General features: G+C 38.5%; 11 protein-coding genes and 1 non-coding gene across 46 annotated transcripts; 3 read left to right on the plus strand and 9 right to left on the minus strand.

Moving 5' to 3' along the window:
• Nucleotides 1–4,464: 4,464 nt before the first annotated feature.
• LOC103475394 (CAAX prenyl protease 2-like) lies at nt 4,465–8,575 on the minus strand. 9 transcript variants are annotated; one of them, XM_081615204.1, is made up of 7 exons: nt 8,230–8,573; nt 7,249–7,310; nt 7,123–7,152; nt 6,402–6,464; nt 6,153–6,307; nt 5,943–6,014; nt 4,465–4,741 (listed from the first exon to the last, which is right to left on the minus strand). In XM_081615204.1, exons 1-5 carry the CDS (start codon nt 8,249–8,251, stop codon nt 6,239–6,241), a joined length of 246 nt encoding a protein of 81 aa, XP_081471330.1. In that variant the 5' UTR covers nt 8,252–8,573; the 3' UTR covers nt 4,465–4,741; nt 5,943–6,014; nt 6,153–6,238. The 9 variants fall into 9 exon arrangements, 3 of the variants coding, with proteins under 3 accessions (XP_081471330.1, XP_081471328.1, XP_081471329.1); XM_081615202.1 differs by having other exon boundaries at nt 6,413–6,464; nt 8,230–8,571; XM_081615203.1 differs by having other exon boundaries at nt 5,943–6,307; nt 8,230–8,575.
• On the minus strand, nt 7,800–7,871 carry trnae-cuc (transfer RNA glutamic acid (anticodon CUC)). Its single transcript has one exon. It is a non-coding gene; the product is annotated as a tRNA-Glu (tRNA).
• Nucleotides 8,576–8,957: 382 nt separating the features above from the next.
• On the minus strand, nt 8,958–39,835 carry LOC103475409 (uncharacterized). Of its 16 annotated transcripts, none has more exons than XM_081615185.1 (31): nt 39,284–39,835; nt 35,713–35,770; nt 34,503–34,598; nt 33,936–33,989; nt 32,978–33,156; nt 31,945–32,063; nt 31,734–31,823; nt 30,070–30,735; nt 27,496–27,561; nt 27,255–27,392; nt 26,900–27,115; nt 26,624–26,780; nt 23,038–23,349; nt 20,948–22,345; nt 19,927–20,190; nt 19,305–19,769; nt 19,015–19,113; nt 15,956–17,467; nt 14,331–14,984; nt 13,495–13,714; nt 13,257–13,405; nt 13,092–13,140; nt 12,461–12,779; nt 12,058–12,122; nt 11,936–11,978; nt 11,764–11,813; nt 11,347–11,467; nt 11,116–11,215; nt 10,963–11,036; nt 10,246–10,360; nt 8,958–9,912 (listed from the first exon to the last, which is right to left on the minus strand). In XM_081615185.1, exons 1-31 carry the CDS (start codon nt 39,385–39,387, stop codon nt 9,825–9,827), a joined length of 8,040 nt encoding a protein of 2,679 aa, XP_081471311.1. In that variant the 5' UTR covers nt 39,388–39,835; the 3' UTR covers nt 8,958–9,824. The 16 variants fall into 16 exon arrangements, with proteins under 16 accessions (XP_081471311.1, XP_081471310.1, XP_081471312.1 ...); XM_081615184.1 differs by having other exon boundaries at nt 19,927–20,193; nt 39,284–39,830; XM_081615186.1 differs by having other exon boundaries at nt 11,347–11,458; nt 19,927–20,193; nt 39,284–39,821.
• Nucleotides 39,836–42,078: 2,243 nt separating this feature from the next.
• Nucleotides 42,079–44,628, minus strand: fam89b (family with sequence similarity 89 member B). Its single transcript, XM_081615201.1, has 3 exons — nt 44,478–44,628; nt 43,723–44,079; nt 42,079–43,234 (listed from the first exon to the last, which is right to left on the minus strand). Exons 2-3 carry the CDS (start codon nt 43,972–43,974, stop codon nt 43,091–43,093), a joined length of 396 nt encoding a protein of 131 aa, XP_081471327.1. The 5' UTR covers nt 43,975–44,079; nt 44,478–44,628; the 3' UTR covers nt 42,079–43,090.
• Nucleotides 44,629–46,656: 2,028 nt separating this feature from the next.
• znrd2 (zinc ribbon domain containing 2) lies at nt 46,657–66,539 on the minus strand. The gene is made up of 4 exons (XM_081615200.1): nt 66,409–66,539; nt 65,884–66,035; nt 47,974–48,058; nt 46,657–47,879 (listed from the first exon to the last, which is right to left on the minus strand). The coding sequence occupies exons 1-4, from the start codon at nt 66,422–66,424 to the stop codon at nt 47,449–47,451; spliced, it is 684 nt and encodes a 227-aa protein (XP_081471326.1). The 5' UTR covers nt 66,425–66,539; the 3' UTR covers nt 46,657–47,448.
• Nucleotides 66,540–67,255: 716 nt separating this feature from the next.
• arr3a (arrestin 3a, retinal (X-arrestin)) lies at nt 67,256–74,520 on the minus strand. Of its 2 annotated transcripts, none has more exons than XM_081615766.1 (17): nt 74,458–74,520; nt 72,816–72,850; nt 71,916–71,946; nt 71,774–71,834; nt 71,650–71,694; nt 71,369–71,559; nt 70,772–70,831; nt 70,579–70,655; nt 70,343–70,478; nt 70,129–70,213; nt 69,968–70,040; nt 69,611–69,748; nt 69,310–69,393; nt 69,184–69,207; nt 69,050–69,099; nt 68,930–68,949; nt 67,256–67,656 (listed from the first exon to the last, which is right to left on the minus strand). In XM_081615766.1, exons 2-16 carry the CDS (start codon nt 72,821–72,823, stop codon nt 68,945–68,947), a joined length of 1,068 nt encoding a protein of 355 aa, XP_081471892.1. In that variant the 5' UTR covers nt 72,824–72,850; nt 74,458–74,520; the 3' UTR covers nt 67,256–67,656; nt 68,930–68,944. The 2 variants fall into 2 exon arrangements, with proteins under 2 accessions (XP_081471892.1, XP_081471893.1); XM_081615767.1 differs by having other exon boundaries at nt 72,816–72,847; nt 74,458–74,510.
• Nucleotides 74,521–79,577: 5,057 nt separating this feature from the next.
• mcf2b (MCF.2 cell line derived transforming sequence b) lies at nt 79,578–95,983 on the plus strand. The gene is made up of 26 exons (XM_081615444.1): nt 79,578–79,897; nt 82,648–82,782; nt 82,919–83,035; nt 83,134–83,283; nt 83,406–83,530; nt 83,637–83,751; nt 83,839–83,958; nt 85,144–85,335; nt 85,467–85,658; nt 85,725–85,905; nt 86,152–86,240; nt 86,938–87,038; nt 87,195–87,261; nt 87,393–87,508; nt 87,630–87,699; nt 87,782–87,874; nt 87,977–88,069; nt 88,767–88,892; nt 89,026–89,235; nt 89,637–89,729; nt 89,826–89,904; nt 90,137–90,182; nt 91,752–91,924; nt 92,482–92,594; nt 92,745–92,857; nt 92,962–95,983. Exons 1-26 carry the CDS (start codon nt 79,847–79,849, stop codon nt 93,041–93,043), a joined length of 3,042 nt encoding a protein of 1,013 aa, XP_081471570.1. The 5' UTR covers nt 79,578–79,846; the 3' UTR covers nt 93,044–95,983.
• A 1,011-nt stretch (nt 95,984–96,994) lies between these two features.
• Nucleotides 96,995–107,434, minus strand: f9b (coagulation factor IXb). 2 transcript variants are annotated; one of them, XM_081615445.1, is made up of 9 exons: nt 107,019–107,434; nt 102,509–102,618; nt 101,886–102,058; nt 101,769–101,793; nt 101,567–101,680; nt 101,341–101,472; nt 100,066–100,466; nt 98,660–98,804; nt 96,995–97,915 (listed from the first exon to the last, which is right to left on the minus strand). In XM_081615445.1, the coding sequence occupies exons 2-9, from the start codon at nt 102,594–102,596 to the stop codon at nt 97,356–97,358; spliced, it is 1,638 nt and encodes a 545-aa protein (XP_081471571.1). In that variant the 5' UTR covers nt 102,597–102,618; nt 107,019–107,434; the 3' UTR covers nt 96,995–97,355. The 2 variants fall into 2 exon arrangements, with proteins under 2 accessions (XP_081471571.1, XP_081471572.1); XM_081615446.1 differs by lacking the exon at nt 107,019–107,434 and adding an exon at nt 104,718–104,964.
• Nucleotides 106,376–131,723, plus strand: fgf13b (fibroblast growth factor 13b). Of its 3 annotated transcripts, none has more exons than XM_081615447.1 (5): nt 106,376–106,632; nt 117,843–117,953; nt 123,792–123,895; nt 125,144–125,342; nt 129,698–131,723. In XM_081615447.1, the coding sequence occupies exons 1-5, from the start codon at nt 106,590–106,592 to the stop codon at nt 129,835–129,837; spliced, it is 597 nt and encodes a 198-aa protein (XP_081471573.1). In that variant the 5' UTR covers nt 106,376–106,589; the 3' UTR covers nt 129,838–131,723. The 3 variants fall into 3 exon arrangements, with proteins under 3 accessions (XP_081471573.1, XP_008425706.1, XP_008425705.1); XM_008427484.3 differs by lacking the exon at nt 106,376–106,632 and adding an exon at nt 111,073–111,177; XM_008427483.3 differs by lacking the exon at nt 106,376–106,632 and adding an exon at nt 116,112–117,437.
• Nucleotides 131,724–132,795: 1,072 nt separating this feature from the next.
• On the minus strand, nt 132,796–152,598 carry LOC103475696 (actin filament-associated protein 1-like 1). 3 transcript variants are annotated; one of them, XM_081615699.1, is made up of 19 exons: nt 152,427–152,598; nt 144,141–144,269; nt 142,111–142,173; nt 141,909–141,994; nt 141,708–141,816; nt 141,506–141,595; nt 141,176–141,381; nt 140,894–141,073; nt 140,707–140,799; nt 140,323–140,425; nt 137,584–137,739; nt 137,071–137,285; nt 136,210–136,355; nt 136,025–136,106; nt 135,069–135,177; nt 134,714–134,881; nt 134,415–134,581; nt 133,827–133,952; nt 132,796–133,614 (listed from the first exon to the last, which is right to left on the minus strand). In XM_081615699.1, the coding sequence occupies exons 1-19, from the start codon at nt 152,446–152,448 to the stop codon at nt 133,588–133,590; spliced, it is 2,277 nt and encodes a 758-aa protein (XP_081471825.1). In that variant the 5' UTR covers nt 152,449–152,598; the 3' UTR covers nt 132,796–133,587. The 3 variants fall into 3 exon arrangements, with proteins under 3 accessions (XP_081471825.1, XP_081471826.1, XP_081471824.1); XM_081615700.1 differs by having other exon boundaries at nt 134,427–134,581; nt 141,696–141,816; XM_081615698.1 differs by having other exon boundaries at nt 141,696–141,816; nt 152,427–152,597.
• Nucleotides 152,599–153,741: 1,143 nt separating this feature from the next.
• LOC103475675 (actin-binding LIM protein 3-like) lies at nt 153,742–225,440 on the minus strand. Of its 5 annotated transcripts, XM_081615471.1 has the most exons (22): nt 224,915–225,427; nt 222,256–222,423; nt 185,370–185,553; nt 183,151–183,263; nt 182,000–182,126; nt 181,790–181,883; nt 180,624–180,711; nt 174,382–174,440; nt 172,210–172,293; nt 171,529–171,558; nt 170,084–170,195; nt 169,740–169,844; nt 167,452–167,502; nt 165,538–165,672; nt 164,991–165,055; nt 164,546–164,690; nt 160,000–160,029; nt 157,927–157,985; nt 156,952–157,018; nt 156,839–156,846; nt 156,340–156,420; nt 153,742–155,739 (listed from the first exon to the last, which is right to left on the minus strand). In XM_081615471.1, exons 1-22 carry the CDS (start codon nt 224,931–224,933, stop codon nt 155,626–155,628), a joined length of 1,938 nt encoding a protein of 645 aa, XP_081471597.1. In that variant the 5' UTR covers nt 224,934–225,427; the 3' UTR covers nt 153,742–155,625. The 5 variants fall into 5 exon arrangements, 4 of the variants coding, with proteins under 4 accessions (XP_081471597.1, XP_081471595.1, XP_081471593.1 ...); XM_081615469.1 differs by lacking the exons at nt 156,839–156,846; nt 156,952–157,018; XM_081615467.1 differs by lacking the exons at nt 153,742–155,739; nt 156,340–156,420 and having other exon boundaries at nt 156,427–156,846; nt 172,210–172,290; nt 224,915–225,440.
• Nucleotides 225,441–241,566: 16,126 nt separating this feature from the next.
• Nucleotides 241,567–259,779, plus strand: LOC103475673 (beta-2 adrenergic receptor-like). Of its 2 annotated transcripts, none has more exons than XM_008427479.3 (4): nt 241,567–241,794; nt 249,211–249,358; nt 250,274–250,565; nt 252,282–259,779. In XM_008427479.3, exons 2-4 carry the CDS (start codon nt 249,217–249,219, stop codon nt 253,303–253,305), a joined length of 1,458 nt encoding a protein of 485 aa, XP_008425701.1. In that variant the 5' UTR covers nt 241,567–241,794; nt 249,211–249,216; the 3' UTR covers nt 253,306–259,779. The 2 variants fall into 2 exon arrangements, with proteins under 2 accessions (XP_008425701.1, XP_008425702.1); XM_008427480.3 differs by having other exon boundaries at nt 249,214–249,358.
• Nucleotides 259,780–284,644: the final 24,865 nt, after the last annotated feature.

A 284,644-nucleotide genomic window follows, 5' to 3' on the forward strand; every position in this document is an offset into this window, starting at 1 on the left:
CCTCTTAACTTCCCACTAATGTCAATGTCTGTTATTACATTGCAGTCTTGGGTTAGCTGATCACAGACTCACACTGTTTGCGCATATGGAAGTGTCTGTGCCATATTAAATTCAGCAGAACCCATCAGTATTTGCCTACTCTCACACAGACAAACACACAGGGACACGCTGAAGCAATTAGCAGCCTCCATTATGGTTAAATATGAGCCGCTGCTTACTGGGTGATTTCGTTGAGGGGAACGAGATCAAACTTTTATTCTACAAAGTCCATATGCTTCATCTCTTGCTGCAGACACGAATGCCCTCAATCCACACCCAGACTATCAACAAATCTTTGACACGAACATCTGGAATGACTGCAGCGACCCTCTGAGTGTACAGTGATTAATTCAAAAATACTGAATCAGTCAGTTGAAAATGTCAGGACAGTTCAGTATGTCATCACGCAGAAGTAAATCCATATTAAAGGAAGGATTTTAAGAGAAAATGAGCTCGTCTTTCTCTCTGCGTGCTTCGTCTGACTCATGTTAGCACTGGGAGATGCCCAGTGCAAGCACAGCTCCCATGGAAAAACTTGAGGTTTTTAAATTGACAGATAGTTTGGAAAATCTATTATCGGCTTTCATTTTTTTACTCAACCGTAACATAAAGTCATCTAAAACTGAAAGAAACAAACAGAAAACATAGTATAGCTGCTCTATTTAAAGTGCTCTCAGCTGTCCTCCACATGCATGGACGAACCACAAACAAACAGACCGAAGGATGAAGGACAGAGCGCACGGACAGGCTGACTCCTGACAGATTATTCCTTTACCAGATGATCGGCTCAACTTTTCCATAGACTCAGCCGTGCGCACATACTGTAGATCTGCACAGACACATGACACTTCTGTCATCATACAGCATTTCAGACTATTTTACGTGTGTGTGTGTGTGTGTGTGTCTGCGATGGTAAATGCATTAACAGTGAGAATAAAAGGATGTCAGCTCCACAAGAAAGGATCAGGACACAAAAGGTTCACAGAGAAGCAGAGACAGAAAAGCATCCGACGTGTTTCTGTCTGGCTTATTTCTGAACCGTTTCCTGCTATTCTTTCTCCAACGTTTCACTTGAACTTTAAGTTTTGCACCACATCTCCACATCCCCTGTATGAATAGGCCTCATTTTCCACTGTGTGCCTCTTTTTTTTTTAATGAAGCATTTTGGGGGGAAAAAAAACACGGGTGGGGGGGAAAGAAACCATAAACTGCCTGACTTTGCATCGGCAAAAGAATGTAAATTACTCCCTAAACGCAATGCTAAAATCTTCTGCAGACTTGTTATGTGCAGGGACGTCTAATAACAGGGTCTTCTTTTCCTCCCCCATTAGTTCCTTCACCCGTCCAACTGGGAGGCAGAGGCCACCACACCAGCTCAGAGGGTGGCCACTGAGGCTGCTGGGCTTTATCTCTGTATAATTATCTGGGAAAATCACAGAGGGAGCAAACAGGTAAGGCTGTTGCATCTTGGAAAAGTGCTGACAAGCTTGATCCAATGCAGCAGTGTTGTCCCCCTCGAAAGATTCAAGCAGCCAGCAGCTGAATACTTTCTTGCAATGGAAAGACTTCAAGTGTGACTGAGCTGAAATGTATTAAACAGGAGGGAGAGAGGGAGCAAAATGAGAGATCAGCAGCTTGACTTTGAATAAATAAAGAGAACAGCCGCCTTAATCCCCACTGGACCAAACCCTTTCTAGCGTTTCACAGAGCAGAGGGGAAAGAAGTGATTTTGTGACCAGAGCTGCTCTTGCTATTCACATCAGCTCAGAAATAAGAACTCTCCAGCCTTGTGGATAAGTTGCTTGACTTTTAGTCCTCACATTTAAAATGAAAAACTGAAACGTTAAACCTGGAGTATGCAGAGTCACAGTGTTGTACAAAAGCATTGAAACTCATTAAGTATCACATTTCAGTTTATTTTATTTGGATTTTATGTTACTAGAAAAGATATTATTGCATATTTGTGAGGGAAAGGAAAAAAGGACATAAGGCTTTTAAACATGTTCAGTTAGAAAAGAATGTGGCATGCTTTTGTAATTGGGTTTTCTTTATCTTGTATCTTTATTGCTCAATAAATCCAGCAAATTTTACACACAATTGAGGTAATGTGTAATTGACCTCGAAATAAATCCAGCTGCTCTGAGGGCCTCTGAGGTTTGCTATGTGAAATCAGTAAACAGTAATACACTTACACCTTACATTATGAACAACATATAAACACACCACTCTGAAAATATACTATCAAGATACTGGATAAAGCATTAAACATATAATGTGAGATCTGAGGGTTGGAGGCTTAAGCTGCAGCTAAACAACAATCAGTGTGTAATCAGACCTACATCAAATTGAAAATATATGATAGGTCTTGAAAACTGAGGACATTTTGAAGAAAAAACAAAAAATAAACATTTCACTCAAGCTCAAAGTCTCAATTTGAGGCATCAAAGCTTTTTGATTGTGATTTGGAAAAGTTCAGGGGGTGAAAATACCTTAGAAGGCAGAATATAAAACTCACAAAAACATTCGTTAGCCAGGTAAACTCTTGTTGTTGCTGTTTGGTTTTTTTTTTTGGTCATGATCTGAGTTCATGGATATTTTTACCCACCTTGTTTTGCTTGCAGAGACGTCAGAGGAAGGCATTCTTTAGAAGCTGTTGAACCTCCGATGCACTGTTCATTCTGTAAACATGAACCCACACATCCCAGACACATTCAAGTACATCTGACCTCAAATGAGACACACATAAATAAATAATTACCGAGCTGTTTAGCCTTTGTTCATTCTTAGCCTACGTGCCTGCTGTGGGCCTGAAACCAAGCTCAAATTGAAGACTGAGAACACAGCGCACCGTTTTGAGATTAGTTTGTTCTCAGTATGTCTTCAGTCGTAAAAAAACCCCCAAAAAACAAAACATATTTTCTGATCTTGTCTAACTCCTATCCTGATGCATCAGGTCATACAACAGTCCGCTGCAAAAGTTGGGATTAGATGAGTTAAAGTTAAAACTTTTTAACTGCTTTTTAATGGGGTGAAACAACACTGCTTTTAAATTTGGAGACAGGACACATGCTTCTAAAAAAACAAGCCATTAGTCTGATCTTCTTGCTGTGACTTTGCATTTTTGACCACAGTTGGAGATGAATTGGTCCATTTTCAGCTTTTTTTGACACCATTCTGTCAAGAATCTGTGAATTTGATTAACATTTTCTGATGATACCAAGAATGATCTCATCGGCTAACCCTGAGCTTCTAACACTGCATTCTCTGTAACCATAAACTAGATTTTTGTTTTTACTTCTTTCATGAACATCTGGCTCCAAGCAGTAAATGAACCATGTGAATGGGAATGCATCCTTCATGCAGCTTTACGTTTTAGTAGCAGCTGTGTGTCAAGAAAAAGATACAGAACCAATGTTAACAGAATGAATTGGAGAAAATAAACGATCCAAACTTGTTTCTAGCAACTGAACTGTACCATGAAGCAAACTACTGAGCAAACTATTAAATATTATTAGTATGATATTTGTGTTGATAATGAGTATATTCACATTTCTGACTTCGCTGGTGTATTCCTCTTTCATTTGTCATTCAGACTTTAAAAAGTAGGTCAAGTGAAATTGAATATTGTAAAATGAGCACCAGAGTTTACAGTTACAAACTGTAAAGACAAGAAATAAAACGCATCTGGAATCAGTGTGGAGAAAAAGAAAAGACACGTACATGTGAATTTATGATGTTTGCCCAATTTTACGTCGCAAAGGTTTTATTACTTATAAACCTACCACATAAATCTGGAACTTCAACACAACCTTTCACCTCCCAGACATTTCAACACACCCTGCATGACCTTTCCCTTTTCCTCTGCTCTGCTACTCCACATTTTCAATTTCCCCGGGGAAGAACAATCTTTATCCCTGCGCTCCCCCACTCCACCTTTTCTTTTTGTCTCCTCATCTGTTGGCGTTGCTCTTATTGCTTCTGGCTGGAGCCACTTGTTTTCCACTCCTCTCTGTTTAAGTCTTCCTCTGGCTTTCATTGCCTTGTCTGATTTAAAAACATGATTTTAAATAGCTGTCTCTCTCCAATTTGGTTCTGTTGGTGTATTTATTGGCAACGATGTCTGCATGTTTTGCCTGCCTCCGCGTCTTTCTTTGTGATCGTGTCCTCTATTGCCTGCTTTTTTTTCCTTCTTCACCAACATATTCCATCTGGTTTTCTATGCTTGCACTCATGCACACTTCTGCTACTTTGTTGTAGCCAGGGAGTTTTGTGCTGGTGTTAAGTTTCATACAGTAGGAAATATTTTTGAACCATGCAGGAAATGTCTGAAGCACAGGGATTTTTCTCCTGCCACCCGCAAAAATCATGCACGCACTTCAAAAAAGTCCCAATCATGACCGAAAAAAAATTATATTAAAGTTAAAATCTGTCTCAAAACTTTATTTTTCACGACTTTCTTGAGTATTTGACATTTTCTCAATCAACATTCCAATGCTTGAGAGGCGGTGAGGCTGCAGACAGGTCTGGCTCCACAGAGGAAGGGGTCTGTGAAGGGGAAGAGCACCACCAGAAACAGCAGGACTCCAGTCAGATAGCAGATCAGCACTGCTGAACGCTGAGGGCGGCTCAGAGCTGGAACCAATGTCAGGGACACCCTGGCTGTTGCAGAATGAATGGCACAAAACTGGACCCACAATGTGACCTTCGGAAGAACAGACCACAACATGTGAAACTACCATATGAACACGAGATGGCGCTATTGGAGGATGAATGTGTATTTTTGCCTCTCGTCAGTTCTCAGGAAAATAAAAGCAGCAAAGACACCAAACACAGTTGTGTACAAAAACTGAATCCCTGCAAAGGACAACTACAATGAATAATCAACAAACTGTAAACGTATTCATACTCTTTGATTGTTGTCACAAAAACGTTGTTTAAAATGTCATTTCAGACCAAGACACAGTCATGCTTATTGCAAAGTGAAAGTAAAATTCTGCTTTTTCTTTTAGTAAAAAACTGTAAGGTAGTGTTTGCATTCAATTTCAACCCCCTCTCTCCAATGGCCTTACTGCAATATATTTAGCCTTGTTACAAAAAAGCTATTTTTGGTGGAAAACTAACATTGCATCACCTACACTGAACATAGTGGTGGCAGTATGATGCTGTGGGGAAGTTTTCTTCAGCAGAGTCAGGAAAACTGTCAACTGGTGCATAAGCGGATTTGAAGTTGAATTATCCAAACAATCACAAAAATCCCAAACATAAAGCCAGGGTAACAGTGGTGTGGTTAAAATTAAATCATTTTCATGTGTTAGATTAGCTCAGTTAAAGTCTACAACTAAATCCAATCAGGAATTCTAGGTAGAATTTAAAAATGTATGTTTGCAGATGGTATTCAACCAGTTTTAAAAAAGCTTGAGTTGTTTTACTGAAACAAAAGAAAAGCAAAGTAGTCTAGATGTGAGCGGTACCTCCGTAGAGTTGGAAAGTATATAGAATATGTAATGCAAATATATGAACACACCACACTGTTGAGATTTTCACGTGTAGAAGAAAAATAAATCAATACTATAAATAATTTTCCTTTCCTCTTTAAAAAAACAGCTGAGTTGCTTTGTGCAAATGTGACACAAAATTCCACCAAAATGCATCAACGTTTGTTTCACTGTCTCTGTTACCTCTCATTTATGCAACTCTTGGTATTATGCAATAACATAGTTTACTATACTATAATTTATAAGTGTTTTCTTAGGTGTAATACTACTGTATTTTTCATATACGGTGCATAGACAGTGTCTTCATAACGTTAGATTGATATTCACTGGGATTTGATTTATTGTTATATGTATGAACAAACATACATCATCGCCTCCCACATGTAGTTTATTTGAAAATAAGCTCACCTGCCCCCAGGAAGAAGGCACTCATATTGTCCTTTCCCAGGTGAAGCTGCTCTATGATGTGGTGAAGAAGAGCTAGAACGAGAGTAAAATTAAGATAAAGTTTGCAAACATTATAACAGGAACAGCAAAACTCCTGCAGGTCAACTGGTGCATTTTGCCGCGCTTTAGTAGAGCATGATGTCATTATGGCCCCAAAGTTTCCTGTCATACCAACACCAAAGAACAGAGGAGCAATGAAGATAACAGCTGTGGCTCCAGTGCAAGGCATCAACATCAGCAGCATGTTCCGTCCTCCGTCACTGGCGCCACCACCTGGTTCCTGAGCCACGCTGCGTCTTTAACACACATCCTCCAACTCCGCACATCTGGGAAAATACATTAGTCAGGAGATCGTGATCACCTTTAATGCAAAGCTGGCACATATGTCAAACTTTTTGCGTCAGATTTCTCTAACAGAACCTTATAAATACCCGGAGCAGAGTGAAGTTCCCCTGAGAACCTGTCAGGGTTGTCCAAAGCAGACTGAACCAGATAAAAAAACTATGAGGCAGGATGAATATAGATGTTTATAACATGCACAGGCAATAAATAACAACAAGATCAAAATTATGAGGGAAAAAAATTGGCACACATTTTAGTATGTAGTTTAAACACTGGAGGGAGCTCAAATAAAAAAATAAAGTTACAGTATACTGCTAAAGAGTTATATTAAATAAAACATCTAAAATGTCTAATTTGCCTCAATAAAGCAGAAATTAAATCTAAAAACAAACCTTTCAAAATCTGTGTGACCGGATGCTGGAAAACTTTCAAAATGACTTTTTAAACACTTTTGACAACTTAAATTAAAAAAAAATAAATAAAAAAATCCATTCCTCTCTTCTGTACGGTAAAGAGTTCAGTTCAGTTTCAGTTTAAGAAGTAATTTCATGTTGTTTCAGTTTTAGAACTTAAGTCAGAAAGAATAAAATAATTACAAAAACATTTGTTACAAAACTTTTTCCTTTACAGTGTTCATGTTGTAACTTATTGGCTTACTGTAGTCAATAACAAAGGCAGTACAGTTGCAGAAATGAAACCTTTCAAATTAACTCCCATCAGCTCTCACAAGGACTCTTCAACCTGGAGACACAGGATACACTTTATTATACAAAGTTATTTCAACAGAGGATCTCATCACCTGAGTATTGTGGGTAGTGATGATTATAAGCTGGAAAGAAAAGCATGTAGGAATCACAATGAAAATCAGTTGCCTGTAGAACTTTCAAACCCCAAAATATCCAAAGGTAGAGGAAAGTCTACTCACTGTGACATCAGCCCAGTGGATCCACATCTTCACAAACGCAGGAGACACTGCAGACACCAGAGCTACAATGACAGAGCGACACTTTTATCACTCTTGGATGGTCCCTTCAAAAACACACACTTTCATTGATGGGCTACTTGAACAACACTGACTGCATGGCTGATGATGAGTTGCATAGCTTGGTAAGGTGCTCCAGCAGACGTATAAGCTACTCACATATCATGAAGGCAACTCATTACACTCACCCAACAGATTGTGTACTGGTCCTGCCTAATACAACTATGTCCTGGCTCTTGCATGACAGAACAGGAGATCTGCAAACTGCAGAGCTTCAAGTGGCTCCACAGGTGAGGGATGAATGAAGTAGCACAGGGTCAACATGCTCGAATGGATAAGCTTGATCCTTTATGTCAGATTAGATTAGAAGATTCTCGTGCAGAGAAGCTGATTAACTAAAGCGCAGCAGAAAGACAGATTTAAAAAAAATAATAATAATCGCACCGTATCATGTAATCTTTCATAAAGAAGTTCCTAAAACGAAAAAGAAACTGTTCCCTGACCGGGAATCGAACCCGGGCCGCGGCGGTGAGAGCGCCGAATCCTAACCACTAGACCACCAGGGAAGTTGCTGAGAGTGAAAACGCTATCGTACAAATCCAAAACACTTCCGTGTGTCTCACTTTAAAGTTAGTTTACTTCATAGTAAACCTGCTCCTCTGGTGATACCTAGTCGGACATTAAATGTAAAAAGCTACAAAAACGAAATAACCAGTCAAGCTCTCATAAGTATCTCAACAACCCGCCAAGGACTCAATGGTAGCTAAAGGTAACGGTAGCCTGTTCTTCAGAAGGAAAGTGTAATGTTGCTTCAATAAGTTAAGTGTCACTAAGCTTATCAAACTCTACGGGCACTATAGGCAGACTCTCCTAAATATACACAATGCTTTACTAAATATTTACAAAGACCTTCAATGACCATACCAGTTAAGGGAAATGTCGCCATCTGGTGTTCTGCCAGAGCGCCAGTGGGTTGGTGGGGGGGATTAACGTAAGATATGGTGGTGGTGGTACGAGATATTTATGAAACAAGACTACAGCCGGAAAGAAAGGGAGGTAGAAAATGGTAGTTTCCCGGCCAAAACGGGAGACTTGACAGATATTACTTTTGTATTTTCTGTAGTAAAGCTAAGCAAAGCATGATTGACGTGACGCCAGCTCCCATCAGGAAGTAGATCGAAACTCCAACAAACAGTGTTATAATGGCTGAGGTAGCGGAACTCAATGCGGAAAAATCAACGTTAAAGCCCAAGTCTTATAGAAGGAGCAATTTTCAAATTCTGACAGATTTGAAAGTAGATTAATTCCTGAATCAATACTAATAATTCCATAAAGGCGAGATGTTTGAGCTAATCAAAAGTCATTTAAATGGATTGCCCTTCCTGAGCTGTGGATCTCTGCAGGCACCAGTAATTATTCTCACCCAATGTATGTATGGTGACTGGCTGGTTTTGAGGTCACAGTTTTCCTATTTCCCTAAATGAGATGGTTTGCACAAAATTGAACATATTATGTGAACTTCCTGTAGGCCGATTTTATTAATATTCTCCATTTCTACAATCTGTGCTTTGTTTACATTGATTTAGTTTAATACATTTATGTCCGGAGCATTGTGGTGTACCTCACAAAAAAAAACTTCAAACATCTCTAGCTATTTTTCTTAAACGTTATTTTATTTATTTTATTTGTCAATCATGAATAAAACAGTTATAAATATGGAAATCAACATTTGGAATCTACATACTGAATGATAGGTACCGTTTTAACTGCACACATCAAAACCCATGCACGCGCATTCACCAAACTATGCAGAAATACCAAAACCTTTTAACTTACGCCAGTCAAGAAGATGAGAACATCCAAAGAAGCTGCAGATGACTTAAATCACCAGGGTCCGACATTAAAAGATACATTTTAAGATGTGTTACCACTTTGAGCGTCAATAACCATTCTGCACTGAAAACCTTATGGAATTGAGTCCAGCTCGAATAATCACAAAATATACTAATTTCTGAAATGCTATGACATACAATTTTTTATTTTTTTTAAACTATCAGAAAAGATAAAAGCGACACATGCAACAGAACATATCTCTTTGCATACTTGAATCCTGAGCAGATAGATTCTCTGGTGCATTTTGGCCTACAAATCGAAAACTTCCTATTAAGGCACAGGAGACACATAACATAAAAAATAAGCAGAGGACCAGCTGGTGTGTGAATACTGAATAATGTCCAAAAAAATTTACACAACACATGAAAAACACCAGAAGTGCAAAATGACACACGTCTTCAATAAATAAAAAACAGATTAAAGAAACCAACATAACACCACTAAAACACACACGTTACATTCAGGCAACAATTTCCAGCTTCAGACTTAGAGAACATTTCTAGGAGGGAAAAGGCACTTGAAATCCTACAGATATCTTTGTAGTTTCATTTTTTTCTTAACATTCAAGGAAAATACTTTTGGGGACTTTGGGATTCAATGACAACTGCAGTTGGTGCTCGTCCTTTTCACTGTAACACACATTTGTCCTTATTGCTGTATTTCCTCCTCCTCATCTCCAAACCTCGCTCCAGCCGCTCGTCCTCCTCCCGAGCACTGCAAACACAAAAACATTAGCTCAGGACAAACAATTTCTCATTAATCAGGGATAAAATCACATAGATGACTGAGCTACACAAAAGGAATGGCTCTCTGGGTAAAATCTGTAAAAGGCCTCAAAGTAAATTGATTATTTAATAAATATTTTCAAGAAAAAACTTTGCAAAGTTCATTTTTAGAGAACTTCAGAAAGCAGAACAATCTTAGGATCATTCTCGAAACAAGCCAATTCCTTTTGTAAATCTATTTACCTAAACTGCGGTCAAAAACTGTGCAGAACGCTGCATGTTTGTTTGACTTTTTCTGGTCGTACTGAAAGCATCCACTCACCGTTTCTCTTTGTCGTCGATGTCTCTGATGATCTCATCCCGCTGGTTAACCAGGGACACCAACTCCTGGAGGAGCAGCTGCTCCCTCTGCTGCTGAGTCGATGTCTTCTGCCAGTCTGTGAAACATACGGCAAAATGCCAGATGGTACTTCTTTATTAATGCTTCAGATATCTGAAAACAAGTTTATGTCTGACGATTACTTTTACATACTTCGCTCTTTGATTTAATATGCCAAAGAAGTTTCTCTTTCTGCAAGTTAAAAACTAAAATATGAACCATCTCCCACAGCATTTCTGACAAACATGACTTAAAAAAATACTTTGTTACATTTTTCATTTAAAACATTTATACAGCTGCCCTGCAGATAATAGTTTAGTAGGTAGAAAGTCACACAAACTTTAGTAAATGCAGTGTTGTTGACTACAGGAGTTATGAGACACTTTTAAAGCAGAAATTGAAAACACTGTGGATTAAGTTTTATCAATAATTTCCCAAGCAAAGAACAACCCCTAATGCAAGCATTTAATGTAGAGACAGACATGATTTTTGCATGTTTACAAATCAAAATGTAGTCAAAATTAGAAATCTAAGCTATGAATAACATATTCTAAATGTGTACATGTGTATTTAATCTTCTGTTTACACTGAACTCTGTTTTTAGTGACTGTTTTCAGACACAGATCCACAGATATAATAAAACTTCAACCAAACACTGACCTTCTATAGCCATCATAACTCGTAGTTCTCTGGTGAGAAGCTCAAATCTCCTCTCCAGATCCTGCTCCTCTTGTCTGCAGAGCAGTCAGAAATTAGGGGATTGTAATAAACTCAATGTTTACAATATAAAACCTGTATTTTCAGTTCACTTACAATAGCTCCAGGTTATCCTGTCGGCGTATCAGAGCGTTCTTCTTGTTCACCAAAGTGAACCATTCCTGGATCAGTCTCTCCTCTTCATCACGATCACTCCCTGCAAACAGAAGAGAATAATTTGTAAATTCATGTACGGGTTCTGGAAATTAAAATCTTTTACTGCATTGTGAAAAACAGAACATTGAACACTCCCACCTCTCTTAGACAGATTTGAAAAAATAAACCAACCTGTTTCCATGAGGCTTCGCAATCGTCTCTCCACGACTGCCGCTCTGCTGTCGATGTGCTTCTGCTCTGTCTCCAGTGCCGCCAGTTCGCTCAAGACGTACTGACTGGTGTCCTGCAGGTGCTGACCACAAATCCCATCACACACACACGCACACACACATTTGCATGCATGTACACAACATGCAAACACACACAAATACAAATAAACATAAAAATGAAAATGGCCCGGGAGCCATGAGGAGAGGAGAAGAAGGGGGAGAGAAGAAAAGTGAAGACAAGAAAAAGGACAGTCACAGATTAGAGGGAAGTCAGAAGCACTGGAGAAAACTAATTTATTCTGCAGTGGAGAGATTTTTTGTGATTTTGTATAGAGGGCTGTTGTTATGCAAAATAAAAATAAAAAAACACAAAACTGACCATAGTTTCTTCTTGCTTAGGAGGCTGGATGTCAACTGCACTCTGCAGCTCTGCAAACACAGAAACACAGATTAAATCTTGAGCAGCAAAGAAAAAAAATAATCCAGTCAAAAGTGGGAAGAAATATCCTGTATTTTAGGTGCTAGTAAGATTCAGTTCAGACGATACCTACCTGAGTCATTAGCATTTTCAGTAGGAGATGAAGCATCTTCATCCTGCAAATGCAAAATATAATACGCTAATAGACATCACATATTGTTTGAACAGTTTTCATTTGATGACAAGAAGTGTGACCTGTTCAGATTTGGCAGCTTTGGTAACCGATCTTGGGGGCGGGACTGGGATTCTTGTTTCTTCCGCTACAAAAAGATAACGAAAGCAATGAGATGTCTGATTACTCGTCAAGAAAAGGCATTCATATACTTGCTAGTCCTTTCCATAAACTTTGACAAAGGTTTTGAGATTCCAAGTTACACATGTTTAGATTTCAGTTTCGAAAGATGTAAGAAGTTAAATCTAATCAATCTTATGCAATAGGAAATACACAAAGAGGCTTCTTTCAAAATTACTCGGCAAAAATTAAAGGTGCTGATAAGAACATAAAGAGAACAAGGCAGCAGCCATCACTCTTTTGAAGTTAGGAGGCTGAAACAAGCAAAAACTAATAAGTAAAAGCTTCAAAAAATGAGAAATTTACCTTTAATAGTCCTTTTGGTTCTGGGTGGTGGCACCACCAAGGCACCTCCTTCCTCTAGACTCACGCCTTCGTTCAGCCTGGCCATGCAGAAGGCGGCGGCGTCGACGTTGGTGGGAGCGGGACCAGATGGAGCGAGCCCATAACTGGACTGGCTGCTGTTGTGCTCGATCTGCAGCACGCTCAGCTCCTGGTTGGTGAAATGTGAGCGGATTTGGCTGAGGTACGTCATAACGATGAGCCGGTCAGGGACGGACAGCAGAACCATGTCGGACGGTTCCAGCAGACGAGAGATCCCAAGCGCCTCAAAGCCGTCGAATGCCTGAGGTTAAACAACGGATAAAATGGGCAGCGTAACTGTCATTAATAATAATCAAAATAAAACAGCTCAGCATGTCGCAAAATTTAGTCTTGAATTTTATACATTTTGTCATGTTATGAATTTGCATGCATTTTATTGCATATTCATCTTATAGATGTAAAAATCAGACAGATGTCGCATGTATTTATCTTCAGTTCAATTTCAATCATAGCTTTAAATTTCCTTTGCCTTAAAGCAGATTCAAAACTAACACACTAAGTGCAGTGGTTGCACTCATTACACAGAGGACTAAAAAATGGACGCCATTCTCACCTTCTTATTATTTAACTTGATGTCATGAGGAACCAAGCATTCAAAATCTCTGATGGGGTAAAAGCAAAAGCACAATAAAATGTATTTAAGACAGATGAAAGGCATTTAAACCATAAACTGTGCATTCAAAGAAGATATTTAGCAAGAGTGATAGTAATGCTTTACATTTTGTCTGGATGAAAGTGGTGTAGTATGGCGCAGAAGGCCAGGCCGTTTCTCCAGGACGTGCTGAAGTTTGTGACCTTTACACCCTTGTAGTTGTTGGTGATGCTCTGACACCACTGGAGCAATGACTGACTAGAGTTCACAAGGTCCTGGAGGAAAAGCAGAATAAACAAAGCAATTCAGTTTTAGTTATGGGCTTATAAAAGCTCGTTTGAGTGTCTGTTTATGATCCAATCACCTCAGTGTCATCCTTCCCATTGACCTCCTCTGTGACCTCTGCAAATGGATCAGCGGTCCTGAGTTCGGGGGTTTCTTCCTCTTGTAATGTCGGAAGCCGAGAATTATTGATCTCACACTGAAGTGAGGAAACGACGGTATGTGAACTGGTGGTGTCTTTGGAATGAGATGATTGTTTCACCGGACCACCATGAGGTACATCAGTTGTTTTGTGCTTTGACCTAGAAGGCAACAAGACAGAAGGCAGATGATGAACAGATGGGACAGAGATCTGAAAAAAAGGGAGAATCCACCCACTGTAAGGAGATACAAGAGATACAAGCAAAAGACATGCAGTCATGCAAAGATGAAAAAGCTGAACAAGCTGATGAAGACGAATGAAGAATGATGGGATTCTTAGACAACGTGACGTAAAATTCATACAGCATTCTGAATTTTTCTTAGGCATTATAGCTGCCTAAAGCCAGATATACACTATGAAATAAATACATGAAAATGTGACAAAAACATGTTTTAAGTAAACAGCATAAAGAACAAAAGTTTTATCAGTCAAAAAAAGCCAAAGTTACCAATCTGCACGAAAAATAAAGCATGAAAATAGGAATATACCAAGTCATTTTCACGTGTGAAAAGATAAAAATAAAATGTCTACTATTTTATTTCCTTAATTTTAGGACAGTGAAACAATTAATCTGTGGTACGGACATGACTACAGTTAAAGTGAATTGTTGCAATGTGCTACAAGTAGATACACTAGAAAACAACCAAAGTCTCTCTAATCATCAACTCTATATAATAGAGGTGATTTCAGAGAGCAGCACAGGTTTACAGACTTACGATTCTTCCTCTACAAGTGGCTCTTCCGTGTCATTTAGTCTTACTTCCTGCAGATCATTGGAGCAGGTAATGATGGAGAGCTGACTGTGAGCAGTGATGTCAGTGGGGGGGCTTGAAGGGACTCCTTTCTCCATAACATCGATGTCAATATCACCAGGAGTGGGAATGAGTCTTTTCATGGCTCGAGGCCCACTGACCGGAGACGTGTCGCCTGACATCTGTCGAATCTTAGCCAGTAAAAGTCTTTCCTCCTCTTGGAGCTGCTGCTCTTTGGAGAGACTGTTGGCTGAACTGGGGATCTTCTGGTCATCTTCAGGCTTCAATTCAGGACTCCCATGTAAATTCACAGGCATTTTTGTCTCGTTCACCTTACTGATGCCACTGGGTGGTTTCGACACCACCAAAGGCTGAACAAACTCTGTTACATTTACATCATAATCAGTTTTAGTAAGTACTCCATCATTCCTTTTTTTCACTGACTGTTGGTCTGAAATTTGTTGTGTTGCTTCCTTCATGTGAGACATAAAACGATGGTCAGGAGGCTGACTGTGAGATCTATTTTGTTGTTTCACATCAAAGCTAAGACTAGAGCCTTGTTCAGTGGAGGGGGCTGATGCAGGCTTCAGGGCCACAGCGGGAGGCGGGTGGCCTGGGCTAAAAATAAAAAAGGGAGAATTCAAAGCTAAATTTACCGCCTGTGCCAGTTATGACTAACATAGCAAGCATTAATAGCATGCTTCGCCATATCAAAGCAGCAGAAGAGATGTCACTTTGATGCTCCCAAGTGAAAAAACACAAAACTTAAGACTCTTTCAAATAGCATTTGCTATTTAACCCAGAAATTGTTAGTTTAAAATGATCTTCAAGGTTCCCAGAACATTAGTGGACAAAAAAATCCTTATAAAAATGCCATATTTTTGCTAATCTGCAGCATCAGAGACTAAAACCATGCTAATCCACCTATTTAGCCATGCTACAAGGCTTAAACAATAAATGCACCTCACAACATTTAAACTGACCGTCAATAACAAAAACATGTAAGCAATATTATATTAGCCTGTGTTAATGCTGGAACCTAGCACCCTAACTTCTGGGCAACAATGTAGTGATAGTGCTGTGAAATTCATATATCCTACATGATGCTGTGGTGGATAAACATCCCACAACACTGGATTGTGCTGCAGACTACAACTCATTAGCATGTAGCCTAATGGACAGGGATCGCTAACCATGGAGTCTGCTTTGGAGATGTGTGCTGATCGCCTCCCAACCCTACTTTACTGATATCCTCTACGCAAGAGAAGCACAAATTATGTTTTAGAATGGATGTATATAAAATTATTATAAATTATTTATCAAGATTAATAACTTAATCTTGATAAATGCATGCAGACACCATTCTGTCGTAAGAAAAAGTTAACAGAGAACGCCCAAATCCTCAGTATGCAAAGAACATAAGTTAGTAAATGTTCTAGGAGATGGATTGTGTTACGAGGAAACATCCACAAATGCTTCAGACAGACTTCTCTCTGAACAACAGCAGGCAACAAGGAGATCTTTCTGACAACAGCCAAGTTACTCACCCATTTCTGTTGCTATGTCTCCCTCCCTCACCCCTCACTCACCCTGCTTCTCCTTCCATATACAGCTCAGCCAGCCAGATGGAGCCCAGATCTTCCTGTCCCCTTTCATACTCTACTTCCTCCTCCTCCTCTTCTCGCAGCCACACTGGGATGGCATTGTGCTTAGGTCTGGATGCACCCTGCTTGGTTGCTCTCAGACTGGAACTGTGCTGTGCCTTCACATCAGCGCTCACAGAGTCTTTGGCTTTGTTATCAATCACCCTACATGTACTTGCAGAAACAGGGATGACTTTGCTGGCTGGTTTGGGGTCAGATTTTTGCTTCTCATTGCTTCCCTGTAGTCTCTCGTCATATGCGATATCATCCAGCTCTGCCTCCTTCAGAGGCGGCCAGGTGTTTGATGGAGTTTTGTTTCCTTTTTCTTGGTTCTGAACAAATAAAATACCGGCAGGAGTTTTCACCTCTCTATTCTCCCATCCCTTCATGAGTTTTTCCATCTCTGCATTTTCTTCCTTATGTATTTCCTCATTTGTCTCAACACCAAGTTTTCTTTGTTGCCTGAAAAAAATGGTCTCCTTGTCTTCCTTCCCTTTTTCAATTCTAATTCTTTCATTTTCCAATTTTTTTATGTTTTTCTTTTCCGCCTCTTCCTTTACCTTTTCCCTTTCTAACCTTTCTCTCTCCAGTATTTGATTTTGTATCTTCTCCATCTCTTCTCTCCTTATTCTTTCAATTTCTTTCTTCTCCACCCTTTCTCTCTCTAGTCTTTCCCTTTCTTTCTTCTCCATCTCTTCTCTCTCTAGTCTTTCTCTTTTTTTCCTATCTTGCTCTTCTCTTTGCAGTCTTTCCTTTTCTATCTTCTCCATCTCTTTTCTTTTTCTTTCCCTTTCTTTTCTCTCTGCCTCTTTCCTCCTTAGTCTTTCCATTTCTTTCTTCTCTACTTCTTCTCTCAGTCTTTCCATTTCTTTCTTCTCTGCTTCTTCTCTTTTTAGCCTTTCTTTTTCCTCCATCTCTAATCTTTTCAGTTTCTCCTTTTCCTTCTTCTCTTCTTCACGTCTCTTTAATCTTTCTTTTTCAATCTTGTCTGCCTCTTCTCTGTTAAGTCTTTCTTTTTCTTGCCTTTCAGCTTCTTCCAGCTCTTCTTTCTCCCTTTCAGCCTTTCTGCGGTTTTCCATTTCCTCTCTTTCTCGTCTCTCCATCTCCAGTTCTCTCTGTTTCTCTTGTTCGCTGGCCGCCAGTCTCAGACTTGCCACCAGACCCAGTCCGTGCGTCATGTTTACTGCTCCCTGAGCTGGTTCAGCCTTGGGGACCTCGTCTTCAACCATCATCTGACTTTCTGCTGAGTCAGAGAAAGCTGCAGGAGGTAAAATGTCCACACCAGCAGAGTTTGGTGGCTCATTATCTGGCTCTGCGGTGCACCGGATCGTTGCATCGTCTTTTTGAAAACATGACTGTTCTTCTCTGTTTGTAAGTGGCTGTAGTTTATCGGCTGAAGGCTCCTGACTGGTACCATTTGATGCAGATGTGTGCAGCATGGAGGCCATTGTCTCATAGCTAAGAAGCAAAATATGACAGGAAAACTATGAGACACAGCTCACCCTGAAATGACCCAGCAACATGACCAGAGCTGAACTCAGCGACAGAGAACCAGCCAGACATCATGCTTGATTAGTTTCCTTAGTAGACTTTGTTTTGGTGTGCTTCCAAAAAATGCTGTTTGAAGAACCCACAGGAAACATGGGTTTGTTTTTAATAGAGAAAACTGCTCTTTTGGTACAGCCAGGAGCAACCAAAATACTTTCCAAATGCTGTCAAAAGCTCCAATTCAAGAGGAAAATAAGTAAATATGCAAGTTCTCTGCAACTAGCTGTCATTGAGCAACGTTTTCTCAGCAGAATAAGTGAATTTAACAACAGAACCAATGAAAATTAATCAGCAATGAAGCACTGAGATTATCTCTTATAGGTTTAGGAAAGCATATGGCATATTTCTGCATAAATATGATCAGATGTTTACAGAACAGCAAAACAGACAGTAATCAATTTGTAGTTAATTTCAGTTTAGAATTAGATGACTTTTTGTAGAAATGTCAATATTAATAATAGGAACAACTAGACTGCTTTCTCGTTTTGTCTTTGCTGTTTGTCTATGCAGCGGGGAAATTCATGACAACCTCAAAAAAGCATTTGTATTTTCTCAAATTGTGGTGAAAGGATCACTGCTGGTGCTTGGGCTACCTTTTGTGACACTAACATGTTGGCATCACTTATTTGAAAGACAATTACACACAAGTTACTGTGACAGCCAAAAAGAGAAGTAGTTGAAGTAATTTGAGTTTTGCTTCAGCTGCAACTTTGTATTAGGAAACAATTTCAAGTGGTTCCAGCCTGAAGTCAGACATTAAATCATGCCTAACTTGACTTTTTTCCATTTTAAAAGTTCAGACGTTCCCAAACCTAAATGTGAACTACTTTTATAATCTCTGTCAGGTTGGTGGTACTTTCAGGTTGTACTTTTTTTATAAAAAGTTTGTAAAAGATTCAAGATGGTTTACCAAAGTAGACAATAACCCTGGTAAGGATGACACAGCAGTAAGAATATATCTCACTTGAACTAACATTTAAAATAAAACCATTTAAAATGTTATTTTCATTTCATCTCCAGTTTCCCATTGGCTACTCAGTTTTTCCCCATTAGCGCTGCTAGCATAAAAATACAGCATTCCCTACTATAAGGAGACTATGGTGTCTGAGATTTCCAAAAGGCGCCAAATGTCTCCAAATCTGGCATGTTTGAAGACAGGTAAAGGTTGAACAGTAATCTATTCAGGCCTCCTGCTGTCTGCTTCGAGTCTTGCTCTTTCTCGCACATCACTAATACTGAAAATGAAGTAAAGCTGTGCTAGTGTTGTTTGCAGATTTACATTTGAGCCAAGTTTGATGCAGTTTAAATCTGGTTTGGTTTCATAACTTGTTTCATAACTTGTTTAAACAGAAATCTGTTTAAAAAAGCTTCAAAAACATTCAGTCACTATTGTTATTTCAGTCTGCAAAACGGCACACCTCAACAGGTAATCTGACCGCAGCAGCAGGCAGACTCACCCTCGGTGCAACACCCCAAACATCGCTGACATGAAGCCAGCAGATGTCTCCTTCTGCTCTTCTGCAATACACACATCATCCTCTGCACCTTTATGGGTGCTAACACACACAGAAAAACAAACATACACACTTATTTTACTTTGCAGATGAAATTCCTTCACTTATGAATGTCTACAGGTAGTACGGAAAGAAGAGCTTCAGTAACTCGCTGTTGTTAGGCGGCAGCACAGTGGAGCGATGTTAGTAAGTGCAGGTTTGCATCTGAATGCTATAAACCATCACTGACTCACCCCCCTACTACAACCTCTTCCTCCTCCTTCACTCCAGGACTCTCAGTACTTCCCGTCCCTCTTTGTGCTTCCGTCTCGGCTGTGGTCTCCTCCATAGCTGCCCACAGTTTGTTCTCTTCATGGCAAAGCGGCTCTTCAATGATCACAAGGTTCTCCTGATCAGCAGCTTTAGGTGGTTTCTCTTTGTCTTCTCCTTCCAGCTGTGATTTGTCTGGTGGCTGGATGTCATTCTCCTGCTGCAGCTCTCGTTTTGGTTTTGGGGGCAACAAATCTGTCCTTTCTCTGACTGGTTTTGGGGAAGGTTCAGAAAGGGCTACTGGTTGCACAAAAGGTCCCTCAGGCTCTTTAATTTCCTCTGGAACTGGTTTTGGTGTTTCTAAATGTGTCTCTGGATCTTCTGCTGCTGTTGTTTGGTTCTGCTGTGTCACCAAAGTTTCCAACTTGGTAGATTCTCCAGAGGATGAACTGCAACACAAAGAGAGCTAGATGAATACCATTAATATTTCCTTTAAACTACAGTATCTATAAACCAAAGTATCACACAATTAACAAACAAAAGCATGGCTGGGAGGATAAAGCAGAGAAGCACAAAGCACAAAGATGTTCCCTTGTCAGTTCTTACCCTCTGCATAAAGGTTTTGTACCCTCCTCAGCAGAGATTTGTACAGTTGTATCTTTGCAACTTCCCCCTTCTAACACTTTCCATAGAGGAGTCTCTGCGTCAGACAACCTCTGTGGAGGCGGTGCCAGCGTCAAGACCTCTAATGTCATTATTTTATTCAGCTCCTCTGATTCAATATCACATGGTGAATGAAGCGAGGTGGTTTCTTTCTTTTCTGAGGTATCAGAGTTTGACAGGGAGCATTCCACTACAGAGGGCTGCTTCCTGCTTAAGCAAGGAAAAGAAGGAAACCAAATAAGAAAATAGAGAACAAAAGAGAAACAGGCAGAAAAATGGCAAAGATTACAGCAAACACACAGATATGTAAAGACGTTTGAGAACAGAACTTGATGCTTGGTAGTAGAAGTAGAATGACTGAATACAGTTGTAAGGAGAAGTTGAAGAAATTGAAATAAACACAACATTCTTTCATTGGGGAAAAATGTCATACTTGGTTACCAAATGTTGATCCCATTAACAAAGTTAAGCTGTTTTTTTTAATTTACAATATACTTTTCCCCCTTTCTTCTCGACTCTAGGAACTTTTCTTTTCCACTGTGGTATAAATATAATGCGGCACAGAGGCTGTGAGATGATTCTTATATATTTTACATTTTAAAAAATGATTTACTGGTGATGAGTTTCTTTCGTTCTGAAAATCTTGTCTTTATGTTGCATTTAGGGTTCAGATGATTGGAAGAGAAAGAGAGAAAGAAAACTTAATTCCTATTTTTAGTTAATAAAAGGAATCAGTCATTCCAACCCCATACCACAGAGTTCATTGCATAGAGTGAGCACAACACCACATGTAAGAAATGTCATAAAAATGGAACAAGTCAGCTCAGTAATAAAATAGGTGAGAGATTTAATTTTCGAAGATAGTTAATGTTACAAGTAAAATCATTCGATTTTATTGTAAGCACAGAAGCAGACCACACAAAGCAGCAAACACCAGTTGGTCCACATCGTTACTGAAACTTACCGCTTTTCAAAAGCAGAGTTCGGTTCACTCAGTTTCTTTCTTTCTTCTGACTGAAGGGAAATTTGTTCAGGCAGCTGTTTGGCTGTAATGCCGTTTTTCACCAGTGGAGGGAACCGTAGAGCAGGAGGTTGAGTTTGTGTTTCACCTTTGACATCCGTTTGGGATTTATTGAAACCAAGTGGAGAAACGGTTTTCATCTTCTCCTTGTCCTCATCTGACTTGTTTTCCTCCAGAATGCTGAGTGGGTGGCTTCTCGTCTTCTCCTCCTCTTTTTTCTTTCTGATCTCTATCTCCTCCTTCTGCTGCAAAAGCTTCTTCTTTTCCTCTTCTTTCTTTTTCTTTTCTTCCTCTTCTTTCTCTTCTTTCATTTTCTTTTCTGCTTCCAGCCTCCTTTGCTCCGCTTGTAGCTTTCTCTGCTTCTCTTCTTCTCTCTTCTTTCTCTCTTCTGCCTCCTTCTGCATCTTTTCCTTCTCTCTCTGCCTCTCTTTCTTCCTATCTTCCTCTTCACACCTTTTCTCCTCTTCCTCCTTCTTCTTCCTCTCCATCGTTTCTATCTCTTCTCTGAAAAGTCTCTCTTTTTCTTCCTCTTCTTTTTTTCTTTTCTCCTCTGCTTCTTTGACTCTTCTCTCTTCCTCTCTCTTTTTTCTCTCTTCCATTTCTTTAATTCTTTTCTCCTCTTCATCTCTTCTCTTGCTCTCATTACCCAGCCTCTTTTTTTCTTCTGCCTTCCTTTTCTCGTCTTCCTCCTCCTTCTTTCTCTTCTCCTCTGCCTCTCTCAGTCTCTTCTCCTCTTTCTGCTTTCTTTCCTCCTCCTCACATCTTCCTTTCTCCGCTTCTTGTTTCTTCCTCTCTTCATCCTCTCTTATTTTCTGTTGTTCCTTCTCTTTTGCCTCTTTCAAAAGTCTTTCCTCAATCTTTCTCGTCTTTTCCTCTTCCAAGAGCCTCATTTTCTCCTCCTCCTTCATCTTCTTCATGAACCTTTCTCTCTCTTGCTGTTTCTCCTCCTCTCTCTTCAGATTTTGTTTTTCTGCTTCTGACTCCAGAAGCTTCCTCTCCTGTTCTCTTTTCTTCTGTTCCTCTTCCTCCTTCATTTTCTCCTGTTTGTCTCTCTTCTCTTTCAGCAATCTTGCCTCTTCGAGTTTCCTCGTCTCTCTCTCCCTCTTTGCATCCTCTTCCTCCTGCAGGAGCTTCCTCTTTTCCTCTTCCAGCAGCCTTTTCCTCTCTTCCTCATGCTTTCGCATCTCCTCCTCTTTCTGCTTCCGTTGCATCTCTTTTTCTTCCTCCTCCTTCCTTCTCCTCTCCTCCTCTTTCTTTTGGATTTCTGACTGTTTCTCTTTCTCGGCTGCTCCCTCAAACTGTTCTGTCAGTGATGGCTTTTCATTTGTTTTACTTTCAAGACTGCAGAACAGATAAATAAAAAGGCTTAACTTTTGGGTTTTCTTTGTCAGCATCACTTCACATTCTGAAGTCCTGTGTTAAAGTGCATTGCAAAAGTATTCACACTCTGGGACTTTTTCACATTTTGCAAAGCTACAAGCACAAACTTCAGAGTATTTTATAGGGATTTCATGTGATAGAGCAACACAAAAACACTGGCAGGAAAATAGTTCATGAATTAATCATCTAATAGTTTTTAGTTTTAGTTGGTTGGAATGTGAACCTCCACACTATAGTTTCAAGTAATTTGCAGCCTGAACAGGTTTTCCTACAGCATTGCCTTGCATTTACCTCCATCCATCTTCCCAATAACTCCAAAAAACACCATGACACCATGATGCTGCCACCACCATGAGTTAAAATGGGGCTGCTGTGTTCCAGATATTGTGTCCCCTCCAGGTTTTATGGTGGCATAAAGGAGGCTGAATACGAAGGCACACTTTTCAAATTTTTGTTTGTTAAAAAGAAATATGAAAAATCATGTATCCTTTTCATTCCACTTCTTAATCATGCACTTTTTTTCCACATGCAACCCCAGTAAAACACAGTAAAGTTTGTTTTTATAATGTGATCAAATTAAATAGCGGTGATGGCTTTTGCAAAGCACTCTGTTTGTGACATTGATCTTGTCGTTAAAATAAGAAAAAACTCACCCTGCAGGACACCTTTTGATTGTGTCACACCTAGAGTTGTCCTCTTCCAGAAACAATCCCCCTGATTTCTGTTTCTGGTTAAGTGATTTGTTCTCATAGTCACGTTCAGGTGTTTTTCTGGACAGTTTATCACTTACAACACTCTCACTGATTTGTTTTTTCGATTCAGTGGATTCAACATCTGACTGCTTAGGTGTGATAAACGCAGCAACGACAGAGGTGGAGGGCTGCTCAGAGGTGGAGCGCTCAGTGCAGGAAAAGGGCCAGGGAGGCGGCGGGGCTATGATCAGCTCTGAGCAGGACTGAGCAGGACTGAGGACAGAGATATAAGCAATCAGACTCAACAGGTGATTAGACAAGGCTGAGCAAGAGGACACGCTGCAGAGCTGTTGGTTATCTTAAATGCAGGGAGAAAGAGGAGGATTCTTGCAACGGGAAGTGAAGTGCAGCTGTTAGCAACCCGGAAGCTCCAAAACCAGAAGCACACAAAGCAAACTGAGGTATTGAGAAACTGCAGGCAGAGATTTCTCAGAAGCCTTGATTTGTATCAGCAAGAGGAATCACTCAGGTTGGTTAGCTTGGGGCTGTTTGGATCTTTATGAGTGATGATAAAACTTGTCAAGAAAAATCCGGTCCTAACTTGTCACCACATGTTTGTCACGCCGTCTTTAGTCGATACACAAAACAAAAAATGAATCAGACGAAAATGTTTTTCGCTTTCTTCTGCTCCTCGTCAAAACACACCAAAGAGCAATGGGGCTTTTAAGGGACCCATTAAATCTATTCATTTTGCAGCCTTATGTTAAGAATATTTTATAAGAATATGAATGTGGATACAGTAAAGGTTTATTGAGTTACAACATTTATTTATTCATTTATTTGGAGTATGTCTTTTATTTTTGTACATTTTGTTGAAAAATATACATTAATTTATGCTGTTTCTGAAGTAATTAACATATTAACTGTTATAATTGTAATATTTATTTTGAATCTGATACATATATTTAAGGAAAAAATATGCATCAGATATTCAAATCGATACTTATTTGAATATTACACCTTTTTGTTATTCTGCCTTTTATTGCGAAACACTTGTAACAAGCTCATATTTGCTGCTTAATCATCATGAGCTATTATATCAAAGAGCCTGAAACCAGCTGAATAATACAGATACCTTCTAATTATAATTTTAAAACAGAAAGTCATAATCAATTATGGAGCTTCTTTAACCTCCACATATGACTGACAACCAGAAATATTACTAAACAGCCACATTTTTCTTTCTTTTTATGTGATGTAAAAGTAAAGTAGCTTTCAGTCAGCTGACCAGCAGTGTACAGCAACAATAAGGGCTGCCTCTGCCCTTTAGTGTGCAAATATTATCAATGGATTCCCTCTGACCACCCATTTTCTGGAAGCGCAGCTGGTCGTATGCAACCATGTACTGTAACATGTTTTCATTTGGAGTTACACAATAGAGTAAAAAAGTGAGTTTGCACATTGTCCTTTCAAGAATTATAGAATATTATCATCAGCTAATGAGAAAATTTTAAGTTGATTAAAAGGTTTTCTTAACATGAAGACTCAAAACAGGGACAGTGACTGCACACATGACAAATCCATCCCACATGCAAATAAATAAAATAATATTAAAACATATGTAGCACATACACATTTCTGAAAATGCGATTTATTTACCCTAATATTTTTATTTAACAGTACTTTCCTTACTGGATTACAAAAGTGATATTTTTCTAAACTTTTAAGCAATTGCACAATTTTCAAATTTCAGAGTTTTAACTTATTTAAATAAAAAATCAAGTATAGATTTTCTTGTCACTAGATAAAAACTAATAAATACTGCATAATTGTTGTAAAACATTAAAGTCACACAGTGAAAATAACTCCAGCAGCACACATTGAGTCAAATGTGATCTGAGCAGAACAAACCAAGCAGGGCATCACAGTCATGATGGGGAAACTGAGAGAATCCAGTCGCATTTGTCCATCATGATGTTTCATCACTGTTAGTAGATTAGTAGTTGGCATGCAACAAAAAAAAATCACTTTACATGCAGGGAGTTTAATTTGAGTGTAATGCTCTGTGATTACTTTCATTTCAGATAAAAAAGATTAAAGAAATAAATAACTGAATAACCTTTCCACTCTGAAAGTATTGTCTTAGTTTTAAGCTTCATAAATGCAGTCTGTTCCCAACTTAATGATTAATCAAGTCAACTTATCATCATTTAAATACTGACAACCGCTTAAGGAAAATCTGTTCTAGAAACGGTTCTAGAGTCACAAAGCATGCATAGTGTTATTAACAACGTGAGCCCATGAAAATTTCAATATTTTTCAGAGATTCAGGAAATTCTGTTAAACAATTAATTATATAGCATTGCAGAAAACACATTAAAAAGTATTTAAGAGAATTTTTATAAATGGTCTAAATAGATCACATTACTCCATCACAATTATTGTTTTTTAGTAATAGTTTTTGTATGACTGGACCACTGGACAGAACATGAAGGATAAATCAATACTTCCTAATACAATATATGTATTCTCTAGGTACAATACTTTGCTGAAGCAATTAATTAAATTGGAAGTTAAATACATATTCAAAAACCTACCAAAGACAACAACCCCTCTCACGTTTTCCAGAGAGAGCACCATGCTAATGTATTTCTAAACTTTTTTTTTATTTTGTTACATTACAACCACAAACAGGCATGTATTGTGTTAGGATTTCTGGTAGCAGACCAACAAAATGCAGTACATAATTGGGAGGTAAAGGAAAAACAATGCACGATATTTAAAGGTTTTTACCCCCCCAAAAATCTAAAAATGTCACCTGCATTTGAATTGAAGAAGATAAGTTTAAAGCAGGTTTAGGTGAAAAACAATATTGAAGAACTTTTCAATTCATTTTCTGAAAAATGGAAGAGAAAGGCCCAACTACAAATCTATAGGCATGAACTTCAGAAGAACTTTAACCAGGCCTGAAGTTGTCCAACAAAGATTTCTCCAAGGTCTATGGCGACACTGAAGAAGCCATAATTCACAGTGTGAGTGTAATAATCTGTTGACAGGGCAACTATTATTTATGCACCTCACAAATCTGGAAGTAGCACAATAGATCAATTGCTGAAAAGAATATTCCATTTAGATTTTTCCAAAAGAAATGCAGGGGAAATACCTGGAATCTGTGAGAATCAGTGGATGATCTGCGTCCAGTCTATCCTAACTTTTGCCTTTTGCTAATAAGAAACTTTTGAAGTAAGGTGTATAAAAAAAAGGTAGAGATATCCCAAAAGCTTTGAGGCTTTTGTTGCTTGTCAAAGGTTTAAAAACCATAAATTATGCATGACTTTAAATAACTGAGGTTGTAACATAACGAAATGTGACGATTTGAAATAGATCCCCAAGGCTAGTTTTTTCTTCTTTCAGCCTGAATACAGCATCATTTTCAATTTCTATCCACTTTCTTTTTAAGATCTGTTCACTGTTGACAGATTAATTTCCTCTGACCCGACAGACTAAAAGAACCAAAGCAAGACTCTAAATTAAGCTCTGAACTCACCTGGTCTTTCCAGCTTTGCTCTCTGCGATAATCAGCTTTGGCTCTTCCAATGTTCTTCTGTTTGTGTCCGTCTGTTTACTGGTAGGAGACGTTTTGTCTTGGCTCATTGGACTTACAGTTGTCTCTTTAGCTACCAGAGGGACAGAGACTGATGAGCCTATAAAGACAGAAATCAAGGAAAAAATCATAAGAGTTAGAAAAACAAGATTTCAAATTACCCAAAGCCGATACGAACAAATAAATACATGAGACAGGTTTATTAAAAAGCTGGTGTACCTGTCTGACTAGAGCTGATTTGCGCAGAAGGAGGTGAAGAATGAGTAAAAGTGAGAGAGGAGGAGAAAAAAGTCGAGGAGGATAAAAGGGCGGCAGAAAGAGCTAGAGTCTCTGGGTCACAGAGGGCATCGAGATCTGGACTAGTCAGCAGAGGGACGGGGAAAATGTTTCCAGTGGCTGGAGCAGGGTCTGATGTAGGCCAAAGCCCCTGAGTAACTGACAGAAACAAAGAGTAAAGATAGAAAACACAGGAGGAAACAGAAAGAAAACTCATATGCAGAAGAACTAACAGAGGAGGATGCAGAAGGGGGTAGAAAACATGTTGGAAGTGAGGTAGACCAACCACAATGGTTACCTGAGCCAGAGGGGGGAGATTTAGGGAGAGATGATGATGACGATGATGAAAGTGGAGAAGAATCGGTGGATAAAGGAGAGGGAGAGGTGGGGCGTGCGAAGGATTTCACAACCTGGGGTCTGAAAAAGTGGGAACGGCCTGATGTGCAGGGGGGAAGATGGCAGCGAAGGCAAGAGTAAAAATGAAATATTATAGGGATGAACCGGATAAGCAGTACATCAATTAAAGAGAAAAGACACACCAGAGCTTGAAGCAGAATCATCTACGATCTGAAACTCTTGGGGGCGCTGCTGGTGCACTGTAGGAGCTTAAAGGACAGCAGAAAGAGGAGCAGTCAGGAAAAGATAAATCAGAAACTTAAGACAAAAAGCAAAAAAGAAAATGGATGGAAAACAAACATGCAGTTTAGAAACCACAGATGAAACCTTTGCTTTTCTCAGATGTAGTGAAAACTTGTTCTACTTTTTCATTAAGTTTGCAATGGTCTGATCTCCAAGAGGTTGTGTTCAGAAGTAGGAATAATGCAGCCTTAGTTTCCTTCTGCTGCCTGGCTTAATGAAACCCAAATCCTCTAAAAAGGTAGAACATTACACAGTAAACTCAGTCAAGATGAAGAGCTCTTCTACATTCTTCTTTAGTTTTTCCTCTGCTGATTTTGTAACCTAAGGTTAGGAAAACAAATCAAAAGCTGCAACCAAACCTCTCATTTAAAATCTACTAGTCTGGACAGGTTTAAAGCTCTGCTTATGGTGGTTCTCAAAGTTTAGATACTGTTCAAAAAATTACAGTGTTTGCTGCATTTTTATATCAGCTAAAGGGATCTTTATCATTACAGTGCAAAAAATAAAAATATTACAACCCCTTTGAGATACAAACGGTGTATTTTATTTGGATTTCCATAGCAGACTAAGACAAAGTAGCTCAGATTTAAAGTGAAATGAAAAGGATACAGAATTTTCTATTTTTTTTTTACATATACCCATAAATAAAATCTACTGTAATTAATACCTTTCATAATTAACCTTAGTTAGAAAATAGGATCTAATCTGACTCATGTTCTTTTTCAATATGCGGATATGTAGACATGTGGATTCTTGAATGTCTTTTATGCACCTATTTATTTTAAACTGCACTTTAGAGAGGATTCAAGCAGCTCAGTCACTCTGCTCAGGTTACAGCAACAACAGGAACTCTTATTAATTCGTACTTCCTCCTGTATAAACTCTGCCTATTTTCCTTCTGCTTGTTTCCACTTCACTGTGCAGTTTATGTTTGCTGAACCTCATATTTTATTCCTGTCATTCATACACATTTGTTTGACCTTATTTGGTTCCTGTTTGGCTTTCTCTGAATTACACATGTCTTATGGCTCTTTAATGTTTATTTGACTTAGTGAATAATTAAAGTCTGTAGTTTTCTATCTCACTGGCTTCGTTAAAATTTCCATTTGTTTTCTATTCATTTGCAGCCTTTATGTAATGTTTTCTACTTTGTTTGTTGTTTGTTTAGACTGTAGAAGACTTCAGAAGATGGACTTTTGTGTTACTGGTTTTGAGTTGGAGTGTATAGATGTGTTGGTGCTTAAAGTTCGCAGACATGGGGACGAAAGCCATTGTTTTAGGCCTGGATGCATCGGAGCTGTTTGTTTGTTTGGGGTGAAAGGTCAAACAATAAGCAACTCAATTGAATTACAACAACAAAAATTAATTTGGTGCACAAGTTTGTAAATAGGCTAAAGATATGCATATTTACCTTCTAATATTTATACCAGTGATAAATGTGCATTGCCAAAAAAAAAAAAAACTTTACCTGAAAGTAAAAGTATGTCATTTAGGTTTACATTAAGCTGCATAATCGACTGCAGCTTCAAACTAATTTAACATTTGTCCACCACTGTATGCTTAAAAGCAATGCAGTTCCAAGACATGGAACTGTTTTCAAGTATTTATTTTGTAAAGAAGAGTGGACAAATGTCCAGTTAGAGGCTCGTTAACAGCTGCATAGTTTTCCATTTCTCTGCAACTTTTCAAAGGGCATTAAATATGAGAGGATGTATGAATATATTTGAATCTAACATACATTTGAAATCAAATATTAGTTTTCTTTTACTTTTAAATTATTCCAGCCTTAAAAAATAAAATACAAATGCATCCTTATGGTATCGTGACAGGCTTAGCCACAAGTCACAAAAATGAGTCAGAGGTTTGAATTTTGACTGAAAATGAAAAAGATGAGTTCAAGTAGGTGCATCCACTCCATGGACCGATAAAACATTAAAATATTAAACTTAACAATATTTTATCAATCATCATGCATAGTCCACAAACAAACCCACCCCACTAGTTAAAAGCATTTCACAAGACCACCACACTAATAAAAACATGCAGCTGAGAATATGAGGCATGCCTGCACTGCAAAAACACAAAATCTTACCAAGTAATTTTGGTCTAGTTTCTAGTGCAAATATCTTACTACACTTGAAATAAGACAAAACTAACTTATAAGTAACTTTCTGGCAAGAAATAGGAGCTTGTTTTAAGTAAATAATTTCTTAATATTAATGAAAAAGTACTAGTTCCATAGGCAGATTATTTCACTTATAACATGGGAAAAATGTCTTATTATAAGTTAAATTATTTGCCAATAGAAACACAACGTTTTCATCAAAATTAAGGAATAATTCACTCAAAACAGGCTCTTCTTTCTTGCTGATAAGTTACTTGTAAGTTAGTTTTGTCTTATTTCAAGTATAGTAAGATATTTGCACTGGAAACTAGATCAGTGTGTATGCCAGCCTGCTTCCTGTTAGCTTTACCTGAGCCTGCCTGGAAGATTCTGGGCAGCGAAGGGGGCTGAGAGAGGGTCCATGTGACAGGAGGCTGAACAGACTGATTCTCGTGGGGCAGAGGGGGATTTTGGAGGGAGGTAAATTTGGGAGCAGGAAGCTGGCAGGCTGCTGAGATTGGCTTATGGGTCACGGCAGTGGATACAATGACAGATGTGGTTGGAGAAGACATGGATGAGGATGTTATTGCTGTTTTAGGTGATGGTGATAAAGAATGGGGAAGCTTGAGAAGCTCTGAAGACGGAGCTGGGGGTGTATTTGAGGTCAGAAGGGAAGAGGTTTCTGCAAAAGCTGGAGACGTATTACAGGAAGATTTGGATGTTGCTGAATTTTCAGGGAGCAAAGAGGCAGATGAGGCACTCTGAACTGGGGGAGGCTTTTCTGTGGCCTGCGTTTCAGGAGGACTAGTTACAGAGTCACACACAGCAGCGTCTGAAAGGGCAGTGCTGGCTATTTTCGTCCGCTTAGACCTGGGCGAAGGCTGAGGGGAGGGGCCAGGTGCAGGTTGGATGTCTGATTGGACAGGAGCAGCTGAGAACAGATGTCGGGAACGCCGGGGAGAGGGACGTGGAGCATTTGGCAGAGGAGGGCGAGAATGAAGAACGGAAGTGGAGGGATCAACATCATGCCCACCGGCTGGATTAATAGACGGAAAAAACAGTGATGAAAGATGGGGTGTGGAAAAAGAGAAACTATGAAAAAGACAAAGAGGGTTGTGACTGACAATAAATAATGAAACAATGATAGGATCATATGACTGTCAGTGGTGACACAGTCATGTGAATCACATGTCTTAAAGCAAAACAAAATAAAGAACCCCTGCTGAAACTAAGCATGCTTCCTGATAAATCTGATCCAATAGTAACTGTATCGAATACAAAAGTAAGAGCTAAATAACATTGGAAATCTCTTGAAGCATTCAATGATATTTTAAGGTGAACCCCTGGTATTTGTTGGGGTTTAGGGACCAAAACTAAAAATGCATATAACTGTCCATTTTAATAGTTGAAACAGAAAATATACCTTTATTTGCCTCGATACGCACATCTTAGTACTACCGCAAAATCTAACGTCGATAGTCTTTCCTTGGACTACAGCCAATCAGTGCCAAGAAAAATGAATGACGCTCTTGGATTCACTGCTTTGCAAATGTCAGCCAATAATGTGTCAGGTAGCATCATACCTAGATATTTAAGCTTCACAATACTTTTAAGAATTGTTAGATTTTCCACAAATAATTTTTGATCAACTGAAATTTTTTTTATTGGCGAATACTGAACAGGAATTGACAGAGGACATTTTCCTGCATTTCTAAAAGGTTTTAAGATCTCAGTACTGAGGTTTCACATTGGCAAAGGCTGACAGAGCTGTTTTTATATGTCCCGCAGCTAAAACTGTTCATCCTAGCAGATGTGCTTCAGAACAGTGACGGCTGGAGTCTGATGTGTTTAGTGTTTAAGTGAGAAGTATGTGGGTTTCAGCAGCAGGGCGAGTGACAGGACTGTGTGAAATACTGCGAGACAATCTGAGTGCTTTAACAGCTGATGCAGACAGACAGACAGACAGTGTTTCCATCCACACCTCCTCTTCACAGGCAAGGAAAAATAGTGACAGAAAAGACAAGATGGAGCTACCTGACGCTGGCAAAGTGACTCCAGTGGATGTTCGGGTGTCAGGAGGAAGGGGAGCGGGACGGTTTGGACGAGTTAGTGAGTGTGGAGCAACTGCAGGAGCCATTAATGGAAAGAGTCCAGCAGAGAAGGAGTCAGAAAAACAGGGTAGAATAACGGGGAAGGTTGGCGTGATGATAGGAAATGAATAAAATCAAGAAAACGTTCTACTTACCTGTGGCAGTGACAGACTTCCGGTCCTCCTCCTCATCGCTCTCATTGAAGTCATCCAGGTTGCCAATATCAGTAGGTTTGACACTCATGAGGCTGGCAAGACTCTGCATGTCTTCATCACTGAGAAACAGTAACAAACCTGTATTACACCACTGTTACAGATGGGTAGGCAACATCACTCAGGCAATGAATCATCAAATATGTGATGCATTTGACCCCAAAATATGTATTTTATTCCTACTAACTTAATTAAAAATCAGAAGAAACCATCAAAGAATCATGCAATGCAAGTATTAGGGTAAAAAGTGACTCATGTTTATTTTGTAGGATAAAAAAAAATCCAACATACAGCTGTTGACACTCCAACCATTAAGATAAACTAACTCAAGCATTTCTGTAGAGTGTCAGAGAAATTAAAATTAGACATTTAAGGCCAATTTCACCTTGCTCCTCCTCAAAATAGGAAAGACAAGAGCACATACATCCAAATAAGATACACAGGCATTGATATTTGGAGATTAAAATATTGCAACATCTCCCTCAGAGAACTACTTCTTAGACAAATATGCCATCAAAATGACTTTTTCTGTCCTACAATCATAAACCCAAACAAGTGCAGTTTGCTAAGCGCTTCAGGGACATTAACTGGAACTATGTAATGTGAGTTTAAGAGTTTAAAAGCAAACATCTGGTGGCATCTGCTAGAAAACTAAAAGGGTCATCAGGGCTTTCTGGACAATATTGTCCCAAAACATGTGTCCACATCAATACAGAACTGCTTCACCAGACAGAAAATCCACCTTCTCCTATGGCTATCTCTGTTTCCAAACTGAAATCCTATAGAAAGTACGTGAGGTAAGCTGATGCAAAGAAAGACTAAGAGAGAACATGGGGCCTCTTTTTATGTTTGATCCTTGTAAAAAAATTAAGTAAGAAATGTGGAATTTCAGTCAAAGACTGGCTACTCCATCAGAAGATACATTTTTTCAGACTTCTATACAGTTGAAGACAGTAAAGTAATTCAAACAACTTACGTAGCTTTTCCTTCTCGAATGAAGACACACGACAGAGACAACTTGAGTTCAGCCTCCACCACTTTGACCGACAGTGGCTTCAGCTTCAGAGTCAGGTCAGTCTGGGTCGGCGTGGGACTGGCGAAGCGCTTCAGGTTGATGTCAGCAGAAGCTAGCACCTTGCGGTGACCTTTGTTCTCCTGTGGATAAACAGTAGAAACAATCTTTGAATTTAAAGTATTTTATCTGCCGCTTATTTTTATAGTAGAAGTTTAATCTGTTAAGGCTGATGTGATTATTGAGCAAAAGTTGGAACTCATCCCTTAATTTCTTTGGCTTTTCAAGGAGCCTGACTTTGGACTTTGGCTGATTTGTATATATTGTGAGTTTAGTGATGCACTATTTTAAAAGGAATGTTCTTCATCCATAAAAAGACGTCAGAAGTCAATTGATAAACACACCTTGTGTCTGTAGATACTCAGTTTGCAAAGAAAGATTTCACATAAAATCAAAAAAATCATGGACAACCGTCAGCATTCCCTTCATGACACTATTATAGAGTGTCTTCAGTCAGAGGCGTATCCAAAGGTGCTGTAATACATGCTGCTACTGGAGATCCTCCCATCTACAAAAACCCTTTGAAGAATCTTAAATAATTAGGTTAATTTCACTTTTTGTAAATTGAATTTAATTTATTGCAGAAAAGAATCCTGTCACAAAGATTGTTCAATAACAGTTTTAAAGACATAAGATGTCTTTAATAGCCAGGCAGTAATACTTTAGTCATTCACTTTTTTAAAGCACACACTGCATGAAAAATAAATAAAAAATAAATAATTACTTCGAAATCCTGAAGAAGTAGTAATAAAGATTTATTTAAATGATTACAAAAAAGTTAAAGGTTACCAAAACCTTTTTGCACACTACACTGTAAAAAGAACTTGGGTAAATTTGCAGCTTAAACAGTAGTGATACTTACCCCCTCAAGCACAAATGTCCATTCCTTGTCCTCAAACTCGTCTGTGTTAGGTTCCTAAAGGAGTGATAAGAAAATTAGTTTTTAATGAAATATTCTCTACACTTAATGATTCTGTTTCTTTTATTTCTACAATTTTATATTTAGGTATGCATAAGCCCCTTCCAGACGTGCCAACTTTTTAAATCTAGGTGCAACTCAAATTATTAACTTCATGTCTTCAGTCTTTTTTAGACATTATTCATTTATCTAACACGTCCATCCTATTAGCTTACTTTGAGGCAGACAAAATGAGGTGGAGGAACTCAAGCACACTAATGATGGTTTCCTTCCACTTCAGTATCTTTGCATTTTGGTTGTTAGGTAAATTATATGCAAAACCAGAACTTTATCTAAAAGGAATGTAAGATTAAAGATAGCAAGACTAGGCAATTTACAGTAAGTAGAGTTAAACTTTAGAGAGTGTAAAGTGCACAGAGATACTGTAAACAGTTTGTAGATGGTAAAAAAAAAAATTAAACAGATAGACATTTTCCTGGATCACCTCTCAGAGTGTTTGAAATGTGATACCTTGAACAACGTAACGGAGATGTCGATATTTTCTGGAACAGGCCATATCACCGTTCCCCTGTAGGGGTTCTTTATCCCAGGCTGCCAACTGTGGAGCTGCACAATAAAAAGTTAACATTAACAAATGCACTCTTTAAATAATTATGAGGTACTATTTTTTCTCCAGATGTAGCAAATCTAACAGCACAAGTCACATTTCTTGATGCCCAAGCAAGGAGAGGAGATGTCTAATAACTGTGACTCTCCTCAGCCAGCAATGTTTCTGCATCAAAATCCCCTGCAGTCCCTTAAATGGCAAGTAGGAGCTGGCAAGTAGGAGCTGGCAGTCTCTGCCGTTGCCATTAATTTGTCAGGCTTTAGCACAGATATGTGCCAGAGCATCAGGCTATAGTACCTACAGCCAATTCATCACTTTGTCTCATGAACATCATGGAAGTTACAGTTACATTTGATTTAGATCGAGGTATCTTAACTTGATGAAAATCTTTCAAATGTTTATAACTATTGCAGGACAGAAGCTCAGAAGTCAAAGTTCAAAAAAAGATGAAAGACTAGTAAACTCAAAAGGTAAAAACTTACTTAGTAAGTAAGAGACTTTATTCTATCACATACAAATGCAAAACTGAACAAGTTTCCAATTTGATTGGCTTCTATGTTATTTGCAAAAATGTCTTTCCTAAATAGTTTGGTTAAAATTCTCTCTCATATTTTCATATTTCTGGTCCTATCATAGAGGCGGTCTAAACAGAGACCTCCCCAACATACAGGATTATCTGCATCTTTACTGAAAACAATCCTCATGCATCATGGAGAATGGAGTCAAAATAAACAACTTTTTTTCTGGAGGAAGTGAGGCTGCGTCAAACTTGAACTTTGCTATTTTCTAGCATGTCTGTTTAGGGGTTTTAATTCAATGTCGACACATAGACAAAGCTGGAATTTTCCTCTTAGTTTTGACAAATACAAAGTTTTGCTATGTATCAGCAAATTCTTCTAGAAACCAGACTGAACAAATGCATATATTTTTTTATTTTAAATACTGAGGGATGTTAAAATGACAGAAAATCAACTAATGCCAAGTTAGGTTTTCATTTGTTTAAAATGATGTTACTGTTGCAGGTTAAGGGAAGGCTTTTGTGTGTGATCTCAAAAGGAGAATCCCCCTGATGACACACACACAGTCTGTTGTGTTTTGTCATCTCAGCTTTACCTTAGAGCACATGCGTCTGTTCCTCCTGGTCCAAACCACTCTCAGCTTGTCCGGTTGCCTTTAGAAACACACAAACACACCAAAACAGAAATCAGACCTTGCCTAACGTTGTAACTCAATAATTATACCTAGTAAACACTCTGCTTGAAAGATAGAGTGAACGAGACTAGAAAAGGGGATGTGGAAAAGGTTTTCACATGGAACTTGGAACATTTTTAAATTAGATCTCAGACCATCTGAACAAAGTGGACTTTATGCCTAAATGCGATGCCACGGGGTCCAACACAAAGTCTTATGACTGTCACTGCTGAATAATACTGCCACTGCGACCAAGAAAAGCCAGTGCTGGTTGTATGAGAGTGTGATTTTGCAGGAGTGAATGGTGACATGTCCAATTTGTCTATCAGTATTTATAACCCAAGCAGCTGCTCATCTGTTATTAGACTGAACAGGGGGTGCATTCTTGTACACGTGTGTGTTGGTAGCATCACTTCATGTGCTCTCTTTAGTACAGGAAGTGAAAACGGAAACGGCAGAGTCACATGACCAGACTGAGAAGTATGTCTTCTTACAGGAAGATGGAACCCCCAATAGTCTTCCTGCAGATATCTAATTGTATAATACACAAATAATTTTTCATAAAACTCTTTAAAACTCATTGGAAACTCAGTCAAATTATATAAAACCCATATGTTTCCATCCATGGCTCTGTGACTCTCAATGCTGTCTTGTATGCGAGTGTTTAAGCTAAGCCAACAGTGCTTTGTGTGCACATGTGTTTATGTGGTATGTGTGTTAGTGGGTCGGCGTTGGCTTCAGAAATAGCCTGGGGGGCACACAGCGGGGATGATGGCTGGAGGAGATGAGGCAGATTTGGAGGAAATAAAGAGGACTGTCATGAGTTATGACATGAAAATGAAAGATGCAAAATCATTAAGTAAGTGCAGAGCTTGTGGGTAATGATAGATAGCTTAGGCTGAGGTTTTACAGACAATAGAGGTGGAATTAAAGTTAGTAACATGTTATTAGTACAAGGCTGTTCAAAACAACAACGTTGGTGTCTTTATTGTGTTTCTTAAAAACTTTGCTGGTTGGTTGCCCTATCTCTAGTAAATTTTAAACCTACAGGAAATGATTAGACAGATTTCTTTGGAGGAAGTAAAAAAAAACCTGCTTTAAGTCATGTTATTCCTGTGACTTTCTAGGGAGTAAGGTGCTTATTTGTACATTCACCGCATACAGACCAATGCTGCAATCAGTTATGATTTGTTTTCTCACTGTCTCCTCTTTCTGTTTTTGACCTCCAGAATCTCTTTACAAAGACATGAGACAGTGGAGTATTGGCTGTAAATCATCTGAACTGAAAAATAAATAGCATTGTGTGGCTTTCAGAGCAAAGTAACATTCAAAAAGTAGGTGCATGCCTTCATATTACTGCATATTAAAAGGAATATCTAATCCTCCACGTGGCCCATGGTATCACTTCCTGCACCTGATAAACAATGTGATGTTTGAGGTGTTCAAAACCTTTGTACGGTTTAAAGTACAAATCACACAGTGTTTTGGATAAGCTGTCGGTTTTTTCTTTATCTTTTCTTTTTCTTACTTGGAATTTCTCTCTTATTGCTTTAATCTACAATTAATATAATTTATATAATTGAGTATTTTATTGCTACTCAACAATTGTACCAATAACAACAAAAACTTCCCAATTTTTTATGTGTCATTATCTCTTAATAATCCCTCATCCTGTTTTCTCACTGCTTTTGTCAAATCTTCAGGGACTGCGATATTGAGTTTCATTTCAGAGAGCTATCATGCCGCTTACATAATAATTATAATAATTACATTACTCCAGTTCCTGTTTCAAAAGATATGCTTTTAAAACAGGACATCTGGACAAAGGGTAAAAATTCTTAACCCAACACTTTACACAAGAAGTTTTAAACTTACTGCTGTGATTAATGCAATTGGCTGTTTATGTTAAGAGTCAATTAGTTCTTTGTGACTCAGCTGCCAAATGCTTTGTATAGCAGGAAATTTCCCCAGTGGGGAAATACAAAGAGCTTTGAAATAAAATATATTTCCACATTAAAATAGCAGGAGAAAAATTATTTAGCAGATAATTTAGACTGAAAATCCTATCCAGATTAATATTATGCAGGTTTAGCCTATAGGCTAAAAACTGCTAGATTATTTCTTAAACCCAAACGCTGGGTTTAAGTTGTTGAAATATAAGTATTTATGACTAAGATCTACATAAAAATACAACAGAGACTGTTGAGTTAAGAGAAAAGACTAGAATGGGCCTTCTTCCTCTCAGGCCCATCATTTTCAACTAGATGACCTGATCTTTGCTGACTAAACTTCAAAGAAAGAATAACCAAACCTCCATGTGTGGGTAATACAACTTTCTGGAAATTATGCCTGTTAGATAAATTGGACACTTTGGGTCAGTTGTGATTCTGATGGTGAAGTATTCATAAGTCAGCTCCACATTTGCTTTGAGCACTGCCTTAATAATTCATAGTATTGATTCAACAAGGTGTGGGAATCATTCACCAGAGAGTGTGAATCTGTAGCAGATCAGTTAACTGTATATCCATGAAGATTTGCACCATCCTGAACTCCAGCATGTCATCTTCACCACTCTGCATACTTTAATGTATCGAGTTGCCACGATGTGATTGGTTCATTTGGTAGTTGTGCTAACCATTTAGACTGGTCTACATAGAGAATGTGATAACTGTACAGTCAGAACATTTAACATTTAAAGTGCCCTTAGGTGTAAGTTGCTATTAATCATTTTATGTATATTTTGGGTTAAAAACCTTGCCCAGTAATCCGGGCCAAAAAAGCCCAACCTTATTGGACTAAATAAATCAAGTCCTTGTAGGTTCCTGTTTAACCCAAGATCAGGTCTTCAAAATTATAAAAAGCCCACAAAAACAGTCAAGCTGAAGGGGAAAACCCCAACACTCATGATTGCCCTATATTCTTCATCGAAAGAAAATAAAAACTTAAATATAAGCTATAGCTACAATAAGTAAATTAAATTAAATTATCTTGAATAATTCACATTGTTCTAAAATATAATTCACACTGACTTTGAGAAGGTCTTAAAAAGGCTTAGATTTAGTTCGCTGAAATGTGCAGAAACGCTGTTTTTGCCCAACAGTTTGTTGGTGTGTTTATATGTCTAAATAGAGTCACCAACAAACGAACTTAAAGTGTTTCCTAACCGCATTCCTGAGATCAATAACACATGTAGGCGTGCCGGACTTTTGCCTTTAAAGATAAAGAAACGTAATGACCTTCTGTTAAGTGTCACAAAGATATCTGTCAAAGGCGGCGTCGGGGATCGAACCGACGACCACTAGCTTCAGCCTGCGGGCGGGGCGCCGTCAGCTGTCTCCGTTTAGCGGAAAGACCCACAACATGAGGCTGATCATGGCAATAACGGAGCCTTATTACAGCTAATAACACACACAAACAGCTCCCGTGAAGAATGTTTTCAAGTCAAACAGTAAAAGAAACGTTGACATATCGCAGACAAACCGACGTTACTCACCATTTCTTCGTGCACTCCAAGACAAGTTCCTGATAAGAAGCGATAAACTGGAACTTTGAAGCCTTTTTACCGACTCGCTGGAGTCGTTTCCAGACCGAAGTCATCGCCGCTGTTGGTAAGGTTAAAGTTTACACCCAGGGAGAGTTGAATAATCCAACTTTTATCGGCTAGTTCTGTTCCTCAGAAGAGGGTTTGCCTCCTCTTCATCCGCCGCTGATGAAACTCGCACAAGCTGCGACTTGCGCTCATTTGCAACACCTCGAACTGCACGCGCACCTCACAAGATATAACCTGGCGTAAAAACGACGACAACAGGAAGGAGCGGCAAAAGAGAAACTGACTCCCCTCTGAGGCTTTAAAAAGTCCCAACTAAACAACTGCAGGAGTTCTCATTGACAGCTTGTCTTCCCCTGTTTGGCTATAATCCACATGGAGGCAGCACAGCTTACTCAACTCTGGGTTGTTGTAACACAGATCTGCTTCCTCTTGACTCAGCCAACCCTCCCTTTTTCTGTCTAACAGACGAAGAGAACGAGAGAGAGAATATGCAAAATGAGTTTATGTTGATGCAGCAGCAGGCTATGCAAAGTCCCTGTGATACCTGGAGACTTTGACCCTGACTTTTTGTATCACTGTTGCAGCCTTATGTAGCCTTATTTCACATAATCAACTCTGCATAGTCTATCTTTTTTTGCTGTGTACAAGGGTGAAAATCCTGTATTGGTAAATTCTGTCCCTGATTTGTATCTGAAGTCACAGCTGTGACCGAGTCACTTCCTGAGCAACATCACCCCTAATGTTTCTGGGAAAACTGTAAACTACAGAAGCATAGTTTCCACAGGAGAGAAACAGACCAGGTTCACTTTGTAAGTATGTGTCTCTGTGTGTTTTCAGGTTAGGTCAAAGCACAGGGATTTTCCTCAGTGAGAGCAGCAGAGTATTTTTAGGCAGGGATCATTTATGGACAGAGGCAGCTGGATGGAGGAGTGTGGGGAAGCAGCAGCAGCAACAGCGGGACGGGTGGTGAGGGGGGAGCAAGTCTCTCATGACTCAGAGTTACTCTAATTTTACACTGTGGGTTCGGTCTTCAGTGCTGTCCACTCCTCCACCAAACATGTAAACCCACCTGTCAGTGTGATGCTCTGATGTCTTCATGTATTGTAGTTCAGAGCATGAACAGAAACTTCCTTAACTCTTTACTACTGTGCTGTATTGGGATAATTGTACACAGGTAAAACAACAACAAAAACATTTTTACTAATAAACCTGAATATTCAGCCCAATTTATTTTAATGAGTGTCAGACTACTCATTAGTTGCTATTTGTAATCAATCTATATGTAATTTTTACTTTATTAGATGTATGTTATATGTCAGGAGTCTGGTTCTTGCACTTTTATTGCACAATTCTTTAAATAAAATTATGGTTTAAAGACAGATTTGACAACTGTAAAAAAATTTTTTAAAAAATTCCCTTCTCACCCTCCGCGGGTGGTCTGTTCATCCTCTGAGCTCGGGTCCTCTACCAGAGGCCTGGGAGCTTGAGGGTTCTGCGCAGAATCTTGGCTGTGCCTAGAACTGCACATTTCTGGACTGAGATGTCTGATGTTGTTCCTGGGATCTGTTTGAGCCACTGCTCCAGTTTGGGGGTGACTGCCCCGAGGGCCCCGATGACCACAGGCACCACAGTGGTCTTCACCTTCCAGGTCTTTTCCAGTTCCTCCCTGAGGCCCTGGTATTTCTCCAATTTCTCATGCTCCTTTTTCCTGATGTTGTAATCACTTGGTATTGCTACATCCACCACAACGGTATATATATATATATACACACTGCTCATGACTTTACAGCTAAATAGTGTCTTTGTCTACATCCATGTGGGCAGAACCCGTATAAAAGAAATGCCAGTTATAGGTCCATATTTGAATACAGCTGATTGAAAACCACTAATGAGAATAGTTTTGGATGACATGGACAGAATTTGGGTACATTCAAATCTTTAGCTCAGTAACTGGCAGACGTTTTCTGACATTTCTGATATCTCTGTAGCTTGTGCACCTTTTAAATAGAGTGGAACATGAAACCATCCTTTGAAAACTCCCCACACCAAATGTTTTTCCCCATGCTGCTGCATTTGGATGACTTTGGGGCATGGCGGAGAGAAGGAGCCCCTTTGTGAACAGACACAGCGGGTCTCCGGCACAATACAATTGTCTTAGCTTAGGACGCATTAATACACTGTAAGGTTTCATTTTTCAGCATCACGGAGAATCCAAGCATACATCCAAATCCGCAATGGAAATGAAAGCTTTGGAAGAAAAAACCTGTGGGGTTTCCTGCAGAGGCCTTGGACAAGACATGTCCTCACAATCTGATAGATTTGGACATTTCTGTTGGGTGAAAAAGGTAAAAGTCGGATCCTGATAGACTCCGACTAAAGAAGGCTGAATACTGGAACTGAATCAAAATGTGCTTTGAAAAAAGCAAGTAACAATGTTGTCCCTTAAACAACCAGGTTGCTGAATCTTGTTTTTGATTTTTGTGTCTTTCGTTAATTTAATGTTTGTTTTTGAATTGTAATCACATGAGAGGTGAAAACCTGACATTTTACTTTATGGTTTCAATCTATGTGTGGGAGTTAAATAAATAAAAGAAGAAACTTGGAAAGTTTATTTTGGCATTCAGAGGTATTCAAGGCAAGTTTGTACTAAATAAAAGTTGTTTCTAGGATTTGGGAAAATCTCATATCTGTGAAAAGTTTCCAGATCATAACATAAATAAAGATGTCAGAAAGGAATCTTTGGGTTTTAAATGTTTACTCTTTAGAAATAAACTCCCACCATTTGCAGCCCATTCAGTTTTGTGAGGTCAGGAAAAGGCACATTTTTAACATACTGAAGTTAAATATCACAAAAAAAAACTGTTTTCTGTGACCTTGTAGAAATATATTTAAATCAGAGCATTCCTATGAACTTCAACTGTCCTTTACTTTTAACTCTTTCACTATTTAAGTGTAATTTACGGCTTCATTAAAGGATCACATGAGTCAAATCCAAATTATTGTGCATTTACACAGAGTGTTGGTGGTTTTCATGTTGACCACGGTTCAAATGGTGAAAACACATTTTTGTGTGAATCTTTTTTTCCTACATGTACTTTGGATTCACTTTCAAAGAATTCATTCTTTGTATGCAATCAAAACTTCCCCACTTTTAAATACACAGCACAAAAATAAAAAGTTTTACGTTTCATTTTTTTTAAAAACCCAGTTGTGAAGAACAAACCTCTCTTTAGTGTTATGCCAACAATCCTAATTATGCTTTATGTAAATGTTCATACCTTTTCAGACACAAACTATATGCAAATGATTAAAAATAATAATGTATTAAATCAGGGATAAAAGTTCAAATAAATGTGTACTTAAATTCTTTCTCTAGCCCATAAGGTTATATGTAGATGAATGATGATATGATCATTCATATTATATACATATGATATGAATGATGTGTGATGGGCAAACAAAACTAACCTTTAAGAAAAAAATAAAAGCCATATTAATGTGCTTAAAGTTAACATGAACATAGTGATCTCATATAAAACAGTTTTTAGTTAACTGCTTTTCTACAAAACAAGCATCGAATGCTTTCTTACTGAGCAAAATGTGCCGGATAAACAGGTACAGCATGAGATAAATTAAAACATAAATTTAAAAAAAGGGTCTCTTTTCACCATTGGTCCATGTGTTCACATTTACTAGTGAAAATGAAAGGAGTTTCTGGGAGAAGGCTGAGAAGAATTTTGTGCTTTATCCTCATTCTTCATCCTCCTCCTCCTCTTCATCCTCAGAGTATCCGTTATCAGCGGTGATGGAGGCCTCGCCCTTGCATTCCTGGATGGCCTCGTGGAGAGACCACAGCTGGCAGAGCAGAGACATGTCGAGCTGACGTAGACCCACCTGAAGTACAGAAGCAGAAAATGAATTCCAGATTGTTAAAGCTCCCATACAGTCACCTGTGTTTTAGCTCATTAAGATTACAAATAACGTATTTTAAAAGGTAACGTTATTAAGACATTGTGTAAAAACTGTAATTAAAAAAGGAAAAAATAATTAAAGTCCCTTTTAAAACAATGGAAAAAATGGTGACTAATTTTTCTCAAGAAGTTTAAGCCATTAAAGGTTCCACAAAAGAAAATGGCAGAGTAACAGAACATTCCTTCTGCTCTGGAAAAGGCACAAAGAGAAGGCAAAGACATTACATACTCACGTTTTAATTCCCTAATTTGGTCAAGTAAACAGTTTATGGGAAGCTATCATTTCCCCCCTCCTTAAAGTCAAAGGTCATGCAAGTTGATGACTTTAAGTTTCTAAATACAGCCCAAATGTCCCACAGGAAGATTTACTGTCCCACCGTGCGCTTTGCGGCAGATGAGTAAACACCTTACCATCTCTTTGCGCAGCAGCGCCAGCGCAGCGTCCAGTCCACCGGGCTTGGCAGCAGCCGCCTCTCTGCCTCCTCTGCAGCTGATCTCGGCTTGGATGCGGCTCCTCTTGCTGTGCATCTTCTGCATGTCCCTCCACGACCCGCCGCTGGAGTTCAGGATCCCGCTCAGGCTCTTAGGCAGCGGCGGCAGACCCTCTGCGGCGAACACGGCGGCACCGACCCGATAGTCTGCTCTGCTTAAACTGCCGTCCATGACACTTTTTCCCTCAGTAAAAGTGGATTTTACGCTTTCAAAACCTCTCAGGATCAGCTGTTCACACAAAGGCGCTGTTTACTCAAAGAAAATGAGATCATCTTCCTGGATTCAGACGGGAGAAAAGGGAGTTTTGGCTGCACAAAGAATATGAAGCTTCCTGGCTTTGTTTTGCATCCTGCTCTTTGTGTAAAAGGGGCGTTCACTGACAGCCCCCACCTCCCCACCCCTACACCCGGACATAACAAAACCCCGCATCGTTGTTTGCTACAAAGGGAAACTGATTCTGCTTTAAACGACCTAATTAAATAGTCCCTGCACTTGATGTGGATGCAGTTATTTCTTCTGACAATGATTTTAAGAGCAACATGCTTTGTTTCCCCACACTTAAAATCTGGAAACAGCAGTGGGTCTTCCACACATTCTAAATGTGTGGAAGGAAAATCTTGCCACTTACCAATAAAAGTCCAGATATGTGTCGTGCAGTTAACTCATTCCCCCACCTGAACAATGAATCTCTGCAGCTCCTCCAGAGTTACTATAAGCCTTTTGACTGCTTCTTCGATTAACGCCGTCTTTTGCAGGTTTGCTGATGTCCCATCACACTTGTGGACGATAGCTTGAACTATGACCTCTGATTCCTCAACTTTTCCACTGACCTGTCTGCTCTTCATCAAGATGTTTGCATCAAATACCAGAATCCTTTTGAGGGCAGCTGCATCTATGCTGAGCTTAAATTGCTCACAGGTGGTCTCTGCACACTCGTTGGCCAACTGACTGCTGGTAATTGTTGTATTTGATTTTATCTAGATGAATGAGAGTAGAAGAGGCTGGATAATGCACAGCTCAGTAAGATTTCATATGAGAACCTTGGACAGCTGGTATCCTTTCACTTCACAATTAAGTTTCACTTTTTGTTGGTCAGTTAAAAAATCCCAAGATATGTTGAAAGTTGTGACATGAAATATATAGGTCCTTCTCAAAAAAGTGATAAAGTTCATTATTTTACATAATGTAATGATAAAAATTTAACTGTCACATATTTTAGATTTATTGCTCACCAACTGAAATATTTCAGGTCTTTTATTGTTTTAATACTGATGATTTTGGCATACAGCTCATGAAAACCCAAAATCCCTGTCTCAAAAAATTAGCATATCATGAAAAGATTCTCTGAACGAGCAATGAACCTGATCATCTGAATCAACGAAGTAACTCTAAACACCTGCAAAAGATTCCTGAGGCTTTTAAAAACTCCCAGCCTGGTTCATTACTCAAAACCGCAATCACGGTTAAGACTGCTGACCTGACTGCTGTCCAGAAGGCATCACTGACACCCTCAAGCAAGAGGGTGAGACACAGAAAGACATTTCTGAACGAATAGGCTGTTCCCAGAGTGTTGTATCAAGGCACCTCAGTGGGAAGGAAAAATGTGGCAGAAAACGCTGCACAACGAGAAGAGGTGACCGGACCCTGAGGAAGATGGTGGAGAAGGACCGATTCCAGACCTTGGGGGTCCTGTGGAAGCAGTGGACTGAGTCTGGAATAGAAACATCCAGAGCCACCGTGCACAGGCGTGTGCAGGAAAGGGGCTACAGGTGCTGCATTCCCCAGGTCAAAGGTCAAGACATTGTTGAACCAGAAACAACGGCAGAAGCGCCTGACCTGGGCTAGAGAAGCAGCATTGGACTGTTGCTCAGTGGACCAAAGTACTTTTTTCGGATGAAAGCAAATTTTGCATGTCATTCGGAAATCAAGGTGCCAGAGTCTGGAGGAAGACCGGAGAGAAGGAAATGCCAAAATGCCAGAAGTCCAGTGTCAAGTACCCACAGTCAGTGATGGTCTGGGGAGCCATGTCAGCTGCTGGTGTTGGTCCACTGTGTTTTATCAAGGGCAGGGTCAATGCACAGCTATCAGGAGGTTTTGAAGCACTTCATGCTTCCATCTGCTCAAAAGCTTTATGAAGATTTCATTTTTCAGCACAACCTGGCACCTGCTCACAGTGCCAAAACCACTGACCATGGTATTGCTGTGCTCAATTGGCCTGCCAACTCTCCTGACCTGAACCCCATAGAGAATCTGTGGGATATTGTGAAGAGAAAGTTGAGAGACGCAAGACCCAAAACTGTGGATGAGCTTAAGGCTATCAAAGCATCCTGGGCCTCCATAACACCTCAGCAGAGCCACAGGCTGATTGCCTCCATGCCGCATTGAAGGCTGCAAAAGGGTTCCTGACCAAGTATTGAGTGCATAACTGAACATAATTATTTTGAAGGTTGACTTTTTTGGTATTAAAACACATTTCCTTTATTGGTCGGATGAAATATGCAAATTTTTTGAGACAGGGATTTTGGGTTTTCATGAGCTGTTTGCCAAAATCATCAGTATTAAAACAATAAAAGACCTGAAATATTTCAGTTGCTGTGCAATGAATCTAAAATATGGCAGTTTAGTTTTTATCATTACATTATGGAAAATAAACTTTATCACAATATGCTAATTCTTTGAGAAGGACTTGTAAAAGTAGACCAAGGAGAGTAAATACTTTTTCAGAGCACTGTATTAAGAACTGTGAAAGTCAATGGGAATAATAATTTCAGTTCATATCATTTTTAGTTCACCCATTTCTTAAAAACAGATAATTTTTGTCTCCCTCTTGTGGAAAGAAAAACACTGTGCAACTTCAGAACAGGATTTATTCTGGTCCATTATTAAAAAACTAGCTACTTTGGACACATCATTAAGGATGGGATCTTTAAAATGAAGTGCTGTCATATGATGTACAATTGCAAAGATTTATTTATTCTACTTGCTATAATAAACTGAAAATAAAACTCAGACAAGCATCCATGCAAAAACATCCACATGACTGTCGGCTTTACTTGACAGTTTTTCTTTCTACTAAAAGCCTCACAAATCACGTTTGCATCTCAAGGGGGTCAAAAAGAGAATTTTTAAGTCAAGCCAAACAACTTTTGAACTGCAACTGATCTCTAAAAGGTCAGATGTATGCAACATCACATTCAGGGGTGTGAAGGCAGGATAAATGTGTTAATTTAACTAATCTGATTTGCAGCACAGCAACATTTTGCAGATGGCTGTAGAGAAACTAGAGGGTACAAGATCACAAGATTTCATTTTCTATGTAGAATCTGCCTGGTTTAATAATCTCAATAGGATACATTTAAACTAATATGAACAAGTAAATGTTTGAAATTTTAAGTTACAATTTGACAAAAGCCATTACATCAGTATGTCATTTTTTATGTTAGGTGCATGCCTGCATAATTTCAGGAGTAAGTCGTGCACTTTAAAACATCTGAATCCTAATTCAAGTGTGTTTAGGAACGACTTCAGATTCAGCTGTAAGCAAGTATTCAGACAGAGAGAGAGAAGCAAGGTAACAGTCAATATTCTGAAGCAAAGTAGAACCAGCGCTCCTATCACTTTACGCTTTTCGTCTGTCCTGTGTGCTTACTGGCTGAGCTCCCTGAGGCTTCGCAGCGAGTTGGCACAGCTGCCGATTAGGCTGCACAGCTGGATGCTGGCCTCCAGCGAGGCCGAGCTCTGTAACTGGGTGGTGGCCCAGCGGAGTTTAGTCAGAACCGCTTCTTCTGCTTCTTCCAAAGCGGGTTGCAGGGTGGAGCTCTGCGGACAAACCGGGGGACGGATGGGAGCCAGGGTGGTGGTGGAGGCAGGAGGAGGAGGAGACGCGACAACAGGTGGAGGCAACAGGGCCCTTCCTCCGGCGGCGGCCCCCTCGCAGTGCTCCGGTCTGGGCTGAGGAACAGACACGCCCGCCTGACTGCTGGTTGGTCCTCCATTGAGTTCAGGAGCCGCTGCCGGGACCTGGGCTGCCAGCTGCCGCTCTCTCACCTGGGACAAGGCAGCTTGTGGATTTAGAGCTATAAGAAAGAAGAATAAGAGGATAAATTTAAACATCTGTAAAAAGAAGAAAGGAGATTGAAAACTACAGAAAAAAAACATATAGGAGTTTACCAGGGTTGTCCTTATCAATATCAGAGTCCAGCTCCTGACATGAGACACAGTAGTTCTTCTGCTGTCTGTCCTGAAGAAGAACAGTCTGGAAACACAAACACATGCCTTAGATAAGTGAATCTTCCTCCATTGTTTACACTAGCGGTTCTCAATGTGGGCGGTACCGCCCCCCAGGGGGGCGTTCAGAGGACGGCAGGGGGCGCTGACGGACATTTTACAAAAGGGGGGCGCTGGGATGCCTTTGGGGGGCGTTTGGTCGAAGGTAAACTTTAAACCTTAAATGCACAACAATACCAGTTTAGACTTTGAGCAACTTGGTAATCTTGTGTAACATTAAACTATGCTTGGATGCAACTGTATCGATGGCAGCTCTTCTTCTATTCAGTGTTTGTTAGCTTCTGTTAGCTTCTTGGCGCAGCTCCGTTCTCCTGCTACTGGTAGCTAAAATCACGATACCCTCACTGTGTATCCCTCTGAAAAATTAACCCATTTAAATAAAGAAATCATGAAATCCCTCCATGGGTGATACCACAATAGAGAGCGTTCATTTTATAACGTTAACACCGGTGCTGTAAATGGTCCGGTATGAAACGGGTGTGATAGATCAACGGTACCACAGCACTTTTAAATTTCAATAATCAGAATACCGAAATTGTTTCCATTGTTTTAAAAGGTTTATGTCAGTCTGCCTTTTCCCCATCGATGCGCTTCCCGACCGCCCTGCACCTTAGGGGGTTAAAAAAAAAAGACGTTCACATTGCGAAAAACTCTGAAACAGGAGAAGCGGGACATAAAACGGAGCGACGTGAATTATGGCATAAAAACAGGGAATCCGACGCTGAACAGTGAAAAAAATCAACAAATGATGTGAAACACATGGCGATTAGGAGGCGCAGCAGGTGATGAGATTACTGATGGTGAGCGTCAATAAACGATAAAATAAAACTAGCAACAGGAAAGAAACTAAAGTGGACGTAGCAATAAACCAAGAGAGGATAAAAGTAATTAAATGACACTAAATGGAAATGAATGAAGAACAAAATGCAAGAATAAATTAAGAAACTAAAGTAAATACAGAGGAATAAACTGGTATGGCAAGACCTTTCGAGCAATAATTAATACAGAGGACTGTATGGCAAGAATAAACAGACACTATTTCCACATAAAAGGTAAAATAATATTGTTGAAGTGTCATGGGTTTGTTGAGACCATCTCTAGTACCGAAAATAAATAATCTTACAGACCATAACAGTAAATAACATCACTTATTTATGTTTTTAATTAGATTTGATATATTTATTTCTTCAATATCATTTTTCATGTCAGTGTTAATGTCATGAGGCTGATGACTCCATGACACTTTCTTTTATTTTTTTTGAACTTTTATTTGAACAATTCCTTGACAAAATCCATTCTTATGTATTTTTCCATTGCAAAACAATTACAGATATGACATTCAAACATACCTCTTCTAAAGCTCCTTCTTTTCCCTCTTTCCTTACACTATTACCGAAAATCGAGTTTTTGTTCCAGATATTGAATTACAGAAGTCCATCTTCTATTATAGATGTCTTTCCGCAACCTCAGAGTTGCTGTAATATCCTCCATCAGGTTGACAGTCTTCAGCTTCTGAACCCATTGTTCCAAGGTAGGTGAATGTGGTTTCAGCCAGTTCACAGTGATCACCTTATGAGCAATCAACACCAGGGCTCTCAGCATATATTTAGAGTCCTCTGTCGGAAGATGCACCTCTTCTAGAATCACTTTATGTATTTCCCAATCCATAGTCAAATTTAGTATTTGTCCTATTTCCCTTTTTACCGTCTCCCAGTAACGTTTCACTTTTGGACATTCCCAAAAATATGGGAAAAATCTCCTATTTGTCCACACTTCCGCCAGCAGAGATTACTGGCCTTATTATCATAGCTGGCTATCACTATTGGGGTCCTAAAATATCTCATTCTTATTTTCCAACTAAACTCTCTCCAGTTTGGACTATTCAGACATTTATGCCAATTATCCCAAGTGTTTTCCCATTCAGTGTCCTCTATCACCACGTTTAGTTCCAGTTCCCATTTGTTCTTGACATCTAGCGTTGTTTCTTCCTGGTCAATTCGTATTCTCTGGTATAAAGCTGAAACGATCTTATGAAGATCTTTTCGGTTCTCCACCACATCAATCCAGTATTGTTCAAAATCTGTTGGACTCTTTTTTAATTTCTCTACTTCTTTGTGTTTTTGAAGGTAGTGTCTGATCTGAAAGAATCTGAAAAGATCTGTGTTAGCGATATTATATTCATTTCGAAGTTGGGAGAAGGCTTTTAATGTTGTTCCTGTAAATAGTTGGTTTATTGTGATTAAACCTTTATCTGCCCATTCTCCAAATCCCCTGTCCATTTTATTAGGTTTAAAGTCAGCTATGCCATCTATTCTAGCTGCTCGTGACAAGGAGAGTGGTAGCTTCAACTTCTTTCGGACTTTGTCCCACACTCTCAAAGTAAACACCACCCACTCATTTTGGATTTTAAGTTTTCGCCATTGATTTCTACTTAAAAAAGGTATATCTGTTATCGAAATACTCCTTACTAATGAGCCCTGCTCCAGCTGTACCCACATTGTATCCAAATCCAGTCTAATCCATGCAACAAGTGCCCTTAGTTGTGCTGCCCAGAAATAACTTTCCAGATGTGGAAGAGCCAGGCCTCCCACACTCTTTGAAGAACACATAACTTTAAGTCTCACTCTTGGGCGTTTGTTTTGCCAGATGAATCTTGATATAAGTCTGTCTAGTAACTTGAAGGTGGTTTTAGGAACCATGATCGGTAGGGAGTTAAAGAGGAAAAGAAGCCGTGGTAGCACATTCATCCTGATCGTCTCCACTCTGCCAACTAGGGATAGAGGGAGAATCTGCCATCTTTCCAAATCCTTTTTAATTTGAGATATAAGTGTGCTATAATTGGCATTGTATAACTGAGAAGAATTACCGGTCAGAGTGACTCCCAAATATTTAAGGCCCGCTTTTGGCCACTTAAATTTCACTTCTTTCTCCAGGTGCTCTGGCCAGAGTCCTGTCATCATTATTGCTTCAGATTTAATTTCGTTAATTTTATAACCTGAGACATGACCAAATATGTGTAGGCATTTCATAAGAGGAGGGATCGTACTTGATGGGTTTTTTAAGTACAAAAGTATATCATCTGCAAATAAAGAGATCTTGTGTTCTAAACCTCCCTTGTCTACTATTCCTTCTATATGTTTGTTCAACCTAATCAATTCTGCTAATGGCTCTATACTTATAGCGAAAAGAATAGGCGAGACCGGACTTCCCTGTCTCACCCCCCTTTTTATGTTGAAAAATTCAGAGCAGTAGCCATTTACCCGTACCCTCGAGATTGGACTTTAATTAAGAGTTGCAATCCATTTTATGAAGGTGAAGTTAAATCCCATCTTCTTCAATATGTAATTTAAATAATCCCAGTCCACCCTATCAAACGCTTTCTCTGCGTCTAACGCCAGGAGCATTGATGGTTGGCTGTCTTTCTTAGCGATTGACTGAATATTCAGCGCTCTTCTAACATTGTTCGAACCTTGTCGTTTTGTTATAAATCCAGTTTGATCCGGTTTTATTAATTTCTTTAAGTACCTTTGCATCCTTCCTGCTAAAATTGATCCAAGGATTTTCAAATCATTCCCCAAAAGACTTATGGGGCGGTAGGAGGCACATTTTTTAGGGTCTTTCCCTTCCTTATGTATTACTGTTATTAATGCTTCTGACCAGCTTTTTGGGGGATCATTTTCCTTCAAGGCGTAGTTGTAAACAGCACATAATTTAGGGGTAAGTTCCTTAATGAAAACTTTGTAAAACTCTCCATTTAGACCATCTGTCCCTGGACTTTTATTGCTTTTTAATGATTTAATTACTTCCTCAATCTCCATCTCTGTAATTGGTCTATTCAGATCATCTGCTTCTTCCTGTGTCAATTTTGGTAGATTAAGTGTTTTAAATAGATCCTCTATTTCTTCTCTTTTCTGGGGTAAACTTTCGGAGTCATATAGCTCTTTATAAAATTCTCGGAACGCCTCTGCAATTTTTTCCGGCTGGGCTAGTTCTCTTCCATTTCCCGGGTGACTTATGTTGGGGACCACGCGGCTGGCCTGTATTTTTCTCAATTGGAAGGCTAATAAGCGGCTCGCGCGATTTCCCACCTCATAATATTTTTGGCCAGTATATCTCATAGCCCCTTCTGCCTTATAAGTAAGTATTTTGTCCAGTGCTTCCCTGCTTCTTTTAAGTTTTTCCAGTGTCTCCTCTTTTCTATCTCTTTTATGAATTTGTTCTAATCTTTTCACTTCATTCTCTAGGTCTTTTACTTTCTGTGCCCGTTGTTTCTTTAATATACTTGCCATTTCTATACATTTACCCCTGATTACTGCCTTGGCTCCATCCCACAATATTGCCCATGATACAGCCCCATTATCATTCAACCGAAAGTATTCATCTATTGTTGTCTTCATTCGTTCTTGAACCTGTGGGTCATTCAGCATGGAGACATTCAATCTCCAGTATTTAAAATGTTTTTCTTTTTTAACCTTTAATGTTATTCTAACTGGTCCATGGTCTGACAATGTTACAGGCTCTATACTACTATGTACCACCCTATGAAGATCTTGTCTGGATATAAGTATCATATCCAATCTTGAGTATGAACCATGCACATTTGAAAAGAATGTGTAATCCTTGCCCTGTGGATTACATGCCCTCCAAGAATCTTCCAGTCCTAGCTCCTCTAACAGATATTTCAGGACTTTCGTTTTTCTGCCCAATGGGCCCTGATCTGATGGCAATTTGTCATGTTTTGGATCCAACACACAGTTAAAGTCTCCAGCCAAAATTATTACACCTTCTGAGTCTTTTGCTAAGACAGAAGCTACTTCTACAAAAAAATTTGGATCTTCTTCATTTGGGGCATATATATTCATTATTGTTATATCCATCCCTTCTATTGAACCTACCACCATCACATATCTCCCCTGCTCATCTTTAACCTCCTTCTGCATCAAAAAGTAAGTTGTCCGGCTCAATAATATTGCAACCCCTCTCCCCCTACTTTTTGGACAACTGGAAAAGAACACCTGGTCTACCCATTCTCTTTTTAATTTTTTGTGTTCCACATCGTTAAGATGAGTCTCTTGTATTAGAGCTATTGAACTTTTAAACGATTTTAATTGAGCTAATATTTTTTTCCTCTTTATCGGATGGCCCAGCCCTCTCACATTATAACTCACAATATTTAAATCACTCATAACCAATAACTCTCCTCCCACTGTCAACCTCCTCCTTTACTTTTTGACCCTTCAAACTTAATTCTAAATCTTGCATCATATCCGTATTTAACTCCTGTTGGTCACTCAAAATGAACATAAACATGTCAAGGAACAAGAACATAGTAACATCAAAGCAATTTGAACAAAATAAGCCCCTAAGACTCCCATCAATCCCACTGGCCATGATAAGACCACAGGTAACCTGTAGTGACCGCATCCTGGCCAGCCCTCGATGTGACCAAGGCAGAGCACTGTGTGCCCACAGTTGCTCTGGGGAAAAAGCACTAAGTGCAACCCAGATCACAAACCAAAGAAAAACAATAATTCCTTGATGAGATCTCCACCCAATTGGAATGACAATAGTAACGCACGGCGATAGGAACTACCCGTGAGATATTAAACAACTGAGATATAATTTCTCAATACAAAGTAATTTCAATTATCTTTATAGCATCTTCTCCCCCTTAATGATTTTCTCAAAACATACCTTGAAGTCTTCACAAACTCATCTGTTTATGAACATTTTTCCCCACCACAATCTTAAATGTAAGCCTTTAAATCCGCATCCAGTAACCCCCCTTTTCCTTGTCTCTTGTTGAGTCTCGGAATCCAGGCCTCTTTGGAGAGCTCCGCTTCCATCTTCTCTCTCTCACTCATCTGTACCGAGATATTTAGCTTCTCTAACGTTGGTATCGCATCGAGAAGGGTCGGGAAAGTTTTTGAGCCATTTTCCAGGTCCACTCTGAGTTGTGCAGGAAAACGACATTTAGCCTGTATTCCTTTTTCTTTAAGTTGCTTGATTACACTCCGCAGTCTCACTCTTTTCTTTTGGATTTCTGGAGAGAAGTCCTGGTCGAAGTATATTCTTTTCCCTTGGATAACGATTTGTTTTTGTGACCATGCCTTTTGTAGCACTGCTTCTTTCGCAGTGTAGTCCATGAAGCGGACAATGATGGAGCGCGGCGGATTTGTGTCCGCTGGTCTCGGTCCCAGCGCTCGATGCGCCCTTTCAATCTTAAAGTCCTCCTGCAGCAGAAGCGTGTTTCTGATTATATCCTTTACAAAGCCAGCCATGTCTTGTTTCTCGCTTCCCTCCGGAACTTGATAGATTCTGAGATTGTTACGACGCATACGGTTCTGGAGGTCGTCCCACTGGTTAGTGAGTGAAGCCTCACGTCTCAGCATGTACCGAAGCACTCTCTCATTTCTCTGGCTAACCTCTTCCGTCGCGCCGGTCCTATTCTCTGCTTCCTCCAAACGTTGCTCCAGCTTGTCCGTGCGCTCTTTCAAGTCTCCTACTGTTATTTCCAGTCTTGTTAGGGCGGCTTTTGTTTCAGCAAAAGCATTCTGGTTTTCTTTCCTCAACTCCTTTAGCTCACGCAGAACTTCGGTTATCGTATCATTAGCTTCATTAGCTTTCCTTCCCTCGCTAGCTGCGTTGCTAGTCTGCTGCGGATCTTTCTTCTCTTTTGGCTCTTTTTGGTCATTTTGCTGCTTACCTACTGTATTTCTTGTCGGCATCGTCTTCTTATTTGCAGTTTCTCTCAGGGGGGTAGCCATAAAGTTATATAATTTTCCAATTAATCATCAATCTCACGGGAGCCCCCACCCAATGCAACCGTCTCAGAACATGGCACCACCGGAAGTCGACTCCATGACACTTACCATTTGACTCATTAGGATTTGATTAAGAACCAGATTTGTTCTTTGTAATTTCTGTCCAGTAAAACTATTAATCTGTAAATCAATAGACAGGTCTATATAAAGATATAATCCATGTTTCTGTCTCATATTTGTATGGCATTAAAAGGACCTGGAACTTTTGGTTTTCCACTGAAAGCTCTGGTTTGCACAATAAATGCCATGTGGGTGCCATGTCGTTTCCAAATAGTTCAAAGTTTAAACTGGCATGCTGTACATCTTTTATCTGGTCATTTTGTGGAAGATTTAACAACTAGAAAATGGCACAAAATAAGAATTTTGTTTCCACTCTGATTGGCTGCTGCAAGGCCTTCCGATTTTAACTTGAATGTTCATTGCATTTTTCGTAGACACCTGTGAAAATAATTTCTATTCCCATGACTTTTTTGTTCTCTGGGAAATTATTTTTGATGATAAATACAGAAACCAGTATAAAAATCAAAACCTCTACAATAGTGATAGTAATATTAATGATAAAATAATAGTCAGTGCAAAGTAGCCTACAAATTCTTTGGTGGGGGGCGGTGAGGGACCTGGATAAAGGCTAAGGGGGCGCAGGGCCAAAAAAGGTTGAGAAACACTGCTCTAGACAAAATAATTGGTAGTTAATTAGTAATCACACTATTGCTAACAAGATCTGAACAAACAAGAAACTTGAATACTTCAAGGGATTTCTCACGTTAGAGAATGAACCGTTTGATTTTCTTTAGCCGACTAAATTTAACCTTACCAAAGTTTTTCCTTAGAGCAAACAGGAACTGAGAAGAGTACTGAGTTAGTCGGCTGTAATGCGTTAGTGGTTGACTTTCACTTCAACTGCACAAAGCTAAAAGTTAAATATGAGTCGCCTCACATAGGCCTGTTTGCTATCAGTCACATATTCTTAAGAATTACATGTACAAATGAGGAACATTTACTGAAATGTATCACACTAGCAAGTGTTACAGAAAAAAAATCTATAAGAGTTTAAAATTTAAGTGACAGTTTTTGGAACGGATGACGGAAATCTCAACACGTAGAGGGGGGGGCTTTCCCTCCCCCCCTCTACACGCACACACGCCCAAATGGTTTGATGAGCAAAACCTTAGGTAATTACAATATTCTAAATCTAAACTTTTCTGGGAAGGTGACAAACTGTATATTATTCTTGATTCCGATTATCACTTATTGTTTTATTTTTCATACTTTAATTGTGTTGTACTTTAATTCCCTCACAAGCAGTCAAATGTGCGCACACATCCTCCACACGCACACACTCACACACACAGCAATCAGACCTAAGGAGACATGTAGTCTAGACCACCAAAGAACAGTAGGGGGTGTCTTTCAGACTTACCAAGAACAGGACTGGGTAGTGATAAAGAATTACAATAAGTCACTGACATCCCCTGTATCTCATGACATCAAAAGCTACCACCTGTTGTGGATCAGAGGTGTTAAAATCATTAACATTTTCACCCCTTCCCGCGCACTTCCCCTGACACCCCCATTCCGAACCCCTAGTGTACTCCACCCCTCTTCCGGTCCCCCCACTGAGATCCACCGCCACTTCCGGACCCCCTACTGAGACCCTCCCTGACTTCCGGAGCCCCTACTGAGACTCTCCCTCACTTCCGGAGCCCCCACTGAAGCCCTCCCACACTTCTGGATCCCCCCCACTGAGCCCCTCCCCAACTTCTGGACTTCTAAAGAAAGACTCATAAAGAATTACATAAAGAATTACAATAAGTCACTGACATCCCCTGTATCTCATGACATCAAAAGCTACCACCTGTTGTGGATCAGAGGTGTTAAAATCATTAACATTTTCACCCCCACTCACCCCTTCCCACGCACTTCCCCAGACACCCCCATTCCGAACCCCTAGTGTACTCCACCCCCACTTCCAGTCCCCCCACTGAGACTCTCCCTCACTTCCGGAGCCCCTACAGAGACCCTCCCTCACTTCCGGAGCCCCCACTGAAGCCCTCCCACACTTCCGGGTCCCCCCCACTGAGCCGCTCCCCCACTTCTGGACTCCCCACTGAGCCCCTCTCCCACCAGAAGCCACTCCCACCTGTCAAATTTGATGAAAGGGTGTACCTATCATCTCTGAGACTTTGCCAGATGTTCCCAACAGACCCTCACAACACGACCATCATCCTCCCCCACCACCGGAGCCAACTCACCACCAGGAAGTGATCAGTGGATAGCTCCGCCCCTCTCTTCACCCAACTGTCCAAGACATACGGTCACAGATCCGATGAAATGATGACAAAGTTGATCATCGAACTGTGGCCTAGGGTGTCCTGGTGCCAAGTGCACATATGGACACCCTTCTACTTGAACATGGTGTTCTGTTGTTGGAGCACAGAAGTCCAACAACAGAACACCACAGAACCCTCCAGTACCCCCTCCAAGGTCTCCAAAAAGGGTGGGTAATCTGAGTACCAGGGTGGACGCCAAGGCAAAAACTTGGGATTGGGAGAGGTTCGCAGGGGCCACGGAGAACCTTGGATCAGGTAGAGTAGTTCGAAGACCTCCTCAATTCCACCATCACATCTTCCACTGAGGAAGCAAAACCTGGGGACTTTGGATCAGGCTCTGCTGAGTTGACCATGGTGAGAGGCACAGATAAGGAGTGGGCATCCTTTTTGCCTCCCATCTTGGTGCCTGTATGTTGGGATTCACTCCAGTGAAGAAGATAGCTTCCTTCCACCTACTTGTAGGGGGACGGGTTCTGACTGTTGTCTGTACTTATGTGACAAGCAACAGTTCAGATTAGCCAACTTTTTTGAAGTTGTTGGAGGTGTGCTGGAGAGTGTCCCTCCTAGAGACTTCTTTGTTCTACTGGGGGATTTCAATGTTCACATGGGCTATTACAGTAAGTCCTGGAGGCTTGTGGTTGAGAGGATTGGCCACCCTGATCTAAACCTGAGTAGTGTACTGTAATTGGACTTCTGTGCTCATCATGGATAGTCCATAATGTACACCTTGTTCAAGCATAAGGGTGTACATATGTGCTTGTAGCACCAGGACACCCTGGCCACATTTCTATGGTAGACTTTGTTGTTTTCCTGTCTAATCTGTGGCTGCATGTCTTGGACTGTTGGGTGAAGTCACGGGCAGAGCTGTCCACTGACCATTCGGTCACTCCACTGACTATTCGTTCAGTGGACAGCTCTTCCCCTGTCTTCACCCAACAGTCCAAGACATGCAGCCACAGATTAGATGGGAAACAACAAAGTCTACCATATAAATGGTGTCCTGATGCTACGAGCAAATATGGACACCCTTATGCTTGAACAAGGTGTACATTATGGACAATCCATGATGAGCACAGAAGTCCAATAACAGTACACTACTCAGGTTTAGATCAGGTTGGCCAATCCTCTCAACCACAAGCCTCCAGATCTCAATGTAATTGCCCATGTGAGCATTGAACTCCCCCAGTAGAACAAAGAAGTCTCTAGGAAGGACACTCTCCAGCACACCTCCAACAACTTCAAAAAAGTTGGCCAATCTGAACTGCTGCTTGTCACATAAGTACAAACAGTCACAGAACCCATCCCCCTACAAGTAGGTGGAAGGAAGCTATCCTCTTCACTGGAGAGAATTCCAACATACAGGCACCAAGATGGGAGGCAAAAAGGATGCCCACTCCTTCTCTGCGCCTCTCACCCTGGTCAACTCAGCAGAGCCTGATCCAAAGTCCCCAGGTTTCCTTTCCTCAGTGGAAGATGTGATGGTGGAATTGAGGAGGTCTTCAAACTACTCTGCCCAATCCAAGGTTCTCCATGGCTTCTGTAAACTTCTCCCACACCCAAGATTTTGCCTTAGCGACCACCCGAGCTGCATGACACTTGGCCTGCCAGTACCCACAAGCTGCTCCCATGGTGTCCTAGGCCAAAACGTCCTGATAGGTCTCCATCTTTGGCTTGACAACATCTGTCCCTTCTGGTGCCCCAGGCCAAAAAGTCCTGATAGGTCTCCATCTTTGGCTTGACAACATCTGTCCCTTCTGGTGCCCACGAGCTGATTCCAGGGTTGTCCCCAAAACAGGCACTGGAAACCTTATGGCCACAACTCAAATAAGCCGTATTGACAATGGAGTTGGGGAATGATTCTGTGCGGGCCATGCACCATCCATTTTTTCCGAAATGTGGTCGAACTTCTTCCAGAGGTGAAATTTGAAACTCTGTTTCACAGGTGACTCTGCCAGGATACTCACAACACTTTTGGGCTTTTCTGGTCGGACTGGCATCCTTCCCCATCATCAAAGTCAACTTACCACCAGGGAGTGGTCAGTGGACAGCTCTGCCCCTATCTTCACCCAAGAGTCCAAGACATGCAGCCACAGATTAGATGGGAAAACATCTAATCTGTGGCCAGGGTGTCCTGGTGCTACAAGCACATATGGACACCCTTATGCTTGAACAAGGTGTACATTATGGACAGTCCATGATGAGCACAGAAGTCCAATAACAGTACACTACTCAGGTTTAAATCAGGGTGGCCGATCCTCTCAACCACAAGCCTCCAGGACTCACCGTAATTGCCCATGTGAGCATTGAAATTCCCCAGCAGAATAAAGAAGTCTCTAGGAGGGACACTCTCCAGCACCCCTCCAACAACTTCAAAAAAGGTGGCCAATCTGAACTGCTGCTTGTCACATAAGTACAGACAACAGTCAGAACCCGTCCCCCTACAAGTAGGTGGAAGGAAGCTATCCTCTTCACTGGAGAGAATTCCAACATACAGGCACCAAGATGGGAGGCAAAAAGGATGCCCACTCCTTCTCTGCGCCTCTCACCCTGGTCAACTCAGCAGAGCCTGATCCAAAGTCCCCAGGTTTCCTTTCCTCAGTGGAAGATGTGATGGTGGAATTGAGGAGGTCTTCAAACTACTCTGCCCAATCCAAGGTTCTCCATGGCTTCTGTAAACTTCTCCCACACCCAAGATTTTGCCTTAGCGACCACCCGAGCTGCATGACACTTGGCCTGCCAGTACCCACAAGCTGCTCCCATGGTGTCCTAGGCCAAAACGTCCTGATAGGTCTCCATCTTTGGCTTGACAACATCTGTCCCTTCTGGTGCCCCAGGCCAAAAAGTCCTGATAGGTCTCCATCTTTGGCTTGACAACATCTGTCCCTTCTGGTGCCCACGAGCTGATTCCAGGGTTGTCCCCAAAACAGGCACTGGAAACCTTATGGCCACAACTCAAATAAGCCGTATTGACAATGGAGTTGGGGAATGATTCTGTGCGGGCCATGCACCATCCATTTTTTCCGAAATGTGGTCGAACTTCTTCCAGAGGTGAAATTTGAAACTCTGTTTCACAGGTGACTCTGCCAGGATACTCACAACACTTTTGGGCTTTTCTGGTCGGACTGGCATCCTTCCCCATCATCAAAGTCAACTTACCACCAGGGAGTGGTCAGTGGACAGCTCTGCCCCTATCTTCACCCAAGAGTCCAAGACATGCAGCCACAGATTAGATGGGAAAACATCTAATCTGTGGCCAGGGTGTCCTGGTGCTACAAGCACATATGGACACCCTTATGCTTGAACAAGGTGTACATTATGGACAGTCCATGATGAGCACAGAAGTCCAATAACAGTACACTACTCAGGTTTAAATCAGGGTGGCCGATCCTCTCAACCACAAGCCTCCAGGACTCACCGTAATTGCCCATGTGAGCATTGAAATTCCCCAGCAGAATAAAGAAGTCTCTAGGAGGGACACTCTCCAGCACCCCTCCAACAACTTCAAAAAAGGTGGCCAATCTGAACTGCTGCTTGTCACATAAGTACAGACAACAGTCAGAACCCGTCCCCCTACAAGTAGGTGGAAGGAAGCCATCCTCTTCACTGGAGTGAATCCCAACATACAGGCACCAAGATGGGAGGCAAAAAGAATGCCCACTCCTTCTCTGTGCCTTTCACCATGGTCAACTCAGCAGAGCCTGTTCCAAAGTCCCCAGGTTTCGTTTCCTCAGTGGAAGATGGGATGGTGGAATTGAGGAGGTCTTCAAACTACTCTGCCCAATCCAAGGTTCTCCATGGCTTCTGTGAACTTCTCCCACACCCAAGATTTTGCCTTAGCGACCACCCGAGTTGCATGACACTTGGATTGCCAGTACCCATAAGCTGCTTCCAGGGTGTCATAGTCCACCCTTGAAGCACACCAAAACAGGCACTGGAAACCCTGTGGCCACAACTCCAATAAGCCGCATTGACAATGGAATTGGGGAACGACTCTGTGTGGGCTATATTCCATCCACCTCCTCCGAAATGTGTTTGAAGTTCATCCAGAGGTGAAATCAGGTCATTAATGAGCTCCTCAAAGTTTTCTTTGCCATGAAAGAGAATAGTTAGCTCTTTCTCCTTGGTCGGAGTTTAGCCAACCTATCCCCTACCTGGCGAAACCACTTGAAAACTTGTGACCTCCCTTTTCTGGCATTTCCGCTGTCAGAATGATCCTCCAGGCTGTCACAATGTTGTGGCACAGTTTGAATGTCGCATTTTGAGCTTTCTTCCAAAAACGTTTCTACTGAAGAACACACAGAAACTTTATCAAAATGTGTCAAATATTTTGGAGGAGTTATGCTCAGAGACTGACTGGAAAAATCCCTCCTGTCAAAATTCTCTGTGAACTCAATGTCATCTTCTGCGTATTCTTCTTCAGAAGACCATATTTTTGGAAGAAAACGCTCAGAAAAGACGCCCAAATCTTCCACAACATTCTCAGCATGTTCCACAACATTCTCACCATTTTCAAAATGGACTTTCTTCTTGGAAACATCCATATCTTCAGCTTTCATGCCAGAAAAATTATCTGCATAATTTTCCTTGCTGTCACAGCTCGCATCAACAGCCCGGTCCAGGTCCATGTGTTCCAGGGAAAAATCGACACTTCCACTATCATCTGTGCCTGTGTCCCCAGAGTCAGTTTCCCAGAGGAGCTCCAAAACATGATCAAAAAAACTGTCGCTATTCAAAGAAACAGTATCTTCAGGAGTCTTTACTGTCAAATCAGTCAAGACCCCTGAAGTGGTCCTGGCAACTTCTGGGGTAGCGTTCACGCTGCTTTCCTCCTCAGAAACAGGTTCTTCCCTAGGTTCTTGAGGAATAAGTTCCTCAAAACCAAAGTATTTCCACCTCTTGTACTCTTCGGATTTTTTGTCAAAGCCATTGTCAAAACTCTCGTCAGATGTATCGGTGTCATCATCATCTTCTTCTTCTTGTGCAATACTCTCTCCAAGCAATTTTTCAAGACCCTTTGTGGCCAGATAACCAAGGCCCCAACCGATAGTCAGAAACATTTTTGCTAAAATGGAAATCCTTTCTAAAATCGTTGTCCGTGATGTAAAAGTGTTGAACCTCCAACGAAGTTGAAAAGCAAACTGAGAATTCTTGTACTCCAAATGATAATAATCTTTTGAACCTTTATGACATCATCGATGAGAACATGGATGGTATGATGATGTCAAACAACCTCTGACAGGTTCTTGTTTGTTTTAGTTGCTTTGGAAACACAAGACGTTATGTATAAGGTAATTCTACTGTCAATTAAAAATGCATGCGTAGACATCTAAATTTGTGAATGCAAGTCAATAAATGTGCATAAATTTAAGTTTTGTATTTGTCCTGTTTTTCAACTCATACATATGTGCAAAAATCAAGGATTTTACCTATGAAAATACCCATAAACAAACAAATTAATACAATTGTTTTATAGAGTAAGTATTTTTTCCAGAAGTTAGACACATCAGTCACATTTAGAAACTGGCTCTAAGCTAGCGGTTCTCAACGTGGGCGATACCGCCCCCCAGGGGGTGTTCAGAGGACGGCAGGGGGCGCTGACGGACATTTTACAAAAGGGGGGCGCTGGGATGCCTTTGGGGGGCGTTTGGTCGAAGGTAAACTTTAAACCTTAAATGCACAACAATACCAGTTTAGACTTTGAGCAACTTGGTAATCTTGTGTAACATTAAACTATGCTTGGCTGCAACTGTATCGATGGCAGCTCTTCTTCTATTCAGTGTTTGTTAGCTTCTGTTAGCTTCTTGGCGCAGCTCCGTTCTCCTGCTACTGGTAGCTAAAATCACGATACCCTCACTGTGTATCCCTCTGATAAATGAACCCATTTAAATAAAGAAATCCCTCCATGGGTGGTGATACCATGATACAGAGCGTTCATTTTATAGCGTCAACACCGGTGCTGTAACTTACAGCCTGTAAGTGGTCCGGTATGAAACGGGTGTGATAGAACAACGGTACCACAGCACTTTTAAATTTCAATAATCAGAATGCAGAAATTGTTTCCGTTGTTATAAAAGGTTTATGTCAGTCTACCTTTTCCACATGATACGCTTCCCGACCGACCTGCCTTATAAAAAAAGACGTACACATTGCGCAAAACTCTGAAACAGGAGAAGCGGGACATAAAACGGAGCGACGAACTAGATGTGAATTATGGCAAAAAAACAGAGAATCCGACGCTGAACAGTGAAAAATCAACACATGATGTGAAACACATGACGATTAGGCGGCGCAGCAGGTGATGAGATTACTGATGGTCAATTAACGATAAAATAAATGTAGCAACAGGAAAGAAACTAAAGTGGACATAGCAATAAACCAAGAGAGGATAATACTAATCAAAATAAACTAAATGGAAATGAATGAAGAACAAAATGCAAGAATAAACTAAGAAACTAAAGTAAATACAGAGGAATAAACTTGTATGGCAAGACCTTTTGAGCAATAATTAATACAGAGGAATGTATGTCAAGAATAAACAGACACTATTTCCAGATAAAAGGTAAAATAATATTGCTGAAGTGCCATGGGTTCGTTGAGACCATATCTAGTACTGAGAATAAATATATCTTACAGACCATAACAGTAAAGAACTGATCACTTATTTATGTTTTTAATTAGATTTGATATATTTATTTCTTCAATATCATTTTTCATGTCAGTGTTAATGTCATGAGGCTGATGACTCCATGACACTTTCAATTTGACTCATTAGGATTTGATTAAGAACCATATTTGTTCTTTGTAATTTCTGACCAGTAAAACTATACTGCTCAAAAAAATAAAGGGAACACTTAAACAACACAATATAACTCCAAGTAAATCAAACTTCTGTGAAATCAAACTGTCCACTTAGGAAGCAACACTGATTGACCCGACGAGGGTCTCCGTTGTCAATCAGTGTTGCTTCCTAAATGGACAGTTTGATTTCACAGAAGTTTGATTTACTTGGAGTTATATTGTGTTGTTTAAGTGTTCCCTTTATTTTTCTGAGCAGTGTATTAATCTATAAATCAATAGACAGGTCTATATAAAGAAATAATCCGCGTTTCTGTCTCACATTAGTATGGCATTAAAAGGACCTGGAACTTTTGTTTTTCCACTGAAAGCTCTGGTTTGCACAATAAATGCCATGCGGGTGAAGTTTTATGGATGATACTCTGATGTCCCATTCTCCTAAAGGCAGCACAGAGCTGCACCACCAGAAACCCACAGAAACACTGAAGAGAAGAAGAGCTATGATTAATGCAGTTACAGTTCTATCCATGTTTTAATGTTGCAGAGCTCAGTCGTTTTGCAAATAGTTCAAAGTTTAAACTGGCATGCTGTACATCTTTTATCTGGTCATTTTGTGCAATATTTAACAACTAGAAAATGGCACAAAATAAGAATTTTGTTTCCACTCTGATTGGCTGCTGCAAGGCCTACCGATTTTAACTTGAATGTTCATTGCATTTTTCGTAGACACCTGTGAAAATAATTTCTATTCCCATGACTTTTTTGTTCTCTGGGAAATTATTTTTGATGATAAATACAGAAACCAGCATAAAAATCAAAACATCTACAATAGTGATAGTAATATTAATGATAAAATAATAGTCAGTGCAAAGTAGCCTGCAAATTCTTTGGTGGGGGGCGGTGAGGGACCTGGATAAAGGCTATGGGGGCGCTGGCCCAAAAAAAGGTTGAGAAACACTGGTTTACACTCAAAGCCACGACAACAACCTCCACTCACTAATGGTCATTGCTCCCAGTAACACTAATTTTTACTCGTATTGTAAATGTCTGCAGTGCAATAATTGTTACTGACCTTTAGCATCTTCAAAATGCTAAAGGTCACAGGAAGCACACACGACAATGACAGAAACACCAAAACAGGCATATATCGCAATTGATAGTCATATTTACCAATACTAATACATAATATTAATATTATAACTAATGAAAACTTAACATTCAGTTTCCCAGAACAGTTGAATATTATTTAAAACAAATGTAAAAAAGAGACATAATAGTACAAAAAGTCATTGCTACAGAAACTAGCAAACATGTTAATGGAAAGTTGAGAAGAAGGAAAAAGTACTAGGAAAAAGGTGCAAAATAGATTACTGCAGCCTCATCCCAAGAGTCTGGGGATTAACAACAAACTCCTTAGATTTCAAAAATATTTAGTGATTTTATAAGAACCATATTTTATTCATGACGCATGAAAGTAGTTCAGTGATGCTTGTGTCACAAGCATGATTAATAAGCATGGGGACCAAAGGCTGGCCCATCTTGTCCAACCTGACAGATGAGCGAGAGAAACTGATTTTGGCTGAGGAAGTTAATGCTGGAGAAATATCAGAAGACACATTCCAGATCCAATCACCTCTCATCACACAGGACTTAAAATCAGGGCCACTAAAATCTTAGTAAGTCAACATATTTGGACTGTTGTGACAGTAAAATGAGGTCTGAAACAGTAATGGTGATATCATCATTCCTGATCAGTGTGCTTGAGTTCATTCTCAATATGAGAGTATACGAAGTGCTTCCGCTTTTATTCTGACTAGATTATTACAAGCAAACGTCCTGCTTACCCCGCACGCCTCGCAGCAGTCCCCCAGCATCTTGTACCCTTTCAGGAGGTAATCTCCCATCAGCTTGCTGATCTTGTCCTGTCTCTCCCTGCGAGCCTGGATCACCTTCATCTCAGCTTCTGTTGGAGGCTCCCACTCAAAGTCTTCTTCATCTACAGGTCGGCAACAACAAGTGAAAAACAGCATCCGAGCAAACACACTGATAATCAGCTATGCTACATACACACACGTCTGTAATATCGTTACAAACATGCTACCCGTCTAATTGCTTATTACACATTGTAAAGCTTTCCGTTAATTTGTTTGAGTAAAGTTTTATTGATCTCTATTTGCTTGCTACGATAGTTGTCAGAAAATAATAACAAGCTAGCAGTCAAAGCAACCGGGGTAACGTCAGGATAACACGTACACGAAGCAGCTCAGACGATATAAGATAACAGAAATAAGTGCTAAATACTATTATACATAAACTATACAAGTTGTTTCTTAAAACTTCCAAATTAGCAGACAGTTACGTTCACAAACCTCCATTCAAAGCCATGTTGCTTCACTGCTGCTACACGTTGTGAGTGATGTGTCTTCTTCGTGGCTGGTTAAAGTGTCAGGTGGCGTTTACCGCCCCCTGCCGGTGACACCTGTCAGCTTTTTCAAAACCTAAACGCAGACGGGATTTTTAAAGTGTTTTATCTTTGGACTTTTAAACTACTGTTGAACAGCTAAGAACCCAGTCATTAAGAATGTCTAACAGAAACCTAAAGTTAAAGTTGTCTTCGAAAAAAGGGTTGGAGCACTCACTTATTGCAATTGTTGGAGGCCGTTCCAAAATCCAGACAAATCCAGGTGGCCTCTTCTTATATGGTCATCAGAGTTAGGAACTCATGCAAGAAAAACTTGTCATCAAAGGTTCAGATACTGCACTCCTATTCAAGCCGCTTGGAAACAACATTTTCTCCTAATACATTTTAAACCCAAACCCATCAGATGCTTACAGATGCTGTAAACTGCACAACGCTGTTTACAGGGCTTGAAATCTGAAAAAGTTCAAGTGATTTTCAAATATTTGCAAGATACTATCCATTTAATCGCATTAAATGATTCCAACATTATTAAGAAAACAAACAGTATTAAAACCAGGGCCATGTTAATAAGAATTAATGAGAAATTCTTGTTCTCAGAAAGCTGCTTGACATTATTCAGAACTGTGGATAGAGGCAACAAAAACATGGAGGCTTCAAAAATGCAACATCTTCCATCATTAAGCGGCTACAAACAATATCAGCAAAGATTAAAGGGAAAAAACTTGTGATTTTAATATTTAAAATAAATAAGACAAATAATTGTACTTTGAAATCACCACTGCAACACAAAAGCATTTCTTTCCAAGTCATTTATTTTTCTGTATGGGTAAGTACAGTATATCACAGAGTTCAAAAGCACAGTGGTTTTATGGGCTTCAAACTGACATTTTATGGGAGAAAGAAAATTCCACTTATGTGAGGGTTTAAGTAAAGGTCTTGTGCATTATTTTTGTTTTAAACACCAACATTCTCTACAACTACATGGCAATGCTCTCTCTACGTGAACAGGAACAACAAAAGATCTAACAGGGGATTGATGTTACATCTTATTTCCTTCTGTCCTGCATTGAAATGTTTTTCTCTTCACTTCCTGACACCAGCCAAAATCTTCTTCTTCTGTGTGTCATGTTACTTGCTTTGGTTGTCTTGTTGTCTTTCTGTGGGTGTCTTCTCAATCTGCAGTGTAACATCTTCTCTGTTTAGGATCAAGCACAAAATTTAAAAATCTTTAGTGAAGTGTTAGAGATTGAGTCATCCAACAGGGCTTTTTAGAAATGTTTATACAATCTTGAAATATTCATTTAGGGTTCATTTAAGGTTGAATCAAGGGGGCAGATATATGTATTTGTATTCTGCCCCAAGAGGTAATAATTTGTAGAGGAAACTTTCAATTAAAGCTGCAGGTTTTTTGGATTGTATTTTTACAGCTTTGCACATCTGGAATTTTGTAGGACATTTTAAAATATCTATGTCTATGGACATCATTTTTTAAAAAGGTTGCAACAGATTCTTAAACTCTTAACTTTGACTGGGCCATTCTAACACATGAGGATGTTTTAATTTTAACCACTCCATAGTATCATTGGCTGTAGTTTCAACAAGGTTAATCTCTGCTGGGGTCTCAAGTCTATAGAAACCTCCAACAGCTTTTCATCCAGGATTACACTGTTTTTTCAGTCTCCTTGAACTCCAGATTTGCTACAATATCAACTCATTCTTTCACCTGAGCTCTGCAACTCCTCCAGAGTTTCCATGGGCTTCTTTGCTGTTTTTCTGGTTAATGTTTTCTCTGTATGGCCTGTCAAGCTTTGGTCATGGCAATATGGCCACACGTCGCTCTTTTGACCCTCCAAAGAGGCTCTTCATAAGTTTGGCTAGCATGATACAGAACTGACCAGTGTTTTGAAATTTGACAGAAGTAAAAACAGAAATGTTTGCATTTTTCTGTTAATATTAATGCAACAGATGCATATTAATTCAACATCAAAATGAAACAGAAATATGTTTTGTCATTTTTGTCACTTTGTAACAAAACAATATGTTTTATTGTATGCAAGAAAATACTTTCTTGATTTGTAGAAGTTTAACATTTTCTGTTTTAAAACCTGTACACATAAACACACATATTACTGTTTAACCATAAACCTTCTTTTGTTGTAGCAGGCAAACCTTTTTTGGCTCGCTGTCCCCTGGTTTAGCTTTTTACAGACTAAATTATACCCAGTTGGATTCATCTTACAAGTTAGGCAAGTTCTAAACGAAATCTCTTGCACTGGATTTTATTTTGGTCATCAGAGTAACAGGGGAAGAGTACAAATACACACATCCAATGAGACACTACATTGTACTGGTGTAATAAAACAACTTGACATTTTGCTCCCACAAAAATTTCAGAACCTAAACTTAAAATTTAGGCTCTAAATTTCGGTGTTAGATTTATGACACCGAAATCAAAAAGCGGTACTTACAGCGATGCTGATCCTTTACTCTGCCCAGATTGGAGGAATTAAAAAAATAAACATCAATTCATTAATATCAGCATGGATAGTTAAGACATCCTGAAATGTGTGTAAATAATGAAAAAATACCTTCAGGTTTGGGGTGCATGAGGTTCAGTGGAAGCTCCACTGTGACGTCGCTGTGCAAGAAAAGAAACCAAACAATTAGCAAGAGCTGCTTGCTAATCAGCTGTGATATAACTACTGTGATGGACGCTGCTTACCTGGCAGTAAGACCGCCCAGCAGGCTTAGGGATAAGGACAACATTATAAGATTTTTTTCCCTCTTCATTTAATCCACTTTAATCTTTAGGTTTCTTTGAGACAAAAAAGGTGTGACACAGACTCACCCTCCTCCAGCCACCATGAGGTTAATTTTAATCTTGTAGGAAACCAGGATACCCAACACCTCTTTTTCCACACCCTGCCGCAGCCTGTGTGAACGAGGGATTTACAAGGATTTCAGGGATTAACAGGTTTATTTTAGTTAAGAGTACTACCATACGACATCATGGATTTCAAAAGAAGCAACAGCAAAACTATAAAGTCTAAAAAGAGCTCACATCCAAAGGTGTAAACAGTTAAAACACAAGTTAATCCTGCTTTTTTTTCTTTTTTTAGCTTTGTCTGATGTGTTGTTTTTGCACTGACATAGTGGTGGAGGCCAGGTTTGTGTCCTCATCCTTCAGCCGTCCATCCAACGCCAGACCTCTTTTCTCCTTGTTGTCGACCAGAAGTGGTTTGATGTTCAGAGTTTTATCCAAGGTGCTGGTGGCATCCACTGTCTCTCTGAACAAAAAAACATAAGCAAATGTCATTATAATATCAAAAAATTATATTAATGTATCTGTTTTATGTGGCCTTGCCTAACAGTTCAGGCAAACAGTTTGGTGGATCTGGCTTGCCTTATATTTTTGAGGTAAATTTGCTTATTTGTTCCCCGATCTGTAAAGTTGACTTGCCATCACTTTGACTGAATTTTATTTTCTACTAGGCTTTAAGACGTACCCAAACTCTTGGCAAAGAACAGTCTTGGTGTATTTGTCAGCTGAGTAGAGAACAATATCGGTGGTTTGGTCCACTGTGAGAAGAGAGTGAAGTAGATACATTTTCAGGGCGGGCCTAGATGTTAATTAAATGATAAATAAATCAATAACACAGGAACCCACCAGTGATTTTGATTTTCTTCACTGTTTTGTTGCTCTCGTTGTTGACTTTGACTTTAATTGGAATATCTTCTCCGTGAAAGTAGAGCTGTAAAAAACACAGAAATTAGTTGGGGGTGTTTGTTTGGTTTTTATCTCTCTGTTTGACAAATACAGTATCTCAGTGTTGTAAATGAAAGGTCAAAGGTTAGATAAGTAAAATAAATTTGCCCCCTACATCTTTATCCAATGATGCTTCTAAGTGAACGGGTTTGTCAGACATCATGAAGCTCTTGCAGATGTCAGCCTTGGGGCCGGCTCCCACTTGAGACGGGGCGTACTGGATTTTACGGATGACAAGGCGAGCGGTGTCCCTGTTCAGAGCACACAGGGAGACAAAAACATCAGATATAAACACCGAAAACATGAGTCAGACTGAAAACAAAAGCAGGACTGATAACAAAATGCACCCACTTCTTTTCAATCTTTTCATCTGGGTTGTTCTTCTCCATGGCGAGGTAGGTTTTCACCTCAAAGTCAACACCGCAAGCCTGCAAAGAGACACAAAATGCTCAAAATTTTGTGTCTCTTTGACACAAAATATACGTCATGGGGTTTGACCCACACGTCAAACCCCATGACGTGTGGGTTTGAAAAAGAGGCGCACCTTTCCCTTGTCGTCAGGTCCGGGCTGCAGAGAGACTGAGCATGGCAGGTTGTTGGGAATCTGGAAAAACAAAATGAAGCAGCTTCTAATCAAATAAGTCATTTTTTGTTACACTGTTTACAAAGATTTGTTTTCAAAATGTCTGAATAGGAATTATGCATCAGTATTGTTTCACTGCATATCCACGTTTTTCCAAATCAGTTAAATACAATTTGGACATATAGAGTAGGAAAGTAATAGCACTATTTTTCTTTCTATGAAATCCATTAGATTTTTTTTTTTGTTTTTTATTTACGTAACTTTACCATGATTCATTTCTTACATTTGTCAAAAAAATGTAGTATTGGCTGCATGGTAGCACAGCTGTTAGCATTCAGATGAATGGCAGCGTAAAAACTATTTAAATGAATAAACACTGAGCCTTAACATTTTGCCAAGTTTAATAAACATTTTTCACTTCTAGTCTCTCTTCTAACTTATTTTCCATTTGACATCAATGAAAACAGACTTTTCCCAACAGTTCCAGCAGAGTGGCTCAGCACCATGGACAGAGGCATGAAACGCTGACCCAGCTGAGGTCTGAAAATCCTCCCCTACCTCAAAGGAGAAGGGGTAGGCGTTGTCCCCCGCCTTCTTCAGCAGGGTCTCATGCATGGCGCTCAGTTGCGGTTTGCTGGACTCAGGGTAGATCTGCGTCTGCTCGAACCAGATGTCCTTCCTGAAGCACAGGCCCATCACGTCCAAGTCTTCACTACCATAACGGAAGGCACAGGCCAGTTGCACGAAAGCTGCAAACATGACAAGATTTGAACATTTATCGCTCAGTTACTTTTCTCTCCAAGGAGATGAGTCCAGAGGGAATCTATTTTTTGTCTTACCTTTTCTGTCACCAAAATCTGCTGTGTCCACCTTGACGACACCATCTGGATTTGGGAAGACTTCTGATTAAAATCTTGACATCATAACCTCAGAAATATGGAGAAATGAATATAAAACACGCACCAACTCTGTCCACTGCAGTCACGTGGTCCACATAGTCTCTCTTCCCCAAGTATAGGGTAAGCTGTCAGACAGAGGCAGTTGGAGGAGTTAGAAAAGTCAGAATATCACGATCAAAATGTTGAAGCAAGAGAGGAACACTAACCCCTCCATTTCCACTGGTCTTCTTGAAAACCCTGAGAAGAAATGAGAAAAAAAATAATAAATTTAAAAACCCTATCTCTTCAGTACTTATGTCACCTGTTATTTATTTACAGTCTTGCTGGATTTACTAATTAAAGTCAGAATGAATGGTCGATGTAATTAAGATTCAGTGGATAGCACTGGTTTCCCTGGCATGTAGCTGTAGACCCAGTAAGTCTTTATTCTGCTTTATCCAGTCAAGTTTTACTTAATAGCTAAGTGTGGAGCCGCTTTGCCTCATCCTACCCGGATTGAGAGGTTGGGTCAGGCGAGGGAGTCATAAAAGCTGCAACCAAAGTTCTCAAATAGGCGATAACACCTTTGCTCCCGCCTGAAGCTTCTTACAAGTGTTAGTGTCTGAGAGTAGGTTTCAAACAACGCATCACCTCACGAGTCCTTACAAACCACAAATAACACCTTATGGCGCTTCTAGAAATAGTTTGATTTAAAAAAAAAACACAAAATGTTATGTTTTTTTATTCAAAGGAGTTGATTCTGTTAAAGCATCATGCAAATGGATTATTAAAACGTCAAATAAAAACTTAATATATAAATTTCAAAACAGTTGCTGCAGTGACATTTGTGAAAAAATGATTAGATCCAAAGATTAATCTTAAACTTTCTACTGAAAGCACCCAATCACAATGCTTTACAAAATTATTTATGCACTTTTATCTTTATTCATGGTTCATCATGTCACAACCAAATTTGATTGATTAGATTAACAGAATGTAGTGGTTTTCAACATTTTATTCAAATATACGCTAAAAGGTGTGGCCCATATTTGTGAAAGAAAGAGAAAAGACTAGAAGAAAGAGAATGAAAAAAGAACAAAAGAAAAAGCTAAATAAATAATACTTACTTTGACATTTCTGGAAGATGTTTCAAAGTTTCCTGCTGAATCAAAGACAAAAAAGGTCAATTTAAGTTATGGAAAGGTCACTCTGTTGGTCATAAACTGCGTTTAAAACACTGATTGTGCGCCTTCTGTCAGGTTTTTGGCAGGTGTGGTGATATTTCTTTTCCAGGGCCGTAGGAGGTTAATCTTTTGCGATAAGATTACGCCACTGGTGTTAAAGGCCAACGCCAAAGCTGTTATTGTTTCAGCCAGCTGGCTCCGACCTCGTAAACATACGCATCAGGAAAAAAAACCAAGCAAAAAGGCAGTATACATTCAGCACAGTCTGTTCTCTCACAGTTAAAGATAATTGATTAAGTGATTAAACATCTAAATGTGTATCTTGAGTTGGTATTTTTGGACACATGAGCCCTAAAAGAAAAATTACAACTAGTCACAATGGATTATGAGAGAAAATGCTTCAAATTGTGTCAGTTGTGTCTTTTAACAGAAGTTTCATCTTTAAAAAAATGGCATGCACGAATATGTTGCATCTAGTTTTCTGCACTTTTGATTATATAAATACGTTTACAACCTGGGAAAGACCAAAGAGATATACTCTCAAGCCCTATAATTTATAGAGGATTTACTTTCTTTTTTGATACATGTGCAATAAATGCTCAAATTCTTGAAGAAGTTTGCAGTTTGGCCTTTTAACAAAAAATATAAATTCTCTCAAATATTTTGCACTAATAATTTTGTTATTAATTTTGTGATGAGAGTGATAAGAGTGAAGATGTCAGGCTGAACCAAAGAGGTGCAGAACATAAGTAACACAGACACACACAAGCATACAAACAAAAATGACTGAATCATTGTTAGACTAAAGAAAAGTCTTTGCTCAAAGATTTTTTAGAAGTTAAAACTTTTACACTAATGTTTGGCTGTGCTACTTTTTGATTTTTGCAAGGAACAATATGACATTGTCATTTGGTTTGTTCATCTTTTGGCTGCTGAGGATGTTGAAGTCACAAAGTTGAGCCATAACTTTACTCTGAAGAGAAAAATCTCAACACAGAAAAAGACTAAAATCTACTTTAATCTGAATTCGAGTTAAACTGACCTCACATGGCCAGATTATCACTCTGCTGTGACTAGTAGGTGATCACATATTTGACCTTTATTTCAACTAACACTTAGGACTTCATGATATCAGAAAATGACAATGTGTCAATAATATTGCATATTGTAAATGTTAAGATGATTATATGAAACGTAGTAAAAAAACACAACTAAAGGCTTAAATCTGTTGTTAAATTATTGATGTCAGTCTGCTTCGGATTTAATGGAGTAAAAGACTTAATTAAATTTTACATTTATTTATGTATGACATTTGTATAATGAAGATGATTTATGTTGGTTTTCACATGCAATAACAATAGATTTTCATTTTTTTAAATTAAATACACCAGCTAGGTCTTTACCATTTTATAAACTTGTCAGGGTGATAAAGTCTGTATTCCTAAAACCTGCAATTGTCTACAGTCATCTGTCTTTAAAGTATCCACATTTTTCAGTCCTAGCATCAACTAAAACACTCATAGATCTCTGCACATATGTAAATATAGCATAAATCATGAGTATTAACGCTACAAGAAGGTCTTACCTCAGGTTCTTAGTGTCAGTGTGTGTCAAGGTGAGTTGAGAGTGTGGCCAGCGACATTTGGTTTCCCCTTATATACCATCTTGCTGTCTCAGTTTCAGAGTTAACAGCTACATTGCTGTCGTTGCCTCCTCCATAATCCAATTAAGGAATCAGCCCACAGCTTATTTTGGGCTACAAAGAGTTTAAAAATGTCACTCAGATAACCCAACATCCACCACACAGCAGGGTCATAGTAGGCTGCTATTCCAGCCTGCTATTCACTGCAGAAGCAACAAATCAAACTATAAAACACACATTTACTTAGATAGGACAATAAATCCCAATCATTTCACTTTTAGTGTTTTAATGTTGTACAGATTAAAACTTCTTTAAATAGTTTGCAGAAAAGTATGTCTACTTAGAGTTTAATAATAGCCTTTAAAGCTGTTATTTTTAGTCTGACCTGTGTTGGAAGTCATGTTGCATTAACCAAAAATAAGATAGAAGGACTTAATGGAAATGTTTACAGAACTGCCAATAAAGACAGACGAAGGCTAGAAATGTAAAGTCCAACAAGATCCTGTTGGTAAGTGGAAACATAGTCAAAGCTATCTCAAGTGCAACTGCTGGGTTTGGGATCAAAGTCTGAAAAAAGCAATTAAATGAAGTCTAATGAAAGGTATAATGAGTCTGAAAATGTGGGGTCTTGTGCGGGGCAGTGTGGAGTTTCCCTGTAGTTAAGTCAATCTGACTGAGGCAGATTAGCAGCTCCCAGTCACGTTACAATACAGATGATAGAGCCTTGACAGAAACATCAGCGTAAGCTGCCGTATTCAGCACTGTCTTAGTGAAGGGTCAAAGGTGAGACAGGATCAGCGGTGTTTCCCTTCAAGCCTCAAAATACCACAGTTAAAGAAATGATGACAGGCTACTGATGGAGTGTTAAACTGTTGGAAATTATTCTTAGCAGCAATATTAATTTTAATGCAATATGTTTTATTTCTTAAAAAAAACAATTCATTTCAAATAATTTTTTTCCTCATAAATAAGGGAAAGCTAATTAAGTTAGAATTTAGCTACTATAAACCTCTGGGTTCAACATGTTTGCCCCACAAACCAAATGCTGCAGTGTTACATCAAAGGCCTAACTGGAGGCGAGGCAAACATGGGACACAGCCCAAGTTGAGCCGATGATTTATATGTCATCTGTAGCTGAAGCTGTTTCATTTATCCTAAGGAGAAAATAAAACCTAAAGTATAAAAGCTGTCTGCAGTTTAATCTCAAACATTTCACAAAGGACTTGAAGATAAAACTAACCATTTGCAGCGCTTTGCAAATATATTTTACATATGTCACATTACAAATAGTGTTTTCTTAAAATGTTACAATCTAATTAGATTAGATTGTTCTAATCTAAAATTTTCTTAAAATTTTAGATTAGAACAAAATCTAAATTGTGTGTCGTGTGTTTGTATTCTGCCACAATTAATCAAGGATCTGTGCATTCACCTTTCTACAAAGGTCTGTTGGACTTTGTCTCTACTATTTTTAATACAGAATGACATTTTGACCACTTTTCTTTAAAAAAAAAAAACTCAATCAAATTAGCTGGACAGTGTCTGCAAATGTTTCCAAATCCTATTAAGAATCATTAGATTTTGATTTGAATCTAAGGGTTTAAACTTCACTTCCCATTAACTCTGGCCATATTTATAAAATTGTTTACATTCAAGGAAAAAATACAAGAAAGAAAAGTATGTCCTTCTCAAAAATGACTGAAAAAGTATTAATAATCAGACACGTATCAATGCTGAACAGCGTTTTGAATGATTCCGCAGGCATTGTAATGATTTATCTTTGAGGACGTTGGAATCAATCAATCAATCAATCAATCAATCAATCAATCAATCAATCAATCAATCAATCAATCAATCAATCAATCAATCAATCAATCAATCAATCAATCAATCAATCAAATTTTATTTGTATAGCACATTTCAGCAGCAAGGCATTTCAAAGTGCTTTACATGATTAAAATAAAAACAGCACGTGACAGTGAAAAAACAGAAAGACAAAGAGAATAAAAAAAAGATTAAAGATAAAAACATTAAAACCTCTTGTAGGACTTCAGTTAAACGTCTCACACCTCAGAGTTTTACTTAAGATGTCATTTAACAAGGATTCTAACACACCCATAGATATAGATTTGTTTAACTGGGACGTTTTCCGGGGGACATAGACAGTGTGAAAGAGAAATAAAAAGAAGTTAATAACTGGATGAAAAGTAAAGATTAAAACATTAAAAACATCAAAGACACCAAAACCCGCAATTTAGCCATAAGCAACTCTAAACAGGTGGGTTTTAAGTTGAGATTTAAAGGCACTCAGTGTTTCAGCTGTTTTACAGTTTTCTGGAAGTTTGTTCCAAATTTGTGGTGCATAGAAGCTGAATGCTGCTTCTCCTCGTCTGGTTCTGGTTCTGGGAATGCAGAGCAGAACCAGAACCAGAGGATCTGAGGGGTCTAGACGGTTGGTACAGCAATAATAGATCTTTAATGTATTGTGGTGCTAAACCGTTCAGTGATTTATAAACTAACATCAGTATTTTAAAGTCTATTCTCTGAGCTACAGGGAGCCAGTGTAGGGACTTTAAAACTGGTCTTATGTCTCTATCTTCCTGGTTTTAGTGAGAACGCGAGCAGCAGCTTCTGGATCAGCTGCAGCTGTTTGATTGATTTGTTAGTCAGACCTGTGAAGACGCTGTTGCAGTGATCAATGCGGCTAAAGATAAACGCATGGATGAGTTTCTCTAGATCGTGCTGAGACATCAGTCCTCTAATCCTGGAGATGTTCTTCAGGTGATAGAAGGCCGACTTTGTGACTGTCTTAATGTGGCTCTGAAGGTTCAGGTCAGAGTCCATCACTACTCCCAGGTTTCGGGCTGATCGCTGGTTTTTAGTTGTAATAACTGAAGCTGTGCATTGATTCTAGTTCGCTCCTCTTTAGGTCCAAAGATAATAACTTCAGTTTTGTTTCTGTTCAGCTGGAGAAAGTTTTGGCACATCCACACATTGATCTGTTCTAAGCATCTATTCAGTGATTGGATGGGGTCAAAGGTCACCTGGTGACATCGTGATGTAGAGCTGTGTATCATCCGCGTAGTTATGGTAGCTAATCTTATTTCCTGTTATAACCTGAGCCAGTGGGAGCATATAAATATTGAAAAGAAGTGGTCCTAGGATTGAACCTTGGGGTACCCCACATGTGACCTTTGACCTCCCTGATGAGAAGTTTCCGATTAAAACAAAGAAATCTCTGTTCTTTATGTAAGATTCAAACAAGTTGAGCACTAGACCGGAGAGTCCGACCCAACTCTCCAGTCGATTCAGTAAAATGTCATGGTCAACAGTGTCGAAAGCTGCACTGAGGTCCAACAGAACCAGCACTGTGGTTCTCCCACAGTCTGTATTTATATGGATGTCATTGAACACTTTTACTAGGCCAGTCTCCGTGCTGTGGTGAGCACGAAAACCAGACTGGAAGGAGTCAAAGCAGTTGGTTATTGTTAGGAAGTTATTTAATTGTTTAAAAACAGCTTTTTCAATAATTTTGCTGATGAATGGGAGGTTGGAGATCGGCCTGTAATTCTGCAGTAGGGATTTGTCTAGATTGTTCTTTTTTATAAGTGGTTTGATAACTGCTGCATCAAAGCCTGGGGGAAAACACCTGAAGAGAGCGATGAGTTTACTATTTGGATGAGATCATTAGCAACAACAGGCAGGACTTTCTTAAAGAAATGTGTGGGTAGGACATCCAGACAGCAGGAACCGGAGCTTAATTGACTTATAATTTCTTCTAGGGTTTTATAATGAAGTAGTTGAAATTGGGTCATTTTTCCTGCATTTGTTTTGTTTGGGCACATCATTGGTACTGTCTTTGGAGTGGATGTGCAGATTAATCCTCTTATCTTTTGAATTTTCTCTGAAAAGAAACTTGAAAACTTGTTGCAGGAGGCATTAGATTGAAGTTCAGGTGGCAACGTCATCGGAGGATTTGTGAGCCTGTCAACAGTAGCAAATAAAGCTCGAGCATTGTTAGTGTTTTTGTTTATGACATCTGCAAAGAAAGCCTCTCTTGCATGTTTTAGTGTTGTGTGATAGTTACGTAGTCTTTCCTTGTAGATGTCATAATAAACGTGAAGTTGAGTTTTACGCCATTTCTGTTCGGCCCTACGGCAGAGTTGTCTTGCAGATTGAACTGTTTGTGCATATCTCCATGGAGATTTCTTCCTACCAGTCACAACCTTCACTTTAATGGGGGCAATGTAATCAATGATATCTGAAGGTTTGCACTGAAAATCATCCACCAACTTATCTATGTCATTATAGCATCAGGACAAGGAAGAAGAGCAGATTTGATTAAATGTTTCTGCTGTGTTTTCTGTGAAAGTACGTTTTGTGATAGTAGCTTTTTGTACAAGTGGGTTAACGGATAAAGAACTGTCAAAGATAACAGCAAAGTGATCCAACAGGGCAACATTAGTTACAGAAACATTGGAAATATTCACACCCTTATTGATAACCAGGTCCAGTGTGTGTCCATGAGTGTGTGTTGCTTGTTTGACATGTGTTAAACCAAAACTCACTAATATATTACAGAGCTGTTTTGCCCCTCGGTCTTGTGGGTTGTCAACATGAATGTTGAAATCACCGACAATTATTAAACAATCATAATCAATACATATGAGAGATAGAAGTTCATTCAAGTCCGTAAAGAAACCTTTCACATATGTTGGGGTTTTGTATAGAGTTAGTGTTAGAGGAAGGTATAAAACTCATGCTAATTCGGCTAAGTTTTTATCAGCAGACATGATGACACATTCTTGCTTATACTGCCATCTAGCGGATCCTACTAGAAATGTTCAATCAATTCTTTAAATTATTTTTATGTTACAGGTTATTTGTATCTTAGCTTAATTTTAAGGTTTTTATCCAGGTTTGTCTTAAATGATGTTTTAACAAAAGGGTGTTGAAACAAAGGGAAAGCGGGTTTAAAAAAAAAAAAACATTTTCTTTTTATAATTACAATTATGTATGGCAGGTTTTCTATGAATTCAGTCGAGTGGCAGAGATTAGAGTTATGTTCGCAGCAGTAATAGCAGTAGAGCCGTTGTTTGCTTTAACACTAAGCTGCTGTTCGTTTTGACGTCAGGTGAGTGCAGCACAACACGCCCCTCCATCCCGGTGCAGAGCAGAGGACGTCTGGTGCGCACTGAGCGCGCCGCTCGGCCCGCCCGGACACTGCAGTGGAGGTACCGAGCCATTGCTGCGGCTGCTCGCTCTCGACTCTACTTCCCGCTACAGCCGGTCCGGGCCGGGACAGAACAGGGGGGAGAAACCGCTGGGAGCCATGGCCGAATCCAACATGCGGTGGGGGTTCCCCCGTCTGCGCCGGGCCGCGGTAAGCTCCGCCGGGAGGTGGGGAATGTGGGAGGCTTCAGACTGGGCGGTGAAGGATAGCTACTGCAGCAAAGAGAGATAATACTGTTTTACACTGCGACACCGACGGTGTGATGTGTTTTTAAGACGCAATGCATTTTTAACACGCCTATCTCCTAGAGGCTGCAGAGTGCAGTCTGGGTTTGGTGTAGGACAGGCCAATGACAAATGTGCTTGGATTGGACCTTGAAGGTGCAAAACAAAAAGCTTTCCTGGGAGACCAAAGAAATGAAGATGTTGTTAAAGCCTTGTTTGTGTATTAACTCAAATCAGCCTAATTAATCTTTATATATTGCACAGTTGTGCAATGCTGATGTTCTTACAAGTTTTGGTTACATCATCATGGCAGCTGGGTGAGAAAAAAAAATAAGATTCACAAATTGAACTTAAGTTGGTTTTCCTGTAAGAATGAAAGATTTAATAGATTATGATCCACATTTTATTTGTAAAGGTGTGTTTATAGGTGGACAGTGCACTTTTAACATGACTTTATTTTTATAAATCAAACATGATAGGTGTTAATATGCATTCAGACCCCTTCATATCATTAAATACAATTCTGTTGTCACCTAATTGGTAAATAGTGCACAAGTATCTGTTTCTGTGAAGGCCTCAAAGGTTTGGTAGAGAGCAAAAGTAAGCAAAAAGCATAATGAAGACAAATGAGCTCTGCAGACAGGACAGGATTAATGTTACAGAAATGTTTACAGCAGAGAAACATTATAAAACAAAAGACCAAAAAGCATTAAGATTTTTGAAACAACCTATACAGAGGAGACAGTAAACGTGGAGAAAGATGCTCTGATCAGATGAGACAAACTGAACCGTTGGTAGTCATGCTACACATTATGCATGGCCTCATCATAATGGGGGCTTAGAGTGAATTAGAATGTGAATGGAGCTAAATTAATTGTAATCCTGGATGAAGAACCTTCTGAGGATCTGTGGCAAACATTTAAAATTAATGTTTACAAATGTCCCCTATCTAATCCAGCAAAACTTTCAAAGGCAACACTGCAGAAATGTCAGTCTCTAGAAGGACAAGCAGGTAGAAAAATACCCCCAAAAGAGTTGCAACTGTAATTTTAACTTCTGGAGGCTGAATACAAATTCATGCTATACTTTAAACTGTTATTTGCTGATTTTTATCCTGAATGAAATCAGAGTAATGTTTACTAGTTTGCTGCTGGACTAAAATGGTTTTATCTTCATGACAATGTTGATAGCAACCATAACGAAATAATATTTTCTAAAACATCAGTAAATAACTGCAGATATAGTAATTTTTAATTCGGTGCATGACGTCAAGTGGCTAAGATGTAATCCTCAACCTCCTGCACAAATTGTAGTGAAAATTCTCAATGTCTTGTTTCAGAATAGATTATGATGAACTGGGTGAAAAAATGCAACAATAATCAGTTTATATCTGTTCAAACTGTCTTCTTAAAGTAAAGCGAAATATGAATTCTTACAACCAGGGTTTTAAAATCAAGTGTTTAGTTGCTATTAAATTCTATCTGAAGATAAAATAAAGTTTTACCTGCAACTTCTGCAGAAATCTAAAATGTTGATTTTGAAGAAAAAAACATGCTTTAATTTCTGCAAAATCTAAAATGTACAATCTGCTAGATGTTATGATTTAAAACACAGTTATTTTACCATAGAAAACACAGCTGTAAATCACAGTATGACAGTAACTAACCGGCGTTCAGCTGACAATTGGCTACTACAAAGTTTTACAAAAACATTGTTAAAGTTTATTACAACAAAAAAAATGTGCCTATTTGTTGGGAGCTTGGCTTGACAGCTGAGACTGAAGGAAGATGTTTCACTAAGCAGCAGAGTGAGTAAGAAGAGCTGATTTTTAGAGCCACTGAAGTGCTACAAAAGCTGAAAGATCTGGCAGACTGACATTGAAGGATGCTGATGCTGCGTTAAGCTTCACACTCTTCCTCTGAGTTGGCAGCCTAACTCCTGTAGCGCCGTCTCTCTGTTTCCTGCCTGCCAGAAGTAACAGAAGAAGCTACAAAAATCTGCTGTAGCAGAAACAATAATATTTTCAGAATAATTATGTCTGTAATGCTTGGAATATAAAACTGTGTTATGTTTTTCTTATGCCTGAAATTTTAAAATAATCTGTGCTGCGTGTTTGTCATTTGGCTGACAGTCAGTCTGGTGTTCTGCAATGCAAAGCAGTTTTTTTTTATTGTAAAACAAGGTGAAAGACAGAAAGGTTCATATCTATTTGTATTCTCCGCATAAACAACACTTTCTGCATCATTGCAAGAATATATGCAGCTTGAATTTCAGCTTATATTTATATTTGAATTTGAGCTGAAAACCCACATTTAATTTCAGTGGGTCAGAAATTAAAGTTGTTGTGGGACTTGCTGGGAGGAAGAGTTGAGAAAGAATAACAACATTTATAAAGACCACAAACCAATTTCAAGGCATCAGAAGCAAAATAATTTTTTTAAAGTCATGTTTGATATCTACAGCATTTTTACAACTGTTACTTGATTTTGCTATAAAATGACCTGTAAAATACAAAATACTGTCATTTAGAAGATTTTTAAAAAAAGTTTGTTTCTTTTGAAGCAAAAGATCTAATGTCAAAGATTTGTGCACAGTCTGGCATTTTTAAGTTGTATTTTTGTATAGAATTCAGGAGTTCATGAAAGAAAGAAATAAATTGCCATTTACTTCTTGTAGACTTCTTTTCCTGGCAACCTTCACTTGGTCTTGGTGCTTCGCCCCACCAGCTTGCTGAGCTCCACCCCCAGTCCGTCCTCCAGCACAGATCTGGGCTTTCGCTTCAGCCAGGATGACTTCCTCCTAAAGATGCCGGTAAAAAGACTTTTCCGAATATCACACAGCATATTTAGCATGCAACACTGCATTTAGTTAACTTTCTAATTTTATAAATGTTAGACAGCAACTAGCGAGTTGGACTCAGGGTTTATTTTTGCTCCGTGTCTTGCAGGTGGTGATGCTGCGCTCAGTGGGTGACCTGCTGCGCTACATCGATGAAAACCACCTGGCATCAGACTTTACTGCAAAGGTGGAATATTGCCAAAGCGACTGGGTCCTCCTGCGATCGGTAAACGACTAACTGATGTTAATCCACCACAGCAAGTCATGCTCATGAAATGTCATCTGTTTTTATACTTTTGGGTGACAATTTGTTTGTTTTTGCAGTCCATTGAGACCTTTGCAGTGACAGTGAAAGAGATCGCTCAGCTGCTGCAGGGATTCGGCTCTGAGCTGTCTGAGACCGAACTCCCAGATGAAGCTAATGCCATTGAATTCCTGCTCCACTCCCACTCACATCGATACAGACAGATGAAGGTGGCACTTCCTCACTGTCCATCCTTGTCTTTTTCTCTCTCCTCTACTTTTTATACCAGTTTTTTTCCTATATTCAAGGTGCATGTTGCTTCAGCTTTGTGTGTTTTTTCTTGTTTTGTCAGGATGACATCCGGGGCGTGCTGAAAGAAGGACGCCTGCTGCTGTCAAACCTGGAAACAGTTAAAGCTGCAAAGAGAGAAGCTGAGGAAGAGCGGGAAATACAAGCAGACATGGAAACTGTTCAGAGGTGCTGTTCATGTGAAACATTTGTTGTATTTAGATTTAGTTTGAAAATGTAAACTTTATTTAAGCAGAGAGTTTGTTTTGGAGTGTGCCTGCCGTGTGTATTTCAGGCTTCTGGCACAGCTCAGAGACATGGAGGAGGCTTTTGATGGTTTCTTTGAAAAACACCACCTGAAGCTGCAGCAGTACCTCCAGCTGCTGCATTACGAAAGCAGCTTCCAGCAGGTGGGATAATTGGTGTTTGTGCTCTCACTCCCATAAAAGTCAATTTAGCCAGGCCTCTTGATTTACACTCTTGTGGTTTGTGTGTAGATGGATGAGGTGCTGGAGCGGATCTCGGCCCAGGAGAAGGAAATCGCCTGTGTGGGAACTACAGTGGTTCAGACAGAACAGCTACTCAGAGATCTGGACAGTCTGGATAAACGAGCTCAGGTCACGAAACACACACACAAAGATTCACTTCACTCAATGTTCAGGTGCATCTCAATAAATGACAACAATATTGAAAAGTTACTGAATTCAAAAGGTGAAACTAATTTTTCAGATTAATTCAACAGAATGATGTTTTCAAGCCTATATTTATATTAAATGTGATGATTTTTACTCACAGCTAATGAAACATTGTGAGTTAGAATATTACATCAGATCAATAAAAATGTTTTCAATATAGAAATGTGGGCTTAATGAAAAATGAGATGATATTGTTTCCCATTTTGAGCCTTTAAAGTGTAAATCAAAAGTAAATAGTCAATAGTCGTTGGATGATTCTGTCTCATTTAAAATAAAAAGATGTGGATATTGCATCTTGGGCTGAAGCTGAATTATAATATCATATTTAATAATAGTAATGTAATTATAATAAAGAGAGGTGATTTTGAACCTTTATAAAAATACATTTATGTGTAAACAAACCATTTTTGCTAGTTGCTTGAAAAGTTAAATGGAGATATCTGAGATTCTTTAAGAGACTCATAATACAAATTGGTAGAAAATTGGATTTCAAATAAGGCTTTGGTTTTCTGAAATTTTTCAAATAATTGTTTTTTTTTAGAATTTTTTTGTCTCCTGCTAATAAAGTAGCAGGAGACAAACACTTAACATCCAACACCGCTCTTCCACCAACCAGACCAGAAACACAAAGACCAGGATTCCCATCATTTAAACAAAACACTTCCACCTAGAAACTAGGAACTAGTGCTCACTTGCTGACTCACTTAGTGATCAAGATCATGCAGCACATTCACTACCAAACTGCCATGAAACCAGCTGCTCTTCCAGCCTTGTGCTTCTGCTGGCTGTAGAAACACAACAACAAAAATATGCTGACACTGCTGCGTGCAACATACATCTTTCCAGACTATTTTTACTCTACCTTCATCTACATTGTACATTTCTTCACACTAACTATTGTCAGAGTTGATGGGCCACAGAAAACGAATACAAGGAGTAACACAGAAATGCTTCAGTACTTTGTTCTTTAACAGAAACTTCCTGTTCGAGTGACTTGACCCACAAGGCTAAAGTGCTACATTTGTTTTCAAAAGAAGGAAAACTGTCAGAGAAGTTTAATGAAATGTTCACACCCTGACATTGGGCGTTTAATTTTGTGTACATCAGGAGGAGATGAATCGGGCCCAGGTTGTGATCCTGCACGGCCACCAGCTGGCTGCCAACCACCACTACGCTCTGGCGCTCATCGTCCAGCGCTGCAACGAGCTGCGACATCACTGTGATGTCATCAGCACTGCCATGCGCACCAAGCGGGCCTCGCTCACCCGGACACGAAACCTGCTGCGGCGCCTTGAGGAGGTAAAGATCATAAACTGTCTCAATCTGCCAATCTTTGTTTAATCCTTTATTTATGTTTTTTTGACATTTGTGATATTTTCTTTGTTATTTAACAAAAAGTCTATAGTTTTGATTTGTTCTTCTTTTGGCAGGCTCTTCGGTGGTGTGATGAGGGGGCCTATCTGCTCGCCAGCCAGATGGTGGACAAGTTCCAAACTAAAGAGGGAGCTCAGGAGGCTCTGCAGTACCTGAGCAGCCACCAGGAGAGGGCGCCGTCTGTTGTAAAAAACACCCAGGACACGCTGAGCCTGGAGTTTGAAGCTGTGCTCACACCTCAGCTGCAGGTAGCTGTTTGCTGAGCTGCTGCCTCAGTCACAGCTACAGGATTTCACACTTTTGTCTCTTCGCAGTCCCAGATTACCATGGTGAAAGAGAAGCTGAGCTCAGTTCAATGCATGATCAGAAACAGAGAGCAGTGTTTGAAGAAGCTTGCAGATGTGCAGGTTCGACCCATACAGCTGGTGGCGCCTCGGCCTGAACCGGATCAGACCGTGCTCCGCTGCAAGTCTCCTCTCTTCTCCCCGAAACACGGTACGGGCCGCCTCAGCTGCCTCTTCAAATGTTTAGCTTCTGTTATGTTTTATTTGTTTATGGCACTTTTCTTCTGGACAGCATAACACTTGAATTGTATCACATAACAAAATGGTTCACTGCAGTTCATTTTGATCTGATCTGCTGCTGCTGATGATTTTAAGTGTACCGTGATTTCTTTTTAATGTTGATGTTTCCACTTGATGCTTCAGTGTAATTTCGTTTCCTCTGTGTTTATTCCTACAGGTGTGGACTTCAATGTCTTGAACTCAAAGTTCTCATTTGATCTCCTTCCTGGCAAAAGAGCTTCAAGGAGAAACAACAGCCCTCGCAAGGTGTGTGTTCATTTATGCATTGTCTATATAAGGAATATTTTTTATTTCCGATTTAAGATTTTGTCCCATATTAAGCCAGAAATTAGTTAGTAAATTTGGTATTTATGTTTCTATATCTGCATTATCCTGTAATATTTACCACAAAGGTGAAGATGTTGAAAAAATATGTTTTTTACTGCTGTGGCCTGGTTACACACAGAAACATTAGGAAGATACGATTTATGTTTATTTTATTGTACTTTATTTTTATTATTATTAATTATATTGAAAGAAATAATTAAATCACCAATGCCGCAGTTATTAGTAGCCCTAAAAAGTCCCTAAAATTCATGTAACTGCAGCAATGTTTAAATGTTTCTGTCGGAAATTGATTGGTAATGAGGGGTCGTTGCATGAAACAAACATGTATAGCATGGTGATCCAAAGATCCTGGGAACCTGTCAAGAGTGCGCTCCATCATGATCTTTTTGAAACATCAGGATATTTTAAATCACAACATGGTGGATTCTACCAATAACCTGAAAACGGGTGACCAGTGTGTCTTTCAACTGCAAAATGACCCAAAACAAACGGCCAAATCTCTAGAAACGTCATCCATCTTAGCCTCCAAGATGAAATCAAAACCTGTTTGATGTGCTGCTTCTTTCTCTGTGATTAGTGTTAATTTCACCGTCTCACTGTGGACGTGTTTTGTCAGATTGAGGTGATGCATGATTACCAAGGTAACCGCAGCTGCCTGTATGGTCCCAACCCAGAAACTGATTCAGAAGCAGAGGACAATCCAGAGCAGGTCACACGGTAAGTGACCCCTGACACCTCAGAGCTGACTTCTGATTTCAAATTTGACCTCTGCTCTAATCATGTATTTGTTTAATCTGCATCTTTTTCTGCATTACGTTTTTTTTTTCCTATTTTGAATTTAAGATAATTTGTCTCTTTTTTGGACTGTTTTAGGCACATTATGAAGGAACTGATAGCTACGGAGAGGATCTATGTTGATGAACTGCTCTCTGTTCTTCTGGTGAGTTTGCATTTTTTACTTAAAGCAGCTCAAAGAAAAAAATCAAGATTAGAAAAAAAAATAGTTTTGCTTTATATTTCTTGACTTAGTTTCCCATTTGTTTTGCCTGATCTTAATTTGTGATTTATCAGGGTTACAGGGCAGAAATGGAGGACCCCTCCATGTCTTATCTACTTCCCTCGGCTCTTCGTTGCCAGAAAGATGTTCTGTTCGGCAACATGCCAGAGATTTACCAGTTCCACAGCAGGCAAGCCTTGAGGCTCACTCACACAGATCTCACCAGCTCTCACTGAGTCGTCCCTCCTTTCCTCTCTTTTTGCTCTGATCAGATCTTCTTGCCTTTTTCTTCTCTTGGATTTTCTGTTTAGGATCTTCCTCCATGATCTGCAGGCTTGCCTTGAAACACCAGAGAGGGTGGGGGCTTGTTTTCTGCAGCGGGTGAGTAGACAGGATGTGAGGACTGATTCAAAGTTGATCACAAAAGCATAAACTAAGTGGAGCCTCATGTGTGCTTGAGTAGAAAGACAAATTCCAGGTGTACGAACGTTACTGCCAAAACAAACCCTGCTCTGAGCTGCTCTGGAGGCAGTGCTCGGATTCGCCGTTTTTCCAGGTAGTTACATGAAGCACACATGTGGAAACTCTTTACTCCATTTACATTTTCATCATTAAACTCTGTCCCTTTGTCAATTTTTTTGGTTTTTGTAACTCTCAGGAGTGCCAGAAAAAGTTGGACCACAAGTTGGGCCTGGATTCTTATCTTCTGAAACCAATCCAACGCCTCACTAAGTACCAGCTGCTGCTTAAGGTTTTAATATCCTACAGAAATCTGTTTCACATGAATGAAAAAAAACAAACATTTTAGGTATACTCTCCAAAAACACAAAATCTCAACAAGAATTTGTGTCTAGTTTCTAGTGCAAATATCTCAGTACACTTGAAATGAGACAAAACTAACTTCTAAGTAACTTTTCAGCAATATACAGGAGCTTATTTTAAGTAAATAATTATTTTATATTGATGAAAAAGTACTAGTTCCACTGGCAGATTATTTCACTTTTCCTAATGTCTTATAGTTTGCTGAAAAGTTACTTACAGTTTAGTTTTGTCCTTTATCAAGTGCACTAAGATAGTTGCATTAGAAACTAGAGCAGAATTACTTAGTAAGATTTAGTGTTTTTGCAGCGTATTACATCAAAGGTTTGATAATAAAGGTCAAGATAATTTGGTTTATCTTTGCAAGATTGTTACTGCTTGTTACATGCACTTGGTAACAAAATGATAATTTTCTGACTTGGTCTCTTGGTCCCAAACTTCATTTTAATATTCATGCAAAACAAAACAAGGGACTGAGACTCTTGTAGACGTTTCTAATACAAACTCAAATGTAGATTTGATTTCATCAATTTTCTGCTCAGCAGACTGGCTGACAGTGACTTCCAGTTTGACTAGATTAGATTATGCAGAAGCTGCTGACGTTTCCTGCTGTGTCCGTCTTTACTCAGGAGCTTTGGAAACACTGTGTGGAGGAGCACTACCGCTGTGAGCTCCAGGAGGCGCTGGATTCCATGCTGGAGCTGCTGAAGTCTGTCAACGACTCCATGCATCAGATAGCCATCACAGGATATCCGGTATCAGCAAACCAAACCAATAAATTCAACCGAGTTCACCTGATTTAATGCATACTGCTGCAAAAACTAGCAAAAACATTCTTTCAGTGAGGGTCTTCTTGAGCTTTAGGAGCATCTGTGTCTTGGTTTTCAGGGTGATATTAGCCAGCTGGGCCGCATAATCCTCCAGGGGAGCTTCAGTGTGTGGATCAGTCACAAACGGGCAGCGGTGCGAATGAAGGAGCTGGCCAGATTCAAACCCATGCAGCGACATCTCTTCCTCTACGATCACGCACTGCTCTTCTGCAAGCGACGAGACGAGGACAGCCATGACAGCTTCTACAGCTTCAAGTCCTGCCTCCGAGTTAAGATCTAGCTCTCGCTCCAGGTTGCAGTAAAATGATGTGTCAAAGAAATGAGGGCGATGTTGAGAGTCGAGTAGTGAGTTGGTGGGAGCCTTCTCCTAAACCTGGGTTAATATATTGTAATGAAGCTCATAGTATGACTGCAGTTTGTTTTGTGCAGCTGATTAATAATTAGATCTGGAGCAATCATTTTGCATATTTCCTTTATTTTCAGTCCAGAATTTAAGGTAGTGTGAATTGTTTATGTAAACTGCAAATGAAAGCCTGCCATCTTGGTAGTAACAGCACTATTTTTTCTGGTGCACATTGAGTATCAAATCTGTAATTACAATGGCAGCTAGATCACTAAAAACCCACTGATAATATAAAGCTGTTTTATATCATCCCTGTTTTTCTCCAGATGAGCACAGTGGCCATCACAGAAACTGTGAAAGGAGATGTCAAGAAATTTGAAATCTGCTACAGTGGCAGAGAAGTTGTTTATTTAGTTCAGGTATTTTGCTTTTGTTTGCTATTTTATATCGAGTTACATATAATTTCAGCCTTAAACTAGTTTTTCTGTGGTCTGAGGGTGTGCTGTCTGTCCTAGGCTCCCACAGTGGAGGTCAAAGTTGCCTGGCTGAACGAGATTCAAAAAATACTGGCCAACCCACAGAAACTACGACAAGGTTTCTACCACTTACATTGTTCAGTTAAAACATGTCTTTACATGTTTTAAGCAAATGCCAGTTTTACAGTCAAACTTGCCACCTGCTATAATTCGTACATGTAAAGTAATACTGTACTTATTTAGTGTTGCTGTTTCCTTAGAGTTTTTTTCTGCTCTACCAATTTAATGTGGTTTATAAACTCAAATTCACTCAGATGTAACCCAGGTGTGTCTGTCTTCATCTTCCTCAGATGAAGATTCTTCTCTTGCTCTTCCAGACAACCTTCTCTCTGACAGGTGACTCGCTTTTAAAGATCTCAGTCATCCAAACTGCTGGTCAGATAATTATGTACACTCATCATTGATATTAATATTATATATATTCTGATATTTAACAGCACATTCATCCATCCATTTTCCAATACTATTACGACATACAACCTTTTGTGACTAAAAAACTGCACAAGTTTGACTTAATCCTAACTTTCTATAATATACACAGCGCTAACATTACAGGCTCAAATATGTACATTTGCTACCTCTAGTATTTGGATTATTGTCCCTCAGCAAATTGCTTCTCAACCACATGCTTTTTATAGACAGCAGTGAGTTTCTGTCATGATTCCCAGGAATATGAGACAAAAATTAAAACGTATTTTTTGTTTATTTTTTATGCCATTTTTCAAATTCCTTTTAATGAAAGTCCAGTATCATCAGGATATGATTAACTGTATTTCTTTACAGGTCTTTTATATTTTTGTGTATGCTAAAGTAACAGTGATTCGTGTTTGCATGCCAGCATGTTATGGGTTTGGGGAATGTGTGTCATATTATGAAAACATTGTTATTTTATGTCTAAGTAACTTTTTTTGTTTGTTTTATAATTTCAAACATATTTTACCAACAGAAGAAAACAAACAGCATTGTTTCCATGCATGATATTATAGATTTATGTTTTACCAAAAGGCCTTCATCTGAGAAAATTTACAGCACATATGGTAGAGCTTCTTAAGTTACATTAATCTTGAGTTACGTGAAGAAAGTCCTGCGCATAAAGTTATTTAAGATAAGACGTTTTTTGGTATGAAGATGAACTAAATTAGCTTCAAGTAAAACTGTGAATGGGTGATATCACAAAACTAGGGAATGCAAATAATTACACAAGTAAAAACAAAATAAATGTTGAACACAGAACTAAAATTCAACACAATTTGCTATCAGTAAAAAGGTAAACAAAACAGATTATGTTTTTTCTTCAAGCCAGTTTTAAGAAGAAGCTTTAAAATTTGAGGACAGGTTGATGTCTGAACATTTATGATGGTTAGCAGTTTATTCCAGAGATGTGGAGCATAAAAAGACAGTTAAACAAAATTCTGTATTCATTGAATCATCTAAAACATTCTGGAATCTCAAAGACCAGGATTGAAATAACTTATGCAGAATAATAAACTAAATGAGTTTCTATAGTATCTAGTCTTTTAGGTTGCTTGGAGGAGATTCTGTCTTGCAAGACTTTTTGGTTTTCCCACCCATCTGCTACTTAAAGCAAGTTAAGTTAAACTATACGTTGGTTATTTACAAATGAAATAAATATACATGACCTTTCTCATGTGTTTGTGTAGAATTTTGTTTAAATAAAATAACAATTCCATATATTGCAGCACTCTAAGTTGCCTGTGTTTGAACGCAGTTCGAAATCAGAGGCTGAAATATATGTTGTTGCAAAATGAGTGGAATGCAGAGTGAACCTCCAGAATGTTTCTGAGGTTTGACCTTGGTTTCTGTGACACGGTGGATGTTTGTTTGCCTGTCCTGTTTGTGGTGCTCGTGTCTGTGTTTCTGTGGCCATGCGTTGTTTTTTTTTAGCACATCAGAGATGTGTGTGTCGTGGGGCGCTGCGCCGGTGGGAGGCTGCTCAGCGTGTCTTCCTGTTCCTCACAGTTCCTCAGCAACAAGCCACGCCCACAAGTACAGAGGGGAGGAGTCGACGCATTCGAGCCCCGCCCACTCAGACCCTGTGGTTCACTCGCCTCGACGTAGTGAGTTGGAAATCTGCAAAATCAAAGTGAAAATTGATTTTTACAAAATAATGACATCTAAATAAGTCATTGTATGAATATCACCTTCTTTAAAGTGACAGACTTAATTCAACAAAGTTGCATCTACTAAATACTGACTTAGTAGATGGGGAATATATATGCAATATGTTATTTTCTTGTTGTAGAAATCAGTTTTAACTTTTTTGTCAAAAAAGCCAAATTTTGCTGATCATGACTGATTTGTTGAACCAATAAAAAGGGTAAATGATTTTTTTATAGGCCCTCTAATAGCTGAACAGCATGCTAAGCAAGAGTAACTTCATCTTCTCGGAGATCTTTTTGTTTTTTTGTTTTTTTGGTTGTCTTTTGTATTATTGTGAAATCTCCTTACAAGCACTTCAATAAAAAAAGAAAAGCGCTTCTTTCTTTCTGCCTCAGCTCAACAGTTCAGTCAGGTTCATCTCTGATCTTTGGTGTTATAAATTTCTGAGGTTTACGTCGTTTCTGTACAGTGTTTCTGGTTTAAAAGTGCAGCAGTTTGGGTTTCGTCTTTTCAGGTTGGCCTGCTCCTGCTCACTCTGTGGCGATCTGCGAGGGCCTGGAGGACTGGGGTGCAACAGACCTCTCTGCCTTATCCGACTCGGATGAGGAGGATCAGCCCTCCCCACTGGTAAACTTTTCCTAAAGGGCTGGGAACAAATTATATGTTGTTATGTGGATAAAATGTCATATGATTTAACCACCTACATACAGAAAACAACAAAGCCCAGCTTCCCTTTGGTGTTGGAATAAATCTAGAGATTTAATTTCTTACATTCAGGTGGCGGGCAGGTACAGGGTCATGGTAGAAAGCAGCATGGCCAGCTCTGATGACATCATATTTAACTGCGGCGATGTCATCCAGCTGCTTTATGAGGATTCGTCAGGAGTGTGGTAAACAAAATTCAAATTAAAATGCATTCCTGGATATTGATTGTCGAAAGAAAAATAAAATCTTAAAGGTTTGTTGTGTTCTGATGTGCCGTTTGTAATTTTAGGATGGTGAAGAATATCAGTCGTGGTGAAGAAGGTCGAGTTCAGCCTGAGGACTTGCACAGGATTCTGGGAGAGAGTTGCTGAGAGCCAATCAAAAGCTAGAAAACTCACATCATCCATTCATTTCCTAAACAAATGCAGGCATCTGCTTCAGTCAAGTCAGACTGAAACACTCCATCAGCCGCTTATTCGACTTGAAAGAGCCATGACAGAAGCTGTGTACTACAGGACTGACCTCAGAGGAATGTAAAAATTGAAAGCACATACAAGCCATTTTTATCTACCTGCTCTAGCAAAGATGCAGAAGAATGTTTGGACTGGACTGGTTTGGTGGGTCCTCCGCATACTTCCTATATGGACTTTTATTTAGGATGTTGTATAAATAATATTTTCTTATGACATATTTAAAAAACACAAGCAGATAATTATGTACATATCATCTGTGTGCCAAACAGCAAAGCTGATCACTGCAGCTTCTTTTTCTGACATGTTTTTGAGTGAGACCTGTTTTCTTCTACTATAGAAAGCACATCCTGTAACATTATGGGATGGATTCTTTTGATGTGCAAAGAAGTTGCCACATTAGCTTTGCCCCTGTATTCAGCCATAGGTGTTATCTGAGAAGCTCTGACTTCTTTAGTCCATTCACAAAACATACAAAGCAAGATTGTGGGGATGCAGCTGTGGTAGCTCTTCCATGCTGCTGGTCTCTGATCAAACTTACCACATCATCACATCCACACCAGCAGTCTGTCCTGTCGCTGCTCTGACTTTACCTAGGAGGCTAGACTTGCTCCATAGCAATAAATAACAACATCATTGAACAAAGTGATCAGTAATGCTTTGGGTTCCCTGTGAAATATGAAGTGCTGATACCTCAAAATGTTTTCAGGAAAGTGAAAGGAAGGAGTAGGGTAAGGCTAAGGTGCAATCAGCTGTTTGTATGGTTCATGTTACTCATTTTTAATTGTAAAAGTGCAACTTATAAAGAAGAACTTCAGGGTTCAAAACCTCAGTTTGCATTTTGTGATTACGATTCCTTCTGGTTGCACATATGCATACAGATCATTGAACAGATCATTGCCCAGAAAGGTAGTCATGCAGTAAGATCAGGTTTGACGTCAACCTGAGAGGAGGTTTTGTAAACTTGTTGTGACAGAATTTCTTGTCAAGCTGCATTTACCTGGCACAAAGAGGACACAACAACCAAGAGGTTGTCTTAATTTCTTTCAGGCACCATAATACTTTTCCCACTTCTTGTTGACATTTTGTTGCATGTAAAAAATTACCTCTTCACACCTCAATGTTTTATAATGACTGGCAATGAGTTTTGTTTCTGCAGGTCACCAAATAATAAGATAATCTGACAAAACTTTGGCAGAGTAAAGCCACAAGGTAATTTATCGGAGTCAGCTCTCATACAGGTGCACATTAGCAATATCTTGATCTTTGTACAATCTGCATCTATGTCAGTGGTTCTTCCTTCGTCTTAAAAATATCAAATAAAAGGATGGCGTTTTGCATGCAATCACGCATGCTAACCATAAAAATGTTTTATTGTAATTCATGGTCATATACATAGATGCATTCTGAGGAAAAGATTGATTTATTTACAGTAAAACTTCTAAGGGCATAATGATGGGCAAGTTTAACTTTATTCAGTTTTGTTTAGTAATCCGTGATATTATGCATTCTGCCAATCAGGAACCATTCTGTAAGAGAGAAACGTTATTCACAACACAACATTTCTCATATTATACCATGTGAACAAAGAAGGGAGGAAAGTAAACCTAATGCTACAATACTGCTCAGTAATCTAGAACTGGAAAAAACACAGGAAAATAGACTAATATTTAAAATTATTGTAACTCCCATCTTTTTTTATTTGTCCTCCATCCATTCTTTGTTTTTGCTTTATTCTCCTCAAAGTGGCAAAGAAATCCATTTCAGGTCTTTTAATTCATTTTTTTGTTCCTTTTCAAACTTTATTATTTGATTGCTGCTTATTAATGTATTCTGAGTAATCACAAATGTATTTGTTCCTTGCCGGGCTTTGCTGCTAGAACGTATGAAAATGTTTCTTGTCCCCCTCACATTCTTCTGTCAAGCTCAGTGTTTTATTGTTTTCCTTGTGGCTCTGTGTGGACAAATACCTCTCTATAGATTTGCACTTACTTTTAGCTTTATTTTTGCCTCCTCTGCTGTTTTACACACACAGACCCGTGTTTAGTGTCGGCTATAACTGTAAAAAAAAAAAAATGTAACCAAAGATGAATGGGATGAAGAAACAGACAGACGGTTTACTGCCTCTGTAAAAACTGCCAGGACCGACTTTTCCATTGTCACGAATCTTGTCTAACTAATGGTTTTTCACTGTAAAAGTGTAAAAAGTGGGCACTAAAACATTGCCACTTATAAAAACATGACACTTTTTGAGACAGCTAAATTCAAATGTGAATATGTAAATACAAAGATTATTACTAGTTTAGTATCTAAAATGTATCTAAATAGATAACTTAGGCAGTCAAAAACTTATCGACTGATAAATAGGCTAAAAATACACAATATTAGTTATATCCTAAAAAAACCGTAACTCTTCCAGTAGTACCAAATTCAAGATTAACTTCACCAGTGAAACTAGATTTTAGATTTAATCTCTGTATTTAACACCTACATTGGACTGTAGCTACTTCTTTGTGAGATTTTTCAAACCAACTCAGAGGTTAGAAACGATTTTGTTCTGTCAGGCTTCTTGAACTTGACCTTGTTTGCTGCATTTGCTCACTTTGCACTTTTTTCTATCCTGTGAAACATTGAACAAGCTTGTATTATAATGCCTGTAATTGTTTTGCAAAATGTAAGCACATGGTTATGTCATTTGATTCCGCCTGGTTGATGTGTCTAAGGGGTTTATTTCAACTCCTCTTCTGATGTTATGGGTCTTTGCAGAAAAACTCAACTTCATAAAATCACACAAAGATGTTTTAATTTCTTATTGCCTAATAAAATATAATCCCAGCGTTCTTTTGTTGAATTTTTAATTCCTTTATTGAAATGTAGTGGTTTGTTGTCAGAGCTGCTACGTCTGGGGCCACAATGTGCCCAATGAATCAACCACAGCTACAGTCTTAAAAAATAGATTTAAATCAACGCTTGGTTTTATTCCTTGACTCCATCACATAATTTTTGGATTGCGATGTTTTGCGTTATAGTTGAGTTCATTTCTAGTCTTATTTTTAAAACCGTATTCCTATTGTTTACACCTTTCATGTCTTCCTCTGCACCTCACTGATTTTTAGGTTGCTGTGATCATCCTTCTGCTTTGATTCGATTAAAAAAACTGCTTCCTATTTTCATCATCACTGATGTACAGAATCCAACATTTATTTATAAGACCCCCGTTTTACTAACATATGAAATAATTATTTAGATGGGATTGTAAAGCAGAATATTGATCAATGTAGAGCTACCTTAATGTCAAAATGACCTTAACATCTATTTTAAAGGCATTATGAAGGATGCTGCTCATTAAAACATGCCTGATTAATATGGAATTTTATGCAAGAAAGATGAATTCATTTTAAGGCTGTTTACACCCCAAGGTTCACATTTATAACATTAAATAAGAAAAATAGCAAATAAATTAATAAAAATAATTATTAATAGAAATCTGTTTTAGAAGTTAAAGTATTTCAATATTTAACCCAGACAGACCGAAGAAGGTCAAGGGAGTGGGACCCCCACCTTGGCCCAGCACAGTCTCCAAAAAGCCATAAAGCGGTTCCAGAAAAATTAAATGAAAAGCTTGATGGGATCAGTTTCTTCATGGTGAGCCTCAGGCCAATGCAGACACAAAAACACTGTTTCCTTGTCAAAGAAATGTTGAGAACATCTGATGTGCTGCTTGTTGATAAAAGGGAAGTCGTGAAGAAAAGAAAAACAAAAATAACCAGTTATAAATATACGTTTTACAAGAAAAATCACAGTAGAGTTAAATCTATACAAATGCTACAAAAAATATCCTCAAAACATGGCTAAATTTCGCATGCACCTTTATTGTAGATTCATGGAAGAGCTTTTGTTCCCAATCTGGAAGTGGAAATGTTCAGAAACATATCAAGAGGGATGTTTCATTCTTCCACCACAACTTGTTGTAAAGTATGATTCTGCGATGCTCCGTTTTTCACAAGCAACACGTTTAATCATTATAATGTTTTTATGTAAAACAAAAACATGTTTGATGTTAGAGTGGAATTTCTCTCCATTGTTGGTCCTTCTCAGACTAGCAGTTGGACTAACTTATCAGTTTTTTTGTCCAAATAAAGGAACAAAGAGTTTTTCCTTTAGTTAAGACATCAACAGTTAAAGAAATTCTGAATTTGCTGAGCTACATATTTTAGTTGGACTGTAAGATCCCAGTTTTGTGAACAATCCAGGCGTAGTATCGTGAAACATGGGTGTAGATGCCGTATCTCCCCTTCTCGGCACAACCCTCCCCCCAGCTGACGATGCCAGTGAGAAACCAAGTTCCTTTGTAGTTGGTGGCATGCGGGCCGCCGCTGTCTCCCTGGCACGAATCGCTCAATCCGTCTGCCAGGCCGGCACAGAACATGAACCGGGTGATGGGGTTCCGGCTGCTCTGCTTGCACAGGGCACGGTCCGCAACAGGAGCCGATAACTTCTGGAGCTTGTCAGCTTCACGGCCCTTGTCCACTGTCCGTCCCCAGCCACTCACCAAGGAGATGCTGGAGTCTTTCATGAGGTCCTGCATGAAGGCTGTTGAGCCCACACATATGGGACGTCTCTCATTGGACAGTTCCACAGGAGTGGCGAGCTTCAGCAGGGCGATATCATGATTAAACTGCGATTGACTAAAGTTGTAGCGGTGGTGGATGTGCTCCTCCGCCACTGCATGGTTGCGCTCTGAAGCCTCGACCACATTCACATCATGTTCACCTGGAAATGTTAATGACATGAGAACGTGACATTGTATGAAACAATAAAATATTAAACACTAGTTGTGGTTAGCTTCCAAGCATATACAGAAAATTCAGTGTAACCACGTGAAAAATGGGTAGCTGTAAAATATATTTTGTAAACCCCATTTTGCTTTTATTTCATCTACTGGTTGTAATTCTTGTTTTTCTCAGCATGGGGTGCTGTTGTGCTATAGAGGTCTGAAAATACCGGAAGTTGAAAAAAACCTCTTGTTTACATACTTTGGCGCTCTAACTGATAAAACGGAAGTCATTTTGGAGCCGAGACTTGTTGGAGAAGACGACTTTGTGACCACGTGAGTAAAAAATGCTGATTTTTAGTAATTACTGTCTGAACTGTATAATTTCCCATGTACGAAGCTGAAGTGATGTTACTGACGTCATGTTTTTCCCTTAGAGGTGCCACTACCCCATGTCGTAAACTATTTTGTTTTCTGTGAAGCTGCGTTGCAACAACTCTGTTGAGTGCTAATAATGCTGTTACGCACCATTTTCTTGAAGTTGTTGCATTTTAGGAGCGTTATCCTAGTGTTATATAGACCATTCACGTAAAAAAGGACTATTTTTTCATTTTTGCAACTCAGAGAAAATTGTTCTTTTTGAGAATAAAGAACCCCTTTTACTTGAAGGTCTGTGTGCTCTATTAATCCCAGTTTCATCAGTTTTAAAGTATACAGTTGGAGAGTCTTTTGTTTTGTCTTACCAACTCTTACAAAGATAGTGTGTCCTTTTTGTTTGGCCAACACCAGGCAGTGGGCTGCAGTGATTACCCAAAATTCACTAAGCAGGGAGCCTCCACAGATAGGCAGCGTTTTGTTTCGCTTGGGTAAAAAAGCCATCAGGGCCACCTGCAAACACACATAGCAACACTTGTACTTTAGTCATCAGTTCATCAAATGTCCAGTCTCAGTTCTGCTGTATACTTTTAAAATGTTTAAGCATCTAAATATTGCCAGCCCTGCCTTTGCCACATGGTCAGTGTTTACAATTCGATAGGCGAGTTCCAGGTCTAAAACAATAAAGTCTATCTTATATTTGCCAAAAACCACGTTTATAATCTGAAGACTTTGGGAAAGGTGCAGATCCAATTACATCTAGCATAAAATAAACACAGCATTTCAGAAAAAGAGTGTCATACCGACAGTCAACCATTGTTGTGGTATAGTGTGATGGTCTGGGACTGCTTTGCTGCTGCAGGACCCCAATGGTTTGCCATAAATAATTGACGTAAAATGTATTTTTTCCCCAAAAAAGGTTTAAATTAGTTTGGTAAACTAAAAATATGTAAACTAAAGAGTAAGTGCAAACAAAAAATAAATAAATAAACAGAATAAATCTATTTAATCTGTTTATGATGCAACATGACAATCCAATGTTTCAGTGAATGATGCAGCTAATGTCCGTGTCTCTTCCACCAGTTTAAATAGTGAAGAGCTGATTAGATGTATGCCAAAACATATTTCTGAGTATTTTTCAGCTTATACTGTTACCTTAATAAAAGCCTGCTTAGGGCCAACAGAGTCTGGCATGCATAAAAAATGAAGTGTATTTCCAATTATACAGTTATCTTCAATAAATTAGAATATGCATTCCAATAAGGCTCATTTTTCAGAATAAAAGAGCCTTTTAAAAACAGCAATCTTTAAGCAGGTTTTACACATAGCTTTTCTTGAGCCCACTTTTTTGCATTACATTTATTGTCTGATGTAATAGTTTAATCTTAAATGTCAGCTGTCAGCAAAAACAAAAATAAATGCTTGAAAACTCCATTGTAACTTGAATAAAGGAAATAAATTAACATTTCACAAATATTCTAATATATGGAATATTATTGTGAGAATCTGGAAAGATTAGGCTAAAATTAATGGTGGAGATAAAGAAACATCTCGTGCACAATAATATATTGCAAGGAAACATTGTGAGGTAGTGCTTATGTGATATAATAGTTGGAAAACAAGCAATCACAGTTTTCCAACATTTTAATATGTTGTGACTGTGGGTTGTTTTTAATCCAATGTAAAGAGAAACACAACAGCTTTGATTCCATACAAAACAAAATACGTTATCAGTCAAACATAATCATTCTCTTTATGCATTCAGTAACACTACCTGCCAAGGTATCTCGCCAGGTGTGGCTTCGTTTCCTCCAACAATCCTCTCGTCCTCATTCTTTTGTGCTACGACGGTGGGGACCACAAGGGAATCCCAGGAACGCTTTTGTCTGGGACCTTTGCTGTCACCTAGCTCTGCTCTCGAGTTGATAGTCTCAGCTTGGTTTAAGGAGGAACTCGAATCCAACCCAACTGATCTGACACTTAATACAGGATCTGCTGAGTTGTTGAACAGTTCTGATTCGTTCATTGGAGAGTTGAGGTAATCCTCGATTTCTTCGAAGTAATCATAGTCGAAATCTTGACTGGTGGAGTTAGTTGAGTTGGATGATTGTGTCCCCCTGAAAGATCTGGTCATGAGGCCAGAGGACAGGCTTATGATGCCACAACTGAACGGCCCTGAGGGGAAATCAGGCAAAAGAGGGGAGACTAGTTAGTTATCTCTTAAAGATCATCTGTAAACTTAAAAGCTTCTGTTTAATTCAGTTTTCTAATGTTTTTGTTGGTAATATTGTCATGCTATGTACATTGTTGTAAAATTATGAGTTGGTAGACTTCAGTATTGTTCAGTGTATGCTTATCTTATGGATTATTGGTGAGAATGGTTTCAGTATTTTTTCTTGGAATTGGGGCTGTTTGATCTGCTGTCCTTTTTTTCCATGTCAGTAGAGTAATTATCCGATAATTATTGTCTGCTCACTACTTGGCTCTGAGCATCTTCATGCTGCCAGCCTCAGTCAGTAACAATGTCTTTTATTTGACAGCTGTGAACTGAAACGTTATGCCTTAAAGGATGGAGGATGTCAAACATGATGGGTCCAGCTTTCTGTCTTTTTACTGTATAACAACCAGTTATCAACATTTCTGAATGAGAAGCTCAAACATTTTCAGTTTGACCAAAAAAAAGAGACTTAACGTTGCAGATACACATTGGATTTATGGGACGTTTTATGAAAACCACACTAATTTGAACAAATTTGAAGAGTTTCAAATTAGTTGCATTATCTATTAATTTTCTGCTTTTAGAAAAATCAACAGTTAGATACCTGGTATTGTTGGTAATATGGTCTGTGTTATACATTCTTTGCTAATTATTCTTAACATATTTTCAACTCTGAAGTCTTTATTGTGCTGTCTATCATGGATGGAGGCATTAATACAGGTAAATTAAATGAATCTTAAAACTAAAGTCCTGTTGTTGTTTTTTTTTATGAAATGTGTTTGTTTTTTTACAATGTGGCGTGTACTTGTAGGCGGTCTGTTTTTAACTTACCTGTTGGTTCACAGCTTTTTCCATCTGTCCCAACTTTGTAACCAGCTGCACAGTAACACACAGGTCGGCGTCCTTCCGTTGTGCAGAAATGTGCACACCCACCATTGTTGACCAAACACCGTCTGGGCATGTCTGTAAGAAATAAAATCAAGTATTAAACTGTAAACTAACACATCAGAACTCCAGGTCTTAAAAGAAAACATCATTGCTCGCTGTTGCCACTTACAAATCTCACAGTTTTTACCACGAAAGTTTTCTTGGCAATAGCAGCTATAGGAGCCCACTTCATCACGACAAACTCCTCCATTCTGGCAGGGCTTTGGCTCACACTGGTCACCATCTATGCACAGGCATCACAAACAAACACACTAGAGGGTCAGAGATGATTTAACTTGTCAGTGTGGGAAGCTGACAAATATTTGACGTACCAGTGTAGATGACCCAGAATTCCATCTAGAAGTGAAACACATAAGTTAAAGAGAAGTTTTCAGTTTTTTTCTTTTAATATTCGAAGCAGAAGGTTTGGTCATTCTGGTTCAACCTACAGTTTTTTCATCGTTCTCGAACCACTCCCTGGCCTCCTCCATGGTGCATTGCTCCTCTCTGCATTCTCGCTCCAGGTTGGCTTTCTGCAGCACTTCCTCGAGACGCCCGCTGTTGTATCTCCGTTGTCGTTTCAGCACCGCATGTGCTGTCTGCTGAGAGATGAACACGGTTTCTGAAAAGAAAACAGAAACCTGATCAAACCTGATCTCACACTCAGATTATTACAACTGAACTCACAGTTTCAGTTTATAGTAAAATTGTCTATATATATGTACATATTCTGATTAAAGTAACAGAGGTATATTGAACTGATGATAAAAGACAGCGCTAAGCCAAATGTGAATAATGTATTTGGTGATAAAATTTTAACTAATCTCAATAAAATTACATCTCACAATCGGAATAAAGTATTTTGATGAAAGTTTGCAGTAACTATCAAAAGAACAATTTTTTTTTTTACTTAATTCCAACTTTTCTATTCTGTATTTACTTTGATATGCTTTCAAAGGTGACATCAATGCGAAAAGGAAGCTCTGCTTAGTGAGAACAGATTTTTCAGCTCCTACGCTTCCTGAATCTTTGTTTTTTCCAGAACAATCAAGTCCAAGAAGCTGCTGTTTACCTGTGTTGTGTTCTGTGATCTCACCACTCGCTCCAGGAATCCCCAGTTGAAGACCAACAATGAAAACCAGCAGACAAACTCTGGCCATTTTACTGCCGTCAGTGATCTGGCTGATTATGAGACACAGACTCAAGCAGTGCACTTAGACTAACTCACCACTCCAAAGTACAGGGGACACTGTTTACTCACCTGTGTGGTCACAGTCTGTGGGTGTTTGTTCTTTCACATTTGCTTTGATTTAGACATTAGAAAGGAAGTGCGAGGGAAAACAACACACCCAATTATTCTGGAATTAAAGATACCAATTTCATGAGAAAAATAGATTTATAGAAGAACTTAATGTGAAGGTGGTGATTTTTTTTTATCACATGTTGGCTTCAAGTCAAACATTGTCTAATATTGACGGTTCATGACAGCTGAAAATGTTTTGTGTGTGAATGTTTGTGCTTAACTATTAGTAGTGTTGTTAATCCGTTTTGTGATGAGCATCTTTACACATCACACAGAGAAAAAATAAACTGCAAAAACTTTTAAAAGAAGGTTAAAAGGCAAATTTGATCATATTACATCTGAGCCTTAGAAGGACAACCTAAACAATGATACAGATTAACATATTTGGAGTGAAGACATGTTGCCTGGGACCTACAGTAAGCAGAAATAGACTGAGCACTAATAAAAAAAAAAAAATTTTTTTAAATCAAATGTGTTGAATAGCAACTTAGTAAAGTTAACGCACAATAATGTTTACACTTGAGTTTGATACGTGATTTAAAGCATGCAGGGCAGTGAGGATCGAGGTTGGAAAAAACCCAAGTTGAGCCAGTAGATGTGTTTCAGACTGTAAGAAGACTCAGGATGATTACCAGGTAATTAACTAATCAGTAGAATTACAAGCATGTTTGTATCATTTTGTGTTTAAATAATAAATATTGTGTGATAGGTTGCTCCCTGGAGAACAACTGTGCCAAAAAAAAAGCAAAAGAGGGTTTATATTATATACAAAGAAAAGTATAAAAACATTACGAATCAAAATTACTGACACACATTTGGACAACTTCTGTTTTAAATCACTTTGTAAAATAGAGAACCGTATAAAAAGAAATATAGGAAACTATTTTTGCTCTGTGCTCATCATACTGGATTATTGTTTCGATTACTATCAGAGATACTGTGCACAAACTACTAACACACACGCAATCTAAATAATTGTTAAAGCAATATTTTTTCAGCTTTTTATTGGTTCTATAAATACTCACTAAATCCACTGTTAAATTAAACTTTATAAAAACTAGAATTACAAAGCACTCACAGTACATACGCAAACAGTCATAAGCTCCACTAATGCATCACAATCTGAGCAGCCAAATGTTGCTGTAAATCTGAGCAGGCAAATCAGCTTAGAGCCGTTAAAATACAGCAGGAAAGAAAGCGCTGGTTTCAAACTCCTCCGCTGCAGCTGCTGTTCACTCAGGGAGATTGAAGGGCAGAGACGGCGACTGACAGCCGTCCGATTACAGTTTGAGTTACACGGGGTGTGGCCGTAGACAAATCACTGAATGTCAGGGGCTGGCAGCTCCTCAGCCTCAGCGGCCTTGTTGTGATTTATTCCGTCATGTGGGATGAAGAAGGATTTTATCTGTTTATTACAACTCAGGCCAGTTTATGGATTCATTAATCCTGCAAGCTGGAAACTTTTTGGGATGATCAAGTGGACCCCTTTAAATTATTATTTAATGATTCAACAGTCCCCTGAGGTCAGATTATTCAGTGATGTTCATAATATCTCAGCTGTGAGGGAATGGACTGCTGACGCCATGGCAGATGTAAACACACCAACAGAGGCTGAGGGAAGTGGGTTAAAAGCTGAAAAATCACTGCAGTGATCCTAATCTCTTCCACACTACACAGTTTTATGAGCACTGCATCACTGCTGTCTCTCTTTCAATGAAACCCATAAGAAGGTAGTTGAATTTTATATTAAATGAGCCAACAAAGACAATAAAATAAAATAAAACTTGTGATAAATGGACTCAGATGAAATATTTGTTCAAGAAAACAAAGTTTTTTTTGCTCACTGGTTTCATTCAATTTAACTCAAATCAATCTACATCACCACTAAATCTATTTTTAAATGTTCTTTGTACCAAATTCTGTCCTAAATATCTTGGTAGTCCAGCATAAATCAAAACACAATCCAACAGAACTTTACCAAAGTATGGAATAGGGAGCTGATTGATGTGACGCTTTCTGTTGTAATCATGAAGATGGTCCAGGGTTTGTAATCCACAGAAGGAGACTCCTGCAGGGGACCAGCTGCTCTGCTGGCACACAGTTGGTCACCATGAGTCAAATTCAGAGATGACTTGATGCATCAGTCTTGTTTTCACCGCTGACAGGAATTCATTTCAATAGCATGTGGACCTCACCAACAAACAAGGAAAATAACAGCCTAATTATTTAACTGAGATGAATATTTATGTGAGTGTGTGTGTGCATGGTTGTGTGTCCTGTGTGTCTCTGTGTTGCCCTGCGACAGACTGGCGAACTGTCTAGGGTGACCCCGCCTCTCACCCGGAACGTTAGCTGGAGATGGGCACCAGCAACCCTCCTGACCCCACTGAGGGACAAGGGTGAAAGAAAATGGATGGATGGATGGATGGATGGATAGATAGATAATATTTATGTGTGTCTAAATGTCATGCCACCATTGTTTTAAATAATTATAATAGTTTTGATAAATGTTTTTCTCCACTTATTACACACTGGAATGCATATTTGCATTCCAGTATGTAACTGAAAATCCAGGTTCAGCAGATAATTGTATGTTCTTGGTTTTTGCCTTGTGAAAGAGTTGAGAAATTTCCAGCACAAATTGATTTCAATGATCGATTAACTAATTACTTTGATTTCTGTTTGCTGAATTTGCAAGTAGATCTGCATTAATTGGACAACCTCACAGATACAGGGGTTTTCCTCTCTCAGTCCAAAGCTATGGGTAATTTTCTGAACATGTTTGAGCTGCAACTAATGACCTCAAGGAAGAGACTGAAGGAGGAAAAACTAGGTTCTTTAGTATTCACTTTATGCACTAATATCACATTTACTGGTCTGAGTTTACATGGGTAAAACAGTTGTTGAACAATTTGCAGGTTTCCTTTATTTTAATTGTTTTAATAAAGTTATCTTAATTTAAATTCTGAATATCTAACAGGTAGTCAGTTTCAAATAAATCTATAAAATATAATTATCTAAGAAAGTAAAATTATACTTACAACTTACTCAACACATTAAAAATAAACAAAAAAGAATCAGCGATTAAGTTGTAAAAGATCACTGAAATAGTAATACACTTTTTAATATGTATTTGGTAACTTTTCTCTAACACAGCTAAGATTTGCTTTACATCATAACAGTCACCTTAAGAACTGGTTCAATATATTCAGTCAAGTTTTAATTAAAATTATCTGGCAGGATTCAGTTACCAATAACAAATGTTTGAATTAATTAGAACATTACAAATGATTTTTAATAAAGTATATGGCTAACATTCAGTACAGTGCGAAATTTGTTTTTTTACAGTCCACATAGGGAGATCATTTTTGCAAATGGAAATTGGATTGGTTGAGTTTTATCGTGGTGTACAATTATATTAATTATAATACAGAGAAATAAGTAATGTGAACATTCACTAAGCAATAAACTGATAGAAAAGACGGTAACGGTAATTGTGGCACAATAACTTGCCCATGTTCCCCTCGCTGAATGGGCTGTCATATTGGAAACACCAACGAAGCCATGAATTGCATCTGCATCCCTGGACAGTTTCCCCGTTGGTGCATCTTTCTTTGTCCCTCTCTGCGTGTGTGCGTGCAGATTTCGAGCTCATGTTGGTGTCTGCAGCCACATGGTGACATCCAGAGAGGAGTCTGTCTGAGGGGACGGAACCAGAGAGGACAGCAGGGACGGAGGAGGAGTTGGGTTTTATCAGCCGAGGGATACAAAGCGAACATAAAGAAGTAAAACCGCGTTGCTGCACCTTTTCCCCGAAGTTTTATTGTACCAGCAGGAAAAGTGGAGCTCCATGAGCGGAAAACTGAAAGTTAAGGAGGATAATGCCAGCAAAGGTGAGTGGTAAATTATTATGCATAATTGGAGAAGAAGGGATCATGAGATAATGCTTTTGCACGATGCTGAGCTCAGCATATTGCTTATTTCTTTGTTCTACCATCTACAACATGGTGCAAGTATTTGAGATTAAATTGATAAAAACCTTCTTGAAAGTTGTATTAATTAATGATACAGATATTGAACCATGATTTATTTTTTTGGTTTCTGTGTATTCTGTGAGCTTATATGAATTATTTTTGCAATACACATACGACGGTGGGACGCACATTCTCACATTTTACTATATCGCTGAGGAAGAAATAGTCCATATCGATTACCTCCTGTAAAATGAAATGCTGCCTCTCTAAAATATCTCATAGTGAACACACCTTCAGTCACTCACCAGAAACATCAACGCGGGATCCACCCGCAGTGGAAACTGGGAAGCTATCATCGCCATGGAAACAAAAGGGAGTTTCCAGCAACGCGAGCCTCTTCATTCATGCAAATGAATCTAGTTTAATTTCATAGCACCAGTTCTCAACTCAATGCGCCTGTCAAGAAAGAAAAAAGAAAACAATAGGAATGATTATCAGAGAATTAAACTTAAGTATATATTTTTAATAACATTTAAAGTATATATGTTCAGTCATTCAAACATTTGCTGTAAGTCTAATTATGTCAGCTAGCGTCTCTAGGTGTCAGTTTGTATATAAATGATCGTTTGATTACAAAATCATTTGTTCATATTAAAATGTCTAATTCAATCAATTTGCTTATCATGACCTAATTCATCTTAACCAGTGTTTTCTATTTTATAGCATCCATGAGAAAACAACCTGTTTGTCTCTAAGTAGCGGTGCAATTGTTTAGCGTAAACTTGCTAAATTATCCCTATTATTTTCCAATAATTTCCAATCTCCTTGACAGCAAGTTTGGCAACAGTTCCTCCTAGTGGTCACTAGTGGACATTGTTAATAGATTTGGATAAAAACACACATGTACTCACATTTTATTTTTTGTTATTATTTAAAAAGCTTACATAATTAAGGCTGACTAGTTTGATTCAATATATTACAGTAGACCCAGTGGAAGAACAGTAAAAGGAAGGAAGAAACAAAGCATCACAATATTATTAATACCTCTTGAATTTTTTCACACTTTACATCCATCCATTTTTTTTACACCATGGTCCCTTAGTGGGGTCAGGAGGGTTGCTGGTGCCTCTCCAGCTAACATTCCAGGTGAGAGGCGGGGTCACCCTGGACAGGTCGCCAGTCTGTCGCAGGGCAACACAGAGACACACAGGACAAACAACCATGCACACACACACTCACACCTAGGGAGAATTTGGAGAGGCCAATTAACCAACAGTCATGTTTTTGGACTGTGGGAGGAAACCGGAGTACCTGGAGAAAACCCACGCATGCACAGGGAGAACATGCAAACTCCATGCAGAAAGACCAGGAATCAAACCCAGAACCTTCTTGCTGCAAGGCAACAGCTCTATCAACTGCGCCACTGTGCAGCCTACTTTACAATAATAACTGATATTTTTACATGGATTTTCTTCAGTAGACCAACACAAAGAGGTGTATAATTGTGAGGTGGAATGGAAGAAACAGATTGTTTTCAAATATTTGTACAAATAAGAATAAAAAACATTGCCATGTATTTATGTTCAGCCTCTTCTGGACCTTTTTTTAAGCAGCTGAGTTATTAAGAACAAATTCTTATTTGCAATATGCTCCAATAGTATGTAGGGACTGATTGAAGAGTGGACTGAGGCCATGAGATTGACTTTTATATTAATCCCCTTAAATCACAGGTGAAGTTGCAGGTTGTGGGAACTCTGTCTATCAGCAGTTCTCCAACTCGACCTTGTTGGGTTGATGAGCAGGAAATTCCTAGTTCCAGTGTGACTGTGGCTTTTTGAAAGTTACATTACAAAATGCAAGTCCACTTAAGAATTTATGGAAAAACCTAAAAAATAAAAAAAACAATGTTCAACAATGCTCTAAATCCAATCTTACTGAGGTTGAGCTATTTTCTAAGGACAAATATTTTATTTACTTGTTGTGTAAAGCTGCTAGAGATGAATCTCCAAAGACCTGCAGCTGTACTTGCAGTGGAAGATGGTTCTGCAAAGTACTGATTGTTTACCACAAAAACAGTTTTCTGATTTCTATTTGTGGAACAGGCTGGTTTTTTTTTACTACTTCACCAAAACACATTACTTTGTGTTGGTCTGTAATGTAAAATGAAAAATGTTAAAGCCATATGAATTCCTTTAAAAGGAAACTTTATAACTCCTAAACCTGTAAAAAGTTGCTATTTATTCTTGTTTTGCCTCATATTCATATCACAGTAAATTTTGTTCTTATGGAGAAGTAGGGTAAAATATTTATGAGTTATTTGATCACATCCATCATTCCTCCAGGTTAAGCATCTGGAGGAACAAGATCTTGGCATATTCTTCCTGTAAAAGCTTTATGGTTTCTTTATATAAACTTTTACCAACAGCCTTATATTTCACTTGTAGGTAGTTAATGATATGGCGCCATCTAACGGCTGAACATGTGTATAAACGTTGCAATTGACAGCATCATTGTGAGAAATGTGATGTAGAACATCAGCTGGAAGGACCTTTTTCTGGAAGAGGCTACAGCGATTGTTTATTGGCCATCTGCCCAGATCAGGACTGTTTATAGCCAAAATGTACTTGCTGGCATTGTTACCGTTTGCTGCTGATTGCCAAGGGAAAGAGCTATTTTTGGAGAAACGATCTGTTTTTGAAGAAGAGTTCAAATCGCATCAGTAGAGACACAAAACAGAAAACAAAATTTGAAATCCGAACTGAAATGACCAATCTGCTTCAACCAAAACAAAGCTATGTGTTCATATGTTAGAGCTGTAATATTAGTTATGCAACAACTGCTGCTCTGGAGCTGCTGCTCCTTATGAAGAGAGCTACAGTTATTTCCAAGATGTTGTCTCAGATAACATGTTTTTTTCTCGTCTATCAGCTTTACTGTAAAAGCTGCTGAGTTTCCACATTCTCCTGCAGCTTCCTGCTTCACTGCCTTCAACAGCTTTTATGTTTGTGCTGCAGACTGTGCTGCACCAGACACTCTTCAACACAGAATATCAGCATAGAGATGTTCTCACTGTTGTGTTTTAACCTTTAAAGGTTTAACATTTTTTTTAAATTTAACAAACTGAAAGCATTTGAAGTTGTTTTGTTGTATTGCTTCAGAGGAGGCAGTGTGTTAGCTGTGTGTATTTCAGTTTTATGTTGTGTAATATGATGTGATGTAAGCATTAAGAAAAAAAACTGAGAGCCACAGTAAGACTATAGTACTCTGGAAAAATCTTGAGTCATCCCCTGCTTCTTTCTATCTTCCTTCCAAGCAGCCACATTATCTTATAGTTTTTAAATCAAGCCTCTGAAGGCCTTTTAAAGTGTTTTCATTTATTTTACTGTTGCTGCTTTTTCAGTAATAGCCATTGTTTGACTTTGTTTCAAGCAGTGTGTCACACATTCATTTTGTTATATTATGGCAGTTTGACAGAGTAGATGAGTTTAACACCTGCAAAGTGATTCTCAAAGAACTTTTACCTGATAATTTGTCTTGTTCTGTATGATCAACCACAGGAAGCTCAGGCTTTGTTGTTGCCCAATTTCCCCCATTTTCTTAAAGATATGACTTTAGGTGTTGCTGCCCTGCTGAGAATTTATTAAAGATTTTATTCATTTCGGTCCATTTCTCAAATTTCTTCTTTTGTAACCAGACACTACATGATATTCTATCATGGTCAGGTACAAAGACATAAAAAAATATATATAAAAGTATTGATCTAGACTCCTTTATATGGCTACAAAAAGTCGCTGTCTTCAGCAGGACAAAGTAATGTGCTTTTATCTCATTTCCTAAAACTATTTCAGCTCTTAGTTCTGGAATAACAGTTAAAGGCAGAAAACATTCATGCTGAATCCTAACTTAGTGATATTAAGACAGCTAATAGAAAATAATCTGCATATAAAAGGAGAAAAACTGTATAATGCAAAATTCGAACAAGTAACTAAATGAACTGTTGAAATAATACGTTGTGTTGGGTTGTTATTTTTATTCTCATGGTTTTAGAAGTAAAAGGTGAAGTGATCGATGAAGTCCTTACAAATATAGTTTCTCCTACACACAACACAAAAACCCTTCAGAAACAAAGCTGTCAGTCTTGTCAATAGATCCTTGGATTTGGGAATGGCCTGCTGGCTCCATCCCGCTCTGACTGTGCCAGAGCAGCGGGGTCTGGTGATGAATCATTGATGACCGCTTCCAACAGCTTAATGGCCTCTAATGTTTGCTAATGATCCCCCGTCATCGCCACGTGCATGGCCTTAATGGATCCAATGCCGTGGGGACTTCTGTGGTTTGGACTCCGGTAGCTCGGCCTCTGCGCGTGTAGCGCCGTACAACAGGAAGTGCCAAAGTCATGAGCACACGGCCGCGGAGGAGCTCCACGGCGCAGCATGGCTTTCCCTCTCCGTCGATCGACCTCAGGTATGGCCAGAAGGGGAAACTTTAACTTAGAAATTAGAAATGTGGTCAGAAAGACGCACGGATATAATCCGAATATCAAGAATTAGTTATTTTACTGTAAAAGTCTTGACAATGAGGTGCAATATGTAAAGATATAAAGTCAATACGATTAGGTTTGAGGCTTTGTCATTATTTGTGACTTATTGTTGTTGAATTGTCCTTAAATACTTAACTTGAATTTTAACTATCATAGCTGAACTTTCATCTATCGGCGGTTTAAACGAGATAAAACTCGTTTCTGCTCAGATAAAGAATCGGAGAGCTGTCCTTGGTGCTGAAAATTGCGCAGGGCGCACCCTTCAGACTGTGATTGGATCTGCTGCACAGGATCATGAGCATAAAAACACTCATGTAAACACATGAACTGTGAATTACATGCATTTTGAAGTTGCTTCTCAATATTGCTTTAATGTTTGTTTTTACATTTTGAAATTTAAGCATAAATCTGCGTGTTTCCTCTAGGCTCGCAGGGGAACCTTTCACCGCTACTAAAATGGTTACAGAATTAAAGTATTACAGGTCCAGTAATTTAAAAAGTGATTAAATGAATTGCTATCTGTTGACTTTTGCTACAATTTCACTCAAAAGCCTCAGCTTTTCTCTCTTTGCTTTCATAGTTGACCTGCTGGGTGATTTCTTTCGTCTATACATCTATTACCCCAAAGTACCTTGGTTCTATAATCCCAAATCAATCAATCAATCACCCACCTCTCGCACGGAATGTTAGCTGGAGATAGGTACCACCAACCCTCCTGACCCCACTGGGGACAAGGGTGTACGGATGGATGGATGGATGGATGGATGGATGGATGGATGGATGGATGGATGGATGGATGGATGGATGGATGGATGGATGGATGGATGATTTAAAGACTTATAGAGACATTAAATAACTGAAATCTCAAAATCCTTTGATCATGCGGTTTAAGAGAATGCTGTTTATTAACTGATAAATTACTGTCATTATGTGTTAATATTTTAATCTGTCTTATAAAGTGTGAAATGTTCTTGGGGCTCCACCATCAGCTCCATATAAGGGCTGAGTCAGCAATGTGAGTTGCTCATAACTGTCCTCCTTGGTCAAACTATTGAAACCATCAGCAGGAGACTTTGTGAAACTCCAAACAAACGTAAAAATATGCGACTTGCTCGTGAAACTAGCTGTGTATCTACATTGGTACAATTAATTGGTTGATTTTGTTTTCTCATGTTATCATTTGGTGATCAGTAGTTCTTCTTTGCTTCTTGTCTGTTAATTAACTTATTGATTTCCTGCAGCAACATTTGACATTGTCATCAGCTGGAGACAAAACTGATTGACTGGTTGGTGTTGGTGCTCCTATCTGATTTGCCAACACTAATCTAAATTTAACATTTCCAGAGTCTTGCAAAATCATTCACATTTTCCCACAAAGCACAACTTAACAAGCATTTTATTGAAGTACTTGTGCCAGATTAATGAAAGATAATGGCAAATTATCAATGCAAGGAGAAAGATTCATGGCTTTAAAAGTTTCAAACAAATCAACAATTCAAAAAAATGTATTAAGTATTTGTATTCAGCCCCCCTGAATACATTCACCGCTGTTACACCGAGTCTTTTGAAATATGGTAATGAGTGTCTAGCTGGTTTTTAGCCAAGTGGCCACAGATTCTCAAATAGAAACGGACACAATTTAACACATAAATAAGCTTTTATTTGTTTTTCCATTGTATCTGTGGTTGTGTGCTTTGGCTCATTGTCCTTTCCTGCCTGTTTGCTGTGATCCCGACATGGTTTGTGTCAAAGTGGACTTTTTATCTAAAACAAATTGCTATATCATATGTTAAAGGCCAAATTTGTAGAGTGCATGAATTGATTTGTAGAGTGCATTCTTTGATTATCCCCACTTGAGAAGGGGATTTCTGCAGATCCTTCAAAGTTACAATGAGCTCCCAGCAGCTCTTCTTTTTGTTGCTCTTTTTTCCAGGACTGTCAGTTTAAGTGAACATCTGTTTCACAGCAGGACTGCAGCTGTCCCGTACGCTTTCCATTTTTTGTTGGTAGATAGAAAGCGGTCTATGAAATGTTCAAGACTTTGGATAAACGGTAACACTTTATTTGAAGGGTTGTGCATAAGACTGACATGACTGTCATAAACATGACAATACCTGTCATGACAATAAGAAGTCTTTATTAATGTTTATGACTGTTGTCATGAAGTGTCATTCGGTAAATAATGACACTTTTAATGCAAAGTTGCTCTAAAAGTTGCATTTAAAGTCCATTGAAAATGCCAACTTTGCATTAAATTGTCATTATTTACAAAATCATGCAAAGTTGGCATTTTTAATGGACTTTCAATGCAACTTTTAGAGCAACTTTGTATTAAAAGTGTCATTATTTACTGAATTACTTCATGACATCAGTCATAAACATTCATAAAGACTTCTTCATGTTCATGAGAGATGTTATGTCATGTTTATGACAGTGTCATGTCAGTCTTATGCACACCCCTTCAAATAAAGTGTTACCAGATAAACTTCTTCACAATGTTACCCCTAACCTGTTTGATGTGTCACTTTGTATCACTTCTTGATGCTAATATGATCTGACATCATTTTTGTTCACTTAACGATGATGTGCTACTTTTTGTTGTTCCATTGTGCACCACCAGAAATTACACTGATGTTTGTGGTTTTGACAAAGTGATAAATTGAAGAAAAGAAGTATGAATGTGTAGCTGTAAGGTCAGACATGATACAGAAACAATAATAAGACCAGTGAAATATAAGCCCTGGAATGAATTAGCATCATGCTGAGGATGAGGCAAGCATGTTCCTCCTGTCTGTAACCACATTAGATGTTTTAGTTCTTTACATACTGCGCTCAGTGGTTGGAGAGAGGCTGTTAAGAACCATTTGTGATGTGTGGTCTTGGTTACTGACCGCATGCATCGTATCACCATAAAGAATATGGCAATAAAAAATACATAGTTTCAGAGACTGTTTCAAATGTCTACCAACTTTTACATTAGTTTTGACAATGACCAAAAGCCCCAAACCAGATGTATTCTGTGTTTAAATTGGTTAGGAAACATTAGTTGTTTCCAAATTTAGAAACTAAACTGAACATTTATTTTTCACTTTTCAATTTAAAAGATTTATAACTTTAACTTCACACTCTCTTGCCCGTCTCTTTTCTCAACTCGAAATTCTTTCCCACAGAAGGTAATAAGACGAGTCTCACAATCTGTGCTCAATAATTTCCAGCATCCGTTTCTTAAAAGAACATCCACTGGTTTCTATTTTTCCCCCTAACCCTCGACCAGGGTTAGCGGGCATCGGACTGTGTGCCCCCTTTTTGATCACCTCCTCTTCATCTTTTGGGTTTCTTGCTCCGCTCCATCCTAGCTGCATCCGGTTAGAACAGCTGTGCATTTGTTTTCCTGTGGGGGCCGCCTGTAGGCAGCAGGCATGCGTGAAGTGGCTCATTGCTGCTCTGTGCTCGTCTCCACTCAAGTGCTAATGCAAAGGAAATGTCTAGAAAAATGACACACCTCGTCTAATCTGAACTGTTCACTCTGTTGTTAACCTCCTCCTCAAGATGCTGCCGTGGTGAACCTCTGCACCACAAGGCAGTCAGAGGCCCCTCCTTTTTGTTTTAATGATATTATCCAGTGGTCTGCTTTTTTTTTTAAACGAACAAATGTACACTGCCATCAGAAACAGACTGGGTAATGAAATGTGGATTTTCAATGCAGGATTTCACTGAATTCAGAAGACTTTAAAAAATGAGAATGAAAAAAGCTATTCAGATTTTTGTGTATTTTGGTCAATGACATCAGAAAAGGTAACGCAGTTGGCATTAGGTTCAACTTTGTGTTTAATTCAGAAAACTCCAATTCATAGTTAAAACTTATTTGGATAGAGCTGCAGATGATTTTCAGTGCTTGAGTTTGCATGAATCTGCTTCATTTTTCTATCTGAGGGTTAAGTTTTTATTCCTGAAGAACCTTCTTCATCCTGTTCGTCTTCAAACTTTACCTGCAGGGTTTATTTCGTGACGAGGATCAAGTGAAAACATGTATTTATACATACGTTTGTCTCAGTTAAGCACATCATCAGGTAGATAAATGAATGTTAACAAATACATGACGTAAACAGTCATATCAGACATAGAATTTATTTATTTAGGCTCTGAAACTGCAGAAGTGTTAACCCTTTTAAGTTGTTGTTCTATTGAAATATTTTGGTGCTTTGTTCGTAGATGATGGTAGGTGGTTGTGTGGTCTGTGACAAAGCCGGCCAAGAAGAAATGTCTTTGATTCACTGTTGTGATAATGTTCAAATCGATACATAAGATCCTGGCTGATTATTTCATGATTATTTCATATGTATCCTGGTTGATACATAAGGTAATCAAAAATTGCATGTATTCATGCACTTGAATGAAATGATCTTTCTCTGCAGTATGGTTGGCCTCAGCCACAGCTATATGGTGGAGGACGCCATCATCTGAGCTGCTGCTCCTCTGCATCAAAAGAAATTAACTACATATCCCAAAGGTAGCTAGAAAGTGCTCCTGGGCAGAATAAATGGACTCAGGAAGCTTTTAGCTTTTACATGTTTATTAACAAGATAAATGTTTTTTTAATTTATTTGAACTAATGGTCACTGACCACTGGAGAGCTGTCCAGGGTGCACCTCCCCTCTTGTCCAGTGCGCCCCCGCCTCCTCACTGCCCTGCAAGCAAATAGATGAAGAATGGAGAGATGGCCGCTGATCAGAGCCAATTATCGGAAATAGATTTCAATCTCTGGCTGAGTGGTGTGTTTGTTTTCCATGATTCCTCACAGTTTTCTTTATTTTAAAAGTGCCTTCACATTTATATTATCATTTGTCATCCAGTCCATCTCTCTTCTTGTCTTTTCTTTCACCCATCCTTCACTTTTTAATCCTTTTTGTGGGTTCATTTTTGCTTCTTTCTCACTCAGTCACACTCAATATCTAATTTTCTCCCTCAACCCCTCCTCTTCTATTATTCCTCCTCTCATTCATTCAGGCTCGCCTCTCCCTCTTTTTTTCTTGTATATTCTCCTCCTCCTATATTACACCCACTCCCTCCTTCCCTAGTGCTCCCCACCCCCCTCTCCTCCCCTTCCCTCTTCTGTCTAGCTCTGCCTATCACACATCAGTGCAACATGTAAATATCATGCCACGTGGGGTGCAGGGCTACAGGTGTCCTATATCTGACTGAGCTTCCAGAACCCCCTCCCCACCTGCACCCACTGCTCCCTGTATGCATGCACTCCCCCCCCCACCCCCCCTGCTCATCGCTCCTCATCCTCTGAGCGGGCTGGGCTGCAGCAGTTTTATGAACGGCACGGCAGCAGCATCATGATCCCCTTTCCGCCGATCGCGCCCCGAGTTGTTTCATTGATAAACATTGCGGCTGCTGCATTTCTGTCACGGACAGCGTCGAGGAGTGGAGCGTCTCCGTGGAGAGGAGCAGGAGAAGAGGAGCAGAGACGGCAGCAGCTGCAGTGATCATCAACAACAACAGCCGGCGCCGATCACACCAGTTCAGAAGCTGTTGATTCGCCACTTGGACGCGGAGTGGATCTTTACGCAGCCTCTGCTCTCCTTCCACACTCTCTTGGGACACTTGGGGGAAAGAAAAAAAAAAATCACCTGAGGGGTTAGTGAGACAGCTTTTGCCACTCAAGACCCCCCTCCACCCCCCCTCCCTGGGGGATGGGAGGCGGCGTCGTTAAGGTTCAGGCGCTGGAGCATTTCTGCACCCACTTCCATGTGGCGCCCGGACGCGCCGATGGAGGATTCTGGATGTTTTCCCCTGAAAAATCCCCTCGGCAATCTGCGAGCCTCCATCGGCCGGGCGTGTGATGCGAACTGAGTCGTGGGTGGCCTAGAACCCCTCACTTTTTAACACGTACATACACACCCCCACCGGCTTGTTCGCGAACAGTTCTTCCAGCCGGGACGCACAGCCTCGCTTCACGCCGCCGGGTTGAGCAGCATGTCCCGGGCAGCGGCGATCGCCAGCTCCCTGATCCGCCAGAAGCGGCAGGCGAGAGAGCGGGAGAAGGCGAACGCCTGCCGCGGCAGCAGCAGTCCCAGCAACACCAAGGGCGCCAACGAGAAGCCGAGCAAGCTGAATGTGTTCTCTCGAGTCAAACTGTTTGGATCGAGGAAGAAGAGGAAGAGAAGGCGACCACCAGGTTTGAGGGAGGGAAGGGGAGCGAAAGAACCAGCCATCAAAATCTTCATCAACATCATCATCATCCAACACCATTTTTCTTCATCGCCAAGGCAGGCTCACCTCTTCTTCATTTGTCCCCATCATATAGACCGCTGTGGGGCTGTTGAGGTTGCAACGCACAGGTTGCGTTTAATTAGCCATTTATTTCGGCCCACTGTGGAGTCCTGTAAGCAGCAGGTGTCTGCAAACATCACGCAAAGCAGAAAACTGCTGCTCTTGTCATGTGACATCACTTCATATCCATCTGGTTTTAATGCAAGCAGCAAAGACTGGAGATGCAAACACTTCCTGCTTCTTGGAGAGTCCTGACTTTGACATAAGCAAGTGCATTTTAATGCGTTTCCTCTCCTCTTTTCTCTTTCAGAGCCCCAGCTAAAGGGCATAGTGACCAGGCTCTCCAGTCGCCAGGGCTTCCAGCTGCAGATGCAGCAGGACGGCACCGTCGATGGAACCAAGGATGAGGACAGCACCTATGGTAAGGCTGGATCCCGTTTCACCCGCGGGCTGTAAGGTTTACCAGCGCAGCTTCCTCTCACCAAGCATGAGAAGCAGAATGAAATAGTGTAGAACTTCTCCAAAACATATTTTGTAGATACAAAAACAGGAAATAAAGTGAAATTTATAGTTGATACAATGAAGTATTGTTGTTTGTACCCAAAATAAATGTGAAAAGTAGTACGCTTATTAAAGTGTATTATTTTGTTACAACTACATACCAAGAAGAATACAATTTCAGTACATTAGCTACTAGATATAAATACGTTAAGATGCATGTATTTTCTTCTCAAGCATTCAGATAATGTTTGCGGTGTGACTGATAATTACTTACATAACATTACATACATATACGTTTACGTAACTGAAGTTAGTGAGAAATGATTGTGGTTGTTGAAGCATTTTTGAGTGAAATATTTTAACTACTCCCTGAATTAATTGCCGGGGGAGACGGGATGTAGGATAACTGTCATTTTATATTGCAATATTGCAAACATCCTGATGCATTATGAAACAATCTAAATAAATAAAAAACAATGTAAAAGTAGATATTTATTTTTACTGTGGCACATTTGGTTGTTTTATTTGACTGTTTGTTTTCTTTAACACGCACAGAGAATGCTGTATGACTGAAAACGGTTCACATGACACAGGCGCTCACACTGAGTCATATTTCTTTACATTGCAGAAATAGTTCTTGAAGTGTTGTCTCATTTCTCAGTTGGACATTCTGACCTCTGTCTGAATTAATTAGTTTCTGTGCTTTTTTATCCTTGTTGAATCTAGTTTAGTCCTTATTGCTAACCTTAACATTTTGGGACAAAACTTGCCTGTTTTTTGCATTAGATGGAAAACGATTCTGGCTTTTTCACTTATTGATGTCATGGACACTCTTAACCTGGTAGCTGTAAGGAGCTGCAGTAATCTTTTGACACAGGAATACAAAGTTGTTATCTTACATATCATGTGTTGTAATACTCTATAATGCTGAGGAGAGCATGCAGGTATTAAATAGAAGAGATTGGAGTCTTTAGCGACTCTGTTTTCTTTTACTACATGAAAGCAGCAAAGCATTTCATCCATTTTTTCAATAAGGATACATTTAACAAAACTAACAAACAAAATCATTTCCTACCAGTCATTAAACAACCAAACCAGAAACTGAAAAATCAGTTTTAAGTAGAAATAAAATTCTACTTTTAAAATACAGTAGATTATTTTGACATTCATCTGTCCATCTGTCTGCCGTTTGTCCATCCAAGACTGGGTTTAGCTAAATCTGACTGGAAAATCTGACATTTGAATCTTAAAAAGCTAGATACTCCTAACATTGAAACTCAGCTACAGTAGGTTCAAATTCAAACTCTTGCTTCAATAAAACACAAATACTGTAATTTATTTTCACTTTGAGAGTCAAGAATTGTTCAAACACATGTCCTCTATTTTGTGCTCTCCCTTGTCATAAGGTGGGTTTAACTTCACAGAATTGAAGAGTATTTCATCATGGCAAAGGTTTGGTATCTAGCAATGACTCGGATTAAATTTAGCCCCTTTATAAGCACTTTGGGGTTTGCCTCTACCTCTGGTTAAATCCAATTTAAAGATAAACGTCACAGTGTGGAAAGGCGTTTGATCCTGAACATTTAATTCAGGCAGTCACTCAACAACATGTCAAGTGCTCATTTAATTAGTAAGATGGAGCAGGTTTTTTCCTCCAAATGTCAGGTGACAGTGCTGTCTGTGGAATCCGTCCGTGCCGGCTGGTTAAATTAATTGATTAAACATCAACAGAAAACATTGTGCGGTTTTCCAATTTCAGAAATAATGACGGATATGAGGATAAAAGAACTCCATCTCTTTTGTTGTACTTTCCCCTTCACTTAATTGAATATATCCTTAAAAAAACAAAAACAAAAAACCCCAAAAAAACTTAGATTTACACAAATCATTTCGATTTTGTTGGCATTTTAAGATAACAGTCTTCTTGTGCACAGTTGATTTCGGCAGGGTCTTGCAGTAATCTTTTGCTTCTCCAGCTACTGAGCACAAAGCAAAACACATAAAAGTGTTTTCTTTAATTAAATGATTACATGCAGCATACATCATGTAAACGCCTACATGAACCTGGTCACCCATGTCGGGGGTTTGGAGAGATAATCCCTGTAATCCAAGTCTCCAAACAACCACAGTCATTAAAAAGAACATGGTTGGCTGATTGACTGTAATTAAATGAAGGCTCGACATACAAAACAGGGACAAATCATCACATCCCTTCCATGGCTTCTCAGTCTACTGTAGTGACTTTTCCATATGAATGGAAATGGAAAACAACGACCGCCGGCGGCATTTATAGTGCCTGTTAGAAGTTTAGCTGCACTCATCTGGGATATGAATGTCAAATTATTTGGGGACTTTTAATATAACATTTGACCAAGTTGAAGTGATTATACAGCAGAGAGCATCAATGAATAGGAAGGAATAGGGAATCTTTCTATTCCGCACAAGGTCTAAACTATTCATACAAGCTCAAATATTATGATCCGTCCTTAGGCAGCCTGAGTAAACCAAACTGTGTGCACCAAAGCAAAGTAAAGTTAAAGCAACTGAAGCTCAGTGGGAACAGGAAGCATAGCCAGTACAAAAAAGAAAAGTGAGAAACAGCAGGAGCTGATGGAGATCAGAGGCTTATAAACGCTGGGAGGATGATTACAGAAACAAGGAACAGGTGAGACTGAATAACTGAGCAGATGCAGCTTGGAGGCAGGAGGACGGTTATCTCTAAGTAAATAAACAAAAGAACATGGAAACAATAGCTTAACTAAAATTAAGATCCTAAAAAACTGAAGACTAAAGTGTCTGAAGTAAAACCAAGAACAGCATGTCATGACAGCCTCATCAAGTTACAAAAAACCCACAGAGTTTTGTAGCCATTAACAAGCTCCTGACAATTCTGGCCAGATGTTTTTTATTACCTTTCTTATCAGACATGGGTCAGTCAACACAGCAAGTTTCCTGCCATACACCATACTCAATAGAAGAATCCCCACTTTTCTGCTACGTCGTTCCTGAAGCTTCATGTTATATTGCTTTTTCCATTCCAAAACTATTTATGCTGTATGTTTGCTGGGTTCATAGTTTAAATCATTTACTTTTCATTTCCTGTAAAAATGTATGCTTGGAGGTCATCCTTCTTTGTTACTTCACCCACTTAAAAGCCTTGCATTGATTCCTCAGTTTTTCCCGCTCTTGTGGATAAATCCCTTTTACCAGAATAATTTTGGATTGTCCTTGTGGGCAGCTACAGATTTAGTTTGTGCTTATTTGAGCAGTTCTTCTTTCTTGGTCAGGATCCCATCAGTCCAGGTTGATATAAGTCTGACTTCACCATGGATGCTGGTGTTCCAGTGCCTCCCAGTTTTATAATGGGTTGGAGACTCTGTCCTTAAACATAATCAACTATTTTCTCCTGAATGTCCTCCTTAAATCATGTTAAAGAAAATGGGCTATTTTTAAAAGCCATGCTGATGCAGGGAAAATAACCAGTTTAAAATGAGTTCTGACTGGAATAGCCAAATATTCAGCCATGTTTACGGCAAAGACCTGATGGAGATTAACAATATGTTGGAGGTGCACATTGCTGAAGGACACTGAACCGAATACTAGCAGGGATGTATATATCAATTTTATTTTATCCAAATGTGTCACTTTGATCAGGTGCCACTGAAATGAAAACTTGTGTTACATTCAGTCTTATGCACCTGATTGTTGTTTTTAAAGTGCCATCGGTTCTCTGAAGAAAGAGCATTTTAAATGCATGATTAACAGCCCAAACTCCGTATGAATGAAGACTGTATGTAAACTTCTGGCATGCCATTTTCTGCTCACATTTTCAATCTTACTGCACTCCATCTGAAATATTAGTTTTTTCAGTCATTCACTATCTCCCGGTGCTGAAGACGTATCGCAACATCAAATAAGACAGAATGGTTTGCAGCTGTAAGGTTTCAGATTTCCCAAACAAGATAACAAGCTACACAAAGTATAGTTATCTTATCTTATGGAGAACTGAGTAAACAATGGAGCCAGGCTTTGTATTTTTCAGCAACTAACTTTAATTACTACCATTATTACTGTTCTCCTTCAGTATCAATCCAAATCTTTGAATTGCAACTAGCATGACTTTATTGACATTTTTCAACTATAACCATTCACTAATCTTGACTACAAAGTTACTGGATCTGAATGCATTCAGCTGAACTGTAATAGTAATTGACTGTATTAATTTTAAAATGACCTGAGTTGAATGAGCTGCATGTGTTTGAAATTTAGTCTGACTTCTACACTCTGATTTGTGACTGAGCTGCACCCAAACCAAAAAAAAAACCTGACATTTGGCACTTTTATTGTTATTATATATTTTCCAATGTGCCCTGAGATTTCATTTGCTGAGTATTGGCTGCATCCCAGCTCTCTCTTGCATTTTGCTTTGACGCTAAACCTAAACATTTCTACAGACCTATCGCACCTCCCACACACCAGCAGCACTCCCTTGCAGAAGCAGCCCCTTACTCTGAACGATAGCAGTGGCGCTACAGCAATCTCCTTAGAAGTGGCTCAAAGCACATAAAGAGCTTGTGGTGTTTTGTTGTTCCCACAAAGTTCCTTAAATACCCATATAATTGCCCACCACCTCCAATCCTCATTTCTGGTACCGAGCAGAAAAGAGACATCTATAGGCACATATTCAATAAGAGGTGGGAGTTTGTAGCATTATGACTGAATGGTGTTCATTGACATGGATGATTTCCCCATGGAATTACCCCACACCCATTCCAGAGTTAAAGCTCTCGCCCCCAAATTTGTATTGATCGTTTTTAAGAATAATTATGGGTTATAGTTGGGAAAATTTCAACAGATGGGAATAAGCACCACATTAAAGTAAAGCCAGAGACTTTTTCTAGTATTCAACTGAATTGTTTTGCAGTCGCTTACTGCATGTCTAAAACGGCTTTTAAATGACATTGTGCTGGAGAAAAATTAACGACTTTTGTTTTGGTGCTTTTGACGGATAAATGTTAGATTATTAAAATCACTTTTCAACCAATGTCTGTTGATGTCTCAGCTTTTAAACTGCTGACTTTTCTTGAGCTCAAATGTGTTACCTTTGACCGACTATTGCAACGTAGTGCATATGAAGAAGAAAAACAACGTATGTTGTTTTTTTTATATCAATTAAAATTAGAAAAATGTGGCCTGTCTATATTCCGTCCCCTGAGTTGAGACTGTGAAACAACAATCTGTTGCTTTCACAGCTGCAAAGCCCTTTGTGTCTTAACCAGCTTTTTCACTGACATTTTTGTCCACGCTTTACCAAATAGCTCAAGCTCAGTCAGATTGCATCAGGAGAATCTGTAAACACATTTTCCAGTCGTACCACATACAGTTTCCCAACCTGATGTAGCTCTTAACTTCTACTCCATTTTTGGAGTGGATGTAATGTGACAACATCTAAAAGAGTTCAAGGTCCAAGACCTGGTACCCAATGCTTAACATGAATATTTTTTCTTTCTTGTTTAAAACGATGTTTTGCAAATTTTGCTGACATTTCCTACCTTTTTCCTTGCAGACAGTAAATTGTGCAGGAAGCTAAATTGTTTATGCCGTTGTTTGTGCCTGACTGAACTTTTAAAATTGCTTTTCTGTGGCAAAATGGACGTGTCATTATGTCAGTGATATTGATGAGGATCATTCTCTGTTTTCCTCCCTCTGAACATCCATTTGTTTTCTCTCTGTGAACGTGTTGTTTGTTTGTGTGCAGCCCTGTTCAACCTGATCCCTGTGGGGCTCCGTGTCGTGGCTATCCAGGGCGTCCAGACCAAACTCTACCTGGCAATGAACAACGAAGGCTTCGTCTACACATCGGTAGGTCACTAAAAACGGCGCCATCATGACTAATGTGATAGATTTTTGTCATGTTGACTAATGAAGCAAAAGCTTCCACCGAGAGAACACTCATTATTGCGCTCTCGTCACATCGACACCTTTAACGACGCGCCATCTGAGCCTCACTTATCCATCTCTGGATATTCGTCTAAGGGCTGATTTCTTCTGCTCGCCCTCTTGTTTTTGTTGTTGCCTTTGGTCATTCTTGATGGAAAAGATTTCTCCTGAAATTTGTCCTCATGTCGTTTCCAAATTGACATGCACACACACACACACACACAAAAACCCGGCGCTGCTGCATTTATTTAATCAGACAGGCCAGAAGGTTGGAGTTGGCTGCAGGGCTGCGCTTCGAGCACCTCGTTTTAGCTCTTCAGCTCTGGTGGTGGGTGGTGTGGAAGCAAAAACAACAAGAACCAACAAAAATAACACACACAAACACTCTCTCACACACACACACACACACACACACACACACACACACACACACACACACACACACACACACACACACACACACACACACGCACACGCACACACACACTTCTGGCAATCTGTACAAGCAAAGCTACAAGACCAAGTGATGAAAACTAACAAAGAGGAAATAATTTTAAAAAAAGCGATGCCCACCTCCGCCTTTGCAATCACGTATACAACCACAATATCTGGTCCATCATATTCGAGATGCTTTCTGCTGTTTTTCAAACCTCTGTCATAACACTGATATCACTTCTTCCATCTCCTGACTTGATATTAAAAAAACCCAACACAGCACGGCCCTCTGCTTTTCACACCAGGTCTGGCCAGACGTCACGCAGCTCAGGCCTAATCAACATTCTTGCTGTATTAACACATGTCAGTGAGAAACGGCATCCTTTCTGTATCTTCCTGTTTCCCTCAGCAACCTGGCCACCATCTTTCCCAGTGGGCTGGTTGGTATTCAAGGGAGTAGCTGGTTGCTATGGAGACACAGGAATAAGGAAATGCAAATGTCAGCTGTCCTAAGTTGGTGCAGCTCATTTCTTTGAGACCACGGCCCGGCCAAGATAATGATTCTAAGAGCGGAGCGCCTGACGGATGAAAGGAGGGACTGATTAGAAAGTTTTGAAACAGAGCTGCCGTTACAAAACGCACGCATCTTCACTCTCCTCCTGCAGCTAATGCTCCCGCCTTTTTGGCATCTTTTCTGGGCAATTTCTTCTAACACGCCTCCCGTTCTCCTCTCAGGAACATTTCACCCCAGAGTGTAAGTTCAAGGAGTCTGTGTTTGAGAACTACTACGTCACGTACTCGTCCATGATGTACAGACAGCAGCAGTCAGGCCGGGCGTGGTACCTGGGACTCAACAAGGAGGGAGCGATCATGAAGGGGAATCACGTGAAGAAGAACAAGGCTGCCGCACACTTCATACCGAAACCACTTAAAGGTAGGACTGAACCAACTCTTTAAAAGATGCTCTGCTTATTTGAAGGTTTATTATTTGATTTTAGCATCATCTATAACAATTGTCAGTGAGGAGCTCACATCAACTGATTATAGACATAAAAGGACAGTGTGGTTTTTAAGTTTTATCCCACCTATCAGAAGCTCAATGTCGTCCCGCTTCATCTGTTCCAAAACCATATTTGAAGTGTATTTTGAAATGTTGTCCTGTTGAATCACTAAATTGTGCTCATGTATCAAAGAATGTAGAGCCAATAACTGGAGGTGAAGCTGAAGATTTCCATCAGGGCAGTGATGCCAAATGCAAATCAAAACTGGTTTTGGAAAGGTTTGGTTTCTAGAATGTATGTGCACATCAGATGGCATTCATAAATTTCGGGTCTGTGGCAAAAGACAACCAATTATAGGGAGCTCTACCAATTAGGTTCCTAATATTGGGCAAATATTCTGCCAAATGGTTACAAAAGGAGTGTGGTTTCTCCGCAATTTGATATCTGCATTGAGTTTTAATTCTGGAGAAACAAACATTAGTTTGGGTAAATTGTGCTCCAGCATTGTCTTCCTACTGAAACAGACAATTGTTTATTACAAACTAAGCCAGGGAGCAACAGATTCTTTGGCCATGTTAGAACATTTTACAGTATGACACTGTTGCTTTCACATACCATCTGCATCACACATTTCCCACTTATACAGCATCTACACAACTGCTACTATTAATATTGTTGCAAATATCCAATAGTAATATTACAGAGTGACATGCAATACTTTACAGACACTGTCTGCACTAATGGACGTTCACTCACGTTGGTGTGCCTGATGCTTGAAACTAAAACTCACGCCAAGGCGCATTTTCTGGTTAATTGTGCTTCATCAGACCACTTTGGGAATCTCAGAGCATCAAAATACAGTGCATTACATTTGTAAAAAAAGACCATTAGATTGTGATGTCTTGATAAAAACAACATATACCATCCTGACCCTGAAATATATACAGGTCAGTTCTTGTTTTTAAAAACATTTAGGTTTTATTTGATCATTTAACACTGGAGAGAAAGTTCCTCCACACTGAGTGTTTGGTAAAGCTTCTCACTATTGGCACTATTTTATACTATATTTAAAAGTTAAAATATATATTATTATATATACTCTGCACAGTGGGGCAGCTATTGTTGCGATTTGTTTTAAATTCTCTGTTTTGTTGTCCTTTTTTTTTCATTTTTAGGCTCTCAATCTTAAAAATCCACACTATTTGTTAACAAAATGATGTAAAAGAGGCAGCTGTTCAGTCCTTGCTTAAGAAGTGCCAAGCTGGCCACATGCTGGTGCATAAAAGCGAGAGAAGAACAATCTGGTGTGCTGTTAGGTTACAATTCACACAGCTTAGAAGCAGCGTCTGGAGTGGAAGGAAAATAACCTCCTTTGCTGTGGCCTTTGTGACTTTGCAGGACTTTTACAAAACATCCAAAGCTACTCAACACACCAAAAGAATGGTGCGTTATAAACTTATAAATTATAAAATGAGCTTCTAACATCTGAAAACAAAGTTTTAATTAAGTCTTTTCTCCTTAAAGTCAATTTCCTCTGAACTTGCATTATTTTCTAGCTTTATTCACTTTAATGTTTCAGCTGTATTGTATAGCACACTATATGCTTTGTGCAGATAATTAAAATAATAGAGCGATTTTTCACATTAATCTGCTGCTGCTCCTTTTAAGATAGCCCAAAGTCTGATTAAGGAAAACACACTTGATGTTTGCTCTTCTTTGATTTAATATGTAGTTTACTCAAGTGTAACACGGGAAAGCGTGATATTTTAGAAGACACACAAAGAACAGTAATTAACCTTTACATGGCCCGTTAGATGGCCTGCATTTAATATTTTGAATGTTCATGAACAAATATGCTACAATGCTCACAGATTTGAAACGCATATATGTAAATTTAGAAAATGCTGATTAACTATAAATCTGAACACATTTTTATTTTAAAAAAGAACCTAAAAATAATTAACATCTAAATGTTTGTTGGGAAAGATTGATCATATTTACTTATTAATTTGTTTATTTATTTACATGTTCAAAATAGAAAATAATCAAAACATCCTATGAAAAATAATTGAATCCTATTTTGTTTTTAATTCTTAAGGGCAACTTTTTTTTTAACTTTTTAATAAAAAAAAGTTGATTTGCATTTCAATCAACATTTTATCCTCTCATACATAATTTCAATAGCTCTGCCTCTTAAACGTAGGCCTGATGTTTGCAAGATTGTTCATATGTTGGAACAGAAAATTTGTTATCAATAATCTGTAAAAAAAAAAAAAAAAAGCTCAATAATCTCAATAAAAAAGAAATTATTGAAAAAACTGCGTCCCATTTTTGCATTAATTGCAGAGGTGTTCACTATCTACTCTCTTTTATCTGACATTCAACGCTCATCAGAGACGTGGAAAATCTCTGAGTCTGTTGAGGAAAACACACTTGGATATTTAATTGGATCTGCATTAAAGAAAAGCTTATGGTTTTATCTTATTCCACAGTGCAGATCACTTTTCATTCTGATTCCTATTATCCTTGTTTTCTTCCGATTAGCTTTTAATGGGATTCATTTTGTTCAGATATTTTGTTTCGAGTATGCCAGTTGCATTTCTTACTTTATTTTTGTTGCGTGTTCTTAAGGGTTGTTTGCTTCCTGTCTTCTTTTAAGGAGCTTTTCTTTATTTTGCCTTCACCTTCATTTGTATGGCAACCAAAAATAAAACATGCACTCGGCCCGGTGTTAGCAATAAATAAGACATTTTATTTGTAGCTTCCAATACCATGCTAAATTAAATTGCTATATAAAGGTTTTTAAAAGCTCCTGTCTGTATTTGATCATTTTTAGTTCGATATCCTTCATGCAGTTGAATAAACAGAGAGTCATCTTACATTCTTTTCCTTTATTTTTGTTCTTTTTTTCTTAATGCGGTGTAAAGTAACAGAAAATTCTTGCATAATATTTCATCACAAAGATCTCTGACCAGGTCGAAACTCATATAGTAGCAGTTGTCTTTTGTGTGGACATAGTGAAGAACAATGACAGTAGACACGTATGATGCAGACGCATGTTTTGTTTGTTGCTCCAAGTTTTAGAGGCAGTAAAAATGGAGCTCCTTCTCTACACTTGAATTATTTGCTCTAAGGAGTTTTATAATTCTTTTTCCATTGTCTTTGCCTGACAGCTTCTCTGTTTGGGCCCATGTTTCCTGTCAGTCAGCCGGCTGAAAATGCTCATCAAAGTCTGCCGGCGCTCTTTCTTCACTAAGAAATCATTCAGCACCATTCACTTCTATTCATACAGCATCAATTCACAGCAAATGTCATCTCAAGGCGCTTTAGGAGATGAAGAGATCCAATTCATATATAGAAGCATATTCAGCAGTCATATCATTTAGGTTCATCCAGATCATGCGCAGGCTATACTATATTTAATAAAATGTTTTAAAATTTCGTAAAGTAAAAAAGATTTTTTTTTAAAAAATCATTCATGAAGAATACTATGTAAATGTATATACTGTATGTGATTTATGCAATGCAAAATAAAACAGTGGAAGTCCATAGTTTTGACCTAAGTTTCTAATCAATACTACTGTGCGATCAACAGATCCAATAACTATTTAATGACTAACACTACTGCCAGTAATGGACCCTCACTGAGCTAAGGACCTCCATGTTTAGCATTTGCTTGCTTGCCTGACTCGCAAACGCTCCTGATTTGTTTGGATGCCTGCATCTGTACGCAGCAGGCAGCAGCTTCTAATGGCAAAGCTCTAAAAGTAAGTCAAGTACCTCTAAAAAGCTCCTTGACTTGCCAGATGCGCCAGGTTAGCGCAAGAGTGGTAAATTTCCCTTGGGAATCAGCAGAGAGCAAAACAAAGCTGGGAACGAAGTGGCTATTGGATTTGCATTCATTAAATGGACGCAAACCTGACTCGAAACAAACGCTGGGGCTGTTTCTAATCTGCTTGTTTGTTACTGAGTGACTGTTAACTAATTGATTCTTTAATTAAATTATTGTTCCTTTCTTAATTTTCTCCATTATTCCCAATTAATGGCAGGCAATCCTAAGTTACTGAACTCGCACATATTGAACAGCTCAAAACGATCATTAAGGAGGAACTGAAGCACGATAAATGCGCCGACTGAACAAGGCCGCACACGTGTGTATTCGGCTCAAGGTGTAAAGTGCTCTGAGTGGTCGATAAGACCAGAAGAGGGTTATGTAAATGCATTTACCATCTCAAACCTGAGTGGTTCTCTAACTATATTAATAATTCATGTGTGTCTGTTTGTGTAGTGGCCATGTACAGGGAGCCCTCCCTCCATGACCTGACAGAACTGTCACGTTCCGGCAGCGGCACGCCGACCAAGAGCCGCAGCGCTTCAGCCCTGCTCAACGGCGGAAGGAAGACACCCAGCAACGACGACCTGTCCTAGCCTCTCCACTTCCTCACTGACGCGTTCAAACACAAGCACTCATCCCAACAGGAACAAACACTCACCCACAAACACACAAATCTCAGGCCAACATTCCCATTACTTCTGAGAGGGAGGAGAAGATGAGGTGAAACACAGAGAAGAGGTCAAACACCGTCTTCTCAGAGCCCACTGTGACTGACTGTGATGTACATAAATCAAGGACAATCAACCCTTTTTGGCTCTGCTGCCCCCGGCGACGGGAACGCGACTTGAGGACCGCTGCTCTCCAACATTAAAAAGATTCAACAGAGGAGGGAGAGCGACAAGGAAGGGACAGACGAGTTCAGTCAGTCACAAAGTACGTTCAACAGACTGTTACAGAGAACCAAAGAGTTAAAGTGTTACCTATCCTGGTATAAAGGGGCCAGAGAGTTACATGGAGTTACAAAAGTGAGGAGGGCAGTCTTTATTTACAGGTGCATATTGATAAATTACAAGTTTAAAGCTTTTTTTCTTCCAGTAATACAATTCAAAAAGCGAAACTTGTATATTAAACTGATTCTTTACACAAATTTATATATATTTTTAGGATTTAATTTAGTCAATATAGATGATTATGACTTACAGCTTACATAAAAGTCTCAAAATTCAATTTCTCAGTAAACTAGGATATTACATAAGTCTAATTAGGATTTTAACAGGTAGCCCTTGTTTTTTTCCTTCCACTCAGTTTTCCAGTATGCTTGAATAAAGCAAACAGCTTCTTTAACAATGATTTTTTATTTCTTTCCTTCCTTGTGGAAGGCGTCAGTCACTGTCTACTGGATAACTACTGGTGAAGTCTACAGTCTTCTCCGTCATTGTGTAAACATGGCATAAAAACTTTGTTTTTTTTGGTCTGTCTTTGAACTCTTCCGTAACAAAAACCTATAAATTGTTATTGATGAAGAACATTGCTGTTCAAAATGCTGTATCCAAGCAGTTGGAAGGTTGAGTGGAAGAAAAAAGTGTAGATGAGAAAATCCTGATTGTGCAATTGGGATAACCAATCAGTCTCATGCAATGTCTTAGTTGTGGGAATAGCTGAATTTGGGGATTTCTTAAGATGTAAGAAATATTTCACCACATGTGCAATGAATCTATATTAGTTTCACTTTATGACTTGAATTGCTTGAATGAATGAACTATTGAAATGCACCTGTATGCTACTGTACGCTATGTTTACACACAGCTCATGGGGTTAAGTCATATTTTCAAAAATGATGGACGTATTCCTTGTACAATTATAAGGATTTATTTGTTTGCATGCACGTGCGCCTCTGTGTATGCGTGCGTGTGCGTATGTGTGTGCGCGCGAGAGGAAGCTGTGTTTGCAGTAGGTGTGTGTGTGAGCGCGCACGCATGTGTCTTTTACCTTTTTAAGATCTGTTGTATATCAGACGAACCTCCTGAGGGCTTCAGCAGGTCACATATAAGGTTTACTGTATATGCTTCCATGCTCACTTCTTACGGGCGACGCTGTTGTTTATCTTTCTGTTGGTAGCTGTCGTCCCTTGCTGTTTGTTTGTTTGTTTGTTTGTTTGTTGTTGCATGGAAGCTCGTGGACCTCTGCTCAGTAGCAGCATGCTGAAGGTCCCCCAGGCCTTTTTCCCCCTCTGGCTCTTACATGTTAACGACCACAAGAAAACACTAGTGAGCCAATAGTGTGATACCAGAACACTAGTGAACCAATGTGAGGGTGTTAGAACACTTCTGGACCAATAGTATTGCACCAGAACTTGTGTGGACCAATGGTGTTGAACCAGAACTTTGGTAAACCAATGGGAGCACAGATTATCTTCATATTTTGGTTCCTGCTGTGCACAAACTAGAAATGCACTAAATAAACTTTGTAAAGAAGCAAAGTGACTGTTTTTGTGTATTTTTCATGCACATCTATGTAACTTAAATATTGTTAGTGATTATAATAATACATTCCTACTTATATCTAAAGGGACATACACCTCATTTGTAATCAAGATAATGATTTATGTAAAGTTTTACCAAGCTGTACTACTACTACTACTACTACTACTACTACTACTACTACTACTACTACTACTACTACTACTACTACTACTACTAATAATAATAATAATAATAATAATAATAATAATAATAATAATAATTATTATTATTTATTATTATTATACAGCTATTCAACTAAAATGGGTTTTGAAAAATAAGAAGCAGATCCATAAGAACCTCTGGTTCTTATTTGTAAAGATGTTAATTTAAATAAACATCCCCAAAATGTTTAGTTAAATGTCCCTTACCAAAGCAACACTTTTTGTAACAATCATTGAGGTCCTTTCATAAATCTGGTTGGATATTTCTAATCAGAAATTAAAACATTTAATTTAAGTATGCTGGTCTGTTGGCATTGCTACTTTAAATCATAATCCATAAATTTTCCACTGGATAGAGGCCAGGGCTTTTGGCAGCCATCCAGGAAGCATTTCCAAAATCTGTTTTAATGTTTGTTTGGGGTAACTGTCCTGAAAACCAAACTGTGTCCAAGTTTCAGCCACCGGACACAAAATGTATCCCTCAGATAGAGAAATTGGTTATAATTTATAACGTTCTGGAAAGGTAAATAAACCACAAAGGTAAGGATTTATAATAAACTAGAACTTAAAAACACCAGTGTTCTACGCAAGATCTACTTCTTCTGCAGAATTAAAGAGAATAGTTAATTGTGAGCTATTTTTAAAAGAAAGTAAAATCACTCAGATACTGTCTGTATTAGGTTCCTTCTGTAAAATATTTTCTAATTAGGTTCCAGTCCTTGCATTATTTTGATTTTGCCACTAGATGGTGCTTGCAGGTCCACAGTTAGACCTAAGGCTGGGTCTCTTCTTTATGAGAGGTATGCAGGTTTTTCTGCATACGTCTTGCAGAAAAACAAAATAACAATTAAAAAAAAGGCAATGAAGGTCTCTTGAAACAATCATTTACTTCAACATGTGTGTTTTGTTCACATCTGTGCAATGAAGAGCAGACATGGCATTTTCTTCAAATACTTTGGCTACAAAGGGTATGTTTGTTTTGCTAGAACTGGAAACATTTAGGTAATTACAAAAGCATAAAGTGCAACAATTAAATAAAAAAATGTAAATTTATATATATGTAAAATAAAAACATACAATGTTTAAAGTAATCACTTCACATTAGAACAATAAACATTGGTTTATTTCTCTCAGGTACAGTGTCATACTAATCATGATTTTTTTTTAAAACCTTAAAATATGAGATACTTCTTCCAAAGACAATGATAATTTAATAATTTTTGGTTTCACTCTTTAACTTTTCATTTATACATTTTGTGTAAAAGACCCAAAATATCTGGGTGAATACAAGAAGGAAGTCTTGTCTGTATCTTCAACCTACAGTAAGAATCATCCTTCCCTCCCTTTACTACGCATTTCTGTTCAAACGTCACATGGTCACTTTCTGCACATGTGCAATAAACACGCAGACACATGAACACTTAGCTCATGGTTAGAGTGATCACATTAATACTGCGCTGGTTTTAATCGGTCAGGTTTGTCACATTTAAGATAGCTTGGTTAGCATCAGCCTGGCTGTGCATCACCCTCTTCATTCCTTTTCCTTTATCTTCTTTTAATAGGTGGTTTTCTCATGCTTTCATCTGGCACACATTCTCCTGCCAAACAAATACGTTTTTTTCATTTCTCCTCACAGTTCCTGTCAGGCTGTTTGTGTCGTCTAGGTCCCCTTCTTTGATTCCCACTCCTGAAAACAATGAGAAAGCAAATATCACACACAATATCGTGTAGCTGTCACTGGCATGGCAGCTACATCCCAACTATTACGTTCAGTATGTAATGAAAGTGTCTGAATTATTCATAAATGTCAGATTCAGGCTTTAAACAGTGTTAACTTGACCAAACATCAGAGTCGTGGGTGTCCTTGGACACACACGGCCTCAGCAGGACATACTTTACCTTTGCTTTCTGCATGACGTTCCCCCTGGAGGAAGCACAGAGAGACGGGGGCCGTTTACGAAGCTCAGATGCTGAGTTGACAGGAACGCTCTCATTGTAAATTTTTTCAGCTTTATTTCTCTGAGTCTGTAATCAAACACATGCAGAAACTTCACCAGTGAGGCAAATACAAGGTTTCACCAAGCATTTTGAATAACAGCGAAGCTAAGCTGTGTATTGTTTATTAAGATGAATTGCAGTAATATTCAAAAACTTAGAATACTCAGTCTTAAATATATATTTCCTGAAAGGATGACTAATAAAATACTGTGTTTTCCACATGCAAAGGTGTATTTCTTAAATATTACTCTTTGCGTTCACACGTTGAGATATAAGAAACACTAAGATTCAAAATGTTAACATTTTTTAAATACTACATTACTTCCAACATCTTTTAAAAGAAGAATGTTGACGTGTGATATTCTTTCCTCATTATATGACTCAGTTTAACTTCTGCTTTTTTCAAAGCAGTTTAGACTATTTAGTTTAAATCAACATTTAATTTCTAAAATAATGTTGAAGTTGTACAAATGATGTGCTGATTCCCACCTTGATGCTGACCTTTGTGTCCACAGGCGGGCCCTGAGCTCCTCTAGCCAGTGATTTCTTCAGATTTTCCTTGACTTCTGTCAGCTGGAGCTCCAGCTCCACCCTCTCCTCCTCCTTCTGTTTGCACAGCGTCTCTATCTCAGCTAACCGCTTTTCCATAGCATCACCTACACACACACACACACACACACACACACACACACACACACACACACACACACACACACACACACACACGCTGAGAATTGGAGTCAATCCAAAGCAGGCGTCTAAGCAGTGCTGTCTGATGTCTGCCTGACCTGTGTCACTCTTCATTTGCTCCTTCACCTCCTTCTTCTCCCTACGGAGGGAGATCAGGGTGTTTCTCAGCTCCTCCTTTTGCTTCTCCAGCTCCTCTTTCTGCCTCAGGTACCGTCTGGCGTCTTCCTCTGCGCGCATCTTCCCATAGCGGCCGTACGGATTTACATCTAAGGGGGAAATAAATGAACAGGCATTTGAATAGGCAGAGCAATTCTGGTAATGCACCGAGGGAAGACGTGGTATCAGTCATCCAGCCATCATGACCTGGAGGAGAGAGCCAGCTGTGGCAACATTTTCTCCCATCAAAATTTTATGCAGCAAGGCCAATGAATTATGAAATGAAAGGTGACTCACTGGAGGCGTGCCTCTTGATGGTGGCCTGTTGTTCGGTTTTCTCTGAGTCCCTGCTGGAGAAGGAGGCATGACGTCTCACCTGACCTGTTTTGCTCTCGATATCTTCGTCCTACATTTAAAAAAAAAAAAAAAGATTAATAATTTTAGTGACTTTTCATTATGAATTTTATTGTTTTTAGCTTACAGCGCAAAGCAAAGGACTTTTACCAGCTGGAGAGAAACAAAGCCCAACAGGTTGCAATCAAAATTTATGATAAAACCTACAGCATTTGTCCCGTTACAGATTTCTTCTGCTTTTTTTTGTTAATGAAATTTTAGATCAAACAGTCAGAATACAAGTAAATTAAAAATGCAAACTTTAGATATTTAGTTGTAGAAAATAAGTTTCTCTTAAAACTTATTCTAAATCAGTATGAACAGATGTAAAAGAGGTAATAATGGTCATTAAACCAAGTTTCATTCTTTCAGACATTCAAACTTGCTGATGGCTTCCAGACTGCAGGTGCTGTTGATGTTAAATAATGTTCAGACATTTTCTTTCAGGGTTTTAAGGTACAGAGCAAAATTCATTGCTCCATAGGCAGCTTTGCTGCCTCAGCATCTTTTCTCTACTTATGGTTAAAGTCTCTTACTGTGGTTTGATGGAGTCCCAAAGCCTGAGAAATTACTCTGTTACTCTTTCCAGACAGATATATGTCAGTGACAATGTTTTTCATCTGTATTTAAACTTCTTTTAAAGTCTTTTGGCCTCAATCATGTTGTCAGACGCGTTCCGTTTAAGTCTGACAGCAGTTTTGTCAGCGTAAGGCGAGTGAAATTAAACTCAGCTTCCCAAAAAATGTAGTTTATTTACAAAGAACTTCTTCAATAAAAGCCAGGTTGGTTTGGTGATGTTTTAAAAAAATCCCTAAAGCCTGTTCAGATTATGTCATAAAAACAGTTTCATGTTGTCTCACCGCAATGCTTTCGTACACTTCGTCATACGTTCTGGAATCTATTGATGCACTGCTGGAGGAAGTAGCAGTGGTTGTAGCCCACCTGCAGGAGGAAAGAATAGAGGGACAGTTACTACTGAAGTTACACTCCAAGGGAAGGAAGTTCTTGGTAAGCGCATGCAGGAGCACAGATAGAAGTGACTTACAAGAAGGAGTGTCTGGCAGCTTGCCGTATGTCGGTGAGTGTGTCCACGTCGATGTAGTCGTAGTGCAGCTCTTCAGGGAGGGTGCCGCTGCCGGTCTCGGCAAACAAAATGCCCAGCCAGCGGCCAAGATCTTCAGAGGAGCTCGCCTAATGGATAGAAATATAAATATCTTGATTTAAAAAAAAATGTTTTTGGCTGATCTGTACACACACTAACTTTATTTCCCATCTGGATCTATGATGATATGAGGAAAGTTGTGAAAAACTCATCAGTCCACCTACATATAAATTCCTATAGCAGATGAAAAGCTGTTTGAGATGTTTTACAGCTGCTTCAGTGTAGAGAAAACAGACTTTTATAACTAACTTTACCAGATTTAACGAGAATCTAACACATAAACATGTCAAACCATTTTAACGTAACATAAATAGAGCGCCTAAAATAGCAAAACAAATGATGCCATTATAAATATGTATGAATTAAACATGTTACGTTTAAAAGAGCAGCAGACTTGTTACCAAAATAAACTGATAAGTCACAATTCACTAATTATAAGGTAAATTTCTCACTTAAGATTCATAAAATAAAACAGGTAAAAATATCCAGCTCTGGAAAAATGAAGAGACCACTGCACTGGTGGTCTCATGTGTACAAATAAAAACTAAAACAAATTGGTCACGCCACCAGTTTGGCAGTATTTGAGATATTTAAACAAAAAATGAATCAATAATTATCGACAATTATCAATATGGACTGATATGAAACGCTCATATTGTGATAAGTTTATCAGCCACATCATCCAGCCCTATTCCATGACATACAAGAAAAGTAAAATCGATATCCCAAATATAAGAATTTTACCTCTAAAGCTGCAAGCTCATTGCCCGCTTGCATGATATGAAATGAGAAGGGATGTTTGGGTCCGAGGCCCCCAGGCACCACCTCCGCCCCTTTAAGAGGCACCACAATGACTGGAGGCCGCTGGTCGCCGGGATCCTTCTGCAGGTACAGGTTTCCACCTCGGAGAACACACCAGCGCTCCTTCCAGCAGCCGCTGAGACACACACTGAGATAACCTGTGGAGGGGAAAAGACTTTGTGTCAGATAAGCTGCATCTGCCTATTAATCTACGGCACCACATTGAACATCCTCAGCACTTTGTAAGAATGTCTACCTGTTCCTGAGGAAAGTGCTGGGCCACATTTTGGTTAATTTATCTCATGCATTTCTTTAAATTGCAGTATAGTCAATCAAATTTCTGATTTCTTAATCCCCTTTTAATAAAATAAAAAAAAAGTGCAAATGTAAGGTCAAATCGTCAGTAAATGAGAATCGACCAGGCGATCATCTGGCATGCTGAGATTGTGTCCTCACCACAGCGGGGGTTGTCATGGTGCCCAGAAGATGAGGGAGGGTCTCCTGGTAACGGAGGCTTCTTTTTGGAGAAAGTGATGATTCGATTGATTTTCTTTCCCGCTGCTCGGCTCATCGACCCCGTCAGCTCTGAGAACGCGCCCCGCTTCGCTCTGTCTGAAACCAAACATGTCACTCAGTGACTATCAGCTGTCAGTGGTTCATATTAATATAACTCAACACTTTCTGCATCAAAAATACAAAGAGATAACAATAAAATGTTGATACGAATAATCAAGCTAATTGGAGAGTTTGATGTAAATCAAGCATTTCGGGAACATGTCTGATGAGCTGAGACGATTCCAGTGTGTTTGCACGTTTATTGTGAATGGACCAGGTGCAGCAGCAGTCTGTTCGCCAGCTTCCTATGATGTCAGTGAGAGACAATTAGAGGAAAAGAACAGGAAGGATGTCATATCTGCTCGTGTCTCGCTTCCTGTCTCTCCCTTTCTCTCTCTCATGTCTCTTCAGGCTCAGCGTTGCTCAATCAGTAAACAACACTGAAACAACATGACTTTGTTTGACTTATCCATCGTGTATATCCTGGGTGTTTCCTTCCGAATTCAGAGGACAGAAAAACAAAAATATTTATTTTGCTTTTGATCAGTCCCTTGAAAGCATATGTGTGTTTTCTTATAACTTTTTCAGCACTTGATTGCCCCAATCCTGGAAAGTAAGAAGTTTTACTTCCTACAACATAGAAGTTAAGCCTTGGACATGCAACTGAAAATATTAATGCCAAAAGGTATTAATTAAATTGTAATATTAAAAGGTTTTTTTTATTAGCAGCATAAACCACTTTGAGACTGACAATACTTCTTTATTTCTTTTAGATATAAACTGTTTAGGGCTGCACAGTGGTGCAGTTGGTAGAGCTGTTGCCTTGCAGCAAGAAGGTTCTGGGTTCGATTCCCAGCCCCGGTCTTTCTGCATGGAGTTTGCATGTTCTCCTTGTGCATGGTGGGTTTTCTCCAGGTACTCCGGTTTCCTCCCACAGTCCAAAAGCATGACTGTCAGGTTAATTGGCCTCTCCAAATTGCCCCTAGGTGTGAGTGTGTGTGTGTGTGGATGGTTGTTTGTCCTGTGTGTTTCTGTGTTGCCCTGCAACAGACTGGCGACCTGTCCAGGGTGAACCCCGCCTCTCGCTCGGTACGCTAACTGGAGATCGGCACCAGCAACCCTCCTGACCCCACTGAGGGGTCCAGGGTGTAAGAAAATGGATGGATGGATAAACTGTTTAATTAACCCCTCAGTGACACACTTTTGTTAAAAATATTCAGAGGATGTTCTTGAATGAAGGACACTCTCTGCAAGCTCCTCCCTCTGCTGCCCAACAACCAATTAAAATCCAACAAATCATCTGAGATTCTGCTACAGAACAAAATACATTACCAAAGAAAGTAAGTAACCTTGTTTTCTCATTATCTGCAATCATGCGACTCGAGCATAAAAGCAATAGAAAACTTAATTAGGATCCTTTTGACAGATATATTATAATTTCTTATCTTGTTGCCTTGGAGTGTGTGAATGTGTGCATGTAGGGGTAAATGACTGAATGTCATATAAAGTGCTTTGGATTCCTCTGGATTAGTTAAAGTGCCATACAAGTACAGGCCACTACCATTACTCTAAGATGTGTGTGCGTGTGTGCGTGTGTGTGTGTGTGTGTGTGTGTGTGTGTGTGTGTGTGTGTGTGCGTGTGTGTGTGTGTGTGTGTGTGTGCGCGTGAACGTGTGTGTGTGTGTGTGTGTGTGTGTGCGCGTGAACGTGTGTGTGTGTGTGTGTGTGTGTGTGTGCGTGTGTGTGTGTGTGTGTGTGGGTGTGCGTGTGTGTGTGTGTGGTTACAATGGCACAAAAACTATGCCAATCTATCTATTAAACTGCCGAATTTCAATAAATATTGGTATTGATACTAAAATAATTCACTCAGTTTTACATTAAATTAAAGGAAAAACCTTTCAACATGTGTCACAAATGTGATATATATGATAATATAGTGAGAAAGCAGCTTATAGAGTCACAGCGTCCAATATGTATATTTATCAACAGATGGTTAAAGGAAGCTGTTCCTCAACAAATTATATTTGTTGAGGCCATGATACCATTTTGTTGGTATCATGGCCAACAAAATGTATCATGCATTTTGTTGGCCATGATACAAAAACAGAATATGATGTTTGTTTTTATAGGTCCATGTTTATTATTGAATCATTAATTTATAGTTGTGCTGCTGGAACAAAGTGAAGAAACTCCCAATAAAAGTACAACTTTAACCATTAAACATCTAATTTATGCTGGTGAATAGTGAACTTTATCCTTGACCACATTTCTGAAACAGAAGGAAGTAGATTCTAACAAGATTAGAAAGTAGCAAAGTTTTGGATTTAAAGTGTAAAAATGTGGTTAATTAATTTTATTTAGTTTTTTTTTTTACCATTGCTAACAACATCTCTGTGTCAGAGGTAAGCTAAAAGTTGTGCCTCTAATTTTGTTTTTCTAAAACGTGCTCAAATATCACTCAAAACATGCTGCCCTTTTTTCTGTAAAATAAGCTGCAAAGACTAGATTCCTGCTACTGTTCTAGTGATGAAAAAGGAACATGAAGAGATGCTCAAAAACATATTTTAGACATTTAAAGTAAATCACACAGAGATTATGAATCGAATGGTAAATCTAACTCAAGTGTTTGTGATGACGTACTGAGTGAGTCGGCGATGTCTCGTCCTGGTCCATAAGCGCTGGACTGACTGTCTCCTATTGGTCCGCTGTCTGAGTCCGATGTTTGTCTGTCTGACTGCAGCATCTGGGCAAAATAAAATAAATAAGAAAAATGATGAGGAAAAAAACAAGAAGGAAAACCAATGCATCAGTATATATAGTTAACTCTGAGTTACATCATCCTGCCTTGCTCAGGATGGGAAACCTGAGGAAAATGACTCAGCTCAGCAGCCACAACAAAACCAGAGGAACAACTGTGTTACTATTGGTAACATCATTCAAGTCCTCATTGTCATCACTAAGATGACAATTTGTTTTTAGCTAAACAGGCTGAAGCGAAAGGAAATCACACAAAAAACCACAAACCTTGTCGAGCTCCAGTTTTCTCTGTATTATTGGAGATGTTGATCCATTCAGTCCTTCTGTGTTATTACACTGGCTGCCGACGTCATGGACCACCTGGACCAGTTGAAAAAGAAAATAGCATTCACTTCTGGACACAGACTTGTGTAGGACCCATAACATTCTCATCGTCTTCTACCAGCAAATGTACCTTGAGCCACCGCTGGGCCTGCTCTTTACTCTGAACGGCCAGGACCAGAGCTTCGCCTCCAGGTAAGGAGAAGCGCAGCTCGTGCCTCTTTTTCCGGCCCTCCTTTGGGACATAGATGACGTTGCAGAGGTTCAAGGGGAGCTCCGTGTTCGGGGACAACTCCTTTATACTTTTATAGCACTAAAAAAATTTTTTAAAAATCAAGTTTTAGATTCAAATATAAAAGTAAAGCATCTGCTTTTGTTTCAACCTTTGATAACGTAGATCATTGTTGTTGTTTACCTGGAGTTTATTGTCTCTAACAACTACTAGCTGCTTTGTCCACTGGCCAAATCGCTTTTTTCGCATCAGGAAGGCACATATGCGGCAATCCCTGACCGGTTCATCAGGGCTTCCCTCAGTTGTCTGAGAGGAGTCCCGTCCCTTGGCCTCCTCCTCCTCCTCTTCATAAGACTCATAGGAGCTACTCAGGGCATCAGAGTCATTGTCTGTGCAGGGGGAAAAAAGCCCAAAGTGATTAATTCCCAAAAGATTTAATGAAACATTCTTAGTCAGAAAGAAATTGGCTTTTGCAGCTTCCATATTGATTAAAGAATGAATGAGCAGACTCACTGGATGTTTTCGAGGGCCCATTAATCCTGGTAGTGGGGTAGTTATTATCAGCATCTTCATAGTAAGCATCTTCAACAGAGTTTCTGGAATCTACATGGGAGACTTATTAGAATCCTGCACCTTTAACCTCCCTTGCAAAGATATGCTGGTTAATGGTAGTTTATATTAGACGGGCTTAAATGTGTCATACTTGTGTTCATACTTGTGGTGAAATACTGAGGAGAGGATCCAGGATCAAGAGGAACAGCTTCTTCATAGTAGTCATCAGGAAGTGGTGTTGCTGGCAAAGGCGGTGGTGTGTCTGTGGGTGTCTGCGGGTGAAATAAAGGAAATTCAAACAGAATTATATTTGGAAGCTCAGATAAATATCTGGTTTTATAAGAAAGGTGTAAAAAAAACTTACTGATTTACTAGGCTGTGTTTTCTCCTCTTTGTCTTTTGGTTCTTTCTGCTCCACTGGTGATGCACTGAGCATGTGCAAATCACAATCTGAAGCAACAACAAATGTTATGCTATTAAAAAGATGTTTATAACACGATAACATGAAATATGACTTCTAAAATTTAACTAAACTGATTGAAAGATGTTTCAAAGATGTTACAAACCGAAATCTTCAAACAGAGACTCGACAAAGCTTGTGCCGTTCATGTAGATGTCTGAGCCATTGACTGCGGAAAGCACAAAACATGAGCAAAGTATTATTTCAGCTTTTTCCAAGAACATAATCACCAGATTTAATGGATACAGAAAACTGAATCTGAAGAAAAGACTCTTTGCATATCAGAAAAATTTAATTATGTGGAAACATCTGATTACAAGGAAGAGCAGTGGAGCTCTCAGTAAACAAAGATAAGTAAAGATGTGCAATATGTGTGGAAGACTAAAGCCCAGACAGTACATAGACCCAGCAGACCCATTATTATTGTACTTGTCAGCCATCAGGATATTTTGCTCATCGCCTTCCTTTGACCTTGTCTCATTATCCTCTTTTAACTCTGCATTTCATTATCCTCTTACATCAATCCTTTTATCCTCCCTCATTCCCTGCACTCTTCTAGATAAACAAGTCCTGGCTTTAGAAACTACAGGGAGTTTCAATGCTGCAAATGTGTTTTCAACAACTGTTTGTAGTCAATAACCACAATCTGCACTGTTATATTAAATCCTTTAAGCCCAATCTGCATAAGTTAAAAGATTTGACATTGTCTTGCAAAAGTATTGCTACCTGTTAAACTTTTCCTGTGTTTTCTTATTTCATCCACAAAGTTTAATGAATTTTATTGGAGTTTATGTGATAGACCAACACTAGGTGAAACCTAATTGTAAAGAGAAAGAATAAAAAATCAAATATGATTTTGTTGGGGGGGGAGTTTATGAATAAAATCGGAAGTGTGGGGTGAATTCCCTTTTAATCTGGTGCCCCAAATAACATCTAATACCAACGTCACCTAAATCATATGTAAAGTTCAGATGTGTGTGAATTAAGCTCAATTCTGAATCCAGCTGTTTGTTAGAGCCCATTAGCAAAACAAATATTTCCATAAAGACCCAGAACAACACAGATCAGGCATAAAGCTGCAGATAAGTTTAAAGCAGTGTTTGTTTAAATACTGTCCTAAACTTTAAACAAACAACAACAGACATGTCCAGATCTAAATTTGTGGAAAAATGTTTAAATAACTCTTCAGTTGTAATTGCAGCAAAATGTGGGTTAACAAATAATTGATTTATTTATGAGTGAGCAAAAAAAAAAAAAAAAACCTGCCAACCTTTTCTGATTTTTATCAGAAAAGTTTTGGACAAAACACTATTTTCTCTCCACTACATATCTGCACTTCACCTGCTGGTGATTCTGACTGAACGGTAACCCTGCCTCTGTCAGTATGCTGCAGGGCTGCTTCCACAGTGTAGCTTACCAACATCCGTGTGTGATAGGTGAATATCTGGCTATATTGTGAAGCACTTTGGAGTCCTCTGACTTTATAAAGTGCTTTACAAGTACAGGTCATTTACCGTTTGTGACACCAAGCTTTCCCTAGGGGTCTGGCATGAAACAAAGGTAAACATGTGGAAAAGCACCAGACAGTAGCTGGTAAGTAAGTGAAAAATCTATGAAGCCACGGGCTTGTTTCTAATCCAGATGATCTGGAAACTTTGCAACATTTCCCAAAAATAAGCATTGCTTGAGGTATCAGGATATTCTAATTAAAAATCTTGTTTTCTCTGCTAGTAAATGGCCGTCATTGGGTCTCTTGAAGTCAAAATAACCAGAAACTGGTTCACAAGACACATGATCAGTTTTTATATAAGACAGGACCCTGGAGAGACATTGTGCAAAGAGGAATAGTATCTCTCTCTCTCTCTAATATCTCTAATATTGAATATATCTCTCTCGGCATGTTTCAATCTAACAGGATGAAATATGGGCAAAAAGGAAACTATACAGAACATAATAACTGTGTGGCACATATTTTAATGTAAAAAACATGAATTCCTTGAAGAACAATGGATTGTTTTCCTCACTGAATAAAAGTAACCAAGCTTAATGGTGGATTTGATCAAATTTTCAGTCTAAGATATGCACATACGTTAATATTATATGAAATATGTCAAAGTTTGAGGCTTTATTGAGTACCTGACAGCTGAAGAGAGTCCAGGATGTTGCGTACGGAAGCCATCTTGTTGGCAGTATCTGGACTAACCGTCTCATGGTCCAACATCTTCAGCAGAGAGTTGAGTTCATTCACAAGGCGCTCCATCACCACTGGAAACCAGCGAAAATATTTTTTATTGTTTGCTCAAATCAGTTGAAGCTTACAACAAACCGCCTGACATGGATGAAATATGTAGCACCAAGTGCATTAAATACCAACTTAACACATGGATTTAAGGCAAATCATTGAAACTGGCACAGACCAAAGGGCACGAACTCAGGAGTTAGCGGCTGCTGCAACAGCTGACTGGGAAGAGATATGAAACATTCTTACGTATCACACACTAACAGACAGCTTGGAATATTTAGAGCTTTCTCTAAAAAAAGAGCAGTTTTTATGTTCAGCTCCAACATCCTGTGCGAGTCCGAGTGTGTGTGAATGTGTTTGTGCAATTTGTTGACCTTGACATTGTTCCAAATATCCTGACACACACTCACACATCCTGCCTGTTCAGAGACGACAAAGAGAGGAGAGGAGGGAAGAGGTTTTGGAGAGAAAAGAAGGTAGGTGGGGAGGTCAGCAGGCTTCCTTCCCTGAAGGAAATCGAGCCAGAGAAAAGGAGAAAATTCATCGGTATCTACAATGGTCCTTAGGTCTGTAAATATAAACATTGCAATAAAGTAATTGTGATCCAAGCTCAACATCTTTGCATTTTTTACTAACTTTTAACAATGAGAAAATGTGCATAAAATTGAACCTAGAATGTTCTTTGGTTATGAAATGTCCCCCGTTTTCAGTAGCACATCATTTATTTGACACATATTTTTATAAAAGTAAGCAGCTTCTTCTCTTCTCTGTAGCCTGACTCTTCTTACTTCTAATCAGTGGAGGAAGTTTGTTTAACTTTTCTTTGCAGAATTGTTTTAATTCAGCTGCATTAGAGGGTTTTCATACATGTAGGTCATCTAAATTAAATTAAAGTCCAGACTTTGACTAGGGCACTCTGAAACCTACTTTTGTTGGAAATACGGAAGTTGCTGTGTACTTTGAATCACTGTCCTGTCATATAAACTAAGTGAGCTTCTCCTTCAGGGCTTTCTAGTGCAGAATTTATAGTTCCATCAATTATGGCACGACCTAAAGTTCCCCCCAAAAAACTAAATAATAACACAACATCACACTACCAACATGTCTGATTGCAGGTATGATGCCTTTTTTCTGAAATGCTTTTTTCGTTTTATGCAGATATTAAGGTGCAACAACTTCCCAGGAGGTTTGATGTTTGTCCTGATGTTCTTTTGCAAAATGTGAGATGAATGTGTTCTTTTCAGCCAGGGGTGTTCTGGGCTTGGATCTCTCAGATTCAGCCTGTCCTTTTCTTTTTGTTGAATGATGAACACTGACTATGGCTGAATCAAATGGGGCTTTTACCTGTTTTAGCTGTTGTTAACGTTTTATTTTTTTTAAAAGTCATCTTCAGTCTCTTCATTTTCGCTGTGCTTCAGTTGAATCTCAATGCAAATTGCATTGTGACCCTGTCCAGGGTAAAAAACTGTAAAAGACTTTGTACTTTAAGACCTGACCTTCCTTTTAAGATCTGTTAGCCTACTTTATGATGTCAGAAAAAAAAATTGGCATTTTTATGACAGTAAATTCAATAACATTTTTGAATACATGGAGAAAAATCTATTCTAAATATTTGTTTTACTAAAATAGATTCTCAGACACGTTGTGAAACTGAAATATCAACTTTGGCTCAATTTGTTTCAACATTTGGGAACTTTAACACATTTTACAGTAATGATCATTTGTTACATGTACAGTGAGAAAACTATAAAGTTTGCCACTTCGATCTGATAACATGTAGTATCCAAAAATGAAATAAAATGAAAATATAGCCATTGTATGACAGAAAGCAGTTGCAAGAGTGAGGCTCATCTGAGTTGAAAATATTCTTGTTTCATTTTCCCAGAGAGTGAGAAAAAAGCCCTCACTCTTCCCCAAACCCTCTCCCACTCCCCCAACTCCAACAATACTCTATTGTCTCCGCAAGGGCCAAAATTAGATCACCACGGAGCTCCGCAAGACCAGAGCGCACAATTACATTGTCAGAGTCAGAGACTGTAACAAAAAACATAACAGGAACAAACAGTCACACACAGTGTAACAGGGGTGTGGTGCAACACAGCTGCACCGTCTCGATTCCCGGGCATTCAGGGTTAAAGGATATATCTCCAGCAGCTGTTTGGTTGTGCGTGTGTGTGTGTGTGTGTGTGTGTGTGTGTGTGTGTGTGTGTGTGTGTGTGTGTGTGTGTGTGTGCGCAGCTGTGGTTTCCTGTCTTAGTTGTCGACAGAAGCGTCTCCCCACTCCTTCCTGATTTCCAATCTCTCCACGGTCCTCCAATGAACTCTCCTCACCTCCTCTTTCTTTACGTCTCACTTTCCTCTTTTCCATTTCGCTCCATCCTGCTGTTTCTGGTTTAACATCTTCTATTGTTTTTCGCCTCTCTCAGCTTTTTCCTTACGAACTTGAGAACTTTTCAAGCAAAAACCTACAGATCTGAATTTGGTGGTATTTTCCAAATGACAATTTCAACTAAAGAAGAACTTGAAAATATCCTTTAAAAATGATAATGATGGCTGCTGCTTGGAGGACAGCAAACAACAACATTGTACTTTTTTATGTGGACTTTGACTTTGCAGTTATCCGACCAAAGAGACAGAGAATTTTATTTTTAAGGGAATGGATACGTTTTAATTTAAGACTAAGATAATCATGGTGTCATTACACCTTATATCCATCAATAATGTGCATATAGGTAATTTTGCAATACTCTAATGTACAAAATACAGATTCTGCAAGAATCTGCAATACTTGAGTTGAAAAATCCAAATGACTAACACCACTGATTGTTAGTTGAGGTTTTCAGCAGGTTATTTGGCAACAACTCAACATACAGTAAAACCACATATTTCTATTCCTTTTAAAAGAAGATTACCTGACAATAAATCTCTTTCTTTAGGTTTAAATCAGTTAGGATGACCAAAATTGCAATAATAGTAAGATAGACGTTTTCATTTTGCTTCTTGAAAAACAGAAGTTTGCATATTGCCCAAGTACTTGGTAGAATTGACTTTTAAACAAACAAACATTTACAAGCTTCTGCTAATTGTTTGTTGGATTTTTGTCTCATTCTTCCAGACAGAACTGCTGTAACTGAGTAAGGTTTGTGAGCCGCCTAGCTAACTCCACCCAGATATTTTCTATTGCACTGAGATGAGAGCTTTGAGATGGTCACATCAAAACATTGACCTTATTGTGCATAAGGCACTTTCTCACTAATCTGGTAGTGAGTTGAGGGTCAGTGTCCATCTGAAAAGTAGATTTTCACCAAAGCTTCCACTTTCCGTCTCATATTTTATCCCTTTATTCAGGCCTTCCTCCAGCAAAACATTCACACAGCATGAAGCTGCCACCACCATACTTCACAAGTAGTGTGGCTTGACTTGGTAGCTTCTCCTCTTTTCCCCAGAAATATGACAGTTATTATGGCCAAACATCTTAATTTTAGCGTAATCAGGCCACAGGATATGTCTTTGAGTGCATTTGCATTATGTTGCTAGTAACGACATCTGAATGGTTAAACAGAAGAAGTTTACTCTGATTTAATGTCAGACAGTAAGAAAAAACATTACATGCCTTTGTATGTAAACATTTGGTTTCATCCTTATTCTGAAGAGTATATTCTAGCTTAAAGCTGCAGCATTAAACTTTATAAAAAATATAATTTTTCCATATTTGTTAAAATTATAATTATGTAATGACAGTATAAGAGATAATCTATGAAAAAAAATCAAGCTCCTCTGTTTTCTCCCAGTGCTCCCAATACTAACTGCAGTCAGAAACAACCAATCAGAGCCAGGAGGAGGGTCTTAGCGCTGTCAATCACTCTTGTGCTCACCCCCTACCCCTTGCTCTCTACTGTACTACAGCTGGTTCACCATAACATAGCCTCCCACTAATGCTAAGGCTAGTTAGCATGGTCACCAATGACGACAGATAAACGGTTTTCCTGGAACGGTAAGTTGTTCCTCCTGCCGGCTCTGATTGGTTGATTTTGTCCAGGAGTCATACATTTCTTTAAACTGCAATAGCAGTTCAAGGAAGGGGTTGAGGAGATGAACCTTTTCACAGATTATCTGTCTATTATACTGTCGCGACATGGTGACAGTTTTAACAAATATGAAAAAAACAACAACATATTTTTGTAAAAGTTACACACTGCAGCTTTTATTGTGTCAGTTAAGTTATTCTTCCGCTCTCCATTCATTGCTGTGGAGGGCACCAATTAAAATGACTCAGTGTTATCAGTCAACAACGGGTAAACAAACCAGCTGTAAACTGATGGCAGAGTCTCTGGCCTGTGTTTTGTTTGCCAGAATCCGACTCCATGCAGTCAAGGCCAGTTCTCTCAGGGGAACGAAGGGTTTAGAGGCTGAGAATCAGCTGTTCTGCAGGCTTGTGGCTGCTCTCACCCACAGAGGGATCTTTGTTACCCCCCATTCCTCAGACATGCACATGCACACAAACACACACATGCCTTACATTTCCTTTTCAAATCCTTTTTTTGTTACTAGCTGCTCAATTATTTCACTAAGAGGAAGAACACACCCCCCATTAATCTATCTTTTATAGTGCTGTGCAAAAGAGCTCCCACCCCTTGAACCTTCTCCCATTTTATCACGTTACAACCTTAAATAATATTTTGTTAAATCTGAAAATTCACAGAAATTAGACTAAGTTTGAGCTTTTTTATTTATACATCTTATGAACATTTTATAAAACATTCAAGTCTTGAGATGTACAATACTGGCAGAAATATAACAAAAATGACCCAGAGATGAAGTAAAAGGTAGTTTGAGAGAACATAGTTTGCTGGCACTGGATGCGAACCTAAACACTTAAAATTGTAATTTGAAAAAATTCATTGTTCTTTTTCATTGTCACAATTCACCTATTTTGTGTCCATCAATCAGATAAAAGCTCAGATCTAATGATGTTTGTGGTTGTAACATGACAAAGTAAAAGGGAAGTGCAGTACGAATCCGTTTGTGACACACACTACATGACAATCAGTCACAGCCGTTAGTTAGAACGGATCTGTGTGTGTTTCCAGAAAGTCTTCCTGACGGAGGCTGGTCATGAGATCTGGGCCATGCGACTATCATTTGAACTGATTTAATGTGTTTGGTTATAGCCGAGAACAAAATAGCTACTGCTGCTGCTGTTTATCTCACCACAGAGAAAATACACACTCCGTCCTCCTAACCTTAGGCTTTGACTCCCGATCATGACAGGTCCAACCCATCAATCAGCTCACATCCAAGGGTGAGCTCTGAAACTTTCCTTCTCATTTCAAAACACTCCCTCCTTGTTAGAACCTTCCTTCAGAGAAAAATACAACCATTAAATGATTTGAAATGAAATATTTGGCTGCTTGTAGAAGATATGAGGATTAGGATTTAAAGAAATGTTTTGTGTAAAGATAAATATCAAAGGCCTACGAGGCTTTGGTCAACAAACATCAACCTGTTCCTGCTTGCCTCATTGACAAAAGCTCCAAGAAGCTCTTGAAGATTCAAAACTTTCTTCATTCCGCCTGTTTTCCTTCCATTGGATTCCCCTCTTAAAACCTTCCCTTTTAACTCTTATCCACCAATCTGATTCTTGTCTCTTCCCCTGACACCCATCCTCTTCAGAGGGAGGTCAGAGTTCAAGGCTCAGCAGCTCCCTCAAGAGACAAAAGTCTGTTTCAATAATTTAGCGCCCCGTTTTTCATATTTTCATGACAACAGTCCATGTTGTGACTGTTCGCCTAGGGCTTAGCATTTAGACAGACACTTTAAAAAGCCCATAATCACGCTGGCAAGATCTGTAAAGAGAAACAGCTGTGGGAAAACAGTGGAGGAATTCACTTTTTCACATTCTTTTAGTATCTTATCACAGTCTGAAGATAGTAAATAGTGAAGGGGTCCCGAAAAATACAGATGTACGACAAAGACCAAACGAGTAAGCTTGATTTTAAACCCACGCTGATACAGAGCTGTGTTTTCAACAAATAAACAGCCAATATTTTGATATCTCTACGCACTTCTTGTAACTTTCTTTGAAAAATCTTGCAATTTCTCCATGCTTCCATTCAATTCCGCTTTTCATTCATAAGCCTTTCTCTGTTGAGAATAGCTGCAGTTGGTACTTTCTCTTCAGTAACAGCTGTCAACCAAAAGCACCCAGAATAATGTCATGTCCGTCAAACATCAAGCAAAGTGACACGAAAGCCAAATGAAAACGCTGGAAATAGAAAGCGAATAGGACAATGGAAATTCCAGCATTGAAACAATCAGTATTTCAATATTTACATTCTTGTGGCAGTTTTGTGCTTTCTACATTCCATCATTTATTCAGTGAATCTCTTTAGATTATCTTCAAATTGCTCGGTTTTTAGGCATGCTTTGAATCCGATTATAAAATATAATAATTTAAAATCTTACAGCCGCATTGGAATGACCTATGTTTAAAACTACAATTCAGGAAATTACATAAATCCAATGACTGTCTAAAATGTTTATAACAGGATATTACTAAGATTATTATTTTGTATTGTAAGTAATTCCTATGTTTTTATATTGAAAGTAATTATTGCTGTTTGTTCTGCTGTTGTATAGCTCATTTTTTAAACCTTTACTAGATGATATTACAATTTAATGCTCCATTGACTTGCAAACGTAATCATCTTCTTTAAACCTTTACACATATAATCACATTAAAACCACAACATTTTGGGTATTTAAAAGGATTTTGTGTGAAAGACCAACACAAACCGGCAAATAACAAATTAAAGGAAAAGATGCACATCTAAATCTAACTTTATAACGTAACTAGCACTGCACATCAGCATGAACACACCAGCCCCATTGTGAAGCATGGTGGTGGCAGCATCATAGTATGGGCACCTTATGTTGCACAGTTAAGCTACTTCGCCTTCCAGACAATTGAGACTGATTATCTACGCATTTCATCTTTTTCAAATTGTTTATCATAAAAATCAATCATTTCAGTTCCACTTCACATTTATACACTGGCTTGTCTATAACGTTCACTTTATAGACAAGGCAGTTTGATTTTTATGTACATATGCACAACTATTTGAAAACACATGTCTTGAAAATAAGAACAAGCTTTCAGTGAATGCTGTATGCAGCCTGGTTTATTTAATTGACGATGTTACATTGCCTAATACAGACATGGCACAGTTACTGCAAGATTTAAAGGCTTTTTGTATGGACGAAGACAACTTCCTTAATAAGGAACGTTTCGCAAAGTACACACACAGACACAAACGCTTATATATAAGCGATGAAACTGAAAATATAATCTTGTAAATTCCGTGCATACACAGAATCTTAGGAGCAAAAGGACATAAAGTAAATTTACACCAGGGGTCAACACCCTTCTTAGTCTTGTATAAAATAACAAAATATGATTTAATACAGCAGCACAGAACTGCTAGTAAAAACTCTGCAACTTCTGTTTAAAATACCAAAATGTTTGGAATCTTAATTCTCAATAAGACATAATCCTATTAACATAATACCACTGCGTGACGGCTTTTTATTTCATTGCTTTCTATAAAGAATTCGTCATTGATTCACTTTAAATAACCACTCTCGTCCTTATCTTTAAACATTAGATGACTTCTACGTGGAGTCCCATAATGCTGCTTCCTGTCCACATCCCTGCTCAGACAGAGCAGCCATTCAGCAGCCGCGTCTCCTCCAGCGGCGCACTTTCCAACAGGGCAGTCCTCTGTTGGCATCAGCTTGCATCACTCTACCTGGGGATACCTCCTCCGTACACACACACACACGCGCGCGCGCATTCATTAACCGGCGCGTGGCTGCATGACGTCACTCTTGCCTACTACATCATCATGAGCCGGGCACGAGGGCACGATTTGCTACATTTGAAAAACTGTGTGCATATCCACTCTTTTGTTAAGAATTGCTTCACTTTAAATTATTTGTTTTACCAAACCATATGTAATTCACCTATCCATTGCCTCACATTTAATACGTACTTCCCAAGTTCTGTTTTAATTATTATTTGTTAAAAAAATTACTCCTCATTGTTGTTGGATAAAAAAAAAAAAAAAAAAAAAAGTTGATTCCTCCCGTTCATGTTGGGATAAAGAGTTGCTGCCACTCACCACTTTGCCGTTTTGAGTCCATATCGCTTGGAAAAACGCTTGTATGTCCAAACTTGTTCCCAGTTATAGTCCTGCTGACATTTTATGTGAAACTGTCTCAAACATGTGAGACGTGTGTTTCTCCAGTGAAACAGCGGTTCTCTGTGAGTCAGAGTGACCGCTACGGTTTACAGTGCGACTCCAGCGGATGCTTGTTCACCATTCAGTACTCCGCTGGGTCCTAGCGCCTGCGCAGCCAGACTGGAGGAGAGTCACATTTCTGCCACTCTGGTCCTATTTGGAGAGATGTAATCCCTGAAACCCGCCAAATGATTAGATAATTATCTTTATATAGTAGCATGGGTTCCCAACCCACATTCAGTTACCGCTTAAGTTAAACCATTGCCTTTTAATTAATTCAGAGGTTTTACTTCACTCAATTACTGCGTGATAATTAACATTTTTGTGCGAAATAAAAACAAGTAAGAACTGTTGGAATACAACTTCTAGTACTCAGCAGCTGTCAGCAGTTATATGAATTTTACAAATTCCCTTTGATATGGTATAACTCTGCACTGGGACATATTTTATGCGGCTGAAACCAGATGTTTACACTCAGAAACACACATGACCTTTTTACAAAATTTTCTCACAGCCTGACAATAAGTCAGACTAAACTTTTTCTGTATTTGAGCCGGCTAGGATTCTGAAAAAATAAAATAAAATTTTTGCTAAATATCAGGTTTTTTACTCTCCTGCAAATTTAGACATTTCCATGTGTTTCCTTACTGTGCAAGTTGGGAAAAAATATTTTGGGTTTTCTTCTATCTTTCCCTGAACTTTCTATTGGACTTAGATCAGTGCTTTGTAATAGTTGCAAAAGCAATTATCCTTTATACTTAGGATTTTTTTTACAGGGCCCACTTGGGTCCCAAGTTCTGATTTGTGTTTTTCTCATCTATTTCGTGAAATGAAATAAATAATCATAATTGGGGCCTATTAATATCTGTGTCTAGGCTTGTATAAAATAACAAAAAAATCCCAAAACATTAACTTTGGACACAAATGGTCTAATCTGTAAGACCCCGTTAGAGCAGAGCTGCCTTACTCAAACACCTGCAACTTTTAGATGCATTTCTTGCATAATAGAGAATTTAGCCACTATATTAGGGTATAATATGCAATTAAAATTTGTCCTACAGTACTAAAACATTTCAGCAGAAGCACTGAAATAATGTTTTATTGTTTCTTCTACATGTGTCTCATAATTTGGAATAACCTCCAAATGAACATTTTCAAGTTACTCAATTCAATAAATGAAATTCATTGCACACAGTGTGGTTTCATGTTTTTATTTCTGTTCATTGTGATGATTATGGCTTTTAGCTTAAGAAAAGTTTCTCACAAAATTATGAAAAGAAAATTATTCCATAATGTCAAGATAAAAATAAGATTACCACAGAATACTTTTTGTAAGCTTACAAAAAGCCTCTGGCAAAGTGTGTAAAAGCTGTGAAGGTGAATTCATGATTTATTACAGCAGCATAATCTCACAATGAAAAAAAAATGCTGTTGCTCTTTTATGAGGAGCTTTGGAGGCTTTATTTTTTGTTTCACTCACTCTCCTCCTCACTGGCCAAGATGAAAAGCAAATACCAAAAAACTTCTACAAGGATAAATGAACAGTTGTAAAACAGTTGTCGAGGACGCCAATAATTATGACAATTAGTTTTGTAAAAAAAATAAAAAAGATAAAGATGGATTTTTTTCCCAGTCAATATATTCAAATTAAATTTAAAAAATGAAAGAAATCACTGACTGTATGCTACTGCCATATAGAGTAATATTTCTTTCCTTAGTTTCTTTTTTTTAATATGTTATTAGCTGTGCAAATTAGGGCAGTGCATGTATGTCTGCATTTAAAATAGATGAAAATCAAATGAATGCATCACTATAAATCACTGGAGACAGGCACCAGCACTTCTCGCAACACCTCCAGGGATAAGCATATCGAGTGTATTTGATAAATGGATAGATGGATCATTATAAATCATAATAATTATTTAGAAGCTGTACTGAAAGACAGGGAATTGTAGATGATAAATAATAAAAATACCTCCAACAAATACAAAATAAGAGTTTGAGTGTGATAATATTGTAAAAGTGATAAATTGTTGCAATCTGTAAATCCAAATACACACACACACACACACACGCACACACACACACACACACACACACACACACACACACACACACACACACACACACACACACACACACACACACACATTTGTTTATGCAACCCATACGGATTTAGTCACATCTCTTTTTCTTATTTCCATTTTTATCTGAATTCTCTACTCTAAATATCCTTCATTAAAATATAATGCTATCACAAACACAGACTCATTATCAGTCAGCCTGATTTATGTCAGGATTCAAGTGCTCAAGAGAGACTAAATTAGCTTTCTTTAAATAAAACCCATCAACATTTTAGGCAATAAACCTACAACTTACTTTAAAGTTCTGTACACTCAGAGCCACATCCCAGCTCAGTCACATTTACTTTTTTTTTTTTCAAACCACATATCAGTAAATAGTACAAAAGTCCTAATGTTGATATGGCTTCAGATAACCTCGAGTAGAAATTAAATACACAATTACACAATACAAAAACATTAGAGAAGTTTTGGTTTCCAGTAGTTGTAATTTATAAAAACCATAATATTTAGTAACTTTAACTCTTAGATTCTCAGAGTTTATTTTGCTATGACGTTTGCATGTCTTTGAGGGCAGTTTCTGGGTAAAGTTGGATCCTTTATCCTTCTGATCTACTGATTTTCAAAACCAGTATCACATTTCAACATTAATCTTTCTGCAAGGCAGTACCTCTGACTATGACTGGAACACACTGCCACCTGTTGGTGCAAGACGGGAAAGCAGCTTCACACTCAGCATTACTGTCTGCTACAGCAGACAGTAATACTCTGTTGAAGCATTACTACATTTCTTGCAGGCTTCTATCATCCAGTTTTGCCCTTGCTGCCCTTACAGTTATTGCTAAATAAACCTTAGTGCATATCAGTTGCAACTTGTCAGACCCGATGCTTTCTGTTCAGCATACAGTCCAAGTGAAATCTTTTAGGAAGCAGCATTCAGAGTGTTGTTGATGTTCCATCTGGACTGCAGCTGAATCGACTAGGTTTTGTGACTTTTCCTAAAAGAGTCGGACCCGTTTCTTCAGTTCGTTCTTTTTCCACTGAGCCAGGCGATCAAAGGCAGACATGGACATGCCAAAGACTCGATAAAACTCTTCTGGTGAAAGGTGACGCTGTGAAAGGAAAGACGAGAGGAATAAAAAATGATCATAATGCTGCAGGCAAAAAAGGAAAGGCTATGAAAAAATGTAAGTCTTCTGGTATAATTTACAAAACCAAATCAGAACTGACTAAAATTAATATTGGAAGGTCAAAGCTTTAAGAAAAAGACAAGGATAGGAAATCAGACAGAAAGCTGGTTGGTTCTGGATTCCTTTTATTAAAACGAGTGGTTTACCTGCACCTGTAAGTATTTGTAAGCTCAAATAGTTTTAATGTATTTTAGTCAATATTTGAACCAACAGGCAGCCATATTTTGCAGGTTGTTTCTTGGCACCATGAACTATGTTTTCCTTTGTCATATACGTCAGTGCAAAGCATATGTTAACATATGTTAATATTAGCATGTTCATTGTCATTTTGATAAACACACTGGTAAAAGCTCTACTTCAGTGGAAGTTGTAGCTTTTGTTTTAGTGAAATGAAAAAAAGAGCTGCTATGTGTCCAGTTATGAATTAAATAGTTCCATGTATTTGCTAAGCTGCAAAATCCCAATACTGTCAGCAAAAGAAAAGAAGTATTTAAATAGAAAATGAAATCAGAAGCCATTTACCTCCAGACGGGCTCTGTCCACGTCGCTGGGAAGACGTTGCTGCCCTCTTACCGACACCATCAAAGCTTCGTATGGGTAGATCTAGCAAATATAACAAAAACACACGAGTACTTGTCTGTTTCTGACCTATTAATATTTACAAATGAGTCATTAAAAACGTGAATACTTAAAATAGCTGACATTTTAAGAAGGCTCTGACCCATTATCTGGCAGATGAATGAAAGAAGTGATGTCCAAAGCAAGGTTACAGTTCTAAACTGAAAATAATTATTATTTTCAATTTTCTTTTTATTTTTGCATATTATTTCCTATTGTTGATGTTTCTTTACGTTTGATTAGAGTGATTCAGACCCTAAGAATAAGACCTTTCACTAAAGGGGGGCAGTTCTGACCAGTCAATATTAACTGGCTGAGCATCTTTCTCATCCGTTACAGCCTGATCCAGACTTTTCCCTCTAGGCTCATTAACGGGTTTCTCGCAGTGGCTGCTGTATTTTACCTTGTATTCTGAAAGACAACAAGAAGAAAAGGAGATAATGGTGAATGAGAACCTCAGATACTAACACTCAGAGCAAAAAATGCATCAGGAGGCTTTAAGCTTAACAGGCTTACCTCTTATCTGCCAGTTAACTGCATTACTGCTGTCGTACTGGTAATAATCTGTGTCCGCACTCCCAGGCTGTGGGAGAAGAGCAAAAGCAGATTGGACCATACGACGGAGTTAAAACTAGGATAATTCAGCTGTCCAGAACGCAGCAGAAACCCATGAAGCCAGCTTATTGTTGCTTCCAAAATTTCATCTTAATAACACAACACCACTTGTCTCCCTTGGTCTTGGAAAGTAAACTATTACAAATGAGTTTCAGCTTCAGCAGGCAATGAAGGACTTGGCCCAGTTGTTTCTATCGATGTCTTTCTTTTGTTTTCTTGCCCCAGTCGGTGCCGATCATTTCGCCTCTTCATTTCATATACTTGCAAACTTGAGCACAAAAAGAAAGGAATTCTGCACTTGGCTAATTATTTTTGTTGTAACACTTTCTTTGCTCTCATACTGTTGAAAAGCTTGTTTTTGCTTTTTCTTTATATTGTGCTACATTTATAGGTTAAGCAGCAAAGTAGAGCACGAGGACTGCACTCATGTACCCCTCTGTGTTTATTATGAGATTTTTCAAACCAACCAGGCCTTTGTGAAGCAAAATGTTACATTTTGGACTTTCCTTTTATTTATTAACTCATTTTCTTCAGTAGACATTTAGGTACACATTGACCAAGAGAATCAATGTTAAGAAATAAAATATGGACATAACCGAATCACAACTTGAGGGCAAAAATTAAAAGGTTTTTGCTTGGACTATGGGGTCGATTACTAATTAATCATTACAAATTTGGTGTTCCTTCAAAGAAAATTGAATAATAAGCAATTAAATTAAACCATACATGGTATTTATAGCATTATTACAGCTCCATAAATGACTTTTTTACCAGGGGAAACTCTTGGTAAACTCAATAATTCTCAAAGATTCTCAGAGGAAACAGACTGTAATGAAAGCAGGAGGAGCTCATGCTCCATAAACCACGACGGCGTACCCTGTTCAGTCCATTCCTGCCGTAGCCTGGCAACGAGGCAGATTTGGCAGTATACGAGTCTGGAAAAAACAAACAGAAAACCACAATCAAACCAACAAAAACGCGTATTAACTCACTCCAGACTTCAGGGCTTTTTGTTCTTTTTGAGAGGAGCAAGATGGCCAACTATTAAATCGTTTTAATTCATATAACAAAACTTTTAAATAGAGTCAAATCTTGTTGAAGATATTACCTGCTTCCAAATACAAAGACATGTTTCATGCAACAATAAGCCACCATTATTTACCACTGACTGTTATGCATTTATTCACAAGGAGGCATCGACTAAGCTTATATGCAGACAGTGAATGGTAGTTGCTCAGAATCACTGGAATCCAAGCAGCTTCTCAGCAGAGCCTGCGGACATGTTGCTGGAAGATTAGAAAAGGACTTCTAATCCGTCTTTGTACCACAGTCTCTGAGAATATCCTGATGGTGAAACAATTCCTACAATTTGGCTGAAAATTCAATGCAGGAGTGTTTTTTAAATCACACACTGTAAACTGCAGCTTCATTCCTAAAGCATTCAATAATAAATCCCTCAGGAACATTTGAGTCTCCGGTTGCACAACAATCAAACGGGGGCCATATAGGACATGATGAAAATCTACAAATGCATGGATTTCTTTTTGTTTTGCTGGTTCTACATTATTATATTGAAACAGTAAATGCCCCTCTGTTCCTCACAGATCCAGCATCTTTGAGGTCGGTGATGGATTTGCCGCCTGTACTGCTGCATCAGTGCCAGTAGAGGGCAGTAGAGTCTCACATTAACCGTTTTTCCTCTCTTCCCTTCCTTATTTCTTTCTTTTTCCAAGTCTTCATCATTGACTCCTCCCCTGATATTAACTCCCCACACCCACCCATTCCTCACTTGGTCTATCTTTTCTCCCTTGTTCATTTTCATGTTCAGAGGAATTGGATTGCACAGCGATGCCAGAGAGCTAGAGGCAAGAACGGCATGATGCAGCAGAATACTGACAGGTGTTTCGAGTCGACATAAAGAACGTGAGTTCTGCCACCAATAAAAGCATCGAAACTATTCGCCTTGGTCATTCAGTTAGATCTGTTAGATGGTTTGGGAATTCAGGGGTCTAAATTTCCCAAATAAGAAGTAAAAAATAAGTTAATGTGTTAACTTAGATCAGGTCTAATGCCTCACCTCATTTAACTTTCCTCACCCTAAACCATCTACTCTTCCTGTTTAAAACCCTAATATTTTTTATCTCACTCATTCTTCTCAGTCCTGTTTACAACCTTTTCCCCCTGAGTTAGACAAAATGAAATCCTAATAATCTCTTCTTTTGTCCCAGCCTTCTTCTCCAAACTTTGTAAAAACTCCTTCTATGTAGCTTGGTTCCATTTAATATGATTCCATTTTAGAAACTTATTAAATTCTTTGTCACCTGAAGTATCCTGGGGTTCTGTAAAAAAAAAAAAATCCCTGACAATCTCCACAATCAAACTCAATCTACTCTGTGACGTTAAAATTTGCTTAGGAAACAAATCCTTAATTATATTTTCCATCCTCATTCACACACTATAAATCCCATTCACATAATTCCTGCGTTTATTTTTCCTAAGGGAATCATACAGGGACAGGAGAGTCTCCCTCTTGCAAGACGATTACTATGAGCCTCTCCAGATGCAGCTCCACCTTGTGATCCATTTATTCCCCCATGAACTAGTGAACTCGCATAGCTGTGACACGGCGCTTCCTGGTGAACATCCACTCTAATGTTGTACATACTGGGCTGTTACAAAACAGATGGCAGCGGGGTTTCAAGTCAGTGAATTTTGAATCGGTTTCCTTTCCTTAAAAAGTTGCTAAAAATAAACCTGAGATGAAGCTCCATTCATCCTCCCACCTGTAACCCTAAAGACTGAGCTGTGCTTGTGTGGCACAGCAAGTTGATAACAATCTCCCACTCAAAGCTCTGCTGCTTCTGTCACAGCAGAAACAAGAGGATGGAGAAGATGGGGGAGACAACTAGCTGAGGATAAACAAAATGCCTCGAAGAACCATAAACTCACCGTTGTCTGCACTTAAAGTGGATCTGGGGGCTGAGAAGGAAAGAAGATAAAGATTAGATGTTTTATTCTCATCAGATTCTCACTCTTAAGACACAAACCTATCTGTAATTTTTGCTCATCACATGCAACAATGAGATTGCCTTGTAAGTATGAACAGAATTTCAGAAAACTGGAGCAGGAAATGTACTTCCATTAATCATTTAGTAGAAACTATTCTCCACAGATAGCTGCAGAATCAAACTAAAGATGGAAAAAAATATCACAACGTTAAAGAAATCCTGGATTTTATTCCTGACATCTTTACTGTGCCTGCACTGCAGAAAATTAATTCAACATACTACATTAGAAATCCAACATTATGGAGGAGAAATGTTGTTTTTACTGCAATCAACTGAAACATTTCTCTTGAAGGGGGGAAAAAAAATCAAGGACAAGTCTCCAAAAAGACATCCATCCATCCATCTATCTATCTTTCAAACCAGCTTCATTTTCCTTCCATTTCCTCTTCAGGGTTGGAGGGGATGTGGCATCTATTACCAGGGCTCAGTGGGTGGGAAGGCATACAGCACCATGTAATAACCTCTGAGCTTTCTCACCATTACAACCACAAATGTTTATTCATTTTGGTGACAACACAAAGTAGCAGCAAACTGTGAAGAGGAAGGAAATTATTAATTGTTTAGAGTTTCTTACTAATACATTTTCATTCATCCTCCCATATTCTGATACCTCAAAACACAGTCGGGTGAAACCAAGTGATCCCAGAAGTCACCTAATCAGTAGATACTCAACTTGGATGCACTGTTATTATCTATCTATTATTATTATCTATTATAATCACAGTTGTTCTGTGATGGTTTGTTAGAGAACATTAGAGAACCAGCAGCTGCAGAAAGTCAAGGAACAGACCACTTTGAAGGCAACAAGACACTCTGACTGCCAAAAATACAGCATTTAGTGGAACATTAATTTGTTCCTGTGAAAAACATCAGTGGCAGCATGATGGTTTGGGGATGCTTTTCTGCAGCAGGGAGAATTTAAAGTTTATGGGAAGATGGATGGAAATAAATACAAGTAAACGGAAAACTTGTCACAGACTGAAAAACGCTTGAGACTGAGGCTAAAACTGAACTTGCAGCAGGACAACCACCCTAATTAAAACAGCCAGAGCTACAATAAAATGAAAAATTATGTGTTTTTTTTCTCCATTTGTACTGGTATAAGACATAAAATCCAAACATTATTAAAGTTTGTGATTGTGGCATCTTAAAAAGGGGGAAACGTTTTATAGCTAACAATACTTTTGTAGTAAATCAAAATCTTTCGCTAGCATCACAGAGATCCTTTTACTAAAAAGTTAATGAAGATGGTAATTTTCTTTTTCCATTTGCAACACTACTATCTTATATATTTAAATATTAACGTCTGCCTCAGATGTGTTTTATTTGATGGACTTTGAAGTTTAGAACTATATGAACATCAATTAAACACTTTACTGCCTTTTCAGATCTTTGTAGCTGAGGCATCATTGGTGACTTTGCCCACTTTGTTTGTGGAAGTAAAAGGACAACTGCTGGTCGTTCAGTGATTTCAGTGGGAGGAAAGTAATAAACTGAGCTGCTGTGGGACATCTATAAAACATCAGCTGTCATCGTGCGAGCATAATCACCATCAAAATCTACACATCATATAAAATATGAACCAGCACTGCAGCTAGTCTGCATAAATTATTATTTTTCTTTACCACGCAGGCATGCTATAGCAAATGCATTTCAAGCACAAGTCAGCAAGCTAGAATTTTCAGATTAGATTTCATGGTAAAATATAGCAGGCACAGAATAAAAAAGAAAAGCTTTGTTGCTACATTCAGAATATTTGCAATGATTATCCTCAGCTGCAAAATAAAATGTCCACTTCTAGCTGATGCAGATTGATTGACAAAACTTTTAAAGCCTGATTTGGTGCAGATATACGTGCATTTCAGAGATTTAAATGGAAACCAATATTTATGACCATCAACATTATTTTGCCCAGAAATAGAAGCTGAACACTCATTTGTTTGCTTGTGAAACCCTGGTGTCCTATTCAAAATTGGCAAAATATAATCCAAAATATAAATTAGCAAAACTATAAAATCAGCCTTGAGAGCCTGAGAGCTTTTCAACTCCATTTGGACACGTGTAGATCATTTTTGTTGATTTTTTGCCTTTTAACATTTAAATGGGCCTAATGGACTGCTGTCATCAAGAGTCCCTGTAGAAAGCCCAAGTCCTCATAACTGCTGTTGGCCTGTGTGATTCCCTTTGTTCAGGATCAAGACTAACATTAGGGGCATTTATTCTTATTAAATATAACCAAACACATCTGGATTTCCTCTAATGCTCTAAATACTTTCTCCACTTCACAGATAAATTAGGCCTGTCTACAGAGCAAACAAGCGCAAAAGAGTCTGGATTAATCTAATCTGTATAATACCAGCAGTCACCAAAAAACCCACTGTGATTCTGTACGACATTTCTTTGTGACGCCTCTTGAGCACAGAGTTCATTTCTTTCATTCGCTCTCTGACCCTGATTTCCCTCCAGGGAGAACGTCGTACATCTTCTTAGAGCAGCTCCAAATTGCTTTAGCTCCTCATACCCTCTCCCCCCTCTCTTTCTCTGTCTACTACATCTAATTCAATTTCTGTTGAATTTGCTTCCCCTGCCTCTTCTGTTAAAACCCTTCTTGCTGTTTCTGTTTTCCTCACCTGGCCTCCATCTACTCCCACCTGCTCCTTCTTTATGACTCACTCCATCTTTGCGTCGTTCTTTCAGCTGCTGCTGGCAGAGAGGGAAGTGAGGCTGAGGGAGGAGTTAATAAAGAGATGGGAAACTCCCCCCTGCTGATGCTTCGGTATGTGAGGGAAGTGTCACAGAGTCCTGGGTGACCACTTGCACTGACCTTGGACAATTTATAATTAAACATGGAAACTGTACTAAATTAGTCATAATCTATAAGTAAGTAAGTATTATTATTATAATTAGAACAAAAGTGATGCACTAGTTTGGCAAAAACAGGCCTTTTGCTTTAGGTTTTTTTTTCAGTTTGTGGCTGGGCTCTCCCTTAGAGATAGGGTGAGAAGCTCGGTAATCCGGGAGGGACTCAGAGTAGAGCCGCTGCTCCTCCGCGTCGAGAGGAGCCAGTTGAGGTGGCTCGGGCATCTGGTAAGGATGACTCCTGGACGCCTCCCTGGTGAGGTGTTCCGGGCACGTCCCACCGGGAGGAGGCCTCGGGGAAGACCCAGGACACGCTGGAGGGATTACGTCTCTCGGCTGGCCTGGGAACGCCTTGGGATTCCCCCGGAGGAGCTGGAAGAAGTGGCTGGGGAGAGGGAAGTCTGGGCCTCCCTTCTGAAGCTGCTGCCCCCGCGACCCGACCCCGGATAAGCGGAAGAAAATGAATGGACGGATGGATGAAGTTTCATTACAACAAGAAAAGTTGAATATGATTGTTTTTTGTTGTTCATTCATGCTTTATATTTACTTTGACTACTGGTGCCTAAAAGTCATAAGTCACCCCTGAAATGACTTAAAGAACACTTCAGTTAGCTAACCTTGATTTTATGTTTGCATTGCAGAGCTCTAGTGTGACTCTAAGAGGGTATTTAATCAATCTTTCTATTATATTTAGGAGAGGTTTAGCAGAGTAAAACTTTGTCTATTTACATTCAGAGATAATGTAAATACTTCCATACTTTTCAACACTCCAATTTATAATTATTTAAAAAATCATTGTGTTTTTAAAAGATAAAAAATAGATCTCAATGCAAATAGGAAGCAAGATATTTTGGTCATTAAATAACTTCCAGTTCAGTTATACAAATTACTGCATTAAATCTGCTGTGTCAGTTCAGTTAAGTATTTGTGAGACAAATATATTTTTTATAATCTGTTTTCTTTCTCCATTTTTAAATATAAAGGGAAAATAATTACATACTGCATGCTCTCTCAGTTATGAAGGCCGTGTAAGAACTTTCTAATCAAGTTAAAGCATTAAAAGATTTAATTTAGCAAATTTAATGGTGTTATATTTACCATCTTAATTTGGATTAGTCTTGAACTATGACATTTACATTTTGCCTGGATTACACAGAAAAGACAAAAGAAGAAATGTTTATTTTCAGATATTACTGCTTAAGAAAATTTTTGTTTTTTTTTAGCTCTAACTGTGTTTAGGCTCTTAAACACAGTCCTCAGTTCAATACATTAACAAAACAATTAATTACTATAAGAGAGAGAGAGGAATCTCATAATTGGGAACCTGAATCAAAATATAGACAAATAAACAAGAGTAAACTTAAAAAAAAAACATTCCCATCACATCTGTCTTTATTGCTCTGCAGTTTCCCAATCTGGACTTTTCTGAGTAATTTTTAGGACAGAAGCAGCAGAAATGCTGCCAGACAAACAAAACACTTACAACAACAAAGTTACCATGGTGCAGAGGATTTAAAATCCCCCAGTGACACATTCACAGTGTAAAGCTATTAAACACAAAGACTTACAGCCATTAAGGGAGGAGTTGTATTCCAGATTGTTTAGCGTCTCCTTGCTGTTACTCTGGGAGCTGCGCGCACTCCTCCAGTGGTTGTTGTCCTGGACCCCTGATCGTGCCTTCATCTCTTCCTTTAAGATCATCCTGCCAATTCCCTGAGTGGAGGAAGAAAACAAAATATCACAATATTAAGAAATATTTTAAAATAAATAATGTTAAAACTTCCACATTTACGTAAAACTTCAAGTGATAAAGGATTTTGATAAATGATGACTTTAAAAAAAGGGTTTTTGTTGTTACAGATGGTAGAATATTTAGCCAATAAGAAAGAGGAGAGATTCATGTTAATTCAGTGTCCAATGGGTGAGCTTGGAAACAACCTTTTAATTAGCTCACTCATAAAATATTAACACTTATTTCAATTATTAAAAGAGGAAACAATCTTACTTTCTCACCTTGTTTATATTATGATTCCACCCATCCTCTTCTCCTCCAGATGAAAACCTCCTCACCCTGGAGACTGGAGGTGAGATGGAGGGAGGATGAGGAAATGAAGGGATAAACGATGGTGAGTGAGAAGACAGCAGAATGCTAAGTTAAAGCTACGATGTGCATTTAGATGTGACGTGTCCTTCAGCTGTGTGAGGACTTGGAGCGACGTATCCTCACATATGCAAATCACTTCTGAACTTAGTAACATTTCATCATGTTATACAGACAATCGTCTTTTACTAGCACATTATGTGACATGCCAACCACTTGCAGTGAGTGCATAATGGCATTCATTTTAAATGAATTCTTATTATAAAATACTTCAAATTATATAAACATTTGTATTTAACCCCTTTCACTCTGAAATAAAGTGCTGATATCTATGTAACATTTTTACTTTTCCTTCACAATCATACATTGATTTGTGATTTCTCTCATATGAATTCCTAATTTAACATACTTTAGTTTGTGTTTGAAGAATTTTGCAGAGGTGTAAGAAGGATAGTTTACCTTTCGGAGAGCCACCATATGGAAAATAATTGGAGTCTGTGTGATAAAGGCTGTTGCAGTTGGAAGTGGAAAGGCGACTGGAATTGATGAGATTCTCATTGATCTTACTCCTGTTGGTTGGAGATGCAGGAATGTCTGACAAAAAGACAGGAAAAAAGCATACTTTAAAACTATTATTTATTGTCTCCATTCCTGCAAAACTGGAGGAGGATAAAGGGGGGAAAAATACCACAACTTTAATAACGCCATCTTGCATTCTATTATCAGAGTAACCTATAAATCTAACTAAAGGATAATAGTGCGGGGATCGTTGGCATTTTATTTTTTAGTAACAAGTCTCAGTGAAACGACAAGAAAGATTAGAGAGAAAGTGACTGTGACAGATAGCAAAGGCCATGTGTTGGTTTAAGTTACATCAATTTGGCTTTATAGTGTTTGCACAGTCGAGAGACATACAAATCCCTTCTCACATGAACTGCAGTACAAATAGGCCATATTTCTGTCTCGTTATGATATTTTTCCATAATGCAAAAATCACTTTGCAAAAATGATTCAAGCTGCAAAATTTAAATTCATCCACTCAACCCAGATCACAAACCTCCAGTTCACTCAAGAGAAAGATTTGTCAGCACTTTGGAGCCCGGCGTAAATCATGCAGAGATCTTTCTGAGGAACTGTAACTCTGCAGGCTCCTCTACTGTGCGTGCTCTGATGGATCACCTACAAACTCAGTGTTTGGCAACACTTGTTGATTTTACCTCTTAAATCACCTGCTGAATGTGTCATCTATTTTTTGATTTGACAACAACTGTCAGTTTCCTGCATCCTCAAGTCTCTGCTTTTCTTTGATTTAGTTTCAGCAAAGTCATCAGCAACCAGTTCTTGTATGTCATAAATATTATTTTTAAACAATAATTTTGGTTTGATTTGGAGTTATGGTCTCATAAGAAAATGTACAAAAATATACAGCTTTATTAAAGCTGCAGTATGTAACTTTAATAAATTGTTGTTGTTTTTTACATATTTGTTAAAACTGTCACCCTGTTGTGGCAGTAAATTATGAAACAGATAATCTGTGAAAAAAAATGATGTGATTACATCCTCCTTGTGTTCCTATTTCTATCTGCAGAAATGCACGGCTCCCGGTCAAAAACAACCAATCAGAGCAGGAGGATTGGTCCTAATCTAATTAGTCTTCAGAGAAAGACTAGTTAGATTAATTGTATTCTTTACAGTGATTTTTTTATAATAATTTTCAGTAATCAAACTACATTTTAATCTGTGAATTTAAATTGTAACTGTGATGTTATTTAATTCTATGTCTGTGTTTCTATGTCGACATAGAAAGTTGTATTTTTTCAATGATCTGCTGGTAACGTAAATTCCACCATGTTGTTTTTTTCATTGCTGGAACAGTGAGTTTCAAAATGTTTTATGTATCAACATGGTCCATAATTAATGCATTACTAATTACTAACTTAACTCAATAAAAAGGAGATACAATAAAAAAAATCCTGACAATCTGGAACCTGGTTTAGATCAATTTGGTTACTAATTTCCCAAAAATGCCTGTATAATATACTGCCATACAAATCATTTTCTATAAATAAACATGCATTTTAGGATGCTTGAAGAGAGATATGATTCAAAACGTTTGTATCATTTAGTAGGGCACCATAAATGCAAACTTGCAAAATAACAATTTGTTTTGTAAGTGGAGTCTGTGGAGGCTTTTAGAAAATGGATTTTCCCGATGACTCCACTTTAGAGACGTAGCATTTTCCATTTCATTAGGTGAGTAAAATGGTATTTTGCTGAGAAAACAATACAATGTATTCATGAATCAGCTGGTTCGGCAGAAATGAAACCTAACGTTGGTAATAAAATCCAGAACACTGCAAAAAATTCACTAACCTTGTCTTTTGTAAATGGGGGGTTTCCTATAAATGTTGCTTTCTTCAGACACTGAGAAAAACAAAATGATAGTTAGTGACTCACAGCAAGACTTAGTCTGAGAGGAGGAAGAGTTCTCTTCTTGGTCTTGAACACATTTACCATAGATGTAACAAACATGGTCCTTTCTTCCTTCCTATCTGGAAATATCTTTTATAAATATACAGTCGACTTTTGCATTAAATGCTTTCAAATAAACATAAAGGGTCAAAATCTCTGGAAAGTCGAGTCATATGGAGTCGTGTAGGTCTGGGAACAGCGAAGATGCTGCTGTGCATCCAGACAAACTGATTGACATGCAGGGAGGATGACTTAAACAGCTTTACAGCATTCAGTCAAAAAAAAGAGGAAGGTAGGAAAATAAAAGAGAGAAAAAAGCAGTTCAAGAGAGGAAGAGCCAGAGGAATGTAAGAAAGGATATTAGGAAGAAGAGGGATAAACTTGATCACTGTTCTGCATTGATTTGTATTAATGCAGAGAAATCCCCACATTCATGTCAAAATAAATCTCCAAAGGTTTGTAGCATTAAAAAAACAAAATCAAAATATTTGTGTATGTATTTCAACTCACTGAACAAGGACTGCCACCAATCCAATGTTAAGGCTACAACCCCCAGCAGACCATGACTGGTAAATGTGTGCATGTTGTTCTGTGGAGCACTTTGGATAAAAGCATGCGCCAAAAACATCTTTTTTTTTTTGCTTGTTCTTGTTGCGGAGGAATAAACAATTGCTAATGCAGGGCTGGCAAGCATCTCCAAACAAAAAACAGAAAAAATGTAGCATGCAGAGATGGGCTGAAGTGGGAATGACAAGGAGGAATCAAATGAGGGGACTGCAGTGAAAGAATGCCGGCCTTTAAAGGGAAACGAGCCAAGATAAAACGACAAAGTTCAGCATTAAATTTATACGTAAATGGTTAATGGAGAGTGTAAATTAAATTAGCTAGCATTAGTTGGTAGATAAAAAGCCTAAAAGCTTTTCAATCAGAATGATTTTCTACTAAAAAGAGAAAAAAAAGTTCAGCATCTTTCTAAATAAAAATCTGAAATTTGGCGCGTGCATATTGATTTAACTTCCAAAATTATGACAACCTATAAAATCCAGTACAAGAAGTGACCTTAATAGTAAACAATAACTACCGGTATATAATTTAATCTCAGTATAAATGCAGTTGATTAATGAGGTTTATAATATAACTTCAGAGAACATTCAGTGTCATGAAGTCAAAGAAATACGGTGATGGGTCAGAGATAAGGTCATGGAGAAGTTTTAACTTATAAAATATCTCTCAAACTTCAGGACTTTGCTCATGGAGCACTGGTCCGTTCATCAACTAAAATGGAAAGTAAGACACCAAAGCAAACCCACACTGCTTAACAATTCTCCTAAAATATCATGTCGGACAAGGAGAACACCCAAAAACCAACAAAACCTTCCCGTCTGATGCTCTACTGGAAGCATTTTTAACATAACAATGTCTCCATGTCAATGTAAGTTTAACTTACAAACTGTCTCCTGGAGAAATGTAGCTTTTATAGAAAAATGAAATAAAGACCATCTCTCTTAAGTTAACCGAACATAAATACTTGTTTTTATAAAGAAAAAAAAAAAAGTTCACTTATTTGCACAAAACTCAAACTTTTGTAGGTCAGCTGCAGTTTTCTGCTTCACACTACCTGGTGGAGATTTATCTAAGTCTGACTGTGTCCAATGGTGCATTGATGGACTGTAGAGTCAAGAAGTCCGTGTCTTCGGTAAAAATCTGATCCGAGTGTGAAAAGTCGTGTTCTTGGTCTTACACTGTGTGTCTCAGCTCTGCGTGTGTCTCAGCGCCGCTGCAATTATTACAAACCCATTATAGTCAACGAGTGTTCATGCCGTCTCCGCAAGGCGGCACGGCAGAGCAATGCGCCGCACCAATGCACAACCATCCAGCAAAAATGACCATTTTGATTTTTACAAAGAAAAATTACAAAAATACTAACACAAAATGACAAATGAGTAACTTTAATTGGTTTAGAAATAGTAACGTGTTAGATTATTAGTTACCCAAAAAGGTGGTCAAATTAGCGGCATCACCGTGTATCAGTGCATTATCTCATGATAAATAGTCAGAGAATAATAATTTGACATTTCCACAATCTAAAGTTCCTTTTCACAAATACTTCAACTGTAGTTTGAATTGCAAATGGGCCCATTCTGGTCAGTGAGCAGGGTCAGAGGTCAGGGTAATGCATCAGAGCCTACCTGGGACATGGAAATGCTTGGGAACTTGGAAGGTGGAGGAGGTGGGTGTGGTACACCTGGGCTCTGGTTGAGTGTAATATGGTGAACTCCTGCCACTCTCACTGCCTGCAGTCAGCGCAGGCAAGCAGTGACAGAACCCAAAACGTTAATGGGCCAAACAGAAAGACAGAGACTAATGAGAGACGAAACGGACTCACAATCTGATGAGTGTGTAAAGTCATATGTGTTCGTCCCTGATGTACTGCTCTCTTGAAATAACAATACACCTGCTTGTTGTGTTATAGCTTGTATTGTCAGGTAGGGACACCAGACTTTCTCTGTGTATGTGAGTCTTTGCTTGTTACCGGGGAGATAATAATGCAGCGGGGATCCTCCGTGGTGACCATGTGCAGGAGACTCTGAGAATGCAGAGCTGGAGGAAAGTCTCTTTCTCAACTCGACGCTGTCCAAGAGGTCCTGAACGCAAACAGAAATGTTTCCTTTAAAAAACATTTCTACAGCTTTCTTATATATGAAATATAATTATTTTGAAAGATCACATTTATTTAGTGGGGGAAAGACAGAAATAGGAGATAAATATCAAATAATTCATGGCTTGACTAATATCCACTATTAAAAACAAATTTGGTAACACTTTATTTGAAGGGGTGTGCATAAGACTGACGTGACACTGTCATAAACATGACATAACATCTGTCATGAACATAAAGAAGTCTTTGGATGTTTATGACAGTTGTCATAAAGTTTATTAAAAGTGCCAGCTTTACATTAAATTATCATAATTTACAAAATCATGCAAAGTTGGAACTTTTAATGGCTTTTAATGCAACTTTTAAAGCAACTTTGCATTAAAAGTGTCATTATTTACCGAAAGACACTTCATGACATCAGTCATAAACATTCATAAAGACTTCTTCATGTTTATGACAGATGTTATGTCATGTTTATTACAGTATCATGTCAGTCTTATGCACACCCCTTCAAATAAAGTGCTACCAAATATTTAAATATAAATGTTACTTTTATAAGTTGACTCGTGTGTCAAAAAGCGCTTAATTTATTAAGCCTTGATTTCCTGTTCCCTTTAGGTGTAAATATGACCTGCATTGATTTCTCCTAGCCATTTTTCACAACGGGAAAGATAAGAAAACATACCATTCATAATAAGTGTTGAATTTTGACTTTTTATCTGGTGCATGCAGATGCATTTACTGTACATCTTTTTAAGTAAGGAACTTTCTATGAGGAAATATCTTCTTGGTTACATTTACTTTCAGAGTAGTAATCATAATGTTTAAAAACACTTCAAACTGTAACAGACGAGGTGGGATGAGATAATCAAACGGTTAACTTAGCCATACTGTCACTGATCAAAATCATATAAATCCTATACTTGGGGTCACAAAACTACAGAAAATTATTCATAATATAAATATTACACAAGTAAAAGAAAACACCTGTGTAACATGAACATTAAAATCGCAAATGTGGAATTTACTTAAAAATTTACAAAATAAATCATACGTGTAATAAAAATAGCTTATGTGAAACAAAGCCAGAATACAAAAAAATAATTGATAACAGTAAATAAAAGACTGGGTAAATAGCTGAAGAGGTTTGGTAATTGTACTTTTCTGACAAACAAGATTCAAACGTTGGTTGCTATTGCAGTCAATAATAATAATAATAATAATAATAATAATAATAATAATAATAATAATAATAATAATAATAATAATAAAAATGTGGTCATTTGAAATGATGGAGGATAAATGGTTGAAGTACTCACATGAGCGTATGGCGATAAGGAGCCCAAAGACTGCAGGAGGAGGACAGAGAGTTTAAATATTGTTATCCTGAATCAGAATTAGTCATTTTCCTTTATCTACAATGTAACTTGTAGAATCGACAGTTTTATTTATTCTGTGTGAATGTGTGTACTCGTCCACAGCTGTGTCTCTGCACAGCATCTTCTAAGAACCGAGTGTGTTCATGTTCAGCCTGATAAGGGATGATGTGTGGCTGCTGGATGTCATATATGGTTTTGACCCTGGGCAGAGCCTCCAGCTGCTTATAGCCTAAAACATCAGTGTCAGCCGTAAGAGAAACAGAAGGACGGACACACACACACACACACACACACACACACACACACACACACACACACACACACACACACACACACACACACACACACACACACCCACACACACACACACACACACACACACACACACACACACACACACACAGACCCTCACATTCACACCTAATACAGATGGAGTCCTGAGTAGAAAACCTGGAGCTGAGGATTTTATTTAAATAGCTCTCACATAAGCTCTGCATACAGAGACACAGGTAGCTGGACAGATCATTCTGTCAGTGTGAGTGACATTCGACTGGCAGCACTGACAGAGACAGAAGGTGTAAGTACTGCAGCTTTAGTGCAACAGTGATTGCAGTTACTCACACAGATGAGCCGGTGAGGAGAGCCGAGGAGGGGAGAGGAACCTGAAGGAGAAATGGATGCAGTCTCAGAGGTTCGTCTCAGCTGCTGGGTCAAGAAAAGAGCAAGAGCAAGAACGTGAGGAATTTAAGCTAATTAAGGGCAAATATATCTGTAAGGTTTTATAAAAAAATCACCTGGTTCTTAGTACGTTAACATAAGGTAACAAATGCATTATTTTCTAAGAAGTAAATAGGTAAATTTTTAGATCTGGTGCCCCAAGGGGGCATGAAACACACATTTAATTATTAAAAGTATCCACTAATCAATATCTACATTTTTATTTAGACATGTGGCCTCTCAAATAAAACACATTCTATAATTTTTTAAAAGATAAACAGAAGGATAGAAAGGGGGAGGAAGAGTGAACAAGAAAGAGAGTGGACAATTGAATGCATGATATTTTTCAGCAGCTCAGTAAACGCAGTGGTTTTATCACTTTGCTGGTCTGGAGCGTTCAGGTGTCTGCTAACACAATGCCAAGTAGGAAAGACACCAAGAGTAACAGAGAACTGTTGCCTTTCAGTCTGGGAAGAGTTAAAAGCTTAGTTTGCATCACTTTACAGACTATTTGACAACTGGACAACATTCATGGCAGTTTTTAATCTTTCCTAGAATGGACATTAGAGCAAATTAAGCTTGAGGTCAGATCATGCAATGTTAGTAATACTCTGGGGATTACAATAACTCAAAAGCTCCTGTACATCTAGCCAGGCAAATACAAACGTTTTAATTGGTAAACAAAGTAGGTTTTAAATAGAGAAAACCTTCTCTATTTAATGAGAATGCAGTAGTGGAGCCTAGGTTTGAAAAGTGTCCTCTAAAAGTGGATGTCTGTCATGCTTAGTGTTAAAAAAAACTTTAAAAAACCCAAAAGACAATGTATATCAGTACAAAGCAGTAAATGTGTGTCCAATGTAAGGACATTGGAAAAATTATTTTCTGTATGGGCTTTGAAGTTCTGCTTCTAAATGGACAAATGAAAAATCTTTATGAAATCGATTATTGAGCATTTTTATCTTTTTCCCTTACAAATTTACTAATACAGCACATAAAGTCCGTCCAAAACAACACAGCATACAGAGTTCAGAAACGTCTGAGCCTGTGGACAACCCATAATCATGACTGTCTGCTTTTTGGTAACATTGTTTGTCTGCCACAGAACAGATGAAGAAAGCAAAATCAAATAAAATCATTGGCAGTTTTAAGTTTTATTTAGCCACGTAAACTGACACTGAACACATGAAAACACCAAGACGATGTCTGTTGACCGGAATCGGATGATTTTGAGCTGGATACTCCATCAGTCAAGGCCAAACTCATAAACTCATAGCAAACAGCAGGAGACTTTCTTTAAAATGCCTGTCAGTACAGTACTGATGAGAAAAAAATTGTTTTCCCCCCATTTCAATTTAATTTAAAATGTATCCTTTAAACAGGGGTGTCATTTTTAAAATATTATTTGAACAGTGCAGGTGTAACCTAAGTAAGGCATTCTGCTCCATCATACAGATCTTCAACATCAGGGCACATAATGATTCTTATGTACCATTATACTCCTGCTGTTCATCTCCCCTCATTAAACACAGAATCTGTAATTTCTCTCTCTCTCCAACCAGTAAATGTGTGTCAACATTGTACAAGAGGGAGCAGCGAAGGGGTCCCTCCTTTCCACTAGCTTCTGATTCATGTTGATTTGTTATTTTCTAATTTCCGTCAGTTGTTAATTGGGCTGGGAGAAACCAGTAGTCTTGCTTTCAGCTTTGATTAATTAGTTTAGTTTAGAGTTTAGCGTATGGCCCAGAATTTAACTACAATGTTATGTGGCTTGTTTAAAACCTTCATTACCTTTTCTCATTTTGGTTTATGTTTGTTTTGTACAGTATGTATATTTCTGTTGACCCTTTTGTAAATATATGCAACTTATATTAGTGACCTCTGTTAATTCACAGCAATGCAAACAACTCTTTTGTCTGAGCAACACATAATTATTAGGATCTATTTCAGGATTCAGTGTTTTTACTATTAGTACTAGGTTATTATTAGTTTGTGGCTTATAAAGCAATAACACATTTATTCAGAGACAATCAGAGAGAGGAAGTTCAGGGGTCTACAGGTATTTAGAGCATCACTCACCCTAAGTTTTCTCTCCAGCCGAGCTGCTTCTTTACACATCGGGTGCCAAACCTCCGAACCTACAGACACAGAAACACACAATTCTACCTCAGTCAGCTTTGTTTATTGTGTGTGGGCAACAGCCATGCAGCTTTATGGGATCATATAAGGAGCAGATCAGCCTCTCTCTCTCTCTCTTTCTCTCTCTCGTGCATCAACATCAATCATCACACACACACACACACACACACACACACACACGCACACACACACACGCACACACACACGCACACACACATGATGACGACAGGCTCTATGGCTTTGGAGGCAGCTGGTCTGGTCTAAGAACAGAGCTAGTAGCTCTTTGGTTCACTTGCACACAGACAAAGAGGAAAATAATCTTTAGCTATATATAACTACATATGCACAAATCAGTGTAACTTGGTTTGGACAGAGTTTTGTCTTGTTAACCCACTTTAATCTGTTTAATTCTTCACTGATTCTTCATCAAAATCAGGGAAAAAAAATTCTACTTTGATTTAGAATGGAAACTAATGCTACTATTGGCTAAATGTAACATCCAGCTCAGAAAAAACCATACACAAAATGTGGTCAATATTTTTTTATAAAATTTTAAACCACACTTTTATAGTTTTCAAACTTTTATAGTCTTGTACAAGTAAAGGCCACATTCTCCCAAAAATAAATGTCTTCTTTAGCTCAAAGTGGAACCTGAGGAAAAGAAGTAGCAAGTTACTTCTGACAAAAAGATTTCCTACTTCACAAGTTTAGTGCTTTAATATAAAATCCTCACATAGAAGCCTTCCCCTGGTGCATACATTCGTCAATGAAGTGACAAAGCCCACTTCAAATTTCTCAGCAATGAAGATGCATCAAAAACAAGTTGCAAGAACTCCAAACCAGAACTGCAAGCAAATAATTATGTTTTTATTGTAGCTGAGAGAGAAAACTAATTTCTCTGGTCTTGTCTAGTAAAGGTTTTGGAATTAATCATAATGAGCCGCAACATTGATAGCGATAGTTTTTTTTTACACTGCTCACAAACTGTTTATATGTTTTGATATGTCTGTCGTATTATTATTGCTCCTTTTTTCCATGTGTAGAAAATGTTAGCAAAGTTGATCCCATAAAAAAGAGGTAAAAAAAAAAAGTGTTTCTCCTGCCCAGGATGTTTATGTGCTAAACTAAAATGTGGAACTAAGAATATGAGAACCCCACCCAACACTAAGATCTGCTATTTATAAACATTATGGTTTCTTACTGAGCTACAGTTATGATGGAGACGGAAAGTTGGACCTAAGCAAAGCTTAGCAGAATGGATTTGTAACAGTGATGAGTTTAGTAACTCGGCCGAAGCACCATGTTGTCACCTCAACGACACAACGTTGAGGTGACTCCATCCAACCATCTCGTGGGGGTTTCCCACTAGATTTTTGACAGATTATTGACTCAATTAAATCAAATTTCCAGTCAATTCTATTACAGCCACTTTTAACAATGATTGCTCACTGTTGCATCAAGTAAAACAGATATTTAGATACTTTTGTTTGTTTGTCTCGACTAAAGCATACCCAAATGTGACTTTAAAACCAAGGCACATAACAAACCAGGACTTAAGTGAACTATTACCGCCCCCGCTGATCATTACGATGATTGCTTGCATTCTATTATATTGATCCATTTCCAAACTTCCACTGGCTTTCCAACTTGCAACTGAAACGCAGCCAACTTGACTTTCTGAGATTGAACTTCTGTTGCACAATGAATGCGTCACAAACTCATGTCCATCATTTACTTCAGGCTAAAATGCTTTACATTCACAGCCTTCACCATTACGATGAAATTTGAGACACAAGTAATCGTTATAGACACAAGTGATTTTTGCAGCTTCCAATTCAGCATGGTGCATTACATAAAAACGGATCTGGCAAACTCTTGCTTTGAAAGTAGCAGCACTGTGGAACCTGAGGGAAAGAAGGCAGAGGCAGCAGAGGAGAGACTGCTGGAGAGAGCAGCAGAGGAAAGAGGAAATGAATGGAGGCTATTACAGATTATACATAACAATAAACCACTAATGTCAGAATGTTATATGCATGAGGATCTGATAGTGATAATGATGTTAATACATCCGCCCTGCGTACACACACACACACACACACACACACACACACACCCAGGCACACACACCCCAGAAAGCAGTAACACACCCACATCAGTATTTATCATTTCCTCGGGTCTGGGGGCAACGCAGGCTGGCAGAACGGACTCTGAGCTGATCCTGAGTCTGATATACAGCCACCATCAACACCATAAATCTAACCTGCACACTCGCAATATGTAAGTACACACACACACAAACCTGCTCACAAAATCAATACTGCAGACAGAAACCATGCGTGGTGATTCAGTGCACCCCCATCCCTCCCACACTCCTCCACTCTGCTGCCAAGCAGATGTGTGGCCTTGAGAACCTTTATCTTTTGCATGAGAAGAATCTCCATTTTTACAAAGAAAGTCACTCATTTACCAAGAGACTGTCTGCCTGCTTGTTTTCCTACAGGGAGATATCATGCAATGAGGTCTCAGCTGCATTTAGATCCTTTTACCTTTATGCAAAACAAGAAAAAACAGTCAGAGAAGCCAGCAGTGTGACTCTCAGAGATATTCAAACACGATTGGATGAGAACATTAAGTGTTAAACTCAGGCAGCATCATTGACATTTCTGTTTATAAACCAGGAGATATGCAAATCAGGTTAAAATGAATTTTATTTTGCTGAATGATGCTGTCAGTTGTGTGGACTGGACAGGAATGTGAGCTGCACTTCAGGAAGTCAAATTTTGCAGAATAAATGCTGACAATTTTTGCAAGAGGCAAAAATGAGTGAGTGAAAAACAAACATTGTTTTTTGCAATCACAGATCAGTCACTTGTTGTCCTAAACCATCACTTCTCTGACAAATCATTGTTTATTTGACCACAGCAGGGAAGCAACATTCCAGTTTCCACAATTGGTAGGTAGAAATTGGTCTACGTTTTAATAATCCAAAGTTTAGGTCTATTTATTGGCTCATTTAGTAAAATTTAATGGCAGTAAAAATAGTGCCTACTGTTTTAAATATAAGTATTTGATTAACAACATCAGTTTAATCAGTTTAAATTAGCTAAAAAAATGTTTATCACATCCCACCACTACTTAAAAGTTACCCAGAAAACTTAGAAACAATATTTTCAGAGCTATGAAAAAAAAACATTAATTTCTTAAAATAGTTGTGCAACTCCATCAAACACATAAATAAATATATGCATTCATGTACAGAAACCACTGACTACTTCAGATATGCATCGTAAGATTGATTGCAAGGGCGTGTGTGTGTCCGTGTGTGTGTGTCCTAATTAGACTTGTCTCACGAGGGTGATTGTTCAGTCCTCCGACATGGCTGAAGTAATCAAAAGGAGGAAATGTAACCTTGGGGCAGCTCACTGCAGCTGAGCAGAAAACACACACAGATAACCACAGCTACTCTTCAACACATATATTCACATATTCGCACACACAAATGTTTCAGCTTTGAATCAGATATACACACACACACATACTGTACAACTCTTAGACACACTAACAGACTTAAAGTGCAATATGCAAATGCTTAGTTTTACTGCCGCCTCAGAGGGAGGCCAGCAGAATGTCAATGAGGCGAAACAGGAGGTGTCAACCGACTGAGTGTGTGTCAGCCACATGTTACGGTACAGTAACTCCATCCACATTTAATCCCAGCTGCTTCGATCCCGCTTATCTGGGAAGCACAATGGCCTTTATCATTTTCAAATTGTTCTGGATGTTCAGTTTATTTTCTGGAGTTTAAATGTAAGTTTTCAGACAGGTTAATCTGAAAAAGATGAGAGTACTGCACGTCTTGTGACTTAACTGTGTACCATCTTCTACCCCATTTTGGTATCGTTTACAAATTATTTGTAAACTGAAATGATATGTATTAAATTAAAGCCTCTTAGTTTCTTCAAAAGAGCTGATGCCTCTTTAAATCTAATGGAATGAGAAATATGTTATTTATGTATCTCTTGCTTAAGAAAATAAGAAACATACTGGATTTAAACTGCAACTGATAATAAGGTCAGAGTTAATTAATAGAATACCAGTCCAGAAATGCTCAATCTCCTAGCTTTTTGCTTTCTTCTATCAAAAAATTACAAAAGAGACCCATCAAACATAAACATTCACAACATAAATATTCATTTGTCCCTACAAGAAAATGATATTTTCATATAGCTGCTTGTCACTACAACGTTTGTGACATTTGTGCAAAAAACATTAACTGTCAAAGTAGATCGAGAGCAGGGTCCATCTGCCGCTGAGCGGGAGGAACGGCCCCATGAAGTCAGTAACAAAGCACTTCCAGGTTCTTTGCCCAACACGTAGATGTGCCCTTGGGCAGCACAGTTAACCTCATTGTGTCTGTTCAGGTGTGTATTAGTGTATGAATGTGTGCTGCTTCTGAGTCCTCTGGTAGTGTAAAAGTGCTTCACTGGTCTTCCTGACCAGTAAAGCATTTTATTAAAGTTTCCTACCTGATAAAATCTGTTCTGCTTTTTTAATCAAAGAATCAAACGTTCTTCTATTTCAGCAGAAACTCCAGGAGAATTCAAATAAGACCTGTAATGCAGCCAGATGCTGAATTATCCTGGCACAACAGACAAGCCAGATTAATGAAGCCAGCAGCACAAGTGAAGGATAAAAAGTAATTGACTTCAGTCCTTGAGGGTCTAATGTTGGAGTGTGTACATGGGCTTTTGTGCAACTTTGTCGTTCATTCATATGAGATCAATAGTCATCTATGGAGCGATTTACCTTTTACCTAGTCACTGTATTTACTCTCATTTCCTAATGTTCTGCACAGCTTTCTGAGCAAATAGGAAAATACTTTCACGTAAAAATGTCAGCATACTGAAAGGTACAGTATATTCATGCACTGTAATGCATAGAGCTGCACAAAATATCAAATCAAAATTGTAATTGTGAAATCAATCTACCAATGGTACACTAATGCTTCATTATGTATTTGTATTGATTGATCTATTTCAATAAAATTTGGTTCAATGCTGGAAATTACATAACTTTTCTGCATTAAAATAAGTTTTTATTGGTCTTTTATGATATTTTAGGTTTAGTTCAATGAATGTGTTTCAGGCTTGAATTTGATAATTGAAATAAATAAAGTTTTGACTGAGATTCTCAAATAACTGATTTGAGAAAAAATGAAAAATATTAGAAAAAAGAAATTCTGCTAATTATTTGTCACTTTTCGTTACCAAGCAGAGATTGGTGATTTTCTCTCAACCAGTGTCACGAGCGCTCAGAGTCTCTTCTGTATGTTCTAACAAGGCAAAAAGAGTGACTTCTTTTATACCAGGGTTACCTGAGGTCCAGCAGGGTCCGAATACAGTGGCCTCACATAAATCATAGTGAATATTTTTTGATGCTCCTTTCAAATCTTACAATAACTCAAGCAGAAATTAATCTGAACAAATCCAAAACGTATACACAGATTCTGTGGATGTTTAAGCTGGATCCTGTTTCCAGTCAGCAGACTGTTGTGACTTTTTTACACTTATATGTTGTTCAGTATATTTTGCATGATAAGTGACTGATTTACAATTATATGTTAAGCATAGATTACATGATGATTATTATTAATTGAATTGAACATGACTGTATATAATTACAAAGATGAAGTGAAATATATTTAAGTGCAAGACATGATTTATTTGAATAGAGGAAGTCTTTTATTTTGAAGAATGCTTAAGTATCTGGTTCAGTTTTGTCACTATCTTGCCTTGTTCATATTTGGTTGGCTTGGTTACGAACAGCTGTTGCCGTTATCAGCTGTCGCCCGTTTTTCTCTTCAATAAAAAACTGAACAGAAAGGTTCAGTAAAAGACATACGAGCCTCCGTCTTGTTTAAAGAAGCCTTCACTCCATAACACAGACATTTTCAAGCAACTATATGTATTGCATGAATGAGTGTTTGCTAAGGTGCAAACACTCAATCAGTTGCAGAATCACACATGGGCATCTGGATCTTTGCAGAGCACATCTATTTTAATAGATTATATCATAATATCTATTAACTGTACAAATCAGGAAGCATGTTTAAATTTTCTTGACAACAGTGTAATTCAGAGCAGTTTTGTCCATTATCAATAAGTAGCAAACAGTTTCCTTACCCGTTAGATACATTTCCTCTCCTTCCTGAAACATCATGTGGCAGCGGGCACACCTGGCACAACTCGGGTGGTAATGCTTCCCTCCGGCCTGCAGATATAATCAAGGAGCAGAAAGTAGAGACAAAAGATAAGAAACAAATTAAGAAAATTATAAGAGACATGATAGAAAACAGGAAACATCAGGTGGCAAATAGAGACAACATGTAGAGATAAAAAGAGGAGATAAGAGTGTTGGGTTTCCAAAGATGTATCTTCAAAACGTAGAGAGAAAGCTGGACACTTTCTTTTAAATATAAAACACAAAAACATAAAGATCTTGGACAGACGTGTTTACATATGTAATTAAATGTGCATATAATCCACATATTTACAAACAACATTGTTGGCTTGACAAAACCATTTGCACAACAAAAGTTCTGAGTGTTGCAACATTAATTTCTGCTGATTAATAAAGTATAATTAAATAGAAATAAATTATGACAATAACTTGTTGTAAAATACCCAAATCCATTACGCATTTTAACATAATTTCACATTATCATCTAAAAACCTTGTATTTATTTTAGCTTGTATCTGCCTCGAGGTCAAAAAATATAAAATGTGACAAATTATAATTTCTGATCAAACCAAAACAGATCTATAGGACCTACAATACACACCATCAGATCCAGATATGTTCACTAAAAATGATCAAAACTGCAAAGATACAAAATGGGTAAGGAGAATAACACCTGCTCTAAGCTTACTGTGACTACCAATAACTAACCACAGATCAGGACATTAAGGCAAAAAAAATAAAAAATAAAAATCTTAACTGTTTTACTTTATCACAGAGACGTCATAAGTGAGTAGAATAAATAATAGAAGCTTCTCAAAAACCAGATGAGTGAAACTGGTGCATCTCAAAGAAGAACATTTAGAAGAAATATTTTTAACTTATGGCCACAAATATTAAAACCTGTCCTAGTGCAAATAAGGATCAAAAATGAGTTGACAAAAAATATGTATTAGTTTTATTCTGCTGGACAAATGAGTCCTCAGTGCCTAACTCAGCAGTGAGTCAGAGTATCACAGATCTGGGCTTCTTTGGTCCTAAAAGGGGAGAAGCTGCTAAAAACTACTGGATGTTACAGCTGATCAACACAAGTACAGGAAGAAAGGCTCACCTCGAGTACTCTGCCGCTGATGTACCTGCTGCAGCCTTCACACCTGATTCCAAACTGAGTGTGGTAGTCATCCTCACAGTAAGGAATCCCGTCTCTGCCAGCAACACATAAGAATTTCATTTTAACGCCATGCTCAACTGTTGTGCTGCTTTTCATCCGTCTAAAATCTAATGTGTCTCTAATTGGCAGAGGGTTGATTAAGCCACTCACTTGCTGATGTATTCTCCAGTGAGAGCACAGCCACACGTCCTACATTTGAAACAAGTGATGTGCCACTGCCTCTCCAAAGCCAGCAGAGACTGGCCCTGTTTGATCTCTTGGCTGCAGCCTGCACAGTCTGGAGAGCAGGATAGGAGAGACGAGAAGTCAAGCACTGAGAAAGGACATAATGCCTTTAAGCACTCGTCTTTCTGCTGTGGTTCTCCCCCACTCCTGTTGAGACTGTCGCACTGTTTCTGACAGATGGAGCGACCAAAATAAGGCTGTAAAACTACCTGGAGCACAGGCCTCCTTCTGAGTGTGTGCCCCTGTTTGAAGGTGTGTAGCTATGCTTTTAGTCAGGTTGACTCTGGTTGGAAAATAAATGCTTTTAAAGTGTCTGTAAGAAGACTAAGCCAAATAGTGCTGTGAAATAATATTTCCGTCCTGATTTTCTTTCAGGTTTTTTCCCTTTTTTGTCACAGTTAAATGCTAATTTATGTAAAAAAAAAAAAAAAGTTTTACAAACAAAACTTAATAACTACTAAGCATTTGTGGTAACTAACTGGCAAAAGTTTTTACATTGCTGTGCAGAAACTTCAATCCACAAATCTTTAAAAAAAATGCTTGAATTCAGACACACTGGAGGCTCTGTTTAAGGTCATGGCGCAATATCTTTGACTAGGACACCAATCAAAGTCCGTGAATGTTAAAAAACCAAACATAAGTTGGTTTATTTTGAGTCAGAGATAACTTCACTGGTGTGCTTCATATTGTCTTTAAAATTCTGCAACTATTATTTTCTATCTGTGTAGAAACAAATCAATTTGGGCCAGAAACAAGTAACCAAGAAAAATACAATAAAAACTGCACAAACAAGTAATTATTAGGGTTATTTTTTTCTCAATTTATTGAAATAACAAAAAACAATTGCCCTTAAGCACTTTACTTATTGGAACAGGATGCCAAAAATAATTTAATGTGAGCCAAACAGCATTTAATTATTCCATTGTTTTAAAATATGAGCCAATAGCTTGACTATTGTTTTGTTCTGCTTTAATTGTTCTGACTTTTATCGTTATTAATTTCCACTGTGTCAGATTCTCACATTAAATCCATGAGTTTAACAGAGTAGTGTTTATGTGTGCATGTTTGGTTCTTACAGCTCGGTCCAAGAATCTTAACAGGCTTGTCCTTTTTCAGAGAGTGTGAGCACTGCTGACACACACACTTTTTCCCACAGAAGGTCACTCTGTCTCCAATTGGGAATGGACGCCTGAGAACACACACACACACACACACACACACACACACACACACACACACACACACACAGAAAATTACATAGCTTTCAACCGAAACACAAAAACTGCATCCATTTAGCAATAATAATAAAAAAAACAAGGTCTGATGTTATGTGCTACTTCAAATCAAATCAATGATGAATAACAGCTAAAAGCATTTCTCTTGCTAAATGCCTTGTTTTGGCATACAAGTTTAATTTTAGTGGCAAAATTTGAGGATAAAAGTTTCTAAAGCATCCATACAGATGAACTGTCTTTTTAAAGAAGTAAAGACATATGGGTAAGAAAAACAGCAATGTCTAAGATCTGTTGCAGAACAGACAGAACTTCAGTAGTTGAATAAATGTTGAGCAAAAATGCAGACACATAATTGAATCATACACAAAAACATTTAAAGTGTGTTCAGATTTTAACCTGTCAGCACTGATACAACGCTGCTAAAAACTACTCCACTATTTATGAAATGAAACAGAATAAGTTTCAGATTTTCAAACTATTTTTGACAAAGCAACAATTTTCTGATAAAAGACAAAAGGCAGTTTTCAAATACCTATTAAGGCAAAAAAAAAAAAAAAAAAAAGAATCCAATGTGACACTAAAAAAAAGTAAATCATTTTTAACTATTCAAACTTGACAGTATCTTGAGTTATCAATTGTTAATCATAGCTTTCTAGAACTTCTTCAAGTCACAGAATTTTGGTCACCTTTCTTTGCAGAACTGATTCAACACTGGTGACTTTTTGTGTCTGAATTAGACGTTTAAGGTGATGCCACATCATCTCAATTGTTTAAAAAAAAGAAAGACAACCAATGCTAGGCCACTCGAAAACCTTCATTTTGAGTTTTTGTCTCGTTTTTTGAGCCTTACATAAGTGGACTTGCTGATGCACTTAGGATTGTTCCAGCTGCATAAGTGCAGGAGTGCAGTTTCTCCTCCAGATATTCTGGAGCATTATGCAGTTTCATCAATAGCAAGTCATTCAGCTCATTAAGAAACAAAGCAGCAGCCGACCATCATGTGACTGTCAGTTATATATTCGTTTTTTGGGTTTGTTTGGCCAATTCCATCCATCCATCAATTATATCAACTTGTCCTTGCACGTTCACAGGGGGGCTGGTATTTCCAGCGGTCGTTGGGGGAGAGCCAGTTTTCACCCTAGATAGTTTGCCAATCACATGGCAACACAAAGACACAGAGGACAAAAAACAATGCACACACACACACACGCACATGCACACACACACACACACCTACACACACACACCCCTAAGAAATATTTAGACCAATTAACCTGACGGATGTTATGGGGTGTGGAAGGACCTCACAACACAAACTTCATGCAGATGATTTAGATGTTGAAAAAACTTAAACAGTTAAGCTATTTCAGTATCAGCCTGATGTTTTGCCTTTGTAAGAGCCAAGTGATTACAAAGATGTCTGAGTGTAGTTTTGTCTTAATCCTTGATCTAATTTTTATAACAAAAACAGATTTTCTTTACAATTACTTTGAAAACTGCTTTAAAAAACCTGGTTGTGATTGTTCCAGTGAAAGTGTGTCATTGGCTCTTAGTGTTGCTGACAGTGAGAAACAGTAAGACAGTTTTTAATGAGCAGGTGACTTGTTTTGAAAAACTCAGTTAAAGCAGGGATAAAAATGTCAGGAGTTACTTTTTCACAACAGAAAACTTCAATTTACTTTACTTTTATGACAAAACGATGCATAAAGAGAGATTTAAAAGCATCTTTTCACACTATGTGGTCCTCTTTGTTATGCATAGCCGTTGCTGTTGTTTTCAAACTAACAAGTTGCACATGACAATAGGAGTATATCTCATTAGGTAACAGCTCTCGGAAATGCAGAAATGTATGTAAAGTAACATTTCACTTCACCAAGTAAAATGAAAACTCTTGACACCACCATTTCTTTTCATCTTTGCTGTTGCATTTCTTTCAAGTGGTGATTTACAAGATAAGACTAGGTTTTGTCAGACAAAATTATACTTTCTTCAAGGTGGTAAGGCTCATGTTTCCATTGGTTCTTGCTTGTCTGTTTTGTAAAACACTAGCTTGGCCCTACCTGCAGACACTGCAGACAAAACAGTGCGGGTGATACGTCCTCCCCATGGCAGAGACCACCTCTCCGGTGATGTACTGGTCACAGCTGTCACACTGGGTCCCATACAGACGCTGGTAGTCCTCAGTACAGATGTACTCACCAGAATGATGGAAGAAACCAGAGCGCACCAAGTCACAGCCGCACACTGACCAAACAAAAACACAAAACCCCAGTGTTTTTTTTTTTTCCAGAAACATTGATGGGAAGCAAAGGAAGAAATAAATGCAATTAATTAACCAAGGCATCAAATGAAAGATGAATGATACCAGAGAGATTCAACATTTTTGTAAATATTTGATTTAAAAGCTTCAGTTTTAAAACCTGCTGAGTGGCCCAATATGCAGGAATAGGTAATCAACAGGCAGAACTATGACAAAAACTCCAATGTCCACTTTCTAGCATTTTATATAAAGTGTGACCACCATAAACACTTCCTGTGTTTACAGAAAGTACATACATTTATATGCATTAGTGCAGGCAGTGTTGTGTGACAGTTTAAGAGGAAAGTGCACACTGTGTGTTTACTGTCTGGTGACAGCATGATTTATGACTTTTATTTAGCAAAAGCAGGATCCCTCAGCCAAATGATTGTTTCTGGTCCAGTTGTGCTAACATTGGGAATGCCTCAGGTCTGCTGGATGGTTAAGGTGTTTAAATTGATCCAAAACAATATGTGGTCAAGTTAGAGGGACCTTAGCCCATCTCCTGAAATTAACTGAGTTTTTTTTTTAACGGGATTGCAAGCGACTCTGTTGCTCTGAGCGCTTCACTGGCGGAGCAGATTTATTCCTAAAAAATATGTTTATAGAAAATAGGTTTATAGTTTATGCATTTAAAGCCGGACCAATCACACCGCTGGCACCTCTGCACATTGCCTCTGCGCTGCAGTAGCTGGATTAAGTTTACCTCAGCGCGAATCCCACACGCCTCCTTTCACTCAAACTGGACACAGACTGACCTGCGTGGATATTTACATATTTACATCAACCCCCTGTGAGGAATTATGATTCTTTCCAGAGTTTTTGATCAAGGTAGGACTTTAAACACCGCTCTGGTTAGCTCTGGTTGCACAGCTCTACGTGAACTGCAGCAATAACTTGTAGTTGCACTTTCAGAGGTTCGTTGAGCGACAGGTGAGAATGATTTATATTTGTGAACAAACAATTTTGTGCGGCTTTTCCTCTCAACACGCTGCCCAGCGCTGACAAAGTTTATCTATGTGTTCCCAGTTGGCCGGAGTTTGTGGATAACAAACTAGCGCTAACCTGATCATGCAGGTTCAGCCCAGTGAGGAGTTTTAGTCTGTAACGCATCATGCTGATTTATTATTATATTATTATTTTTAGTATTATTTTTAAGAGTACACAGTCACGTTTTTCTTAAACAAAGAAAAGGCTCAGCACATCTGTCCTGTAGTGATTTTATGTCAAATGCCAGTTGTTTATAAATATCCAAGGAAATAGAGATTTGTGTTGTCATCTCTGACAGAGGGAGATGTTTTGGTAGCACCCAGCTCAGCTGCTTTCCTTTATACATTCATCTATTATTGACTTCTTATGGCTTTGCTAATTTTACTTAGCAACAGTCTAATTGTTCCAATCTTGAGTATTAAATGGAAAACGTTTACAAATCCTACATTGGTGAATTTTATTTTCACTGTAGAGTAGTTGCAAAAATGCCTATATTGTTAAGGAGAGAAAAAAAGAAACTGGAGGAAAATATAATTTGTCTAAATGTTCAGAATTTTGATATAAGCTTGTCGTATTGAGTTTGGGAGGAATGCTGTATCCTGAAAACATGTCTCCATCCAAGTTGGCACTTTGTGTTTGACATATCTGGATAATAGATTATGACTAAAATTAGGCCCATTAAGAATTCTCAGATTTTTAAAATATTGTGACATTTTTTTAATACCCCAGTGCTTCACTTCAACTTTTTTTTAACTGACCATAATGCTGGTGTCCTGCACAGATGTTTCCTTGTTCCACCACATTTGACCCAAATTTAATGGATCTTTAACATGTTTGATAACAAGCTATTGGCGAATGATTTGATTTGAATGAGGTGTGCTGTAGCAACTCCTAAAGCTAAAAGACAGGAGTTGCTGATTCTTGACTTAAAGTTTCGCCTGGATGCATCATTCTCACTCTGGTCAGGTTCCAGTTCCATCTGGGGCCTTTGGCTGTGTTTTCAATCCGTTTCATTTCACAGATGGGGACTCACCTTGTCAGTCAATTAAATTTTATTTAGTGTCTATTACAATACAAGTTGTCACTAGATTCTTCCCAAAGACACAGACCTGGACTAATCAGGACTAAATCCAAAATACTGCAAGGCATTTATTATCTTCCAGTTTATAAAATTCCAATGGTCTGTCACGTTGAAGTATAAAATCAATGTGCATAGTTTCAGTGTCATTTAACCTACAGTTAATAGGTCAGATTAGGTAAAAATGGATATCAAAGTCCAAAAGTAATTGGCTGTGGTCAGTGCCTAGCTCCTGTGTGGGTGTCTAATTTTTAACTGTCACATTTGAACACAGCAGAATATTAGCTTTTGGAATATCTGTGACAAATCTGGGTGGATCACTTCAAGGTTAGTATTAAATATATAAGTAAGGCTTGTGCTTTATTTGTCCTCCCACTCCCTCTATCAAGTACTGTGTTTTGATATTATGCACCATGAAATGCAGAATCTCCAGTATACTCTGATGAAGCCTATGCACTTTTGGTGCTGTTAATATGTCACATATTTGGGATTTCTAAATACCTTCATAAAGTTGACGTTAACTCTGTAGCTCTGTATTAAATTGTAACTGTTAATTTAGGCATTTTAACTGTTAAAACTTGTGAATTTTTAGGAGTTGAAACATCCCATGAGAGCGACAACACCATCATCCTTGGTCCAACACCAACTGAATTATTGATTCAGTTATTGAATCAATAACTGGACATGAGCGTGCCTGAGCTCACAAGAACTGACCGTGTGATTGTAAGTTTATCTATACTGCTCAAAAAAATAAAGGGAACACTTAAACAACACAATATAACTCCAAGTAAATCAAACTTCTGTGAAATCAAACTGTCCACTTAGGAAGCGACACTGATTGACAACGAGGACCCTCGTCGGGTCAATCAGTGTCGCTTCCTAAGTGGACAGTTTGATTTCACAGAAGTTTGATTTACTTGGAGTTATATTGTGTTGTTTAAGTGTTCCCTTTATTTTTTTGAGCAGTGTATATAGTATAACCTAAGAAGTATTTGGTTTCTGTTTTTTTAAAATGTATCACGGTTTTTTCTAATGTTAAGGTTAAAAATTCAGTTTTTCCTGGATTTAAATCTTTTTTTTTTCTCCAGTATTTAAAAAAACTATCCAAGAACTCAAATGTGTCATTTCTTGGGGATGCTTAAAAATGTTGGAAAAACACTTGAGCTAATAAACATCCAAAAATTAAAAAGAAATCATACTAGTATTGGGAGTATTTTCTTTTTAATTATTTTTTTTAAATTAGTTCTACATATTTAACTTCTTCCGATTTGTTTATATGTTTGAGAAATAATCTTAAAGTAATCTCTCTTTTTTTAAGAAAAATCCACGGAAAACTCGCACCTTCCAATAAGCTACGTGGTTCATAGTCCGAAAAACACGGTAAGGTTCGGGGTGGAGTGCGGCTTTTCCTGTTATCTTCCATTTTAGGTCTTTTCACGTTACTAAATACGCCGTACAACATTTTGTTTCGTTGCAGTCTTGAAGAGGATACGTAGAAGTGAGTACGTCTATTTCGTCTTAGTTGAAAATAAGTAGAAGTTTATAAGTTTTTAATCTTTTCTTTTGTCTTCATCACTTATTCCATCCATCCATCCATTTTCTTCCGCTTATCCAGGGTCGGGTCGCGGGGGCAGAAGCTTCATCACTTATTTTTTTTCTAATCTTTTCTTTTCTTTTCTCCTGCCAAGTTTCAAATGTTCACAAATCCAGAACTTGATGCTCTCAAGCAACAAGCACAGCTCGCTTTCGTATGTATTTTAGATTTACAAAGTATTTTCTTCGGAAGAATTTTTATTAGGTCATGTATTTGATGTTCATTATAGATTGAATTATCTTAATTTTTGGACATGAATAATCTTTAAATAATTTTAGCTAAACAAACAAATGCTTGGCTACTCAGAAGTATCAAGTTCTGACATCACAGAGGAAGAATATGTTCCTGGTTCTGAGAAATCTGAGAGTGACCGTCTAAAAGACAGTGGCAGTTCATTAGACATTAAACAGCTCAAGAAGAGGAAGAAAAGAGCCCAGAAAAATACTTCTCTGGAAGTCCAACCACTTAAGAGAAGGTGTGTGACCACTTCTCATTCCTTGGCTGGAAAAGATCTTGAAAAATCTTCAACTGATCCAAAAGATCCTGGAGAATCTTCTTCAACTGATTTAAAACATCCTGGAGAATCTTCTTCACTTGATTTGATAGTCATGACCTTAAAGAAGAAGGGAGATGGCAGTAGGGTTTACAATAAAAGATACTAAATCTGCAAAAGCTGGTGATTACTTGCATTGCATCAACTGCGAGGGTTACCTCAAGCGGAAGTCCTTGTGGAAGCATATGCAGAGACTGACATGGCTTGTGGGGGTGTGCGGCCTGACATAAAGGAGCTTAGGGCAATGCCTCTTGATGTCATTCTGTTGACCTCAATTCATGAGGTCAAGGTCCGGTCCTGGTGGTCCAAGGGGTGGTCTGGCGAGGGTCTGAGTGGGGGTCCGGTGCCCCAATCCCAGGTGGGGCCTTGCCATACGGTGGAGGAGGTCCTGACATGATGTGGAAGAGCCATGTTGACTAAAGAGCTATGACACAATGAATCTTTTTTTCGGTCCTGCCAAATGGCACTTTTAGCCGTTCGGGAGTCATGGCTGAAATAGCCACTAAACTGCCGGAACCACGTGATTGACAACATTCTGAGCCCAAGAGTGTGTTAAATTAACAAGAGAATAACTAAACACTTGACCAAATTGAGGGGGGAAAACAGCAGTCACCCCAGGCTGGAATCAAACCCAGGTCTCCAGGGTGGAAGGCCACCTCCCTAATCACTCTGCCACCAGAGATACAAAGTGGCAGGGTTCATATTCATAGTCCTTATGACTCGATGCCAAGGTGGCCTGTGTTGAGAAAAATTATTATTTTGAGTGTTTAACACAGTTTAAACCTTTTAGAACGAATTTCTTAGGTTTGAACAGGTTTGTGTTAGTGATTTAAAACCCAAAGAACTATTGCTCGGTTAAGTATTTAAAATACAAAGGAGAATAGAGGATTCTGCAAGAGAATTTCGGCTCAGACCCCTGGGGTCTTATCATTAAAGACAGCAGGTCATAAATTAACATATGCAGGAAGGTGGAGGACATTATCACATGAATTACTCTGAGAAAGGGAACTTTGGTCGGTTCACGTAACCAGGATGAGTAGTCTTCCAGAACTAACATCTGACATGGTGCAAAAACTGAATATAACATAAAATGTTTTAAATCACTAACATTTAATTTGTAAGACATTTTTCTTAGTTATTAATAGCATGTTTTGACTAAAAATTCTATTATCTTGTTTTAGAATTAATTTAGTTAATGATGAATGTATTTGAAATTGTATTATTTCTGACTATATTAGAGTCACATGAAAAGGTTTTGTTTAGTATTAGAAAATACTTAGGTTTATGGTGAATGAATGTCTTAATTCTTATTTGTTTCTAATTCCTAATTAGAAACAGGAATTGTACTTCATTATTTTCTGTTTATTATCTATTGCTTTTGGTTTGATATCAGGACTAAACTTTGGAGATGCTGAGTGCAGAAGAACAAATTGGATTTTTGGAGAACTTTTCATTGAATTAAAAGTACAGAATTAAAGGTTTGTTCCTGGCAGAGCAGAAGAGAAACCAGAATTTCACAGCTACCTGTGAGGTTCCTGCATCTGTTTCTCTTTGCCCAGATGGCTGTAGAGCCACAGGAGGCCGGATAGTGTTAAGAAAATAAATTTAAAATAAGTTAGTTTTAGAATTTATCATGACTTGATTGAAATACCATAATTATAGTTTTAAAATTTATAACATATTCTGACCTATTGATATATTTTACTGTAGTTAAAGCAGATTGTTTGCCAAGATCTTCTGATCTGCTCTTTGTCTGTTGGGAAACAATCAGTAGGAAGTTCTAGCTTTTCACACTGATTTGTGAAAGCCATAAACCACCATGAATTCGGAGAGTCTGCTTCCACCTTATTTAACAAAAGGTGTTTGATCTTGCGACCAAACTGCGGGACTTTTTCTAAAATTTAAAAGGGCCAGAGATGCCTTCCAATTGGTCAAGTAGAGATACGCCTTATTTGAATACATTAAAGAGGAAAACACACCTACAGGTATAAAAGTTTGTGCACAAGGGAAACAATTCAGAAAAAAGCTGATTTATTTTACTTCTGCACCAGCTCTTTCTCCAAGGACGTCCTTGATATTTCTTTGTCTTCTTGTCTCAGGTAACAATGTTTGTATCTGTCTTTCTTTAGTTTCCTGTACTATTTTATATTTTCTTCTGATTGGATTAAATTCTGTAATTCTGTGACGTCAACACGCATTGTTGTGTTTTTGTCCCCGCACGTGGCCACGCGAGAAAACCCGGGATCAAAAGGAAGTATCAAAGCCAGAGTTTTGCTAAATTTACCAGTAATATAAAAATTCTTCCTTAATATTTGGGGGCTCGTACCGGTTCCGAAGTTTCGGACGTGCGCCTGTGGGGACTTTTTAATTCGTCTGGGTCTGACGCTGCGGTCTGGTAAGCCTGTGTTAAGTTTGCGGGCGGTGCCGCTTCGTTTGACCCTTCCGACTTCCCTTTGCTGTGCGACGCCGCAGAATTATGGAATTCTCTGCAATGTCATAGAAAATTCCCCCCGAAAAGAGCAAACATAGTTTAATGTTAATGAATGAATACACACTACAGGGAGCCGGTGGCGGGCTCAAACAGGGAAACGGCGCAGTCTCTGTCTTAAGCTAGGCTTTAATTTGTGGCCTGCAGGAACGTTACTGTGCCTGTAAACTAACAAATTTAATTGGATTTAATTTTGTGTGTTCTAGTTGTAGGATTGGCCTGAATCGGCCAGGGAATTTTGCTCGTTCCTCAAGGACTGATAATTTTAAGGGTTAAATTGGCTGAGTCTGTCGCTTTGTGCGATTTAAGAGACTTTTGATAAATTATTATTTGGCCGGGTTTTGATGTCGCCTTCTTCGCTGGCTCTTCGTAAATTATGTAGCTGGGCGGATTGATGGAAGAACATATTGAAATTGAGTTTTGACCCGACTCTGAAAATGTAGAAGTTGTTGGGAATTTCTTGCGTTGCAGTAGAACTATATTTTAGCCGGCTCCAAAATGTGTTCCTCTTTTCTTCGTTTTTCCTGTTACCTGAGCCTGTCTCTCTTGTTCTCTGTTGTTCTCTGTATCTGTGCTGTTTGTATGTAAAGAGCTCTGTGTGTCTGTGGCGCTGTGTGAGCGAATCAGTGAGTGGGACGCTGCGTTTGAAAACTGCTGTTTGTGTGGATTTGAATTCGTGTTTTGCGCTGCGGATCTTGTGTTAAGTTAAATATGGATATTGATTTGTTAAATGATAAGATTCTGAGTTTCTGTTCAGGTCCGTGGAAATCTTTGAATGAACAGATCACAGGTTTACTTAGCGTTTTGGAACAATTGGGGTGGAACACAGTTAAAGTGACGGCAGACGATTTGAAACGGGAAGTATTACAACAGCATAAACTTTTAAATACCGAAATGCCTTTGGGCCTAATTTTAAGTCAGGCTTTGAAACGGGCAGTCGCGGATGAGACTGCAGCCCGGTCAGACCTTCGTGAAGCTGGTTTATTCACTAAGGGTGCCGCTTTTAAAAACCTGGAGAAGGCAGAGCAGATCAGGCACGAATGGGCTCGTTGCTTGGTTTTTTGGCAAGGAACAGTTCATCTCCATAAACAGAGCTCAGATGTAGGGATTCTTTTCCCCCTCTTGGCTCCTTTGTTTATTCCAAAATTTACTTGGGACCTTACTAATAGTCCCAGACTCTATTTGGACAGGGGTACTAAAATCTGGATTAAACATACGGGATTACATCCGGCTACTCATTCAGAGCAGAGGGAACAATTTCGTCGGGCCATCCTAGCTGGTGTCCCTTCTTCTGTAGCTGAAAAGATGACCCAAAATCGGGAGCTGATAGGTTGTGATCATGCTGAGTGGGAGAAACATCTATTACATCATTTGCATATGTTTCAGGGTGCGGAGAGGACTGAGGTTGATGAGCTGGAGCGGTTAAAGAAACAATTGCTTAAGCTTCAGATAAAGGAGGCTAGATACAAAGTGATGAAACATGAAAAACAAATGCAGGTGGGAGTTGATGCATTATCAGAAAATTTTCCACCTGTTTTGGGTCGGGTTCCTGCTCCAGCAACACATTCTGGCCCTCGCATGTATGCAGCTGCATCTTGGCAGAATTTAGCTCCAGGCTGGCGTGGCAAAAGGAAAAGGGCACCCGGTTTCTCAGGTGTGAGGGGAAGAGGTCAACAAGGTGTGAACTGCAGGGACATGTGTTTTTATTGTGGCGAACAGAGCCACTGGGTTCGACAATGCCCACACAAGCTTCATATTCCTGTTGGAGGCAGTACGGCTGACATATAACTGCCAAGAGAAGCACCAGATCCTGCGTCGGTCCCATGATGTGATGCACAGTGCAAACAAGCTGGACGATATTGACACACACGCAGGACCTTTTGATCTGAGATCACTGCCAGATCTCCTGATCGACGTGAAGAATGATGGACATTTGTTGCCATTTTGTGGTGGTTGCAGGAGTGGCACACTCCATGATGAACACTGACCTCTCTGACTGAATAAAATCAGTGGTTCTTTTCTCTGCACTACACTGGACTCTGCCTGTCGCCACATTTTTGCACACGCTTGTGCATGATTTTACACATGGACATTTTCTGCTGCAGTTATCAGTGGAGCACCTGGCTGACAGCTGGACACGAATGAACACACCAAGCTTTGGTCCTGCTTCTCACTTTGGAAACCCTAGATCCGAACACTTATATTCTCTGGGTTGATTTTGACCTTTTCCCATGCCACCCTGTTTTAATGATTTAATTGGACAGAATGGTTCCAGGAGTAGTTTGATGTAACTTTAGTAGGTAGTGCCTGGAACATGTTTTTGCATTTTTGTGCCTAAGTAGCTGTTGCTGGTGCATGAGTTTGACTCAAAAGCACGCTTGAAGTGGCAGTGACATATGATTTTTTGGCTCTGCACTCTAGCTCATAGCCTTAGTTATTGGGATGTGTAATTACATGTTCCCTGTTGATTCTAGACTGACGATATAGTCCTGCTCCTCGCTTTTTCTTCTCCCATCCATGAAACATATGAAATATAGTGTTCTGGGCCACATGTCCCACTGACTTGGGGCACGCTGACATCACACCTGTTGCTTTTGATTTTTAACCAGGTCCTCCTCTTTTGGTCGTTTACATAAGTCTGCTGCAGTGGAGGGGACAACAGAAGCTGGCCCGAGTGTTACTTATTAGAGGTCAAGCTTTTATTCAGTGAAGAAAGGAATAATATTTTGTTAAATGCACTTACACTGTGTTCTTGGATAAAGGCTGCTCATAATTGTTATCACATTCGGTTAGTGAGTGTTATACACTGTGTACATCTGAGCTGTCAGTCTCCAGGAACAGAGCTTCTTTTAGTTTTGATATTTTTTTTTATTTTTTCATTTTCATTTTTGTTGTTTCAAATCATTTAGGTGTCCCCAAGTCACAGAGCTATGAGTTTGAATCACCCCGGGATATGACTGTGGTTGACATGCTGCACTTTCTTTGTATGACTAGGAATGGTAGGAACTATGCTCCTAGATTATCCTGATAACGATTGGCTCTAACTTGTTGCCATTTGCAATTTAGTTTGGATGTTTCTGTGGCTGAACTGAGTGCACACAGTTCTGCCTCAGAAACAGGGGGTGAGCACATCTGACTGCCACAAGTGAAAGATTTGAGAAGTCTGTACACAGACGGTTCCTGTTGTAAATATGTTGTAAATATGAAATAAAAGCAGCATATGCACTACTTTAAGATTTAAGTAGTGAGTTTCAGGAACAGAACCAATCCATAAATTGAATTTTGTTTGTGTGGCACATTTCAGTAGCAGGGCATTTCAAAGTGCTTTACATAATTGAAATAAAACAGCATGTGACATTGAGTAAACGGTGAGATAGAGAGATTTAAAAAAAGGATACAAATATTAAAACCCACACTCCTTTTAGGACTTCAGTTTAACGACGTTTAACTGGGACTTTAGTCAAAAACATAGAAGACAACAAATGCAGGGTTCTTAGAAACGCATAAAATATGAAACGGAAATGGAAATTGGTAGAAGCATTATTCCTGTGTTAATTTGTTATTGTAATTAAAACAGGGGTCATGAAGAAAGCAGGACAAGAGTGACAGCTGAAGGCGCTGCCACTGACAACACAGCCAGGAAGGCTGTTTGATTCTTGTCATTCCTTTAAAATGGTAAGTATTAGAACTGAAGCAGGTGGAATAGAACCATCTGTACAAGATATTTTAACACAAAAAGGGGGTGTCACCACTGGAGCTTTCTGATGAGCAATAAGGAGTCAGTTAATGACCGACTCAGACAAGGACTGAATGGTAAGGTGATTCTTTCTCCGGATATGAGACTCCAGGTTCTTCAAGAAGTCTATGGACTTGGCATGAAAGGATTTCACAGGTGATGAAAACCTGGAACACAGGTGGTATCTTTTCTCAAAGACAGGGTTAAAGGATAGATATGCTGACGCTGGTAGGTATTAATCCCTCTGGATGCAATACTCAAGATACCTGGAGGCGTGGCCAGCGCAAAAGAAGACAGCAAAGCTTTCATATTCTGCTTGATCAATCATTATATTCCACGCTATGGATTTCTAACAAAGATCAGGTGAGTAAATGGTACTCCTTTTAGGAATCAAGATCTACAGAATGTGGAACAGATGCTCGGATTGACCCATTTATTCGGTACAGTATATTATCCCCAATCACAAGGCAAGGTTGAGAGAGTAAATAAAACAAAATTGGCTATAAACTGTGCACAGTCTAAATTTAAATTGGGTAAATGCATCGCTTATTATTGGATGTTTGTTTGAATGTCCATTAACAAATCAACAGGGTCCATATGAGCTCCACACAAGAAGGATGTTTCCAGCACCTGCACTCGGATTCCAGAATGGACAGGTGAACCTGCACATTTATTTCATAATTATGTTTTTAGTGAGTCACAGGTTCTGGCAACAGAGTTTGCAAAAAAAAAACCAGACGTCATAGGACCGTCCAGGCTCAGGACCGGTCCCAGGAATCAACTGGGTGTGGCTGAAGGTCATCAAAAGACAGTGGTCTGAACCTCGCTTCACCAGACCATACCAACTCGTGGAAAGGACGTCTCATGCTGTCCATCTGCAAGGGAAAGGAGACACCTGGTTCCATTGGAGTCACTGCACAACAGCTGAGGAGCCACAACGCGCTCCGAGACGTACAAGAAGATCTGCAACTTCAGACGAGGAGCGTCTGCAGGCACTTCCCAGGACCGAGGAGGATCAGCAATTCCTGCCATGACCACTTCTAATTCCTGGAATTCGAGGCTTAAAAGGCCCGGACAGGCATAATACTCCTGTTTCCGGTGTCCTTATATTGAGAAAAGGAGATTGCACCCTCTCCTTAAACTCACTGTTATATTGGCACAATAAATCCAATTTTCAGTGAGCTACGGACACTCAGGTGGGAACCTGAGGTTTAGACCCGACGAGGAAATCAAGTTACAAGAGGATCATCACCGTTAACACATCTTCTCTCTTTTGCGTATTTTCGTCTTTTCTTGCGAACTCAATGAACTTTCGTTTCTTTTTTTTTCGCGCGTATTTATGGATCATTTCTGGACGAAGAACTTCTTTTGTTTTTGAGGAAAGACAAAGAAGAAAGACACAGACTCTAAGACTATTATTGAATTCTGTAAAAAAAAAAACGTGTAATTGATTTATATGTGTTCTAATTTCTTTTTCCTTGACAGCTTTGTTTTTGGTGTTGCTTTTTACACTGTTGAAGGATTGTAATTGTTATGATCAGTATTGATTTTGTGATTAGTGTCCATCTTTGGTAAGTTTTGTGTACCTCTGTCATTTTCCATTTTATCATTTTTGGGTGATGATTTGTAATGTGTTTTGCTTGTTTTGAAATAATTGAGTTATAGGATTTTTAAAAGGTTAATAGGTATTTTTACATTTAAATTGAGATTGTTACAAATTTTTGCAATACTTCAGGTGAGTATTAAATTACTGGACAGAACAAATCTATCATCTACAGGTAAAATAAGGAGTTTAATTTTAGATGCATAAAACTGCTAAGGGTAGCAGAGGCCCACCTGCTCCGCCTCCCTATCAGATGCTTTACTGTGGTGCTGCAGATGAGGGGGATGTGGAGCTGAGGGGTCCTGTTGAAAAGGGGGACTGTATAAGAAGGTAAATGTTTTAGTTATTCTAGTACACAAAATTTTTTGTTCCTATATTGGAAGGCCTAATCAATTTATTTGTGAGGTCTGTGTATCTCAGACCTCAAAAGGGGGACTGTTGAGAAAAATTATTATTTTGAGTGTTTAACACAGTTTAAACCTTTTAGAACGAATTTCTTAGGTTTGAACAGGTTTGTGTTAGTGATTTAAAACCCAAAGAACTATTGCTCGGTTAAGTATTTAAAATACAAAGGAGAATAGAGGATTCTGCAAGAGAATTTCGGCTCAGACCCCTGGGGTCTTATCATTAAAGACAGCAGGTCATAAATTAACATATGCAGGAAGGTGGAGGACATTATCACATGAATTACTCTGAGAAAGGGAACTTTGGTCGGTTCACGTAACCAGGATGAGTAGTCTTCCAGAACTAACATCTGACATGGTGCAAAAACTGAATATAACATAAAATGTTTTAAATCACTAACATTTAATTTGTAAGACATTTTTCTTAGTTATTAATAGCATGTTTTGACTAAAAATTCTATTATCTTGTTTTAGAATTAATTTAGTTAATGATGAATGTATTTGAAATTGTATTATTTCTGACTATATTAGAGTCACATGAAAAGGTTTTGTTTAGTATTAGAAAATACTTAGGTTTATGGTGAATGAATGTCTTAATTCTTATTTGTTTCTAATTCCTAATTAGAAACAGGAATTGTACTTCATTATTTTCTGTTTATTATCTATTGCTTTTGGTTTGATATCAGGACTAAACTTTGGAGATGCTGAGTGCAGAAGAACAAATTGGATTTTTGGAGAACTTTTCATTGAATTAAAAGTACAGAATTAAAGGTTTGTTCCTGGCAGAGCAGAAGAGAAACCAGAATTTCACAGCTACCTGTGAGGTTCCTGCATCTGTTTCTCTTTGCCCAGATGGCTGTAGAGCCACAGGAGGCCGGATAGTGTTAAGAAAATAAATTTAAAATAAGTTAGTTTTAGAATTTATCATGACTTGATTGAAATACCATAATTATAGTTTTAAAATTTATAACATATTCTGACCTATTGATATATTTTACTGTAGTTAAAGCAGATTGTTTGCCAAGATCTTCTGATCTGCTCTTTGTCTGTTGGGAAACAATCAGTAGGAAGTTCTAGCTTTTCACACTGATTTGTGAAAGCCATAAACCACCATGAATTCGGAGAGTCTGCTTCCACCTTATTTAACAAAAGGTGTTTGATCTTGCGACCAAACTGCGGGACTTTTTCTAAAATTTAAAAGGGCCAGAGATGCCTTCCAATTGGTCAAGTAGAGATACGCCTTATTTGAATACATTAAAGAGGAAAACACACCTACAGGTATAAAAGTTTGTGCACAAGGGAAACAATTCAGAAAAAAGCTGATTTATTTTACTTCTGCACCAGCTCTTTCTCCAAGGACGTCCTTGATATTTCTTTGTCTTCTTGTCTCAGGTAACAATGTTTGTATCTGTCTTTCTTTAGTTTCCTGTACTATTTTATATTTTCTTCTGATTGGATTAAATTCTGTAATTCTGTGACGTCAACACGCATTGTTGTGTTTTTGTCCCCGCACGTGGCCACGCGAGAAAACCCGGGATCAAAAGGAAGTATCAAAGCCAGAGTTTTGCTAAATTTACCAGTAATATAAAAATTCTTCCTTAATACCTGACACCAAGAAGCATTAAGCCATGCTTCCTTATGTCCAAATCAATGAAAAAGGAAAAGTTGACAGCCGAAGCTGTCAACTTTTCCGTTTAGGGAGACGGATAGTGATGAGGCAAATCTCAGTCAAGAGGGCAAAATCGAAACAACTAATCCCAAAGAGGCACCTGCAGATCTGCAAGAATATCTGCAGAGAGGAAATTCCCAGAGTCCTTGGTAAGACTTGTGTCATCTCAAGTGCCTTGCATTGTTAATCATTCCAGGATTTTCAATGTGTTTTCTGCAATTTTCCTCTTTTCAGACGAAATGGAAAAGGATGCTTCTTCAAAAGAAGTTATCCGGAGATTCTTCGGCCTCCTCAGCTTGTACCTGTCCTGTGTGTATGGACACAGGACATGTGTCCTCCGTAACATGACCATCGCTGAGGTGGATGAGGTGAGAACCAACGCCAGTCCTCCTATGCCACTGAGAGCTCAGCGGTTTCCGAGTGCTCCTACGTCACTGCTAAGTAAATTCTCAGACCTCCCAGGCCACCACTGAGTCCTCCCATGCAACAGAGGATCCCGAGCCCTCCCAGACAACAGAGGATCCCGAATGCTCCCAGGCCATGGAGGGTCCTGAACCCTCCACAGAGGAGTGCTCCAAGGCCACCCTATCCTCCCAAGCCAGGTCAACATTGAGGTCATTTTTGCCGGCTCAAGTCAGATCTAGGAGTAGCCCGCTGCCACTCATGTTGCGGTCTTGCAACGTCAGTAGAAATAAGTGACATTTTTAAAGAGTTTTCAGTTTAATTTTTGCACTTTTTGGCACTTTAATAAAGTATTTTAGTTTTTTTGCTGTGTTTTTTGTATTGAATTGCAGTGTTTATGTACCAGTTTGCAGTGTGTTTATTTATTGGTTTGGTCTTCAAGTTTCAATATATTGTTCTTAATCATGTTTGTTGTTTATCATGTTCAATAAATGTTACTGTTTTCATAAATGTCTCCATTATATCCTGACAAAGAATCATCTGTAAATTCTTCCAAATGGCAGGCATTAAATAGAGCCAAAAATCCCATTCAAAATTATAAAAAGATGTCAAAATGCTCCATTATGAAAGAGATTATGTCTTATGTCAGTTCTAACCAAAAATGATAAAATAGTAGCCTGTGGGAATCATACCCCGGTCGCTGGCAAGGCGACACAATAGATTATCCACAAGACTACTAGAGCCATGTGGGTCACATTTGCTCATAGTGCTTATGACCTCATAGCAAGTAGTTATGACATTGAAAAAGCATCGTGTCGTGCTCCTTTATGTCTAAATGAAAATGAAAATAATCACCAGACTACAGGAGCCATGTTGACTAAAGAGCCTTGACATAATGTATCTTTTTGTCGGTGCTGCCAAATGACACTGCATTGTAACTTTTGTATGTTTCAGGTTCTAAGATAAATCACTTGCCTAGAAACTCCGTAAAAATGTCACGTTAAGTTTGATGTCAATCTCCAAAAGAAAGGTGCACCAAATAAAGCTGAAAATGTAACTGTGAACTGCTAAGTAAATTCTCAAGAGAAACGTAAACAGCTGCTAACAGTTTGTGATGAAAGTAGATCACTGTGAGGAGCTTATATAGTCGCTGGTGGTGTCAGAATTCTGCCTTTGAAGTTATATTGTGATGTCACAGTTTCGTTTGATATTCAGAGGGGGCTTGTTTTATGGATTTTTACTAAAACAACGGATGCGCACGCAACCTGACTGCAGAAAGAGCCACCGAGCCTTTAAACTGTCACTGGTTGCCAAACCCTTACCTTGTTGTTTTGAAGTTGGCTAGCATGTTGTCAGCGTAGCTAACCTAGGCTACTATGACTGTTTAATATTGAGTGATAAAATAAGTTATGCTACTAAATTTACATTAATGAACAGGATACTATAAATGGCTAAAGATTGTATGGTGGTTAGAATTTTATGCTCTTATTTTGAAGAACAGTATACTTCTTATTCGTGTGCGTTGTGACATGCTGCATTTTCTGTTTGGATCTAGCTGTTTTTTTTCTGAGAGAAACTTGTTTTATTTTGAAGAACTTATAACGCAGAGAGAGGCGCATTTAAATAACTTTTGGGGTTTTTTTCAGAGTTGAATTCACTGTTGAAGGAGAGAAAACTATCAACAGATAATTTAATAGAAAATGCGTCATTTTATTTCAGTATATTTTTTTTGTACCTTTTATGTCTTGCCCCTGGCTTTTTTTTTTTTTTTTACCTCAGTTCTCTTGCTGTAGTGTAGGTGCAGGATTCATCTATCAAGGAAATTGTTTTAACTTTTCAACAAAAATCTTTTGTTTTATTATTGTTGAAAATGGACTAATTAACTGTGTATGTATCACTTTAAGAGTTCAGGAAGTCGTTTGAGTAATGTTTGCTGTGATTGGTTCATTGAATTTCAAGCTGCCAATAGCCATGTTGTAAGAGCACATGTTCAGTGTTAGATGAGCAGAAAGTTGACAAAGTAATCGCTGGAGACCGTTCAGAGCTGTTTGTTCAAGAAACTGGGAGCGTGTAAATGAATAAAGGTAAGTTTTGTTAGTATTTAAGCAGGATTTGTATATCTGTGCAACTTAAATGTATATGTATGTATTTCTTGTAGACCACTCTCAGCTCTATTAAAGGAAGTTTGGACCTGAAATCTCTCCCCTCATCTTTTACCGGATGCTTGTGGTGGCTGTACCTTAAAGCAGTGTTTTTCAACCACTGTGCCGCGGCACACTAGTGTACCGTGAGTGATTGTCAGGTGTGCCGTGGAAATTAGCCAATTTCACCTACCGTATATTCTGGACTATAACCTGCTATTTTTTTCCTACACTTTGAAGATGCGGCTTTTCTGTGGATTTTTCTTCAACAACCAGGGGGGCTCTTTAGCAGGAAGTGAATCATTGGAAGTCAAAATTGACAATCAAAGAAGAACGTGCTAATTTTCATTTAGAACAAGCATATGCTAGCAGCAGGCATGACGGAGAAATGTTTTTAAACTCATATGATGCAGCTTCTAAGTTGAGGAGTATCGATCTGGCAGTACAGGAGGAAAGTAGAGCCGCCGCACGTAAACTCGGCGTGAACAAAACCGGATTTGGAGACGGAGAACTGCGTCCTTAATATATCCAGCAGCTATGAGGACGCAGCCCTCTGCTGGGTCCTTATGGGAAACCGAGAGCGGCAGAGATACCAGCGGCCTGTAGCCCGGTGCGGCTGATATATGTACGTTTCCAGGGAGGGAAGGTTAAAAATATTTGAAGGTACGGTTTATAGCAGTGGTCCCCAACCCACAGACCGGTACCGGTCCGCGGACCAATTGGTACCGGGCCGCGCAAGAAATAATTTAATATTTCCGTTTTATGTATTATTTGAGTCTGGAGGATCTTTTATTTTGAAAATCCTTTAACCGGATTCTCTCGGTTACTTGCGCGCCAACACTGAGCCCACAAACAAAATGAGTAAGAAACGGATCAGATGTCTTTGGAAAGTTTCTTTGCAAAGGGGAAAGGCCCAGAGAAGAGACAGGAGAATGGATTTATCCCGGACCGGTAGGTGAGTCCCACATTACAAACCCACTCTGCGTAACATGTGGCAACCAGCTCGCTAATGAGGTAATGAAGCTTCAAAGTGCTTCGCAACATAGAGACCAAGCACCCTGTGCTTAAGCAACACCTCAGGTGTCATTGTCTCTCGTCACTCCCAGATGGGATCGTCTCGCTGCAGAGAAACAAGGTCAAGGTTCCCGTTAGTCATTATAATGAGTTAAAATTTTCACGAAAGTAAAATGGTTTTTTTTTGTGGCGCATCTGTATCTTATTTTGAAGGGATATGTAAACTTTACCATAGCGACCAGAGTCAGAGAGCATTTGGGCAGTGGTCGAGAGGAGATGAGTAGAGCTTGTGAGTCTTAAGACTGGTTTAGACGGCAAGATTTAAGAATTGTCGGCCGATTCTCCAAACCTCTGTGACTATGTTTTTTCATAGTAAACATTTTTAACTGAATAAACACAATAATATATAATAATGACCTTTACATATAATAATAAAGATTTCCACATATCATCTCCGATATCCACCGGACTCTCAGTTGCGCGATATGTCAGCTGTTTGGGATTCCCCTCTGTTCTTACACGTCACCGCCACCTGATTGGCTACCTGTCACATTCAACAGGTTTTATTCTCGTTCCCAGACAGGGAAAACGCTACAGGCTGTGATAAAAGGGCCAAGACAACTAAATTTGACATATTCAGGCTTTAGCGGGAACACCAACATGTAGAAGCCTTATCTGACGGTTCATTCCCCCCCTCCAGGGCCGCAGCAAAAATTTCCAAGTCTTGACCGGTCCACGGTAATAAAAAGGTTGGGGACCACTGGTTTATAGTATGGTGCGCTCATAGTCTGGAAAATACGGTAATTAGTCTTAAAAGATTTTTTGAAAACTGCAAATAATGCCGTCTTTGAGTGTCTTTGCTGTACTAGTGACTAGCGGCGTAATCATGTAATTTTCTTATCGCTAAATGGCAGTAGGTACAGAGCATTTTACATCAAAACAAGAGAATTAGTGATGCATGAATGCTACTACCGTAGACATTAATACGTAGACGCCTCATGGAGCGGGCTGGCCCGTTGCTGCGATATGTAACAGCGTCCGCCATATTGAATGTGGAATATGTGCCAGTAAGGTAATACAAGTGAATGCACCGAACTTTATAAAGTGCCGTTTTATTGCCGTATTTTAAATTAATACCTGCCATTGACACATTTTCTCACACACATTATATTTGGCAATCAAAGAAATGACTAAAGAGAGTGTTTCTAACTTTTGATGTGATTATTTAATTGTTTGGGGGCATTTCTGAATAAAGAGCACAATGTTTTATTTGATAGAAATGATTCTGATCATTTTTATACTGACATTGATGAAGACACACTTTTACAGTATTTACATAATTCCATAATTTAATGTTCATTTAACATTTCAAGAAACAAATAATTTTCCTGTATTTATTTTTTATACGTTATTGAGAAATGACTTTTGATTTATAAATCAATCATTGTCAAACATTAAATTACATATGTTTCTTACTTTTTTTTTCCAGAGAATAAATATTTATTACAGTATGTCAACTCTGCTATTGACAGCAAAGAGTGACAATAATTATACTCTTACTAATTATTTCATAAGCTACATTAATACACTAATACTTCAGATTTAGATATTGTTGAGGAAAAATTACTATTTTTAGAGTTTAAACCTTTTAGAACAACTTTCTTAAGTTTGAACAGGTTTTTGTTAGTGATTTGAAACAAACTATTGCTGGGTTAAGTATTTAAAGTACAAAGGAGAATAGAGGATCTGCAGGAGAATTTCAGCTCAGACCCCTGGGGTCTTATCATTAAAGACAGCAGGTCATAAATTAACATATGCAGGAAGGTGGAGGACAGTATCACTTGAATTACTCTGAGAAAGGGAACTTTGGTAGGTTCACGTAACCAGGATGAGAAGTCTTCCAAAACTAACATCTGACATGGTGCAAAAAACTGAATTTAACATAAAATGTTTTAAATCACTAACATTTAATTTGTAAGACATTTTTCTTAGTTATTAATAACATGTTTTGACTAAAATTCTATTATCTTGTTTTAGAATTAATTTAGTCAATGATGAATGTATTTGAAATTGTATTATTTCTGAATATATTAGAATCAAATGAAAATGTTTTGTTTAGTATTAGAAAATACTAAATTTATGGTGAATGAATGTCTTAATTCTTATTTGTTTCTAATTCCTAATTAGAAACAGGAATTGTACTTCATTATTTTCTGTTAATATTGTCTATTGCTTTTGTTTGATATCAGGACTAAACTTTGGAGATGCTGAGTGCAGAAGAACAAATTGGGTTTTTGGAGATAACTTTTCATTGAATTAAAATACAGTGTTAAAGGTTTGTTCCTGGCAGAGCAGGAGAGAAACCAGACTTTCACAGCTACCCGTGAGGTTCCTTCATCTGTTTCTCTTGGCCCAGATGGCTGTAGAGCCGGATAGTGTTAAGAAAATAAATTTAAAATAAGTTAGTTTTAGAATTTATCATGACTTGATTGAAATACCATAATTATAGTTTTAAAATGTATAACATATTCTGACCTATTGATCTTTATTTTACTGTAGTTAAAGCAGATTGTTTGCCAATATCTCTGATCTGCTCTTTGTCTGTCTGGGAAACAATCAGTAGGAAGTTCTAGCTTTTCACACTGATCTGTGAAAGCCATAAACCACCATGAATTCGGAGAGTCTGTTTCTACCTTATTTAACAAAAGGCGTTTGATCTTGTGAACAAATTGCAGGGACTTTTCTAAAGAGCCAGAGATGCCTTCCAGTTGGTCAAGTAGAGATACGCCTTATTTGAATACATTAAGAGAAAAACACACCTACAGGTATAATAGTTTGTGCACAAGGGAAACAATTTAGAAAAAAGCTGATTTATTTTACTTCTGCACCAGCTCTTTCTCCAAGGACATCCTTGATATTTTTCTGTCTTCTTGTCTCAGGTAATAATGTTTGTATCTGTGTTTCTTCAGTTTCCTGTACTATCTTGTACGTTCTTCTGATTGGATTAAAATTCTGTAATTCTGTGACGTCAACACGCATTGTTGTGTTTTTGTCCCCACGCGTGGCCACGCGAGAGAACCCGGGATCAACAGAAAGAATCAGAGCCAGAGTTTTGCTAAATTTAATTGTATAAAAATTCTTCCTTAACAATATTTAAAATACACAAAAAGTGAAAAAATACAACATTTATTTATTATACTGGGAACACTGGTCACAGGCTTCAGTCTGCTGGTCACACTGGGAGAACTCCAATGACTTATGAGACGCCCTGGTTCACAGGCTAAAGCAAAGAATAAAAGATAAATTATCCAACAGTGTAATAGAAAATACATACAATATATGTTTTGTATACGTTTCCTTCACATTCAGAAAAAGACATTTTCAGCATGTTGGGCTCTGACTCGTAGCATCTTTATAGCTAAATACCAACATGGTGAAGCTGAGCTGGGAAACGGACTGAAGAACAGATTCAGCTCTGATCCCAACTGATCTTTCCTCACTAAATCCTCTGGTTTTTAATTAACTTCTCCTCTAATAGCGGTTTTTCATCAGCTCTCTCTCATTAGAAATCAGTATGAAAACGTTAGATGCTATGCTAACAATCAGCGGTTATTTCGGGCCAATTTATCTACATAGGAAATATTTTCCGGTTGTTTAGAAGTGAATTTCTGGCTGCAAAGTCAAGTAATTCTGATCTTTCATCCTTACCTGGGGAAGGTAATTTGATTGAATCCAGATTGTTTCGTAAAACGGGTGAAACAAGCCCACACAGCACAGGACTTAATGAGCTCCGATCGCCCTGCTGCCACATAGAAGATGGCGGACGCTTTTACATACGACTCAGCGCTCCATGAGGCGTCTATGTATTGATGTCTATGGTTACTACATTCATGCGTCACACACCGCAGTGTTGTGGCCAGTGATGGAGAAAGTACTCAAAAAATGTACTTAAGTAAAAGTACAAATACACAGACAAAAATGTACTCAAGTAAAAGTAAAACTACTACATTAACATTTGTACTTAAGTAAAAGTAAAAAAGTACTGGGTTTTAAAAATACTTAAGTATTAAAATTAAAAGTACTTGCTGAATCGCTAATACAATATCATTAAGTGAACTGATCGTATTTAATTTTAATACATCAGGAATGTGCCATTTTAATGAACATGCCACAGATAGAGCATGTTTTTATTGTGTTTACTCTCTGTAACATAGTTTAGACTTAAATATGTGATTCTATGCATCATAATTTCAGGGATGGAAACATCTTGTCTCCTGTCCTAACATAGCATGAACTTCACTTTTTTTTGCCACTAGTGGGATTTATTTTTAAAGAAATCCAACAGAAAGGGGGTGGAAAGAAGGTGGTGGGGGAGGAAATGCAACCGAGGAGCCACGTAGCAGAGTTGTAGTCAAGACCACCTACCCAAGACCAAGTCAAGACCAGCACCCACAAAAAAATTAAATTTCACCTATCAAAATTGATTCTCAAATTGATCTGAAAGATCCACATTCCCATAAAACACCTAGATATTAAATACTTTTAAGAGCTGAAATAAATTTAATCAGTAAAGATCCGTCCAGAAGATTGTTCCTGAAAGTCATATCACTATATTGCAGACTTTGGTCACAGCGTTGTCCCATAAATGCGACACCTTAGCCAACACCTCCACACAATAATTCAGGCATGAGTGACAAACTTTTTTTCATCACAGATGCAACATGTGGTCTCTGTACAGCTAGCTTTGCTAGCATCACGTCCACAGATCTTACCTTTTTTTAAGCTTTCCTTTCAAGTGACGCTAAAAGTCCCCACCGTCTGTGAAAGCGAAGCGCTGCTTATTTTGCATGTAGCCATAACTATGATTTATGCAGCGCTATTATATTACTGACAGACATCTTCTCCCGCTCAGAGGAAACCACTGCGCATGTCCTGGAGCTGAGTAAAGGTGGAGGCCATGGGTGACAACAGACACGTAAGTCACGTTATTGCTTGGATTTTACGGCGCCACCTTAAGTCCCTGAACTTCACATTCTAACGGAAAAAAGCACAATGCGACTTGGATGTAAGGAGTAACGCGACGGTTTTGTAGAAATGTAGTGAAGTAGAAAGTACAGATACTTACTGTAAAATGTAGTGGAGTAAAAGTAGAAAGTATCCATTATTAAATCTACTTAAGTAAAGTACAGATACACGAAAAATATACTTAAGTACATGTACTTCGTTACTTCCCACCACTGGTTGTGTCACTGTTCGGGTGTATTTTTGAAGTGGACATGTTAAGTGCAATTTGAAATAAGAAATATAAAAAAAATAATAATAATAATAATCAACATTTGAAAAACAATAGGCCTTACAGCGCTTTCGCTGCTCGGGCCTAAATATGATAAAAATAATTTTTTGTGTTTATTTGATTCCTATTCAAGACACTTTGATAAGAATGACTATATATGTAATATAGGCGGCTACTGAGTATCTTTCTTTGCATTTTTGGTTGGTGGTGTGCCTCGTGATTTTATTCAATTAAAACAATGTACCTTGGCTCAAAAAAGGTTGAAAAACACTGCCTTAAAGAACTAACACGATCTATAAAGGGAGCACAACAATTATAATTAAATATGTAACTGAAGCAGCTTTTTACTGACTTGCTTAACTGATGCTTGTCAATGACAAAATAGCGTCAAGTGACAAGATGTGATAATTTTCCATGTGTTGGATGCAGTCAAGTGATCACTTTTAGAAACATTCATAACAGTGACGTGCGGTCTCATCTGTCATCATGGAAAAATAATAGCAATATATTTTCACCATGTGTTTTGTACTATAAAGTACCTATTTTTCAAATTTTTCCATTCAAATGCTCAGAAACGAAGCCGGTGAGGCAGCTGTGAGAGCTGTGTGCAGGTGACACCCCACCCACGTCAAAAAATCCAGCAAATAGTCTGAATGGTTAGTGCTCCGTTTGTGCAGGTTTGTGCCATTAAAATTTCTGTTCGTGCAGTTTTGGTTTCTGAGATATTAAAAATTATTTTTTAGGTCAACCAGAGTTTACCATCCCCCCATATTGCTCCAAAACAAACCAAAGTGGGCTAGTTCGTTAGCGCTCCGTTTGTGCCATTAAAATTGTCGTTTGTATAGCTTTTGTTTTCGAGATATTAAAAGTTATCATTTTTGCCGATGACATCATCAGCCGCATCCATTTTGCTCCAAACATTAAAATTTTTGCTTTACCGCTGTTACGTCGCCACACCAACTGGTATGTAGTGTGGACCACAATGTCACCCAAGGATTATATTATACAAATGACTAAATCTAATTTTACTTCATTTGGTGCTTTCAGAGTTTAAGATTCAGCCAATCACATTCTCCCAATTAGGGGACAATTAATTTCACCTGCTGCAGGCTGTACTTTCTGTTTTAGTTCTTCGTTGGTTGCACATTCCTGTCACGCAAGTCTTGTTTTCGGTCTCGTTTTTATGCAATTGAGGTTGCTATATTTTTGTAGAAAAGGGACTACAGTATAAGTTGTGGCATCACTTATACTATGCCACAACTTATACTGTTCTATAACAACAGTAGTAAAATAAGTTACTATAACTTATTTGACATAAGTTATAGTAAAATTCACTATACATCTAAAATGGGACGGCTGATGACGTCATCGGCCAAAATTATAACTTAAATATCTCAAAAACGAAAGCTGCACAAACGAAAATTTTAACGGCACAATCCTGTACAAACGGATCACTAACGACCTAGCCCACTTTGGTTTGTTTTGGAGCAAGATGGGGTGATGGTGAAGTCATCGGCCAAAATTATAATTTTTAATATCTCAGAAACCAAAACTGCACAAACGACAGTTTTAACGGCACAAACGGAGCACTAATGAAGTAGCCCACTTTGGTTTGTTTTGGCGCAAGATGGGTGATGGTGACGTCATCGGCCAAAATTATATAAATTTTAACGGCACAAACAAATCAGACTATTTGCTGGATTTTTTGATGTGGGTGGGGTGACAGCTTCACAGAGCAAGCAGCTAGCTGAGCCTCACCAGGGACTGCGCAACCTCTTGCTAACTGCACTGGCTGCCATTCTATGAGAGTAAGTTCGTCCTGTCTGTACGCCGACAATGGACTCTTTGCACCTCAGCTTCCGCGTTCGGGGAAAAGCGGCTCGATTGTTTCCAATCCAATAAAAATGTAATTTTACACTAGGTGCTTGCAGGGCTTGGCTAAGGTTTGTACATCGATCCGAAGCCCCAACAAGTCAGCTGGAGAAAGGTCTTAAGATGTACGCCTCGTTATACATTCACTGATACGAAGATGAGTTTTACTTAAACTTTGTGGTTAACATTAACCTTAGCTTATAGTAGGCAATATTCTCGGACATTGGTCTTGTAAAAATGTGCTATTTAAGTATTTAAACATTCTAACGGACAATGTTTTTATCTTATATTGTCGTTAGTGTAAGAGACTAACCGGGGAGGTTACGGTTCGGGCTTTTAGTTTCCGAAGCCTGACGAAGCACAAGCCTCTTAGCTTAACAGTAGCGCAGCTCTGGTGTCAGAGTTCTGGTTCAGGTTCAGAGTTGCTGCTTTTAGAAAAATATGACCGTGTCCCTTAAGGTCTCAGTGTTATTTCGTTTTATTGCCTTTGCATGTTTCTTGTGAGGAGCTCAGATAGGACGATGTTTACAGCAATATATAAAGGCGGATCAGTTGCTCGGTTGTCTGGCTCTGGTCTGCTCTCTCGTTCCCATACACTCGCTCTTTCAGGCTGAATACAGAAGTGATTTGATGGAAATAACTCAGGGACGGCTCTTTTATTTACCATCCGTATCCCCGGTATTTTTAGGCTGATCCGGAGTGAAGTGAAGGCTGCTAACTTTGTGTTGTGCAGCGTTAGCTTTAACTGGTAGTGGCAAATATTTACAAGCCACCATCTTCTTAATTCAGGATCGCTTGGAAATTAATGAAAACTTAAAAGCCCATTATATTTGGAAGACAATAATGTTCATAGTATTGCTTTTTTTGCAACTGAACTACAACTTAGTCTTTTCTAGCAGTCATGGTAACTCAAAGTGAGCTGCATTAGCTGCTGGAGATGTGACGTCAACGCCGTAGGTGCAAAGAGCCCATAAAATGGCTAAAAAACATTTAATATATGAACTGATTTTTTTTATAATTTTGCTTATAATGTACTGGGGTTTTTTTTATTGTCACCAACTGTGTGTAACGTGTTTTATGTGCTGAGGAGCGATCATAAACTGCAGAGAACAGAGTTGAGGTGAGGCAGACAGTTCTCTTGCCTCAAGGCAGGGGGCGCTCATGATTCCAGACATTGTGACTCCACAACTGCAGAGTAAGACACAGTGACGGCAAGCTAGCCATATAGTAGCTGCGCTGATGCAGCGAGCAAGAAAGAAGTGGTTTTGAGTTGTACTTTTAACGGTTTAAAATCTGTGGAGCACAGCACGAAATTAATAATCTACATTTCCAAGTTTGATTGAGATAACAGAATTATTCTACGGTGGCGGCGCGGCCCTGCATGGACCGCCTCGGTTCCCCGACCACCAGGCTTAGCAAGTTTTCTGGGGGGAAACCATGTTGAGTATTCAAAGTCTTCAAATTGCTTGAACTTTTTCACATTCTTTCATGGTGCAGCCACAAAATATAATGTATTTTATTGGGATTTTATGTGAAAGACAGTGTTTGATCTGCACTCATCTTTGCACCAAAATATATTTCTACCACATCCAAAATGGTTTATGTTTTATACAATTTTCCTTTGGAAAAATATGCAACCTCTAACCAGGTTGCTATGACTATTGTTTTACACCATTCATCTTCCCCATATTTCCTGTCCGTTAAAGCATTCACACAGCATGATGATGCCACCACCACAGACCACGGTGGGATGTGTTGAAAAGAAAAAAAAACCAAAGATAGGCAGGATATATTAAAACTTCGCAAGTTTTCTATCAGACAGTTTTTCAAATGTAGACTGAAAAGATCCATGGACCTTACCAAGCTTCGCCCAGAAACGCCCCTCGCAAGTCCCACATGACTTCATGTCTCACAGCTTAGCTCCAATGTCTAAACATGGCATTTTTCGTTCTCTGCAGAGTATTTCTGAGTCGATTAGTGTAGCATTTCTGCCAGATGTTCACACAATATCAGCCACGACAATGGACAAGGGAACCAACAAGTTCATGTCATCTTTTTTGGACGACATCAAGGTGTTTGAGCCACGCGATGCCTCCAACATTGTGTGCGTCACAGCTCAGCTAAATGCTACTGGTCGATGAGAAAAACAGCAGATTCTCACACCCTCAGCACAAATATAGCCGTGGACAAGATCGCTGATGGCTATTGTTCTTGCAAGGCTGGGTAAGTCGGGCATTCATGGTTTTGAGGGTTCGAATGTGCCTAAGACTTAAACACGGTACTCGGTGCTAGCGTGGCTAACACGATTACAGTTCAGTAAAAAGCCTTTTCAGGTGAAATAAAATATTTAATGTATGTCAGATACGGTACACGTTGCATATTGATCTGTTCAGCTAACGTAAGGCTGTGTAACAGACAGGCTTCAGGATGTAGAAGTTGTATCGGTACTGCCATTATGCTGTACTTGGCTAAAATGTTTTCATAATGGATGTGTTTATTATTGACTTTCTTTTTTTCATTCACTAAACACAAAGAAAGCAAAGCAGTAATACTTACACCAGCAGACACTCCTTTGTTCTTATTGATCCTACGACAGTTGAGCTGCAAATGCGGTCGTGCACAAGCTTTGATCCAAGCAAGGCTTTCCGTTTCAGATTGTGGAAATCTGAATTTTAGTTCCACAAACACGATCAGGATACCTGACATCGCCTGTACAGGTACCCCACTGACGGAGAACCAATTTTTTTCGAGTCCTGACGCAAAAACCTTATGTCGGTCTGGTAGTCCACAATGTACATTAGCATGAGTTTGTGAGACAGTAAGGCACATGATAGCTGCGCTGTGACGTAAAATGGGCATTAGCCAATGAAACGCAGCCCCTGTGGTAAGGTCCATTATGGCTTCATCTAATGATAATATATTTTTCCACATATTAGCTGTGGCCCCTGCAAAAAACTATGATAACTTGCAAATGGGAGTTTATATACATTTTCTAGGCATTCTTCCAGGTATTCTTCAATAAAAGCTATGGTTTGTGGTGACTCATTCTCCTAACTGAGTTGTGAATCTCTGCAGCCTCTCCAGAGGCTCTCCAGAGTTACCATGATAATCTAGGCTGCTTCTCAGATTTATTTTCTCCTTTCTGTGAATTTCTATGGATTGTCATGTCTTAGTAGGTTTATAATTGTGCCTAATCTTTCCATTGTTGGATGGTGAATTAAACAGCACTTCAGAATTAAGTGATGTCTAAATGCAGATGATTCTAAATGAGCTTGTTTTATTCTGAAATAAACCCAGCTTGTATGCCATTTCTAATACAACCTCATTAGAAATGTATGCCACTGTTCTCAGATTTTTAAAAAGTTTTGCATTAATTTCCTTCCATTTCACAACTATGCTCTGCTTTGTGTTTAGCCATTTCATAAAATCCAAATAAAAAACTGAAATTATTGAATGGAACACAATAAAATGAGGAAAGTTTAAGAGAATGCATATTTTTCTGACGCTCTGCATGAGTTTTATGCATATTAATTCAACAGTAATCATAATGTGAATGAATAAAATCTCTATCATCATTTTCCCCTTGAGCTCTGCAAAAGTCAGCACACCATTTATCTGTCAGAGTAACATAATCAGCAGCATGCAGGCACAGGAAATTAAGGCCTATGCATCAGTATAAACAGCGGGACGATGATACGACCTGAATTAAACTATAGGTTAGACCTCTGAAAGGCAGCCAACGGATCAAGATGTCTGGCAGTGAATGGAGTGTCCACTCTGTAATTAAGCTAATGTGCTCTAAACCCAGTGGAGTGAATGGATCTGAGCCGATCCAAGCCGGAGTGGTAAGAGGCTGAGACGGAGGGTGAGGCTGCAGGAGAAACACTGCACAGTAAAGCCGAGTGGGTTTGGTGTAGCTCGAGTCAGGCGTGGGGCCAAAACAATTATGGAATATATATTAAATAGAAACTGTTTCACAACCCTAATAAAAACATTTAATGGCTTCATAAGCTGATATATGTAAAAAGCCAAAAAGACTTTATTAACAGTATACAATGTATCTGAATTTGTGTAGTTTTGCCGGAAGGCAACTTTATTAGAACAAAGCCTTAATATCATATTGTAGTTCAGATAATTAAGGCACAAAAATCTATAAAACTGTGTGCAGAATGGGAATATATAAACTATTACAGAACAACAGAGCGACAATAGAACATATTTAAATAAAATTAAATTACTTAAAGCTATGAATAAAAGTTGAGAAACACAATGACTCTTTATTCCAGGTTAGAACACGCCCCCCATTTTCTGAAGGGTTATTACTCCTAAAATTTAGATTTCTAGCTGAAAAACCATTAACTGCAATTTCACACAGCTAGGTAGGACATGATGCTAAGTTTAACTGTGTTTACGCATTGAGATTGTACATCCGAGGTGTCTTATCCCACTAATCCTGAATGAAAAGCCACATCATCCTGGTTGTGACTTACTACTCACATCTTTAAGTGTCAGTCATTAAAAAGTCTCACAATTAATTACTTTAATCTCAGAATTCTGAGATTAAAGTCAGAATTCTGACTTTTTTTTCAGTGGCCCTAATCCTCTTCCGTATAGCCAAGTGCTAGCTCTCAGTTTTAAGTCTTTTGGGTGCACCCTGTCAACCTGAGATCTAAACTATCAAATTCAGTTCCAATTTACCATCAAACCCACAGCAGGAATCCACCTCAAGACCAATTCAGCATACCAAAAAATATATTCATACATTTTCTATGAAGCAGTTCTACTTAGAATCCATTAGGTTTTTGTAGACAACATATTTGACATTGATTTGTTAAATTATTCAAGTATTTAACTGTATTATCAATTCACATTTTTGATAAACATTAACATTAAGCATTACAATTTACACAAACTCAGTAAAAGTTTATATTTGAACAACTAAATAATTCAGATTATTATTCATCAGCAATGTGTTTTAACAGAATAAAAACCTAAATGAAAGACATAGAATACATTCACCGATCTCATGGTGACTCGGAACACGAGAGCCGCTAGATAACATGACAATTAGGGCTGTCTAATAATATTGTCTTAGCGATATATATCGATATTTTCTTTCCTTGGAAAAAAATCGATATGCATCCGCAAGTATCGTAACATCCAACTGTCACCTTGCTCACTCACTGCTTGCTTCGCCGGGAGAGTGATTAGGTCATCAGGCTTAGAGTGATAGCTTCAGATGTTAAATGTCAAGGCTAAAAGGCATCAAACTATTCAGAGGAGGTACTTGGTGACTTTATTTACTTTACAAATGCATGTAAGCTACAGTTTGTACTGTTTCAATTAAAAGAAACATGTTTTCTCACCACTTCTTTGATTCATTTTGTCCAGCTGTCGACTTAAGTCTGTGTCCACGTCCAACCAGAGCCAGGTATTGTGTAGTTGGTGCTTTTAATCAGTTTTCAATTAAATTAATTCTATCCAACTCTATAACAGTCACAAAATGTCACCAAAAGAACTGTCCCTCTAAAATCTTTAAGAAAATCGCAAAAGTGTATTGAATTGTATATAGCGTATCGTGAGCAGAATATCGTGTATCGTATCGCATCATGAGATTACTGTATCACTACAGCCCTAATAACAATGCATGTTTTTAACCACAGTAGTATGAAATTTCACTGTGAATAAAATAATTTACTATATTTTTAGGCATCGCCTTCAGCTGAAGGGAATACAGTAGTAGGGAACCAGTAGTAAATAAAAGCTAACGAGGCAAGTGCTCTTTAAAAACGGCAGAAAAACTGAAACTCTGGTCTGTCTACTCACTTTAGCTTCTTCCAGCTCAGAAGTCGGCTGATAAACGGCAAAGCTATTTGAAAAACTTTGTCACAAGTTTGTATCCAGTACATTTTCCATCTGAAACTACACAGGTCACACTGCACAGCTCAACAGTATCCTCCTCATGTCAGTTCTCAACTACACACACAACAATGCTGCAGACACGGAGAAGAAAGGCGGGGCTTACAGCGACAGTCTGCATTCTGATTGGCCAAACACACTGGAATATAACAGCTCTGATTAGTTAGGCAGACTATCCGGCTTTCCTAACCTCTGTTTTCTTAAAGAGGCACCATCATTTTATATGGCTTACGTCACCATAAATACATGTTTTAAAGCACATTAAAAAAGAAAAAAACTCTGTATAACCATGCATTGTAGATTCATGTCCTTCACTAGCATTAGTTTTCTATTTCTTAATTTTTTTTATTGTCAAAATACAGCTCTATTGTGGCTATTTCCACTATTTCCACTAAGTTCTGGGACACTCACCAGGGAGTCACATTAGGATGACTTCAAAATGAGTTACAAGTCTATTAATAAACGTAAATTACTATCAAAAATATAACTATGTGAACTTATTTATATTTAAAAATATGAGTCACTTGTGTAAAACATTTTGTAATTTTAGCCTTATGGTTTACTAAATATTTAGTTGTGCAATTTAATCTAAAATAAACGTATTGATATTTATATGCTACATACTTTCATATCAAATGTTTTTAACAGGCAATAAAAACTAGGACAGCATCCCAAACAGAACTACTTCCACACAACTTTGAAATGCCAGTCTGACCTTTATTTGCTTGCTTGGGACTAAAGCTCTCTGCAGACGCACTAAAGCTACTAAAACAATGTTTCATGCTCTTGTGCGCAAAACAATTCATATACCGTCTCACCACGAGACACTCGTGATATGCAAGAAAGTCAACAGTTCCAGCTTCAGTGGATTTCAAACATAATGCATGATGATTTATTTTTATTAAACCTGATGTAAACAAGTCTAAGTATACTAAAAGGTCTATTTCCTCCTACTGCTGTCAATGCTCACTTGAGAATTGAGGCTAAATCCACATCATTTCTCATCCAGCTCAAAGCTTTCACCCATCATTGTCTAGTGGAAAATGATTCAAATATGCAGGAAAGTGGGGAAAAAAAGGGAAACTGTTCAGACTTGGCCTCTCTGGAGGGATCTCTGGTATATTTGGTTTTCTTGTCCAGACTGGCCCTCACCCACTAAAATCCATTTGTTAATGAAAAATTCTGACAACTAGGATTGACTGACCCTCCAAAACTGAATATCAGCTGAACTGTGAACCAGACTCAGAAGTGTTGCTATTCAGGATTACTAAATTCAAGTAACTCTATTTATCAGTAGACCCAACAGTCTAAGAATCTTTCTGAATGTTTTCCTGACTTTCCTTTAATTAAAAATGTTTTCACAATGTCCTCCAATCCATTTTCTCACTTATGTTTTCACTTCACTTACCAAAAGCAGCAAAATATCTGAATACGTTGGTATTTGTTACCAGTAAAGATTAGCTTATTTGACTTAAGTGCCTCAGTTAGGTCAATACAAAACTGATTTTGAAGACAGCAAATCAATTTCATTGGTTTATCGCCAGAACGAATTGGCTGAGGCTATAAAAGAAAATCAGCTCTTACAGAAGAAAGAGTCAATGGAGTCATTTAAAAAAATTTAAAACAGAACAGACTGGACATTTTCTAGCAAAACCTGTTGCAAATATGGCTGCAAAAATGGTCATAGGATAATGCTAACGTGATTTATGAAACCCTATATCAAAACTAAAAAATATTCCCATGCTTTTGGTGACCTCACCCACATAATTTGAGTCATGAATGAATTAAATGTGGTAGAAAATATGTCTGGCAAACTTAAGAATTCCTACATTTCTGGTAATAAATGTTTAGTCTCTCTAATTTGATCTCATTAATTATCAAGATAAAAATAAAACTGCACACAAACGCTGAACCACTGTGCAAAACAATGGCTTACTCAAACAGTTGATGCTTTACAGTTTACTCTTGCTTGGAGTCTCTTATTTGTCCGTATGGCTTAGAAAACATTAATATAAAAATATATTTTTGTGCTAAAAATTGGTTATATTTTGGACAAACTTAAAAAAAAATAAGCATTTGATTGAAATGTTCCTTATATTGCAGGGAATTTGCAGCTCAAACACTGGGGCGGGGTTCCATCTTCTCATACTTTGCACTATAAAACATCTCCATACACAGTAGAAATCTGAGCAGTTATCTGTATTCCCACATAAGAAGACAGGATTATTGCAGACATGAGGATGAGGTACAAGTGAAACATAAAAGATAAGAAGAAGAGGATGGGAGTCAGGGGAGAGATTAAAGTGATCAGAATGGGAAAAGGGCATCAAATGTGATGTGAAAGAGAAGCAGACAGCAAAGTAAAGGGATCAGACAGAAGGACCCAAGGGAGGTATCAATGAGGTTATCGATCAGTTCATCTAACACACGTCTGCCTTCCTGTCACTCTCTCTTCCTTTAACATCAACACAGAGGAGAATACTTTTATACCCTCCAGTCAATTCACATTGTCTGGATGAATGAATAAAAGAAGAAGCCTAAACAAATTAAGTAATCTTCAGAGTCAATTCAACATTTTTAGTTATTCAAATGTGGAAAAAGAGGTACTGTTTAGATTTCACTGAATATACATGTCACTTTGACCAGTGGAGGCTCTGCATTAAAGAAGGAAGTGAGGCAACAAAATGTCTTTGAGGTGGATTTATTTGGGAGCTTCAGGTCATCATTGCACTGACACCCTTCCTACAGTGAAACAAAGAAGCTGACATTTATACCTGAGGCAAGTTCCACCACTTACAGCAGGTATAGGGGTGATCAAAAAAAAAGAAAAACAAGAAACAAACACTACTTACACAAACCTAACAAAACAATAAATGATCCAACAAATATTTACATGCATGCAAATTATTAAAACTAAACTAATCTAAGGTCAATCAAAAAGTAAATGTAACAAAATATAAATTCTCAGAGTATTACCTCTCTTAATGGAAGATGGTATGCTCCAGGAGCATTTGTGTCTCTTTCTGCTTCATCTTGCTGAGACACACCCAGAAAGGCAGGTACTCAAACCATTAACTCAAATTGAACCAATTTAAAACAGAAACAAACTGACATTTTCCCCCACATGGCCAGTCTCCCTACCCAAAAAGAATGTTTACTAAATGTCACAATGTAACTGAAATAAAGACCTGATACAAAACACATTTGAACTGTAAATAAATAACATAATATCAATATGGGATGGAACCCCTGGTCTCCATCACAATACAGTACAGCGCTTTGCAACCAGCGGTAACAATAAATCTAAAGTGATGTTTTTGAACTGTGGGTGGAAACCTGCAGTCCCCAGAGAGAAGCTATGCAGGCAAAATGCAAACTACATGCAGAAAGATCCCAAACTGGGATCCAAACCCCGTTCCAACCATGAAGCGCAGTTGATCTGGTGTTTCCCATTGGTATTCAGATAGCTGTTTTTTGCAGGTAGGATACTGACTACTAATTACAGCTTCACAAAACCCCACCTAACAAAATGCTAAGCCATCCCTTGTAAAGCTGCTTTTAATTTACCATATTGTAGCATATCAGCTTTATTTATAGAGCACTTAAATCTGACTGAAAATCTGTGGAGCAAAAAGAAATAAAATCAGTGAGGTGTCAGCAGCTGTCAGGACGTCTTGAGCCATTTTCAGGATTTGTCCAATAAACAGTTAAAGATAAAATTAACAGATATATAAATCTCTAAAATTCCACTTAAACACCATTTCCTCCCTCTTTGTTGTCAAAATAGTGTAAAATGTAATCCTGCCGTTTACAGAAATAGAAAACAAAGAGCATTGTGACTGAAATCCAAAGCGAAAGCTGAAAATGTGAGACACAAAAAAGAGACAAAGTAGAGGAAAATATAATAAGAAACAAAAAAAACAGAGATATCTGTGTATTGACAATTTCATTCTTTTCCATTTCATCATCTGACTCCCACTCAGCCAACTCCATTAGCCTGTTGTCATTATGCTTCCTCTACAAGATCAAGTGTCCATAAAGATAAACACTTTGATATCAAAAGAAGGCCACGTCGCTCAATAGACCTGCTCTGTTTCCTATTCCTACTCCAAACAAACAGGAATCATATTCAGCTCTGATTATTCTTTAAAACCCCCAGTGAGCAGCGCTGCTTGAGATGAAATCTGGTGTTTTATGTAAAAATAGAAACTCCCCCCTTCTTTGGTGCTTTGTAACCGAGAGCAGTGAGGCGATGTTCGCTGCAGATCAAATGGAGAAAGCTGTGTTGTCTTGCAGCACGCTTTGGGACTGCGAAGGTCCCAGCCTTTAGAAGGAAGGTTAGCTGGTTGGAGTCTGACTACCGAGTGAAAACCTGCTGACTGCACTGCAAAGCTGGCTGCTGACTCCAGGCCTCTTTTACTGTATTTGGCCCCATCTGTGTTTAGCTCAACCAAGGAAACACAAACATAAAAAAATACAATTATGCTCACAAATTGCATTTTTTGTGGAGGTTATTGATCTGGATTGCATTTTGATGATGACATTATTGGTAAATTGTACTCATAATATGTCATAGGAGCTTTTCGGGAACCTTTACAGTAACTGGAAATAAGCAATTTTATTGGAGGGAAGTGCAATGAAAATAAACAATGAATGACATCAAAAGATTTCATAACCCTTGAATTTTTTCACATTTTGCCATGTCACAACAAGCTTTAATATATTTTACTTGGGTTTCACACAATAGACACAGAAAATGAAGAACATAATCGTACAGAGTAAATAAAATGGGTTTTGAAACAAAATTTGGAAAGTGTATTGTAAACATGTATTTTACCTCACTGAGTTAATATTTTGTATACTTATGACTCTTGTAGTAACACTAGATTGAAACGTTTGCACATTATAGTTTGAAAGGTAGTTCAATGGGTAGATTAAATGAAAATATTCTGTGAGCATCAGTTTTAATTGTCCCACAAGATCTGAGCCTAAAACCTGTGAATCTGGTGAAGTGGTGAATCTCCACTGCAGTCTGAAGTCTTTTGAAGAATCTAACAAGTTCTCTACAAAGATTGCCTTTTATTTTGCTTCTTTTACTGCATATTGTAGTAAAAAATAAAAACTGCAATCATAAACAAAAAGCATGGTGATTCCTGAGGCAGTTTTTTTCCGGTGCTCTTATTTAATCGACTTCCTGTGCAACAACCGCCTGTAATGGTTGAGGTGATGGGTTTCTCAGAAGAAGTGCTTGGGAATGCAATCAGAGGCTCTTTGATATGGCTCAGCACCCAGAGCATCATTTCCTCAGGGGACAGCACCACGACTGATCAAATCTGGACTGAATCATCCTCTACTGTGCCTCCAAAGGTTCTGGGGGCACCGGTTTGATTTGTGCAACCTTTTTTCTGCTTGTGAATAACTTGAATTCTTAATTTCATAAAATTATTGTTGCATTCAGTTCTACAAAAACCTTTTCTAGATATAAATAAAAATATCACAGGAAAAATGTTTTTCACCCTACTGGACTTTACTGGAATATCCTCCGGAAACCTCGGCCCATACATTTTATTGTTTATGATGCTTCTTTTCAATATATTACATATCATGCTGTTTTGAATGCCAAGTTTTAACTCTGGTATAAAATACAGAACAAATACAGATATGTTCTGTATTTTATTGAGCACAGACACTAATATGGATCTAATTATGGTGGTTCCTTCTTGTCTGAGTACTGGCAATAATTTAATATTTAATCATGCAAACTGAGTTGGGGTGTGATTTTACAAATGGAAAGCCATGAACCAGTCCAACAGAGAAAGGAAGCAAGTAAGAAACCTTCCAGTCAGTGAGAGAGAAGCAACATATGTACAGAAGATCAGGATTTTTTTTACCTTGGCAGGTGAAGCAGTGAACATGGAAGTGCATGTTTTTCACACGCACCACTTCTCCACAGCAAGCCTCCCGACAACGTTCACACGTGATTGGTGAATTTGCTCTGCTGGAGAGAGTAGAGCTGCTACTGCTGTGGTTTCCTCCATAGAGGCCTGACTGGAACTTAACTGGAGGGAGACAGGAGGAGAGAGAAGGAGTAAAAACATGCAACTTATCGTAATTTTTATGCAAAGTGCAATAAAACATGTAGAGGGTGTGGTTGTTTGATTACAAAACCTTTAGCTAATAAATTAGGAAATAGCTCATTTGGTTCATCTTCCAAGATTAAACTGCAATGAACATAGTCATTCAAAGAATCAAATGAAAATTAAAAAGCACTGTATGGAGCTCAGCAGGCTTAACAAACCTGCCATCAAAATGACGGAGAAAACAAAATCTGCAGCGTGACGAGCAGTCATGAAATAATCCGGTGCATGGCTGGCTGCAGGTTTGCACAGACAGCTTAGAGATCGGCTTCTTAACTAACGGTATCAACCGAAAAGTCTGTTACTGTAAACAGGAGATCAGCAAGACTTACAAGCTTTAATCACCACGTAGCAGCCTGACTGAGAGAAATTAAGGGGTGAAAAGTGTCGGTTCTTTATGTCAGAATTAAAGCCAACAGAAGAGGTTATGTCTGTCTCAGTAAAGTAACAGCAAATTAAAGAGGAAGCAGCAAATTGATTCTATGTGAGGAATTGATGTAAAATAAGGCAGAATTGTACGACAGAGGGAAACAGACACACGATTTCCAAATGTTTAACAAATAAACTTGCAATTTTTTTCAGTCCTTCTGAATCAATATTATCAGTTGGATTTAGGTCTGGACTTTGACTGGGTCATTCTTGCACTTGACTATGATTTGATTTAAACTTCCTGGTTGTAGGTTTGGGGTTGCCGTCCTTCTGGGAGGTGAATCTCTGCCCCAATTCTTTTGCAGGCTAGCAGGTTTTATTCCAGATTATTTCCCTCCAGAAGAGACGAATCCCCAAAGCATGATCTCCATTTTTCAAAATGATGGTTTATTAGGAAGATGTGCAATGATATTTTTGCTGACACACATATTGTTTTGCCCAAAAAGTTTAGTTTGGTGATTGTTATTTTTAACAGTGTTTCAAAACTTCCACTTTTGTGTTGGCCTATTGGAAAATCTCAGTGAAACATCTTAAAGCATATGACTGCAATATCACAGAAAGTTCAAGATGCACACTTGTAGTAGTGCATGAATCACTGTGCAACAGTCTGAGACAGAAATTAAGCTCCATTCAATTCCAATACACTTAATGCTGCTGCATTATGCAATCGCAGTAAACACAACATGCAGGCAGGTTAAGCTGATGACAGCAGGAAAGGGGTACACAGAGCACAAGCTGTGGGTGTGCGCATGTTTACAGGATGGGGAAGAAAAAAAGGTAAAAGTAGGACAAAAATGTTTCCTCCAGAATGTGTGAGGCTGTGGGTGTGTATCACAGACGCTGGCTTTGGTTGTGCAGCCAGATGGTACCACGAGAGTTGGAACAACAGACAGAGAAAGATCTGAGCCACCTGTGATCGGCTGCAAAAGGAATGTGGTATTTTTATACGTTTATTATTAGTAGCTTTAAATGTTCTAGTTTCTGGAACTGATAAATCTACAGCGGAGGTGATTCACTGTGTTGCGATTCTGGTGGACGCTGGATGCAGTTAAAACACTGCTGCTTTCTGTACAGATGCTTCTGTGTCACACAAGGCTGTTAATTGTGAATCTTTTGACAGCACGACTTTGACCTTTGACCTCATGACTGCAAAGTCATGAATAAAAGCCAATAAGCTCTATTGTAATGTGAGCCAGAGCAGTCAGATGGGACAAAACTCCAATGTTTTCAGTAGATTTGATGGCCTCCAATTTGGGTTCCTCTGCTTTCCAAATGAAGTTGCAGCTTGAAGAATCCTAATTAATATGAGTTATAAAAACATTAAATTTCCCTTTGGGATCAACAAAGTCTTTTTGAATTTCAACCACTGAATCCTCACCAGATCCTAAGTTTTAAGACCCTTCCAATGTGGATAACTGCTGCTCTTTATCGACCTCCCCATCCAATCTGACCAGTTTCTCTCTCTCTCTGTTGAAAAGCCTCCCCGCAGCATGATGCTTCCATTAAAGCCAGACTTGTGGAGGGAGCAACTCAGTTATTCAGTCAACAGATTGTTCAGTCTGAGTCACTGCAGCTCTTGCAGCGATACAATGAGCTTCTTGGTTGCTTCTCTTATGAGCCTGAAGGTTAATAATTGTGTCAAGAGATTTTCTCTCTTTCTTTAAGCAATTTCAACAGTATTTGTGGAGGAGGACAACCAATCATCTGAGGAGCAGTCAGTCAATCTAATTCTGCTATCACACATTCTGGACTTTGATGGTAACTTCCACCACAACACTGAGGATTAATAAAATTAAACTCTGCTCAGATAATTGGGCCAAATCATTTCTGATCTCTAATATATAGTTCAGTCAATATTTGTGATCTGTCAAAACTCCACACAAATGTTAAAGCTGTTTCTAACCGCTATATGGCCGTAAAATGCATATTTTAACATTAGCCTGAGAAAAATATTTCTGTTGTGAGAATATTACACATCGCTCACCTTTTGTTGGTCCGTTCATCGTGCCAAGAGGAATCCCAGCAGCCTGCCTGCCAACTACAGTCGGTCCATATGACCACACGCTGTTTAACTCTGTTGGTCCGTATCCGACTTAACCTGCTGTCCCTCCCCTCTCACTCTGCCTCAGCCTGGAGAGAGCTTTCCCCTGCTCCTCCCCGCCAAGCGGATTACTGGCGGCAGAGCGCACCTCTCCACCCTGCGTAAAGACAGCAAATTAAATGGAAACTGACGGTTCGCTCCTCATTACGCCCTGAGCTCCTGCGCCTCTCAAAATGGACAACCTCCAGCAGCTTTCGGTTGAGCCGAGATGTCCATCCCGCTCTGACCGATCAGCCTGCCTGTTACCACCGCATGCGTGGCCGAGCGTGCGCTCCCGCATCCAAGGCTCAGTGCTGGATGGTGACTCGCTTCAAGGCACGGGAGATGTCAGAGAGCCCGGTCAGCGAAGATCCTCTGTCCAGACGGTGCCAGAGCGCCGTACCGCGTCAGAAAAACACACTGCAACCGAGCGAACCAAGTCAACTCTGTGCGATTATTTTATTTTAACCCTGGTGTCTACAAATGGGTCCAACCGACCCCACACACGTAAAACATGTATCATTTGCCACAGTCCTCAGTTCTCGCACACAGAAGGATTAAATTGTATAAATCTTATAATTATGTCCATGGAGGAGGATTATGATTACTGAAAAAAAGAAATGCTCATTTAATCTCAAAATTCTGACTTTTTTTCCCTCAGAATTCTGACTTTAAAGCGGATAGGCACCAGCGAAGAACCATTTTGCTCTTCTTGAATGAAATTACATATTTGGGGACCCACGGATTAAATCCAACATGTTCCTCCAGAATATTTGTTGTCCTCCTTCACAACTTGCATCTTGGTGAATGGTTAATGATTTGGACTTCGGTGTTAGCAGTATTGCACCAAGAAGGTCCTGTGTGTGCATTTTTTATTTATTTTTATTTTGTATGTAGTTTGTATTTTCTCCCCATGCAAGTGTAGAATTATCTCTAGGTACTCTGACTTCTTCACACAGTCCAAACACACATTTTAAGTTTAGTTGTTTGTCATTATGTCGCTGACTTTACAGCAGTCCCTCATACCGATGCATGAAGCGACAGTGGAGAGGAAAAACTCCCCTATAACAGAAAGAAACGTCTGTCTTGACCGACTGGGGGTTTGAGAAAACAGAGCACAGACAAACAAAAAACAACAACAACAAAAAAACAGTAGGACTGATGTAGGAGTACTTTATTTGTTCATTTTAGCTGACTGCTCCTCCAAGAAGATATCACAGCTAAACAGAATGCCAAGGACAGAAAAAAAAACTGAAAATATGAAGTTAACAGATTAAATAAAATAAAATAATGCAAATTAGAGAGCAATGAAAGAAGAAATTAGTGTGGAAAAGTAATGAGTTTTTCCAGTAGACTGAGCCAAAAGCAGCATAACTACAGCGATAGCTCAGGATATTTCTGTAGTTAGAATAAAAAGGATGGAGTTAAATTAAAGAGACCATCGGTCATCTGCTGTTTTATTCTTAAAAAATAAAATATGTCTCGACTTTATCAAGTTTGTAGTTTGAAACATAACCTGTGAGTCAGTCATCAAAGTGTCATTAATCATGGGACATAAAAGCTGTATATCAAGACATGTCCACAAAGAAAAAAAACACATAATCAGGTTGTTTTACATGTTCTGCAGCACCAACCAGGTGAGGTGACTGATTGTTAGCGTTAGTAGTTGAAACTGCAAAGACAGATTTACAGACATCTCAATCAGTTTTTTTTTATTAAGTTACAGATGATTGGATAAAATAAAACAAACAGTAGGAAATTTCAGACAAATCAGACCAGGATACAGGACACCATCTACAAGTACATAGAAACATCAACAGAGGGCAGTATATGTCTAAAAAACCAGAAGTCCAAGAAGAGGTACCACAGTGTCTCCATAGTAAAGTTAAAGTTCCCTGTAGGAAAACATAAATTTTACTTGTTTTCTGTTTCCATAAAAAAGGTTTGTGTTTTATTCAAAACTGTAGTTTGTTGCAATGTTTTTCAGACAAGTGCAAACTCATATGCTCTTTCAATTATCAATTTATGTTTGGGAAACTCTGTAATTCATAGGATGGACATTCAGCATGGTTGTTCTTCCTTTGCATGCAAAAGCCTCCAAAAACAAAACATGTTTATAGAGCCAACTTCTAGTCCATGCTGGCTCACTTCCCTGTAATTGAGAAACAATGTGCAGGACACTTCCTGCAAACACTGGCAAACCAACCGGTGATACTTCCCATCGCCTGCTGCTGACGTTTCTGTGGAACAAAATTAAACGTATAAATTCTTCCTCCACAGGAGAAGAAAAACAAATCTGCCAATTTAAGCTGGAAGAATGAAGCTGCATCAAACAGCAGAGTTTTGAACTCTGCCCTCACTGTTGTGTGTCATAGATCTGAGCTGCTTTTTCTGCAGACATCAGCTGCAGCAGGACTGAATCCATCTCTTATCTCTGTGGCCTATTTTGCCTCAGATAGAAACAGAGAAGAGCGGAGTCAAAACTGAGTGGTGACTGAAGAATGCAACGTACGGTCTATCTGGGGTCATAAAAACAATGTAACACAGACAGTGTCAGTTAATTTGTGATTAATAGCCTATTGTCAAGACCGTCTACCTGTTTTAAAAGACAGTAACCCAAATAACTCAGTTTAGAGGAACTGCCTGCCAGCCACACTGGGCGATAATAGGGATTTTAAATATACTACATATACTTATTGATTCTTTTTTTACATTTACATTTTACATTTTACATTTTTTTTTTACATTTTTTACATTTAGTGTTTGGTGTATATCCAAACACCTTGTGTTTGGATATACACCAAATACCTTGTGTTTGGTGTATATTCACCAAACACAAGGTAGGTAGGTGGAAGACACAGGATGAATAGTTTTTAAAAAAAATTTACAAGGCAAAAACTTAAAAGTGTGGTGTGCATTCATTTTTACTACAATCTCAAGACTTTTACAGACTCTTAAGAGGTTTTCTTCTACAGTTGCCCTGTACGTAGGTCCATCTATCTTCCCATTTGGAGATTAACCCAATCCAGACTAAATAGAAGAATCCTCTAAGCATGATGCTGCTACCACCATGTTTCAAGATGATGGTAAATTCAGGATAAGGAGCAGTGTTCAATGGCTTGTCTGATCACTGTATATATGTGACTTTTCTCCCAGATGATGTCCAAATTCAGTCTGTTTTCAGAATGGTTGTTCTTTTGCAGAGCAAAATGTTCTGCAGGGGCAATTTGGTTATGTCTTGGGAAAGATTAAGCAATGTTTTGCTTCAGACAAACCAAACAAGGGGTAAGTTAAACACGCAATACCAGCAATTACTTTCTACATTTAATCACAAAACTGTGGTTTGAGAAAGATAAAATAAACTGGTTGAAGAAAGAGAAAAAGACTACTGTGACGCACTTAAACCCTTTTTCCGGCACAAAGTGAAAAATGTTGATATGTTAGAACAGCTGAAAGATGTTCAGATTAACACAATAGATACTACAAACACAAAAGGTGTTTTGCCTGAGCAGAAAGTAGCCACATCCTCTTGGAAAGGACACAGTAAAGGAAACGAGGCCCACCACCCGGTTGTAAACAAAACAGCAATGTGCCCCCAAACACAAGGACTTACAGACATCTCGGTCTGTAAGTTATTCTTTTTATAGCCATCGTAGGATCGCAATATAAATCAATACAACTTAAATAAATACATTTAACCTTCTAATTAAAGCAGGAAGGAAGCTATTAACATGCAATTTACTGAAATTTGCCCTTTCAGTTTGACTAAACAATCTGCAGGCATGTAATTCAGGTAAATTTAATCACAGAGTATAAATGAGTTTAGCAGCAACAAAACACTTAGATAATTTTGGTGAATTCCAATTAATTGCAACATTTTCTTGCACAAGAAAAGTTTCAATTGTGACTAATTATTATCATTTTTCTCATTTATTTGTGATTAGAACATAAAAATATGGTGGTTCTCAACATAATTCCATTTTATGGCACAAGGTCTAATTATATGTTTAAGTCCAAATTAATGAGACAGGTTTTTTATTTATTTATTTATTTTTTTGCTAATGTATCAGTTACTTTAAATTCAGAAATGGACATACAACTTGAGAGAGCAAAATTTACTTTTAATTTACATGTGTACTAAATAGAGACTGAGGATGTAGTTTAACATAACACCTCAAATACACTGTGTGACATCATGGGAGAATAAAAAAGAAATCACAGCAGGAAGAAAACTGTGGACCTCCACATGCCTGGTTAATCTCTGGGTATGATTCCCAGATGTCTGTGGGCACCAGGTTCATCTGCTCAAACTATTATATGCAAGTCTAAATAGCATGGGAATGTCCAGTCGACATAATGGTCAGGAAGGAGACATGTTCCGTTTTCCAACTATGAGAAATGCGTGAATCAAAAGGCAAAATACCTCATGAAAATGCTTGCTGACGTTGGTAGGAGTGTGTCATCATCCACAGAGAAAGGAGGCCTGATATGAGACACTTAAAGCTTGTTTTTTCCATTTGAATGTAAACTGCTTCTACAATCACTAGGTGCTTAAAAAAACATGCCGTTTTCTGGCAATTAGATTACGTTTGCTGGTGTCTGTCTCATATCCAGGGTTATTTGGACTCTGCTTCTGTTTTTTTTCCCTGTATTGATTTTTTTACTTCCCTTCATCCATATTTGTTTCCTCTGTTAGTTCAGTATTTTCATCTGATCAGTCCTGCCATGTTTACTCTCAGCCTGCATTAGTTTTATTCTTTGTGATTGTAGATTATTTCCTGGTTCTCCTGTTTGTCCTCCGTTGCTGCCTTGTGTCAGTCTACCATTTATTCCCCTTCTCCAGCTGCTAGTCACTTACATTGCCTCACTTGCTTCCTTGCTAGCTATAGTCAGTCAATTTGTTGGTTCCTTATCGGTTCCTCTGTCTCTCCCTCCTCAGTCCACCTCTCCAGTCTCACACCTGCACCCTGTTAGCCAGTCAGCCCAGATCTTTTGTTCCAGCAGCATTCACCCTCCGTATTTAAACCCTTCTCCTGCTGACACTCCTTGCTGGTTCCTTTGCTTCATTCTCATCATATTCTGGTTACTTCCCCATTGATAGTCTGTTTGCTTTTTGTTCTGCTCTGGCTCCTTGTGATTTTTTATTTTATTTTTATTTTTATTCATTTATTTTTTTTTTGCAAGTTTTCGGTTTTTCTAATTAAATAATATTGACCATGATCTGCATTCCCAGCTCCTGTCTGAATTGTGGGTCCACCATGACAGCTTGGGAATTTTAAAACTTCCAGAATATGTCACAAATCAGCGGACACTGCCCCTCACCAAGCAACCCAACCAGAGATGGTCAGCTGGTTTTACTGCTCTATGCACTGTACAGGTGATGGGAAACTGTGTTTTGGTGTTGACTTACCACTCAGAAACCTCTGACATCCTTGATGGTTGTGCTAGATGCTCCACTTCTGCTTCTGGGTCTGGCTCAGGGTTAAAGGTGCACTGCTGTGTTATTGCTCATCTGTTTGCTGTTATTTTTGCATGCAACATTTCAGCTATAAAGAATGTGAATGTTGCCATTCTCATTCTTATGTATATGTTGTTTGCTGTTTTGCTGCAAGAGGGATTGTCGCACTTTCAAAAAAATATATTCACATTTTGGAAAGGCAGTAGCAAAGACACAAAGCCTTGGAGCAAATAATCCTTAACCAAAGGGATAATTACCCTCAGCATACTGCCAGAGTTTATGCAAAGTTTAAGAGAAGTCAACAAAGTTAGTGTTTTTGAGTCTTATAGAGATTTTACAGCACTGCCTTCAGATGTTATTAAATTGAAATGTCATTAATAGATTTGCTTATTTCAGTGGCTTAGTTCTCTAATTGAAATACATTATATGGGTTAATTACATACAGACTGATGTTTTCAAGCATTTATTTCTGGTAACTGAATGATTGCTGAATTTTGTTTTTTTTTTCTTCATACATGTTAGGAAAACATGACATTTAGGTTTGTTACCATAAACAGTTATCCAAGACTGTAAGAATTCAACTATTATTAGCCTTTATATTAGGGGGGGAAAGTGCTTAATTGAAATTTTAATAATTTAAATGGCCAATTTTGAGTACCCTCCAAAATGTATTTTTACAGTTTGATGATGATTATATTCTTAAACCTTTTGCCAGCTGAAATTCATGGCTCCTAGATTGCTTCCTTATTCACTTTATTCCACAGTGAGTCACTAAGAGATGGCGTGTGCTCCTGGACAGACGCCTTCCAGTGGGAGCTCAAAGGTTTCCTGGTTAAAACTGTTTGGAAACAACCCCGATGACAACATCGAGGGCAAATCACAAACGTCTAATGCTAACCAAAACAGACAGAGTGTACTGTGAGGAACTACATTCTCATCCTGTAAAGATGAAGACACCAAACACAGAAGAGTAAAACCAAAAAGGAGCACAAAATCAATACAAAGCAAAAATTGCATAATTAATTGCATAAACTGAAACAGCATATATAAACTGGATTAAAATGATCTGAATTTCAAAAGACGTTTCCTGCGATACGTCCCACTGCATCATCCCACAGAGGAGGGACCTCTGACGAGAGAAAGTCAGGGTTTTAAAGTTATAATGAGGGTTGGCCAGCAGTAACACTGACTAGAGGACCCTGTTTGAAGATCTCGAGCTGCGTTTGGGCTCAGAGGAGGTCAGAATTTTAGCTAAATATTCTCAAGCTGACCCCTGCGAGCCTTGACCTCGACCACCCTGGAGCCCCCTGTACCAGGTCAGGAAGGGTGGTGCCATTTTCAAAAGGTTTCCTAACACATTCAGACAGAACAAGCTCTCATAGCTCCATAACCTTTGTTGAACCTGCAGTTGAAGGTTTCAGTAACATGATGGGTATTTACTGTTTTGTACTGTTTATGTTCTTGTCAGGGAGTTTTTAAAATGTTCTGGAGTTATTTAAACCCTTTTCTTGCCCTCAGGTTAAGATAAGGTGTGTCAAATTGTATATTTAAACTCCCCTATGTGCCTCTTATCTCTAGGTGGGCCTCAGTTATGAATTTGTTACTGAAATGACTTCAGGAATGTTTGTCAAAGAAATTTTAGACAGCATGAGATGATTTTTAGATTTTAAGCAGAGCCTTCTATTACTGGAAAATGCTACTTATCTAGGGTTCTACTACAGTTCTTGTCTGAAGCTTTCATCCTGAATATCATATTTGTCCAATTACATTTGGGGTTAAACTAACGCAACATTTCAGAAAAAGAAGATCTTACCAGTCAAACATGGTGGTGGTAGTTTGCTTTGCCATGGACAAATTACGATAAATTATGGTTCCTTAGATTATCCTCTCTACCAGAAAACCCTGAAGAAAAAACTCCAGCCAGAATCTTAAATTGAAGTGAACTTAAGAAAAATAATAAAATGAATGGCCTAGTCAAAGGTTGGATTTAGAAAGTGTGGCATGACCATAAATATTCTGTTCATTGTAGAAAACCCTCCAGTGTAGCTGAATGAAAATGCTTAAGCAAAAAATAGCTAACTGAAATTAATCTGCAGTGATGCAAAAATGAATTGTCAGTTATTGCAAATGCGTGATAAAATCAGTGATAAAATTATTATATATACAGTTAAAATACAGAACCAGGTTTTTTTGAGTTACTATTTCCGTCGTTGTTTATAAAAACAACAAATTATATTGTGGCTTTGCCTGATATTACAATATTATTTGATGGTTTGAAATATTTAAGTGCAACAAAACAGCTAAAGTCTTTTGTCACACTTGGAGGTGAAAACGTTTTAGTGACACTATAGATTCATTTAGATGGATCAGGACGAAGTGATAATCCAGGGGGTTACAATTCAGGCTCAGATATGTTCAAACAGCCCCACAAATGTTTGGCTAAATGTCCCGAAACAAGTTCAAGTTCCCTCAGATGAACTTTGTAAGTCCATTATTGAGTTTCTGGCATACTGGATGTTTGATGTTAGCAAAGACAGCAGAACCCTTTTAATTTGGTTGGTGTCCCGGCTCAGACCTCAAATCTGATCATAGGTCACACATTTTCAGCTTAGTTGAGCTTGTCATTCAGAAATTGTGTTGTCACATTGCTTAATCCATTCTGCATGGTTTAGGCCACGGGGATTTTGAGGTTGCTGTAATTTTTCTCTATTATTATACCCAATCTGTGCAACGAATTAGTAAAACTAGGAGCAAAACAACACTGCAGTACAAGTGCCAAATTCTAAGAAAACAATTCAGTCTCGCAGCTCAAACTTTTCTAAATGATAGTTTTCTTTAAAAGAGATTTGGCTTATCTGTGCAGATAACTGCAAATGTTTTCCAAATCTAAAGGTGTAAATTACAAAGCAGAGTTTCACACCTTCTCAGTTCAAACTTACTTCCCTTGCCTGGATGGTGACGCTGGTTTTTCAGCTGTTAACCGTTCATGTTACGCTTAAAGCCTCAGAGGTTCCCAGGTCTTTCCAGGTTCCTTTCATCTAACAGAAACAGTTCAGGACTTCTTTGAGGCAAAGTGGTGACTCATCCAAATAACTTGTATTTATTTAAAGTGATGATCCTGGAATCTGTATTTGTTTATGAATAACTCTGAGAGACTTTCCCTGCTTGTGCAAATCTAAAGTTCTCTCTCCTGAATCCTTCCTGAATTCTGGCTTGGACTGTCCTGAAGTTTGAAAATGTGTCAATCTGATAAATGTTGTCAAACAAATCTGTTTTTTAAATGCTAACGTAGAAAAATTAAAAAGTAGAATCAAATACGATCACTTATGAGAAGATCAGACTTTTTTCTAGTCAAAAAAAGAGCAAAAACCTTTAGCAGCACTGAATGTGGAATGTGTGTATAAAATAAAATATCTTTAGTCCCACAGTGTGAAAATTCAAGTAGCAGCAAAGTGATTTGCACAAATGTAAAAATAGAAAATAAAAATAAGAGACTGCATGTTAGGGGCCAATTTAAAGCATAAAAATACTGTGTAGATATGAAAAATACTAAGATGCAAAGAAATGTGAAACTAAGTAGGGTAATTAAAAAGAATCAATCCAAAAAGGATGTTGGGTCCTGTATAATTTTGACTGTTGTGATGAGAGAAAATCTACAACACATTCAAAAATATGAATTCAGCTTTTGGTTTAAATAACTATTGCAGCTGTACGTTGTACAATAAGTACATTGTGATAATCACATGTAAACTTCTGAAAACAAATGTGATTCTGATTATATTTATAGCCTGAAGTTGTTCCCCGTTTGGACGACAAACTTTGCTCTTTGCAAAAGCCAAAAGGTCTTTAATACACATTGTGTGTGTTTGAATGTTTGTCCGTCAGGAAATGGGACAGGTTGAAGGTGAGGTCAGAGCCATTGTGTACACATGTGTGTGTGTGTGTGTGTGTGTGTGTGTGTGTGTGTGTGTGTGTGTGTGTGTGTGTGTGTGCGTGCGCGTGGGTGTGTGTGTGTGTGTGAATGTATAACCTGATCTGCCTCCACTTCCTATGATTAAAGGGTCAAACTTGTGATCTTAGTGTCAAGGCTTTGTTGCTTTACAGTCAGATTTATTGTTGATTAAAAACAAATCCAGAGGTCAGAGGTGGAGGTGTACACCCAAAAGTTTCAGATTTATAGATACAGAAGATTAAAGTAGGACTGATGAGTCAAAACATAATCATCTTCTTTCTTTAAATAAAAGACAAGCCACACCTTGTCTACAGTACATCCACAAAAAGAGAAAATCTATTTACCCCGTTTGAACCTCACCAAGTTACAGAATATTACATGTTTCATCTCAGATGTTTCTAGTTGTTAGTTAATCACCAAATCACAGATTTCTTTTCAGGGCAAAAACTTTTAAAATCCTCATGTTTTTGAGTAAGGCCATCTTTCACACAAGACACCCACCTTTTTATTGCAGCAGCAATGTGAAGATTACAAAGGAACAACTTTCTACAAAGTCACAGGATACAAGTAATGCACCCCAGAGTTGCTGTAAGCTGTAGTTCTAACCACCCATTGTGATTTCTTATGTTTGCACAGACTTGTAGGCAGACCAAATCCTCCCTCACATTGTTTGAACATTAGTATGGAGTCACCCTTCCACAGCTTTGGTTCTTATCCAAAGTAGCTGGAGCAGATGTGTTTGGACAGTCAGGAATTCTCTGAGGTCTTTGGTGAGCAGAGAACTTGCAGGAAAGAATCGTAAGTGACGTCTTTGCGTCTGTGTGCATCACAGAGAAAGATACAAACCCGCTAAGAGAAAAATGTAGGTACAGAACGAAATGTTGAGATGAGAGTACAAGTACTGCGATGTACTCAGTGTTATAACTTTGTGACGTGAGAGCTGCTTCAAAGAGTATGGGAGAAATGCGATTAATTTTAATACAGAACAAAATCTGCAGTAAGGTATAAGGAGAGCAGGAGAAGAAGCAGGCAGGACCCGATCAGAAGAAACACCAGTAATCTGTAAAAAATAAATAAAATTCAGTGACATGGTGATCAGGAGACTCTATTCAAAGGAAAACTGAATAGTGTTAGAAAGGCTGGAGATCAGAAACTGAGGGAAGGAAACAAATAGACAGAAAACACACTGAAAGCTTCACTTAGGACTTTCTGCATGTTTTTATTCCTGTGGATGTGAGGGCACTCTCCAGGTACTCTGGTTTCCTCCCACAGACAAACACACGACTTACCATAAACACAAAGCATAGAAATGAAAACACCTTCTGATATCTACTCATAAAATCTCAAAATTCATAAATACATACAGTGAACTACAAGTAAAATAAGCTGTCAACAAGTATTTAATATACCCAGCATTAATATTTAATATCAAAATGATAGACATTTGAATTCAGCAACAATGGTGAGTTTTTAGGCATGCATGCTTTTTTCATGTCTCGTAACATATAGAGTGTTAATTCAGACTTTGACTCACTAACTCCAAAACCTTCCTTATTGTCAGTCATTAAGAGGAGGACTTGCTTGCCTTGAATAACTGCCTCACTGCACAATCCAAATGTGTTTGATCTCAAGGTCACTAGCTGATGGCTAGCAGCTCTCTACTGCCTCCGGGTTTTATTGTTGATATGTTACAGCTTCTTTAAAACACATTTTTTATGAAAGACATGATGATCTGCCTGTAAAAGTACATCTGCTGGACTTCTCATTAGAACGCAGGCAACAGTTGTGATTGCTTCACCAGATAGGACATGTTAAAGAAGAAAAAAACAAAACAAAAACACCCAGAAACCTAAAGTGATGCAGCTTTAATTATTTAATTTAAATCCATTGTAAGGATTCTAACTGCTTGAAGCACTTTGAAAACATAATTATAACATCACCGGTCGCGATAAACTTTCCAACAAAAATGAATCTACTGTCTTTTACAACAATTTCTATAACAGTCAGTTTTGTAGCTGCAGCAGCAGCTGCTACAACTAAATACAGCTACTCCTATTTATGCAACTTGTAGAGGAGAACTGCCTTCCGTGACTACAGGACTGAGAAATGAAACCAAGCCTCCACAGTAACAAGCGCACATGGCAGCTGCATACAAACTGCTACTTCAGCTGCACCTGCAAATATTTCGAGTCAGCAACTGTCAAATCACTGCAGTGGATAAAAATGTCAGGAGGCTCCGGAAAAGCTATGCAGCCACTGTCAGCTCTAGACATGGGAAAAAAAAAAGACGATGCACACACAGACTTGCTGCTGCATGGGATGTAGCAGCAGGAAACAGTTTAGCGCGGTCTCAGCGGCCCCAGTGTGCGCCTTATGGACAGGATGTATCTCACTGAGCCGGCTTCTCTGAGAAGAACAAACAAACTGCACCTGAGTCCCTGGTGGGGTTAAGAATGTATTTTCTTTTGAACTTTCGTCATTGTGACAGCATAATTTCACTCCAGATGCTTTCATCAGACATGGAGAATGAATGTTTTTGTTTTTTTTCAGCTGAATATGAATCTCTGGAGTAAACTTAATGTCTTTGGTGACGACATCAACTGTTCTGCTGTGTGTTGTGAAAACAGAGACCGTTTTTCTTTTTTATTCCAAATTAAGGATCTGATTGCTGCTAATAAAAGCAGTTTAAGCTCCAATTGGAACAACGTCTTTATGACAAAGCATCACACATGCTTACATCTTCCACTAAACACTAATTATCACAAGTGACAATGTATTTTATTAGGATTTTTGGTGATATGCTACCACAAACAGGGACAGGAAATGAAATCGTTCAAACCATCACTCCATAAAAAGCGAGTAAGGCACAACTGTAACCCTACAAGTACAAGTACTGACACTGATGGGTCAGAAAAAGAAAGAATTAATCAAAGAAGCTCCTATGAAACTCATTGTAATTTTTATGAGCTTTTGGAAAGTTCCACAACTCAAGATGGGAGAATCTGTTGAAAGGACAATTAATCATGCACTTAAAACTTTCCTTTGATGAAGAGAGGCTGAAAGAAAGTCATAAAATCCCATTTTCAGTTTGTCACAACCCATGTAGGTGACTTTAAACACAAGGTGCTCTGATTGGAAGAGACCAAAATATTACGTTTAGAACACAATAAGACGTGAAGCTTTTTTTCAGTAGGTACTTGTTTTTATTGAGTTATGTTTTAATTATGTAAAGCACTTTGATCTGCCTCGTTACTGAAATGTGATATACAGGTAAAGTTGGCTTGATTAAAAAAAATTCAGGGAATTTTTGGCAAAAATATAGAGGCATAGACACTAGAAAACAACCCTAAATATACAGACAGGACAATAATGGAATGATTGAGGTTGTGTTTTAGAATGGCTTAGTCAAAGTCCAGAAATAAAGTCAGTTGAAAATCTGCACCAGGACTTGCATAGCACACTTTTCAGAGTATTATTCATGCCATCTTATTAAGCACTAGCTTGAGTTGGTTGCATAAAGCATAGTTACTTTAGTGTAACTTGTTTTTTGTGACAGAATAAAACATTGTTTTAAAGGTTTTGCTAACTTTAAGTGCATGGCGATCATTAAGGGATTAATTCAGCAGGGCTTTATTAGCACAGGATACCTCCAGACTAGGTGTAGGTGCAGAGGGTGGAGTGAAGCACAAGGAGGGATAGAGGAAGGGAAAAGTCACGGACAGGAAGAGGCACCGAGAGGAATGTGTTGGTCAAGAGGATATAACCATACGTAATGACCCACTTATTTATTTGTTCTCTCCTAAGAACATACTGTCGTGTGAACAAGACAAATACAACAATAGACTCATAGCTACCTGTGGTGGTACTAAACCCTTGTGATACTGTATGTGGTTTCCTCCAGAGGTGAAAAAAGAAAACCTCCAGATACATTTTTTGAGGGCTTGTTAAGTGGTTGGCAGCAGCTTTGGTTTGCACGAGCAGAGTGTTCACTCCCCCGCCCAGACAATGCAAAGTGTGGATCAGCTGGCAGATGAAAAGATAGCTGGCCAAGGCTTAACAATGAACCTTTGACTTCAAATGGTCAAGCATGTCACTGATTAGGTATTTTTGCTGCTTGGCAAATATGGCCCAAAAAGACGTCATCAGGAGGAAAGAGCTGATTAAAGGACGGCGAAAGATAGAAAAAGAAAAGGCGTCTGTGTGAGGCTCTTTCTGCAAAGCTTGAGTGCTTCCTGTCTCCCTTAAGCAGCTCAGAGCACAAAGCATGACTGCACTGTCAATACACAAATCATCTGACAGAAGTCTGGCCTCATCTAGACAAAATGCGGCTTCTTTTCACCAACAAGCATCACTCCGTGCTTGTAAAATAAAACATATTTCAGTAAAAGCCATAAAACACGGGCCGGGTGTGTTAATGAATGTGTGGATTGCATTGGGTTGCTTCTTTGCAGCTCCACTGCTGGCATCCTGCTCTTTTTTCACATCAGCATCTCCACCCATGCGGTCTGTGTGGGTGGTTATTATTGAGGTTATGCTCATGATAAGACTGCCAGAACGTAATGTTCACAGCAGAGACAGTCAGATGGCTCAACCTGGTGATTTTGGCTCGTTTGTGTTGTGACTTGTGGATCGTGCTTCTTCTGACGGTTCTCAGACTCCGTGTCTCACAACAGAGCAATTATATTAGGGGATTTATCCAAAAGATTATTAACTTGAGTGTCCAGCAAAATAAATTATACAACTACAAGTTTTTCATATTTTGTGAAGATTTTAAGCATGAACGTCAATGCATTTTATTGTAGGGGATCAAAACAAAGTTCAAAAGTGGGAGGAAAATAACTTGTGGTTTTAAATGGAAGATCTTCCTTGTGTGGCAGACATATGTCCTTTAACCTGCAATAATAAATAAAATGCGGTGCAGAACGTTACATTCAGAACAAATACAATCCTCTGGCGATTAATTTGACCTCCAAATAAATACAGATGTCCAGGAAAAACTGTCATCGGTTTGTTAAAACATATTAGGAGAGAACATGATGCACACAAGACATTTCTAGAGTAAAGCTGAGCAAACCTTCAGGCAGAGTTGGGTTAGAAAGGTCAATTCATCATCCAGATGGAAAAAGAACAGTACCAGTATCAATAGGACTGTTCACTGAATAATACTCTTAAAAGAGAGTTTTATTCAGTGAGGAAACCGATGCGTACATTATTATTTTTTCATAATGAATGAAAAACCAATTGTGAGATAATAAAATATTACATAAAAAATATATTGTTTTAAGTTTTGTATTTTTTTTCCTCATCTTCCATCTGGCGTCTTGAGGACCCCCTACCTCCACCTGGTGTCCTCCCAGGGGGCCGAGGACCCCACTTTGAAAAACACTGCCCTAGTTCATGTGAGAAAAATATTGTTTTTAACTCCACTGCAACCATACAGCAGCCATGGTTTATCTGCAGTTGTATTTATCATTTGTATATTTTTATGTATTCAGTTAACCATTTCTTTGCCAGCAGGAAATCTTTACTGATTGGAGCATTTCGGTAATTAATTGTAGAAACAGTAGAGAGGTTTTCAGACAATTAGCAGGTTAGAATTTGGTGAGCTAAGTAATTTCATTCAATTCTCCTACTAAGGGTTTTTGTAACATATTTTTTACTAGAAATTTCCTTTTTAAAACATTTACATTTTTCCTCCATAATCAGAAGTCTGTATCAACAAACTTCCTTCCTTCCTCTGGGATTTTGACAGAATCATCTTTTAACACGGTGTTTATGTTTCTGTCTTGTCTCCGTTCCTTCCAAACATTTCAGATGTGATTATGCTTTGCGCTCATTGTAGCCCACTTCAGGAAACGAATCCGCTCTTCTCTTACCATTTTAGCAGTGGCTGTTTTCATCATTGCCTGGTTGGAAGTATCAGTAATGCCAAAGATTCAGTTTTTCTTAAGACTGCTGAATGCTTTTCCCATGGTTTCATTGTAACATTTGACCCAGGGATATGTGATGATACCTTAGGGAAAGCAATGCATGCAACCACCAATGTCATGCAATGAATGTGAGTATTCATGCCACTCAAGGCAGAAACTCAGACATTGCACAATGCTTAAGTGATGGCTACCAATACACAATCCCACAGCTCCATGACAGTCCATCCTCTCCTCGGTCAGAAGCAGAGCCGACCAAACAGTAGACAAGAACTTGCAGTACATATTCACAACAACTCAGCAAACGGCTCATTTTAAGTGCAATTAAATAATGAAAGAATGAAAGGATTTATGCCTTTAGTAAGCAGAGTTAGAAATTATACCTTGAGGTGTTTTGTGCCATTAGGAAAACAAAGCACAAACAGTACTATGAGATCCCAGCTGGCTGGAAACACATTGAAGGAGCTGGAATATCTTGCTGGGAAGAAACAAGGATATGAATCTTTTTCAAAGAGAAAGCCACCGTGATCTAGTCCTGGACGGAGTGTCTTGTTTTAAGTGTCTGCAATGTATAATTTCCCCTTAAACTGACCGTCATGGATGCAAGGCAAGGTGCATTCTGGGGATATTTCCAGTCCGTTTCAGGACAAACAGCCATATATAGACTAATTCAGAATAACCAATCAGCTAAAATGATACCAAGACATACTAATAGTCATGTTTTTGATAGGTGGGACTGTGGTTGCAGTTTGATGGTCAACTTATTTAAAAAAATAATGACATAAAGTAGGTGGAGGTGAAATTTGGACATTTTGCTGCCCGTTTATGCCATAACTAAACTAACATGTTTGACAAGAACAACACAGAAAACACCCCATCACATTCAAGCAACCTATTTTTACACAAGCTTGGAGCCAAATATCAGACTACAAAGCAATGTGAGCGAGCATGTTTAACTGAATGTTCAAAATTGTACAACTTTCCAGCAGCCAAAGGCGAAGGGTTTCGCTTCACTGCTTCTGCATGTGATCCAAACATCTGGATCTGAAAAAAGAAGTTGTTCTACATGGTGAAAATTAAAACCTAAACCTTAAATGTACTGTCTGCTGTTGAGTTGTCAAGAGAACACCTCAGGCCTGCCTTATACACTAAAAGCTGCTCCGTGTTGTCTGATAGGCTACTGTCCTGCTGTGATGTCATGAGTGCTTGCTTTAAATAAGGGCAACAGGCTCAGCTGCTTCAAAGTGTGGCTGAGGGCTGAAAAGACTGAGTACACACATGAGTGAGAACAAAGAGGAAGAGGCAAGACAAAGTGCTTGTGTAAGTGCTTTCGATACCTCATCCAAAGGTGGAGCCTGACCTACTGAGAAGCTCGGTTCCAATATGATGTGGATTTAAAAGAACTGCGAGAATGAAATCATTGGACTGAAGAGAGCAAAGCCTGGAGGTAAGAAAACAGCACTGCAGGTCTGCTTCACACACATGAGCTCCACTCACTCTGTGTCCCCATGGGTGCTTTTACACATGCATTACAAAACTGACATCCACCCTTATTGCTAATTAAATGTTTCAGGAAAATATTATTAAAACAGTTAATGCCATATTGCTTATCTTAAGGATTTGACGAAATAAGATAGTCCACTTTTTCTTCCGAAGGATTTTATCTCACATTAAGTAAACCATTCAGATTCTGTGTCTTATATTCTCCCAGCTGCCAGGTGGAATAAAATAGTATACCAGAAAATAATTTATAAACAAGTTTAAATGATCATACATGGTTTGTGTTATGTGGACAGCAAATTGTTTTCAGTCTTGTACTTAACAGTTTGTTCTGGTGACATGTTTATTCTACCGAGTACAGAAAGAGCTGGGGGTTTAGGCGCTTATGAATGTTGTTTAAATGTGTGACTGAGTCTGTTTTTTGTAGTTAGGGCTGTGGGTAATTCATCTGAGCTTTTGCTGAGATATTTAGATATTTACACATCAAACAATCATTTAGGGTTGATCCTGGGTGTCTTTTTAGTGATATCTAGCATGGAGATGGTCAGAGTCCATGTTGCAAGCTGTGTTTTTGCAGGTAATTGTCAAGAAAGTTATTGATCAGCTGCGCAGGGCAGCAAACAGTTCAAGAGTCATCAGTTTAAAGGGCAAACAGGGGAGCTGATAAACACTGGTCATGGCAGATATTTATAAATCATAATAAAATGCTTGTAATGTTAAAGTAATGCCTGAAATAGTGACCACCACCACATCATCACCTCTCATGGCCAGGCTCTCCTCTCCTCATTCATTATGTCTGAAAGGTGAGTACAGGTAATGAAAGATTGATTTTTAAAATGAGCTTCCTGACGATCCATCATATTTCTGACATGTAATATGCACAAGGATGTGGACTTTTTCTTTCCATAATGACAAATCCTCTAAAAATCCAAAAGAAAGTCTTAAAATTCTGACTCAACAAACAAAAACAAAAAAAATCTGAGATCCTTTTGAGCCATGTTGACAGCATAGGAGACCAAGTTCTCCGATTTTCATAAAACAACAAACCTGTCATGGTCTGCCTTGGCACTTTCAATGTGTCCTAAATATTCAGCGCCTTTGCTCGCTGGCATGCTGTGGAGCTGAGTAAACATATGCGAATCAATGCCGCTCCTTACAGATGCCATCCAATTGCTCTCCAAGTGTTTAGATTATGCTGGAATTAAGCCAGTTAACATTTTAAGCGGAAAATCCCGTTAACCTAACAGCTTTTACAGACATCCTGTACATGTGAATGTTAAATAAGAGATGCCACTCTAAAGGAATAGCTTTGATGATTTTAAACTGAGGATTTGTGAAGTTTTTATTTGTAAAATGTTCCTTACCTGCAGCAAAAAAGGAAAATCACAGCAGTACAGACCTAACAGCCAGTTTGGCACTTTATTTTAGCTGATTTCATTTGTGTCTAAAGTCAGTCCTCATTCTGGATCCTTCAGTTCTCGCTCTAGATCAACACACCTGAATCAAATGATGGTTCATTCGCAGGACTCTGCAGAAGTTTGACAAACCAGGTAGTTGGGCCATTTGAATCAGCTGTGTTGGAGCAGACACGCATGTAAAAACGGCTGACCTCGAGGAGTGGAGCTGAACACCCATGATCTATTTAAACAACTAAAACAGAAACAAACTCAACTCCATACAGTGTATATCTACGTTAATGTCTGTACTGAAACAGTATTATATAACTTCACAGTCAGTGTAATTCTGTAAAAATAAATTCTTTAATATTATTTAGATTGACAATTAGTTTACAGGATGTGTGACTTATTCTGCTCTAATTCATAATCTTCCATACCTTAGCTGACAAAAAATGTAACCAAAAAGGACATGCTTTTTACTAAAAGTACTGCAAGGTGCATTTTGTATTGAGAGGCTGATGTTTCTTAAAATCTTCATTCAATTGATTTAAATACAGAATTGGTGCCGTCATTTCTGTTTGTATAACTCCATAGTGTTCAAAGAACAAAGCTTGAAGTGATTAAATTCATCAAGCCACAGCTTCATTCCTCTGATTTTTTCTTTTGCTGCGGTACCTGCAAACTTTAACTCTGGGCTTGTTTTTGCATATGTGCTGTAATAAGAGACATTAAGACCAGTTTAGATGGCTATATTATACCTTTACAACTATATTATAGCTTTAGGTGTAAAGAGAAAATGAGGGGATAGGTGTAGATTTTCAGCAGCAGCTCTGCTCAAAGACAAATATACCACACAAAGTCACTAAGCAGGTAATTTTTAGTTTCAGGATAAACAATCTGCATAAAGAAGCTAGATGGTCCAAAAGTTAACCAATTTATGCCTTTTGTTTACTTCCAGTTAGATCAGAGTGGAAAGAGCTGCACTCATGTAAAAAACAGTATTGTGTTCTCAGTTCATTTTTGGAAGACATCACTGATACATGTGTTTTCTCACAAGTAATGTTACTTGTGTAGCACTTTTTAATGTACAAGAGGACTAGATTGAATAAATCAGTAGACTAAATTCGTCTACTGGAGCTGTTGTCAGTAATCAATAAAAACAATGCAAAAGAACTGCTTTCAATACCATGTATTCTAAAGAGAAAATTAAAGTGAACAGCAAAAGACAAACATACATAGAACCCCAAATAATGAATACAAAATAAATATACACAGTACTGCAGTAGAGCTTTCATACATTTGTGCACACTGGTCAACACAGTGTCTGACCGACACACATTCAAAAAGTCCATGGTTGAATTGTCCAGATATTTGAGATGACAATGTCCAAGCGCAAGTTGTTTCAGATGAAGAGATGAATAGTGGATTGTGTGTCTGAATGGTGAGATGGAGGGCGAAATGATACAGACCATCAGCCTCCTACCAGACCAGTATGGAGTGAATCTCAGGTCCTCCTGGCCTCAGCCAGTTGTCAAAAGCTTGCCATCCTTTAACCCTAAAAAGGGTCACCTGGCCTGTATTAAAATAAACAGGACCAGTAAATTACCAGCATTTTCAGTTACATACAGAAATAAATGCAATATATCCTAAATCTAATCTTTCAGACCAAATACAGATAAACATTTATCTCATTATCTTAAACACATGTTGAATTTAAGAAGTTAGATCATATAACAATTGATGATCAACAATTAGCATTGGCTACCACCAACATGCTAAAACAAACAAAACAAACATTGTGTTCACTGCTCACCAATTCCATTTATAGTTCAGTGCATGACAGCTTCATGGCTCCAAGCTCACTGGATGATCAGATCTACATGATATTTATATTGTAAGTTTTAAAAAGTGCATAACAAACAAAGAGATGAGCTGGTTGTTTGGAAGCACCAACCTATAGCTTCTTTGTCTCCAGCTCTCCCCCTCACACCTGACTGGGGAAAGCTGGAGCAGGCCTAAATAACTACCTCAGGTGTGTTAATTGGCTGAATGCACTGTGTGACTGACTGTCACTCTAACCAATTGAGTCGCAAGGCGGGACTAAGGGCAGTTTTTTTTCCCCGGGTTACACTTGCGTTACTGCCAAGTAATGTTGGCAGATCTTTAAGACCTTAATTTACTTGTTCAGCTGATCAATTACCTCATTTCCAGACAACAATGAAACCTGGAAATGCATAGAAAAAATATAACAAAATCCAAAGGTTTATCATACTATTGTTTCAAACAATGCAAATATAGTTGTAACTTTTAAGGTTCATCTGTGTCTTGAGAAAATTTAGCCCTTTAATTTCTGGTAAGATAATATATCATGTGGATTTGAATGTTTTTCATTTGAATCGTTTTAGTTAGTCAGTTTGACTATTTGTTAGGTTTACTTTCTATAAAATCACTGTGATATGACACAGTTTCAAAACAACCACTAATAATAACTTTACAAAACTTCACTTAAAGCATTCAAACTCTCCTCTTTAAGTTTACAGTTAGAATCATCGGTTACACTTTATTTGAAGGGGTGTCATAAAACTGACATGACACTGTTATAAACATGACAAAACATCTGTCATGAACATGAAGAAGTCCTTATGAATGTTTTATGACTGATGTCATGAAGTGTCATTCGGTAAATAATGACACTTTTAATGCAAAGTTGCTCTAAAAGTTGCATTAAAAGTCCATTAAAAGTGCCAACTTGGCATGATTTTGTAAATTATAATAATTTCATGCAAAGTTGGCATTTTTAATGGACTTTCAATGTAACTTTTAGAGCAACTTTGCATTAAAAGTGTCATTATTTACCGAATGACACTTCATGACAACAGTCATAAACATTCTTAAAGACTTTTTTATGTTTATGACAGTGTCATGTCAGACTTATGCACACCCCTTCAAATAAAGTGTTACCAAATCATCTGAGAAGATAGACGTCTTTCCTACAAAGACCTCTGAATCCTGAACCCGCGCTGACCTAACAGTGTCAACCATCCCCCTATGTTTGACATGGACGGTCAGAATAGCAAACAAGGAGCAGCATGCGTCTGCTGTCAATTTGGCCACCTCAGTAAAAGAGCTGTTCTGCTCAGCCAGTCAGCCCTATGTAAATAAAAGTGGATTGTTCATGCATGATGGGTAATAAATAAATGCTTATGAAATCAAAAGTTTATAATCATGGCCTGATGCAGAAAAGGTCACCTTGTTTTAATTCTCTTACATGTCTGCGTCCAGCGTTCTGCTTGCTGCAGCTGTAAATTGCATCCAGCACGACTGCAGCAATAAGGGTTTTGTTTTACTACCATTTCTTTCAGCTCCTTGTTTTTGGTTGACCTGTACCTGTGTTGCATAATGGCCATGTTAATTTAGCTGCAGGCTGTCGCAAGCCCAGCTTGTTACCAGCTTCAACCTGCTTGCTTGTTGTATACTTAAGTGGGCTGATTAGCTCAGAGTGCAAAAGCAAAGTGTACAAAGTGTACGCTCTGATCCTTGGAACATGTTCAGAAAAATGTTCCGGACTTTTGATGACATGATGGTTTGAACAAAGACATCTGTGTCTTCAATATCCTTTTCTGCATTTTGCACAGCTCTTTGACTTAATAATAACTGCAATATAGGATGGAGACAAAGTGAAGAACTGACAAGATATTACAGCAGCATCACATGCTGCCAGTGGATTAATGTTATCTGACTGAGATAAAAATGCAAAGAGATGCAAAAAGCTGAATCTGATGAACTCATGATAACACAAAGGAACATTTGGTTTCTTCTGTGAATGACCACAGCTCATGAGACAGAGACAGGCCCTCCGCCCACTGATCTAGAACATCAGTGAAAGGTTTGGTAAAAGCATTTACATTAAACATAGTGTTGTGATCCATAGTTTTCTGTGTTAATTTTGGGGGGTTTTCTGTGTTTATTGTGATCCTGTCCTCCCTGTCTTGATAGATCCCAGCTGTGTCTCGTTCCTGTGATTACCCTCCCAGTGTATTAAGTCCCTCCTGTTGTCTGTGTTCCCCGTCAGATCCTCGTCTAACGTCAGTTGTTGTCTGTGTCGGCCTTCACAGTCAAACTGTCAAGTCCTGTGTTGGTTTAGCTCGCGTTTTCAGTCTTCAGTTGCTACCGGTATTAGCTGTGTGCTAGTGTTTCTGCCGTGCCGCCTGTACTGGACTGTGTTTTCAGCTTCTCTTTATTAAATCATCTTCATCATCTGGGTCAGCGTTCATTCTCACCACCACCAACCACCCCCATGACACATAGCCTGTTTTAAATGTCATTGGCCTGTTGCAAAGAAATAATTATCATCATATAAGCAGATAGTATAATTATGTAAAATTAATTTCAGAAGATGGATGAGCAGAAGTCTGATGGGGAGTTTTGCATTCAGACCAATCGTTACAGGAGACACCCTTCCTCACTTAACACTGCATATCACTTCCTATATACTGACATTTACTTCTGTAAATATGTCACTCCACTGCAAAGTGAAAACATTAGCAGGTTGATCCATCTTAATAATTTGAGTCGTAAACTAGAACAGTATTGAAAAATTGGTCTGTCCCACATGGTGACAGAAATTATTCTCTGAATTGAAAATTCAGAATTTATACAGATTAAAGTGAAATATATTACCAATTTACAAGCAACAATATGTTCAACTTATAAATAATTACACCATAAATACAAAAACAAAAACACATTGTTAAAGAAAATGAATCGTAAAGAAAACAATTCTTTAATGCATCTCTAAAACAAATCATTCTAATAGAGTATCAATTTTAGGCGTTATTCCACTTCTAGTGCTTTATTTTTTAAAAGCACTATAAGGTTTTAAAAAACCACTCCCCCCCCCAAAAAAAAACACCTTATTGTTTTTTAACCAATAACAGCTGCTCCTCTGTGTTGGTGACACTCCTTCAGGGACATGTTATGCAATAAAAATATATGCAATATTGCAAACTTCCTCTAACTCATAAGTAGTTTATACTCCAATTTAAGGTGCAACTGCAGTGAAATAATCACAAATTATGGCTGTAGAACTTCAGTCCTCAACTGAAATCATTTTCCTCTCTGCTTTAAACGCTAGAGACATTGAAGTCTGGAAAATCATGTAATGTTAATAACAGTCATACTTTTCTTCCCAAAGTTTTCGAGGGATTTTAAAGTTTTTTTTAAGTTCAAAAGTATCATCGCTTGGACAAAATCATTGATTATGGTTTTAAAATAATAATAAAAAAATGTCATTGCCAAGGATCATCTTGGAGTCGTCCATTTCCAATCCGTTTCAGCTGCACATTTGAAAAGGTTTGTAATGAATATAGTTTTAATCACATTGTGAAGCCTGCTGTTGCCGTACGTGGAGACGTGTGTCACTACATTACTGAAGCTGAACCAGCAATGCCGCTGTAACAGGAAGAAGTTTGGAGACAATTTAATTTTGTTCTGGAGTTTAACCAGAGCGAATGAAAAACGACATTTTAGCAGTGAGACATCAAGCTGAAATCCTGGTCAGGGCTCTTATTCACTTGGATCTGCATCTGTGAAATACAAAACGCTTCACAAATTCATCTTTTCACAAAGTTTGCAGAGAATTTAAATCAGCTATAGAATGCAGCATTTTGTGAATGAATCAGTGGTGAAAGTTTTTATTTAAAATTCACATGGAGACATTTTTCCTGTCTGCTATAAACTGCATATTTGGCAACACAGATGAGAGAGAGTAAAGGTTCAGAGATAGTCAGATCAATAAGCTGGATTTTTATTTGTTTCATGTTTATCCTCACTTAACTTTAGCCTGTAAAAAACCGTAGATGTTATAGCATCACATGCATCGGAAAAGATTTAACCTCCTCTCATCGTTGCTTCTCAGATTGTTTTAACCATTACCACCAACTATTTTTTACTGTTTGTCTTGACAGTAGATCATGGGAGGTGTGACTTTTGCGCCACCATCCACTAACCAGACACAACTCGGCAACATCACCAATTCACCACCAGAATATAACGATGTGGAACTTGTGCTGCTTGGTGTTGCCATGGCTATTCTTGTCCTAGCAATAGTTTTTGGTGAGTATAAAAAATTATGCCAGTCACAGTGATTTGCAAACATTTTCACACATGTGGAACTCTGTGGCATTTTGCATTACAAACACAAATCTCCTTGCGTTCATTTGGATTTCATGTGATCGACCAAAAGCAAAGAGTTGGAAGCAGAGGAAAATAGAAACGAGTCTTGCGAAACTTTAAGTATAAATATTGCGGTGTGTATTTGTTTTCACCTATGCTGAGTGGATAAGCCACCAGTTGCTGCCAGTTTTGGGATTATGTCTCCTTTATCAATAAATATCCAGAGACTGGCATTTTAAATATTTGTCTTTCCTTAACCTTAGTCTGTGTGGATAAAGAGCATATGTGAACAAAAGATTTTCCAATCTTGTCAAAGATTTTTGAATGGGTTTAGATTTGGGCTTTGACTAGGCCATTCTTACACTTCAGTAAACCTATCTAAAGCATAATTTTACATCTCCAGCTGCCTGTGCAGGATAACTGTCCAGCTGTAAATTGAAAATCTGATTCCTAAAACATTTGTCTCTGTTTTATCTGGTGACTGCATCGTTCTTCATGATGCTGTTCACTGATGTTTACAGTACAGGTTACATTACACACAGGTGGACTCAGAAAGTGACTGACTGCAGTTGATTTTATTTATGGGACTGAAGGCACAGTTCACCATTCAGCGTTTTAATTTTGAGAAAAGTTAAGAATCTGTCAATTTTCTTTCACTTTATACTCATGTACCAATTCGTACTGTGTTCACATCCCAGTAAAATTAATTGTGGTTGCAGAGTAACAACATTTTTAAAAAATTCAAGTGGTGTGAATACTTTTGTAAGGAGCTGCACTTTCACTGTCTGGATTATTGGAAAATCAAACCTGATTGATTTTATGCTTTTAGCTCAACAGTCATTGTTTTCTGTGCAGGTAATGTGATGGTGATTACAGCCATCCTGCGCTTCCAGAGGCTCCAAACTATCACCAACCTCTTCATCGCCTCACTGGCGGTTGCTGACCTCATCATGGGTGTGATCGTGGTCCCTTTTAGCTCCAGTAACATCCTGCTGAACAGCTGGATGTTCGGAAACTTCATGTGTGACTTCTGGACGGCAACTGATGTGCTGTGTGTGACAGCCAGCATAGAAACACTGTGTGTGATTTCTCTGGACCGCTACCTCGCTATTACGAGGCCTCTCCGCTATCCGACACTGCTCACCAGGTAAGACAGCTTTTAAACCAGGGGTGTCAAGCTCCAGTCCTCCAGGGTCGCTGTCCTGCAGTTTTTAGATGTGCCACAAGTACAAAACACTGGAATGAAATGGCTTAATTACCTCCTCCTTGTGTAGATCAGTTCTCCAGAGCCTTAATGACCTAATTATTCTATTCAGGTGTGGTGCAGCAGAAGCACATCTAAGCGGTGCAGGGCAGCGGCCCTCCAGGACTGGAGTTTGACACCCGTGTTTTAAACAATGAAGATATTAATAGTTTTAATTTTGTGGAGAAGACTGTGTTTAAAATCTGCATCTCAGTCAGATAAATTCTGTAAGTTGTTTTCAGTCTATTGGCAAAGTTTCTTGGATGCGGCCAGAAGAGCAGGTTGATGAAAAATGTTTACCTAAAATCCCTTTAGGACCTGAAGCACTTTTTGCAAATGTACGCAGCTGACCTTAGCTATCCATTCCCTAGCTAATAGGTTAAGCTCTGCCAAGGTAATTATTAACCCTTTTAACTCTGCATCATTATGTACTTCCACCGAAACGTGCAGTTCTTTAATGCTTCTGAAAGAACATGGGTTTGTTTTTTTCTTACTGTTAAGGTGTAAAAATCAACCTGTTGGCGTGTTGTTTAAAGTAAAACGGAAACTGAACAGCTGGCTTACAATACCACCTGTTTACAAAAGAATGCAATGTTTTACCAAGCATGCAAATCCTATGAGCATGCTTGAGTTTTTGCTTTGTGTTGTGTAGACCAGAGGTGGATTCTGGTTTAAAAATGAAAAGAATCTGGATTTGCAAAATTCCAAAGTATTGAGATCACTGGACCTTTTCAGTTCTTGCTTTAACAAAAGGCTAGAAGTACCTACTGCCCGTCAAATCTTTAGCTCAAACTGAATGAGTTGAGCTTTGACTAATATGGACTTAGATTTTGAGTTTTCATATGCTGAGTTTGCAAAAACTGCATTATATGTCAGGCACTGCGTAGATCTAATGTTCATGGAGGAAAAGTTAGAGCTGCAGTCCAGTAAACTGCTCCACATGAAAACATCAGCGAGAGGAAGATGTGGATCAACTCGACTCAACTCTACACAGTGCAAAGGGATCTGAAAGCCGCTTCTGTGACATCAGTGACTCCACCCCTTAGCCAATCAGTGACCGATGGTTTTCTGATATCAGCAAGCTTCCAACTAAGTAGGTTGCATAAAAGTGGCAGCGCGATGAGCTGAGTCAAGCCATATTGAGTATGTGGAAAAGAGTTATTTATGCACCAGACAGCACATAGAAAATGCTAATCACTGCACTTCGTCTGGCATCGCGATTAAATAACTCAAACAACAGAAATTTTATGATGGGAAATTTCAGAGTTTTTGAAACGGTAATGTTTTATAACCTTGTTTTACATTGATACCATCAACAGGCCCATGCCCCCAGCTTTACCCTAGTTTGACATTTCAAACTGCAGATGCATATCTCAGAATCCCTAACACAAACTAATCTGGTTAGTCTCCAAGCAACTCATGCTTCAAACTGTTTTCATTCCAAGTCTCATAAAATGGCCGTTTTCAGAAAGGTCGTTTAGGAAACCACTCTGCAAAGTGGTTTCCTAAAAGGCAACATTTACTGGTAGATGTTTTATAGCAACAACAACTGTCACTGATCTGCATGCTCTTCATCGTCTTCCCCATGTTTAAACTTTCTTGTCTCTTGATGCTTGCCAGGGCTCGGGCTTTCATGGTGGTGTTTGTGGTTTGGGCAGTGGCCTCGCTCATCTCCTTCCTGCCCATCTATCTCAAAGTCTGGGTGTCAGACAAAAGATCAGCTGTGGAATGCCTGTTCAATGAGACCTGCTGTGAATTCAACACCAGCGCGACGTATGCAGTCTGTTCTTCAATCGTGTCTTTCTATCTGCCGCTGGTGGTGATGATTTTCCTTTACACACGTGTATTCCAAGAGGCTCAGAAGCAGCTGGAAAAGATCCGAGGAAGGCAACGGCACTTCTACCACCTGCATAAGTCTGCACCGTTGACTTACACAGAAGACAGCCCTGCACTGAATAAACTCAGGACAGGAGCGGATGGAGAGGACCGACTGAACATGCAGCAAACTGAGGATACGGACAACAGGCAGGAGGAGAAGAGAGAAGAAAATAGAGTGAGGATGGAAAAAGAAGGCAGGCAGTCTGCTGCAAAGCGTCTCAAGTTTTGTCTTAAAGAGCACAAAGCTGTGAAAACTCTGGGAATCATCATGGGAACTTTCACATTGTGTTGGCTACCATTTTTCATTGTCAATATCGTCGTAGCGTTTGTAGATCTCGATAAATATAAGGAACTAATTCGATTCCTTAACTGGCTAGGTTACTCCAACTCTGCCTTCAACCCCCTCATCTACTGCCGCAGCCCTGATTTCCGGCACGCCTTCCAGGAGATCCTTCATTTGAGGGGAAGAATCTCTGGATGGAAGGGGGCATGTGGATGGTGTAGTGAGAGGCACAACTTCCCCAATTCTCCACGGAGGCAGAATGGGAACTCAGACACGAATCGTGTCAGGGATCTGGACACTAAGGAAACATCAGGGTGGAAAGGAAGTCTGGAGAGCTCAATTCAGGACAGCAATCTGACCCTGGCTCTACCAGCATCATGCTCAGAGCAGGTTCTAGATGTAGCCCCTGGCTCCTTGACCAGTTGGGAGGAAAACAGCTCCCGCAGTAGGACTTGTAAGGAAAATGTTGCTTCTATTGCTTGACCAAAAACAATAACATTAGACCTTAAATTAAAGGGGTGGTATCATGTAAAATGAACTTTTTTGAGCTTTGTACAATATATTAATTTCATTCCCTTGTCAAAAACACACATGAAGTGTTACCTCAATTCTTTAAAGCATGTTTGAGAAATCTTTTAATCTCAAACGGCAACCATTCAACTGTCCAAAACACCTGGCTGGACTGAGCTCCACCTTCGAGGAGCTTCCCTCTCATTAGAGTCTGCCAGCTCCTTCAGACTAGCCAGCACCAATTAGCACACACCTGGTGGAACTGTGCATGTGCTGAGTTTATTATACGAGCTACTTCTCAGCGCAACGCTGGTAAAAACGTTGCTAAAAGGCTAATGGAGGAAATGCTGTTGTGATGACTTCCTGAAGGTGAAGTTGCAGAAAGATGAGGAGTTTTTAAAGAGACAGAGACCCAATTACAAGGTGTTAAATCAGGAAATAAAGTTTTCTTTAAATCCTATTTGATATGTAACAACTGAAGGTAACATAGATGGTTGATTATGTTACAAAATGGCACTATATGCCTGGAAAACACATAATACTGCCCCTTTAAAAATACATTTCTATATAGCATTAGCTAATTTGCTTATCTTTGATGGACTGATTGAACTTTCTGGTGTATAACATGGCTGGATAAGGTTATATTGTCTCAGTGTTACTGTGATTTTACTTGATATCCACGTTCTTCTTCTTCTCTATTGCAGTTTTTTAATTGCATTCAACAGACTGAAATACAAAGATCAGTGATCTAAGATTAATTTAGCATTCATACATTCACCCAAACAAAAAGTATGGAATATTAGAACAGATAAGATACAAAATTGTGGCATGCCATCAATTTCTCTGGATTCTTTTAAGGAGGTGACTGTGGGAACTAATTACCTATAATAATGGAAAATATTAACGTTGTAACATTTGATTTGTGTTATGAAACAGTCCATTTGATCCTAAGCCAATCTGGTGTTTTAAAGAAATCAATCTGTAAATAAAAGTTAAAATAAATAAAGTCTTAAAAACAAGGCTTGAGTTTACAAGATAATTTACATATAATAATATAACATATAATATTATTATAATATTATCATCCTTTGGTATAATGAATGGTACTCGGCTGGATTTGCATCCATCTCTGTGATGCACTTTGTGGGATATTTAAGATTTTATCCACAAGTGGAGTTAGTGGTTTATTGCATAATGTCTTACTGAAATCTTTACACCACTTGAAGATTTTCAGAAATTGATCGCTTAACAACAAACCTCATTGCATAGATCAACACGAAGTAGAAAATATGAAGTGAGTAAAAACATATACAGATTTTATTTTTACAAATTTGAAAATGTAAAGTGTGGCATTGATGTGTTGTTGCCCGACCTTTATTCTGATACCCCTAAATAAAGTGTAGGTGTGGATAAAGGACACATCTAAAAGTTGAAGGACGTCTTCAGGACTCCTTTGATCTAAAAAGTTTTGATGCAGATTTTATTTATTTATTTTTTTTTATGCCTTTTGTGTCGCCTTCATTTATTGACAATGCATTTTATGTATTGCTTTGTGTGGGTCTATCACACATAATTGCAGAAAAATGGTTGTAACGTGATCAAATATGAGAAACTTCAAGGGGTATTAGATAATTTCCCAAGGCACACTGGTGCACAAAGTAAAATATTTTACTAAGCATACAACACAAGTTTTAAAAAGAGGTCTGTTATTGGAAGTGACACAGTTTTGAATCATTCATTTAGAAAATAGTACATCGTATGTTGCAATAATGGATCATTTGGTCAGTGAGATGAAAGACTGGTTTTCACCGGCAGCTACAGAGGTGACTGTGTTCCACAATATCCTCTTCACATTTCAACTATCTTAAGGTTTTACATGAATGTTGAAGGTACTGGTATGTCCATGTTGTTCAGTTGCAAAAAACAACAGATGATTGTATCACGGGTGCATCTGTTAGCAATGGTAGGAAAACATCCAAAAAGGGCACATTTGGGAGATGTTGGACTTTATTTAGCTTAGCAAAGTTACTGAGTATGTACAGTTCTAAGAGCTATAGAGAAAGTACCTCATTACTTTAACCAGTGATTTTAGGTTACTTCATTCCAAGCTGCTTATTGAAAACTGTTAAAATTGTTCTCCTTTAAAAATGTGGCATTTGTTGCCAGTTTATTACAGATTAAGTGTAAGAATGTATTGAGCTATGTCGTATCTGTATATTCCATAGCAGATGTGAATGTTTAGGTAGGTTAAATACGCTTTGTTATTGGGACAGTAAAGATTTAAACTGTTGTCCGTGTTAACCACAATGTGTTGAGTTTACTGTGGTTGATTATAATCACATTTATAATAATGATGCATCAGAAAACGTTTTAGTTAAATGTGTGTATCTGCCTAAGGCCTGGTTGCCCTGATCATATATAAAGAAAAGTTTATTTCTCCAGTGAAGTTGTTGCATCTTTGGGTTAAAGGCTGAAATGTTATCAGATTTGTTTTAACAGCCTTGTTCTGAGTCATCCATGGAAATAAACGTGGAAAACAAACTTGTTTAGGTTTTTAGCCTTTCCAGAATAAGCAGCACACCTTACAAATATACTTTAGTCAGACACATTTTTCTTAAATCTTTTTTACAAAAATAAAACTCCATCCATTTAAGTTGGACTATGTGTCAAAGCTGTGTACGTAGAAAATCAGTCTTATCTGTCACAGCTTTAATTCATTTAAACTGCTCTGACTGCAGATATGGGCCAGCTGTTTTTTGAAGAGTGATTTATGAAGGCCAATAAAAATCTGCCTAACTTCAGTGGTAATGAACGGTGGCTAAAATAAATGGGCTTCTGTGTCTTATCATATCATTAAAAACTTTCAGAGGGACAATTTGCTACTGCAACAATGGATGCAATAGATGAATTAATTGTAAGGCTTCTCACATGTCTTAACCTGTAGAGTCCCTCGTTTCCTGTCTTGAAAAGTGACAAAGAGAAAGAGGTCTCAATGTAGGACTAATAGACAGAAAATAACAGTTCATAGATTAATTTATATATATATATATATATATATATATATATATAAAATGTCTTTATAGGATTTGTTGTGGGAATCAATAAAGGACGTTCTGCTCCTTTGTAAAAAAAAAAACTAATATAATTTGTTTCGCCATTGAAAGAATGAGGCAAGATTGTGCAACTGTTTTTCTCACTACTATTATATATATATAAATATATTCTTTAAAATTTCACATCTTTACAGATGTGACAATTAATGTGGAGGTTGGAACCTTCATCTCATAACATAGTAGCTGTAGACCACAAAGAAGAAAAAAACCCTTATTGCTTTGCTAATAAGGTTTTTCCACATCCAGACAAAACATCCTTTAAGCAGAAAAAGCCCTGAAGTTTGAAAGTCTTACTCGATGTGGATGTGGGTAAGATGAGGGGTTGTGGAAGGTCCACTTATGATAAGATTATGAATAACAGCTCCATTATTCTGAGCTCCTTCCTGATAAACCTCAGAAGCATTTATGGTGGGATAATTGTGTATGAGATAAACATCTGAGGCCCTTAACTTGTGACTATCAGATGGTTTCTTTTGCTTCCATGAATTCATTTTCTATCATCACATATTCACTGGATCTATTTCTTTGACTCTCAGAACAACACTGTGAAGCCGCGCTTTCATTTTGGACAACCATCTTTAGCTCTTCAAACAATGCAACGTTTCAGACAGTGCAGAGGAGATAATTATCGTTCAGTTGGGCCCACAGTTTAGATAAGGTTGTCTGAAACGCTCACTTTACAAACACAGTGCTTTGTTTACCCGTATTTAAGTGGCTACACAGAATAAAATGATCTGAGAAGATGCTCAGTGGATGCAGAATGTAAAAACCTTGTTTTGTTGTTGTACGTTTTGTATTGTGTAAGTGTAATTGGTTGTGTGTTCGACATTTGAAAGACTTCCTGGTGTAAGGTAAATAGTTTTCATATTTAAACCAACTTGAAAATCTTATTTTCCAATTATTAAAAACAATGTGCAGCCAAAACATGCATTTGCCTGTAAATATTAAGCACATATTAAGCACAAAGACTTGTTCTATGGTTGTATTTCCCTAGTTCTCATCTTGTCGAAATTCAAATGTATTCCTGGTATTCTTCAAAGACAAAACAGAAACACTTTACAGATTTACTTTGTGGAAATGTCTCATCCTAAAGTCCTTCATATTTAAAGTTGGATGCAAAGCCAAAATCTCAAAACATTGAAACAACTTTAAATTATGCTTGTGCTCCTCTCAGTTTCAGAAGCTTTTTAGAGAAAAGCATTTTTGTTTTCTACCTCCTTAAGATCTAAATGAATGTCATCTCACTGCTGTACATATTCATTCATAAGCTGTTGTATATGTTTGTAAGTAAAAGAACAAAGTTTGAAACTGTGTCATTTAAATATGTCCCTTTGCTTGTCCTCAGTTGGTGAGTGTGAGTTTATTTCTGCAAGTCAGTTTTGTGGTGCTGTGGGGGAAGGAGGGGAAGCAGAACCAGTCAGAACCAGTTTTTTTTTTCTCAAATACCCACTGCTTGATTTCTAAAAACAAAAAAGCAAAAGATTTGGGGAGCTTTTGTACGGCACCTTACAGTTACAGCTGCTGCTGTCGTGCAAGAGTCTCTAAGAGACAGCTGCAGCTTTTATGGATCTATTAAAAAAGTTGTAAGCACTTCATTTCCTTAGCTGCAATTGTTGTGTGTCTTCACTTAGACACAGTTTTGTTCCTTAGCTAAAGCTAATAGCTCATTTGAGAAGACAACAACTTGTCCAAGACTGTGACTAAGCTAACAACTAGCAAAACAGGTTAAACTTAGACACAAACTGATATTTCAAAAGTTGTTTACTTGTCCAAGAATGTACAAGAAAATGTACACGAAAATAATGGTCTTTTTGAGATTCTAACAACTAGCACAAAAAACTACAACAGCTAATCAGAGAAGCTAACAGACTTGGCTTCTCCAAGAGGGTTCCTGTAAGAGTCAGTAGGAAAAACTGAATAGTTTTAAATAATCCCTTTTTTTTGTCAAAGAAAACCTTTCCTGTGTCTGATTTCTATTTGCAGTGCGTACTACTGCAATGCATTTTTTTTATATCTCAGCACTGTTGGCACACAACGGCATAGTCAAAAAGTCAAAAAGATTTACAAAGAAATTGGCAAACAGTCTAATACATTGTTGACCAAGAAGAGCAACAGAGATTTCACTGGTTCACCATTACGGTATTCTAGAAATGTCCATAAAATCTGGAAAACCTGAAATTAGGAAATGCGAGTCGCATTTCACTGCCCCTTTAACCTTTATAGCTAACCTCCTGAGACAGAGCCTTTGTGCTCATCCAGTGGCCAGCGTTACTCAATAGGAGTCGGCTTGCACGTTTTCCTCAGAGAGAATTCGTCGTGCGTGTGTGAGTGTTTTGTGAGCCATGAGGAGGGTTGACAGGTGCAGGCGCTCACAGCGGCTACAGTATCAGCTGCTTCAGAGGAAATACTATCAGATGTACTGCTGCAGTGCACACAGAGGGAATACACTTCAGCTGCAAGACGGACTTTGTTTGCTCGTTTTTTTCATACCAAGACAGACATTATGTATTTAACATGCACCTTTTCATTGTGTGAACTGCATGCAAGGTTTACCTAAATGTACCTCTTAGGAAGTGATTATTTTTGCAGAAAAACATTGAAGATTATTGAGAAGTCAACATAAAGATTAAACAGGGTGTGTAACTCCTTATCACTTAAGTCAATCAAGTCAATTTACTATTTGTAAAACATACTTTGATGCAACAGAAAAAAAAACCTTGATATTAAAATGCTCTTGGAAATTTAACAATAAAAAAATAACAAGATCGACCCACTGTAGCCACTCTGACCTCACTTGACTTCAGAAAGGAACATGTGGGGAAATTATTTGTTTACTGTCAACTGCACAGTCTTTTGGTTTCACACAAAAAAAATTGTATTTGAAAGTTTCATATACTGTATATTACTGCAAGACTTGGGGTCATGTGACTTCCAGCTTTGCATATCTAGAGACTGAGGTGATAATCTCAACAGAGTATCTCAAATTTAAAATAAAATGGTAAAGGAAACTGACAATAACCATCAATTTTAAAAATATACTTTAATCTAAGTATTGCGTTGTAGCCCTAACCCTATTTTTGTCTCTCTCTAAAGTATTTTGCAGCCCTTTAATGTTTTTTTTCTCTCCAGGATTGGCCTGTATTTATCTCTAGCTCCTGCAGACCTCCTATCATCTGGTTATTATCCCTTTTCTTGGTTTATAAGGGTACTGCTCCAATGTAAGGGAACTCAAAAGGAACTGAGTAAAAATGCATGACATGCTTTTCAAACTTTCAGTTTTGAAAAGAATTGAAAAATATGTATCATTTTCCTTCCACATTACAGTAGTGCACTACTTTGTGTTTTTTTTCTCACATACAATCCCAACAACAAACCTTAAATTTTGTGGTTGTAGCTGTTCACAATGTGAAAAAGGTCAAGTGTGACTACTTCCCGAGATAGTTTTGTTTTATAAAAACCCATTTCTCTGAACGTCTGATCTCGTGTGCATTGTTGCAAGTTATTGTAAGTGATGATTACAACAACTGAAGACATTTTGAAGTGAACATGACTTACATAACTTCCTTTTTTCACACGAGTTTATTTTCTCTTGTTTTTGCTTTTCACGTTTTCCTCTGGGTGTGTCCCCAAACATGGAGTCAAACTTAGTTTGAAGCTTTACATTGCAGCACAAAACCGGAGCGTTTCCCTGCAGATAAACACATTTACATTCTGTTTTTTATAGCCGTTAAGGTTGACCTTGACATGTGTATTTGACTTATGCATCATTAAGAGCTGACAAATATGCACATATGCACCCATGCATTCAACCATGCATGCATGCAGTGTCATGTAGTATCTGTGAACATACTTGCAACATATCAGCACAGGCCAGATATTCAGGATATGCAGATCATACGTTTCACAGATACACAATGTCCTGAGGGAGTGTGTGTTACAGAGAGAGAAGTTTGTGCCAAGTGTATCTTATGATCGGACAGTTTATAGTTAGTGAGCCTGTGCTGCTGCCTGAGCTGTTGCCAACCCAACATCTCTTGCCAAAAAGGAAGAAACACTACAAGAGGTTTCAAATAGGCTGTGTGTGTACCAGAGTGCTTGTGTCACAGACCTAAACACTTTGTGTTATTTATTTCTTTTTTTTAAACGTGTAAAGTTTTGCTTTGCTGCACATCCAATGGTGCAGCATGGCTTTGCAGCTGCTAAACCCTGCAGGCTCTGTGAATCATTCTCCTCAAATGTCAGCAGCCAGGACAGTATCTGCAGTTACAACATACATGTTGATTATTTTCAGTGAGTAGGTTCGCTTTGCACGTCTTAGTCATACACACATCGTGCAGACAGACGTGCACAAGATGGTGTTTCCAAAGTGTTTCTCTAAAGACATGTGTGCAGACAGGCTCACAGCCGTTTGTACAGAGATCAGATTTGAAGTGATATGGGGGTCATTATAGACAAATGTCTTCCCTAAGCGCTGACCACTTGGTGGCGTTTGTGAACCACATGGACATGATGAAAAAATTCATTTCAGTTTAATTGCTTATGATAATGAACAAAACAGTGTTCCTAAAGGTGGGATTTACCAGTCAAACAAGCTAAATTTGCTTTTGCATCAAATTACATGATAATAGGAAACTTTGTGACTTTATTTCTATAATAATTCTGGAGCCTGCCATAAACTGTATGACATAAAAGAAAGAAAAGCTCATTCTAAAAATAAACACTGCTCTAATCCTTGTGCTGTAGTACCGTGAGTGGATTTGCACTATTGAAGATAGGCTTATGATGATCATATCAGAATTACACTATAATTACAAATTTGGGCCTTGATTGTAAAACATCTGAGTCACTTTTCTGAAGTTGCTATTCAGGATTCTGGTGCTTGCTAAAAAAAATTAAATAAACAGTTGATGCAGAATCTGAACAATGTAGCAACAAAATTGTAAAAATCGCATTTAAAAAAAAACAGACTACAGCATGTGACTTTTGTTATTCAGAAATTAAGACTTTTTCTGTAAATATAAAATAGTTATAAACAGTTCCAGTCGATGGTTGACATCAGTTTGTCATCAGCATAATTTTGGTCTTTTAATTATGCATTTGAATTGTATTTTCTTTTTATTTTTACTTTTGCATGGTCGCATAAAACAAAAAAATAGATTTTTGGAAAAAGAAATTGGTTGGACGTGTTTGGATCCTTTGTGGATTTTCTCTAATCAAACAACTTCTAAATTATACACACAGGCTGTTATTTGGCTCAGTGTGTTGCAGAGAAATAACAAACATGCTATTAGTTGTCAAGAGGTTTCTGCAATTCTGAAGGACTGCTCTTCTTATCAGAAACTGTAGAGCTCATTTATTATCCATTCCTTATCCAAAAATGTGTAACTTATACTATCAAGTGTGGGGTTGAGGCATTTTTTCATTCCTTTACAATAAGTGAATGTTTTGTTTGGTTTCCTTCCTATTTTAGTTTGTCTAAATCTAAAACATGCTCCCCTGGGTCAAAATAGCCCAATCCTCGCCTTTTATGGATCACAGCCATTGAAGGAAACACTTGAAAGGATGTTCTGAAATCACAACATCTCTAAAAATACCTATTAAAAATGCTTTCATACAAGAAAATATTAGATCATTTATAGAGTAAATGTTTTTCTTTCATTTCAGAGCCGATTGTGGCGACACTAAGGCACCTGATCCCACAACAAAATTCAAAAGTGTGTCTTGCACTTAAAATCTCAGCTCACAGCTAACTGATCTATTGCTTTTCCAGAGGGGATGATCACAGGGCGATCAAGATGGTAATTTAGGAAACAGCCAAACAACAGCAATATTGAATGTAACTTGAGAGGCACCGGCACTCTGCAGCTCCACGTCTCACACAAGCCAAACTTGCAGCAGCCGCAGCAGATCTCTTCAGACGAGGCTGTGAAGCATTACAGATGTCATATACTGCAAAGCAAACAGCACACACAGCTCTGCAGATCCCCAAAGCAGCTGCTTGGATCACAGCAAAGCCCTAACCTCAAGCTAAGAGGAGCTCTGTTTAACTTGTGGATGACATCTGGGACCCTGTCGGTATTCTTGGAGTTATGAGTCACCAGCTGTCTGCCAAGGGTGTTCCTATATCATCTGTATAGATTTACATGCAAACTGAGGCTGGCAGGTGACTCAATATAGCTCAGTGAGAAACATTTCAAGTAACCTATTGAGAAAAGTTTAAGTTAATATTGCCATGATGTGGTTTAATATACTTTTTTTTCCCATTTTAATATTATAATACCCACAGAAAGGCCTGCTAATGGGACTTCATTAAAAATATATTCATATCCACTTGAACTTACTGAATTTTACCACCAGAAGCTTTAATGTTATTTATTGTATAATGTAGGCACACTAAAAAATGTGACTTGTGGTTTAAAAACAAATCCCAAATAAAAATCTGATAAACATGACATGTTTCTACCTCATTTACTCTGAAACGCCACAATAAAATCCTGCTCAGTTCTTGCTGAGTTAGTCTTGTGTTGTCTTACCTGCATGCTTTGTAAAAAACAAAATACTGCAAATTAAACTTTTTACTTTTCTTTCAAAAAGGATTTATTTTTTAAAAGACCTTGTGTCCTGCAAGGCTAATGTTTGTCATGTCAACAGATTTCCTGGCCTGACCTATCAGTTTAGGTCAGAAATGTTCAGATGAAGGAACTGTAAAGAAAACCTGTAATTTGTCTTTTCATTTAAAATCATGAACAGTTCTGCAGAATACAAATTCAGAGCCCAATTTTCGGATTTTAATTGATTCCACATTTGAATATTATGCATTCTTTTCTATTTACTTCACACTTTTGCGTCACTTTTTTCCCTCTGTCCCTGCATGCAGCGATGAAAAGCCTATGCCTTTTCTGTCATTATTCCCTGTTTTACAGACATCTAAGCATATGCTCAGCGTTAAACTGTCAGCTGAAACCCTGCTCTGTTACTCACAATCATCATTTTCTTCTCAGTGACATCAGATGCCCCAGATTACAGTGATTTCCTCATCTTTGAACCCCATCTCATTTAAGAATAAAACATAAAAAGCCAAACACATCATACTGAAACTCTGGCGGCTGCCAGCACTGCAGCATATGGTGTCACACCATCTGAAAGGCCTCCCTTGGCAGCAGCCTTTATTTGTGCTTGTGTCTGTGCATGGATTTCCATATTCATCAGCCGCTCTTTCCATGTGCGTATTGGTACCTGTTGACCAAAACTGCAGGTTTGTGTGTTTGCATGTCTGTGGTGCAGTTCCAACAAAACGAAGGAGGCTAATTACTCCTGTTTGCATTGCTGATGGTCAGCATGACATTTGGCAAGCACCGACACACAATTTGTTTGTCATCCAGCTATTTCAAATGCAATGTTTATATTTCAAAAGCAAACTAAAAGCTCCTTTGGCCTCAAAAATAAGAGCAGCTACTTCATAAACAGAATCTATAATGCTTTGAAAATGATGTGTGCCACTCAGGAATCACTTGACAAATCCAATCAGAGTGTGAAAATGGATCACTTTACATCAGGCCTGATTAGATCTAATCAGATTAGGATCAAATTATCACTCAGACACCTTCTTAGCCACACACACAGAGCAGCATGCTGACAAATAGAGAGAAAGATGGACATCTTCCCCAATTCATGCTGACTTTCTGAAGCTGCCTTTGCTCCTCTTGCTTTATTGTAAATGTCATTATCCAGTCTTGCCAGGATGCATTAAAGGACACTTCAATGGCAAAAACCTAATTTGACTCACTGCAAGGGGATAATCCAAACGGGACGTTAACTTTATGGTCACTTTTCTCTGTTGCCTGGAGGCGGCACACAGTGGTAAAACACATGAAGAGAACGCACATTATACAGAGGGTTGTGGCTTCAATGTGTTAAATCTATTGCTGACATTTCCATGAAAGGATATTTTCAAACATTTTGCATAGGACCCATTTCATTGGTCTCCTGTCAAACAGGACATTGCTGGTTTATTTCATGATGTTGCTAATTGCCCTTTAAGCTCTGCCAAAGTCTTCTGGGTTTTTCCACAGCTGAGCTGCATAACAGGGGAAAATAGAGAGAAATTTAGGAGGAACATTGTTCCCTCTCAAGAGGGGTTACAACTGGATGAAATATGGTCATTACTAAAGGTGACACTGCAGAGAAAGTAACAGTGATATTTCAAATATTTCACCCAGGAATGACTGAACACTACCAGACACAGGATGATCATAGTGTAACAAGATCACATAGGTAGAGACGGATGCCTCCAGACGTGCAGTGCAAGTTTGATAGCTAGGATGCACAAGAGCAGGTAAGGTTAAAGGGTAAGGGTAAGAAGAAGGACTGCAATAGCTAAGAGAGAGAAACCAGAGCAGTATCATGCTGACCTTGCTTTGTAATTAGAAAATATCCTGCAGCACTCACACCTCAGAACTCAAGCCAGAAACCAGTGGTGTCCTAGAAAATGTAGTTCCCAGTATGAAAGCACAGATTTTTGGTTAAAATTCTGTGCCAAAAAGCCCATGATGTGACATTACAGCCAAGAGACATAGGAATCAGAAAAGCAGATGCTATGAAATAAAGAGTATAGTTATTTGCAATCACAAACAGAACAGTTTGAAGTATGCAAAAGGTGAGACGCAAAAATCAACAAATGAACTGTGACAAGAACAACTGCCCAGCAGTACTGCAAACTTAGTCCTGTTTTAAAGAAGTGGTTGAATAAGTGTATAATGATATTTCTGAATTATTATTAATCAAACACCAAAAATATAACTTTTGTTATGATTATTTCATAGACTTCAACCTGTTTAACAAAATTGGTAGTACTGTATGAAGTCATATTTTTGTCTCAAGCCCTCTGGTGGAGAAAAAAAGGTACTACATGTTTCATCAACGTTCACCACCTGGTCAGAAGCAGTTCTCATGTGCTTTTCTAACATGCTTAGGAGAAATAAGATTGAAAACAAATATGTTCTTTACAATTTTTAATAATGTCATGAAGAAAATAACTTAAATGTGAAATATTTTATATAAAACTTTGATGAAGGTGTCACATTTGGTATACTTTATATATATTTAATGGGGCAATCCCTCAGCTGTTTTTAGTAAAATAGCTTTTTTTAATTTCTATTTTAAAAAACAAAGTTCAAAACCCAAAACATAAACTTAGAGGTGTGGTATTATGTGTTTTACAACACATATTACCCTTTTATAGGACAATCAAGTAATTATCTAATCTTCAGTTGTCAAAGAATGTATAAAAGAAATTTGAGTTCGCAATTAGACACCCTAAAATAGGTCTCTGGCTCTTTAACAAGCTCCTACTCTTTCTAACACTCCACCTTCAACATGTCTTCACAACAATGCCTTTCCATTACGCCGTTTAGAGTCGTTCTTAAGAGCGTTGCAACATTTAATAATATGAATCGTAACAATTACAGAGAGCTCTGCTGAAAGCTAGAGATGCTACATTCAGGACAGGTGAGGCATTTTCACCACCAAGGAAGTGCATCACAGACTACAACATCTGGGATGCACAATGCCCAAGGGACACTTTATGGCCAGATGCACTCTATAAGTTCGGTACCCACTTTGAGGATCCCAACAGCCCCCCCCCCAAAGCACTCGACTTATACCACCACCTGGTGACACGCCCCTCTGTGTGACCACAGCAGATGTGAGGAAGTCACTTCAGGAAATCAACCCCAGTAAGGCTGCAGATCCTGACAACATCCCATGTTGGGTACTGATGGCCTGTGCACATCAGCTGTCTGAGGTGTTGGCGGATGTCTTCAGCACCTCTCTGCCACTGGCATTTGTCAGAGCCTGACCCGCCAAAACCCACCATCACTCCATGTGCCAACACATGGAGTGCCATCACCTCCCATCTGGCCAGGAAGGCCCACCAGCATCTCTACTGCCTCAGGAATCTGTGGTGAGCTGGATTTGGGAGCTCAGTCCTGAGGAGCTTCTATCGCTGTGTGGTGGAGAGCGTTCTCTAAATCTGCATCGCCATGTGGCATTTAGCTGCACTGCTGCTGAATTGTAACAATTACAGAAAGCGTAGCCTGCAGAGCTCTGTGCCTTCTCTCCACCATGGACATCACGAAGCTCCACATCATGAAGGACGGCACCCATATTGCACACAGTCTGTTCCAGCCTCTTCCCTCAGACAGGAGGCTGAGGAGAATCCAGAGCAAAACCACACGGCTGAGAAACTCTTATTTGGAATAAGTTGGAATTTTAATTTAAATAACTTCTAAGACTTCCATAACTCTTTGAGTTTCCATAGCAACACTAAAAACAGAGATTACTTGTGACATCATCATACAATGTTCTCATTGATAATAGTTCAAAGGGACTGTTATGCAAGACAGAATTTTGTCTGTTTACTTCTCAACATTGTTGAAGGTAGATAGCATTTAGAGAGAGGCGACTTTTCACAGTTTATATTTTCCAAACAATCAAATCGAACATCCTGTCAACAAGGTTTGTGCTGATTGCTGTGCTGTTGGAACCCTACTTAGTAAGTTATTTCACAGAAAATAATTTGTTCAAGGATTGGTGTCAAATAACTACTAACAATTTCATAATGAAGACATCTGAAATTTGTGTTTTTGCCACTGAGAACCTGGACATGGAAACCAGATCTGAAGACAAGAAAATTACTTTTGAAACCACAAATACAGAAAATAAGAGGACAAGTTTTGAACAAATCTTAGATGATTTGAATAACTCTTTTGTTAAAGTGGATTCAGACCAGGCAGACATTTTTACTGGGGATGAAAATGACACTAAGGACGAACAAATCAATCATGAAACCTATCAAGACTTTCTTCAAAATGTGATAATCACAGAGGATGAGCTTAGTGCCTGTTTTGAAGATGAAATAGAATATGGCACAGATTATTTCTACAGAGCAGAAGACAACACAAGTCAAACAAATCTTGATCCAACAATGTACTTCTGCAGGTTTTCAAACTCATTCAATAACTCTTGGATGAATGCCACAATGCAGAGTATTCTCAACCTAAGTATTGCCAGAAGGTTTGTGGCTCACTATCCTGAAGCAGTTTTTGGAGCTTTGTCAGGAACTCCATTGTTTGCCAGCCTTTTCCTTACAGCTATGCAACATCCAGGAAAATATTTTTCTCCAGGAGAAATGTACAACGTTCAGATGGAAATATGTCAAAGCATAGAGTCAGTAGGCTTGGCACAAGAGGACGACCTAACAAACTTTTTGTCTGCTCTTTTAGACTGGCTTGACCCATGTGGCATGAGTACAAGTTGCATGCTGTATACAGCTACTGCTTGTGAAAAATGTCAGGAGGCTTTCCTTGACATCAGAGAACTTGGTCCAATCCTTTCCCTCCCACCTCCAATACCTTACGACAGCATCACATCTCTCCTTAACCGGTGGGTATCTGAGACCTATGCAGAATGTTGTGAAGTCTGCCTCTCCAACTTAAAGAGAAAAGATATCCTCAATCACACTGATGTGATAGCCCTGTATCTGCCACGGTCATACAGTCAGGTTGATTTGAATTATCCTGTGACTCCTAGTCTAACTATTGACATTCCTGTTAAAGCTGGAACCCAGTTGTACCGTCTGTCCTCGGTCATTTGCCGCCAAACCCTGAGTCCTCAGATGGACCACTTTTACACCTATTTGATGTGTGGACAGCTGGTTTTTAAGGCTGAGGACGATCAGGTAACAATTTCAAATATAACCTCAGTAGCCGACATTTGCCATAACGGATTCATCTATGTCTATGAGAAGTACACAGAAGGACAAGATGATTTTAGTGATGGGGTCAAAGTGACCACAGACCAGGGAATTTTCAACCCTGAAATGCCAGTGAATTCACAAACAATGTCAAAATCTAGGGGGAACCTAAAAGCTTCAAAGAATTACAACTCTCAAATAGATGAAGCCATAACAAAGAATGATGAAAACACCTGTTTTGAAACTGAAGAAACAAGCATGGAAAGCACAGTAAATATGACAAATGAGATATATTGCTGCACCCATGATGTTAGTGCTGAGAACAGAAGCACAATAGAGGATAAAACTGGCACTAGAGGCGACAAAAGCAATGTCGAGAAGACGGAGAACATGATGGAATCGATCCAGTCTGAAGATACAACTCTGTTGGCCTACACAGATCTTGTTCAGGAAGAAATGATCACTGAGGACGAAACCGACACTAATGATGAACAAATCGATTGTGAAACTCATCTAGACTTTTCTCAAAATTTAATAATCACAGACGATGAACTTAGTGGCTTTTGCGAAGATGAAATAGAAAATAGCACAGATTATTTCTTCAGAGCAGAAGACAACACAAGTCAAACAAATCTTGATCCAACAATGTACTTCTGCAGGTTTTCAAACTCATTCAATAACTCTTGGATGAATGCCACAATGCAGAGTATTCTCAACCTAAGTATTGCCAGAAGGTTTGTGGCTCACTATCCTGAAGCAGTTTTTGGAGCTTTGTCAGGAACTCCATTGTTTGCCAGCCTTTTCCTTACAGCTATGCAACATCCAGGAAAATATTTTTCTCCAGAAGAAATGTACAACGTTCAGATGGAAATATGTCAAAGCATAGAGTCAGTAGGCTTGGCACAAGAGGACGACCTAACAAACTTTTTGTCTGCTCTTTTAGACTGGCTTGTCCCATGTGGCATGAGTACAAGTTGCATGCTGTATACAGCTACTGCTTGTGAAAAATGTCAGGAGGCTTTCCTTGACATTAGAGAACTTGGTCCCATCCTTTCCCTCCCACTTCCACTACCTTACGACAGCATCACATCTCTCCTTAACCGGTGGGTATCTGAGACCTATGCAGAATGTTGTGAAGTCTGCCTCTCCAACTTAAGGAGAAAAGATATCTTCAATCACACTGATGTGATAGCCCTGTATCTGCCACGGTCATACAGTCAGGTTAATTTGAATTATCCTGTGACTCCTAGTCTAACTATTGACATTCCTGTTAAAGCAGGAACCCAGCTGTACCGTCTGTCCTCGGTCATTTGCCGCCAAACCCTGAGTTCTCAGATGGAACACTTTTACACCTATCTGATGTGTGGACAGCTGTTTTTTAAGGCTGAGGACGATCGGGTAACAATTTCAAATATAACCTCAGTAGCCGACATTTGCCATAACGGATTCATCTATGTCTATGAGAAGTACACAGAAGGACAAGATGATTTTAGTGATGGGGTCAAAGTGACCACAGACCAGGGAATTTGCAACCCTGAAATGCCAGTGAATTCACAAACAATGTCAAAATCTAGGGGGAACCTAAAAGCTTCAAAGAATTACAACTCTCAAATAGATGAAGCCATAACAAAGAATGATGAAAACACCTGTTTTGAAACTGAAGAAACAAGCATGGAAAGCACAGTAAATATGACAAATGAGATATATTGCTGCACCCATGATGTTAGTGCTGAGAACAGAAGCACAATAGAGGATAAAACTGGCACTAGAGGCGACAAAAGCAATGTCGAGAAGACGGAGAACACGATGGAATCGATCCAGTCTGAAGATACAACTCTGTTGGCCTACACAGATCTTGTTCAGGAAGAAATGATCACTGAGGACGAAACCGACACTAATGATGAACAAATCGATTGTGAAACTCATCTAGACTTTTCTCAAAATTTAATAATCACAGACGATGAACTTAGTGGCTTTTCTGAAGACGAAATAGAAAATAGCACAGATTATTTCTTCAGAGCAGAAGACAACACAAGCCAAATAAATTGTAATCCTGATCCAACAATGTACTTCTGCAGGTTTTCCAACTCATTCAATAACTCTTGGATGAATGCCACAATGCAGAGTATTCTCAACCTAAGTATTGCCAGAAGGTTTGTGGCTCACTATCCTGAAGCAGTTTTTGGAGCTTTGTCAGGAACTCCATTGTTTGCCAGCCTTTTCCGTACAGCTATGCAACATCCAGGAAAATATTTTTCTCCAGGAGAAATCTTCAAAGTTCAGATGGAAATAAGTCAAAACATAGAGTCAGTAGGCTTGGCACAAGAGGACGACCTAACAAACTTTTTGTGTGCTCTTTTAGTCTGGCTTAATCCATGCGGCATGAACACAAGTTGCATGCTGTATACAGCTATCACTTGTGAAAGATGTCATGATTCTTTACTTGACATCAGAGAACTTGGTCCCATCCTTTACCTCCCAACTCCACTACCTTATGACAGCATCACATCTCTACTTAACCGGTGGGTTTCTGAGGCCTATGCAGAATGTTGTGACGTCTGCCACTCCAACTTAAAGAGAAAAGATATCCTCAATCGCACTGATGTGATAGCCCTGTATCTGCCACGGTCACACAGTCAGGTTGATTTGAATTATCCTGTGACTCCTAGTCTAACTATTGACATGCCTGTTAAAGCTGGAACCCAGTTGTACCGTCTGTCCTCGGTCATTTGCCGCCAAACCCTGAGTCCTCAGATGGACCACTTTTACACCTATCTGATGTGTGGACTGCTGTTTTTTAAGGCTGAGGACGATCAGGTAACAATTTCAAATATAACCTCAGTAGCCGACATTTGCTATAACGGATTTATCTATGTCTATGAGAAGTACACAGAAGGACAAGATGATTTTAGTGTTGGGCTCAAATTGACCACAGACAATCATGAAGTACATCAAGACCCTCTTCAATATGTTGTGAACACAGACGATGAACTCAGCATCAGTTTTGAAAATGAAATACAAAATGGCTCTTATTATTTTTCCCTAGCAGAAGACAACACAAGTCAAAGAAATTCTAATGTTGATCCAACCATATACATTTGCAGGTTTTCCAACTCCTTTAATAACAGTTGGATGAATGCCACAATGCAAAGCATTTTGAACCTTAGTGTTGCCAGAAAGTCTGTAGTTGAGTGTCCCTCAAAGGTCTTTGGAGCTTTATCAGCAACTCCAATCTGTGCTAGCCTTCTCCTAACAGCCATGCACCATCCAGGAAAATATTTCTCCTCCGAAGAAATCTACCAAGTTCTGATGGAAATCAGTGAAAGCCTGCCATTACTAGGCCTGACACAGCAAAACTACATAGCAACATTTCTGGGGACTATTTTGCGCTGGTTAAACCCATGTGGCATTAATTCAGCTTGGATACTAAACAACATTATCACTTGTGAACAATGTAAGTTGGCTACGCCAGTCTTTTCAGACATAGGTCCTATAGTTTACCTGTCAAATGCAAAACCAAATGAAACAACAGCTTCTCTTCTTCACCGTTTTGTTCTTAAAGACTGCTATGAGTACCAATGTAACATCTGCCTGTCCAAAACTAAAAGAAACATCTTCCTTAGCGATACTGATGTGATAACTCTGCATCTGCAACGGCCCACCAATCAGGGAGGTTTCAGAATACCTGTGATTCCTAGTGCATGCATTGATATTTCATTACAAAATGGAGCTCAGTTGTTCAGTTTGTCCTCTGTCATTTGTCGCCAAACCCTGAGTTCACAGACCGACCACTTTTACACATATCTGAAGTACGGACAAGTGATCTTTAAGGCTGAGGATGACCAAATAACAGTCGCACACAAGGACAGTGCAGAAGATCTTTACCAAAATGGGTTTATGTATATTTACGAGAAAGAATGATGGAACTGAGAAAAGACTTAAGAAACAATCCAAGTTAGAAAAAAAATTAAAAATAAAAAAAAACATAAAAAACAAACTCAACACAAACAAGATTTTTAAAAAAGATTTCAAAAAACACCCAAAGAACAATGAATAAAAACACGTTTACAAAAATTAGAAGTTTTATATAAAATAACAAAAACACCCAAAAATAGTAAGAAACTGATTTTCATAGTATAAAAAGAAAACCTAGCAAAAAATGACATGAATGAAGTAAGAATTAAGTAATGACAAAATGATCTAAGTCAAAAAATATTTACAGAAAATTTTGTTGTTTTAACTACAAATTTACTTTTTATTCTGAAATAAATAATAATAATAAAGCACTGCTACTTAAAGACAAAAAAATAAATTTCTCCGGGTACTCCGGCTTCCTCCCACAGTCCAAAAAGAAACACGGTTTCAGGCACTTTAAATTAAGAGTGAGTATGTGTATGCTTTCCTTTGTTTGAAAAATCTCTTAAAATAATATTTCATTCTCAATAAAAAAAACATTCTTTAAAGTATGCAGTGTCTTTACTTGAAATGAACAATGCTAAAAAAAAGGAAGTTGAAAGATTAGGACTATATGTTTTTACCATAAAATAGGACTTTAAATGTTCTCTCCATCCATGCGTGGGTTTTCTCCGGGTGCTCCGGCTTCCCGCCTCAGTCCAAAAACATGACTGGCCATCTTATCTGTTCATGCTGTCACATCTGTCACGCATGTAGAGAAGATGGTTGTGTCATTACATATTGTTCAGAATATTATTCAAGCAACTTAAATTGACATTTTATTTAGAACATGTGACCAATTACGTCACATTATGAATTATATGTAATGCGTCAGTTATGTATCTATTTTGGACAGGAAATTACCATGGAACTAATGCACCATTTTAATCTTGTTTGATATTATCATGAGGCATAAACAGGGTCAGCCCAAAGCAAAGCAAACTAAGCAGCCACTTATGGCCTCAAGGCCACTAAGGGTGAGTTCACACTGCAGCCTGAAGTGACCCAATTTTTTGTCAATTTCGATTTTTTTGCAGGGACCGTTCACACTGCCAAGAATGCGACCTGTATGTGTTCTGCAGTGTGAACGGGCAAACGACCTGACAGTGACCCGCACGCCCAGTAGAGGGTGTAATAGCATCAGCATTCTCAGTGTTCTGCCAACCGTCATAAAAAGAAGAAGTGCTCAGTGTTCGCGGAAGTAAACATGGAGGCTAACGGTGGAGCTTAGCTTACATATTTGAAGTTGTTGCCCGGCCGGAACAATATATTAACAACTTAATCCTTGCATAGTCCTTCATGGTGGTTGTTTTGCTTCCCGCTTGTGCGTATCAGGGTGCAGAATAGAGAGATTTGTTGAGAATCAGTGACGTTCAGTTCTGATGAATGCGACCTGAACGTTAGGTATCGTATTGGATATGGGTCGCATTCGAAAAAGAATCCGACCTGTGCACTTCAGGCTGTGATGAAAAGATCGGATACAGGTCACATTACGTCAAAAAAAAATTGGAATTGAGTCACTTAATGCTGCAGTGTGAACGCACTAGGGGCCCCCTCAGTGGAGCTGATTTTTTTTTTTTGTAATAATTTCTATGTCATTTTAATATCAAAAACCCACAATTTCACCATGAAATGATTTGTTTTTACAATAATATATATTTGATAATATTTGTAGAAATCATTATTTTATGGATTTAAAAAAATGTTCTTGGGGCCCCTGGTGGCCGCGATAGGTACCGCATGCTTTGCCGGTAATTTGAGCTGCCATGCAATGGACCTTACCAAGCTCCGCCCAGAAACGCCCCTCGAAAGTCCCACGTGACTTCATGTCTCACATTAACCTCCTCGCAGAGCTTAGCTTCTATAGCTTCTATGGGATTGTTCGTTTCGACTGACTCTGCAGAGTATTTCTGAGTCGATTAGTTTAGCATTTCTGCCAGATTTTCACAAAATATCAGCCATGACAATGGACAGGGGAACCAACAAGTTCATGTCATCTTTTTTGGACGACATCAAGATGTTTTAGCCACGCAATGCCTCTAACATTGTGCGAGTTGCAGCTAAATGCTACAAGTCAATGAGGAAAACAGCAGATCCTCAATCCTAAAAATAGCTGTGGACAAGATCGTTGATGCCTGTTGTTCTTGCAAGGCTGGGTAAGTCGGACATACATGGTTTTGAGGATTCGAATGTCCCTAGGACTTATACACAGTACTCGGTGCTAGTGTGGCTAACATGATTACAGTTTAGTAAAAAGCCTTTTCAGGTGAAATAAAATCTTTAATGTATGTCAGATACGGTACACGTTGCATATTGATCTGTTCAGCTAACGTAAGGCTGTATAACAGACAGGCTTCAAGGTGTAGAAGTTGTATCTGTACTGCCATTATGCTGTACTTGGCTAAAATGTTTTCATAATGGATGTGTTTATTATTGACTTTCTTTTTTCATTCACTAAACACAAAGAAAGCAAAGCAATAATACTTACGCCAGCAGACACTTTGTTCTTATTGATCCTATGACGGTTGAGCTGCAAATGCGGTCGTGCACTAGCTTTGATCCAAGCAAGGCTTTCCGTTTCAGATTTTGGAAATCTGTGAATGAGGTGGAGCCCGTGGCGGTGGTTCGGAGAGGTTCCGCTGTAGGGGTTCTGTGGCGGAGCTCTGCTGTGGGGATCGCGGCTGGCGATCCCCCTGCCTGGGGTGGAGCTAAGCCGTCACTGCTGCCCCTAGCCGCCGGAGGTCCCGGCCCCTGGGCTCCGCCTGCAGCTGCCTCTGGAACCTGCGCTGAGGCAGCGCAAGTCCCGGCTGCCTCTGGTTCCCGCGCGGAGGCGGCGTCTGTCTCCGTCCCCAGAGTTTCCCGTGCCCGCTGCCAGTGAGCAGCCTCCAGAGTTCCCCGAGCTTCCAGAGTTTCTGGTAGCCGCCCTTGAGGAGGAGGTACTGTTGTGATCTGTGTTTTTCTGTGTAGTTATTTTGAGATTTTTTGTGTTTAGTCCCGTTTCCCTGTGAGTTTCTGTCCTGTCCTTCCTGTTGATTGATCCCAGCTGTGTCTAGTTTCCTGATTACCCTTCTCGTGTATTTAAGTCCACCTGTTGTCTTTGTCCCTGGTCGTCAGTCTGTTTCCCTGTGCGTCCGCTGTTGGACTTATTCATTAAAATAATCATTTTCATCCTCATCCTGACCTGCCTGCATCTCATCTCACTTCACCAAAACCTCAAACCATGACAGGCTCACCTGGTATAAATTAAATTTTTAGCTATTGGAGTAACACTTAAGAGAAATGTATTTAATCATAGAATGTCATGAATACGTGTGTAGGGCTGCACCGATTGCAGTTTTCTGGCAGATCCCTGGTTATCGATCTTTAAAAAGCCTGACCCACTGATTTTGATTTTGGTTTATATAATTTTTTTTTTTTGTCTGAAATGTTGCTAAATATAGCAAAAAAGTCGGTGAGTTGGCAACAATGGGGTGAATATTGTTAACTGTACACGTGCAGGTCTGTCAGTCAAACTTCTCACTGCAGAGCAGAAAAGGACAGAGACTGATTTATAAACCTTTGCTGACGAAGGTAAGATTAGGGGATAAGATCAGCTTCACATGTAAGTATCGGCCAATCACGATCCCCCAAAGTTAAGGAAATCGGCGCCCAGAAATTGACTGGTCATTAAATCAGTTGGCCAATAAATGTATCCTCTATTATACGTGTATATAATGTAAGCAGAACTGCCAGAGATGCAATAAGCTTATAGCAGGTGTGTGAATGATCTAATGATCAGACTGCTGACTGCAGCCAGTCCACATTGTTAGCAGAACTAGAGGGCCCCAAAACCACATTTTGCTTGGGGCCCCATGGAGCCTTGGGCCGGCCCTGGGCATAAAACATAAATCTGACTGTTAATGCAACTGGTCCATGTTTTAGCATGTGCCGCCTGTGTTAATGCATCTAATAATAATAATTATTATTATTTATTATTATTATTGTAATAAGTTTTATTATTGTTGTTATTATTAATAATAATAATAATTATTATTATTAGATACATTAACACAGGTGGCACATAATAATGATGATGATGATGGTGATGATTATTATTATTATAAACATAAAGAAAACTTCTGACAGGATGAAGATGAAACATGTTGTCCATTTATCCAGAAGAAGATGCATTTTGTAAAGCTTCAGACTCAGTGTTACTGTTTTTTTATAAGCCAAGACATCCAAAATTTGATGTTGGCTTTCAGTTTGTTTGTTTTTCCAAGTATTTTAGTTAGAACAAAAACAAAAAGAGTTAGATTCATCAGTACTGACGATGAACATTTTAAAGATTTGGATTTTTTTTCTGGACATTGTTTCAAAAGGCAAAGAAGTATGAGGAACAATATGCGAAGGTGAAATAACAAAACACTCTTATGGAAGCAGATGGGGCCTCCATGTGGATAGCAGCTGTGCTCAGCTTGAAAAAACATGGAGAGAATGTTTTTGTCTGATATATATTTGGCATGCCACTACTATTTATTCTAATGTGTTTTAGTAATTTCTTCCTTTGACGTGCTTTAAAATCAATAACCAATCGTTATTGTTTGTTCATTTTTATTTCCTGTCTATATTTCATCATTGTTGGAAACTTTGTCATTTCTCCTAACCACTGCACAAAATCCTTTTATGAAATCTGTAAAAATGGCAGAAGTAGGACCTGAACTCTCCTAAGATCAAAGCTCAAATGTCACCTGGCTGTTGTGCTTGCATTGCTCCACTCCCTGTGGGGAGTCACCCTTTGACACAGCTATGCTTTCAACTAAATGACAACATATTCATGGTGACACTGCCTAATATACCAGTGTTTTGTCTGCACTGTGTGCATCTCAGTTAAGGGTGGTTCTGTGCCTCCATGAGATTTTATTAATGCTGAAAACAAAGTGCAGCTGACGGTGATGTTTGTGTTTTTGTAGAGGAAGAATCATTCACTAAATCAGTCCTTATGATTTTCACTGCATGTTGCAGAGAAATAAAACACCTTTTTAATCATAATTTTGTCATAATGTCTTACTATTCTTTTTATCAGAAATAATATTTTATACTAATTTGTTTATTTCTTGGCACAGACACTGCTTTTAAACAAAGCCTACATCTCTTCAACTGGGATAAAGTTGGCGCCATTCAATAGGCATCATGTCTGCCACCTGCTTTATCCATTCCAAAGCCAGTTCTGATGTCCATTTCGGATCAATGTCCGGTTGGAACGCCCGGTCGTGTCTGAATTTCAACTAACAAATGGGAAGCACAGTGGTGGTAGCATCATGCTTGGAGTGTGTTCACCTGTCAGTGGGCAGGTGAAATAAACAAAGGGAGTGGAATACAGATGAAGGTCTGTTTACCACAAGCCATCTAGAACAGTGTACTTTAACTTTGCGAGTCTGCTGAGTTTATTACACAAACTATTTTTCAGTCCACAGTTGAAGTATGATGCATTTGAGTCAGAAAGAGTATGAGCTTCTTAAAGAGACAGAAGCCCATTTTTAAGACCAAAGTATGAAATGCAATCTCTTATAAGTCATGTTTGAAATAGACAGATTTTTTATAATATCTGAAGGTAAGATAGTTACTTGATTGTGTTATAAAGTGGCACTATGTGCCTGGAAAACCACCACTTTAAATAAGTAGCAGGAGCTGAATAGTTCAAACTGTTTGTCCTGTGCATCAAGGCTCTAATAAAATGTGCAGAAATCTGACAAGCTCTGAGAACCACACTGACCTCCAGTAACTTTATTCAAGTAATTTCTTCATTATTCATGTGGCGAAACAGTATGATGCTCCCAACAGCGTATTTGACAGTTGGTGTATTTTCCTTTGGATTGAAAGCCTCACCTTAACTCCTCTAATTATTCTTCTGTTCGCTATAGCCAGACAACTAAATCTTTGTTTTAACCGACCTTAAAATTGATCTCCCTGAAGGATTTGTGTTGTTCAAGTTGGTAGCTGCAAATTTTTGTTGGGTTTGAAAGCAATTAGATTTCTGAACAGGGGGTTATTTTTTGGTCAGACCATGTTGATGTTAAACTTGCTTCACTGTGAACGACGGCGATGCCGTGTCAGTGGTTTAGTAAGTTTGTGCCATGTGAAACTTTTATTTATTGTATTCCAAGTTAGCAGTTCTATCACAGAGTTAACCTCCTAAAATACGACGCTGTCCTAAATGACTCACCAGATAAAGATGTTATGTAAAAATGTTTGTCCTGAACACTAGTGAGGTTACACATGCAGCTATGTAATGCAATGAATGTTTATACAAAAAGGGATTCCACCTGTGTTTACAGAGCAAAGTGGAGCATGTGCAGTCTGGGATGGGATGAAGGAACTGAGAGCACAACCAACGAACAGACGCGTCTCTGCATAACTGAGCTCTAATATAACAAATCAAGTCCATGTTTGGGCTTTGCTCATGCAGAGACGACAAAAGAGAGAAAGGCAGGGTCTGCAACGACAAGATATATGAAGCCACCAGTACTGCAACAGTCAATGCCCAAAATTAGTAAGATGAGGTAAACTCATTCCTTTTGCAGCCTCCCTCCCTCCACAGTCCCCTGAGCCATAACCTTGGTAATTTAAGGTTTAATGGAGGTTGAGCAGAGAAATTAACACAACACCTCTTCAAATTGGACGCATGTTATCATTTCATGGCTGAGAAGTTCTGCCCCTGTTATTAAAATTAATGATAAACAGCATATGAGACTAACAAAGCATATTTTATATTCCTACACATGCAAAAAGGTCTGAGTTGCTTCACCTCTTAACTTCCTGACGGTTTAAGTGCTCATTAAATTTCCTGCATCTCTGCAACTGTTTTACAGATGGAGCGGAGTCAAGTGGTAAATCCAGTCAGGTAGGTTGATTTATAATACCTACCTGACTGAAGTATTCACAGTGTTTGGGCATTTACACATTTTATGTTACAACCAAGCACATCTATGAATTTTATTTGAATAATGTATATAATGAAATCATAGCTGTGCATTGTTATAAACAAAAAAAATACACATATAGTTTTCACAAACTTAGTGTGCCGTGTTTTTGTATTCAGCTCTCTTTATCCCTTCAACTTCAGGATAAATGCAGGTGGTTCCTGAAAGTCTTTGGGGTTTATTAGTAAACATTGTGGTACAAATAAATGCACAAACGTATAAATGTACAAACTTATGAAGACTAAGAAACACAGCAGGCAGGTCAGGGATAAATTTGTGGAAACATTTAGAGAAGGGTCGGGTTTTCAAACAACCGAAGCGTAAACATTTCATGGAGAACTTTTCGACCCATTATCCAGAAACAGAAATAGTTTTAGACAACTGAAAATCTAACAAAAATATAGTTGTTTATATCAACTAACAGACCAGACAAGAAGAGCATTTATTAGTCAAGTAGCCAAGAGATTTATTGCTGCTCTTGAGGAAAGAGAATCTGTTGACACAAAAACCATTTATAAAGCACTTCAGAAGTTTGCTCTTCATGGAGGTGACAAGAAGAAGTACATTTTTAAAAGAAAACCACAAGAAGTCATGTTTGAAATTTGCCACAAGTCAAACATGGGACATCACATTGAATGCACCATCTGTCACACTGAGTTCCTTTAAATATGTACATACCAGTTTAGAGTTGCTTTAGAACCATAATAAATGAAACTTTGCACTCATCAAAATGATTTTTTCTTTTTTTTCAAATTGTTGTCTGTGTGGTGTATTTTATGACTTTGTACTTTTGTGTTTTTGTAATGTGAAGCACTTTGAATTGCCTTGTTGCTGAAATGTGCTAAACAAATAAACTTAATTGATTATTTTAGTGCTGCAAAGGAATAATTTAGATCAGAGCTGTGTTTTAGAATGGGTCAGTCAAAGTTCAAACCTAAATACAATTGAGAATGTTTGCAAAAATACTTTTCTTCCTTTTCAAATGTAAAAAAGAATTAAATCTACATATTCTTCCAATTCCCAACTATTCTCTATGTTGTGTTGGTGTATCACATATAATTCTAGATAAGTACAAAAAATTAAGGAGCATGAAAACTTCAGTATGAAAGTATACAAGGAAAATATAAAAAATCTTCTAGAAAAGGTTCAGTGGTTCTGATACTGTAAACTGTTGCAGCACATTTAGTCACCTCCTGTCATCCATTGACTTTCGGCCAAAAATTGGTCCAATCCTCCTATTTTCAGTGCTATCGTGAACATCTTCAGCCACATGCCGCTTTTATCCCGAGGGGCCAGCTTGACCCGAATCTCGTCCTGCCTTGGCTGTTTATCATCTCGCCTCTCCCACTTTCCATTTAGATTTCAAATCCTCATCCTTTTCATCTCAGTCGCCTTTCTGTGCTCTGCGCTGGTGAAATGGTTGAGGACTGCAGCTGGTTAAGACTAGGCGTGAAATTGTAAATCAATGAAAGTACAATCAACTGTGTGGCCGTGTGTTGATTTAAAAGGTTCAAATGAACCCCGTTTTTATGCAGCCCTTCTGAGGCTGGGGAGTAAAAGCTGGGAACACTCGGAAGATAACAATAAATCAATGGGGCCACAGACAAGCCCGTCTTCGGCGCAGATGGGGTAGTGGACATCATTAAACGCTTTGACAATTGGAACCTCAGCGACAGATAATAGAGCAGATGCAAGTCTGCAGACTTCAGACTGCTCCTTGGCAGTTAAGAATCAATCAATCAGTCAGGGGCAATCCTATTAACCTCAATATCTGCTGCTCTGCAAGAGACAGGCAGGAAGAGGAAGAAAGAGAATGCAAAAAAGTTATTAACAAGAAAAGGCTGAAAGAGCATTTCACAATTTTGCTCAATAATGCAAAAAAAACAACTTTAGCTCTTTTATGAAGAAAAAGGAACTCAAAAAATGCATGAGTGGCAGCAGTCTAGCCTGCTTGCATAAAATTACAGTTTCTGCTGTTGGAACAACCATTGTGGCTATTTGCAATGTTCTGCTTTTAACCAGAATGCTTCACGTGATAAACGTCCCGTCCATTACACAACAGTGCTACATGCACTGTTATGAAATGGACAGGAATGGATGTTTTCTGTCAATGGAAAACATCAGTCAGATTAACTAAGGTTCATGTGTTATACATTACTCCAATTTAAGAAGATTTAGGGATTCTGATGGATTTAATAAAGCTTCAAAACATGAGGGTTTTTTTTACATAAACACACATGTAAATACAATATCATGGAAATAGGCCTCAGGTGTCTTTTTCAATCTCACCAGCACCATCTACTGACTGAGCAATGAACAAGCAGGGACACAGCAAACAAGACAACAAGAACAGGCAGACTAGACACAAATGAATCACACTGTCAGAAGCTTGAACTAAATAATAAGAAAAAATTGTTTGATTTAAACACCACATTATCTGCTATTTATCTAAAATCATTGTGGAGCTTGAATCTGTGTAGCTGTTTTAGAGAGTTTCATCACATTTTCATTGGCATTTAACATATTCTGATGTCATGATATCTATACCGATCCATGCATGACCCAAATTATAGACACAACCTCTAGTGTATACCTACATCCCTACAAAGATGCTGTTGAATGTCCTTTGGAAAGCTGCAACAGAAGCAGCAAGCTTTTTGATTAATCCTAACTATAACGTTGTCCATCGAGTCCTGTAGTTTATTGCAGTTGCTGGGTTTTATACCACAGTTTGTTAAGCCAAGTTCACAAATGTTTAAAATGGCTGAAGTTCAGGGTCATTTCAAAAAGCTGAATGCTGGCCTGCTTTATTGGTTCCAAAACAGGCTTTGTTTCGAACCATTGACACCAAGATGTAACCGCATTTTAACTGTCTGACCCAAGTCAACCCAACTCAAATGAATATAAACTGGTTAGGAACAACCAAGGAACCACCAAGACATCAAAATGAGCTAAGAGGGTACAGATAAAGCCTTGATCATGTTCTAAAATTTGCAGCCACCCCATATCAACAATCCATAATGTCCTACACAGAAACATTTTGTATTGACAAAAATATATTTGGAGTCAAGGAGAGGCTGTGGCAATTGTCAAGCAATATCTGTCTATTAGATAAAGTCACAAGACGTCAATGTGGTTCTCACTCGTCACATTTTTCCATGCTTTTTATGTAAACAGTAATAACATAATAGTAACATTTCACTTATATTATTAGGGTCTTAAGTCTTTATACAACCTGCTCATATTGTAATATCTAAACAGTGACATACCACTGAAACTTCCAGCTAATCTTTCAGGGTTTGTTTTAAAAGGAAGTGGAAGCCGAACCACTCAATTTCTGAGAAGCAACACACCTAGGAAAAATAACATTGTAAAACTACTCTGTACAGGAGTTATTCAGTCTGCGCAAAAAAAAAAGGAATATTTTATGCTGAAAGCAATACAAAAGATCCAGTTAAATCTGCTGCTCTGACCTTGATAAAAGAATAAGGCATGAGCTCACATGGCGTCACTGACAACATGCAGCAATTCTCTTTTGGGGGTTCCAAGAATCCTCTGTCCTGCACAAACGTCTTTCTTCAGTTCCCAGCAATGGGAAATAATTGTAATTCCAGACAGCATTGTTGTAAAATTACCCTTCCTATCCTGTTGCTGTTCTGTGTGTGTGTTTGTGTGTAGCTTAACAACTGTGTGCCTCCAAGTATATGTGTGTGTGCGTCCTGGCGTGTCAAATTACTTCCAAGTCACTTTAAGACTGTCCTAAAGATAGTCCCCAGAGAGGAGTTTGTCCATCCGGTGTAAAGAGAAGAGAGTTGTTTAACTACGAGGACTGAATTAATTTTTTTAATATATGCATCAAAAAAGAAGTAAAAAATTTTTAACACTGCAGCATAAGATGCTCACAACATGACAAGCAAAATAAAATGTAAAGGTGAATAAATATAAGGAGAGGAGACATCAATAAATTTCAAAATTAAGCATTTTGGCTGGCATACAAAACATGGGGGAAGATGGTGGTTAGGACTACACAATATATTACACATTTATTGTCATCACAATGTCATTATGTGTAAAATTAATTTTGTGTAGAGTACAGTAGCTGCTTGTGTTGAACTGTAAATTTGAACTTTTGCCTCCTGGGAGGAATTTTGTTGTGTTTTGTTGTAGAATAAACAGGTACAAGAAATCCTTTGTGCCAAACTCCATCAAACTGAACACATTATTGCAAATCACAAACTAGTTTTCTTTTTAAATTATTCTAATAACTGTTTATGATGTTATCATGAGAGGCATATTGTAAAATAAATTTTCATTTTTATGGACGATGAAGTTTTTACCATATATTATCTTGCCACCATATTTGAAGAACGATAAACTTGCATTTTTCATACTAATGTAATATTTTGCCAGCAACAGATGCTGACACCAGGCACAAATGACATTGTATGAAATGCTAAAGGTCACAGAGTGTGAAGCACAAAAAGGATAAAGAAGAAAATTTGGACATATCACACCAGATCTTGTTTCTATATTAACCAATATTCTAATCATTACTTTTTCTAGCATCCTGCAACCCTGATGAAGATGAGAGTGTATTTCTGTGGGATTATTTTCTTCAGTAAAACAAAAAGGAAAGCTGGTTGAAGATGAGCTAAATACCTGGAAATCCTGGAGGAAAGCCTCTTACAGGTTCCAAAAGACTTGAGATTCACATTCCAGTAGGGCGATAACCCAAAACATATAACACAAACTTCAATAACATCTTTTTGATCAAAGCTAATTTAAGTTAGGATGGCTCAAAGTCCAGAAATAAATCCAAATGACACACTGAAGTTTACAGACACAGGCATCAAGTCTAACTGAACTTATTTCTCAAAGAAAACGGGCAGAAAATGATCTAGATGTGCAAACCAGTCAGGACAAACTATAAAGACCTAGCCAGTGTTTATATGTTGGACCCATATGAATAGGAAATCTGCTGCATGGTGGTGCTGTATTAATTGCATTGAACATTAATGTCTTCCTAACCCAAAATCAAACCAAATTTATTTGAGACACAATAATATAATTATCTTCATGGACCAAAAAAAATGTCCAATTAAGGACTGGGTTTGCAAATTAGCCTGTGCCTGTAACACATACATACAAACAACAATTGCTTTGTTTTTAACATGTAACATTGTTTACTGTTCTATCCTTGATGAAGTAAACTTGAATTGAATTTAATCGGATTGATGCAGAAAAACTTTGGGTAAAAAAGAGGGACCTAAATGGGGCCTAGATGTGTTGTGCAATTTAAAAAGATTTTCTCCATGTCTCGTTTTACTTCCACTTAACAAATATGCACAAATTTGTGTTAAGCACATGAAATCCCATTAAAATGCATTGAAGTTTGTACTCGGAGCCAAAGCAGTGTAAAAAAAAAAAAAACCCACAGCAATTCTTTCACATTTATTTAGAGTAAACATATGAATGGCGGAAACTCCACTAATGTCGTCCTATCCCAAAATAAAACCAAATTTATTTGAAGT

Source organism: Poecilia reticulata, chromosome 14 (assembly GCF_904066995.2).
Source record: "Poecilia reticulata chromosome 14, P_reticulata-male-v2, whole genome shotgun sequence".
In the NCBI taxonomy this organism is placed as follows: domain Eukaryota; kingdom Metazoa; phylum Chordata; class Actinopteri; order Cyprinodontiformes; family Poeciliidae; genus Poecilia; species Poecilia reticulata.

Coding starts and splice junctions, on each gene's coding strand:
- LOC103475675 (XM_081615471.1), bottom strand. Junction 183,264..185,369: donor TTTGTCTGCAGTGTCTGCAG/GTAGGGCCAAGC, acceptor GTGTGTTCTCAG/GCGTCCATTCCCAATTGGAG. Junction 172,294..174,381: donor GGCTGGAGAGAAAACTTAGG/GTGAGTGATGCT, acceptor TTCTTGACCCAG/CAGCTGAGACGAACCTCTGA.
- fam89b (XM_081615201.1), bottom strand. CDS start 43,974: ATGGACGGCAGTTTAAGCAGAGCAGACTATCGGGTCGGTGCCGCCGTG. Junction 43,235..43,722: donor CGCTGCTGCGCAAAGAGATG/GTAAGGTGTTTA, acceptor TCTGTACTTCAG/GTGGGTCTACGTCAGCTCGA.
- znrd2 (XM_081615200.1), bottom strand. Junction 48,059..65,883: donor ACTGCTGCGAGGCGTGCGGG/GTAAGCAGGACG, acceptor TTGTGTTTCCAG/ACTGTTCTTCTTCAGGACAG. Junction 47,880..47,973: donor TATTGATAAGGACAACCCTG/GTAAACTCCTAT, acceptor TCTTTCTTATAG/CTCTAAATCCACAAGCTGCC.
- f9b (XM_081615445.1), bottom strand. CDS start 102,596: ATGGCCAGAGTTTGTCTGCTGGTTTTCATTGTTGGTCTTCAACTGGGG. Junction 98,805..100,065: donor CTGGCGAGATACCTTGGCAG/GTAGTGTTACTG, acceptor GTGTGTTTGCAG/GTGGCCCTGATGGCTTTTTT. Junction 97,916..98,659: donor CACTATCTTTGTAAGAGTTG/GTAAGACAAAAC, acceptor TAACATTTCCAG/GTGAACATGATGTGAATGTG.
- fgf13b (XM_008427483.3), top strand. CDS start 117,236: ATGTCCCGGGCAGCGGCGATCGCCAGCTCCCTGATCCGCCAGAAGCGG. Junction 123,896..125,143: donor AAGGCTTCGTCTACACATCG/GTAGGTCACTAA, acceptor TTCTCCTCTCAG/GAACATTTCACCCCAGAGTG. Junction 125,343..129,697: donor CATACCGAAACCACTTAAAG/GTAGGACTGAAC, acceptor CTGTTTGTGTAG/TGGCCATGTACAGGGAGCCC.
- LOC103475673 (XM_008427479.3), top strand. CDS start 249,217: ATGGGAGGTGTGACTTTTGCGCCACCATCCACTAACCAGACACAACTC. Junction 249,359..250,273: donor TGTCCTAGCAATAGTTTTTG/GTGAGTATAAAA, acceptor TTTTCTGTGCAG/GTAATGTGATGGTGATTACA. Junction 250,566..252,281: donor TATCCGACACTGCTCACCAG/GTAAGACAGCTT, acceptor GATGCTTGCCAG/GGCTCGGGCTTTCATGGTGG.
- LOC103475394 (XM_081615202.1), bottom strand. CDS start 8,251: ATGGCGACATTTCCCTTAACTG. Junction 6,465..7,122: donor TCACTACCCACAATACTCAG/GTGATGAGATCC, acceptor TATCTGGTTCAG/TCTGCTTTGGACAACCCTGA. Junction 6,308..6,412: donor GGAACTTCACTCTGCTCCGG/GTATTTATAAGG, acceptor GTATTTTCCCAG/ATGTGCGGAGTTGGAGGATG.
- LOC103475696 (XM_081615698.1), bottom strand. CDS start 152,448: ATGGACTCAAAACGGCAAAGTG. Junction 140,800..140,893: donor AGGCCCAGCGGTGGCTCAAG/GTACATTTGCTG, acceptor CAACTGGTCCAG/GTGGTCCATGACGTCGGCAG. Junction 137,740..140,322: donor AGACATCGCCGACTCACTCA/GTACGTCATCAC, acceptor GTTTGGTTTCAG/ACAGAGCGAAGCGGGGCGCG.
- arr3a (XM_081615766.1), bottom strand. Junction 71,695..71,773: donor GACTGCAGTGGACAGAGTTG/GTGCGTGTTTTA, acceptor TCCCAAATCCAG/ATGGTGTCGTCAAGGTGGAC. Junction 70,479..70,578: donor GATGAAAAGATTGAAAAGAA/GTGGGTGCATTT, acceptor TGCTCTGAACAG/GGACACCGCTCGCCTTGTCA.
- LOC103475409 (XM_081615184.1), bottom strand. CDS start 39,387: ATGACTTCGGTCTGGAAACGACTCCAGCGAGTCGGTAAAAAGGCTTCA. Junction 33,990..34,502: donor TCTCCGTTACGTTGTTCAAG/GTATCACATTTC, acceptor TCACTCCTTTAG/GAACCTAACACAGACGAGTT. Junction 33,157..33,935: donor GGACATTTGTGCTTGAGGGG/GTAAGTATCACT, acceptor GTTTATCCACAG/GAGAACAAAGGTCACCGCAA.
- mcf2b (XM_081615444.1), top strand. CDS start 79,847: ATGGCCGAATCCAACATGCGGTGGGGGTTCCCCCGTCTGCGCCGGGCC. Junction 85,336..85,466: donor TGCTGCGGCGCCTTGAGGAG/GTAAAGATCATA, acceptor TTCTTTTGGCAG/GCTCTTCGGTGGTGTGATGA. Junction 89,905..90,136: donor CCCACAGAAACTACGACAAG/GTTTCTACCACT, acceptor CATCTTCCTCAG/ATGAAGATTCTTCTCTTGCT.